At 37.1% G+C, this 288,358-nt stretch overlaps 1 protein-coding gene, 1 long non-coding RNA gene and 1 pseudogene across 5 annotated transcripts; 2 read left to right on the top strand and 1 right to left on the bottom strand.

The window, feature by feature from the left end:
- The first annotated feature begins 17,758 nt into the window (after positions 1–17,758).
- LOC122450946 lies at positions 17,759–18,360 on the top strand (annotated as a pseudogene).
- A 58,617-nt stretch (positions 18,361–76,977) lies between these two features.
- Positions 76,978–213,912, bottom strand: LOC122451351. 3 transcript variants are annotated; one of them, XR_006272378.1, is made up of 4 exons: positions 213,811–213,912; positions 203,988–204,060; positions 201,866–202,098; positions 76,978–77,076 (listed from the first exon to the last, which is right to left on the bottom strand). It is a non-coding gene; the product is annotated as an uncharacterized LOC122451351 (long non-coding RNA). The 3 variants fall into 3 exon arrangements; XR_006272379.1 differs by lacking the exon at positions 76,978–77,076 and adding an exon at positions 184,914–184,951; XR_006272377.1 differs by lacking the exon at positions 76,978–77,076 and adding an exon at positions 186,902–189,031.
- An 80-nt stretch (positions 213,913–213,992) lies between these two features.
- On the top strand, positions 213,993–262,992 carry EMC2 (ER membrane protein complex subunit 2). 2 transcript variants are annotated; one of them, XM_043483682.1, is made up of 12 exons: positions 213,993–214,120; positions 220,764–220,877; positions 221,390–221,454; positions 223,967–224,052; positions 232,137–232,194; positions 241,910–241,995; positions 242,145–242,204; positions 248,069–248,150; positions 248,941–249,051; positions 251,105–251,209; positions 259,480–259,567; positions 262,821–262,992. In XM_043483682.1, exons 1-11 carry the CDS (start codon positions 214,081–214,083, stop codon positions 259,564–259,566), a joined length of 894 nt encoding a protein of 297 aa, XP_043339617.1. In that variant the 5' UTR covers positions 213,993–214,080; the 3' UTR covers position 259,567; positions 262,821–262,992. The 2 variants fall into 2 exon arrangements, with proteins under 2 accessions (XP_043339617.1, XP_043339618.1); XM_043483683.1 differs by lacking the exon at positions 213,993–214,120 and adding an exon at positions 215,092–215,116.
- Positions 262,993–288,358: the final 25,366 nt, after the last annotated feature.

Raw genomic sequence — 288,358 nt, 5'->3', positions numbered from 1 at the left:
TACAACCACACACAAGCTCCTTGAGTTAAAGAGTAAACTTAAATATTTATCAAATATGTTGCTCACCTCTTTATCCCTATCACCATTTGCCATACATATAGCAGCTTATTTCTTTCTTAACCAGCTTTGCTGTATTCAGCTTTGCCCTCACCCTTCATGCTTGGTCTAAGCTGTCTCCCAAACATAGGAACATACACTCTCTTTCCTACCCTATAAACCCTAAACTTCTTAGGAGGACATGCAAACCATCCATCATTGAATTTTTCTCTCTCTTTGTCTGACCTCCTGTTGCATAAACTTCAAATCCTATGCATAAATGCTACTAGTCTGCTTCTGATTATGCACATATACCACATTGTTTCAGGACTCAATGCTTTTGTACATCCTATTGCTTCTGCTTGGAATGCCTTTTCCATCTTTCCCCTTATTGCTGATTCTTATTCAGCTTTCCAGACTTAACTGCCCTCCTCTGGGATCTCAGAGTTATCTTTTAGTTCTTATCATTTACCAGGTAAGATTTGTATAATCTAAGTGTCTGTTTCCTCCACTTCATGGTAAACGAGGCACCATAGCTTACCTTTGTGATCCTGCAATCATGTTTAGTGTCCTGCACATAGATAATATTATCATTTTCACTGGTTTTTGCTTCTGTCTGTCCTTTCTGAGTCTTTTTATCTGCTCTTGGTACTTCAGGTATGCTCTATATCATTTACTACCATGATACATTAAAAGAAAAAATATCAAATTTCTCTCTCTAGCTCAGCCTGAGCTCCAAAGAATTTATTTACCTGCTTAGGTAATGTCTGCACTTGTGTGTCTCCCAGGAATCCAAATCAAGACTGAACTCCCCATTAATGTCCTCTTTCTTGATCAATGGCACCTTGCTGATCATGCCAGAAAATAGGAATCGTGATAACTCATTCTGTTTTCTGAACTCCCTAATCATCAAGTCTTTTTTTTTTTTTTTAGCGTCTTTATTGAATTTCTTGCAGTATTGCTTCTGTTTTATGTTTTGTTCTTTTGCAAGGCATGTGGGATCCCAGCTCCCTGATGAGAGATGGAACCTGCACCCCCTGCATTAGAAGGCAAAGTCTCAGCCACTGGACTGCCAGGGATGTGCCCCTAATCATCAAGTATACTTAATTCCACTCACCAAGCCCATTTTGGATCCATCCTTTTTTTATTCACTCTCACTGTATCCTATTATCTATCACCTGAAGCTATTTACAATAGATTCCTGATATTCCTGCATGCATTTTTTATTTTCTCTCATCTATTTTATATATGACAGACAAAATAACTCTTTGAAAGTGAAAACCTGATCATATTGCTTACAGCCAATTAGTGGTTTTTCGTTTCTCTTAGCGTGAAGTCTGAAAATCTTTACATTGGACTCTGAGTTCTTGTTCTTCCTGTCGCTAACGGGCTTCCTTTAAATTCCTCAAATCCAGTCAACTTCATCTGCCACCCAGTTATTCTTTTTCCTCTACCTGGATGCTACTCTCCATCCTCCTTCCCCCTTACTAGACCAAACTCATTCTTTGACTTTAATATAGTAAACATTTCTCTGCTCTTTATAGTTTGATTATTTATGTATGCATCCCTAAACAACATAGTTTACTTTTGCTTGTTTTTGAACTTTAGATGAATGAAATCAAATTACATGAATCATTTTATGACTTGTATTTTATATTACATTATATTTGGAGGACTCATCTATATTGCTGTGAGTATAGTTTGTTCATTTTCATTGTTCTATAATATTCCACATTTTCTTAAAATCTGTTCTAGATTCAGTGAATTTTAAGGCTGTTTTCAGTTTGGGGATGTAATGACCTATGAACAATGATGCTATGAACCTTATTATACATATACCCTGGCCTACCTGTATGCCTGTTTCATCAGGGTATATACCTATGACCTTTGGCAATTAAGGCCAAATTGTTTTATAGTGAGCATCAAGATTATCCCCATATCAGGAGTATATGAAAGTTATTATTGCTATACATCCTTGCTGACACTTTTTAATTTATACCAATCTGATGGAAGTATGTTTTGCATATACTTTTTATAATAAACCTGTGCTTTATAAAGTAATAATATGGCAATAGGTGGTCATTGTTTCCAAAGATGACCACAGCAATACCTTCAACCCCACATGCCTTTCTGCAACATGATTTTGGAGGTTTTCCATTAAAAAGTAGAGTCTGTTTCTCTTCTCCTTAAATCTGGGTTGGCGCCATGACTTGCTTTGGCTTCTAGGTACAGATCTTAAGAAGCCTGGCAGATTTCACTTTTATTCTTAGGGGATCCAGCTGTGATATAAATCAGTTCAAGCTAGACTACTTAATAATGAGAGATTATGCAGAAACAGGTCAAACCAGTCCCCAGCTGTTCCAAATACCCCAGCTAATAAGTGAAGTCCCAGATACATAAGTGAAGCCATTTTATACATTCTAGCCTCAGTAAGCTTTCAGATCAATGCAGCTGCATGAGTGAACTCAGCCAATACTATTTATCTAAATAATAAGTGATTTTGTTTTAAGCCACTAAGCTCTGGAGATTTTGTTATATAGCAGTAGATAACTGAATCACAATATATATCAAAAGCCCTAAAAATGCTTGTGTGCATGTGTGCTGAGTCGCTTCAGTTGTGTCTGACTCTGGGCAACCCTACAGACTGCAGCCTGCCAGCCTCCTCTGTCCGTGGGATTTTCCAGGCAAGAATACTGGAGTGGGTTGCCACATCCTCCTCCAGGGGATCTTCCCAACTCAAGGATCGAACCTGCGTCTCCTGTGGCTCCTGCACTGTCAGGCAGGTTCTTTACCACTAGTGCCACCTGGGAAGCCCTAAAAATGCTTATACCCTTCATATCAATTTCTTCCTTTAACAATCTATCTTAAAGAAATATTTTTAAATGAAAATTTAAAATGTATACAAAAATATTCATCACAGTGTTCTTTACATTTTTAAAAAGTGGAAACAATGTCTATGTTTAAAGTTTTAAATACAGAGTAATAAATTATGATGCTTTCAAAAGTCAGAACATTCTATTCAATAAAACTACATTGAAATAATTTTTAATAATGTTGCAAAGTGCTGAAGAAAAATCAGGTGGTAATGGCAGGTTCAATTTATACACACACACACACACACACACACACACACATTCTTGTAAAAAAAACTGTACATAGAAAAGCACTGAAAAAGATAAATCACTATATAAACAATGGTTTAGTGGTCTTGATTTAAGTTTTCCCATTCTTTGAAAATTTTCTACAGAAAGGATATATTACTAGGATATATTCACTAGAGACTAAAATTATTCATTTTGTCATGGATTGATAGAAACCTCATTTAGGAGACTGTGCCTCAACAAAAGAGAAAATAACACTAAAACTTAAAATTACACAAGGATACCAAATGTCCTATCTATGTTCTTCCTCAGTAAAAAAACACCTAGATTTCCTAAAAAAATTAGCTTTGAAGTTGAGAGTAGTGGAACTTTTAGAGTCATGAGTCAAGTTAGGCTTCCTTCAAGGGCAAAGATTCTCCAAGTAGAGGAGTTTATTTAATATGCAGTCTTAGGGACCCAATCCCTAAGATTATTATTATTGAATCTCTGGGAATGTGGCCTCTGTATCTACATTTTGGTCTACATCTTCAGGGAGAGACTTATACACCCAAAATTGAAGGGAAACATAATCTTTTCAGTGGTCTCTATCTTGATCTGGCTGGTGGATCATGGATGTAAAAATTCATTGAGGCATACACTTTACTTCACATTATCTCAGTAAAAAGTAAGAGGAACAAAAATGCTAGGAATTATATATTGCTTTAGCAAAATAAGTAAATCTAATGTTTAGTAAATTGTAGTTAATACTAGTAATCATGATTTATATATTTCCATTGTTCTGAGGCAGATTATTTTGCATTTTTGTTAGAAAACTAAGCACTGGTCATTTTAGAAAAAATGTTTTATATATTTCTGGTTGAAATAGGTTTATTTTTTTAATAGAAAAATAATTATAGCTTACCAAATCTATTTGTTTGAAAAAGAAGCCATTGTTTTGCTTTCTTTGATATAGGTAAAAGCCATCATTTTAGATTTTGAAAATTGTGTATTTCTTTAGAAAGTTGATGTTTCAAGTAAATGGTACACTAGAAATTAAAAACTTTTGTTTGAGAGAAGGGAAGAAGAAAAGAAGAGAGGGAGGGAGGAAAAGAAAGGAAACGAAAGAAAGAAAATGGAAGAAACCACTAAGACAAATGGTTAAGACAAAACATTCCTGCACATCCTCTCAAAATAAATCACCTCAAGGGACTTAAGATATTTTGCACAGTTTGCTAGTGAACATCTCTATTTATTCTGATTCCCATCTAGAACAGCCTTCTTAACTACATAGTAGGTGACTGGAACACTTTATAGTTGAACATATTTTACAGTTGTTTCTACTGATGTGTATTTGCAAGCTTTAGTATTATTATTTAAAATATATGACTTTCTGTTTTGGAAAGAGAAGGGGCAGGGACTCACTGTAAGGGGCAGAGCACATTTAAGAATTTGAGGCTTCTCATTTTGATGCCTGATTTATCACACACCTTCACAATTTTACTGGTGTCAGAAGGAGGCCTGTTTTCTCTTGGAATGCTACATTCTTTGGGGATGAAGTGTTCAGAGTGTTTAATACTGTATTGGAGAGTCTCTTGAGTATTTAGCATCTGGATAGGGCCGTCATCACAGTAATGAGAGATAGAGCAGGCCAGAACTGACTCTCGCCAGGGGAAAAGCAGGATCAACACCAAATCTGCCATGGCTTTTCCCAGTGTTGCAAAAATAATGGGTCAGGAAGGCATCCTTGTGGAATACCTCTGCAGTCTTGTATTTAATTTGTTATTGTCACCCAGCCTACATACAGTGAGGAAATTACACTCATAGTTAATAACTGTAAAAAAATTTAGGGGATTATAGACCATAATTTTTATAACAACAGTTACAGGCTGTTATTGTGGACTTTGTTATTCTCACTCACATATAATAGTATCTTTCTCTCTTTTCTTCAATAATAGTGCTAAAAATACTAGAAAGGTTTTTGAAATATCAGGCTTCCCTGGTGGCTCAGACAGTAAAGAATCTGCCTGCAATGGAGGACACCTGGGTTCACTCCCTGGGCGGGGAAGATCCCTTGGAGACGGGAATGGCAACCCACTCCAGTGTTCTTGGCTGTGGAATCCCATGGACAGAGGAGCCTGGAGGGCTACAGTCTATGTGGTCTCAAAAAGTCAGATGCGACTGAGCAACTAACACTTGTTTTCACTTTTTTGAAATATAATAAATAATCCATGTTGGCTCAGAAATTATTTCCTAAGTGTTACCAAGAGAGACAAACTTCCAAACTAGATGGACCATCTGACTTATTTTGTATTCATAAAAAATCTTCTATTGCTTTTATTATGGAACTGATACACACGTGTAATAAAAAGATTTTAAAATGCATATAAGCTGAGAAAATAGATTAAAATTTCTAATAGGCCATCCCCTTAGAAATAATCTCTGTTAATATTTCTATGTAGAGATACATCAAGAGTGAGATTGATGGGTCACCACATTTATTTAGCACAGTGTTCTAGACCTTGTTTTATGAATATTAGCTCATCTAATTCAAAAAACAATTCTGTAAGGTGGTACTGTGTCTTCCCTGGTGACTCAGTGGTAAAGAATTTGCCCGCTAATGCAGGAGATGTGGGTTCAGCCCCTGGGTCAGGAAGATCCCCTGGAGAAGGAAATGGCAACCCACTCCAGTATTCTTGCCAGGATAATCCCATGGACTGAGAAGCCTGGTGGGCTTCAGTCCATGGGGTCATGAAAGAGTCAGACATGCTTAGCAACTAAACAACAACAATAGTAAAGTGGTACTATTGTAAAACTCTATTTACAGAGAAATCTGAGGAACAGAGTTTTTAAATGACTTGCCCAAGATCACATCACTAGTAGGTGGCAAAGCTGAGATTTGAGGCCAGGCAGTCTGACTTTGGAGTCTGCATTCTTAGTCACTTGATAAAATTGCTTACCAATATAGCCTTTAAATGGCTTTATTTATTTATATGTACAATAAACTGAAAATATTTAAAAAATATATTTTGATGTTTTGTTAACCATCTTAACTATGTCTAAGTATACAATTCATATGTGTTCAGTATATTCACATCATTGTATGACAGATCTCCGTAACTCTTTATCTTGCAAAACCAAAACTCTATAACCATTAGGTACATCTCCCAATTCTCCTTTCCCCAGCCTTTGGCAATCACCATCCTACTTTCTGTTTGTATGAATTTGACCACTTTTAGGCAACCTACATGAATGGAACCATACAGTATTTGTCTTTTGTGACTAGTTTATTTCATTTAGCATAACATCCTCAAGGTTCATAGATGTTACAGTATATAGCAAATAATCCTTCCTTCCCTTCCTTTTTAAGGCTAAATACTATTCCATTGTATGTATGCACCAAATTTGGGTTTTCTGCTTACCTGTCAGTGACATATTCCCTGCTTTCATCTCTTGGCTGTGGTGAATACTGCTATGAACATGGCTGTGTAAATATCTCTGAGATCCGGCTTTCAGTTCTTTTAGATATAAACCCAGAAGTGAGACTGCTGGATCATTCTATTTTTAATTTCTTGAGGAACTATCATACTGTTTTTCATGGCAGTTGAATCATTTTATTCCCTCCAACAGTACACAAAGATTCCAATTTCTTCATGTCCTTGTTAACAATGACTATTTTCTGTTTGTTTGTTTTTTGATAGTAGACATTCTAATGGGTGTGAGGTGATGTCTCATTGAGATTTTGATTTGCATTTCTCAAAGGATGAGTGGTGTGAGAATCTTTTGGCATTTTTTCCTTTTTTTTTTTTTCATTTGTATGTCCTCTTTGGAGAAATGCCAAGTCCTGTGTCCAGATGCCATGATCTTAGTTTTCTGAATGTTGAGTTTTAAGCCAACTTTTTCACTCTTCTCTTTCACTTTCATCAAGAGGCTCCTTAGTTTTTCTTCACTTTCTGCCATAAGGGTGGTGTCACCTGCATATCTGAGGTTATTCATATTTCTCCTGGCAATCTTGATTCCAGCTTGTGTTTCATCTAGCCCGGCATTTTGCAAGATGTACTATGCATGTAAGTTAAATAAGCAGGGTGACAATATACACCCTTGATGTACTCCTTTCCTGATTTGGAACCAGTCTGCTGTTCCATGTCCAGTTCTAACTGTTGTTTCTTGACCTGCATAAGGATTTTTCAGGAGGCAGGTCAAGTGGTCTGATCTTCCCACCTCTTTCAGAATTTTCCACATTTGTTGTGATCCACACAGTCAAAGGTTTTGGCATAGTCAATAAAGCAGAAATAGATGTTTTTCTGGAACTCTCTTGCTTTTTTGATGATCCAGCTGATGCTGGCAATTTGACCTCTGGTTCCTTTGCCTTTTCTAAATCCAGCTTGAGCACCTGGAAGCTCATGGTTCACGTACTGTTGAATCCTGGCTTGGAGAATTTTGAGCATTACTTTGCTAGCGTGTGAGGTGAGTAATTGTGTGGTAGTTTATACATTCTTTGGCATTGCCTTTCTTTGGGATTGGAATGAAAACTGACCTTTTCCAGTCCTGAGGCCACTGCTGAGTTTTCCAGATTTGTTGGCATACTGAGTGCGGCACTTTCACAGCATCATCTTTTAGGATTTCAAATGGCTCAACTGGAATTCCATCACCTCCACTTTGTTCATAGTGATGCTTTCTAAGGTGCACTCGACTTCACATTCCAGGATGTCTGGCTCTAGGTGAGTGATCACACCATAGTGGTTATCTGGGTCATGAAGATCTTTCTTGTACAGTTCTTCTGTGTATTCTTGCCACCTCTTCTTAATATCTTCTGCTTCTGTTAGGTCCCTACCATTTCTGTCCTTTACTGAACCCATCTTTGCATGAAATGTTCCCTTGGTATCTATAATTTTCTTAAAGAGATCTCTAGTCTTTCCCATTCTATTGTTTTCCTCTATTTCTTTGCACTGATCACTGAGGAAGACTTTCTTATCTCTCCTTGCTATTCTTTGGAACTCTGCATTCAAATGTGTATATCTTTCCTTTTCTCCTTTGCCTTTTGCATCTCTTCTTTTCTCAGCTATTTGTAAGGCCTCCTCAGACAACAATTTTGCCTTTTTGCATTTCTTTTTCTTGGGGATGCTCTTGATCACCGCCTCCTGTACAATGTCACAAACCTCCGTCCATAGTTCTTCAGGCACTCTTGTCTATCAGCTCTAATCCCTTGAATCTATTTGTCAATTCCACTGTATAATCATAAGGGATTTGATTTAGGTCATACCTGAATGGTCTAGTGGTTTTCCCTACTTTCTTTAATTTAAGTCTGAATTTGGCAATAAGGAGCTCATGATCTGAGCCACAGTCAGCTCCTGGTCTTATTTTTGCTGACTGTATAGAGCTTCTCCATCTTTGGCTGCAAACAATGTAATCTGTCTGATTTTGGTACTGACCATTTGGTGATGTCCATGTGTAGAGCCTCCTCTTGTGTTGTTGGAAGAGGGTGTTTGCTGTGACCAGTGCATTCTCCTGGCAAAACTTTGTTAGCATTTGACCTGCTTCATTCTGTATTCCAAGGCCAAATTTGCCTGTTACTCCAGGTAGCTCTTAACTTCCTACTTTTACATTCCAGTCCCCTATAATGAAGAGGGCATCTTTTTTTGGTGTTAGTTCTAGAAGGTCTTGTAAGTCTTCATAGAACCGTTCAACTTCAGCTTCTTCAGCAGTACTGGTCAGGGCATAGGACTGGATTACTGTGATATTGAATGGTTTGCCTTGGAAATGAACAGAGATTATTCTGTCATTTTTGAGATTGCATCCAAGTACTGCATTTTGGACTCTTTTGTTGACTATGATGGCTGCTCCATTTCTTCTAAGGGATTCTTGCCCACAGTAGTAGATATAATAGTCCCTCTATTATAGACATGGTATATTATAAGATGCTATTTTCATCTTGCTATTCTATATTAAACTATGCTTATAATATTTATTGATTTTATGGTAGTTTCTATATTAGTTGTCAGAGTTCACTATAACAAATTACCACAAATTTGGTGAGTGTAAACAACAGAAATTATTCTCTTATCATTCCAGGGGCTAAAAATCAGATATCTGGCAGATTTACACTGATCTCAGGCTTCTTTATTTTTTTCCAGCTGCGCCCGTGGCTTGTGGGATCCTAGTTCACCAACCAGGTATCATGCCCTGGTTCTGGGCAGTGAGAGCACAGCTTCCTAACTACTGGGCTGTCAGGGAATTCCCTCATCCCAGACTTTTAAGAGAGATAGTGCTCCTTGCATTATTGTTGGCGCTGCTTGACTGTGGCTGCATCCTTTCAATATTTGCCTCTGAGTTCACACTGCCTCTTCCTCATCTGTCTCTGTAATCTCCCTCCTCCTTAGTCTTAGAAGTACACTTGTCATCGGATTTAGGGCCGACCCAGAATGATTTTATCATCACAAGATCATTAACTAAATTGTAACTGCCAGGACTCTTTTTCCTCATATAGTAACATTAACAAATGCTGAGCTAGAACATGCACATAACTTTGTGTGGGGCGGGGGGAGTTGGCTTAAAGCTCAACATTCAGAAAACTAAGATCATGGCATCTGGTCCCATCACTTCATGGGAAATAGATGGGGAGACAGTGGAAACAGTGTCAGGCTTTATTTTTTGGGCTCCAAAATCACTGCAAATGGTGACTGCAGCCATGAAATTAAAAGATGCTTACTCCTTGGAAGGAAAGTTATGACCAACCAAGATAGCATATTAAAAAGCAGAGACATTACTTTGCCAACAAAGGTCTGTCTGGTCAAGGCTATGGTTTTTCCAGTGGTCATATATGGATGTGAGAGTTATACTGTGAAGAAAGCTGAGTGCGGAAGAATTGATGCTTTTGAACTGTGGTGTTGGAGAAGACTCTTGAGAGTCCCTTGGACTGCAAGGAGATCCAACCAGTCCATCCTAAAGGAGATCAGTCCTGGGTGTTCATTGGAAGGACTGACTGAAGGTGAAACTCCAATACTTTGGCCACCTCAGCCGAAGAGTTGACTCATTGGAAAAGACCCTGATGCTGGGAGGGATTGGGGGCAGGAGGAGAAGGGGATGACAGAGGATAAGATGGCTGGATGGCATCACTGACTCGATGGGCATGAGTTTGAGTAAACTCCGGGAGTTGGTGATGGACAGGGAGGCCTGGCATGCTGTGATTCATGGGGTCGCAAAGAGTCGGACACGACTGAGCAACTGAACTGAACTGAACCATTCCACCCACTAGGGTTTTCTTAAGGTAAATTTCTAAAATTAGAATTATTAGTTCAGGCTATGTAAAAATTTAAATGTTTTTAGGTAAATATTTCTAAATCATGCTTCAGCATGACTACGAATTGTGTTTTTAATTTTCTTTTATATATGTGTATGTGCTTTTATACACACCATGCAAAAATGTATGTGTAATCCATAAAAATGAAAAAAGGAAAGAAAATAGAAGAGAAAATTGGAGGTGGGGAGAAAATTTAAAAATGTGGAGGCAGAAGGCTTTCAGTTCTACTCTTTTATCTGTCCATAGGTGTGTTAGTAAAACATATGCTATTGGACTAGGCCTAGAGATATGGCCAAATTTGTGTGAATTTGATTTATTTATTTGATTATCCCTGTTTTGTTTCTATCTAGAAATATGTTTTATTTTCAAATCTTTGCCTTTTATGTAAAATCATCTTCAATGATAACATGTTACATTTTCCTTTTGAAAAAAGGACTTTTTCTGTTTTCTTCCATTGTCATAGAATCTTTACATGGTAGAATATAGGTACTGGTACTTTTAAAATCATTTGATCATGAAGCAAAGGGAAGTTTCATGTGTATATAAGTATGTATGTGTTCTGCTGGGAGGTGGAAAGCCAGCAGGATTTGGCATTTCTTAGACATAGTTGAAAAGTTCACTGAAAAGGAACTATGTCTCAGGATAAAAGAGCATTTGGGTAATAAATCATGTGGATTGTATTTTCAATACTTTATCATGAAGAGCCATGAATCACTAGCTTCTTGATAGAGAATGACTTTGTAACCAACTGGCAGAACTTACACATCCCATTGAGTGTGAGCCCCTCAAAGTTGGAGGCTAAGCACTTATTCCAGGGATGTAACTGTTGCTCAGTATCGATTCTCCTAACTGCTTTAAATTTCTGGCTTAAGATGCTCAAAAATAAATTTTTTTTATTTTATAAACTCATATCATATTTTGGTTACAATTTCTATGTATTTTTCAGTTTTACCATCCATTGGACTTGGCTCTGAATAATTTTTGGTCTGGTTCCAAAAATCAAATCCACTTTCATGGAAAAATAATTTGCCACCAGAGAGGATACTCAATATGTTGCTATGTTCTCCAAAAATGATTTAAGCAATAGCACTATCATTAAAATAAGAATATGGCCTCCTGAGGGATGAACTTTGAGAGATAACATGTTATTTGTGAAAGAAGTGCTATTTGTGGTATATTTTCATTAATATCCTGACACCTTGCTACGGAAGAAACATGATAGAGTCATAGGATACTAGATTTTAAGAGGAAGAAGGCACTCAAGATTTTCCAGTCAAACCTCTTAATTTTAATAAATAAGGAAAGGTGAGACTTAGGCAACTGAAATTGCATAAAGTTAGCTACATCCTTAGGTGGTTATGGAGTTTATGTAGATCCAAGTTTTAAAATTCAACTTTTATTTTTTTTTTAAACCTTAATATGGTGTAGTTGAAGTTGTGAATTGGTAAGTGGCTAAGGGAATGGCTACCCACTCCAGTATTCTTGCCTGGAGAATTCCATGGTCAGAGAAGCCTGGCAGGCTACCATTCATGGGATCACAGAGAACCAGACATGACTGAGCGACTAACAAATTTCAACCTGCAGATGTGTTCTCATTAGCTAAATATTTTTAAATAACTTTAGGTGAGAAAGTAATTCTCCACTTGAAACGAGCACCAAGTTTTAGTCATGTGTGAAACCTATGGCCTTAGGGTAAGGTTGCCAAATTTAGCAAATCAAAATCAAAATTTCCGGTTAGAAAATGGCTATTTTTTTACTACAAGAATGTCCCAAACATTGCATGGGGTATACTCACACTAAAAGTATTAATTTATTTGGAATTCAGAGTTACCTGGGTGTCCTGTACTTTATCTAGCAAACCTAGATTTGGGGCATATAAAGCATGGTGTGTGCGTGCGTGCAAAGTTACTTCAGTAGTATCTGACTCTTTGCGACCCTATGGACTGTAGCCCAGTGTCCATGGGATTCTCCAGGCAAGAATACTGGAGTGGGCTGCCATGCCCTCCTCCAGGGGATCTTTCCGACCCAGGGATCGAACCTGTGTCTCCGGAAGCTCCTGCATTGCAGGCAGATTCTTTACCACTGAGTCACCAGGGAAGCCCCCATATAAGGCAAATATATCACCATTTTTAATCTGGCCTACAAGCCAGGTATAGGAGAAACATTTATTATTCACTAAATAGCTTTATGTTCCCTCATCATCTTTTACAGATTCCTTGAAGTCAGGTAAAACCGCGGTGAGTAGTTCTGGCTTATGTTCTATTGTTAGAAGGATGTGTCAGTTGATTGATGTGCTTAAGGGCCCACATGCAGCCACCATCCTCCCCCAGGTCAGTCTTTTCCTGCTGCAGTGAACTACAAGCCTTACACTCAAGATGGCATGGATGCAAGACACAGTCTTATACCTGAAGAAAAGTTGGAATGAAGGTACCCAGGAGAACCACTGGACTCAGAGTATACCTTGTATGTGTAAGAAGCTAACCTTTATCTGTTCAGCCCTTGAAATTTTTAGGTTGATTTGTTACTGCAGCTTGGCATAGCCTCATGAACACATTGTGTCCTCATGAACACACTGTGCATATTAGATAAACTAAATATAATCTGTGAGTCTTAAGTTTGCTGTTCTTTTTTTTTTAACCTTTATGGAGTTGCCATCAACTCTGTAGATTTGTTTGGAAGACTGAATGAGAATTACAGGTGAAATGAATCTGTCATACAGACTGAAGTAAGTCAGAAAGAGAAAAACAGATATCGTATATTAACACCTATATGTGGAATTTAGGAAAATGGTACAGATCAACTTATTTGCAGGGCAGAAATAGAGAGACAGATATAGAGAATGTATGTGTGGACAAGGGGTGGGGTTGCGAAGGGGGTGAAATGAATTGGGAGATTGGGATTGACATATTTGTACTACTGCCACATGTGAAATAGACAGCTGCTGCTGCTGCTAAGTCACGTCAGTCGTGTCCAACTCTGTGCGACCCCGTAGACAGCAGCCCACCAGGCTCCCCCATCCCTGGGATTCTCCAGGCAAGAATACTGGAGTGGGTTGCCATTTCCTTCTCCAAAATAGATAGCTAGTGGGAAGCTACTGTTTAGTGTAGGGAGATCAGCTTGGTGCTCTGTGATAACCTAGAGGGGTGGGATTGGGAGGGGCTTGGGAGGGAGGTCCATGAGGAGGGGATATATGGATACATATAGCAGATTCACTTCGTTGTTCAGCAGAAACTAATACAACATTGTAAAGCAACTATACCCCAATTTAAAGGAAAAAAAAGCCTTGGCACTCTGTCTGCAGTATGGTATCCTGCAACAAATGAAAATGGTATTTAATAATATCATACTCATTATGATTATTGTTTTAATTCTTATAACAGCCTTATAAAATTGGTGTTATTATAATTTCCATTTTTATACCTAAGGGAAATGAGGCTTGGAGTGGTTAAGCAATTTGCCCAAGGTTATTTCAACAGAGCTCTAATTAAATATAGAGCTAGGTCTCCATTACAAGACAGGCTGGCTCCAAAATCTATATTTGCAAATCTATATTGCATAAACATTTGGCTGTGACATAGAGAAAAGTCTCTATTCCATTCAGTAATTTAAAAAACATTTATTGAATGCCCATCATTATCAGATGCCCTGTATTAGCATTAGAATACAAAGATGAAAAACCTGACAAATGTTGACCTTGAGGAAGTCTCAGTCTTGTACAGACAAGTAAATCTATAATTCCAGATTGGTACAGTGAAATATGTGATTAGGGGAGGCACAGGCTTCTGGAAGAAGACATGTTGGGAATGGCATGTTCAGGAATTGTAGTTAGTCATATGCCTGGTTACAAGCATGTAGTGAGTTCAGGATACTGGAGACAATAGAATATTGTCTCCAATTGGATTTCCTCAGAAGCGGAGCTTGAGAAGATTAGTGTGTGGGAAGTTTACTGAGGAGTGCATTCAGGATCAATACTCATGGAAGAGAAGAGAATGAAGTAGGATTGAGCAGAGGTAGAAGCTGAGCTGCAATGCAGTCTCAGTGAAGCCTCAGCTGATCCCACATGCAGCTCTGCAGCTGGGAGAGCCCTTCAGAGCTGTCCTGAGTTGGGACACGGGGTCAGACTTTTATACTCCCACTCTGATAGATCACAGGATACCAGCTATCCTGGAAAGGAGTCATGACCTTGGGCAAGGCAGTTTTATTCTGAGGAAATTCCTATAGAAGGCTGACAGCTGAGGATCATCTTCCAGCAGCATTCTCAGAAGCTGGGGAAATAAGTCAGGGTCACCATAATCTATAATCCATAATCCTTGCATCTCTTACTCTGCATAACTTCCAGCATAACTCATGAGCTTTTCTTCCTGGGGGAAATTCGGAAAGGGAAGGCTAGTGAGACAAGCAAGAGCTCTCACTGCTGCAGCTGGTCACGGGGCCACAGCTCACACTGGCTGTATCCCCCTCTCCTATACATTCCTGATCTCCTCACCCTCAGCTAGCAGCTCTGCTGGTCTTGACCTGACATGACCTAGACCCTTTATTTTCAGGTGTCTGTGCACTGCTCACCATGTCTTTCTCTGGCCGGAGTTACTACACCTGGGGAAAATTGAGGGCAAGAGGAGAAGGGGGCGACAGATGATGAGATGGTTGGATGGCATCACTGACTCAATGGACATGAGTTTGTGCAAACTCAGGGAGATAGTGAAGGACAGGGAAGCCTGGCGTGCTGCAATTCATGAGGTCACAAAGAGTCGGACGTGACTTAATGACTTAACAACAATAACAAATTCAATTTACCGTCAGAATTACTCAAGAGAGGGGACTCTCCTGGTTGTCCAGTGGTTAGGATTTTGCCTTTCAATGAAGGGGGTGCAGGTTCTATACCTGGTTGGGGAGTTAAGATCCCACATGCCTTGCAGCCAAAAAACTAAAATAGAAGCAGTAACAAATTCAATAAAGACTTTAAGAATGATCCACAGCAAAAAAAAAAAAAATCTTAGAAAAAAAAGAATTGGTCAAAAGAGAACCAAGGGTCCACCCAAGTGGATTACCTGAGCTCCTCACGTATTCTAACCAATCCTACCTCCTCTTGATGATCGGAGTCAATTTCCCTTGCAAAAGAATGGTGACTTATTATCTCTGACTGATCCCTGGACAGTAAGAGCTGGAAGTGGCCAAATAACAGCCATAGCTGTTCAACTGGACTCTTGATATGTCCCCTGGTTGAAAAGTTCTCCCTCTGAGAATCAGGATCTCTATACCCACAGAGCCCTTAGCTCTATGCAAACAGTAAGAAAGAAACCTTAAAATCTGAGTGAAGATCAACTTTAGGACTCTTTTAAAAATTTAGAGGCCAGGAAGAGTAAGAAAAACTAGGGGGAAAAAAACAGTTTCATAGGAGGGAAAACAGATGTATGATGTCTCTGAAGCCTAAAGAAGAAAATTTTTCAAAAAGTAGGCTTGATAAATTACTGTCAAATTCTGCTCTAAGAAAGGTACAATAAGATGGAGACTGAAGATAAACCACTGGATTCAGCAAGAACAGTGACCTTAAAGAGTATATATTTCAGTGGAGTGGAAGAATGAAAGCCTGACTGTGCATGCTAGCTTTCTTCAGCCATGTCCCACTCTTTGCAACCCTATGAACTGCAGCCTGCCAGGCTCCTCTGTCCATAGGATTCTCTAGGCAAGAATACTGGAATGGTTGCCATGCCCTCCTCTAGGGAATCTTCCCCACCCAGGGATAAAACTCACATTTCTTATGTTTCCTGCATTGGCAGGCAGGCTCTTTAACATTAGCACCACCTGGGAAGCCCAAATGCCTGACTAGAGGGGTTAAACACAGGTTTAAACACATAGGACTATGAGGAGAGCAAGTGAAGATGGTGAGTACACAAATGTTTTTAAGGGATAAATTGGGATTGACATAGACACACTCAGTTCAGTTCAGTTCAGTTCAGTTGCTCAGTTGTGTCTGACTCTTTGCGACCCCATGAACCGCGGCACGCCAGGCCTTCCTGTCCATCACCAACTCCCGGAGTCCACCCAAACCATGTCCATCGAGTCAGTGATGCCATCCAACCATCTCATCCTCTGTCATCCCCTTCTCCTCCTGCCCTCAGTCTTTCCCAGCATCAGGGTCTTTTCAAATGAGTCAGCTCTTCGCATCAGGTGGCCAAAGTACTGTGTATAAAATAGACAACTAATAAGGACTTACTCTACAGCCCAAGGAACTCTACTCAATACTCTGTAATGACCTATATGGGAAAAGAATCAGAAGAGTGGATATATGTATATGTGTAACTGATTCACTTTGCTATACATCTGAAACTAACACAATATTGTAAGTCAACTATACTCCAATAAAAAAATTTTTTTTAAAGTTGTTTATAGGGAAGTAAAGGAAAAGACAGTATCGATATCTTGAGGGAAAAGGCACAAAGGATGTTTTTTAAAGGATGTAGACATTATAATATGTTGATGAAAATGACCAGTAGAGAGGGAATGTTTGTGGAGGCCTAGTTATTATTTGTCACAGATGCCTAAAAGGAAGTGTTTAGTAAGTGCTAGCTACTCCGATTGTTTTATACTATTTTTAAAATCAGCCCTTGATAATTATAAAAATCATTTGTCTACCTTCTTGAATTTTTAATTGAATTTTTTATTTCTAGGAAGTTTCTAGGTAATTTAATAAATATAGCCAAAACGTAAGGTCCATGAATGTCACTGTAAAAAATAATAAACAAGAAGTTAACTGTTTCTTATGACCACATGAAAATAAAATTACATACATTTTTGGGGAGGGAGAGCTTTATGTAGGCAGTCTATGCATCTGAACATAAACCAGTTATTTCCACAAAATAATTTACAATTATGATAATGTTTATTTTTTGAGAAGAGTTTTGTCTATAGTCAATAACAGAGTGCTCTGTGGATGTGCTAGGTCACAAAAACAAAGACAAACAACATCACACAGAACAACGAATAATGTCAATGGAACTATTGCAAAGCATGACACACACTCCAGGTATTCAGATCAAAACTCTCCCTTTTTAGGAGTTTGGGATGGACACGTACACACTGCTGTATTTAAAACAGAGAACCAAAAAGGACCTGCTGTATAGCACAGGGAACTCTGCTCAAGGTCGTGTGGAAGCCTTGATGGGAGGGGAATTTGGGGAAGAATGAAACTGGTATATATATGGCTGAGTCCCTTTGCTGTCCATCTGAAACTGTCACGACATTGTTAAAAGCTATACTCAAAAATAAAATTAAAAGTTGTTTGTTTGTTTTTTAAGTAGCTTTTCCTTTTCTTTTTCTGATAAGTGGCTTGAGGTGACCTCTAAAAATGGTATGCTATTCACTTGACCCAGGAAACCCCACAAAATCATGCAAATCAAGAAGTTCAAATCTTCATGTTCACTTTAAGAACATTTGAAACTGCATGAAACTTGTGAAACTGCCCAGGCCATTAAGGGTATGCATATCTGAAAAGCCACCAAGTATCTTAAGGATGTCACTTTAAAGAAGCAGTGTGTGACATTCCGTTGTTACAATGGTGGAGTTGGTAGGTGTTTGGCACAAGCCAAACAGTGAGGCTGGACGCAGGGTCGGCAGCCCAAGAAGAGTACTGAAGTGTTACTGCACGTGCTCAAAGATGCAGAAAATAATGCTGAACTTAAGGGCGTAGGTGTAGATTCTCTGGTTATTGAGAACGTCCAGGTGAACAAAGTGCCCAAGATGCGGTGCAGCACTTACAGAGCTCGTGATGGGATCAACTCGTACGTGAGCTCTCCTCGCCACGTTGAGATGATCGTTACCGAAAAAGAACAGATTGTTCCTAAACTAGAAGAGGAGGCTGCACAGAAGAAAAAGATGCCCCATAAGAAACTGAAGAAACAAAAAAGTTATGGCTTGGGAATTAATGCTGCAAAAAATAAATGCAAATAAAAGTAAAAAAAGTAAGTAGCTTTCCCCCCCATACCTTTTAAAAAGTAGCTATGGGGAATGCCTGAATGGTCCAGTGGTCAAGACTCTGCACTTCACTGCCAGAGCCAGGTTCAGCCCCTGGTTGAGGAATTAAGATCCCACAAGCGGAGGGGCATGGCCAAAAAAATTTTAAAAAACCCCAACAAACTAACTATGATGACTCTTCAGGGTGTCTGGGATTAGATCTAATACTTTAGGGTCTCTAGGACAAACACAGAAGGAAGGTATGATGCATAGTTTTTGTTATTTCGAACAAAAGAGGAAAAAAGTGAAGCCTCTACTTGTGAAATTGTTCAATTTGTGTGTGAGGAAAAGCCATGTCTATAACCAATCAGAGCCTTTGGCCAAGTAAAAGATTACAGAGAATTATTGTCAGATGCTGGGTTTCTCTTCCCAGAAGAAAAACAACCCTATACCTTGAAAATTTCAAGAGCAGTCTTCCAAACCCCCTATAAAATATTAAACTAATATACTTGCAATTTTGGTACAAATTAGGAAATGCAAAAATTACAGTACTTGTAGCTATATTAACTAGGTTCACAGGGCACACATGTAGGTCTTTTTATTCCAAAGCAGCCCAGTTTGATGAGTTAATATTTCTTTGGGGACTGAATACTTGTATTTTCCATCTTCTCTGAATTAAGATTAGAAAATGAAAATAAGTGTTTGCATATTTCATTTAAAGTATAATTTCTTAGCATTACCAAGATGTTTGGCTGACCCCTGATTTTACATCAATATTTAAGGGAAGGTATTAAATGGGAAATCATTTTGAGGCAAAAATCAAAAACCATGTCATGTACTAGGCTTTTTATACTTTTTATATTTTACTGCAGTAATTTTTACTTTGTTACTGTTTTCTATAACATTGTTTCCATTATTTAAAGAGAAAAAAATAATACATTTCTAAAGGCAAATCTTCAATTTTCATCTTTTTTTTTTTGGCCACTTCACTCCACTTGGGGTATCCCCTGACCAGGGATAGATCCTGGGCTGTTGGCAGTGAAAATGCAGAGTTCTAACCACTGGACCATAAGGGAATTCACAACTTTTCGCTTTTTTATGCCAAAACACTGAAAAGAGAGAATCATGCAATTCAACATTTGATTTATCTCTCATTAAAATTTTTCTCATGCTGTGTTTAATAGTCCAAATATTTTGATTGGTTTAAATATCCTGAAAAATATGCATATTGATTTGGGAACTGATAAAATATTTCTTAAAGTCATGATGGCATATCTACTTGCCAATGTATTATAACAGTGGGCATAACTAAAATATTCCTAAATCTTACATTTTTCAACTGAGGGGGAAAAGACATTCCTTTTAAGAAACATGGCAAATCAACTAGTGTGATCTTATCATTTGGGAATGGTCTGAGGAACTCAGCCAGAATTGTCCACCCAAGGGGAGGAAGAGAGTATTACTTCTCTATCAATTCTTGTCCTGTGTTTTGCTAATCCCTTGCAGTTCCAGATTTGTACATGAGTCAAACTTTAGGCGAACAGTTTCCTACAGGTGCTACAGCAAAAGTTTCCTGATGTAGAAAGCAACAAATTGCAGTGGTTGGAAGGTGCTGTCACTTTATGCTTGTGTGCGCCTGGTTGTTATAATAACAGTCAGGCTAGATGTACGGTAAGAGAATGTGAGGTGGGGTGCACGATGATGAACACCTTTTCATGATGAATTTTGGAAAAATAACATGGCATAACCATCAATAGATGTGGTTACTTTCAAATATAAGGTAATATAGGGATATCCAAAGATTTATCAAGGTGATTATAAAAAAGAATCCAATCCAAATATTAGTCACTCAGTCATGTCTGATTCTTTGCAACCCCACTGACCGTACCCCGCCAGACCCCTCTGTCCATGGGATTCTCCAGGCAAGAGTACTGGAGTGGGTAGCCATTCCCTTCTCCAGGGGATCTTCCCAATCCAAAAATTAAACTCAGGTCTTCTGCACTGCAGGCAGATTTTTTACCATCTGAGCCACCAATGAAGTCATAAGTAAGAATGACTAAGCCCAAATGATTATATTATGTTTAAGTAAAGAAAGATAGGCTAGAGTTAAAGAATATATCCCATGTTTTTAAGTCTACATAGGACCTATTAAGAGGAAGGCAAAAAGTACTATAGAAGCTCTGCACGCCTTCAGTGGAGTTACTGTCTATATTGTCTCCTGTGAACTGGTCAAGTATCTATTCTTCTTAGCAGCATGGTATTTGGTGAAGAAGGGCATCAAACAATCATTGCTTAGAGACATGGTATTAGAGACATTAACTAGAAATATCACCTAACTTTATCTACTTTGCTTCCACATTCACTAAACAGCATCAGGTTCTACCCAGACTTCCTCATAAATTCCTGGTCTACAGGGGTAAGATAGATGTTTTCATCATGAATAACTACATTCTGTTCATAGTCATATCTATCATTGTACATTTCAAAACTGAGTTGTGGTTTACAGAGTAGTCCTTTGTGAATTTGAATGGTGTGAGATGGAAAAGACTGAGCATATCAAGCATGAATATGACAAGGAAATCAAGATGATATGACAAAGAGAGAGTTGAGTACATGAAGTTCTAGTAAGAAAAGGCAGTTGAGAGAAAGTTTCCAGTGGAAATAAATGGCTTGGAAGGAATAAAAGGTGTGAAGAGTGTGTGCTGATTCTTCTTCCTGGCTCTGTGGGCAAAGTGAAGGAAGTTTGGGAGACAATAACTAATTGTTCTCAATTAATAGAGGATAAGGTATTTGAGAAAAGGTTCAAGACTAGAGCTTGGCCCATTTTGACAGTAGAAGGGGCTCTCCAAAATACCGTAGACCAGATTATCTTAAATTTTCACTTGGTGTGTGGTGTGATGTTACCTTCCATCACAGCAAAGTCTTATCTCCAAGGTGATGGTTTGATTTGAATCATTATCAACAGTCTTTGGAGATGGGAAATAAAGGTGACTGCAAAGCATTCAGTAAACATAAGTTAATATAAAGGTCAACATTAGCAACTTTCCAGCAAATGTCTCTGAAATAAGTGGTGTATTTTGTGTAAAATTTCACAGAGTGGTTTCTTGATACATTAAAATGTGTTTCTCTTATTAGCGATGCTTTCATAGTTGGCTTGATTCACTTGATATCAATGATCTACACTATAATAAAATTTAAGCAGAGAAACTTAATACAGTCTGAACCAGGAACCACAGCTTCGTTGGGACTTAATGTATCATGTTGCAGCATAACATTCTAATATACATAATTTCCTAAATCATGCACTGACTTCAGGGAGTACATAAATATTCAGCACAATTCTCTCTTAAGTCTCCAGAATACAGTTAACAATCTGATGTCCTGCATGGAGTAGACAGAAAACCTTCCCTCCACACCAGATCCACCAGCACAGACACAAAATCAGACAGCTGTTACATGAAAAAGCACTTGGTAGAGGTATCTCCAGAATACTTCAATGGGACACAAAGGGAAGAAGAATCAGCATTTCCTGAATGTCTACGTGTCAACTCTTTTACTAGTATTTTAATATATTTTGTCCTCAGAACAAATCTACAAGTATACTTATTCATTTTTCCCATTTCACTTTTAAGGAAACTAAGGTCAGATAAAACTGCTAACACAGGTTAGTGAGGTTAGCACAGCTGTGATGGAACTGAGACTGGAGTACAATTCTGTCTTCCTTCTGTTCATACACACAACTAGGGATCTATGTCCTAATCTATGAATGCAGATGACTTCTGGTGGAGCGACCATCGTGGGTATTTCAACATTATTTCTTCATCAGACAATCCTTTCACTGCTGTCCAAGTTGGCATGCATTTAAGAAAGTGAAATCTCTACTGCTTCCTTAGAAGAAGGGGGTTATCAGACCAGTCTTTGTTTTCTTAATGACAACAGGTATGGTTTCAGGAACCAAGTTCTAAAGTGTTCACCAGCTGTAAATTCCTGAATGACAGAGGCCATGACCTTGACTTCCAATTTATACCTGGTTTAAAGGAATCTTAGCATGCGTCAAACCATGGCAACAGTAGGTTATATTTGAGTTGCTGAATTCTTGCTTCCTGTACACACTGAAGACTCAGACCCTGAATTATTTCAATTATTTATGAAATGAACAAATGTTCACATTAATATAGTTCTTTATTTACTTGATATAAGTAAACAAAGAAAACATTTGGCAAATGCTCACTTTTACAGTGAATTGGGTTTGGCCTGCTGAACCTAATCTGAAGGATTTGGATATGAATATTTTCAGTTGGCAGCAAGAAGGAGAAAGAGTTCATTTGCTTCTTGACATGGTGAGTTTAAAGAATGTTTTGTGCTGACATACTTACAAAATTGTAACCTACAGCTTTCACTGGAAGACAATATTAGGGGGAAAGACACATACGTTTTCAGTCTCGAAAAGTAGGAGGAGAGGGAACTCTTATTTTGAGGCTACCATATAAAACACTGACTTCATATAGTTTCACAGGCAAACAGATTAGAATTCACTTTAATTTCATCAGAAAATTATACACATATGAGAAAACTAAGGTAACTACTTCAAATGAAGAATGGAGGGGTCAGTTTATAAAGTGGTGGCGTTATAAAACTACCACATATGGTTCATACCTCTTGATATTCACATCTTTGTGTAATCCCTTCCCACTGAGTGTTGGCTAGACTGAGTGACTCACTTTTAATGAACAGAATAAGGTGGAACTACTGGTGTATGTCCTAAGAGGCAGTGCTTCCCTCCTTCCCTGCCTCTCTCTCTCTCTCTGCTTGTCTTTACCTCTCATATCATTAACTTTATAGGAACCCAGCTGCAGTACTAATACCATGAGTAACCCTATAGTGAGGCCCATGTGGGAGAACCTGAGGCCTCTTGCCAACAGCCATGTGAGTGAGCTGGAAAGTGCATACTCCAGCCCCGTGCCAGCCACTGGATGACCGCAGCCCCAACCGACACTGTGACTGCAGCCTCATGAGAGACTGAATCAGAACCACTGCACTAAACTGCTCCCAGATTCCTGATCCTGAGGAACTATGTATGATAATAAATGTTCATTGCTTTAAGCCACTATGTGTTGGGGTAATCTGTTATGCAACAATAGGTAACTAGTACAAGGGGGCAGGAATAATAACACGGTCTAGCCTGGAAAGGACAGGCCAGGAACTCATCTCAGCAGAAGGACTAAACAGGAACATATCATGTTTTAGTAGGTCGATTAAGAGAAGCAAATATATGCCACAGGTCTAGACCATTACTATGTCAAGGCTGGATGTTTGGAAGCCAGCAAGACTGGCACACTCTGGAAAAGCGGGCACCAAAGAGTTTAACCCCAAAGGTTAGTAGAGGATGTAGATGAGTGATCTAAAGGAGGCAGTTATAGAGAAGCTAGAATTACCTCATAGATTAGGAGACTTTGTAAGATATTTGATGTGAAAATTGTCCTCACTATCAGAGTTTAGTCATCTAAATAGATACGGTTGCTACCCTCTAGGGACTTATATTTTTAAATGGACAAATTGACATAGGCAAGCATATAAAAGGTGTGTGTGCTAAGTCGATTCAGTCATGTCCGACTCTTTGTGATGCTATGGACTGTAATCCACCAGGCTCCTCTGTCCATGGGATTCTCCAGACAAGAAAACTGGAGTGGGGTGCTGTGCCCTACTCCAGGGGATCGTCCTGAATCAGGAATCAAACCTGGTCTCCTGCATCGCAGGTCAATTCTTTACCATCTGAGCCCCCAGGGAGCCCTGCATGTAAAAGGGTGTGACACTAAGTTTGAAATGCATGTTCTTCTCTCTCCTCATTCTCTCTGCCTCTGTCATAGCTAAGGCTCTCAGCACCTCATGCCTAGCACTTAATTGCTACCAGGTTGTTTCTTGTTCTTGAGCCTTGTCTTCTCAGCTAGACTGTAGGCTGCTTAAGGAAAGGATCATGTCTCAGTCAGTAATCCTCCTCTAGCCACAAGATCTTCTCATTTGAAATATGAGCATATGTGGACTTATTTCTGTATACCTTCTCTGAAACCACGAGAATTTTGGATCATTATGCATGAACGATTTCAAGTTGCCACCATTTTATCTCTAGCAAAATTCAACACCCTTGGGTTATATGTTTCTACCCTTCTTCTGCTTCTCTATACTATTGGTTACATTCTCTCTAATTTTTGCATAAGAGTATTATCATTTTCTTTATATTGTGGGCATTATAATGTAGTGTAAGAAATGGTACTAGGTGTTAGGAGGACATACTGCTACAGATAAGGATAGACATGGACCTTGCCTTCCTGTTATTTGCTACCCAAGTAGTCTGTACAGTACTGGGTAAAAAATTAATTAATCAATAATACACAGAAACTGCAGCAGCTTCTGGGAATATATGAAGGCAATACTCATGATATGTCATGATATTCCCCAATGGAGGATACATTTTTCAATCTGATACCATGCCACAAGTGATATTTCCCACCAAAGAAAACTTTGTAAGATCTTGCAACACAGAATGCTTTTCAGGACAGAAAGATGCACTCAGAAAACAGGATACAAAGAACAGAAATGTTGACGAGACAGAATAGTGTTGTATCTTAAAAGTAGGCAGCTAGCAACTGTCAGAGCATATTGAAGGGAGGAGGTAAGTCCTTAGAAATTAAATTCTTAAACCTTGGTATCTAAAACTTTTTTTTTGAGCAAGTAGTAGGTACAAGGGCTTCCCTTGTGGCTCAGCTGGTAAAGAATCTGCCTGCAAAGCAGGAGACCTAGGTTCAATCCCTGGGTTGGGAAGAACCCCTGGAGAAGGGAAAGGCTACCCACTCCAGTATTCTGGCCTGGAGAATTCCATGGACTGTATAATCTGTGGGGGTCACAAAAAGTTGGACATGACCGAGCAACTTTCACTTTCACTTTCCGGTAGATATAAAGTGTATTTTTAAAACACCTTAACATATATATTAAATGATTCACTACAATTTTATAAAATGACTAACTCCTTCTAATCTGTTAGGTGTCCATTTAAAGTTGCTTCTTCCAAGAATCCTTCATATGTAGTCCAATTGTCCCTGGTCCTATACTTAGCATAATTTAGAGCAATCTAATATTTAATTGTCCATTTCCATCCAGTATATTGTGGGCTTTCAATGAGAACAGGGACCTGTCTTTCTTGATGAATTTTGTGCCTCCAGCCCTTTGCACAGTGTCCCACACATGGAAAGTGCTCTCAAAACGTGTGTGTAGTAAAAAAAATGAGTAAATAAATGGAGGTAAAAGAGGGTTAAAAAAAAAGACCAATTATCATATTCATGCTTTCTTCAAAAAAGAATAACAAGAAAAACATCAGAAAGACATGAAATCAACATCTAAGGTTATTCAAGTATGTCTGATGATGAACCTGCCAGGAGCACAAGCACTTGTTAATTATTTTTCATTCATTTCTTCCTCCTTAATCCAGTACCCTTGCTTGGAAAATCCCATGGAAGGAGGAGTCTGGTAGGCTACAGTCCATGGGGCCGCAAAGAGTCGGGCACGACTGAGCGACTTCACTTCACTTAATAGTAAACAGTGCCAGGTTTTGCCTCTCCTGTTTGTCCTCTGGAGCCTTCTTGGGGGTCTCTTCCTAGGTTTGGCCCTGGCAGAGACCTGACTTTCCCAGTACATGCTCTCTTTCCTATCTCATGCTTTCAAAGATCTGATATTGAACAGCCCAGTTTGTTCATTCCTCACAGGCTGAAATATTGGAACTTAATTTCCCCAGCAATAGCAACTATCAAAGCTATCCCAGAAAAGAAGCAGCACTACAAAGCATGGTTCAGGAATATTCTTCTGTTGATATCAGTTAGAATTGATTCTTCTTTGGAGAGTCTGATGTTGAATAGCCCAAATTTGTAAGGAGAGGAGGTCCAAGCAATGTTAAAGGATGAGAAAGCAATGAAACGTTTTGCACTTAGTTCCAAATGGGTGCACTGGTATGAGTTCAGTGAAGGAGGAAGTGATATGCAATGTCAGGGTCTGAGGCCCTGAGTGATGAAGGGGAGCATGAGTTAGCTTCAAGAGATAGAAAGGATTTAGATAGGTAATAATGCATATAACTTGTTTACAGGAAAACATAAAGAATAGCTTGGTTGTATTAATAGCAATGATTCTCAACTTCTTTTGAATTCAGTTGAGAAGCTCAATAAAATGATAATTCATGTGATCTATCAATGCCCTCCATTCAAAGACCACCAGGAACACACCTACAGTTGAAGGAGTTTGCGTTTATCAATTTATTGCAAAGAGGGAGACCGCACACCATGGAGAACCAAGAGGTGTCTCAGTAAAAGGGTTTTAAAAAGGACTTAGGTTTATGCTAGGGATTTGGGGGAAGGTCCAAAGAAGCAGGGCTTTGCTCTGGATTAGATGCTGTGGAGAAGCAAGGGTAATTCTTGTGTATCTTAACAATTTTTACCTAGAAGATGAAAAGAACCTAGCAATGCTAGAACTATAATCAGTAAAGAAGTGTCAATTGGACTTCTTTGGTGGTCCAGTGGTTAAGAGTCCACCTGCCAATGCAGGGGACACGAGTTCAATCCCTAATTCTGGAAGATTCCATATGCTTCAGAGCAACTAAGCCTGTGCACCACAACTCCTGAGCCTGTGCTCCAGAGCCAGCAAGCCACAATTACTGAAGCCCACAAGCCTAGAGCCCAGACTCCGCAACAAGAGAAGCCACCTCAATGAGAAGCCCTTGCCCTACAACTAGAGAAAGCCTGCGCACAGCAATGAAGACTCAGTGCAGGCAAAAATAAATAAATAAATAAATAAAATAAAGAGAAGCTGTTTAATGTCTTTGACTATAATTCTTCCAGCAATAGCAGGCTTTAAAAGCATATGGACAAAGAAGTAACATTCCAAAGCAAGGTTCAGGAAGATTCTTCTGCTGGTAGTGAATAGGATGGTTAGATGGGCACAAAGGATGGGGGCTCAGACTGGGGAAGAGCAGGAAGAATAGAACGTGACAGACCATGAGCTGGGAAACTTTTGCAAAGGTCTGATCCTGACAAGGTTATAATTGTATTAAAATATGAAAGTGAAAGTGAATTCCCTCAGTCGTGTCCGACTCTTTGAGACCCCATGGACTGTAGCCAACCAGTCTCCTCTATCCAGGGGATTCTCCAGGCCAGAATACTGGAGTGGGTTGCCATTTCCTTCTCCAGAGGCTCTTCCCGACCCAGGGATCAAACCCAGGTCTCCTGCATTGTAGGCATACGCTTTACCATCTAAGCCACCACGGAAGTCATATTAAAGTATGGGTAGTGGACATAACTGAAGCGACTTAGCAGCAGCAGCAGCAGCAGCAGCAGCAGCGGAAATGAAAAGAAGTATTGGTTGTGAAAGACATTAAATAAGAATTTGAAATCCACTCACTGTGAGCCTAGAGGGCAGAGACCTATTTTAATATTCTTAGCTCCCAGACCTGTGTTTAGGGGCATAGGGCATATCCAGGACCTATGTAAAGACTGGATCAGTTAACTAATTAACAATATTACATGACTGATAGGATATAGTAGGAGAGGAAGAAGGGAAAATCCACTCCAGAGTGATTAGGGGACAGTTTGAAAGAGAAAGTTATTTCCGAAAAAGAAGCATTCTGTCAAGTTGAGTCTCTGTAATTACAGAACATCCAAGAGAAGTGGTGGTGATTTAGTCACTCAGTAGTGTCTGACTCTTTTGTAACCTCATGAACTGTAGCCCACCAGGCTCCTCTGTTTAGTGGAATTCTCCAGGCAAGAATACTGGAGTGGGTTGCTATTTCTTCTCCAGGGTATCTTCCCAACCCAGGAATGGAACTCACGTCTCCTTCACTGCAGGCAGATTCTTTAACACTGAGCCACCAGGAAAGCCCTCCAAGAGGAAACATCCAGTTAAAAGTCAGCAATGTTTGTTTGGAATCTGAATTCAAGAAAGGAGTTGAAGCAGGGTGTGCATGTCGAATAAATGGGCATATTGAGGTCACTGGAGCACACAGAATTTCTAAGGGTGGGTAGGTGAAAGAATGGAAGACGGAGTCATCCTCCTCCTGATTTGACCTGGCAATTCTCATTTCTGCCATAGAAGATGGGGGTAGAAATAAGATGCCTTTGAACAGTAGTGTTGGAGAAGTTTCTTGAGAGAACCTTGGACTACAAGGAGATAAAAACCAATCAACCCTAAATATTCATTAGAAAGACTGATGCTGAAGCTGAAGCTCCAGTACTTTGGACACCTCATGGGAAGAGATGACTCACTGGAGAAGACCCTGATGCTGGGAAAGATTGAAGGCAAAAAGAGAAGGGGATAGCAGAGGATAAGATGGTTAGATAGCATCACTGACTCAAGGGACATGAATTTGAGCAAACTCTGGGAGATGGTGAGGCTTCCCTGGTGGCTCAGATGGTAAAGAATCTGCCTGCAATGCAGGAGACCTGGGTTCAATTCCTGGGTTGGGAAGATATCCTGGAGTAGGGAATGGCAACCCACTCTAGTAGTCTTGCCTGGAGAATTCCATGGACAGAAGAGGCTGGTGGGCTACAGTCCATGGGATCGCAAAGAGTCAGACATGACTGAGTGACTAACGCCTTCACACACACACACACACACACACACACACACACACACAACTTTCTGGAAGATGGTGAAGGACAGGGAAGCTTGGTGTGCTGCAATCCATGGAGTCTGAAAGAGTCAGACACAACCTAGCTACTGAAAAACAACAACCCTAGAAGATAAGTTGCCATTAGAGGAAAAAATATGTATTAACCATTTCAGGAATATAGTGTTGATCTTATTATAGCATGGATTTGGAGTCATTATTTAGGGTTTCTAGTTCATCTCTGTTCCAATCAAACTGTGAATTTTTATGTATTAATAAGTTAAAATTTATTGAACTGTAAAAAGGAGATAATAGAAGAAGAGCCATATTCTTAAAAGGTATCTATAAAGAAAGCTATAATACAGATCTCATGGGAATCAATGAGTGTTGACATGCAGTAAGTATGGTAAAGCTTTAGACTGTTGTTTAGGATACATTAGTTTTATCAAGCATGACCTCTTAAGTAAGAATGATCATCATCAGTGACTATGTCTTTCATATCATAGGACAAAGACTGAGAATTTAAACTTACCTAGTTGATGCCAAAATAGTGGCACTTTTCAGAGCATTCTCCAGAAACTCAGTAAGTAGAAATGAAACAGGAAGGAAGGGGGCAGGGCACAATCTTTGAAAGAATGATATAGCACAAGGACACGACATAAACTGATGAGATCCACATAGGCCCAAGATGGCGAATGAACTGACTTCCACTAGACCTTAAGCCTCAGAAATACGATAATTGTAACACATCAGTAAGCTAAATGACACACCAACAGGTGCCATGACAGTTCCAAGGCTGACCATAAAGTTTCAAAAGTGGGTGGCAGCCCAATTCCTGGAAATCCCCACCACTTCCTAAAATAGCTAGACTACCCCTCCCACTGGTTGCATGCATGTGTGCATGCATGCTAAGTGGCTTCAGTTGTGTCTGACTCTTAGTGATCCTATGGACCATAACCTGCCAGGCTCCTGAGTCCACGGGATTCTCCAGGCAAGAATATTGGAGTGGGTTGCTATGCCCTTCTCCAGGGGATCTTCCTGATCCAGGGATCAAACCCGCATCTCTTATTTCTTCTGCATTGGCAGATGGATTCTTTACCATTAGTACCAGCTATCCACCCCTATAAAAACTGACAATTGCATACCCTGGGGCTGCTTCCGCCTTCTCAGGTGGCTCACACTTTGTCTGTGGAGAGTATTTCTCTCCAAATAAATCTACTTCTTACCTATCACTTTGTCTCTCACTGAATTCTTTCTGTGATGAGATATCAAGATCCTGAGCTTCATTAAGTCCCAAGACCAGGTATGCTAGGTCTCAGTTAAAGTGTGTTCAACTCCCAGTCCAGGTTTTGGCTGGGTTCAAGTCCCGACCCAGTCCCAATCTGAGCTGCACAGTTTCAGAAATAGGGAAAATCCTTTTGAGTTGCTCAGATCATACTATGTCCAACTATTACCTAAAACTGGGTTCAACTCTAGATGGTGGGCATCTAGCCAAAAAATACAACCAAGCCAAAGACTGGGAGAAGGCAGAATTTATTACTTGCAGTAAGTAAGAAGAACACAGGGGTCTTTTCCAAAATAGTGTCTTCCTGAACAGCAATGTTAAGTGTATACACATATTCATGAAGGGGCTTGGGTGGTAGACAGAGTCCAGGCTTTAGTTGATTGAAATCATGAGAAAAGGTCAGAAAAGGTCAACATCATCATCCCTTGGGTTTGGTTGTTCTGCTGGTTGAGCCCTGCAGGCTAATCTTTCCATTGAAGCAGAACTGGGAGTCTTTACGATCGATATATTGCCTTTACTGTTGTTCCTTCTCTTGCCTGACAAACAGCTTTTTGTTCCTTTAAGATCATTAATTACTGAGACCTATTTCAATGGCAAGCATTGAACAGGGCCAGACTCAAATCACAAAAAGGCTTCAACCAAAAATTGCTTTTCTATAGTCAAGAAAGCCATGCCTGGTTCTCTTTCTCCTGGGACCCCTTACCCTACCTGCTTACACAACCACTAACAGAGTTGTTAAATAAAAGTAAATATATTTGTGATAGCTCTTGCCTAGCCCTTTCTGAGTTTTGCAAAAATATATTTCCAAACAGTTTGCTTAAAACATATATCTTTTCATCGGGATGGGGAATACGTGTAAATCTATTGCTGATTCATGTCAATGTATGACAAAACCCACTGAAAAAATAAATTAATTAAATAAAAATAAAAACATATATCTTTTCATTAAAATCCAAGCAAAAGGTGGCAATGTTCTATACAAATGTTCACCAATCCCTTAACTATTACCTGTATAATTTGTAAAATAAAGTGTCTCAACTGCATATAAGAATCAGGAAAACAAAATACCAGGCTTTATTAAGAAAATTTGAAATTTATAAGAAGTCATCTTATAAATGATTAATGCAAGACAAACACAACAGTGTGTTAGGGTACTTGTATGTCAATAAAGATTCCTATGATGCACTAGATGTTAGAATACAGAAACCTGAAGCATTATTTCTACATTTGATTCATATGTGATCTTCTTCTTGCTTATCATATTGTCTACCTGAACACTCTAAACTTGATTAAAATTTCTTTTTTCAGGACTTCCCTGGTGGTACAGAGGATAAGAATGTGCCTGCCAATGCAGAGGTGGGTTCGATCCCTGGTCTGGGGAAGATTCCACATGGCTTGGGGCAACTAAGTTGTTGCACCACAAATCCTGAGCCTGTGCTCGAGAGCCTGAACGTGGAAACTATTGAGTCCAGCTGGGGCAGCTACTGAAGCCCAGCGCTCCATGAGAGACGCCACTGCAATGAGAAGCCTGTGCCCTGCGAGCAAGAGGAGCCCCAGCTCGCCAGTAAGAGAAAGCCCATGCAGCACCGGAGACTCAGCATAGCCAAAGATAAATAAATAAAAAATGTGTGTGCCCTAAGTTGTATTGGACTCTTTTGTGACCCCATGGACTCTAGTCCGCCAGGTTCCTCTGTCCATGGGATTTCCCAGGCAAGAATACTGGAGTATGTTGCCATTCCCTTCTCCAGGGGATCTTCCTAGCCCAGGGATCGTACCCACATCTCCTGAATTGACAGGTGGATTCTTTACCACTGAGCCACTTGGGAAGTCTAAATAAATAAACAATAAATAAATAAATGTTATTTAAAATGTTTTCTTTAGACAAATCTATGTTCTCCAGCCTCCTTCTCAGGATGGCCCTCTAGCTACAGGGCAAGAACACTGGCCTGCATTTTAAGATACCCAAGTTTTAATTCAAGCTCTATCTTAATCATAAAAATGGAAGAAAGTTAAGTATTAATTGAGCATCTACCATGCTCTAAGCAAGACATATCTAATCTGGCTTAAATCTTGCTTAAAAACCAATAAAGTGAATATCATTAGTCTGATTTTATATATAAACAGAGGTTCAGAGGACTTAAATAACCTATCTAAGGTCATTGACTAGAAATTAGAATGTAAACATTTAAACTAAATTTAAAGGACCCAATTATTTCAATTTTTTGTTTCTCCATTAAGGAAGTTTACCAGTCTTTTCCATTATATCAACTCCTTTGACTATATCCTATTTATATTTCTTGATTATTACTTGATACTAAAGTTAGGGAAAAGCTACTACAAATTAAGAACTTTTTCTGAGATATCAGGGGAAATTTTTGTAGAGATAATTTGAATAGTACTCAGCATGAGTTAGATGTGAAGTATAGAGAACTGGAAGTATGTTTTTAGTGAGTGCATTTTAATAATATTAGAATAAATTAATTAGCTATGTTGTGACAATACTTAATTTTATACTTAAAGTATGTTCAGTATCTATACCTTCTTTTCATGCATTAGTCTGCATTAGTTTTCCTAGGAACTGTGTTTTCCAGTGCTGTTTAAAACTCTTAGATTCTCTAGTATATTTTTTCAGTCCAAGTCTTTGATAGTCTCCATCAAAACTCAATTGATGTTGAGGGCTGACTTTTTTCCCCTAATTTTTTGTTGAAATAGTCAATTTCTATGGAATATTTTTAAGGCTGTTCTTGCCATTTCCTGCTGGGTGGGACTTTTTTTTTTTTTTTTACCATGTTGTTTGCTTAAACTATGAAACCATTTCAAGTAGACGTGTTTTATCATCTCTTTTTCCCTTTAGGGGAAACTCCCTATAATTTAAGGTTGTTAATAACCTCACCAAAGTGACATTTCTAATATTTATTTATTTATTTTTCTCACTGGAAACACAGAGTGAAGGATAGTGTTTTTTCTTTTTTTTCCAGCAGTGGTTCTAAATCTGCTGAAAAACATAGTGAACTGTTGATAACATATCCTTAAAATAAAACTGTGTGTCATGAAAGGGAGTTATTTTAAATATAATAGAAATAAACCTACAATTTAAAAAATACATGAGAGAAATAGCTAATATTAAATAAAGTTAATAATGTCTTAAAATATAGTTCATTCATTAGGGGTTGAAACACATTTCCTGAAGTTGCTTTTGGAGAGCAATAGGCATTGGGTTTAAATCACTTAAATGAGTATTTATGGCATGTGTGTTATTATCTTCCCCATTATTATTGTTATCATGGCACTTTATTCACAACAAGAATGTGGCATGTGTACCCATTTATGTTTGTCATATAAGTTAAACAAGTAACATGCTTGTTGGGAACTTAATAAAACAGAGCAAAAATGACAGGAAGTATATTATTAAGCCAACAAATACATTGGATTATTGAAGGTGGAGAAAAGAATGATATGTTTTCTCTTTCACAGATAAAAAACTGGAATACTGTTTTATAAAATTTTTCCAACTTTTTCTTTGTTAGGAGGTGGGGTTTACCCTTTTGAAACTCCCAGGCAACAGCATTTTGACTTATTTGTAATAAGTTACCATTAGCTGCACAGCAAAGGAAGCCAATATGAAAAGACAATTGACCAAATGGGAGAAAAGTTCGCAAATGGTTTATCTGTTAAGGGGTTAATACCCAAAACACATAATAAGGGGTTAATATGCAATATACATAAAAAGACACACAACTCAATAGCAAAAACTCAAACAATTCAATTCAAAAATTAGGCAGAAAATCTGAATAGACATTTTTCCAAAGAAGACAAAGAGATGGCCAATAAGTACATGAAAAGGTGCTCAACATCACTAATCATCAGGTAAATGCAAATTAAAACTACAATGAGGTGTCACCTCTTGCCTGTTAGAATGGCTATTATCAAAAAGACAAGAAATAGCAAGTATTAGCAAGGATGTGGAGAAAAGGGAACACTTGTGCATTGTTGGTAGGAATGTAAGTTGGGTATAGCCAATATGGAAAAAAGTAAGGCAGTTCCTTAAAAAATTAAAAATAGAACTATGGTATGATTCAGAATTCTACTTATGGGTATTTATCCAAAGAAAACAAAAATTAATACCCAAATAAAGATGTATGCACACCCATATTCATCAAAGCATTATTTATAATACCCAAGATATGGAAATAACCTAAATGCTTATTGATGGATGGATGGATAAAAAAACTGTGGTATATAAATACAGTGCAATATTATTCAGCCATGAAAAGAATGAAATCTTGCTATTTGCCACAACAAAGATGGACCTAAGGGCATTATGCTAAGTGAAATAAGTCAGAGAAAGACAAATGCTGTATAATCTCTGTTATGTGTGCATGTCCAGTTACTCAGTTACTTCAGTCATGTCTGACTCTCCTCTGTCCATGGGATTCTCCAGGCAGGAAGACTGGAGTGGCTTGCCAGGCCCTCCTCTAGGGGATCTTCCTGTCCCAGGGATCAAACCCACGTCTCCCGAATCTCCTTTACTGATGAGTCACCAGGAAAGCCCCAATCTCTGTTAATATGTGGAATCAAAAAGGAAAGAAGAAAAGAAAGGAGAGAAGGAATGAATGAAGGAAGGAAGAGAGAGCAAGAGGGAAAGAGAGAGAAAGGGAAAGGAAAGAAGGAAGGAAAGAAACAGCAATCAATCAACCCAAGCTCATAGATATAGAGAATGCATTGGTGGCTGTCAGAGGTGGGCAGTAGGGGGAAGGGGGCAGTGGGGAGGTGGGAGGAATGGGTGAACTGTTTTTGTTTAAATAAATTGAATTGTTCTTTGGAAAAAAATTCTTTGGAAATCTTCTTCAGTAAACGTGCAATATCTCTTAGAATGGCTAAATATGTATTCTAAACGAACATGCTAAGACAGTTACTACTTTGAAAGAAGAAAACAAATCAGGTGAAAAACCATTTTATTTTCTTTTACAGAAGCCCCAAAAGTTTCTTTCATCTATTTTAAAAATAAAGGACAGAAAATATTGCCTTATGACCAATAAATACAACAACCATGAAGGAGAGTCAGAGATTAGAGGAAATGAAAGGTGAATAAGGAGAAAAAGAAAATGAGAAAAAGATAAAGATATTCACAGAGGTAAACAGGCAAAATCAAGAACAAAGAGACAAGGATATATTAGAAAGACTTTCACAGAAGTTACGTAGAAAAGCCAAGAGACAGACACTCAACAGTGAAACATGAGTCATTCCAAGAAAAAGTGTTTTCATGGAGAAAGAGCTAAATCAATAGCATTTAATGAAACATATTTCATAAACATATTAGTATCAAGCATGACGGGTATATAGGAAATGAAAACCTCTTGGTATTTACTTCCGGGCCAACTGAAGGGAAATTGAGGACTAAATCAGAGATACTCCAATATTATTTCAATTGATGAAAATTAAATTGTTCAATGGGTATTACCTACACTATTGTAAAATGATAGGAAATAACTACATACTGATACCTCCTCTAGAAAAAGAAAAGGAAACTTGCAGGACAAAATAAAAAGTGTATTTTTAAAATGTATTGTGTTTTCCATGGGTATAATAAATCACATACACTTTTATGGAAGTGATTTACTTATAAGCCTTTTATATAAAGCATAACAATTGTTAACATCAATCACTTTCCATATTATTAGTTAAAATAGAATATTTCTATATTAATGACTTAATTGTTCATTTTAAGTGTTATAGATAAGAGTATAACTGTTACATGTAAAAATCCTTATCAATTAAATATGTAGTAGATGTATATGGGGCTTCCCTGGTAGCTCAGCTGGTGAAGAATCCGCCTGCAATGCAGGAGACCCCAGTTTGATTCCTGGGTCAGGAAGATCCCCTGGAGAAGGGCATAGCAACCCACTCCAGTATTCTTGCCTCAAGAATTCTATGGACAAAAAAGCTGGGTGGACTACAGTCCATGGGGTCACAGAGTTGGACATGACTGAGTGACTAAGCACAACACAGCACAGATATATATGAGTGTAAGGAAATAATTTAATATAACTTGTTAAAAGAGGAGTGTGAGAGTTCATAGATAAAACGCGTCAAGTATTAACGATAGCAACCTGGGAGGTAGGTACATAAAAGTTTATTGTATTCTAGTTGTGTTGTATGTTTTAAATTTTCTATAACAAAAAAGTGAAAACATTTTTTCTTTAATTGAGTCAATTATCTATAAGACATTTACTTGCTCAGAAGAAGTAGCTCAAATTAATGCACAATCTCAGTTTCAGGGCGTCGTGAAAGACTTTTAAAGGAATTTCTGTTACAGAGATTTCTTTGGTTCCCTTTTTTTTTTTTTTGCAGTGACTTCTATTACTTTATTTTCATCATCATCTAAATTTTATTTCAGAACATCTGAACTGTGCTTTTATAAATTTCCACTTCAGAAACGCAGGAAGTCTTAAGAAATGGATGAGAACCAGGTACTTAGTGTACAGTTTTCCATTGTGTCCCAAATTCTAAAAGCAGCAGTGGATGTATCTTTACGCCTTGAGTAAAGAAGTCTCAATTGTTCCATGTGAAACCTGGAGAACGGGTTGTGTTTGGAAGCCTGTTTTTGGCTATCGCCTAAGCCTGGTACCCTGGAAGTGTAGTGTACTCAGTCTCCTGGAGGAGAAGAATGCTTGCCTCTTACTCACACACTGCTTTATTTGCAAGTGTAAGTCTCAGAGGAGACTGCTTGTCTACCCAGCTGCAGAATGTGTATGCAATGATTGCATCTGTTGCCATAGAAACTGAAATATAGCCGATAAACTACACACCCCAAACAGATTAAAATTGACTTAGAAAGACTATAGAGGGTTATTAAAAAATGTGTGTAAAACATTACTATGCTTCCCTTTTAAAAATGATAGCTTATTAAGTTTAATTTTCATAGAAATTATTCCTCCTAACAGAGTTTGCAGTGGTAGCAAGATTATTGCTGAATAATTGCTAGTGGTAAACAACACTCCTGCCAATGCAGGAGACATGAGAGACATGGGTTCAGTCTCTAGGTTGAGAAGATTCCCTGGAGGAGGAAATGGCAACCCACTCTAGTACGCTTGCCTGGAGAATCCCATGGACAGAGGAGCCTGGCAGGCTACAATCCATAGACTTAGCACACACAATCTTCAAGGTAGTTTAAAAAAAAGAAAATGACAGCAGGTGACTGAATGGTTTAATTATGTTTATGCTAAGCATACATGCATGGGGTAATGATTTAGTTATGAAAGACCACTAGAGTCTTAGAAATTCAGGCCCAATCGTGTTTGAACATGATAAGAATGTAATTGATTTCTATCTAAACATTAAAAAATGTGCATCTACTGTCATGTTGAACTTATAGAAACTTAATAATAAGTCACAGGGGCTTCCCTGGTAGCTCAGCTGGTAAAGAATCTGCCTGCAATGTGGGAGACTTGGGTCCAATCCCTGGATTGGGAAGATTCCCCTGGTAGAGGACTGGGCAACCCACTCCAGTATTCTTGCCTGGAGAATCCCGTAGACAGAGGAGCCTGGTGGGCTATAGTCCATGGGGTCACAAAGAGTCGACACGACTGAATGACTAAGCAGAAGCACAATAATAGCCACCGCTTACTCAGCATTTATTCATAATGACAAAAATCACAGATGTGGAGAATAATCAGCACTCTTGTAGAGCATTGGTTGCTTGAAATAGATATATAGAAAGCTAAAATTAGTCATTTTGGGAAACAAAAACTATGATATGATAATTATTCAGGAGGCATACATTTAGCAAAACCTTATTTTGGGGGTTTAAAGGTCAGAATTAAAGTAATTTGACACCAACAATAATTTCAAAAAAATTCCTAGCAAAAATAATGGTAGTGTATAGTAAGGGAGAGGAACAAAGATTGGGATTGCACTTAAACACTTTTGGATTTTCACCGTTTAATTAATTTATTCTACATTAGAGATTTTAAAAAACAATCTTCTCAGTTACACAAAGCAAGAGGACAACTTATGGAGAACATGTCCTGTGGAAATTTTGAACAGTTTATTTTGCCATCTTTTACATCAAAGGATTGAAAGGTCTGTTTTCCTATTTGCTGCTCTGATGATTTATAGGAAGAGGAAGGTTCTCTGGGAGATGGCTAAAACAAAGTTCCAGCTATCTAAATTCTGTCTTTGGAAATGACTCATAGCTTCAAAAGAAGGACTTTCTAATAATCTGTGTAGAGATGTATCTAATGTTCAGTGGCTTAAGAATGGTAATAGCTGGATCTTACTCTAGTCTCTGTTCTGCCATTACCTGGCTATGGATCTCAGACATTTCTGGCCCATGATCTTCTTGGCTGTCAGAGCATGGTAGGGGGTGCCAAACAATCTGCAATAATCATTTCAAGTCTAATTAGAATTAAACCTTATGGTACAATGTTTCTGGCTGGCTCAACCCCAATGCATAAGTCCTTTCTCCCTAACCATCTTTCAATATTAGTCCAGGAGTAACAATGTGTCCAATTCCATCCAACAAACAGTCGCTGGATAAAATTTCAGGAAAGCTTTTAAAAAGGATAGATGGGGGCTTTGCCTGGTGATCCAGTGATTAAGAGTCAGCCTGCCATGCAGGGGAGACTGGTGCCTCTGCAGGGACACTGGTTCGGTCCCTGGTCTAGGAAGATTCCACAGGCTGTGGGGGCAACGAAGCCCCTGCACCACAATTCCCGAGGCTGTGTGCCCTAGAGCCTGTGCTCCGCAATGATAAACCACGCGCCACAGCTAGAGAGGAGCCCCTGCTTCCGCGACTAGAGGAAGCCTGAGTGCAGCAACAAAGACAACACAGTCATAAACAAGTAAATAAGAAGGATAGATTGTGTTGGAATGTTCCTTTGGACCTTTTAAGCCTGTCCCTTCTAGCTTGTTAAAAAAAAAACAATGCCTAGAGGTGTAGCTTCTGTCTTAAGACCATGAGGTGACATGCTAAAGAGTAAGGGCAAGAGAAGCAGAGAGATGGAAACAATGTGTCCCTAACTGCTTTCTTGAGAAACTGTTTCAACCTTGGACTGCCTGTATCTCAATTTCTTGCTACGTGAGAAAAATAAACCCATGGTTTAAGCCCTCGTAGTATGGTTTACCTTATTTGCAGTAGAATTTATGCCTAATTTATAAAGCCTAACACAACAAATAAAACTAACATGCTCTAATAAAAGATTTAGAGCATGTGGGTGGAATACAAAAATGAATACTATGATCACTTCTCTCAAGGAGCTTCTTGTTAAGTAAAAGGCAAAGGACAAGCTCTAAAGTAGCCACAGTACCAGACAGAATCTATTAAGGACTACAGGGATTTCCCTGGTGGTCAAGTAGTTAAGAATCCGCTTTGCAACGCAGCGGCCATGGGTTCGATCCCTGGTCTGGGGAACTAAGATCCCACATGCCTTGGGGCAACTAAGCCTACATGTTGCAACTATTGAGCCCGAAACTACCAAGCCTGTGGGGCACAACTAGAGAGTCTGAGTGCCTCAATGAAAGACCCTCACAATGCAACAAAGATCCTGCATGCCTCAACTAAGACCTGACACAGCCAAATAAATAAATATTAAAAAAAGAAAGAAAGAAATACGGTACCAACAGTGTCTTAAGCAGAATGAAGTCATACTTGAGTTCAGGGAGCAGTGTGGAGAAACCAGGAATACAGCCTTTAAAAAGTATATTTTAGCATTCTTAGAAGTTTATGCTGCCTTCTAATACTTACAGTATTAATAACTAAATTATTAATACAGAACTAATAATTAGACATTAAGCTATAATCACTTGCTTAATTATGTTGATCTAGAGATTATGTTACACTGTTTTAGCTTGATTTTTAAACTAAAATGTCATCAGAATATTGTTTTAAAGATATCCTCTCGGAAGAATTCCATATTTTTGGAATTAAAATGACTACTGTTACCCATTTTCTTCTGGCTCAATCAGTTAATGGCTTATGTAACGACTCCCAGTGCCCCAATAATTTGCTCTATTTTTAAAAAAATATGCACTAAACTCAATGTCTGTCCTTCATTTTTTTATACAATTTTCTTTACTGCCTCTGATGCTACCCTTGGGTGTAAATCTTTTCTCAAACTGTACAATCTGCTAAATAATTCAACACAGATGAGTTAAGAAATAAAAATAGCTTAATATGCTACCAGCTCTTCCTTGGAGAAGGCAATGGCAACCCACTCCAGTACTCTTGCCTGGAAAATCCCATGGACGGAGGAGCCTTGTAGGCTGCAGTCCATGGGGTCGCTAAGAGTAGGACACGACTGAGTGTCTTCACTTTCACTTTGCACTTTCATGCATTGAAGAAGGAAATGGCAACCCACTCTAGTGTTCTTGCCTGGAGAATCCCAGGGACAGGGGAGCTTGGTGGGCTGCCATTTATGGGGTCGCACAGAATTGGACACGACTGAAGTGACTTAGGAGCAGCAGCAGCAGCTCTTCCTCAGTATTTGTATTTATTTTCATAGCATCTAATGCAGTGATAATTCCTGATTACATTTTAGAATCATCAGGAAAGGTCTAAACTAAAAAATTGTGCCGTCCCATCCAAGACAGTTTGAATTTAATTAGTCTGCATTGAGATGCGGGCATTGGTAGGTTTAAAAGCATCCCAGGTGTTTCAAATGTACAGCCAATATTAAGAACCAGAAGTGTAACCCACATTCAACGTATATTTACCAGGTGACTAACAAGAATCCCATGGACAGAGGAGCCTGGCAAGCTATAGTCCACATGGTCGCAGAACTGGGCGTGATTGAAGCAACTTAGCGTGTGGGCTTCCCAGGTGGCGCTACTGGTAAAGAACCTGCCCGCCAATTCAGGAGACACAAGAGATGTGGGTTCAATCCCTGGGTCAGGAAGATCCCCTGGAGGAGGACATGGCAACCCACTCCAGTATTCTTGCCTGGAGAATCCCATGAACAGAGGAACCTCTTGGGCTGCAATTCAAAGGGTTGCAATGAGTTGGACATGACTGAAGTGATTTAGCATGCATAGCGTGACACTGTAAGTTACTCTGAAAAGCTACTCTCAGCCTTATGGGATCAGATGGCTAACGCACAACTCATTTTACCCTTGAGTGAAACAGGAATTTTTAGAAAGAATACTGGATTTTCTCAGGCATAGGCAATGGTGTCTCAATTGGGACTATACCCAGTGTCTGGAAAGCTGACAGCAACCAGGCAGTGGCACTTTCATTTATGGTTCACTTTCCTCTTTCTGAAACCCAACTCTGTCTGCCTCCCCAACTATGAAGAAAAATACTATGGCCCCCCAAGGTCATCACTTACATTTGTGCCTTGCATCTGAAGCGGCATCTACCTAGAGGGATGCTCTTCTCTTATGTGAAAAATGGTCCCCGTTGGAGGGACACAGCCTTACAGATGCACTGGTGATGCTTCATAGTTCTCTAGTTTCCAGCTCCTCCATTTAGGAGACAGATCTAGGCTAAAATGTCTTTTGTTTTATTTATTTATCTGATAAAAGTACATGGTCTCCAAGAGGAGAACCTAGCTGGCCAAGCATGGTTAGGTTCCATCCCTAATCTACTCAGAAGCAGAATAATATGGCAGAAGCACAGATGTGGAGGACTCACCTTCACATAGGGAAGGGGGCACATTTTAAGAGGGAATTGTCTATGAGGTGGGCAGTTAACTGAAAAAGTTGCTTGACCCTTCTCAAGGAGCTAGCTTTTTTTTTTTTTTTGGCCAAACCCTGCAGTATGTGGATCTTAATTCCCTAACCAGGGATCAAACCCATACCTTCTGCAGTGGATTCATGAAATCTTGAACACTGGACTACTAGGGAAGTTCCAGAGCTAACTTTTTTAATATGGGTGAAAAGTCTAAAATGTCAATGTCTTTTATAAGCCTATCAGTGGATAGGCATTTAAGAAAAATCAGAGGTCATTTCTGATTGGTATATTCTAGCATCATGGAGAGGATTGAATTTTCACAGACAATGCAGGGAAAGAAACCAGCCCAGAGAGTCAGAGGAATTACAGTGAACAAAGGCATGGAAGTGAGAATGACAACTATTTCAGATTGATTGAACCATAGGATTTAAAGTGTAATGAGAAATAGTTGAGACCAGATTGTGGAGGATTTTGAAAGTCAAGATAGGGAGAGAGGATTCCTTTTTAAAAAATATAAGGTTTTTGAGCAGTGAAAATATATAATCAGACTAGCATTTTAGGAAAATTGATCTTTTCCAAGGTGTTTAGTAATAATTAAGGAGGAGAAGATCTGAAAGTAGATGAGTAGATCAACTAAGAAGCAAGATAGGGTCTAGTCTGGGCTATTGGCAATAAGAATAAAAAATAAAGGCAGGACATTCTTGAGAACCATGGGGATTTCAGGCATCATGCCAGGAGCAAGGAGAGCGATATTTGGATTAGGAAGCACATTTCCAGGGCTCTGGCCATGTACAATATGGTAAAGCCAGTCCTTTCTAAAAGGATATTTTTAAAGGCACTCTATTGTTAATTTATTTCACTTTTTCATTGCATTGTTCACTCACTTGACAAACATTTATTGAACACCAGATGTGATCAGACACCATAGGAGAAGGTGGTTCAGATAAGATGAACAAGACCAATCTCTTCTACTGAGGATATAGACATGAAAACAATGAATGAGAAGACGGTGAGAAAAGTGCCACATGACCTCATAGGGCTGCTGGGAAGATTAAATGAGATCACGTCTGTAAAATGCTTAGTTAGGCACAGTGCCTGGTACCTAGTAAGCGCTCAATAAATAGTAACTATTCTTCCATGCAAAATCCCGTGAGAGCTAAAAGGAGGAGTGATGAGCTGTCTCAAGATATTGAGGACAGCTTCAGGGAGAAAGTGAGATCATTAACCAGGCAAAGACTAAGATGGGCACTTTAGGTTAAAAATTAAAGGACCCATATGAGCAAAAGCATGGTGTGTTCTGAGACGATGAAGTGGCCCATACAGACTGTGGGATGTGTACTTAGGAGTAGCAGTTATTGGGCCTAGATTTTGGATAGCTTTGAAGGGCCAGCAAAATTTAGACTCTATATTTTAGACAATCAGAAGCAATGACTGGATTTCAAATAGAGAGTTGGTGAGCAACCTTATTAGAAAGATCACTCTGGGGACAGTTTGGAACATGGGCTTACGGGTAGGAGGTGAGAAACAGGTCAGAGCAAAGAAATCACCACAGATCTTCCTTGACGTTCCAATAAAGCCACTGTGAGTTAAAAATACTGTAAGTTGAAAATGCATTTAATACACCTAACCTGTTGAACATCATAGTTTATCCTAACTTAACTTATACATGCTCAGAATACTTACATTAGCCTACAGTTGGGCAAAATCATCTAACACAAAGCCTGTTATGTAATAAAGTGTTGAACAGCTCATGTAATTTGCTGACTACTGTACTGGAAGTTCAAAACAGAATGGCGGTATGGGTACAGATGGTTTTAAGTGTAGCTGTGGTTTATCCTGTGATTGTCTAGCTGACTGGGAGCATGGCTCACTGCCACTGCCCAGCATCACCAGAGAGTATTCCACTGCATAGAACTAGCCCAGGAAAAGATAAAAATTCAAAGTATGGCTTCCACTGATTGTGTATCCCTTTCACACCATTGTAAGATAAAAAAACAAAATCATTTAAAGTCTAACCATCATAAGTTGGGGACCATCTGTATACTACTTAAATTGTTCAGGCAAGTCATGTAAGCATGAATCAGGTGATTCTAGCAGGATGAAGGGGCAGAAACAAATGATGATGTGTTGGGAAAATTCAGTTTTTTCCTTTCAGCACAGGGAAGAATCCAGTTCTTCTCTAAGGTGTGTTTCTTCCCCGTGTATCTCTTCTCATACTCAAAGAGAACACTTCACTTCTTCTGGTCACCATGTGGAGGCTTTCCTCCACTCTAAGCAATTCTCTGTGACAAAAATGTAAGTATTGTAGTATCCTGATGAAGAACATCCTTTCCTTATTGCATTACATGAGAAACAGTCAGATGACCGAGACATAAGTAATGCATGGAGGCACCAACAGCTATCAAGGTTGACAAATTGCTAAGTCTCACCTTTGTGAACCCTGGAAAGTGTTACTGGGTTATTTCCAGAACTATCTGAGGTCTTGTTACTGCAATTCTTATGTACAGTCCAGGCTTACTCATTGACAATTCACTTAACTAGAAATTTCAAATAATGAGTTATTTCTTGATAGTCCTTATATGTGATAACTCATCTTTATAATAAAAGCCACCAAGAACTGTGAAATCCTATATTTAATTTAAAAGCAAACCAGAAAAATTCGATTTCATTTGCTACTATTTTAGTGTATTTTTTAAAGTACAATTTTATTTGAGATAACTGTAGATTCAGATGCATGTGTAAGAATTAGTACAGAGAAATCTCTTGTTCTCTTTCCCAGTTCCTCTCGGTGGTAACATCTTGCAAAACCACAGTTAAATTTAACAACCAGGACACTGACACTGATGGAGTGTAGGTCTATTTCTGTGTTCTCTCTTCTGTTCCATTGATCCATCCGTCTTTTCCTCCATCAGTATCATACAGTTTTGACCATGGTAGTTATATAGTGGGCCCCAATATGGGGAAGAGTGATTCTTCACACTTTATTCTATTTCAAGATTGTTTTAGGTATTCTAAGGCCTCTTTTTAATGTCCTTAATAATACTTTTCCTTTGAAAAATTAGAAATCTGGGCATACTATCTATGGCATCCCTATTAACAAGAATATGAATTATTAATGTCTCATTCATCAAAATTCTGAATAAGAATTTACTTTTAATCCTTACTTGAAGGTAAATTGCCATAAAGTAGATTATAAAAGCAAGTTATGGAAACTTCTCTGTAGGTATTTAAAACCATCTATTCTTATCTATATGTCATAAACACTTCAGGCCTAATAATTCTGAAGATATTCACTATTTAAAATGATTTTAAAGGCCAGAAGTTTTACCATATTAAACCAGTGAGGTGTTCTGTAAAAATTGTTCTATTTTATCAACCTTTAGTCATATTTACCTACCTATATAACCTTTAAAAAAGCAATAAATAACTGTAAGCACAGAACGTGAACAAATCCTAAAACCAGCTTGTTAAAATGCAACTTTGTCTTTTAAGAATCTGCTGTGCCATTTACCTTTGGAAAAAGGCAAAAAGGACAAACAAAAGCTTCTGCAAATTGATGCTTAGAGATTAAATGTACTTAAGTGTGCGGGTATATTTTTAGCCTTGAGAATGTATATTCTCACCAGCAGTGCTCTCTTGTAATTGCCTGTTTTAACAAATGGGTCAGAATACATGAGATAAATCTGCAGACTGCTGCATAAACTTGCCAATTATTGAATTTCAAAACATAGAGCATTATAAAACTTTACACAACCTTCTAATCTGTGGGACTCCTAACTTATTTTTGAGGGAGATGGAGTTTTTGTTTTCTCCCAGACAACTGATTAAAATATTTGTGCTGTCTTTAAGTGATAAAACAGGCTTTTAACAAGGTATTCTAAAAATGAAAAGTCTAGCCATATTAGAAATCACTGCAGCATATAATCAAAGTAAATAAATACAAAATAAAAATGACACCACCATAGATAATGCTAACAAAGTCTTTAAATAAAAAAAGAAGAGCTTTAAAATTTGTTTTCAACAACTTTGTTGAGATGTAGTTGACTTTAAACTGCACATATTTGAATTGTAGTAAAAAATATGTAAGTTTTGACACATGCATACCCCTGTGAAGCCACCACCACAAGCAAGATAATAAACATACCTATCATCCTCAAAAGTATTTTTGTGCCTTTTTTATAACCCTTTCTACTTCTTCTATTCCAGCCGAGACAACCACTGACTCACTTTCCATCACTACATATTAGGTTGCATTTTCTAGAATTTTATATAAATGGAATCACACAGCATACATTCTATTTTGTTTGGCTTCTTTCTCAGCATAATTATTTCCAGATTCATCCATGTTTATGCATGTATGATAGTTCATTATTTTTTATTCTGGTAATATGGATACAGTGGGCTTCCCAGGTGGCACTACTGGTAAAGAACCCACCTGCCAATTCACGTAGATGGAAGAGACACAGGTTTGATCCCTGGGTCAGAAAGATCCCCTGGAGGAGGGCAGGGCAACCCACTCCAGTATTCTTGCCTGGAGAATCTTATGGAAGAGGAGCCTAGTGGGCTACAGTCCATGGGGTTGCAAAGAGTCAGACATAACTGAACTGAGTTAGCACACATGGACACAGTACCACAGTTTGCTTATCCATTTACTGATTGAAGGGCATTTGGACTGTTTCCAGATTTTGGCTAGTAAAACTGCTATAAATATTTGTATGCAAATCTCTGTATGGACCTGTGTTTTCATTTCTCTTCGATAAACATGTAGAAGTGGAATGACTGGATTACATAGTAGATATGTGCTTAACTCTTTGAGAAGCTGTCCAGCTTTTTTCCAGAGTGGTTGAACCACTTAAATTTCTACCAGCAGTGAATGAGAATTTCAGTTGTTTCACATCTCACCAATACTCGGTATGGTCAGCTATTTTAATTTTAACCATTGTGTTAGGTGTGTAGTGGTATCCCCTGGTGGCTTTAATTTGCACTTACCTAATGACTAATGATAATGAGAATCTTTTCATTTTCTTGATTGTTATTCCTAGAGCTCTTTGATGAAGTTTGCTCCCTTTCAAAAAAAAATGGTAATGTTTTCCTATTATTGAGTTTAAAGAGTTCATTGAATGTTCTGGATATAAGCACCATATTCTATCAGTTCAGTTCAGTTCAGTCGCTCAGTCGTGTCCGACTCTTTGTAACCCCATGAATCGCAGCATGCCAGGCCTCCCTGTCCATCACCAACTCCCGGAGCTTACCCAAACTCATGTCCATCGAGTCGGTGATGCTATCCAGGCATCTCATCCTCTGTTGCCCCCTTCTCCTCCTACCCTCAATCCCTCCCAGCATCAGGGTCTTTTCCAATGAGTCAACTCTTCGCATGAGGTGGCCAAAGTACTGGAGTTTCAGCTTCAGCATCAGTCCTTCCAATGAACACCCAGGATTGATCTCCTTTAGGATGGACTGATTGCATCTCCTTGCAGTCCAAGGGACTCTCAAGAGTCTTCTCCAACACCACAGTTCAAAAGCATCAATTTTTCGGCGCTCAGCTTCCTTCACAGTCCAACTCTTACATCCATACATGACCACTAGAAAAACCATAGCCTTGACCAGATGGACCTTTGTTGGCAAAGTAATGTCTCTGCTTTTTAATATGCTATCTAGGTTGGTCATAACTTTCCTTCCAAGGAGTAAGCGTCTTTTAATTTCATGGCTTCAGTCACCATCTGCACCATCTGATTTTGGAGCCCCAAAATATGAAGTCTGACACTGTTTCCACTGTTTCCCCATCTATTTCCCATGAGGTGATTTGACCAGATGCCATGATCTTAGTTTTCTGAATGTTGAGTTTTAAGCCAACTTTTTCACTCTCCTCTTTCACTTTCATCAAGAGGCTTTTTAGTTCTTCTTCACTTTCTGCCGTAAGGGTGGTGTCATCTGCATATCTGAGATTATTGATATTTCTCCCGGCAATCTTGATTCCAGCTTGTGATTCTTCCAGCCCAGCGTTTCTCATGATGTACTCTGCATATAAGTTAAATGAGCAGGGTGACAATATACAGCCTTTACCTACTCCTTTTCCTATTTGGAACCAGTCTGTTGTTCCATGTCCAGTGACCTGCATACAGGTTTCTCAAGAGGCAGGTCAGATAGTCTGGTATTCCCATCTCTTGAAGAATTTTCCACAGTTTATTGTGATCCACACAGTCAAAGGCTTTGGCGTAGTCAATAAAGCAGAAATAGATGTTTTTCTGAAACTCTCTTGCTTTTTCAATGATCCAGCGGATATTGGCAATTTGATCTCTGGTTCCTCAGCCTTTTCTAAATCCAGCTTGAACATCTGGAAGTTCTCGGTTCACGTATTGCTGAAGCCTGGCTTGGAGAATTTTGAGCATTACTTTACTAGCGTGTGAGATGAGTGCAATTGTGCAGTAGTTTGAGCATTCTTTGGCATTGCCTTTCTTAGGGATTGGAATGAAAACTGACCTTTTCCGGTCCTTTGGCCACTGCTGAGTTTTCCAAATTTGCCGACATATTGAGTGTAGCACTTTCACAGCATCATCTTTCAGGATTTGAAATAGCTCAACTGAAATTCCATCACATCCACTAGCTTTGTTCGTAGTGATGCTTTCTAAGGCCCACTTGACTTCACATTCCAGGATGTCTGGCTCTAGGTCAGTGATCACACCATTGTGATTATCTGGGTCATGAGGTCTTTTTTGTACAGTTCTTCTGTGTATTCTTGCCACCTCTTCTTAATATCTTCTGCTTCTGTTAGGCCCATACAATTTCTATCCTATAGCGAGCCCATCTTTGCATGATGTTCCCTTGGTATCTCTAATTTTCTTGAAGAGATCTCTAGTCTTTCCCATTCTGTTGTTTTCCTCTATTTCTTTGCATTGATTGCTGAGGAAGGCTTTCTTATCTCTCCTTGCTATTCTTTGGAACTCTGCATTCAAATGGTAATATCTTTCCTTTTCTCCTTTGCTTTCGCTTATCTTCTTTTCACAGCTATTTGTAAGGCCTCCTCAGACAATATTCAATACATGATTTGCAAATATTTCCTCCTAGTCCTTGGATTAACTTTCTATTCTTAACAGTATCTTTTGAAGAATAGAACTTTAAAATTTTGATTTTGTCCAATTTATTGTTTTATTCTCTTATGGATTGCCCTTTTGGTGTTGTATTCAAGAAATATTTGTCTAAAACCAAGGTCTCAAAGATTTCCTCCTATGTTGTTTGTTAAGAAGTTCTATAGTTTTAGATCTTTACATTATATCTAAGATTCATTTTAAATTAGTTTTTGTGAATTGTAAGGGGTATGGATAGAAGTTCTTGTTTTTGTGTATGTATTTTCAAATGCTTCAGGACCCTTTATTGAAAAGATTTTCTCCACTGAATTGCCTTATACACCTTTGTCAAAAAGCAGTTTTCTATTCATGTTTGGTCATATTTCTGGTCTCTCTATTCTTTCCCATTGATCTATTTGCCTGTCTATGACAATGCTGCACTGCCTTAATCACTATAGTTTTATGTTGAATTTTGAAGTCAGATAGTATTTGCCTTCTATCTTTGTTCCTCTTCTTCAGTTGTTACTGAGACAACCCATGTGTTCTGACAGAGAGCAGTTGTGTTTAAAGATGCTTTTAGGGACTTCCCTGGTGGTTCGGGGGTTAAGACTCCATGCTCCTAATAAAGGGGGTGTGGGTTCAATTCCCGATTGGGGAATTAAGATCTCACATGCCATGTGGTTTGGCAAGAAATAAAAATTTTTAAAAAAGGTGCTTTTAACTAATTCTGGTCTGAGAAGATGGAGCAAAATCTCCAGTTCTAAATTGTTCCATGAAGGATATGTTCACAGTTAATACATTGGTGTTTTATCACTTCAGTTATATCTCAGCTTTGTTGAACACAGACTGTTCAAATTATTGTGGCTGAAAGCTACATTTGTTCAATTCTTTATAAATATTAACTATTGTTGTATAGGTAAGTGAAAATTAAGTGCTGAATATAACTTTCAGAAGACATCTTTATATTTTGAAATGCTGATGAATTCAGAAGGCACTTGGAATGACTTTTCATGCAAATTTTTATTAAAAATTCTGCAGAACTAAGAACTACTGTCTAACCTGGAAGGATGAGAAACATGTTCAATCTTACAGTCCAGCTTCCTGCAACAATTTTCAGTGGTCTTTACCATCCTTCCAGCCTGACCATTTGCTTCAGACCATTGCAAGATATGATAAAATAGTGGTTTCTATGATTTACTTGGAACTTACTAACACAACTCTGAGGGGAATTTTTTTTTCCTCTTCTTCCCTCCTCCCACCCCCAAACTGAGATTGTCAATATGCTACACCTCACTTGTGTTGGGAAATTTATCAATAGGAAACTTGCTTGGGGCTAGGCTGTGTTATAACTGACCGCTTAGACACTGAACTTAGGCAAATGGGGTTTATATATTGATTTTGTTTTGTAGGTATCTGGCCTTATGTTATCAAACATTAACCTCCAGTTGATCATTGGAAATTGGGTATAATATGGTATGTGCCTCTTAGGATGGTTACAGATGTTAACGTATGTAACGTTTATAAAGGGCTTCCCAGGTGGCTCAGTGGTAAAAGAATCCAGCTGCCAATGCAAGAGATGAAGTTTCGATCCCTGCCTTTGGAAGATTCCCTGGGTAAGGAAATGGCAACCCACCCCAGTATCCTTACCTGGGAAATTCCATGGACAGAGGAGCCTGGCAGGCTACAGTTCATGGGGTCACAAGAGTCAGACACGACTTAGCAACTAAACCACCACCACCATATATATCAACCAGTTCAATAAGCAAGCTTCAACCCCTTCCTCTGGGGTCGCAAAGAATCAGACACCGCATGCATGGAATGTTTATAAAACACTTAGGCCATCTGCACCTTATGTAGGCATTGTTATGCTCTAAGTCAGTGGTTTCTAACTTGTCTGCATATTAGCATCACCTAGAGACCTTTAAAAAATTTCAAAGTTCAGGCCACACCTCTGACCAATCAAATCTCAATCTCTTGCGCTTGGACATAGGGACCATCCACATGGTAGGATCTTCCTGATCCAGGGATCGAACTTGTCTCATTTGTCTCCTGCATTGGCAGGTGGGTTTTTTACTACTAGTGCCCCCTTGGAAGCACAAGCAAGGTCCTTAGATAATCCTAAATGTAAGTGTTAGTCCTTCAGTAGTATCTGACTCTTTGTGACCCCATGGACTGTAGCCTGCCAGGCTCCTCTGTCCACGGAATTCTCCAGGCAAGAATACTGGAGTGGGTCGCCATTCCCTTCTCTAGGGGATCTTCCTGACCAGGGATCAACCCCGGGTATCCTGCCTTGTAGGCAGATTCCTTACCGTCTGAGCCAGCAGGGAAGCCTATTTAACTTATTAATATAACCTTAAAAAATCAATAAGGGATTGTTGATTAAGGTTTTACCATTACATATCATGGAATAAACTCTGGTAAATGATACACTGAATCTTGACATGTGCTTTATTTTTTTCCAATCTTTGCAGTAGTTAGATAAAGTCCAAGCCATAAGAAAGAGAGCTTCTACCCAATTCTTTCCTGAGAATAATTCCCAGATGTGGTTCATGTACAATGGCCAACATAACTTGATGACTAGTTTCTGGAACAATATCCGGTTTGCTATAAAACGCATTTCTATGGCATGTAATTTTTTTTTTCTCTACACACACTTAATTTAGGACATCAGTGAACCAGCATCACAGCTCTAGTGGGAGCACTACAACAGGTTTTAGTATCTTAAGTGACTGATGGTTCTGGACATCACCATTTGCTATTGCTCTTCCAGGCCTGTAAACAAATTACAAAAACTGAGCAAAAATGACACTTCTGCATACATGATGACATAATTGTGGGCGTAGACTTAATCTTACGGAAGAATCCCAAAAGAGCTTATGTCAGTACAAATTGTAAAGACACTGCCATAGGGATATTTTTAGGATTTATTTGTTCCCACAGTAACTGCAAAGAACTCAGTGTCATTTGACAGTAACTCTATTATTTTGAGAACTTTCTGCTTGACTAGTAGGCAACTATTCTACAGTCTACCTGGCACTTTGAGGCTAAAGACTCTCCAGACTGCATCAACTGAAATAATAATGGTTTGTATTCAGTGTAATATCATGATGCCAACTAAGAAGTTAATAACACTTTGACATTCTGAAAAGTGTTTTCCCACTAGATAGTTCCAACACTACCAATAGTGTTGGAATAAAGTACCTTTATTTTCCAGTAGGCATTAAAGTACCTCAACAAGGTTGATTTCTTTTTTTTAATTTGAGATTTTCTGTTTTTCGAAGGGCAAATGACTTTATTTTCTTTTTACAGTTATAAAAATATTGTTAGCCATACTGGTTGGTGTAATGAAGAAAGAAGTCATCTGAAATCTCACTATGCAATGATAACCTCTAGGTATTAGGTTTCCCGCCTTCCCTCCTTTTCTATTATCTTTCAACTTTTTTCTCTCTCTAAAAATGCAATAATACATTTGTATGGAAAAATCAAATATTAGAGAACAGACATAAAATGAAAAGCAGAATTCTCATCTCCATTTTTTCTCATCATTAAATCAGTTTTACAGAGGTAAATGTTTCTGTTTTACTGCAATTGTTGATTTATCAACTTATTTGCTACTTGTCTTTTCTTCCTACCAGTTTTAATAATCATATTATTACTTTGATTTCTAATATTTACTGACTTTCAAAATTTTTTTATTTGTTTTTTTCAGCTTTGAGGTGTAATTGAAAAATATATAATTGTAATATATTTAAAGTATACATTGTGATGATTTGACATACATATATATTGTGAAAAGATTTTCCCCATCTAGTTAATTATGACATTCATCACCTTAAAACTGTTGACAAAGTACTTTGTTCCAGTGTGTGCATGTTAAGTTGCTTCAGTAGTGTCTAACTCTTTGCGATCCTAGGGACTGTAGCCCACCAGGCTCCTTTGTCAATGGGATTTTCCACGCAAGAATACTGGAGTGGGTTGCCATGCCCTCCTTCAGGGGATCTTCCCGACCCAGGGATTGAACCTGCATCTCCTCCATCCAATATTTCAGGGGGATTCTTTACCCACTGAGCCACCTGGGAAGCCACTTTGCTCCTAGTTGAATAAAAATGCATAAACATCACATTCATGATAAATATCAATTATTCCAAACTGGCGAAAAAGTCATAAACTACCAGTAGTGTTCTTCTCTATGAAATGTATCTTAATAGAGCTATAATATTGTCGTACTTTAGCAGAAAGATGAGGCTGTCAGCCTATTCTGTGAACAATACAAGCAAAAAGAACCATCATTTCCAAGGAGGAAAAAGTATGTGCTATCTTTTTTTGGGGGGAAGAATTTTATTGGCATATAGTTGATTTACAATGTTGTGTTAGTTTCAGGTATATATCAAAGTGAATCAGATATATATATATACAATCTTTTTAAGATTATTTTTCCATATAAGCCATTACAAAGTTTCTGTAGAGTTCCCTGTAATATAGAGCAGGTTCTTATTATCTATATTATAGATGGTATTTTGCATATGTTAATTCCAATCTCCCAAGTCATCCCTCTCCCTCTTATTAATGATTACCTACTGACCTTAAATGTTCTACTGAAATTTCTATTGCCTATTCCATTGACTGCCACTCTCTTTCACTTTTTGCATTAAAGACACTAACATTATTATTCAAATTTCTACCTCTCCTGCCCATTTTTTAAGTCTCAACTTCTGTATTTCTGCAATGTCAAGATTTATCATATTTATATTTTGTTCTGCAAGGATTCAAAATCAAGAGATCTGGGTTAAAATCACATTTTCAATATATATAAGGTATATAATATAATTCTACTAGGCCTCAGCAGCAAGTTTGTGACTTTTTCATTTTGCTTAAAGGTGTCTTTTGATGAACATGTTTCTAATTTTGATAAATTCCAATATATCATATTTTTCTTTTATGATTACTGCTTTTTATACACCAAAAAAATCTTTGCCTACTGCATGATTGCAAAGATATTCTTTATGCTTCCTTCTAGGAATTTTATAGTTTTGCCTTTAATTTTTAGGTTTTCAGTGCAACTCAGGTTAATTTTTAAATATGTTGTGATGATTAAATGAAAAAAAAAATATGTTGTGATGTACATGTCAGGATACATAGCTATCTGGTTATTCTAGCACTATTTGTCGAAAATATTTTCTTTTTCCCATTGAATTTCTGTCAATTAGCTGAGGATACGTGGTGTCTATTTCAGATTTTCTATTTTGTTCAATCTGTCTATTCGTCTTATGCCAATAATGCACAGTCTTAATTACTGTAGCTTTATCAGTTCAGTTCAGTCGCTCAGTGGTGTCCGACTCTTTGGGACCCCATGAATCGCAGCATGCCGGGCCTCCCTGTCCATCACCAACTCCCGGAGCTTACCCAAACTCATGTCCATCGAGTCGGTGATGCCAGCCAGCCATCTCATCCTCTGTCGTCCCCTTCTCCTCCTGCCCCCAATCTTTCCCAGCATCAGGGTCTTTTCCAATGAGTCAACTCTTCGCATCAGGTGGCCAAAGTATTGGAGTTTCAGCTTCAGCATCAGTCCATCCGATGAACACCCAGGACTGATCTCCTTTAGGATGGACTGGTTGGATCTCCTTGCAGTCCAAGGGACTCTCAAGAGTCTTCGCCAACACCACAGTTCAAAAGCATCAATTCTTCCGCACTCAGCTTTCTTCACAGTCCAACTCTCACATCCATACATGACCACTAGAAAAACCATAGCCTTGACTAGATGGACCTTTGTTGGCAAAGTAATGTCTCTGCTTTTTAATATGCTATCTAGGTTGGTCATAACTTTCCTTCCAAGGAGTAAGCATCTTTTAATTTCATAGCTGCAATCATCATCTGGTGGCTCAGACAGTAAAACGTTTGCCTGCAGTGTGGGAGACCCGGGTTCAGTCCCTGGGTCAGGAAGATCTCCTGGAGAAGGAAATGGCAACCCACTCCAGTATTCTTGCCTGAAAAATCCCATGGACAGAGAAGCCTGGTAGGCCATAGCCCATGGGGTTGCAAAGAGTCAGACATGACTGAGTGACTTCACTTTCACTACATTAAGTCTTAAAATCAGTTAGTCTGTCTTCTGAATCATTTTCTTTTTCAAGATTATTTTGACCATTCTAGTCCTTTGTATATTCACATGACAGTTCATGTGACACTATCAATTGCCAACAACAAAAATAACAACAAGCATTCTGAGTTGCAAGCACACTGATTCTATAGATCAATTTGGGTTGAAATGGCATTTTCGTAATATTGTCTTGCAATAATGTTTATGGTGTATCTTACTCATTAAGCAACTCTAAATGAGCCGCTTAATTTTTCTACAGTTTTGTGATTTTCAAAGTAGAGATATTTCATACTTTTCCTTAAATTTACTCTTAGGGATTTAATGTTTTCTTGACATTATTATAAAAATATTTATTTTTAATTGTTATTTTCCAATTTTCTGTAGAAACATTATAGAAATACTGACTTTATATTCTCCAACTTTGCTGAATTCACTTATTGGCCCTAATAGTTTTTTTGGGGAATCATGTAGAATCACGTTGTCTGTGAATAAAGACAATTTCATTTTTGCTTTTTCAATATTTATTCCCGATTACTCATTTCTTTATATGTTATATCCATCTTTTCTTATAGACTTTTAAATACAGGTATCAAAGTTATTTTAAAATATTTTTCTGCCAAATCTAACACCTATGTCCTCTGTTGGTCTCTTTCTATTGTATATAAGTCACATTTTCCCATTTCTAGTAGTTTTTTATTGCTATGCTGTGGATAATACATTGCAAAATCTCTGGATCTTCCTCTGAAAAGTGCTGAGTTTTGTTCCAGCAAGTAGCTAAATTACAGACAGTTCACCTTCAGTCTGGAGAGGCTGGGTTTTTATTTTGTTAGGGCAGGTCTATGCTTTAGTTTTGGTGATGTAGTCTTTATTCCTAACTTTATGGAAAGTCCAAGGTGTTTGCCAAACCCTTCTATTGGGTTGGCCAAAAAGTTTGTTTGAGTCTTTTCATAATACCTTACAGAAAAACCTGAATGAACTTTTTGGTCAACCCAATAACTTAGTTGGATTTCAACTCCAAAGTGTGTCTTACCTGTGGCAGGTAAAATCTTAGTTCTTGGAGTCTTCCTCAGATGTTACTTTCAGCTAGGCTCCTTAGATTCTCAATGGCACATTCACAGTTGAGACATATCCCAACATTTTCGGGGGAGCTTACATACAGATTTTGTGTCTTCTCACCCAGAAGCTCCTTCCTTTTGGGGATTTACCCCTAGATTTTCAGTTGTTCAGGCAATCCCAAACTTGGGTCTCTAAATTCTTTGACCACTAGGATTGTGGCTTTCTTTTAGAGTTCTGTCCTTCCATGCACCACAGACTGAAGAGTGAGGAGGGTTATTTTTATAGCTCTATTTAGCATTCTACTTACTCTATTTAGAATCAAATATATACATAAGAAATCTGATCCAAACTTTACATAAAGTTTTACTAAACTTTTCCCATTTCCTCGATGAATCTTTTCTCTCCTAACTCTCACTGAATAATTTGTAAGTCTTTTATTTTTCCTTTCCACTTTCATCATAACTTGATCATACTCCTTAAAAATTTTCAGTTATATTCATGATTGTCAAAAATTGGATTTCCATTACCACTGGTGTCATAGAAGTAGAATGAGATTGAGGATCAGGACACCGGTGCTTTATCACTGCTTTTTTTCACCAATCAGCTGTGTCATATTAGAATTAGGGAACCACCAAACCATTCTGTTCTTCAATTTCCTATTTGGACAAAAGCTAAAAATGAACTAACTAATGTCAAAAGATAATTCTAATCAGAGTCTATACATACGCACATATATATAATGTAGACAAATTACTTTGAAATTCTCTAAATTTCAAATTAACTCTATTTAAATTTTGATTTAAAATTTTTTATATCTTACTAATAAATAAATCATGTCACCAAAATAACAGCTATGATAAAAAAGTCACCAAAATATAAGAATACTTTTTGTATTTTCCCCTTGGATCTTTTTAGGCTAGAGTATGCAGAATATAAACTGATGCAAAATAATCATGCTTTTTAAATGGTAAAGATGAATGGTGTTTGATAACTTCTTAAAATAATTATATAGATAAAATCATATAGTAAAATGATTATATGCATAAAATCATATATATAGTTTCTAAAAATGAAATATTTTCTACTTTCTTGAAAATTGAATATATCATATATATTCTTCATTTTAAGATATATTTAATCATTAAAGTTTTGAAAGATATGCCATAAAAGCCAAGTACTGTCTTTAGTATGAAGCTCTTATAAATATCTATAAATCATTCTTTACAAATTGCTTGATTTTAAAGGAAAATCATAATAATATCACAAAACTTGTAAACAAAGTTTTGCTTCTTAAATACTATCTTTTATGTGTGACCAAACGAAATAATGAACTCACAAGTTTTGTTTGACATTTCACTGGATTCAGCTCAATTTGATCTAAATATCAAAGAAATATGTGGCAGTGTACACTCGAAAATTAATATTGAGCGATGTTTCTAGGAACCCTGCATATGACTAAAAGTTACCTCACTTTGTGTCTACCTTTTAAATCTGTTTCATCAGGAACTATTTAGAGGGATATTATATGTGTAGTTAGACAGTCTGTGTCCCTAGGGCTATTGCCCCCCTTCTCCACACACAGATGCAGACAATTTCAGTGCATCTATGCTTCCATTCCTCACTTTATTTTAGAGTACCATCGACATCATTTATTCAAAATGATCTCCTATTTGCAAAAGCCAACTGCCTTCCTCTTGCTTTTCATCAGAGAAGAGGATAACATCAAAACTATTCCTATGAGGGATCTTAAGCTAGCTAGCTAGATGTTTTCTTTTCCATTCTTAATTTCTTTATACTTAAAATTCTTATCCAAGATATGCACACAAAATAGTTAAGAGTTAAGTAATCTTTAAAGCAACATTTCCCTCTCCCTTACAGCTCCTCTGTTTTCTAATTCCCAGAGGCAACCATTTTATTTATTTTCATTATTTAAAATTTACCTATGCTGCGTGCTAGATCATGCATGCTAAATTGCTTCAGTTGTGTCTGACTCTTCGTGACCCTATGGATTGTAGCCCTCAAGGCTCCTCTGTCCATGCGATTCTCCAGGCAAGAATATTGCAGTGGGTTGCCATGCCCTCCTCCAGAGGGTTTTTCCCAACCAGGGACTGAATCTTCATCTCTTATGTCTCATGAATTTGTAAGAGAGTTCTTTACCACTAGCACTAGCTGGGAAGCCCAAAATTTACCTGAATAGTTCTAAATAGCATAGTTTTATTGCTATATCATGTAGATTTTATTTCATCTCCCTCCAGATGAACAGTTAGCCTATGTTTTTGTTTAAAACCATTCACCTACTGCCTGCATGTCTATTCCCCTACCTATATATTTGTTCCCTGTACTCTATCTCCCAAGATGGTTACATGATGTTCAGTTAGACCAACATTCAAGATTTGCAGTCATAACTAGGTAAACAACATTTCCTGCTGAGCCACATAATATATAGTATTAATTTTACTCTCATTATGTTTCATAGTCTTATTTTTTCCCCATTGGTCAGTGATTTTATACATTTAATTCTTCAGTTAATATATTAGGTTGGTGCAAAAGTAATTGAGGTTTTGCATTGTTGAATTTTACTGTTTGATATTGGAATACATTTTAAAATAAGTGTAATTATGTTATATATCATTTTAATGCACATTTCTTGCTTTATGTTTTTTTTTGCTAATGACATTATTTGCTGTTTACTTTATATTTATCTTAGACTAGGGAAATGATGTTAGACAAAAAAGCAGATTTGAGTGATTTTCTTATTTGAGTTCAAAATGGGTCGTAAAGCAGCAGAGACAACTTACAACATCAACAATGCATTTGGTCTAGGAACTGCTCATGAACGTACAGTGTAGTGGTGATTCAAGAAGTTTTGCAAAGGAGATGAGAACCTTGAAGTTGAGGAGTGTAGTGGCCAGCCATCGGAAGTTGACAATGACCAACTGAGAGCCATCATTGAGCTGATCCTCTTACAACTAACTACACATGAAGTTGCCAAAGAACTCAGCGTCGATCATTCTGTAGTTACTTGGCATTTGAAGCAAGTTGGAAAGGTGACAAAGCTCAGTAAGTGGGTGCTTCAAGAGCTGACTGCAAATCAAAAAAAAAAAAAAAGACCATCACTTTGAAGTGTCGTCTTATTCTATGCAACAACGAGGAACCATTTCTCGATCAGACTGTGATGTGCGATGAAAGGTGGATTTACATGATAACTGGAGACAACCAGCTCAGTGGCTGGACCAAGAAGCTCCAAAGCACTTCCCAAAGCCAAACTTGCACCAAAAAATGTCATGGTCACTGTTTGGTAGTCTGCTGCTCATCTGATCCCTACAGCTTTCTGAATCCTGGGGAAACTATTACATCCAAGAAGCGTGCTTAGCAAATTGATGGGATGCACTGAAAACTGCAATGCCTCAGCCAGCATTGGTCAACAGAAAGGGCCCACTTCACCCAATCGCATGTCGCACAACTAGTGCTTCAAAAGTTGAACGGTTTGGGCTACAGAGTTTTACCTTATCTGCCATATTCATGACCTCTCACCAACCACTTTCTTCAAGGATCTCGACAACTTTTTGCAGGGAAAATGCTTCCGCCACCAGCAAGAGGCAGAAAATGCTTTCCACATGTTCATTGAATCCCAAGGCATGGGTTTTCATGCTACAGGAATAAACAAACTTATTTCTTGTTAGCAAAAATGTGTTGATTGTAATGGTTCCTATTTTGATTAATAAAGATATCCCTGAGCCTAGTTATAATGATTTAAAATTCACTGTCTGAAATCATAATTATGTTCACACCAACATAATATATGAATAATCATATAACTTAATTTCAAAGCTTAGTTTCCCTCAGAGTTGATTAGTAGTTTGTCAGGGTATAGAATTTTAGATTAGAAATTTCAGGATTTTAAAGTCATTTCTTCAGTGTTTTCTACATTCCAGAGCTGTTGTTAAGAACTCCAAAGCCTTTCTGATACTTGACCCTTCTATGTACATTCTCTTTGAAAATGAGTGGAACTTTTTCTTTACTCCCAGTGTTCAGAAAATACATAATAATAGACATTAGTATGGATCTTTTTTTTTTTTTTTTTTTGAGCATGTTAAGGCATTGTACATTAAGCAAGTCCTCTACATCTATAAATTCATATCCTTCAATTCTAGGAAATTATTTTGGATTATCATTTGTTGATTTCATTGATTGCATTTTCTTTGGGATTTTTTTTATTTGGGTATTGGACTTCTTAGATTGCTTATCTTTTCTTTCCTATTTTTGTCTTTTTACTCTGTTATCTGAAAAGTTGCTGTATTTTTATTTTCTAGCCTTTCTAGTGAATTTTATAAATTTCTGCTAGCATCTTTTCTAAATTCTAAAATCTCTTTAAGAAAAATTATGAATACTCCCCCTCCCTTTTTAAACAGTGTACTAACCTTACCTCATGCTTATAATATTCATTATCTTATGATGATTTTCCATACCATCTCGTCCTTCTGAAACCCACTTAAAGGTTGGTGTCTGTGATCTTCTCTGGTACTGAATTTCTATGAACATCTTCCATTTGTCAGACAATCCCTTCTCCAGAATCTGTCATAGTTCAGCTCTAAACAACTTGACCTTTGCTCTCAATCTTCTTTTCCATTTTTGACTGACTCTGACTTTAGCTATTAAGTTTATTCTTGATGAGTCTCATCTTGCATTTTCCAAGTGTATCATGATATAAAGTATGACAAAGGTTGGCCATAGTTTGAAGTGCTTTGCTTTAGCAAAATTATATAGACCTCCATACAGAAGGATCATTTTGAATGTTCATTATTATAATGTGCATTGTGGATATCCAAGAAGGAGCAAGCATGTTCCAAATTTATTTGCTTGAGAAACACATTTTGGGAAATACTGGTTAATATTGCGATTGATAATGCCTCACCTTAATTCAGTTTTGTGCCAGAAATTGGGCATGGGATATTTTTACTTGGACATTCTACTAACTCAGTAGGTCTAGAACCACATTTTCATCATCTTTCAGGCCACTATCTCTTCTCAATTTTTTTTTTTAATCACCATCTGCCAGAGTTTTCTCATTCATCCCAACTCAAAACCTCAGCATCATCTTTGACTTTTCTTTCTTCATTTCCTTTACCCATTCAGTTATCTTTTAATTATTTATTAAATTGCTTGTTGAATTTGTATGTACTTGTTATCTATCTAGTTTAAATTCTCATAACCATATCTGTAAATCATCCTAACTGGCCCAGCTGTATCAAGTTTGTTCTTAAACTAATCTCTTCTACAACAACTACTTTTGTTAAAATACAAATTAAATCATGTCACTGTCCTGTTTAGGATCTTCAGCCAACTTCCTGTTGCCTCTTGAATAAAGTTTGCAGTATTAACTGGTACATTTAAGGTTAATGTCTCTATTAGCCTTCCCCTATTTAGTTCCTTGCTACTTCTCTAATTTTGGTATGTATTTGAGCTAAGTAGACCTCATTGTTCTAAAAATGTAAAGATATTTCCAGCTCTGAACCACTTATTGACCATCTGCCTTGCATTAGTTCAGACAGTATTTTTTTAGTTTCATGGATCATGAAATCAATTATTTTGGTGTTTAAATTAAATTCATCTTTATTTTTAGTTGCTTGCTTAAAGATTATATCTATATTATAGTTCTTTATTTTCTTCTCATTAGGAAGTTATGATCTCTGCAAGATGTTCTTACATTTTTAAATTAGTTATTCACTGCTATGTAACACAGTACCTCAAGCTTAATTATTTAAAACAAAAAAGTAGTTTATTTGTTCATGATTCTATGGGTCAGGGGGCTTCCCTCATAGCTCAGTTGGCAAAGATTCTGCCTGCAATGCAAGAGACCCTGGTTCGATTACTGAGTCAAGAAGATCTGTTGGAGAAGGGATAGGCTACTGACTCCAGTATTCTAGGGCTTCCCTTGTGGCTCAGCTGGTAATGAATCTGCCTGCAATGCAGGAGACCTGGGTTCGATCCCTGGGTTGGGAAGATCCCCTGGAGAAGGGAAAGGCTACCCGCTCCAGTATTCTGGCCTGGAGAATTCCATGGACTGTATGGTCCATGGGGTCACAGAGTCGGACATGACTGAGCAACTTTCACTTCACTTCATTTCACTATGGGTCAGTGACTGGCTAGTTTTTCTCCTTTGTCAGGGGTCAGAGTGTCAGTGTGAGTTGCTGAGACAGCTAGAGGTCTAAAATGGTCTCACTCACATGTCTAGCAAGTTATTTCTGGCTTCTGACTGGGGACTCAGCTAGGGTTGTTACCAGGGACTTTGGTTTTTCTCTACATAGGACTTTCCATGAAGCTGCTTGGGCCTGCTCACAGCCTAATAGTTGAATCCCCAGAGGGTGCATTATAAGAAGCAAAGATAGAAGATATATACCTTTTAAGGCCCAGGTTCAGAAGTCAAAGTTTCACATCTCCCAATGGTCATAACAGGTACCAAAGCTGGGCAAAATCAGTGGTAGAGGAAATAGATTACACCTTGTGATAGGAGAGGAGCAAGGCCACATTGCTAAAGAATATGTGAAATGGGTGATGTTATTGCAGCTTTCTTTGGAAAAACATCTTGTTTACACTGTCTAATGTTCTTTCTAGGTTTGTTTTTTTTTAAACTTCAAATTTTTTAAAGAAAATTTTAAACATATATATATATTATATATATATATAATATATAATGTTGTTGTTCAGTCCCTCAGTCATGTCCAACTCTTTGTGACCCCATGAATGTAGCACGTCAGGCTCCCCTGCCCTTCACTATCTCCTGGAGTTTGCTCAAATTCATGTCCATTGAGTCAATGATGTCATCCAACCATCTCCTCCTCTGGCACCCTATTTTCCTCCTGTCCCCAATCTTTTCCAGCATCAGGGTCTTTTCCAATGAGTCAGCTCTTCAAATCAGGTGGCCAAAGTACTGGAGCTTCAGCTTCAGCATCAGTACTTCCAATGAATATACAGGGTTGATTTTCTTTAGGGTTGACTGGTTTGATATCCTTACTGTCCAAGGGACTCTCAAGAGTATTCTCCAGCAGCACAGATTGAAAGCATCAATTCTTCAGCAATATAACAAAATACCAGAGACTGGGTGGCTTATAAATGAGAGAAATTTATTTTTCGCAGTTTTGGAGGCTGGAAGTCCAAGATTGAGTGATAGCATGGTTGTGTTCTGATGAAGACCCTCTGCAGACTGCTAACTTCTCAATGTAATCTCACATGGTGGAAGGAGCAAGGGAGTTTTCTCAGGCCTCTTTTGATTCCATTTATGATAACTCTTCCCTTATAACCTAATCACTCCCCAAAGGCTATACAACCTAATATGATCACCTTGGTGTGTAGGTTTCAACACATAAATTGAGGGAAGACACATTTAAACCATTGTACCTACAAGACATCTTGGTTGCTTCTAAGTTTTGCCAGTCATGATAAAGTTGGTATAGACAATTGTGTGCAGGCTTTGGCATAGACATAAGTTTTCAACTTATCTGAGTAAATATCAAGGAGTGTAACTGTTGGACCATATGGTAAGAGTATGTTTAGTTTTGTAAGAAACTACCAAACTATCTTGAAATGTGGCTATACCATTTTATATTCTCACCAGCAATGAATGAGAGTTCCTGCTGTTTTATATACTTTCCAACATTTGTTGTTCTTTCTTTTATTTTTAATGTGTGAAAGTGTTAGTCACTCAGTCATGTTTGACTCTTTGTGACCCCATGGACTGTAGCTCTGTCCATGGAATTCTCCAGGCCAGAATCCTGGAGTGGATAGCCATTCCCTTCTCCAGGGGATCTTCCCCACCCAGAGATCAAACCCAGGTCTCCTGTGTCACACGCAGATTCTTTACTGCCTGAGCCACCAGGGAAGCCCTTATTTTTAATATGAGGAAATGTTATTTCCTATTTTTATAGATAAATGACAGCATACCATAATTACTCCTTTTAAAACTGTAAAGTATATCGTAGAGATCATGCCACAGTTATAAATATCACTTATTTCTTTTTTACAGCTGCAAAGTATGTCATTGTATTGATATAGCATGGTTTTATTTAACCCATCCCCTGTTAATGGACATTTGGGTTGTTTCCAGTCCTTGTTATTACAAATAGTACTTTAATGAATTCCTTGTCAACTTCTTTTTTTTCCTTCTTTTCCCAATGTATCTTTATAGTTGATTCCTAGAAATGGATTGTTAGGTCAAAGGGTATGTACTTGCATAATTCTGATATGTGTTGAAAAATTCCTTTCTCTGTAGAAGTTAAATTTTTTTCTTTATTTGCTGCACTGAAAGCCTTGTGGAATCTTAGTTCCCTAACCAGAGGTCCAACCCGTGCCCCCTGCAATGGAACTGCAGAGTCCTAACCACTGGCCCACCAGGGAATTACCACATCTTGTATTTCCATAACAATGTATTAGGGTGCCTATATCTTCACAGCCTCATCAACAGGGTATGGTGTCAAACTTTTGGACTTTTCCCAATCTGATAAAAAAGAAATGACAACTCAATGAGGTTCTAAATTATACTTTTATTGTTACGAACATGGTTGAAAACTTTTTTAAAGTACCATGTGCATTTCTTTTTCCTATGAACTTCACTCATATTTTTAGCTCATTTTATTATAGGGTTGTCTTTTTCCTTTGATTTTAGAAGCTTAAATATGTATTAGAAATATTAACCCCTTGAAACATATAATTTTCCCAGTGAATCATTTAAGATTTTTAAATCTGTCTTTTTATAATCATGTCTTAAATTTTTATTTGATAAAATCCATCATTTTTAGTGTTTCTGGAGTCACAGTTTTCCTACTTTCAGGTTATGGAAGAATTTGATAGTGTTTCCTTTAATACTATAACCATTAAGGTAATCCAGTTTAGAGGGTTGTAACTAGAAGTTTTTAAAATGAGATAGAATTAAATAAAATAGAAAAAAATAGTATTCACTGCATGTAATAAAATTTTGAGAATTTGAAAGGTATCATTCTCATCTTCACAACAAGAAAAAAGCTGGACAAATTGAAAGTCATCAATTCTTAGATTTGTCAAAGGACTGAGGCTGAAGGATAAATTGTTACTCCCAAAACTTGAGAGACAGGAAGATACAGAGAATCACAGTTTACCAGCAGCAGAAGCCCAGCAGCAGGAGCCAGAACTGGTAAGAATACTTTTTCAACTGCAATTTATGAACTGTTCAGTGGCTCGATGTTTGAAAATTAAAACTCCCCAAACTTAAGAGTTAAAACTCCATGGGGCCCAATTTTAAGGGGTCTCTCTGGCTCTTCTGAGCTTTACCTCTAGGAGCCCTATCAGGTTCTCACTGTGTATATGGGAGTGCTTCCAGCAAGAGGAGGGGGAAAGTAACCATTTTGAAACATGCCCAGAGCTTTCTGTTCTTTACAAGGATTTACCCTTAGGGGAAACTACTTTACCAGAGCCTGAATGACTGGGATCTTACATAAGTCTAACTACCTGCAGGAAGGGAAATACCCAACCCAGGCTCACTAAAAGACTAAGACCTCATCATGGGGCCACAGGATACTTTCCCTCCCCCTAAACTTTACCCCAACATCACAGGGCTCCTGTGTCATATCAGGAGATTACTGCTAAAGAACTACAAGCCTCAGATCCTATTTCAGAAGTCTCTGTGAAAACCCAAAAACTAAAGGGGAGACAAAAGCATGACACTAAAGGAACTTTATAGCCTCTGACAGCACAACTACAGTAAACAGTAAACACTGTCTACTCTCATCCACATGAACATGAAGTATATAATGTCTATAATCAATATAGACATAGTTATAAACATGTATATTCAATTGTTATTTAAAATGAGTTTCTTACTGGGGACCACAGTGAAAAAAGCTGAAATCGTTTGGCATAAGGAGTCTTTTGATTGTTCTCTACAGAATCAAATAGTACTAGTATCTATGCACTTATTCCCCATTCAAGTATAGTAGTTTCTCACATTTCATGCAACAATAGCTCAGTGAAGACATGGACAAACTGGCTTCTTATCTAAAACTAACTTTAACTCTTCAAGTCAGGAAAAGTCCTATGTCCTAGTAATGCTTCTCTCTTAGTTACCTGTAATACCCACTGTACTGGCAAAAGATGCCAAAAAAGCTCTGTTATCCTCATCTAACTTGTGCTAGCCACAGTTTCCAATTGCAGCGTTGTTGTCTGTGAAACCAGCAGTTAGGTTTTCAAGTAAAAATAATGGCACACACCATCTTTCCTTCAGTACTAAGCTGCTCAGTAATTTAGTCTCTTTAAGATACTACTGTGCTCTCTTAACTTCTTCCTGTATTTACATCTTTACTCTTGCTCTTAGAACTCATCTAAACAAATCTTACCCAATTGAAAGATCAAACTCCTCTTTGATCTGTAAGTCTCATTTGTCTATGAAACTGCCTTGGCCCTCCTATTTTTCTTGTCTCCAAGAGTCCAAGGAATTTATTTCCTGAACCATTATTTTTAACACAAAAATCATTTATCACCATCGATTTACTACTTAACTATTTCATATGAATCTTGACACACTTGTTAAATTATAAGTTCCTGGAGTAGACAGTCATTTCTTTCATATTCCATCTCAGTTGATCAAAGATGGGTTTGCTCCACCTCACACTAATGAGAATGCCCATCATTTAAGTTTTCAAATAGGACTTCTCTGGTGGCTCAGTGGACGGGAATCTGCCTGCCAATGCAGGGGACACAGGTTCGACTCCTAGTTCAGGAAGATTTCATGTGCTGCAGAGAAACTAAGCTCATGTACCACAACTACTAGGCCTGCGCTCTAGGGCCTGTGTGCCACACTACTAAAGTCCATGTGCCCTAGAGCCCACACACCACAACTACTGCTTCTGCATGCTGCAACTGGTGAAGCACGCTTGCCTAGAGCCTATGTCCTGTGCTCCACAACAAGAGAAGCCACCCTGATGAGAAGCCTGAGCTCTGCAACCTGAGAGCAGCCCCACTTGCTGTAACTAGAGAAAGCCCATGCAAAAGCAATGAAAACCCAGCACAGCCAAACATAAATAAATAAAATAAAAAATTAAAAGTCTTCAAATAACAAATGCTGCATGGTGTGGAGAAAAGAGAACCCACTTACATTATTGTTGGGAATGTAAATTGTTGCAGTCACTATGGAAAGCAATACGGAGCTGCCTTTAAAAACTAAAAACAGAGATGCCATATGATCCAGCAATCTCACTCCTGGGCATATATCTGGAGAAAACCATAATTCAAAAGGATATATGTACCCCAATGTTTGTTGCAGCAATATTTACAACAGTCAAGACATAGAAGCAACCTAAATGTCCACTTGCTGGAGCGCCGAGCAGCAGAGAGGAGATACCCCACATCCAAGGTCAGAAGCTGCAGCTGCGCTTCACTGGACTGGCTATAAGAAGATACCCCATGTTCAAGGTCAGAGAAATCCCAGTAAGATAGTAGGCCCTGGAGCAGTTGTGAGGAGATACCCCATGTCCAAGGGCAAAGGAGAAGCCCCAGCAAGATGGTAGGAGGGGCGAATTCACATTTAGAACCAAACCCCATTCCCTCCAGAGATGCTCAGAGGGCTCAAACAAACCTTGTGCACACCAGGACCCAGGGACTCCACAGAGACAGAGACAGAACTGTGTTTGAGCATCTCCTGTGGAGGTTTGGGTCAGCAGAGGCCTGCCACAGGAACAGGGGCTCTGGGTGCAGCAGACTTGAGTATGGCATAAGCCCTCTTGGAGGAGGTCGCCATTAACCCCACCACAGAGTTGCCAGAACTTACACAGGACTGGGAAATAGACTCTGGAGGGCACAGACAGAACCTTGTGCACCAGCAGAAAGGAGCAATGACCCCACAAGAGACTGACCCAGACTTGCCCATGAGTGTCCAAGAGTTTCCAGCAGAGGCGTGGGTTGGTGCTGGCCTGCTGCAGGGTTGGGGGTATTGAGTGTAGCAGTGCCTGCATGGGATCTTTTGAAGGTCACCATTATCTTCATTACAGGAAAATTGCAGGGAGGGAACATAACTCCACCCATCAACAGAAAATTGGATTAAAGATTTACTGAGCATGGCCCCACCCATCAGAACAAGACCCAGTTTCCCCCTCAGTCAGGCTCTCCCATCAGGAAGCTTCCATAAGTCTCTTATCCTTCTCCATCAGAGGGCAGACAGACTGAAAACCACAATCACTAACTAACCAATCTAATCACATGGACCATAGCCATGTCTAACTCAATGAAACTATGAGCCATGCCATGTAGGGCCACCCAAGAAGGAAGGGTCATGGTGGAGAGTTCTGACAAAATGTGGTCCACTGGAGAAGGGAATGGCAAACCACTTCAGTATTCTTGCCTTGAGAATCCCATGAACAGTATGAACAGACAAAAAATTAGGACACTGAAAGATGAACTTCCCAGGTCAGTAGGTGCCCAATAAGCTACTGGAGATCAGTGGAGAAATAACTCCAGAAAGAATGAAGAGACAGAGCCAAAGCAAAAACAACACCCAGCTGTGGATGTGACTGGTGATGGAAGCAAGGTCCGAAGCTATAAAGAGCAATATTGCATAGGAATGTGGAATGTTAGGGCCATGAATCAAGGCAAATTGGAAGTGGTCAAACAGGAGATGGCAAGAATGAACGTCGACATTTTAGGAATCAGCAAACTAAAATGGACTGGAATGGGTGAATTTAGCTCAGATGACCATTATATCTAATATTGTGGGAAAGAATCTCTTAGAAGAAATGGAGTAGCCATCATGGTCAACAAAAGACTCCAAAATGCAGTACTTGGATGCAATCTCAAAAATGACAGAATGATCTCTGTTCGTTTCCAAGACAAACCATTCAATATCACGGTAATCCAAGTCTATGCCCCAACCAGTAATGCTGAAGAAGCTGAAGTTGAACAATTCTATGAAGACCTACAATACCTTTAGAACTAACACCCCCCAAAAGATGTCCTTTTCATTATAGGGGACTGCAATGCAAAATTAGGAAGTCAAGAAACACTTGGTGTAACAGGCAAATTTGGCCATGGAGTACAGAATGAAGCAGGGCAAAGGCTAATAGACTTTTTCCAAGAGAACACACTGGTCATAGCAAACACTCTCTTTCTACAAATAAAGAGAAGATTCTACACATGGACATCACCAGATGGTCAACACTAAACTCAGATTGATTATTTTCTTTGCAGCCAAAGATGGAGAAGCTCTATACGGTCAGGAAAAACAAGACCAGGAGCTAACTGTGGCTCAGACCATGAACTCCTTATTGTCAAATTCAGACTTAAATTGAAGAAAGTAGGGAAAACCACTAGACCATTCAGGTATGACCTAAATCAAATCGCTTTCTATTATACAGTGGAAGTGAGATATAGATTCAAGGGATAAGATATGATGAAAGAGTGCCTGATGAACTATGGATGGATGTTTGTGACATTGCACAGGAGACAGTGAGCAAGACCATCCCCAAGAAAAAGAAATGCAAAGAGGCAAAATGGTTGTCTGAGGAGGCCTTACAAATAGCTGTGAAATGAAGAGAAGTGAAAAGCGAAGGAGAGAAGGAAAGATACACCAATTTGAACGCAGAGTTCCAAAGAATAGCAAGGAGAGATAAGAAAGCCTTCCTCAGTGATCAGTGCAAAGAAATAGAGGAAAACAATAAAATGGGAAAGACTAGAGATCTCTTCAAGAAAATTAGAGATACCAAGGGAACATTTTATGCAAAGATGGGCTCAATAAAGGACAGAAATAGTCTGGACCTAACAGAAGCAGAAGATATTAAGAAGAGGTGGCAAGAATACACAGAAGAACTGTACAAAAAAAGACCTCATGACCCAGATAATCACGATGGTGTGATCACTCACCTAGGGCCAGACATCCTGGAATGTGAAGTCAAGTGGGCCTTAGGAAGCATCACTACGAACAAAACTAGTGATGGTGACGGAATTCCAGTTGAGCCACTTCAAATTCTAACAGATGATGCTGTGAAAGTGCTACACTCAATATGTCAGCAAATTTGGAAAAGTCATCAGTGATCACAGGACTGGAAAAGGTCAGTTTTCATTCCAATCCCAAAGAAAGGCAGTGCCAAAGAATGTACAAACTACCGCACAATTGTACTCATCTCACACGCTAGTAAAGTAATGCTCAAAATTCTCAGAGCCAGGCTTCAACAATACGTAAACATTGAACTACCAGATGTTCAAGCTGGGTTTAAAAGGCAGAGGAATAAGAGATCAAATTGCCAACATTTGCTGGAAGATCAAAAAAGCAAGAGAGTTTCAGAAAAATATCTATTTCTGCTTTATTGACTATGCCAAAGCCTTTGACTGTGTGGATCACAATAAACTGTGGAAAATTCTGAAAGAGATGGGAAGACCAGGCCACCTGACCTGCCTCTTGAGAAACCAGTATGCAGGTCAGGAAGCAACAGTTAGAACTGGACATGGAACAACAGACTGGCTCCAAATAGGAAAAGGAGTACATCAAGGCTGTGTATTGACACCATGCTTATTTAACTTATATGCAGAGTACATCATGAGAAATGCTGGGCTGGATGAAGCACAAGCTGGAATCAAGATTGCCAGGAGAAATATCAATAACCTCAGATATGCAGATGACACCACCCTTATGGCAGAAAGTGAAGAAGAACTGAAGAGCCTGTTGATGAATGTGAAAGAGGAGAGTGAAAAGTTGGCTTAAAAACTCAGCATTCAGAAAACTAAGATCATGGCATCCAGTCCCATCACTTCATTGCAAATAGATGGGGATACAGTGGAAACAGTGGCAGGCTTTTTTTTTTTTTATGGGCTCCAAAATCACTGCAGATGGTGACTGCAGCCATGAAATTAAAAGACACTTACTCCTCGGAAGGAAAGTTATGACCAACCTAGACAGCATATTAGAAAGAAGAGACATTACTTTACCAACAAAGATCTGTCTAGTCAAGGCTATGGTTTTTCCAGTAGTCATGTATGGATGTTGAGTTGGACTATAAAGAAAGTTGAGTGCCAAAAAATTGATGCTTTTGAACTGTGGTTTGGAGAAGACTCTTGAGAGTCCCTTGGACTGCAAGGAGATCCAACCAGTCCATCCTAAAGAAGATCAGTCCTGAGTGTTCATTGGAGGGACTGATGTTGAAGCTGAAACTCCAGTACTTTGTCAATCTGATGCAAAGAGCTGACTCATTTAAAAAGACCCCAATGCTGGGAAAGATTGAAGGTGGGAGGGGAAGGGGATGACAGAGGATGAGATGTTTGGATGGCACCTTGGATGATGGACATGAGTTTGAGTAAACTGCGGGAGCTGATGATGGACAGGGAGCCCTGGTGTGCTACATTCCATGGTGTTGCAGAGTCGGACACGACTGAGTGAATGAACTGAACTGAACTGAACTGAAATTTCCACTGACAGATGAATGGATAAAGAAGATGTGGTACAGATACACAATGAAATACTACTCAGCCATAAAAAATAATGAAATAATATCATTTGCAGCAACATGGATGGACCTAGAGATTATCAGACCAAGTGATGTAAGTCAGATACCATATGATGTCACTTATATATTGAATCTAAAATATGCCACAAATAGACTTATTTACAAAACAGAAACAGACTCACAGACATAGAAAACAAATTTATTGTTACCAAAGGGGAAAGAGGGTGGGGGAGAGATACATTAGGAGTATGAGATTAACAGATACAAACTACTATATATAAAATAGATAAAAAGCAAGATCGTACTATACAGCATAGGGAACTATATTCAATATCCTATAATAAACCATAATGGAAAAAGAATATGAAATATATATATATATATATATATAACTGAATCACTTTGCTATACACCAGGAATTAACACAACATTGTAATTCTACTTCAACTAAAAAAATAGAGATTGGCATGCAGCAGGTACTCAAATACTTTTTCAGTGAATGGATTCATGAGTAACTCAGTACACCAATTCTCCTTTGAGAAGGATAGTTGTGGGTATATATAGATATATATCTTCATTTATGTTATTTTTATGAATACAATATGTTATTTTAAAGTTCTGAAAATTAGAAATCCATGATATGAGACCTGTTCTTGTAAAAACGTCGTCTAGAATTTAAAAATTATACTGATGATGCTAACTCTCACAATTGCAAGGACATTTAAAAAGATGAATAAGGGGGTTAGTCAGCCCTCTAGTCAGATGACAGACCTTTTTAAGTAAGCCTATTTAGATACTTCCTTCTGCATGTGGAACTTCTAATTAAGTTATGAACTCATAATTCCCTGGGGTTTTGCCACAACATTCATCAATTCAGTTTTCTCAGTGACACATAAATGCCACTCAAAACATACTTCTAAGTAAAACTCCCTTGTCATTTTTGTTTTTCCATCTAAAAAGTATTCTCTACTATAGGATGACGAAAATTCAAAGAATAAAAAATATATAATTGAGTTGTATTCCAGGTATAAACAGTTAGGAAGATCCCCTGGAGAAGGAAATCGCAACCCATTTCAGTATTCTTACCTGGGAAATCCCATGGATAGAGGAACCTGGCAAGCTACAGTCCATGGGGCCACAAGAGTCAGATATCTTACGAACTAAACCATTCTGTACCACCAGGTAAAGAATCTCATTCTTCAAGTTGACATGTGTATACAACATTAAACAATCAATGTTTCAAACATTCAACATTGGTATTTCCTTATTTAAATTTGCAAGCTCTTCCTTAAGTATCAACATCTTTGGAAACACTGATTTATCTTCTAATCTATACTGCTATCTTCTAATCTCTACTGGAATTTCTTTTGGATTTTTTGGGTCTATAAATACTTATTGATTAGTTTTTTAAAAGGAAAATACCTGAAAAGCCTATTAAAAATCCGCTGTCAGTCTCTCAATCTAGGGTCACTACTTTTGACTTAAAAACTACTGTCCAAGTAGCAAATAACCAAGCAACTTAACTAGTATCTCTTAGTTCCACTTACAAATAATTTCGATTGAATTCAAGTATCTATGTACATTCAGACTCCTACATGGTTTTCTTATTTAAACCAAGCACTTTTATAGACAATATAATTCTTCTTTATTTTCAGCAACAAATCCATTCAAAATCTGTTAGCCAGTTTTTGCAATAACAAGCAATCCCAATAGCTCTGTGGGTTATAACCAATGTGTATTGATTGCCTAAGTTCATGAGGGTGGAGGCTCTGCTGAGTTTGGTTGAGCTAAACCTTGGCTCCATGAAAAGTATCTTTTCAAAGGAGTAAGCTAGTATCTTGGACATGCTATTCTTATTTTGGAGGGAAACATGGGAACTGGGTACCAAACCATGCACAAGGTATGGCACATTTGCAAGCACATTTAAAACTTCTACTGAGGCAATTTATTTGTTAAAGAAAGTAATATCACACAGGCCAAAGTCAGTGGAAAGGAAAATAGACTGTCTCACAGAGAAGCATGGCAAGGCTATGGAGGGAATAAATATTTGTGAAATAATATAACCTACCACAGCCTGCTCTCACAAACATCCACTTCCTTTTTGTAAACAAAATGTAATCACCAGATCCTAAAGATACTCCAAGGTCTGATCTAAACCTCTAGCTTGAAATTCAGGATCTTGAGTTTATATCATGCCCAAATGTAGCTCTATTGAGCCAAGTACTATGAAATAAAACACTTGTTATTTGTACCTACCTGTGATAAAATACATACCTTCACGCCCATAATAAACTAGTGTAATCACAACAAAAATTCTCATTTAGAAAGGGGAAAAAGGGGGGGAATCCAGCAATTACTGGTTCACAGAAATTCTGAAATCCCATGGAGGAATTGTTACAAGGTCTACTAATCTCTGTGTAAGGAACTTTGCTTAATCAATCTTTGGTTTTGTTTCCTAGGAGTAGCTTCACAGCCTATTGTACTTCATGACTCTTGACTTCACCTTCTGAGGAGTCCTTCCTTTTCCAATATCCTCTTAGGGAGAAATGGCCATCTTTGGCTGCCAAACAGCTTCTTCATCCTGTCAAAAAGGTTGAGAGCTCAAGGATAGTTTTATTGCTCAACCAACCACAAACTCTTTTAATTCAGGCTGGTAGTAGCAATTTTGGCACACTACAATTTTTAAAAAAACATTAGTTTTTTTTAATATCTTTGTTTCCTTTTAGTGCTTCCTGTCAACAGCCAGATTCATAATTAAAAGACATTCTTTTAGGCTTAATTACAGATAATTTGTATTTTTTAGGCTTCCATTAAGCCAATCTATGGTTTCTTTACCAGGAGCCATTCGGTACAAGTGAAATTACTTACTGGGGATTACTTTAAAGGAATCAGAGGTCTTAACAAATGGTGTGGTGACAACAGTCTTGATTTGGTCTTTGCTCCCCAGACTGAATCACCATGATGATCGTCATATTATTATCATTAACTGGGCTTACTTTTACTTAATAGGATGAAAATATTAACTTTTCATATTCATGAAGGATGACAAAAACTCTTTATAGGCATTTTATCATCCTGCTTTTTGAAGACTGTTTCTTGTCTTCTGATCTTTATAATGGGCTTCTCCAAGATAATAGATAATATAAGTTGCTCCTTCTCCTATTTATCCACTTAAATTAAATTTCTTTGACGGTATACTGAGAATCACCTACTATCTTGAAAATACATGTTACTATATGAAAATATGGTAATTTCATATTCAGCATTTGCTCAACTTGCTAAATTGCTGATGTGCTTTAATTCACCAAAAATAATTAAAATTATTCCATGTAATAGAATGTACACAGAATTAGAAAATGACCATCCATGCCCTTGACTTGGTCTTTGCATTGAGTCTGTCTTACTCTGCAAATGATTTTCTGGCTGGAGATGAGAAATAGTAATATCTCTTAACTCTGTCTCTGGATTTCTGCATCCTTCTTTTCCCTTCCATTCTCATTTGAAAAAATTCCAATTATTTTCTGAGTTTACCTAACAAAGCCTAATAAGCAATTCTGGCAACCAACATTCTGTCTTGAATTTATTTGAAAGTTTAAAGGTATATTTTCTGACTTTCAAGTTATCTCAGGTAGCAGTATTACCAAAACTTTCATTGTTGCATAGAATAGGTCATTTTTCCAGCCTCCTTTAATATCAGGGGCTCCCATAACAGGCACAGTACAAATAACCTCATATTTGAGTTTATTCAGTTCAGTTCAGTTCAGTTGCTCAGTTGTGTCTGACTCTTTACGACCCATGAATCACAGCACACCAGGCCTCCCTGTCTATCACCAACTCCTGGAGTCCACCCAAACACATCTCCATTGAGTCGGTGATGCCATCCAACCATCTCATCCTCTGTTGTCCCCTTCTGCTCCTGCCCTCAATCTTTCCCAGCATCAGGGTCTTTTCCAATGAGTCAACTCTTCACATGAGGTGGCCAAAGTATTGGAGTTTCAGCTTCAGCATCAGTCCTACCAATGAACACCCAGAACTGATCTCCTTTAGGGTGGACTGGTTGGATCTCCTTGCAGTCCAAGGGACTCTCAAGAGTCTTCACCAACACCACAGTTCAAAAGCATCAATTCTTCGGTGCTCAGCTTTCTTTATAGTCCAACTCTCACATCCATACATGACCACTGGAAAAACCATGGCCTTGACTAGATGGATCTTTGTTGGCAAAGTAATGTCTCTGCTTTTTAATATGCTGTCTAGGTTGGTCATAACTTTCCTTCCAAGGAGTAAGCGTCTTTTAATTTCATGGCTGCAGTCACCATCTGCAGTGATTTTGGAGCCCAGAAAAATAAAGTCAGCCACTGTTTCCACTGTTTTCCCATCTATTTGCAATGAAGTGATGGGACCAGATGCCATGATCTTAGTTTTCTGAATGTTGAGCTTTAAACCAACTTTTTCACTCTCATCTTTTACTTTCATCAAGAGGCTCTTTAGTTCTTCCCTTTCTGCCATAGGGTGGTGTCATCTGCATATCTGAGGTTATTGATATTTCTCCTGGCAATCTTGATTCCAGCTTGTGCTTCATCCAGCCCAGCATTTCTCATGATGTACTCTGCATATAAGATAAATAAGCAGGGTGACAATATACAGCCTTGATGTACTCCTTTTCCTATTTGGAGCCAGTCTGTTGTTCCATGTCCAGTTCTAACTGTTGCTTCCTGACCTGCATACAGATTTCTCAAGAGGCAGGTCAGGTGGTCTGGTTATCCCATCTCTTTCAGAATTCTCCACAGTTTATTGTGATCCACACAGTCAAAGGCTTTGGCATAGTCAATGAAGCAGAAATAGATGGCTTTTTTTGGAACTCTCTTGCTTTTTCGATGATCCAGTGGATGTTGGCATTTTGATCTTTTGTTCCTCTGCCTTTTCTAAAACCAGCTTGAACATCTGGAGGTTTCACGGTTCATGTATTGTTGAAGCTTGGCTTGGAGAATTTTAAGCATTACTTTATTAGTGTGTGAGATGAGTGCAATTGTCCAGTAGTTTGAGCATTCTTTGGCATTGCCTTTCTTTGGGATTGGAATGAAAGTGGACCTTTTCCAGTCCTGTGGCCACTGCTGAGTTTTCCAAATTTGCTGACATACTGAGTGCAGCACTTTCACAGCATCATCTTTCAGGATTTGAAATAGCTCAACTGGAATTCCATCACCTCCACTAGCTTTGAGTTTATTGTTCTTGTTATAGTAGTGTTACGTCTCTAGGTATAAATTTATTAATCAATTTTTGTTGATTATTTGTGGTGACAAATAACCCCAATTCTGGCAACTTGCAACAACAGTCACTTATCATTCATATTACTGGGTTCTGCTGGGCTCTTTTGGGTTCAGCTTGCATCGCTGTGTCTTCTCTCTTTGAATCAAGTCTGAGGAGGAGCCACTGTCTGAATGATGCCTTCCTGACAATCAAAGGGAGGAATAAGAGGAGTGTCAACCACGGAAGTGCATTTATAGTGTCTGTCCAGATGTGTTATATCTGCTCACATCCCATTGGTTAAAGCAAACCACACAGCCCAAAGTTAACAAAGGTTAATGGGTGAGGGGAGCAAATGCTGACCATAGGACAGGAAGGAAAAGAATGAAGAAAAAATAAAATCTACTTCAGGAAATATTTACTAAACAAGAAACTGTGTTCCTTGCAGGTGCTAAAGATATTCTGTAAACAAAGTAGTGTCTCTGATCTCAGATAACTCAGTCTAGTGGAGAATTCTGCAAGTAAAGAGGCAATCAAAATATAATGTGAGAAGTGTATAGGGACTCATGTCATTTAACCTAGAATTAAGACATTAGGGAAGGCTTCCTGGAAGAAATGGTAACTAAATCAAAACCTGGATGGGGAACAGGAGTTAGATGGTGAAAGGAGTTGAGGAGCAGTGGACAGGGAGAGAATTCTTGGCAGCTTAGGATAAGCAAAGCCTGAGGCCATAAGAAAACATAGAGAACCAAAAATATGTGAGTATGGTTTGAGGACAGAGATTAGTCCTCTCAAATACACAGAACAATGGCTGAATACTTCATATTAAAAACATAAATGCTGGCTTTAAAACTGTGGAGTCACAAGTCCCATAAACAATTTCACATTAGTATACTGTTATTCACTGAAAACTGGAAAAAGAAATTTCCTGTGCCTTTCAGAGGTGGAACAACCCAGAGAGCATGGGCATTTATACTTAAACCAAGCCAGGGTGAAATGCAGAAATAATAGGATTAAACTGTTTTGTGGCCTGGCACTTTTCTCCAGCGTGCTTTGTGGGAGAAATCCTCAGTGCTGAAATAGAGTGAACGCTGTTAATGTGGTAATTATTTTATTATCAAGGGCAACTACTGGCAAGAAAAGAATTGCCTTGAGGTTTATAGTTTATGCCACTGATCAGAAAATACAGTTGCTTCTGTCAATTAACTACTTTAACCAGGTTTTAGAAAAACATAAATGAAAATGCAGTTTTAATTGATCACATTTCAAGGGCGTGGCTTTGAGTTTGGTGTAAGCAGTGTGAAGGAATCTGAAGAGGATCCCTTCATAGCAACTGCTCTGAGGAAGAGTCCAGCAAGCTCACAACATGGAGAGGCTCCCCTGTCCTTTTAAAATGCGCAGCTGGAGAACGTTAACATGCTGATGACAAGCATATAAAAATATAACACTTCTGGCTCAGTTTGTACTCATTGTGCATGTATTTTAAAAGGAGGAATCTTGTAAATGTCAGCCATAAACTGCTTTCAAAACAAGTTCTGGTAAGGGATGCCTTTGCAAAGCAGTCCAGGAAATGGACACTTTAAATATTCACCTTTAAGACACTCTTTGCACTTCCCTTAAGCACCTGTGTAGTTCTGCTGCCCTAAATCTGTAAGGACCAGTCATAAGAAGAAAAGTCAGAGTGAAAACAAAATTCCAGAATCATCAAATTTGAGATCAAATGATGATACAGTATGAATGAACTACCCACGATCTTTTTATCACCAAAATCCTGAACACATGATAATGTATTTGTATCAACTCCAACCTTTGGTTGTCATGTTGTTGAGTTTACACCTGTGATCTTGTCACAGGCAAAAGTACTGAGAAGGCAAAGTATGCCTATGTTGTCTTCCATTCCCCCAGGATCTCACTTTTGCTACAGAATGACCTCCTTTTCTCCATTCTAGTGTCTGTAACTGCCCCTACTGGCTGCTTAACCAAGCTCTGGACACTGTGCTAATCAAGTATGCATGTAATATAACAATAGTGGTAACCATGTTTCTCTCATCTTAGAGATCAGAAAACTGAGATACCCCAAACATTAAATAATTTTCTCAATCTTGTAAAGATAGTAAAATGGTAGAGGTAAGATTCAAACCAGATCTCTTTGACTATAAGCATATTCATAATTCCAACCACAACACTGCCATCTGCATTTGGACTCGTTTCTTCCACACTGGAAGCTGTGGCTGAGGGAAGGAAGCAAACTAATCCTAACATGTGAATGACTACAGCCCATCCTCCTTACCCACACTCCCATATCATTTATCTTTTTTTCACTTTGAAAATGAACTTTATCATTCAAGTTGACTGAATCTTGAACTGGATTGATTTAATGCAAGGTAACAAAAGGAAATGAAATATTTTAGACAAACTGTGGAAGTATTTGGAAATAGGAAAGAGGAGCAGGAGCCATTCAGGTGTGATTTGAGGCATTCTGTTTAGTTGGCAGTGGAATCTCTTGGCTGATGCTTTCTTTTGAAGCAGGTCTAATATTACAGACTCATAATCAAGTCAGCTTTCCTCACCTCTTTGGAGAAAATATTTACCATAATTTAATGCTTCAACTAAAAAGAAAAGATTGAAGAGAATCAGTGAGGTCTATTGATGGTAGACACCTGAATGCAGATTTTTATTTCCCTGTTTGAGCACTCAGGTACTGGCAATTGAGGCCAGTAGACTGATCCAGTTTACAAGAATTTTAAATCTCTGGTACAAATGCAAGTTTTCAATTTGTCCTCATTTACAATTTATTTATTTACCAGGCAACTTCTATTTCTCCTTTGGCTTTTCACTACTTTCCGCGTGGCACTCGTGGTAAAGAACTTGCCTGATAATGCAGGAGACATAAGAGACATGGGTTCGATCCCTAGGTTGGGAAGATGCCTTGGAGTAGGAAATGCCAATCCACTCCAGTATTCTTACCTGGAAAATCCCATTTTCCAAGTCATGGAGTCTGGCGGGCTACAGTCCATGGGCTCACAAAGAGTTGGACGCGACTGAGCATCTGAGCCCACACACACATCTGTGAACTCTTTTTCCGTATCTTTCCCATCTTCATTTACTTACAGGTTTAATCTCCCCTTCTTTTGTGTTCCCTAAGCACTTATTATCTTTCTCTATGTGACAGCTCCTACACAACACATTGTAACTTTTTTTTACATGTTAAGATTTTTTTCGCTTTAAGAATTTCTGAGGGGCTTCCCTGATGGCCCAGACGGTAAAGCACCTGCCTGTACTGAGGGAGACCCAAGTTTGATACCTGGGGTTGGAAAGATCCTCTGGAGAATAGAATGGCAACCCACTCCAGTATTCTTTCCCAGAGAACCCCAGGCACCGAGGTTATAGTCCATGGCATTGCAAAGAGTTGGACACAACTGAGTGACTAACACACACACACACACACACACACACACACACTGATTTAGTTTGTTTTTTTCTGGAAGCACTGAGCAGCATGTAGGATCTTAGTTCCCAAATCTGGGATCCATCCCTTGCCTCCTGCAGTGGAAGCACAAAGTTTTAACCACTGTACAGTCAGAGAAGCCCCTAGATTTTTAGGGAGACCATCCAACAGTATATGGCACTGATTAGTTACTGAATAAATAAACACATATTTTCTGTATCTGTATTTCATATTTGAAAAATGCCAGTCACAGGATAAATGTAACCTAAAGAGTGTTTCTGCAAAAGTTTAAGCTTTATCTATATGGAACTGGTTCTTCTAATTTATTCCTCTTCCTCTTTTTATTTGCTTGCTAACTCTTGCTTTCTCTTGCACTCACAACCTCTTTAGCCTTCTCCTTTTTGCCTTTTTTTGTTCTCTTTATTTCTCTAACTCTCTATCACTATTTGTCTCTGATTAGCTTCATTCCACAACAGACCCCTCATTGTATCAGGGAAGATGGGCCACTGGTGCCAGGTTCAAAATTTCCAAGCTTAGCAACCTTACCAGAAAGTGAACATGTTTCTTCTGGTGTTTAAAATATTATCATCCTGCTTTGGTTTATTTTATCTTATTTTTTGATGGTAATATTCTTATATGAGGGTAAGTCAGAAGGATAGACCTCAGATATCTAGAACTTGACCTACTACCTTCTTTGGTGTATAGCTAGGTTTTTACTGTGCTAATGCTGTGTAACAAATAAATCCCCAAATCTTAGCTTCAGTCTCAGGAAGATTCTCCTCGGTTGTTCCAAAATTTTCTTCAGCATTTCTTAGGCTGTATGGTTCTTCATTAACATACTGCATTTGTCATATTCCCTCAATCTTTGATTTAAAGTCTTAGGCTTCATTCTAGTTGCACTAAATTATTAATTAGATCATGTAACTACTCTGAACCCACCATAGACCCAGATAGTGCTAATTAGTTTAGGCCAGAGCTATTCATGAAGATACTTCTCTGAAGCATATGACCTGCTTAGAGGTGATGGTGGTTATTTAAAATACAGTCAGGGTGCTAGAACCAAAATAAAGTGATAAAAATCTGCCACAATCAGCAATTGTTCAATACAGAATGTCTGCTTATATTTTAGATTTCTTATTTAAGTTCAAGTTTGTGGTTTAGTCTACTTTGATCTTATAAAGAAGGATTAAGCAGCAGCCATAATCTGAACTATTAGCAGATACCACCTTAAAGACTAAACTGAGAAAATTCCCAGAATAAAGAAGGAAAGATAAAGAAGAGAGACTTAGTAAAAGGTGACAGTTTTCTTCCACTACTTGATCTGTTGACAAACATCAGCTACTTAAGTTTAAACTTTTTGCTCCCTTGTAAAGAATATAAGTCCACCCTAAAGGAGATCAGTACTGGGTGTTCATTGGAAGTACTGATGCTGAAGCTGAAACTCCAATACTTTGGCCACCTCATGCTAAGAGTTGATTCATTGGAAAAGAGCCGGATGCTGGGAGGGACTGGGGGCAGGAGGAGAAGGGGACGACAGAGGATGAGATGGCTGGATGGCATCACTGACTCGATGAACATGAGTTTGAGTAAACTCTAGGAGTTTGTGATGGACAGGGAGGCCTGGCATGCTGTGATTCATGGGGTCGCAAAGAGTCGGACACAACTGAGCGACTGAACTGATCTGAACTGAACTGAAAGAATATGAGACATTTTTAATTGAAAACATCTGCTGGTATATCAGTCATTGTTCTAGTTCTAGGGTAGAAAAATAGTAAAATGTTAGTCATGATAGCAGAGGAAGAGCTACCCAGAAAATATTTTCTTGATTAAAAATATTTTAAAATATACATAAGAACTGAAGAAGGACAAATGTTAAATAATATATGAATTCTGAAAAAAATTCCTTACATCTGAAATTTCTGATGCATGATACTTTAGGATGATTAAAAAACAATTTAGTGATGCTGAGGACAAGATTATTGCTACTTCTGGGTCATACCTGTAGACTGTCTTTGACTTAATATTTATTCAAAGGACTGCTATGGTATATCAATGAAGGATTTCCCATATAGAATTCACTGTACTTATAAATGTTCTACCATAACCTTGTAAAATAATTGTCTGTAAGATGGCTTTGAACTGCTCTGAAGATTTAGAGGGTTCTTCATAACTCCACATGAAGCCATTCCCCTGGGCATGACCCACAATTGTAGGCTTATTTATGTTCTCGAGATGAAGTAATGTATGAGATGTGATTGAAATAGTCCTGGATACATGAAAAGTGCTTAATAAACTGCACAACAAATTACTTTTCTTATTACTGTTGTTATTATTTGAATTATTATTGCTTATATTATTTGAATCATTTTTCTGTAAGAGCACATTCTATGTGCAAGTTACTGCTCTAAGGATTTGATGATAGGAAAGACTACTCCTACTCGTCCTGATCTCAAAGCATGAATGAAGGCTGCAGCTGGTTTCTAACATCTCTGCTTTGACAGCTCTCAGAGCCACCAGAGCCTCACATGCAATTGGGCCTATTGGTAGCTGCTGGAGTAAGAGTGCTTGAACATCTTCCGAATGCCAATATTTTTTCAGGGAATAGTAACCATGTGTCTCAAAGTGAAAATTAAATCCAAACTTCCTTCATCATCAAACACTTGCTATTCCTCTTTGAAAGCTTGGTGAATCTGGTGTTCATGAAAACATGGGTGAGTGAAGAGCAGTGTGAAAGGTCAAGTAACACGTCTTCTTCCTTGTCTTTGGCGCTTCATTTTCATGGCCCTAATAATTTCTCAACAGAAGAAAAGCAAGCATGAAGCAAACAAGATCATAGAAATGACACTAAGTAATGAGTCATCCCATAGTTAACAACTGAAAAAAAGCTAGTTTGATGCAATAAAGCTTGTACTGACAATTAAATACTGGTCATTAAAAGGTAATTTAGAGGTTTGCAATTACTACCTTTTTACACCTCAACTTATTTGAAGAAAAGTTTTATGATATGTTTTAACTGCATTATTTATAAAGAGCAAAGGCTATGCCACAAAATAATTAGTATTTGTGAATTGTTTGAGGTTTTTATTTTAAAATATGGGTAGATAATTGTTTGAAGATTATTTTCAAAATATAAAATGGAAAAAGTAGAAACAAATATTTTAATACTTACGTATATTTAGTAGTAGTAGTGAAAATTGCTCAGTTGTGTCTGACTCTGTGATTCCATGGACTGTAGCCCACCAGGCTTCTTGGTCCATGGGATTCTCTAGGCAAGAATACTGGAGTGGATAGCAATTGCCTTCTCCAGGGAATCTTCCAGACCTAGGGATCAAATCTGGGTCTCCTGCACTGCAGGCAGATTCTTCACTATCTGAGCCACCAGGGAAGACCTTATGTATATTTACAGAAATACAAATCAAGATAGGATTTAATTTTTTTATACTTCAGATTAGATCAGGGTTGAATAGCAGAATATGTGGAGATAAGTAGTCAAGTATTTTGAAGGGAATACCATCAGGATTTGCAGATAGATTGGATGTGGCAAGAAAAGGAAAAAGAGAAGTCAAGGATAACTCTTGATGTTTTTAGTTTAAGCATCTAGAATGATGAATTTACCATGGACTCAAGTGGGAAAAACCATGGAAGGAACAGATATGGTGTAGAAGAAGAGGTGTTTGCTTGGGTATATGAGACGTTTGAAGTTTGATTCTACTATCTTAAGCAGTTTGATTATTTTCTCACAAACTTATTTTGATTAAGTCTCTCAGTTTCTAGGTTATAATATTCCTCAACTCAAACACAAGGAAGAGATTTTGCTCTTAAATAATAATTTGGCTTTTATAAGTTCCAGTTGGCTTCCCATGTGGCTCAGTGGTAAAGAATCCACAGGCCAATGCAGGAGATGTGAGTTTGATCCCTGGGTCAGGAAGATCCCCTGGAGAAGGAAATGGCAATCCACTCCAGTATTCTTGCCTTGGAAATCCCATGGACAGAGGAGCCTGGTGGGATGGTCCATGGGGGTCACAAAAGAATCAGACACAATTTAGCGATTAAGCAATAACTTCCAATAGTACACGAAATACTTTGAGATTATCTACTATTTTGAAAAATAAAAATGTTAAGTATCAACATACTGTTTAGAAGTTACTTATTATTGTTATCATTATGTGTTGAACACTGTGCTAACTGCTTTACAGATGTTACCTAGTCCCCACAAACACTATTATTTCCTCCTATTTTCCAGATAAGAAAAATTGAGAATTTAAAAGGGGCTGGGGACACACAGTCTGTACTCATAACAGTTAGTGGGACTGTGTGTGTGTGCTCAGTTACTTCAATCACGTCCAAATCTTTGCAACCCAATGGTGTCCATGGGATCCTCCAGGGAAGAATTCTGGAGTGGTTTGCCTCCCCTCCTCCAGGGGATCTTCTGGACTCTGGGATAGAACCCATGTCTCTGATGTCTCTTGCATTGGTAGGCAGGTTCTTTACCACTAGTGCCACCTGGGAAGCCTGGTAGCTAGTGAGACTATTCCCGCTAGTAAGATGCTATGCTTAAAGGCATTCTATTTTATGTTTGTTTCTTTTTGAAAAATGGTAATGTTGATTTTTATGCATATATTCATAAAAATTTCTAGTTTTTCTTTATATTTTACCTTTTATTAGCATATTTTAATTCAGGTTCATATTAAATAGAAGTAAATATTTAATTATTATTTAAATATTTAATTTAATATTTAATATTAATTAATTTAATATTGATGGCTGGATGGCATCACCGACTCGATGGACATGAGTTTGAGTAGACTCCAGGAGTTTGTGATGGACAGGGAGACCTGGCATGCTGCGATTCATGGGGTCGCAAAGAGTCAGACACAACTGAGCGACTGAACTGAACTGAACTGACTGAATATTTAATAAGATTTATTATGACTGGTTCCAATTTAGGAATTCATATAGTATCAGGGCAACCATACTGAGTCATTATCAGATGAATAATCATAAAAATAACTGCTTAAAATATTAGGTAAGCTGGACTACCCTGGTGGTCCAGTGATTAAGAATCTGCCTGCCAGTGCGGGGGACGTGGGTTCAATCCCTGGTCCAAGAAGATTCCAAATGCAGTGGGGCAACTAAGTGCACTGAAATTACTGAAGCCCATGAGCCCTAGAGCAAGCTTGTGCTCTATGACAAGAGAAGCTATCACAACTAGAGAAAGCCCCCATGCAGAAGCAAAGATCCAGTGAAGTCAAAAATAAATAAATCTAAAATGGTCTCTCCCTATCTTGCCCCAACTTTTAAAAAAATATTAAGTTGAAAAAAATGTCAATCATATTATCCCAGTTAACGCCATTTTTGAAAATCAGATATTAGATCAGTAACATCTTTTAAAAAGTTAGAAGTGTGGGTCACTCAGTCACTCCACAAGATGGGTTTAATCAATCACAGACTTGTCAGTTTTGTTTAGGATTCATAAATGATAATTTACTGTGTTAAGATTATAAAATATAATTTTCAAGATGGTAAACCTAGTGAACAGGTACTGATTCTAAATATTAAAATATAAAAGTAGGCACATCAATTTAGCAGGAAACTTCTTAGTGATGAAGAACAAATGCCTGAATGAAGGAAAGGAAATTAATCAATTACCAATTAGTCTTGAGGAAAATGTGATCGCTAGATTTTCCACAGAAAATATCAGGCTTCTCTGGGTTGTGCTACATACAAAACAAGACCAAAGAGGAATCTTGTGGTGCCAAGAGCAAATCTGGATTAATCATTAGTGGCTAGTCCCTTGACAAGTGTGGCTTCCTGCCTGGGATGTCGTACCCCTGTGTTGAGTTCTGACTACTGCCAGTAGGGCAGAGATCATCATTGCCACATCCTCAGGTCCTATGGAAGATCCCATGATGCCTCACTTTCTTCTTAATTTTTTTGGCCATGCCACACAGCTTATGGGATCTTAGTTTCACAACCAGGGACTGAACCTGAGCCCTGGCATTGAAAGTGCAGAGTCCTAACTACTGGACCTCCAAGGAATTCCTGACTATTTCCTTAATGATGAATTTAGTTCAGAAACTTAGAATATATTGAGATTCTGGCAATAGAAGACTTTTAAAAAAATGATGGGGCTTATTTAAAACCAGGCTTAAGGTGAAACAGTGAGAAAAATGAAGATGAGATCATCTCCTTTTGAAATTCTTGATAACTTTAGTAAGTTAATAAGGTCCCTTTTGTAAATTAACATTCTTTACTGTTGGTGTCTCATTGAATGCTAATGTGATATATCTTCACTTTATTCATAAAAAAAAAACCCTGCTAATTTAATGCACAGAATGATGATTTCCCTTTGGATGTCTTAGACTCTGGTTTATTTCCTTGTTTCCAGTCTTTATAATTTTCTACATAGATGAATGACTATATTTTTCTATTCTCCGTTTAAAAATAGGTCATGAGAGAAAAGTTACGCCAATGCAACTAATCTTCAGCTAGCTAGTGCCAGGAAAGCAACATTCATAATATTGTCCTCATTGCCTTTCCTTTTGGAATTGTGGTGCCAGGTGAAATGATTTACTGCCAGCCTGGACTGAGACTTGAGCTTTGTAGAAAAGATTTATTGGCATCAACTTTGCATAAAGCCATAATCATCCCTGAAAAGACATTTGTCACTATAAACCCTTATTTTCAGGTGCCTGACACTTTCCATAAAAAGCTTTTCAAGTGGAAAAGTCATTTGAGTTTTCAGGTCCTTTATTCCAGTATTTCTTAATCATTTAAAAGTCTCTCATTACTTGAGTTTTCTGGACACATTAGGACAGTGTTTCTGAGATCTATCTCTAGGTTTCCATGAGGCAGGGTGGAGTGGGAACCATAAATGTCCATTTAAACAAGTGCCTGAGTAGATTCTGCTGCAAACAGACTTTGAGAAACACTCTTCAGAAAAGCGTAGAATCCTGTGTATAAATTCTGGCTCCACACTTTTTATTTGTGTAACTTTAACATATGTCTCATTTGTTTCCTTATGTATATTTCTTAAGTACACTTCAATTGGGTGAGTATACTTTCTGTTCATACATTGTGAAGTTTAAAGAAAATAAAGTAAGGAAGCACCTTATAGGAAGTACACATAGGAAGCAGATAATGCATTTTATTCTTTTCTCTACCATTGTGACAACAAACACACAAACAAAATTATATATGTATACATACACATTTGACAGTAAGTCTAAGGTGGAACAGCTCTAGGGTAAGCAAACTGATCTCTTGACCACAATGGGAAACAACGTTCACTTATAGGTAGCAGCAATTAAGACAAGGCCACAGCCTTGCAAACAGTCAAGGTTAGGGGACATAAAAAAGAGGCAAAGATATCAAGATTGACAATCAAAGAGGCCCTGACTAGGGACACCAGTTCAAGGAAGATGAAGAAGCTGAAAACATTCCTCGAGTACCAGTGACAGGCCTTCAAATCCATTTACGGTAGCCTGAATTGTCAGCTATTTACTTTACCATATTCATTAACTTGCCAAGAATCTGCACAAATTAATCAGTCCATCATTTACTTTTATCTGTGTCACAAATCAGAGGAGTTCAAAAGTCAGCCTAAAAGCACTTGTGCATTTCAATTGATTCCAAATGTAGGGTCATTATAGTATTTGCCTTCTTATAAAATAATTTATAGTGTGCATCCTTTATAAGTGGGTCTGTGAACTCTGAGGTCAATTATTCAAAATGTTTAAGTTCTGAATTTTCTGATCTTTGCATTATACTTCTCTTTTATTAATTATCTGTGTTGATATACCAAGATCATTTGTGTTCTTTTTTTAATACATATATTATTTATTTAATTTTATTTGGTTATTGTTTTGGTCGCACCTCATAGCATGCAGGATCTTTGTTTCCTGACCAGGAATTGAACCTGTGCCCCCTGCAGTGGAAAGGCAGAGTCTTAACCACTGGACCATCAGGGAAGTCACTCTGTTTCCTCTTTAAAACTCAAAGAAAAATCTCCATTTGTTCAGTTTTGGAGAAAATATAGTAAATCATGAAATTATCCAGAAAAGAGAAACCACCAAGCAGTAGTACATTTTGCCCTGCTGTGTGCCCCCAGATTTATCCATTTTGGTGTTGGTCCAAAATATACTCATTAAATCGTTTGTTTTTAAATGAGATATATATTCAGAGTATTGTTTTGTTTTCATTATTGTTTTATAAATACCCAAAGAATATTTTATGAGGTATCCCATGTAAAAATAAAAATCTGGTAAATTTGTGCTCATAATATCCAAATCTTACTTAATCTAACAGGTTTATTACTGAGACAGATACAAATACATTTATTAATTAAAAATAGAAATTTTACAGTGACATAAATATCTAGGTCCTTACAAACAGATGTGTTTAAATGTTTTAGTACTGGGCTAACATTTATTCTGGTTTAAAATGGATCATAGATTATTAGAAAACTATTTAAAATACTGGAGATAAAAAGCTCATGGAAAATTTAAAGTGCTTACTGATTATAGAAATGTAAAACGTGAGCTTGTAACTTTAAACAATCAAATATCATTTAATCCATATTTATATTTTTTAATCTATATTTATTGATTGCCTACCTTGGAAACACTGGGAAAATACAAAAGAACTCTTGCACGGAGTTCCAGGGCTACCGCATTGCTCGGTTCCAGGAGGATGTTGAGATCTGCTTTGTGAGGATGGGATCCTGGAATTAAGAGGGCACATTCAGCCTTCAGGGTTGGGTGTAGCAGCAGTTCATGATTCCTGTCCTCAACTAGTTTACAATCTATCTGAGTAAGGGTAACAATATGATGAGAAAGAAGGGAGACAAAAATTAAGATGGAATATGCAAAAGACATGGGATGCAATTCATTTCTTTTCCCCTCATAAGGTAACAATCAACAGATTCTAAAATAACTTGGGTAACCGAGCATACAGTCAAACACACGCTCTGTATAACAGAGTGGGCCTATGGGAATCAAGAAGCCTGGAGATTAGTGACTCTACTCATTAAGGCCCTGGTGAAAATAAAAAATGAGCCAAGGAAAGAATATGATCTTCAGTCATTCAATGAGATTGGGTTTAAGCCATCAGGAAAATTTCAGTTTCAATGTGAAATTACTGACTTGAAATTACACTTGATTTCTGTTTTTAAATCACATAGTTAATTCATAATTTCATGGTGAAAGCATCTATCTTATGTTTAAATTTCCCCAAGAATGCTGGATATGGATGGGAGGTGTGGGTTCCGTTTTGCAGAAAGAAATGTGTGTAGCAGTATGAATAAAGAATGGGTTCACTAGCACCAATTTGATGAAAAACATTCCTTGAAAACTCATGAAGGAAGGCTGTTACATACAAACTTGAGCATGCAGTTGGTGAGTGGTACAGACAATTGAGCGCTATAGGTGTTTTTACTGGTGTTTCAGACCTCAGTTTAGGAATCATTTCCTCTAGAAAACTTGCTGATCTCTAAGATTAGGCTACATACCCCTCCTGTGGTTTCAGAGAACCTTGTGATCAACACTATCAGTGCACTCATTACTCTCAATTGCAATTGCCTATTTAGTATTATTCTATCTCTGGTACAAAACAACAAGCATCATTAAACATTTTGCTGAATCATAAGAATTCAAATCCAAACAGTTAAGTTCAGTTCAGTCGCTCAGTTGTGTCCGACTTTTTGCGACCCCATGAATCGCAGCATGCCAGGCCTCCCTGTCCATCACAAACTCCCGGAGTTTACTCAAACTCATGTCCATTGAGTTGGTGATGCAATTCAGCCATCTCATCCTCCATTGTCCCCTTCTTCTCCTGCCCCCAATCCCTCCCAGCATCAGGGTCTTTTCCAATGAGTCAACACTTCACAAGAGGTGGCCAAAGTATTGGAGTTTCAGCTTCAGCATCAGTCCTACCAATGAACACCCAGAACTGATCTCCTTTAGGGTGGACTGGTTGGATCTCCTTGCAGTCCAAGGGACTCTCAAGAGTCTTCTCCAACACCACAGTTCAAAAGCATCAATTCTTCGGTGCTCAGCTTTCTTTATAGTCCAACTCTCACATCCATACATGACCACTGGAAAAACCATTACCTTGACTAGACGGACCTTTGTTGGCAAAGTAATGTCTCTTCTTTCTAATATGCTGTCTAGGTTGGTCATAACTTTCCTTCTAAGGAGTAAGCGTCTTTTAATTTCATGGCTGCAGTCACCATCTGCAGTGATTTTGGAACCCCAAAAAATAAAGTCTGACACTGCTTCCACTGTTTCCCCATCTATTTCCCATGAGGTGATGGGACCAGATGCCATGATCTTAGTTTTCTGAAAGCTTTAAGCCAACTTTTTCACTCTCCTCTTTCACTTTCATCAAGAGGCTTTTTAGTTCCTCTTCACTTTCTGCCATAGGGTGGTGTCATCTGCATATCTGAGGTTATTGATACTTCTCCCGGCAATCTTGATTCCAGCTTGTGCTTCTTCCAGCCCAGCATTTCTCATGACGTACTCTGCATATAAGATAAATAAGCAGGGTGACAATATACAGCCTTGACGTCCTCCTTTCCTATTTGGAACCATCTGTTGGTCCATGTCCAGTTTGACTACAAAAGCAGGCAGTGTCTTTTATACCTGATGCTGGCACAATGTTGGGCACTTCGTGTCCAAACAGTCATTGAAAAATTAACTGAATGATGTCAGAGAAGAGGGAGACAGATGAAGACTATCTAGAGTTGTAGCTGAAAACTTGCTTGGGGGAGGGTGAGAATTAAGCTGGGCTTTGAAGAGTTGGCAAGATTTGGGTAAGTGTATAGGAAAGCAAAAAGCATTAGGCCTGGAGGACTTGAACCAAGCCACAGAATGGGTATGTGATGTGTTTTGGGTACAGTGAGAAGACTATCTTAATTATAAAGGAAGAAGCAAATTAGTGGACATGGAGATAGGGTATGCAGGTTGAAGTCAAATATAGACTTATATATTTGTCTTATATAATATAGACTTAATATAGACTTATAGAATGCCTTAGAATCCATGCAAATAATTGGGTAGAGAGCAGAAAGCCGCTGAAAGATTGTGTGTATGAGAGTGATATAATAAGAGCAGTTTTAAAATGAAAGTATTATGCAAAAACAAATGCAACCATATAGGTACCTTTTAAAGAATGCCTATTTTACTAACAAGCTAATTTTAAGGAAGGTAGCCTTCATTTTATTATTTTTACTCAGTCAACCAATGTTTATTGAGTACCTCTTCTTTGCTATTTGTACAGTGTAAAAGATGAGATAATCTGCAAAGATGATTTAATGTAATTTTCTTAGATGTATTAAAATTCAATTTTGAAGTTTTATTTTCTTTCAAAATGCTAGACTTTCATCTCACATAACAATAACATATCTTAATGCCTTCAACCGGCTCTAATATGTCTTAACCAACTAGCTAGCATTAAAAATAATGACCATATTTAAGATGATTAGGTCAGTCCAACAAACAACAAAAATTAGTTGTTTAGCTTATCAGTTTCTTGATAAGCTGTAGCTTTTGCTTGTTATTGCTAATGAACTTAAGGATTCTGCATGTAACTCTCTCTTTCTTATTTGATGTATGTCTTTATAACTTAGAAAAGGCAAAATCATCAGATTTATAGACGACACAAAGCTGAAAAGAAAACAATTTATCTGATGTCATAATCAGGAAAGTTTGGGGCAAGTGTCATATCTAACAAGATGGAACCAATGGGGATGAATCATGTTTCTAGGTCCTAAGAAAATAACCACACCAGCAGAAGACTAAGATGATGTTTAGCAGCAATATCCGGTTTAAAAATCCCCAGATGTTCACCCTAGCAAGTTTACAGTTTGCGGTGACTAAATTGAAACTTATTATGTCTAACTTGTTTTCCTCTATTTCTTTCCATTGATCGCTGAGGAAGGCTTTCTTATCTCTCCTTGCTATTCTTTGGAACTCTGCATTCAAATGGGTATATAGTTTCTTTACTCCTTTGCTTTTTGCTTCCCTTCTTTTCACAGCTATTTGTAAGGCCTCCTCAGACAGCTATTTTGCTTTTTTGCATTTCTTTTTCTTGGGGATCTTGATCCCTGTCTCCTGTACAATTTCGCGAACCTCCATCCATAATTCATCAGGCACTCTTGTCTATCAGATCTAGTCCCTTAAATCGATTTCTCACTGCAAAGATGGGCTCAATAAAGGACAGAAATGGTAGGGACCTAACAGAAGTAGAAGACAATAAGAAGAGGTGGCAAGAATACACAGAAGAACTGTAGAAAAAAGACCTTCACGACCCAGATAATCACGATGGTGTGATCACTCAACTAGAGCCAGACATCCTGGAATGTGAAGTTGAGTGGGCCTTAGGAAGCATCACCATGAACAAAGCTAGTGGAGGTGATGGAATTCCAGTTGAGCTATTTCAAATCTTAAAAGATGATGCTGTGAAAGTGCTGCACTCAATATGTCAATAAATTTGGAAAACTCAGCAGTGGCCACAGAATGGGAAAAGGTCAGTTTTCATTCCAATCCCAAAGAAAGGCAATGCAAAAGACTGCTCAAACTATGACACAATTGCACTCATCTCACGTGCTAGTAAAGTAATGCTCAAAATTCTCCAAGGCAGGCTTCAACAGTACATGAACTGTGAATTTCCAGATGTTCAAGCTGGTTTTAGAAAAGGCAGAGGAACCAGAGATCAAATTGCTAACATCCTCTGGATCATCAATAAAGCAAAAGAGTTCCAGAAAAACATCTATTTCTGCTTTATTGACTATGCCAAAGCCTTTGACTGTGTGGATCACAATAAACTGTGGAAAATTCTGAAAGAGATGGGAAGACCAGACCACCTGAACTGCCTCTTGAGAAACCTGTATGCAGGTCAGGAAGCAACAGTTAGAACTGGACATGGAACAGCAGACTGGTTCCAAATAGGAAAAGGAGTACTTCAAGGCTGTATCTTGACACCCTGCTTATTTAACTTATATGCAGAGTGCATCATGAGAAATGCTGGGCTGGCTGAAGCACAAGCTGGAATGAAGATAGCCAGGAGAAATATCAGTAACCTCAGATATGCACATGACACCACCCTTATGGCAGAAAGTGAAGAAGAACTGAAGAGCCTCTTGATGAAAGTGAAAGAGGAGAGTGAAAAAGTTGACTTAAAACTCAACATTCAGAAAACTAAGATCATGGCATCTGGTCCCATCACTTCATGGGAAATAGATGGGGAAACAGTGGAAACAATGGCTGACTTTATTTTTCTGGGCTCCAAAATCACTGCAGATGGTGACTGCAGCCATGAAATTAAAAGACGCTTACTCCTTGGAAGGAAAGTTATGACCAACCTAGACAGCATATTAAAAAAATAGAGACATTAATTTGTCAACAAAGGTCCATCTAGTCAAGGCAATGGTTTTTCCAGTAGTCATGTATGGATGTGACAGCTGGACTGTGAAGAATGCTGAGCACCGAAGAATTGATGCTTTTGAACTGTGGTGTTGGAGAAGACTCTTGAGAGTCCCTTGGACTGCAAGGAGATCCAACCAGTCCATCCTGAAGGAGATCTGTTCTGGGTGTTCATTGGAAGGCCTGATGTTGAAACTGAAACTCCAGTACTTTGACCACCTGATGGGAAGAGCTAACTCATTGGAAAAGACCCGGATGCTGGGAAAGACTGAGGGCAGGAGGAGAAGGGGACGACAGAGGATGAGATGGTTGGATAGCATCACCGACTCAATGGACATGAGTTTGGGTAAACTCCAGGAGCTGGTGATGGACAGGGAGGCCTCCGTGCTACAGGGTCGCAAAGAGTCGGACATGACTGAGCGACTGAACTGAACTGAAGTGAATGTCTAACTTGTGCTGCCCTGCAAGGGTACAATTCCATTCTACATTGATAATGTAGATAATGGGTTTTAAGGAAACACATACATCATATATATTTTTTTTAAATCTCCTGCTCTCTCAACTTGGAGAGGACTATTATTTAGAAACAAAAGAACCCAACTGATTTCTCAGCTTTTCAAAATATCAAATCCATCTACTTAAAAAAAAATAGTTTATATATTTACTTATTTTTCTATATACTTTTTTTTTTTGGCTGTGCTGGGTCTTCATTTCTTTGTGAGGGCTTTCTCTAGTGGTGGTGAGTGGGGGCTACTCTTTGCTGTGATGAGCAGGCCTCTTATTGCCATGGCTTCCCGTATTGTGGAGCACAGGCTCTAGGCCTATTGGCTTCATTAACTGCAGCACTCGAGCTCCGTAGTGCATTGCAGGCTCTAGGGTGAGCAGGCTTCTGTGATTGTAGCACACAGGCTCAGGAGCTGTGGCTTGAGGGCCCTAGAACAAGCGAGCTTAAGTAGTTGTGGTTCCCTGGCTCTAAAGCACATGTGCATAGTTGCAGCACACAAGCTTAGTTGCTCTGTAGCATGTGGAATTTTCCCAGACCAAGGATCGAACCCATGCCCCGTGCATTGACAGGTAGATTCCTATCCACTGCACCACCAGGGAAGTCCTCAAATCCATCACTTTTATTTTTTAAAGACATACTATTACAACAGTGTTGCTGCCTTATAGAAGTCAAAGAACTGTATGAGCCCAGTGCCATGTACCACTAGATTCTTTTGCCAAATGGGTCTATGAACTCTGATACAACAGCCCTATACACAAAGTCTTCTATCAAGGCATGATTTCACCAGAATCTAAGTCTTATTTCCAAAAATATTCAATCAGTTAGAAAAATAAAATAATTTGTTTTCAACACATTCTCCGTTTACTTTCTGGAGGCTCTTAAACTGTTAGCTCCCAATTTCCTTCTAAGTTGTTATATGATTGCTAGGCCCAATTTTAGTTCCAATTCCCCAAAAGAGTCCTGAAAAGATGTTGTTAATTGTTTCAAACTCAAATTACCTAAAAAACTCAAGTGTGCCAACCTTCCAATATTAAACAAGACCATACGCATAAATATGCACATTCACTCATGCAGGTATAGAGATTTTTTTTGTGTTTATCTGGATCTCTAGACATTAATTTAAAACTCACCTACACAAATGCTTACAGTTCAACAAAACAATGTATCAGGAAACAAATCCTCTGGTGGTTCAGTGGCTCACATTCCACCCACCCAAGGTAGGGGTTCTGGGTTCCATCATTAGTCAGGGCACTAGATCCCTAAGAGTCTGTGTGCTGGAAGAACAAAGACTGAAGATCCCACATGATACAAGTAAGACTTGGCACAGCTAGATAAATAAACAAACATTTTAAAAGAAGAAGAAACATCTAAAAAATAAACCCACTAAATTTAACCATCATTTCATTCTTTAATTCACCTGTCCATCCTTCTGACAAAAATTTACTTGAGTCTAAGCTGCAGCCATGAAATTAGAAGATGCTTGCTTCTTGGAAGGAAAGCTATGACAAACCTAGACATCATATTAAAGCAAAGACATCATTTGGCTGACAAAGGTCTATATAGTAAAAAGCTATGCTCTTTCCAGTAGTCATGTACAGATGTGAAACCTGGACCTTAAAGAAGACTGAGTGTCAAAAAATTGATGCTTTCGAATTGTGGTGCAGGAGAAGACTCTTGAGACTCCCTTGGATAGCAAAGAGACTGAACCAGTCAATCCTAAAGGAGATCAACCCTGAATACTCATTGGAAGGACTGATGCTGAAGTTGACGCTCCAATACTTTGGCCACCTTATTAAAAAAACTGACTCACTGGAAAAGACCCTGATGCTGGAAAAGATTGAGGGGAGGAGGAGAAGCAGGCAACAGAGGATGAGATAGTTGGATGGCATCATCGACTCAATAGACATGAGTTTGAGCAAACTCCAGGAGATAGTGAAGGACAGGGAAACCTGGCATGCTGCAGTCCATGGGGTCACAAAGAGTTGAACACGACTAAGCAACTCAACAACAACAATGGAATAGTTAAGAACCCCAAGCTGTAGAGTCAGACTCCCTTAGTGTGAGTCCTGGGTATTTCAGTTACAGGTTATGGGATCTTGAACATGTCATAGCTTCCTCATTGCTAAATGGGGGATAGTAATAGTACTTGCTTGCAGGATTGTTGTAAAGATTGAATTAATTAATACCTATAAAATGATGAGAGCAGCACCTGACACAATTAAACACTTTATTAGTGTTTTTGTTATTATAGTCTCTATGCTTGATAAATTTAAGTCTTCTTCTAAGGACAGACATTACTTTTTTTTTTTTTACAAATATATTCACCTTAAAGTTCTCCTAAAATGAGTTTCAGTTCTAAAATGACAGAGAATACACCTGACTGTAGTTCTTGTTCCTAAGAAGAACCTTGGTGAAATAGGAGGTGAATATGATTAAAATATCAACTTAGAGAATCCTTTCCAGACAAATCACATTCTGCAGCTTAGTGGCATGACACAGATAAACTTTATGTCAGAGATGGAGCTAAAACATTTGTGGAGAGCCTCTAAGGTAATTTGGTAATGCGAGAGGGAGAAAGGGAGGAGCAAGAGTAGCGTAAGAAGTCATTGTCCTTTAGTCACTAAGTCTTGTTCAGCTCTTTTATGACCCCATGGACTGTAACCTGCCAGGCTTCTCTGTATAATATAAATAAGCTACAGGGATATATTGTACAGCACAAGGGATATAGCCAATATTTTATAACTTTAAATGGAATACAATCTATACAATTTTTGAATTATATAGTATACCTGAAACTAATATAATTTTGTAAATCAACTATAGCTCAATAAAAAAATTAAATAAGGGAATCAAATTGGTTTTAAGAGAATAAGGTAGTGGTACAAATAAGATGGAGCAACAACTAAGGTTAGCACTCAGAATGCATTTTAGAAGCAGTGCATATTTCCTGTAGGAGAGATGCTTTTTTAAAAAAAATTATTACTTAGGCTTTTCTTTTAGACATCAGGTACACAGACTTGGATCACTGAGTCATACATCTAGTGGAGATAACAGCACATATTGATAACCATGTGTGAAGGCAATGTTCTTATAGGTTATGGCAAACATTTTTTTTTATTTGGGGTTATTTGTTAGAGTAGTACAGGTAGTTTGGGAACAAAAAATTTCTTCTGTCACTTGAACTTCCTTAGCTTTATTGGACCTCCAAAGAGAATATCATTTAGGGGGGTTTAAAAAGAAAAAAAAGCTTGCCTAATGCCTGAAGTATCCTATTAGTACAATTAAACAAAACAAAATAAAAACTCTACAACTGAGAGAAGCAGGTCAGAGAGCGAAAGACAAGAATCACGTGATATCTCTTATATGTGGAATCTAAAAAAAATGGTAGAAATGCATATATTTATGAAAACAGAAGAAGAGACACAGAAATAGAAAACAAACTTAAGGTTACCAAGGTTAGCACTCCGGATGTATTTTAGAAGTTGTGCACATTTCTGCAAAAGAAACACATCTTTTAAACATTAACTTTGCTTTCTCTTTTAGATACCAGGTATGCAAAACTGGATCACTGAGCATGCATAATCTACTTTTTGAGTATTTTGTTATTTATGCAGTTATATTCAATTATAGAAGGAGAAGACATGAGCCCACCACTCACAAGCACTTGACAAAAACAAGGCATACAAGTTTGGATGGGAGGGGAGTTTGGAGAGGAATGGATACCTGCATATGTATGGATGAGTCCCTTTGCTATCCACCTGAAACTATCACAACACTGTTAATTAGATATACCCCAATATAGAATTAAAAGTTAAAAAAATTAAAAATAGAGAAAGCAGTGCATATGTTTGACTCTAAGTGCCCTAAAAGCCAAGGAAAAGAAAGGAAAAAAATCAGTAATATGATTTGCAATATTCATAAAATAATGATAAAAGCACTATTCCTCAGTCTAGGACTAAGAAGAATTTTCTTCCAGTAGTCTCATAATGGGAGGATCAAGAAATGTGAAAACAACAACAAAATCCCTATTCAACGATACGCCTAATAGCAAATTTCATACTTTTATTCACTTTGGCTGGGTTTGTTGCTTTGAATAGGGTTAGATTATGTTCAGTTCAGCTCAGTGGCTCAGTCGTGTCCGACTCTTTCCGACCCCATGAATCGCAGCATGCCAGGCCTCGCTGTCCATCACAAACTCCTGGAGTTTACTCAAACTCATGCTCATCGAGTCGGTGATACCATCCAGCCATCTCATTCTCTGTCATCCCCTTCTCCTCCTGCCCTCAATCCCTCCCAGCATCAGGGTCTTTTCCAATGAGTCAACTCTTTGCATGAGGTGGCCAAAGTATTGGAGTTTCAGCTTCAGCATCAATCCTTCCAATGAACACCCAGGACTGACCTCCTTAAGGGTGGACTGGTTGGATCTCCTTGCAGCCCAAGGGACTCTCAAGAGTCTTCTCCAACACCACAGTTCAAAAGCATCGATTTTATGGCGCTCAGCTTTCTTCACAGTCCAACTGTATGTCATCCATACATGACCACTGGAAAAACCATAGCCTTGACTAGACGGACCTTTGTTGGCAAAGTAATGTCTCTGCTTTGTAATATGCTATCTAGGTTGGTCATAACTTTCCTTCCAAGGAGTAAGCGTCTTTTAATTTCATGGCTGCAGTCACCATCTGCAGTGATTTTGGAGCCCAAAAAATAATGTCTGACACTGCTTCCACTGTTTCCCCATTTATTTCCCATGAAGTGATGGGACCAGATGCCATATCTTAGTTTTCTGAATGTTGAGCTTTCAGCCAACCTTTTCACTCTCCTCTTTCACTTTCATCAAGAGGCTTTTTAGTTCTTCTTCACTTTCTGCCATAAGGGTGGTGTCATGTGCATATCTGAGGTTACTGATATTTCTCCCAGCAATCTTGATTCCAGCTTGTGCTTCTTCCAGACCAGTGTTTCTCATGATGTACTCTGCATATAAGTCAAATAAGCAGGGTGTCAAGATACAGCCTTGACGTACTCCTTTTCCTATCTGGAACCAGTCTGCTGTTCCATGTCCAGTTCTAACTGTTGCTTCCTGACCTGCATACAGGTTTCTCAAGAGGCAGGTCAGGTGGTCTGGTCTTCCCATCTCTTTCAGAATTTTCCACAGTTTATTGTGATCCACACAGTCAAAGGCTTTGGCATAGTCAATAAAGCAGAAATAGATGTTTTTCTGGAACTCTCCTGCTTTTTTGATGATCCAGTGGATGTTGGCAGTTTGATCTCTGGTTCCTCTGCCTTTTCTAAAACCAGCTTGAACATCTGGAAATTCACAGTTCACGTATGGCAAGCCTGCCTTGGAGAATTTTGAGCATTACTTTACTAGCACGTGAGATGAGTGCAATTGTGTCATAGTTTGAGCAGTCTTTTGCATTGCCTTTCTTTGGTATTGGAATGAAAACTGACCTTTTCCCATTCTGTGGCCACTGCTGAGTTTTCCAGATTTGCTGGTATACTGAGTGCAGCACTTTCACAGCATCATCTTTCAGGATTTGAAATAGCTCAGCTGGAATTCCATCACCTCCACTAGCTTTGTTCGTAGTGATGCTTTTTTTTTTTTTTTAATTTTTATTTATTTATCTTTTTCATTTATTTTTATTAGTTGGAGGCTAAAACTAAGATCATAGTATGTGGTCCCATCACTTCATGGGAAATAGATGGGGAGACAGTGGAAACAGTGTCAGACTTTATGTTTTTGGGCTCCAAAATCACTGCAGATGGTGATTGCAGCCATGAAATTAAAAGACACTTACTCCTTGGAAGGAAAGTTATGACCAACCTAGATAGCATATTAAAAAGCAGAGACATTACTTTGCCAACAAAGGTCCGTCTAGTCAAGGCTATGGTTTTTCCAGTGGTCAAGTATGGATGTGAGAGTTGGACTGTGAAGAAAGCTGAGTGCCGAAAAATTGATGCTTTTGAACTGTGGTGTTGGAGAAGACTCTTGAGAGTCCCTTGGACTGCAAGGAGATCCAACCAGTCCACCCTTAAGGAGATCAGTCCTGGGTGTTCATTGGAAGGACTGATGCTGAAGCTGAAACTCCAGTACTTTGGCCACCTCATGTGAAGAGCTGACTCATTGGAAAAGACCCTGATGCTGGGAGGGATTAAGGGCAGGAGGAGAAGGGGATGACAGAGGATGCGATGGTTGGATGGCATCACTGACTCGATGGACATGGGTTTCAGTAAACTCCGGGAGTTGGTGATGGATAGGGAGGCCTGGCATACTGCGATTCATGGGGTCGGAAAGAGTCGGACACGACTGAGCGACTGTACTGAACTGAATTACTTTTCAATATTGTAGTGGTTTTTGCCATACATTGACATGAATCAGCCATGGGTTTACATGTGTTCCCCATCCTGAACCCTCCTCCCACCTCCCTCCCCATCCTATTCCTCTGGGTCTTCCCAGTGCACCAGCCCTGAGCACGTGTCTCATGCATCCAACCCGGACTGGCGATCTGTTTCACAGTTGATAATATACATGTTTCGATGCTATTAGCTCAGATCACCCCACCCTCGCCTTCTCCCATAGAGTCCAAAAGTCTGTTCTATACATCTGTGTCTCTTTTTCTGCCTTGCATATAGGGTTATCGTTACCATCTTTCGAATTTCCATGTATATGCGTTAGTATACCATATGGTGTTTATCTTTCTGGCTTACTTCACTTTGTACAATGGGCTCCAGTTTCATCCATCTCATTTGAACTGATTCAAAATGTATTCTTTTTAATGGCTGAGTAATATTCCATTGTGTATATGTACCATAGCTTTCTTATCCATTCATCTGCTGATTGGCATCTAGGTTGCTTCCATGTCCTGGCTATTATAAACAGTGCTGTGATGAACATTGGGGTACATGTGTCTTATTCAGTTCTGGTTTCTTCAGTGTGTATGCCCAGGAGTGGGATTGCTGTGTCATATGGCAGTTCTGTTTCCAGTTTTTTAAGGAATCTCCACACTGTTCTCCATAATGGCTGTACTAGTTTGCATTCCCACCAACAGTGTAAGAGGGTTCCCTTTTCTCCACACCCTCTCCAGCATTTATTGCTTGTACACTTTTGGATAGCAGCCATTCTGACTGGTGTGAGATGGTACCTCATTGTGGTTTTGATTTGCATTTCTCTGATAATGAGTGATGTTGAGCATCTTTTCATGTGTCTGTTAGCCATCTGTATGTCTTCTTTGGAGAAATGTCTCTTTAATTCTTTGGCCCATTTTTTGATTGGGTCATTTATTTTTCTGGAATTGAGCTTCAGGAGTTGCTTGTATATTTGTGAGATTAATCCTTTGTTGCTTCATTTGCTATTGTTTTCTCCCATTCTGAAGGCTGTCTTTTCACCTTGCTTATAGTTTCCTTTGTTATGCAAAAGCTTTTAAGTTTAATTAGGTCCCATTTGTTTATTTTTGCTTTTATTTCCAATATTCTGGGAGGTGGGTCATAGAGGGTCTTGCTGTGATTTATGTCGGAGAGTGTTTTGCCTATATTCTCCTCTAGGAGCTTCAGTTTCTGGTCTTACATTTAGATCTTTAATCCATTTTGATTTTAGTTTTGTGTATGGTGTTAGAAAGTGTTCTAGTTTCATTCTTTTACAAGTGGTTGACAAGTTTTCCCAGCAACACTTGTTAAAGAGGTTGTCTTTTTTCCATTGTGAATTCTTGCCTCCTTTGTCGAAGATAAGGTGTCCATAGGTATGTGGATTTATCTCTGGGCTTTCTATTTTGTTCCATTGATCTATATTTCTGTCTTTGTTCCAGTACCATACTGTCTTGATGTCTCTGACTTTGTAGTAGAGCCTGAAGTCAGGCAGGTTGATTCTTCCTGTTCCATTCGTCTTTCTCAAGATTGCTTTGGCTATTCGAGGTTTTTTTGTATTTCCATACAAACTGTGGAATTATTTGTTCTAGTTCTGTCAAGAATACCGTTGGTAGCTTGATAGGGATTGCATGGAATCTATAGATTGCTTTGGGTAGTATACTCATTTTCACAATATTGCTTCTTCCAATCCATGAACACGGTATATTTCTCCATCTATTTGTGTCCTCTTTGATTTCTTTCATCAGTGTTTTATAGTTTTCTATATATAGGTCTTTTGTTTCTTTAGGTACATATACTCCTAAGTATTTTATTCTTTTTGTTGCAATGGTGAATGGTATTGTTTCCTTAATTTCTCTTTCTGTTTTCTTATTGTTAGTGTATAGGAATGCAAGGGATTTCTGTGTGTTAATTTTATATCCTGCAACTTTACTATATTCATTGATTAGCTCTAGTAATTTTCTGGTAGAGTCTTTAGGGTTTTCTATGTCAAGGATCATGTCATCTGCAAACAGTGAGAATTCTACTTCTTCTTTTCCTATCTGGATTCCTTTTATTTCTTTTTCTGCTCTGATCATTGTGGCCAAAACTTCCAAAACTATGTTGAATAGTAGTGGTGAGAGTGGGCACCCTTGTCTTGTTCCTGACTTTAGGGGAAATGCTTTCAATTTTTCACCACTGAGGAGAATGTTTGCTGTGGGTTTGTCATTGTTCTGCCCGTGGTCCGAGTCCCTGGTCGGGAAAGAAGAGTCCTCGAAACAATGCAACTAGCAATAGGGGAATTTATTACTGATTTGAGCCAGGACCTCCCGCCCTCACCAGGTGTGTGAGGACAAAAGGCCCCAAGCCCCAGTTCTCTCGGGTATTTATTAGGTCAAAATAAGCAGCAGGTAGTTGGTGCAATCGGATTGGTTACACAGTTGCAAGGTAATTTTTGTTGGCCCAACGTGGGGCTCTCAGTTTTCCCCTGATAGGTTCCCTTTTTTCTGGCTAGGCATATGTTGATTGGCTGGCTCCAGGAGGCCTGATAATTATGTTACCCCGGGAAACCAGGCCTACTCCTAATCTAGGCTGCCTGCCATGGCGTTAGCTGTGACAGCCTCACATTTCCCCCCTGTCTTTGTACTTTTGTAGAGAAATCTTTCTTTTCACCCTGTGAAATTGACTGATATTGTTGTCTCAATATCATAATTTGGATGGTATTTAGGTGCTCCCTAATAAATGAGACCAGACGGTTTAAAATGCATGGACCAAAGGTCAGTAACAATATTAATATTATGAGTGGACCCAGGAGGGTGGAAATCAAAGTGGTCTACCAGGGGGAGCGCTGAAACCAAGATTCAAACCAACCTTGTTGGGCTTCTCATTTTCTCTTCCGCTGGGCTAGTCCCTCTCTTACTTTCTGGAGAGATTTTTGTACCACCCCTGAATGGTCGATATAGAAACAGCATTTTTCTCCCAGTGCTGCACATAATCTTCCTTGTTGTAGAAACAACAAATCTAAACCTCTCCTATTCTGTAACACTACTTTAGCCAAGGAACTCAAGGATTCTTGGAGGTGCGAAATGGACTGTTCCCATGGTTTCGCAACCCCAAGCGGCGCAATAAGAAGAGTCAGCTCCCCCACATTTTTCAATTTGGTTTCGATCCCTTCTTCCCCCCCGGGCAGACATAGACAGGCACCTGTTCGTAGTACTGTGGGCCTTTTCACTCACAGTTATGGGTGAACAGACCGAAAGAGCCGTGGGCAAAGAACTTGGTCAGTTGGTGGGGACCAAACCCATTACCGTCAGCCGCCAGCACGCACAAATCAAAGGTCAGTACTGGCCACCATGTCCCTTTGGGGGCCACGCTGGAGCTCAAATTAAGCACTTCTCCAGTCTCAGGATTGTAGATCACCCAAGTCAGGTTAGCTGGCTGATGGGGGTTGTGGCTGGTTGCTCCTGGGCCGATGAAAACTGTTATCAGCAGGAGAGTTAAGAGGGCTTCCGTTGTACGAGCTTCAGTTTCAAAGGATTCGACGGGTGAGGTCTTGCCTCTCATTCTGCTTGTGCCTTCTCCTGTTCTTCCGGGGTGGCTTGCCGCACGTGATTGCAGTGAACCCAGGGCCCGATCCCGTCGACCTTAACAGCAGTAGGAGTGGTAAGGAGAACAACATAAGGGTCTTTCCATCTAGGTTTTAATGCTTTAGATTGGTGTCGTTTTACCCAAACCCAATCACCCGGGCCAATATTATGTGAGGGGATGGTCCCCTTGCTTGTTACTTAATGCCATCAGTGTTTGCTGGAATTGTCCCAAGGTAGGGGGTGGTAGGCATTTTCTCTCGAATATAGGACACACAGGAGGGGGTCTTCTATACAGAATCTCAAAAGGGGTAAGATTCAGCTTATAACGGGTGTTACGCGCTCGAAAGAGCGTGAAGGGAAGGAGGGTCACCCAGTCCCCGCCAGTCTCTATTGCCAACTTTGTCAAAGTTTCTTTTAGGGTCCAATTCATTCTTTCAACCTGTCCTGAGCTCTGGGGATTATATTCACAATGTAACTTCCATTTTGTCCCCAGAGCTTGGGCCAGCCCTTGTACAATCTGGCTCACAAAGGCAGGTCTGTTATCAGAGCCCATAGTCACTGGCAGCCCGTACCTAGGCACTATCTCCTCTAAGATCTTTTTAGCAACCACTGTTGTTGTCTCTCCCTTAGTGGGGAAGGCTTTTACCCACCCCGAGAAGGTATCTACCAGAACCAACAGATAGCGATACCCGTACTTGCCTGGCCTTACCTCAATGAAATCTATCTCCCAGTGTTGCCCTGGCTCTTCCCCTCGGTACCTCGTTCCAGTGTGTTGCCTTTTCCCTGTCCTTATCAGCTGGCACGCTTTGCAAGCCTGGATTATTTCTCGTACAGTTGCATTTTGTTGAGGGAACCTCAGGCAGGCTGTCTGGAGAAGAGTCAAGGTCTTTTTTTCTCTCAAGTGTGTAGTTGTGTGCAGGTGTTCACATAGGTGATGACCCAGGATGGCAGGCAATATCAGGTTGTTGTTTTGATCTTGGTACCATCCATCTTTGTCATCCTTCTGGAGGGTGGTATCCTCGTTGATCCAAACGAGGTCAGGGAGGGAATAGTCGGGGACTGGCGACAGAGTTCCCATACCAGGAGGTGGAAGTCCCATGGCTAATATGGGGGAGGCATAGTCCCAGCTGGCCGCTTTTCGAGCGGCCGCATCAGCAGCCCGATTGCCCCGTGCCCTAGGGTCTTCTCCTTTCTGGTGACTGGGGACATGTACAATTGCTACTGCCCAGGGCAGTTGAACAGCTTTCAGGAGCCTGCGGATCTCGGGCAAATTCTTGACTTCTTTTCCCTCCGCTGTTCTAAATCCCCTTTCCTGGTATATCAGACCTTGAATATGGACAGTGCTAAAAGCATATCAGCTGTCCGTAAAAATGGTGACTCTCTTCCCTTTTGCTTGTTCCAGAGCCTGTATTAGGGCAATTAACTCTGCTTTTTGTGCAGACGTGTTTGGGGGAAGTGTCTCAGCCCATATTGTCTGCCCTGAATCATCAACTATAGTGGCTCCCGCCTTCCTTTGTCCATCTTTTACATAGCTGCTCCCATCAGTGAACCATACTAGCTCACTGTTGTTTAGCGGCATATCAGTTAAGTCTTTTCGAGCCGCCAGGGCCTCAGCCAGTATCTTACTGCAATCATGGAGAGGGTGGTCCTTCTCTGGGTTAGGTAGAAGCGTGCTGGATTCAGGAAGCAAGGGGTCTGAAAACGCACCCATGGGGCATCAAGCAGCAGGGCCTGGTAATGTGTCAAACGGGCATTGGAGATCCACTTACCCAGCAGCTGCTTTAGAACCCCTTCGATGGCGTGGGGGGTGTAAACCCAGAGTTGCTGTCCATACGTCAACTTGTCAGCGTCGCGGATGAGGAGGGCAGTGGCTGCAATGATGCAGACGCAAGGGGGCCACCCAGAGGCCACTGGGTCCAATCGCTTTGAAAGGTATGCTACCGGCCGCTTCTATGGTCCCCATTGTTGCATCAAGACCCCCTTTCCTATTCCTTGCTTTTCATCTACAAACAGCTGGAATGGCTTATTTGGGTTAGGCAGGGCAAGGGCTGGGGCTTCTAGTAGGGCCCGTCTGAGTGTCTGGAAAGCCTGTTTCATTGGCTCAGTCCAAGTCCAGTTTGGGGTCTCTTTACTTTTCTCATATAAGGGCCGGGCCTTCTCAGCAAACCCCATGATCCACAGTCTACAATATCTAACAGTGCCCCAAAACTCTCTCACCTGGAGGGGGTCTTGGGCTCTGGTATCTGCAATATTGTTTCCTTCATGGCCTGAGTTAGCCACCTTTGCCCCTGCCTGATCTTATACCCCAAATAGGTGACCTCTTGCCGGGATATTTGTGCCTTCTTTGCACTAGCACGATATCCCAAGGAGCCTAGAGTCTGTAAGAGGTCACCGGTGGCACGGCTGCATGCCTCCTCTGTGGTTCCAGCCAACATAAGGTCATCCACATATTGCAGCAGGATGACCTCTGGGTGGCGAGTCCGATATTCATAGAGGTCCTCACTCAAAGCCTCATTAAACAAGGTAGGGGAGTTTTTGAACCCTTGTGGGAGGCAGGTCCAAGTTAGTTGTACTACCGGTTGGCCTTCCCCCTCAGTCCACTCAAAGGCAAATATTTCCTGGCTCTGGGCCGCCAGGGGTAGGCTGAAAAAAGCATCTTTCAAGTCCAACACAGTGTACCAGTGTACTCAGGCAGCAGACTTCTCAGGAGGGTATACGGGTTGGGGACAGTAGGGTGTATTTCACTCACCCACTTGTTGACTTCTCGTAGGTCCTGGACAGGTCTGTAATCCATATTCCCTGGCTTCTTCACCGGTAGTAAGGGGGTGTTCCAAGGGGATTGGCACCGCTTGAGAATTCCGGCATCCATGAGCCGTCGAATGTGGGGAGTGATCCCCCGCCGAGCCTCCTGGCTCATAGGGTATTGTCTCACCCTCACAGGAGTCGCCTCGGCTTTTAGTTCAACGACGACCGGATGTCTCTGTTTAGTCAGTCCCATTCTTGCTGTTTCTTCCCATGCCAACGGGTATTTGTGGACCCACGGTTGTATATCTGGTGCTATAACCTCTGAGGGCTTAGGCACAAAAAGTCTGTATTCATCTCTTAAAGCTAGAGACAAGACATGTATCGGCTGTCCAAGTCCATCCGTGACTGACATTCCCCTAGGGTCAAAATGGATCTGAGCATTAACTTTAGTCAACAAGTCCCGTCCAAGTAGAGGAGCTGGACATTCTGGTATCACCAAAAACGAATGGGACACTTAATGGGTCCCCAGATTTACTTTCCGTTCTGTGGTCCAACAATATCTTTTTGTCCCCGTGGCTCCCTGCATCAAGCTGTTTTTTTTTTTTTTTGACATTGGTCCCAGTTTTTGATTTAAAACAGAGTGTTGGGCGCCAGTGTCCACCATGAAGCCAACGGGTTTCTCCTCTACAAGTATGGTTACCCAGGACTCAGGGAGGGGTGCCGAGTCTTGACTCCCCTAGTTACTGTATTTCCCCGCATATAGAACTCGAGTTCCAGGGGAAATTTTCTCTCTCTGGGTTGTTCCTCTCTTCAGGTCCCTCTTAGGGCACTCCTTTTTCCAGTGCCCCCGTTCTTTGCAGTCTTTAGCCCTATGTTCCCTATCTTCTTTCCTGATCTTCTCAGCTAGTTCCCTTTCCTCCTGACGAAGTCGTTCCTCCCTTTCTTCTGGGGTCTCCCTATTATTAAATACCTTTTTAGCTGCTTTCAGTAAGTCTTGTATTGTCTGTTCTCCTAACCCCTCTATCTTTTGTAATTTCCTCTTAATATCTGGGGCTGCCTGATTCACAAACGCTAGTAGAACTGCAGTGCGTGATTCCTCAGCCTGGGGGTCCATAGGTGTATATTGCCTAAAGGCTTCTATTAGCCTCTCTGGGAAGGCTGACGGGCTCTCAGTGGGCTCTTGCCTTACTAAATTTACCTTTGCCAAATTTGTTGGCTTTTTAGCTGCGGCCCGCAGGCCAGCCATTAGAGTCTGGCAGTACACTCGGAGATGCTCCCTACCTTCCACTCGCTCAAAATCCCAGTTAGGCCGCAACAGAGGAAACCCCTCGTCCACGAGATGAGGCTTGGCGGTTGGTTTCCCGTCGACCGCCGGGACCCGTTTCTGCGCCTCTGCCAGGATTCGCTCCCATTCTTCCGTGGTGAAGAGCACCTGCAACAGCTGCTGGCAATCATCCCAGGTGGGGTTATGAGTGAACAAAATGGGAAAAGGGCCAGTATTGATAGGTTCGCTCTCCGTCTGGATTAGCTGGTCCCACCGGGACGGGGAGTGCCTGTACAGTAGATGAAGGTAACTCTGGGTCCCCATGATCCTGCTCACCCCTATTTCCTCTATTCCTTCTCCGGGGTTGGGATTCCCTTGTCCCTTCTGATTAATCGTGGAGGGGGGGGGCTCTTTCCCCCGGGGGCACCTGCAACGGAGGAGGGGCATATGGCGGGGGCCTAATTTCCGTCTCCAAGTCAATCAGGTTCCGGTCCGAGGATTTCTGCAAGACCGGTTTTGGGCCCTTATTCTTCTTGGCTTCCTCTGGGGGAGTGGGAGTTTCCATAACCAGGGCCTGTACATTAGGAGAATCAGGGAGTTTGTGAACAAAAGGTTTTAACCATTTGGGCGGATCTTCTACTAGATCTTGCCAGACTATAATTTGGCAAGACTATAACTGGCAAGACTTCCCAGACTATAACTATGGGACTTGGCCCGGGTGGCCCCAGGGATCAGGAGCCATAACTTTTTCTTTCACCGCCCGAATAATAGAAGGTTGAAAAGTTCCTTCTGGAGGCCATCCAACTTGGAAGGCGGGCCACTCTGCAGAGCGAAAGGTTATTAATTTACTCTTTGTAACCAGTAGCGACAGATCATACGCTCTAGCCCTGACATCCGAGAAATGATCAGTCATGAGAGAGAGTGGGGTGGATTCTCCTTGCCCCATAGCGAGAGTCAGAAGAAAGTCACCGAGAATTACCACCAATAAATCCTATCAGGAGTGGTGGCGGCCAGGAGGTTGGGCTTGTGGTATGCTTCGTGGAACTATTTGAGTGCCTTAGTCGTTGCACGGAAGTTTTCTTGCTGGGGGCGGGCACCCTAAGGGTTTCTAGCCCATTCCGTGACCCCCTTATCCTTTCACAGGAGTCTTCCAGTGGCAGGCGCCCTATCGGCTCTTAAGCGCCTGTCCCGTGCCCACACAGACGGGTTTTTATTTGGCCAGATTCTCGGTTTAGAATACGAGAAAAAGAAAAGAGTTTCACCCTCTCGGGCTCCCGTTACTGGGGCTGACTTGTTGGGAGGCCTTCAGAATCCGCCAGGGAGTAGCCCTGGCTGGGACTCGTCAGTTGCCCCGTCAACTGTCTGCCTGTTCACTGAAACTCCCAGAAACAGGAATGAGGCTCCAAGGCTTTATAGGAAGTAGACAACGACACACCAGAGAACAACGAGACAGGAGACAATGCCGGCAGTTATACAGAAAAACACACAGACAGACACACATCGGCCGACAACACAGATCCTCTGGAACAAGGGTCACCTTACCATATGGCGTCCACTGTTCCCCAGATTCGGGCTTAGGAGAGGAGGTCTCCTTCCCGCAGAGCTGGCTGCCTCCCAGCGCGCTCACTGGCCTCGGCCTCACACCAGCCGAAACGGCCAGTCTGTTCCCTCATGGAAAGCTTTCCCTAATGCCAGACACCTTCCTGCTTCACAGCAGGGCCCCGGATTTACTCTGGTCTTTCTGCGCCAGACAGCTTCCTGCTTCACAGCAGGGCCTCGGCTTTACTCTGGACTTTTCTAGACCTGCCTGAGCACCGGACCTATTACCTGTCTTTTTTCCCCTTTGTTCCAAACAGCGTTCTTCCCCGGTCAAGGGATCCCGGACGAGCCCCCAAATGTTCTGCCCATGGTCCGAGTCCCTGGTCGGGAAAGAAGACTCCTCGAAACAATGCAACTAGCAATAGGGGAATTTATTACTGATTCGAGCCAGGACCTCCCGCCCTCACCAGGTGTGTGAGGACAAAAGGCCCCAAGCCCCAGTTCTCTCGGGTATTTATTAGGTCAAAATAAGCAGCAGGTAGTTGGTGCAATCGGATTGGTTACACAGTTGCAAGGTAATTTTTGTTGGCCCAACGTGGGGCTCTCAGTTTTCCCCTGATAGGTTCCCTTTTTTCTGGCTAGGCATATGTTGATTGGCTGGCTCCAGGAGGCCTGATAATTATGTTACCCCGGGAAACCAGGCCTACTCCTAATCTAGGCTGCCTGCCATGGCGTTAGCCGTGACAGCCTCACAGTCATATATAGCTTTTATTATGTTGAGGTATGTTCCTTCTATTCCTGCTTTCTGGAGAGTTTTTATCATAAATGATAGTGATGCTTTCTAAGGCCCACCTGACTTCACATTCCAGGATGTCTGGCTCTAGGTGAATGATCACAACATCATGATAATCTGGGTTGTGAAGATCTTTTTTGTACAGTTCTTCTGTGTATTCTTGCCACCTCTTCTTAATATCTTCTGCTTCTGTTAGGTCCATACCATTCCTGTCCTTTATCAAACCCATCTTTGTATGATATGTTCCCTTGGTAACTCTAATTTTCTTGAAGAGATCTCTAGTCTTTCCCATTCTGTTGTTTTCCTCTATTTCTTTGCATTGATCGCTGAGGAGGGCTTTCTTATGTTTCCTTGCTATTCTTTGGAACTCTGCATTTAAATGAGAATATCTTTCCTTTTCTCCTTTGCTTTTTGCTTTTCTTCTTTTCACAGCTATTTGTAAGGACTCCTCAGACAACCATTTTGCCTTTTTGCATTTCTTTTCCATGGGGATGGTCTTGATCCCTGTCTCCTGTACAATGTCACGAACCTCCGTCCGTAGTTCATCAGGAACTCTGTCTATCAGATCTAGTCCCTTAAATCTATTTCTCACTTCCACTGTATAGTCATAAGGGATTTGATTTAGGTCATACCTGAATGGTCTAGTGGTTTTCCCTACTTTCTTCAATTTAAGTCTGGATTTGGCAATAAGGAGTTCATGATCTGAGCCACAGTCAGCTCCTGGTCTTGTTTTTGCTGACTGTATAGAGCTTCTTTGTCCTTGGCTGCAAAGAATATAATCAATCTGATTACGGTATTGACCATCTGGTGATGTCCATGTGTGTAGAGTCTTCTCTTGTGTTGTTGGAAGAGGGTGTTTGCTATGACCAGTGCATTCTGTTGGCAAAACTCTATTAGCCTTTGCCCTGCTTCATTCTGTACTCCAAGGCCAAATTTGCCTGTTACTCCCAGTGTTTCTTGACTTGCTACTTTTGCATTCCAGTCCCCTATAATGAAAAGGACATCTTTTTTGGGTGTTAGTTCTGAAAGGTCTTGTAGGTCTTCATAGAACTGTTCAACTTCAGCCTCTTCAGTGTTACTGGTTGGGGCATAGGCTTGGATTACCGTGATATTGAATGGTTTGTCTTGGAAACGAAGAGAGATCATTCTGTCATTTTTGAGATTGCATCCAAGTACTGCATTTTGGAGTCTTTTGTTGACCATGATGGCTACTCCATTTCTTTTAAGGGGTTCCTGCCCAAAATATTAGATATAATGGTCATCTGAGCTAAATTCACCCATTCCAGTCCATTTTAGTTTGCTGATTCCTAGAATATCGACATTCACTCTTGCCATCTCCTGTTTGACCACTTCCAATTTGCCTTGATTCATGGACCTAACATTTCAGGTTCCTATGCAATATTGCTTCAGCATCGGACCTTGCTTCTATCACCAGTCACACCCACAACTGGATATTGTTTTTTCTTTGGCTCCATCTCTTCATTCTTTCTGAAGTTATTTCTCCACTGATCTCCAGTAGCATATTGGGCACCTACCGACCTGGGGAGTTCCTCTTTCAGTTTCCTAACATTTTGCCTTCTCATGCTGTTCATGGGGTTCTCAAGGCAAGAATACTGAAGCGGTTTGCCATTCCCTTCTCCAGATTATGTTAGCCTATGCCTAAATATAAACTACATGAAATACAGACATTATAGGACAAAATTGTCCTGAACTGATAGCTTTCAAACTTTTTGAATGAAAGATATATGTAAGTTTCAGTGGAATTGAAAATAGTACAACATTTGTCTGGCTCCAGATTGTCCCAGTTAATAACAACAACAACAAAAAATATATGATTACCCATACATCCCAACAAAGCCAATAAGTTTAGAAAAAGACTGTAATTTGGATGATTTTGCTTATATTCTTCTTGGTTTACCACTAAAATGCTGCCACTTCATATACTAAACTGATTTTAAAGTACCTATTTTGTGCTAGGTACTATTCTAAGTGTTGAGGATATAGTAGTGAGCAAAACAGACATAATTTCTTGCCTTGATGGCATGAGTGAGGGAGAAATCAGTTGTAGGTGAGTTTAGAGAGGCAATTTGGGTACGGATAGTGTACAGCCTTGTAGGAGGCATGAGGAACCTTGACCCTGAGCAAGACATGTACCTATTGGAAAGTTTGGAGTAGAGTGACATGATCTCGTTTAAGAAGAAGCAATTTGGGACAAGGACAGAAACTAGGAGATCAGTTTAGTGAAATATTCAAAGACATATTAAAAATTAGAAAGAATAATTTCAAGTCTGTTTCTCCCAGATAACTATTCAATCCCTTACCCTTTCTACTAAAAACGTCTATCACCTTTCCCACTTCTACACTCTCAGCTGATGCTTATTTAGTATTTCACTGAGATCCATCAATGCTATGCACTCTCACCACCACTTCTATCCCTCAATCCACATCCATGCCCATTTATTCTGCCTTCCCTTTGGCCACAACTGATGAAAAGGCTATCCATTCTTCTTTAACTTGCCCACTAGTTCTATCTCCTTCCACCTACTCAAGGACATTGCTCCAGAAGTCTCTTCTCACTATTGCATCATCAATTTTTACTTCTTTTTGGGATCATTCCCACAAGCACATAAATATGCTAATTACCTTCCCAATATTAAAAAATCCCCTCTTTTGGCCCCAACCCATCCTTCAGGTAAAGCCCCAATTCCCTAATCCCCTTTATAGCAAAAATAATACAAAGAATAATTAATTCCTTTCCTTTGACCCTTCATAACATATTCTAGTTGAGCTTTCACTCACACCACTCCACTGAAACTTCTGTTGAGAAGTCAGCAATGACTTTCACGTTGCTAAATTCATGACTAGATCTCAGTTCTCAACCTACTTGATCTATCCACAACAGGGGACGCATTTTACCAGATTTCTGGCACAGCCCTTCTCTTGGCTTTCCTCCTCTGTTTCCTGCTTCTTTTGCTGATTTCTCCTTATCTCCCATTAAATATGGGGCTCAGTCCATGGAGCTTTTTTTCTTTCTGATTAGTTACTCTTTTGGTGACCTCCTCGAGCCTCAGGACTTTAAATATGATTTGTATGATAAAGGTTCCAAAATTTATACTCTAGTTTTGAACTACTGTATTAATTCTAGACTTGCCTATCTTCAATTGGACATCTAATAGTCTTTTCAAATATACAAAGCCCAAGGCTGATTTCTGATCTGTCCTCTAAACCTGTTCTTCCAGCATTTCTTCCCATCTTAGTAAACAGCAACTAGATCCTTTCAGTCTAAAACCTTAGAGTTTCTCATAGACTAACAGTAAATCCATTGTCTTTACTTTCACAACCAAAAACTTTAGAGTCTCTCATAAACTAACAGTAAATCCATTGTCTTTACTTTCAAAATGTTGCCACTTTCTAAACATATCTAGAGTTTAGATATGCTTTCTGTTCTCACTGTTCCACTGCCAGTACCTTGGTTTAATCCTCCATCATATTTTGAATAGATTATTGCAACAGCCACTTAACCAGTCTGCTGATAGGTTCCATCCCTTTACCTCCTTATAATCACTTCTCAACCCAGTGGCCAAAATGATCAAACTTAGTCAGATCATTTCGTCCTTCCACTCAAAATCCTCCAGTGGCTTCCTATTTCACTTACAGCAAAAGTCAGAGAGTCCTCAATGGCTTAAATGGCCTGACACAATCTGGCAACAATTTGAAAGTCTGACAATAATGAATATTGGTGAAGTTGTGAAACACCAAGAGGTTTTTTTTTCTTTTTTTAATGTTTAAATTTAATTTTAAAAATTTGCTGGTGAGAGTAAAATGGGTATAATCACTTTGGAGAACAAAGTGTTAATACCCAATGAAGCTGAAAAGGCACACTCTGACTTTTGGAATTTTGCTCCTGAGTTCATACCTAGAAAACCTCACACATGTTTAGAAGGTGACAAAACAATAATTTTTATAGCAGCATTGCATGTAACAGCAAAAACTGGAAACATTCTTGAGGTCTATTTACAAGAGATGAATAAATAAATCTTGGTAAGTTTATACAGTAAAGCACCACTAAGCAATAAAAATCAAAGAACTAAATTAAAGCTACATGTGTCAACATGGAGAGCCACTCAGAAGTCTTCACCAGCTTTAATGCTTTATTTCCTAAATAGGGTAGTGGTTTCACAGGTGTTTGTTACATTAGTCCTTATAGCCTCTGTATGCCTGTAATATATCATAATTTTTAAAGGATTTAAATGGTAAATTTATAGAATATGGGAACAGTGCAGAGGAAAGCTTGCTGAGGGAGGGGCATTGATGGACACAGGGATGAACATACACAAATCATGTCTCGGCCCCTGCCCCTTAAAAAAGAAAAAAAAAATCATGTCTCGGGGTTGAGGAATTTAATCTCCATCCCCTTCTTCTTCATCCCATGTGGTTTTCTTGGTTCAGGCTTTCAGCTTTAATAGCCTCCTGTTTGTTTTCCTTGTTAGAGTCTTGTTCCCCAGAATTTATTGTTTACACTTCTAAGTGGCTTGCACAAATCCAAATCTGGTCTTGTCAGTCCCTCTATTTGTAAATCTTAAAAGACTTCATTATTTAGAGTGAATATAAGTAAGTCTCTTTACATAATATTAAGAACATTCTGTAATATGAACGCAAGCCTCCTTATCAATATCTGTTCCCACATATTTCAGTTCCCAGTTCTGTATTCTTGCTAACATCCCTCATTGTGAGCATCATTTTCTCACACCTGAAAACATCAACATGAAACACAGTCATTACTTCTTTCTAGCTTCTTTAGAGATAGCAAGTGCTTCCTTCCCTGTATTTACATACAATTTTGTACATAGCTCTATTATAGCATCATATTGTATAGGATTTTTACTAGGCAGTTATATTTTTGTTTCCACAATATGAACTACTAAAAGTCAAGGACAGTGGGTTTGTTTTTTTTGTTGTTGTTATTGTTATTTCATTTTCTGTATCTACTTGTTTTTAAATCTCTAAACACACAGCTCCTACCAAGATGTTTAACACATAGCAGGTACAAATAATCATTTTCTCAGTCAACAACAGAATGAATAGAGGTTTTAACTCAGCAGTGTTGTAGGTAACAACATTAGAACATTAGGTGACATATAAACCCAATTTTCAAGTTCTCAATTATCTGGTTGTTTCTGCTCACTAATTAAAATGCTATTTCAACTTACACATATCTTCAACACTTACTAATTTCAAGAAAGATAAAAAAGAGGCAGGCACTGTTTTGCTTACGTTAACTAAGAGGAGTCACGAATTGAGCTGGTGTCATTGCTAGGGTAATTAAAAAACTGTTATACTGATGGAATACGAGGATATTTGAATTTATTTTTGAAAATCTGGATTAACAGAATACTAGCTTTTGTTCTGAAAAGATACACAAGATGCTGTGGCTCCCTCCTTCATTCTCAAGATGTATGCTGGTAAAACCTAGAGGCATATGGTATTATTGTAAGGCCACACTACAGAGAATGGGCACTGTGTCAGGACTAAAACATCTGCACAGGAAAATCTGCTTTCTTTAGTTTTAAATTTTCTAACAATTTTGAATTATTTTATAATTTAGAGGGAAAGACTCTACTGCTTTTCCATTGGTTCCCAGGACAATTGCATATGGTAATTTACATTTTTGAAAACATATCAGTTTGGATATTCACTGAAAACTGGACAAATTCCACATTTTAGAAATAACCAGTTATTATTCAAGCTCCAACTTCCAAATAGCTTGAATATTAAGAACTGGTTTTAAAAACCAAACCCACAAAGTGCTCCAGGAATTATAAATCATTCTTCAATTGTCAAACACCAAGGCACTTCAGTTTAGAAAAGAACCAAGACACTTTCCAGTTATTAAAGTCTAAATTTCTTAACCCAGTTTCAGACTGAGGATAAAACCCTCTAAAGACACACAAAAATGCAACAGCACTCATTTTTTCTTTTTATATTTTGGCAGAATCTTTCTTATGCATTCTCTAAGAAACAGGTATAAAACTGAGTTACTAGTCATTACTGATAGAAGTGAGAGGGAAGCTGATGATGTGAACAGAGCTGAAGGAAACTTGTCTAGGTAATCAAAATACCAGACTTCCATTTAGATCCCTGAATAGTTCCCAATTTTTTTGAGGTGGTTAAGTCCATCTTCTGCATTATTTCTCAAACACATTAGGATATTGCTACCATGTGTGTTTTAGTTTTTGTTACTGTTTTTATAATTTACCCTAATTGAATGAAAAATCAGGGCATGAAGTAAAGCATGGGGGTTCTTGATTCTTTTTCTCCTTTAGCCTGACAAGTTAAGCACAGATTTACCCCGTGCTGATTCTTGTAACACTTTGTAGGAGGCCCTGATCTAGCCATCATTCTTTGTTAATTTCCAGACAACTGCTAGCCCTGTTCTTGAATGGGAGAAACAGAGGGTTTTTGGAGGTTGTAAACCAAGAGTTTCAGCTGTCTGATCTTTTAGTTCCCCTTGACAAAGGCCTAGCTCAAAACAGAAATTCACCAAATCAGTAATCATCAGGTCTCTAACATTATTTGCTTTATTTTGAAACTTTCTCTTTTATCTATGTTGTTTCTTCAACATATCACTTGAGTGAGGTGAGAATTATATGATCTTGCTATAAATATCAACTTTACAAATAATTCACTGTGAGTAGTATAGGATGCTAAATTTGATTTGTGGTAAATTTCAATATTCCTATTTGAAAGACTGGCTTATAATATTAGGATTTTTATTAAATAACTTCAAACTAATAAGAGTTGCTTCTAGACATGCAAAACTGAGGATGTGAGGAGGATGAAAGAAAAACTAATTCTTCACTATAAACACATTTGTACTGCTTGAGTTTCTTGCCATACAGATGCAACGTCTACTAAAATTTTTTGTTTTATTAAAAGTTTTTCAAACTGTATTACAGACACTAAGTGCAGAGCACTTGCTCTCTTAACAAAGCTAGAAAGAATTAAAAGGCTTATCTAAAGGATTCAGACATGGGAAGCGACTCAAAAGCTAATATTCCATTGTTTCCCTATCCATTTGCTTCTCTTCCACACCACATTCAGAATTAGTTACAAATAGATTTCTATTTCCAACATCCATCTCAGAGCTTTCTTTATATTTTTATTCCTAGATAGCTACCCAATATTTATTTTATTTGAAGCATACTTTAGCTGCTCTTGATTATGTTTTTTTCCCAAAATGATTTTCCCTGGTGACAACTGAAACTCAAGTGATGATTACAACAAAAGAGATTTTAAGAGTTTTTCCAGAACCAGGGTCATTGGTGACATTTCCATAAATCACACACAATCTCAACACAGGCCATCTTACAGAGAAGCCTCACTCTAATAAGCTTAATATACAGAGGTTAAAATAGCCCTGTTGTATTTATCTTTCACTGTGCAGCTTACCAAAACCAAATTTCTGTCATCAACAATTATTAATCATCCATATGCCCTGAAGAGAATTTTAATAAAGTATATTATGAACTAGGGATGGGGGGATTCAGGAGAGACACAAATATGATCCAAATTTATAAAAGGAGATGGGGGTCCCTATTACTCCACCACATCTGTTTGCCACATGTTCATAAATCACATAAGTGTTTTGAACATTTCTCCTAGCACCTTTCTGTCACTCTGATTTTATAGTTCATAATTTTACCCCTCCTCTCTACATACACACAAAAATTCTCATTATATTTCAGGCTTGAGAGTGACATTTGACGAAGTATTAAGTCAAGCAACTGCAGCAAATGACTATAGCTAGTGCCCAAGGGGCCTCCAGTTTCGTGAGATTTGGTCACAGTAAGCAAAAGTGGGAGCAAAACGTCTTGTTTATTCCTAAGAAGCAGAGAAATAATATGAAGACACTAATGACCACTGCCAAACCAAAAAGAAAGCTGCACTTTGAGTCTGAATCTATGAGATAAAGTTGCCAAAAAGAAAGTTGCCAACTTAGATAAAGATAATTTCCCCTGCAAATGGAATCCTCGGAACTACCGTGGATACTAAATTTATTTTCATCTTCCAGTGATGCTAATGCATGTCTGCATGGAGTGCAGTGCTTGTCCTCTAGGGGTTTGCCATCTCTGACACCCAAGACATGTGAAGACAGAGCAACAGGATATAAGGCTGCAGTTTCAAGACAGACTATGTGACCTGTTGGTTTACTTAATGGGGTTGGGGGTGGGGGGTGGAGTAAGTAAACTGAAGATACAGAGAAAGTCAAATTAGATGAAATCGGAGTCTCTGGCTCAGTCATTTTGGCTGATCAACTTCTCCCTCCCCTTTGCTTCAAATCTAGCACTGTTGAATGGAACATACAACTATGAAAACACACATATCCATATTTATTCTTGAAAACAAAAAAGAAAAACCACATGAAATGAACAGTCAGTCTGAAGCCAGAGCAATGAATGGGAGCTAAAGCCAAATGGGCCATGCAGCTATGGGACCTGGATATTCTAAGTCACTGAGGTTTTCACCCAAGAGGAGAGAGTTGGGGGAAAAGCAGGAGTTTCCATGCCTGCGGGTGTGGAGAGCTATAGGTGCATGCTCAGCATTAAAGTAGGAGCCTAGAAGGGATTAGAGAAATTTCTTACACTGGACGGGGAATTTGGTAAGAAAAATGGATTGCCTGTCCAATTCATGGTTGAAAATTAATCATCCGGGAGAAATCAAAACTGATACTATACAGGAAGTAGGGGTTGAATTCACATATTATGTTTGGCAAAAGAATTTGAAGTCAAGAAATCATTGTTAAAACTGGTTGGCAGTTTAAGCTGCCAACCCAAGAGATTGGCAGAGGTAGATGTAAAACCACCCACAATAATGACTTCACAATCCTGAACCATGACACATCTTTTGAAAACAATCTGAAGTTAGATTCAGCCAAAATTTGAAGCACTTTGAGAGGAGGAGAATTCCTGAGAACCAGGAATGTCAATAAACAGGAGAATTCACATGTTAAAACTAATAGAGCCATGTAAAAACAAGTTTGTTTTAAATGTTCAAAGAAATAAATAAGGAAAAAATAAAAATTACAAGGACAGTATCTCCTAAAAAGGAAGATGCAGTTTTGAAAAAGACTAAAGTAGAAACCCTAGAAATGAAAAATACTGCAATTGAAAGGAAAAGCTCAACATGTGAACAACCGAGTATATGAAACATAAAGACGTAATTAGGAAATTTGAAAATAGATATAGAAAGAAATTTAAGAAATTCATTTAAAATACAGTAAGACATATATACATATATATATATACACACATATATAAGGAATATAATACATATGTGTATTATATATGTATGTATATAATGTATACATATATAAATATATATAAGGAAAGGAAGGAAACAATGTATATATATATATATGTTATATAGTACTGTATTTATGTTATTTCTCAATTAGTTAACTACAAATTCATTGGTAAATAAATAAATTTATTGCAAATATAAAAGATGAATGGATGATAGAATGAAAATTTCTGATATATGTATAATAAACCTAATAAATCCCATCAGAATGAGAGATTGGGAGTGATGCAATACTCTGAAAATGAATGAAACCATAAATGTTCACACTCAAAAAGTAGACATTTCTGAGTAACGTACCTTGAAAAAAATCCACACTTAAATAACCATGGTGAACATTTAGAATATCAAGAATTAAATTTTAAAAATTAAAAAAGTTTTAAGTTGTACAAAGATTGAGACAAGTGATATTTACAGATCCTTACTAAAATGGTACCAAAAATATACTTTGGCAAGAAGGAAACTGAATATAAAAGGAAAGGGTGTGGTGGAAGAACCAAAAATAGACAAACAAACAAAAAAAGTCAAATGCTTTTTGATAATTCTAGGTTTCAATGTTTAAAACTAATAGAACCATGTGAAAACTAGTTTATTTAAAATAGACTAAAAAATAACATATTAATTAATATAAGAGAATAAGGTTCTTGCCTTATTTTAAGAGGACAGAATTATCGATTCATCTAAAACTTAGGTTATATATATGCTACTACTTAAGAGTAATGCTTGTTTCACATGCTAGTAAGGTTATGCTCAAAATCCTTCAAGCTAGGCTTCAGCAGTACATGAATTGAGAACTTCCAGATATACAAACTGGGTTTAGAAAAGGCAGAGGAACCAGAAATCAAATTGCCAACATTTATTGGGTCATTAAGAAAGCAAGGGAGTTCCAGAAAAAAAAAATCTACTTCTGCTTCATTGACAATGTTAAAGCTTTTGATTGTGTGGATCACAACAAACTGGAAAATATTTAAAGAGATGGGAGTACAAGACAACTTTAACCTGTCTCCTGAGAAACCTATATGCATGTCAAGTAACAATCATTAGAGTTGGACATGGAACAATGGGTTGGTTCCAAAAATTTAATTTCTATTCAGAGAACATCACATGAAATGCTGCGCTGGATGAATCACAAGCTGGAGTCAAGACTGCTGGGAGAAATATCAACAACCTGAGATATGCAGATAATACCACCATAATGGCAGAAAGCAAAGGGGAACTAAAGAGTCTCTTGATGAAGGTGAAAGAAGAGAGTGAAAAAGCTAGCTTAAAACTCAACAGAATTTGCTGTATGGCTCAGGAAACACAAACAGGGGCTCTGTATAAACCTAGAGGGGTGGGATGGAGAGAGAGATGGGTGGGAGGTTCAAAAGGGAGGGAATATATGTATACCTATGGCTGATTCATGTTGAGGTTTGACAGAAAACAACAAAATCCTGCAAAGCAATTATCCTTCAGTTTAAAAATAAATAAATTAAAAACACAAAAAAATTAAGATTATGGAATCCAGCCCCATCCCTTCACGGCAAATAGAAAAGGAAAAAGTGGAAATAGTGACAGATTCTTTTTTCTTGGGCTTCAAAATCACTGCAGAGGGTGACTGCAGCCATGAAATTAAAAGATTCTTTTTTCTTGGAAAGAAGAAGAATACACCTAGACAGTGTATTTGCTGATAAATGTCCACATCGTTAAAGCTATGGTTTTTCTAGTACTCATGTACAGAGTTGGACCATAAAGATCATAACATTGGACTATAAAGAAGGCTGAGTGTGGGGAATTGATGCTTTTGAATTGTGGGTGCTGGAGAAGACTCTTGAGAGCCTCTTGGACAGCAAGGAGATCAAACCATCAATCCTAAAGGAAATTGACTCTAAACATTCATTCAGCAAAGGACTGATGCTGAAGCTGAAGCTCCAATACTTCGGCCACCTGATGCAAAGAGCTGACTCCTGGAAAAGACCCTGATCTGAAAGACCTGGATCAAAGACTGAAGGCAAAAGACGAGGGCGGCAGAGGATGAGATGGTTACATAACATCACTAAGTCAATGGACATGAATCTGAGCAAACTCCAGGAGACAGTAAAGAACAGGGAAGCCTGATGTGCTGCAGTGCATGGGGTCACAAGGAGTTGGACATGACTTAATGACTGAACAACAACACTAGATGAATAGAAACAGAATGCATAGCTCACAAACTTAGCCAAGAGATATCTTTAAAAGAATGAGGTGAGGATGGGAATAAACTCAATCAATGCAATAGAGGAAACAACCACTCTCAGGTCTGGGTCTTTTCATTGCTTGTTGTAGTTTAAAGTAAGTCAATAAAAACAAGGTATTATGTGCATTTTCAGGAATTATAGTAATGATGAAGCATACATGCATGTGTGCTCATTGGCTTAGTTGTATCTGACTCTTTGCAGGCCTGTAGCCCACCAGGCTCCCCTGTCCATGGGATTTTTCCAGTCAAGAATATTGGAATGTGTTGCCATTTCCTCGTCCAGAGGATTTCCGACCCAGGGATCAAACCTGCATCTCCTGTGTCTCTTGCATTGGGAGGTGGAATCTTTACCACTGAGCCACCTGGGAAGTACAAGAAAAATTACACATAGGATTTTTTTAATATTAAATAAAGTAATACACTTACAGCAATATAAACACAGAAGAAGGAGCAAAGTGAAAGAGCTTAATAAATGATAGACATCATTATTATTATGTTTAAACATTTAAAAATTTAAATTTCAGTAGTATACGGCATAGGAAATATAGTCAATAATATTGAAATAACTTTGTATGGTGACATATGGAAACTATTGTAATCATTTAAATGATCATATTGTGATCATTTCATAATGTATAAAAATATTGAATCACTATGCTGTACACCTGAAGCTAATATACTATTGTAAGTTATACAGTTTAATAAAAATAAACTATGGATAAAATATGATTGATAGTCATTAACATGGCATTAAAAAAAAGAAGTTTAAACTTCCCAAAAGAAGTTCTCTTCCAAAGGAGAAGAAACAGCAACCACCTGAGATACGCAGATGAAGAGGCAGATCTTGCATCTTCTCTGATATGAATGTCCAATGAAATTACAAATTAACATTCTAAATTTACAGGTAATTTGGCTATTTTTAGGAGGAGCCAGAACAGCAAAACACCGAAACACTGCTGACATTTATCATATAGAAATAATAATTGTAAACAACGCAGTGAGGGAAAAGGATAAACAAAACTCTTGCAATTTAATTTGAAAAGATCGCAGGTTCATTTGAAAGCTGGTACCACTTCCTAAAAGGTGGGAGAAAATTCAGCTTTGATATCATGCAAGAAAAACATTAAGTATCTTCAACATCCAGCATCCAACATCTTTATTCTTAGAAATTTTTATAGAACTGTAGATCATTTTCATGTTTTTTTTAAAAAAATTCTACTTTGTTTAATAATTTTTTAAGGACTTGTATTTCTTCTTCTGTATCATAGAATTTGAAGGCCTGAATAATGTCATTTGTTTCTGTTTTCCCCATGTAACTACCATGTACCTTGAAACATTAAAATTAGTTTGTGGATGAAAATTCTAAAATAATTTTTCTGAAAATAACTGACATTCATGAAAAGAGCTGTTTAAATTCAGTAGCACTTTCTCCCCTTGTCACAGAGAAAGACAACCATTCTCTTTACCTGTTTTCTTACCCCACCAAACAGAAACCAGACAGGAGCTAAGAGTAAGATTTACCAAGGAATGTATGCTTACAATTTTTTAAGCTAAAAGGCTTTAGATGCTTTAGGAGTAGATCCTTCTGACAGGAACATCAAATATCCCTAGTTTTTAATGTATCAGACACATATAGTCACACTGCCCCATTATTCATCCAGAAAGCTTACTACTTTGTTCTTCATTCAAAAAGTATGTTAGTTTATGATAGATAGCAGTATCAAGAATTTTAATGGACAGAATTTCTCTCCAACTGCCTACTGTACATAAAAAGCAAAAGGCAACATAAACAGAATATTCAGTGATACATATTCTTACTGAAGCCTTAGGTGTTTACTTTCATCTTCTCTCTCCCATCCCCAGACCACTTCTATGCATCTCTCGTTACCACGCAGCAGAGGACTGCATGACAAAACACTGTCTAAATATTACTATTCATTAAGCCAAAGACAGCTTTATTTTGAAGAGTGGCTTAAAAATTGCACCTTACTATGTGTATAAAACTCCTTAAGTGCCAGATGGTTTCATTTCAGCGTTTAAGTTGCTGATCTTCCCATGACACTTGCCAGAAGAAAGTTTGGGACACCTCTTCACATGTTTCTTGAAGTAGCCTCTTGATACTAAGGAAGCTTCTCCAGATGTAACTCAGTAAACATAATACCTTGAAAACCATAAATAAAATGGCCTCAGCTAAGCTCACACCAGGAGACTGTCAGTCTGTAGGAAAGCTTTTTTTCCCTCCAGCAAAACTCAACAAATGAGATAGCAGAGAACTGAAGGTACAGGGTGTAGTTCTTACTCTGTTTATACACTGGAATCATCCCAGATGACCTGAATATGAATTTCTCAGGAAGCAGGTCAAGACATTGGTATTTTTCTTAAAAGCTCCTTTTGTGATTCTAATGTTCAGCCAGGTTGAGAACCAGTGGGCTATGGGGCCCACTGACATTAGGATCATACTTTCTTCTCAAGGCAAAAAAGCTCCACATGTATATTGTTGTCACAAAGATAGTTATAGATAAGCAAAATAAGGAGGAAAAAATTGATGCAATTTTGATTTCTAGAGATGGTAGTTATTACAACGCTAGTGTATTTTTTTTCCTTATTCTTTACTTTGCATGCCTGTATGAAAATATGTGTGAATAAACACCGCTTTGTTTCTTGCATTTTTATATTTTTTCATATATCATAAAAATATTTAGAATCATGATTTCAGAGACAAAATGGCTGATAAGTAGTGAAGAAAAGGTCAGTGCAATTTAGCCTTTATTTTCATAATACCTAACTCCAAAAGTCTAGTCAATCATTAGAATGATCTTATCAGCAGGAAAGCATTAGCTGACTTATCTCCTCTGTCTCTCCTTCCCCCTTTTTCCCCACCCTTCTTTTTTTTAAGGCTGTTGTTTTTTCCTTTTTTTAAAAAAAACTGTTGACCATATCTTGGGGCATGTGGGATCTTTGTTCCTGAACCAGGGATTGAATCTGGGCCCTGTGCATTAGAAGCACAGTCTTAACCACTGGACCTCCAGGGAAGTCCCCGCTCTTTCCTTCTTTCCTTCCTTCCTTTTCTCCTTCCCTCCCCCTCTCCCTTCCTTCCTTCCTTCATGTCTTTTTGTTTTTGAGAAAGTTAATGTATAAGAAAGATTGAATGTGGAGACAGTGGAGCCTTCATACTTTGCTGGTGGAAATATAAAATGGTACAGCCTCTTTGGGAAAAAATTAAACAAAGAATTACCATACGATGTAGTGATTCTACTAAGTATTTACCCCCCCACCCCCAGCAAAATTAAAAAACACTCTGACAAAAACTTGTATACAAATGTTCAAAGAAGTATTTCTTTTATTAGCCAAAAAGTCCATTACCTAAATGTCCCTCAACTGATTAAATGATAAATAAAATTTGATATATCATAACATGCAGTTTGTTCATCAATAAAATGAAATTAACTACTGATACATGCTACAATATGCTAAGTGATGAAAAGCAACCACAAAAGCCCATATATTGCATGATTACATTCATATAAAATGTTCAGAATAGGCAAATTTATAGAGACAGAAAGTTGACTGGTGGTTCAGTTCAGTTTATGCTAACTGAATGTGGAGGTGGGTGGTATAGAGGAGAAGGCTAATGAGTACAGGGTTTCTTTTAGTGATGATGAAAATATTCTAAAACTAGATTGTGGTGATGGGTGAACAATGCTGTGAATATGCTAAAAAATCACTGCCACTGTAATATGGACTGTAGCCTGCCAGGCTCCTCTGTCCATGGGATTCTCCAGGCAAGAATACTGGACTGGGTTCCCATATTCTCCTCTAGGGGATCTTCCCAACCAGGGATTGAACCCACATCTCTGGTGGCTCAGGGCAAAGAATCCACCTGCCAAAGTCATTCTGAGAAAAGTCCTCATTGAAAAATTTCATTCCCATGATTTATCTTCCTGAAAAATATAGGGCCATAATATTTTGGTTGGCAATGGTTGGGAGGTGTGAAAGAGGAAGTTAGGGCTGATGAGAGTTGTGGGGAGTTATAAAATAGAATAGCATTTGTATTGATAAGGAGGGACATAACAACAAATGCCTACTTCTTTCCTGACTGCATGTTGTGGTCAACTTGATTGAAGACAGGTTTAGAGTCAGCTTGAGCTGCAGGGTTTCAATAAGCTGGTCAAACTCACTTGTTGAAATTTCATTAGGACACTTGGAAATAGCAATTTCAGATGTTTGGGGGATTTTTCTCTTCCCTTTTGCATTCACATGGTAAAAAATAATGTAAAATTTTCAGGCCAATCATAGATTGCTTGAGTATATATAATAAAGAGTCTACCTAACAGCTAATCTCCCAGGGCATACATCCCAGAATTGGTGGGTGCATCCCCTTAAAGTACCATCAAAAGCCTCATAAAGGGAGGGCAAAGGGTGCGTTAATCTTGACAAAAAACCTGAAAGCATTTCCCATTATTTTTATATTTGAAGTGATTTAAGAAAACTGTGAGAAGAAAAAGTAATTTTAAAGAAGTTGTATAGTTAGTACTAACATAGAGGGGGTCTCAAAGTTATATTCATGGTCCATTCAAGAAGAGTCTTCTGTTTAGAAAATGAGTGATAAAGAAAATAAATAGTTTATTATAAATGACATCTATAACATAAACTATTATTGTCTCTCAGAGGCGTATGCCCCTAACTCAAGCTATGTTCACTTTTTTTTTTTTTAAACAAATGGCTCAGAAATGGCTAGTCCTTATCAAAATGCAACCCCCAAAATTAGTGGTCTTCAAACTAGAATTGTTCTACTTTTTAGAGCAGTTTTGGTTTGGAGAAAACTTGAGCAAAAAGTCAGAGCTTGCATCTACCTTCTCTCCCTGCCTCCTATTCTGTATAGTTTCCCCTATTATTAACAGCTTTCACAACAGCAATATATTTGTTATAATTCATGAACCAATACATTATTACTAACCAAAAGTCATAATTTACATTAGGGTTCATTCTTTGTGTTGTATAGTTCTGTGGGTTTTGAAAACTGCACAATATTATGTATCCACCATGGCAGTATTCACTAATAGCTTCATTGCACTAATAATCTATTTTCCATGTATTCATCCATCCCTTTCTTCCTCCAAAGCCCTGGCCACCACTGATCTTTTTATAGTCTCTATAGTTTTGCCTTTTCCAGAATGTCTTAAGTTTGAGTTAATACAGCAAGTAACCTATTCAGATTGACTTCTTTTATTTCAGTTCAGTTCAGTTCAGTTGCTCAGTCGTGTCCGACTCTTTGCGACCCCATGAATCGCAGCACACCAGGCCTCCCTGTCCATCACAAACTCCCGGAATTTACTCAAACTCATGTCCATCCAGTTGGTGATGCCATCCAGTCATCTCATCCTCTGTCGTCCCCTTCTCCTCCTGACCCCAACCCCTCCCAGCATCAGGGTCTTTTCCAATGAGTCAACTCTTCGCATGAGGTGGCCGAAGTACTGGAGTTTCAGCTTTAGCATTAGTCCTTCCAATGAACACCCAGGACTGATCTCCTTTAGGATGGACTGGTTGGATCTCCTTGCAGTCCAGGGGACTCTCAAGAGTCTTCTCCAACACCACAGTTCAAAAGCATCAATTCTTCGGCACTCAGCTTTCCTCACAGTCCAACTCTCACATCCATACATGACCACTGGAAAAACCATAGCCTTGACCAGATGGACCTTTGTTGGCAAAGTAATGCCTCTGCTTTGTAATATGCTATCTAGGTTGGTCATAACTTTCCTTCCAAGGAGTAAGCGTCTTTTAATTTCATGGCTGCAATCACCATCTGCAGTGATTTTGGAGCACAAAAAATAAAGTCTGACACTGTTTCCACTGTTTCCCCATCTATTTCCCATGAAGTGATGGGACCAGATGCCATGATCTTAGTTTTCTGAATGTTGAGCTTTAAGCCAACTTTTTCACTCTCCTCTTTCACTTTCATCAAGAGGCTTTTAGTTCATCTTCAATTTCTGCCATTTAGCAACATGCATTTAAGATCCCTTCACTTCTTTTCATGGCTTGATAGCTCATTTCTATTTCTTGCTGAATATGTATTTACCATAGTTTATTTATCCATTTATCTGTTGAAGAACATCTTGATTGCTTCCAAGTTTTTGAGTAAAACTGTTACAAACATTTCTGTTCAGGTTTTTGTGTGGACGTAAGTTTTCAGCTTATCTGGATAAATACCAAGGAGTGCGATTGCTGGATCTTATGGTAAGATTATGTTTAGCTTTCTAAGACATTGTTAAATACCCAAAGCAGCTAAACCATTTTGCATTTCTACCAGAAATGACTGAGAATTCCTATTGCTCCATATCTTTGTCAGTATTTGGTGTTATCAGTGTTTTGGATTTAACCATTAATAGTTGTAGAGTGGTATCTCACTATCATTTTAATTTGCAATTTCTTAATGACATATGAGTTTGAGCATTATCTCATAAACTATGTACTAGGTTGACCAGTTGTGTCCAATTCTTTGTGACCCTGTGGACTGTAGCCCACCCGGGTCCTCTGTCCATGGAATTTTCCAGGCAAGAATACTGGAGTGGGTTGACATTTCCTTCTCCAAGGGATCTTCCTGACCCAGAGATCAAACTTGCATCTCCTGCATCTCCTGCATCAGCAGGTGGATCCTTTTTACCACTGGACCACCTGGGAAGCCCTTATTTGAAAGTTTATCTTCTTTGGTGAGATGTCTGTTCACATCTTCTACACACTTTCTAACTAGGTTGTTTGCTTTATTATTGCTGAGTTCTAAGTGTTCCATATATGTTGTATGAAGGTGAAAGTTGCTTGGTCACGTCTGACTCTTTGCAATCCCATGGACTGTAGCCTACCAAGCTCCTCAGTCCATGGAATTCTCCAGGCCAGAATACTGAAGTGGGTAGCCGTTTCCTTCTCCAGGAGATCTTCCCAATCCAGAGATTGAACCTAGGTCTCCCACATTGCAGGTGGATTCTTTACCATCTGAGCCACCAGGGAAGCCCTTATGTGTTTTGCAAATACTTTCTTCCAGTCTGTGGCTTGTCTTTTCATTCTCTTTTCACCCTAATCCTAGTATTAGAATAGTAATAGGCACAAAGCAGAATTAATAAATGTTAATTGAATGAACAAATAAATCAATTAGGGTCCACTTTCCTCTAGGCATTCTTATTGCTGGCTGAAAGTTTCTTCTAAGCATAGGAAAACCTAATCACAGATTAATGCCTATTTTTAAAATCCTTTTCCTAAAAGGTACTGAGCTTCTTGAAAAAATTGAAAAGTATTTGAGTATTGTATTAGCTTCAGATTATCTCAATAGGAAACCTATATCTCCTATTGGGAAGTCCAGTAGTGAGGAGATAGTAACAATCCATTTGAGGAAAAAGAAGAAAGTCTGTTTCCATAGAAAACTTTACAGAGTTTAGAGTAAATAAGAGAGAGGGCTGAATGCTAACCACTGGACCACCAGGGAGAGAGTAAATGAATTTATTATTATAAATCAGGTCACTTCACAAGCATTTTTTTTTCCTGGACCGTTTGTATGAAAACAAATTTGGCTTCATATTTTATTTTTCTCTATAGAATCATTCTCCATAAATCTAGGGTTTTCTAGGGATTGGTTATTCAAATCTACATACGTAAGTCTGAAAGCTCTTGTAACTGTTTATAAGATGAATATGTCACTAATAATAGGAAGAGGGGTTGTACTTCACTAAAACCAGTTGTTACATTTTGAAAAGCTATAATTGATGTGCTATAAGAGTCAAAGCATCTGTGCCTCTTTTTCTGTCCTGCATATAGGGTTATCATTACCATCTTAAAGCAAAAACCACTACAATATTGTAAAGTAATTAGCCTCCAACTAATAAAAATAAATGAAAAAAAAAACATAAAAAAAAAGTCAAAGCAGTGTTTTCCAAAGTGTACCACTCGATCTTTGTATGAAAAGATGACTTCTTTTAAAATAGTTTCTACAGGGCTTCCCTAGTGGCTGAGTGGTAAAGAACCCGCAAGCCAATGCAGGAGACACAGGTTCAATCCCTTGTCTGGGAAGATCCCACATGCCATGGAGCAACAAAGCCTGTTTGCCTAAAATATCGAGCCTGTGCTGCAAAGCCTGGCATCCATAATTACTGAGTCCAAGTGACCTAGAGCCTATGCTCTGCAGTAAGAGAAGCCACTGCATGAGAAGCCTGAACAGCACAAATAGAGCACAGCGCCTGCTCACCGCCACTAGGGAAAGACCCACTCAGCAACGAAGACCCAGCACAGTTCAGCTCAGTTCAGTCGCTCAGTCATGTCCGGCTCTTGGCGACCCCATGGACTGCAGCACGCCAGGCCTCTCTGTCCATCACTAGCTCTCGGAGATTACTCTGAGTCAGTGATGCCATCCAAACATCTCATCCTCTGTTGTCCCCTTTTCCTCCTGCCTTCAATATTTCCCAGCATCAGGGTCTTTTCTAATGAGTCAGCTCTTCGCATCAGGTGGTCAAAGTATTGGAGTTACAGCTTCAACATCAGTCCTTCCAATGAATATTCAGGACTGATTTCCTTTAAGATGGCCTGGTTTGATCTCCTTGCAGTCCAGGGGACTCTCAAGAGTCTTCTCCAACACCACAGTTCAAAAGCACCAATTCTTCAGTGCTCAGTTTTTTTATAGTCCAACTTTCACATCAATACATGACTACTGGAAAAACCATATCTTTGACTAGACAGACATTTGTTGGCAAAGTAATGTCTCTACTTTTCAATATGCTGTCTAGGTTGGTCATAACTTTCCTTCCAAGGAGTAAGCATCCTTTCATTTCATGGCTGCAGTCACCATCAGTGATTTTGGAGCACCCAAAAATAAAGTCAGCCACTGTTTCCACTGTTTCCCCATCTATTTGCAATGAAGTGATGGGACCAGATGCCATGATCTTAGTTTTCTGAATGTTGAACTTTAAACCAACTTTTTCACTCTCATCTTTCACTTTCATCAAGAGGCTCTTCAGTTCTTCTTCACTTTCTTCCATAAGGGTGGTGTCATCTGCATATCTGAGGTTATTGATATTTCTTCCGACAATCTTGATTTCAGCTTGTGCTTCATCCAGTCCAGCACTTATCATTATCTACTCTGCATATAAGTTAAATAAGCAGGGTGACAATATGCAGCCTTGATATACTGCTTTTCCTGTTTGGAACCAGTCTGTTCCATGTCCAGTTCTAACTGTTGCTTCCTGACCTGCATACAGATTTCTCAAGAGGCAGGTCAGGTGGTCTGGTATTCCCACCTCTTTCAGAATTTTCCACAGTTTATTGTGATTCACACAGTCAAAGGCTTTGGCATAGTCAATAAAGCAGAAATAGATGTTTTTCTGGAACTCTATGCGTTTTTGATGATCCAACAGATGTTGGCAATTTGATCTCTGGTTCCTCCGCCTTTTCTAAACCCAGCTTGAACAACTGGCAGTTCAGGGTTCACATATTGTTGAAGCCTGGCTTGGAGAATTTTGAGCATTACTTTACTAGGGTATGAGATGAATGCAATTGTGCAGTAGTTTGAGCATTCTTTGACATTGCCTTTCTTTGGGATTGAAATGAAAACTGACCTTTTCCAGTCCTGTGGCCACTGCTGAGTTTTCCAAATTTGCTGGCATATTGAGTGCAGCACTTTCACAGCTTCATCTTTTAGGATTTGAAATAGCTCAACTGGAATTCCCATCACCTCCTCCAGCTTTGTTTTCAGTGATGCTTCCTAAGACCCACTCAACTTCACATTCCAGGATGTCTGGCTCTAGGTAAGTGATCACACCATCATGGTTATCGAGGTCGTGAAGATCTTTTTTGTATAGTTCTTGTGTATTCTTGCCACCTCTTCTTAATATCTTCTGCTTCTGTTAGGTCCATACCATTTCTGTCCTTTATTGAGCCCATCTTTGCATGAAATATTCCCTTCGCATCTCTAATCTTCTTGAAGAGATTTTTAGTCTTTCCCATTCTGTTGTTTTCCTCTATTTCTTTGCACTAATCACTGAGGAAGACTTTCTTACCTCTCCTTGCTATTCTTTGGAATGCTGCATTCAAATGGGTATCTCTTTCCTTTTCTCCTTAGCTTTTTGCTTTTCTTCATTTCACAGCTATTTGTAAAGCCTCCTCAGACAGCCATTTTGCCTTTTGGTATTTCTTTTCCTTGGGGATGGTCTTGATCTCTGTCTCCTGTACCATGTCATGAACCTCCATCCATAGTTCCTCAGGCACTCTAACAGCTCTAATCCCTTAAATCTATTTCCCACTTCCACTGTATAATAGAAAGCGATTTGATTTAGGTCATACCTGAGTGGTCTAATGGTTTTTCCCTACTTTCTTCAATTTAAGTCTGAATTTGACAATAAGGAGTTCATGGTCTGAGCCACAGTTAGCCCCTGGTCTTGTTTTTCCTGACCGTATAGAGCTTCTCCATCTTTGGCTGCAAAGAAAATAATCAATCTGAGTTTAGTGTTGACCATCTGGTGATGTCCATGTGTAGAATCTTCTCTGTATTTGTAGAAAGAGAGTGTTTGCTATGACCAGTGTGTTCTCTTGGAAAAACTCTATTAGCCTTTGCCCTGCTTCATTCTGTACTCCATGGCCAAATTTGCCTGTTACACCAAGTGTTTCTTGACTTCCTAATTTTGCATTGCAGTCCCCTATAATGAAAAGGACATCTTTTGGGGGGTGTTAGTTCTAAAGGTATTGTAGGTCTTCATAGAATTGTTCAACTTCAGCTTCTTCAGCATTACTGGTTGGGGCATAGACTAGGATTACTGTGATATTGAGTGGTTTGTCTTGGAAACGAACAGAGATCATTCTGTCATTTTTGAGATTGCATCCAAGTACTGCATTTTGGAGTCTTTTGTTGACCATGATGGCTACTCCATTTCTTCTAAGAGATTCTTTCCCACAATATTAGATATAATGGTCATCTGAGTTAAATTCACCCATTCCAGTCCATTTTAGTTTGCTGATTCCTAAAATGTCGACGTTCATTCTTGCCATCTCCTGTTTGACCACTTCCAATTTGCCTTGATTCATGGCCCTAACATTCCACGTTCCTATGCAATATTGCTCTTTATAGCTTCGGACCTTGCTTCCATCACCAGTCACATCCACAGCTGGGTGTTGTTTTTGCTTTGGCTCTGTCTCTTCATTCTTTCTGGAGTTATTTCTCCACTGATCTCCAGTAGCTTATTGGGCACCTACTGACCTGGGAAGTTCATCTTTCAGTGTCCTAATTTTTTGTCTGTTCATACTGTTCATGGATTCTCAAGGCAAGAATACTGAAGTGGTTTGCCATTCCCTTCTCCAGTGGACCACATTTTGTCAGAACTCTCCACCATGACCCTTCCTTCTTGGGTGGCCCTACATGGCATGGCTCATAGTTTCATTGAGTTAGACACGGCTGTGGTCCATGTGATTAGATTGGTTAGTTAGTGATTGTGGTTTTCAGTCTGTCTGCCCTCTGATGGAGAAGGATAAGAGACTTATGGAAGCTTCCAGATGGGAGAGCCTGACTGAGGGGGAAACTGGGTCTTGTTCTGAAGAGATATGCTTAGTAAATCTTTAATCCAATATTCTGTTGATGGCTGGAGCTGTGTTCCCTCCCTGCAATTTACCCGGGGCCAAACTATGGTGGAGGTAGTGAAGATCATGGTGACCTCCTTCAAAAGATCCCATGCATGTACTGCTACACTCAGGGCCCCCAACCCTGCAGCAGGCCAGCACCAACCCACGTCTCCACTGGAGAGTCTGGACACTCACAGGCAAGTCTGGGTCAGTTTCTTGTGGGCTCACGGCTCCTTTCTCCTGGGTCCTGGGCACAAGGTTCTGTTTGTGCCCTCCAAGAGTCTATTTCCCAGTTCTGTGTAAGTTCTGGCTGCTCTATGGTGGGGTGAGTGATGACCTCCTCCAAGAGGGCTTATGCCATACCCAAGTCTGCTGCACCCGGAGACCCTGTCCCTGTGGCAGACACCACTGATCCGTACCTCCACAGGAGACCCAGCAAAGGCAAAAATAAATAAAAAAGTTTCTCCAGTCAAATTAATCTTAGAACCTTTTATAAAATACATCATTCTCATTATAGAGATTATAATTAGTATATCACAGCATATTAAAGTCTTAAAAATTATGCAGTGGAAAAAAAAAACCCTGAGATTTTAACCAGTTTGGCTATGGAACCCTTCCCCAATTTATTGGTTTCCTCTGATGGCTATTACCATCCCATAAAACATCCTTTGGCATAGGATATATTAAAGCACTTTTTCCCCTAAGAAACTAATTTTGGATTTTTTTTTTTCCTGAAAATCAGGGAAGATAGAGTAGAACTAATAAACTCTTTATGCTTGCTTTTTTTGCATGTGTATGTGTGTTGCGTAACATATTCTGGGGGAGGGAGGCAAGATAGAAACATCGATAATGGGTAATACAGAAGTCTCAATTCTCCTTTTTCTAGTGTAAAGTATACATGGTGTCTATATTGAATCAAATAGAAAAAGATTAAGTGAATGTTGCGAAATTATGGTGGTAAAAGATAAGGATGAATGGATACCACCTGCTAGGTTTGGATTTGCATACTGATTTATATTTGCCTTGAACATCATATTTTACATATTATGTATATTATCTTTTGTCTATATTTTACTTTTTCTGGCCTAAGAATTATAGAGGAAAGGGATTTCATTTCATATTTATTTTGCATAGTACATAAGAACCTAATGTGTATAATTTGGTGATAAGAACAGCCTCCAGGAAAATGTAGCCAGCATGTTATTTAAGCATACTTGTTGCAAACAGAATTCAACCTCCGTGCTTTGACATCTATAAAAGTATTGCATTACATCTTGGTAAAATAAAACTTCTTTATGTATAAATGTAACAGTCACTGAACCAGTTGTTTTTTGGAATGAGGCCTTTAAAGAAGTTATCACAGATTTAACAAAAACAACCCAAAGGAATCGAAGACACATTTAGCACACCTTATAAAAGACAAGTTACATTTGCAACACTTTAGGAGACAGACAACTGATATCAAGATGTTTAATCATCCTGGAGCATATTAAAATAAGAGAGCTGTCTTGTGTGAGAAGAAATTAGAACATGTGTTGAAGAGAATCAAACTGGAATAGATGCATTAAATGTGTATTGAATGTGATTTTGAAATATGTAAGAAATTTGAAATTGGATTATTTATCTTGATATACACAGTGCTATATATTTTAATGTGATAACAATCCTTAAGTAACTAATAAAATTATTTTACCTATAATAATTTGGATTTATCCTTAACCTTCCACAAGAATAAAAAGTGGTATTTTAGCAGTCATACTGTGAATTAGTATAATTCTTTAGAAAAACAATTAGAGAAAAAAGAAAAATCTAACTGAACTCCCACTTTCCATAAACCTTAAAGTATTAACTTTTATTGTTGCTCAGTCATGTCCGACTCCTTGCGACCCCATGGACTGCAGCACGCCAGGCTTCCCTGTCCTTCACCCATCTCCCAGAGCTTGCCCAAACTCATGTCCATTGAGTCGGTGATGCCATCCAACTATCTTGTCCTCTGTCATTCCCTTCTCCCCCTGCCTTCAATCTTTCCTAGCATCAGGGTCTTTTGCAATGAGTCGGCTCTTCAGATCAGGTGGCCAAAGTATTGGAGTTTCAGTTTCAGCATGAGTCTTTCCAATGGATATTCAGGATTGATTTCCTTTAGGATTCACTGGTTTGATCCCTTTGCAGTCCAAGGGACTCTCAAGAGTCTTCTCCAACACCACAGTTCAAAATCTTCAATTCTTTGGCACTCCGCCTTCTTTATGGTCCAACTCTTGCATCCATACATGACTGTTGGAAAAACCATAGCTTTGACGATACAGAACTTTGTTGGCAAAGTAATGTCCCTGCTTTTTAATAAGATGTCTAGGTTTGTCATAACTTTTCTTCCAAGGAGCAAGTGTCTTTTAATTTTACGGCTGCAGCCATCATTTGCAGCAATTTTCAGTTCGTTGAATTCAATCGCTCAGTCGTGTCCGACTTTTTGTGACTCCATGAACCACAGCATGCCAGGCCTCCCTGTCTGTCACCAACTCCCAGAGTTTACCCAAACTCATGCCCATTGAGGCGGTGATGCCAGCCAACCATTTTATCCTCTGTCATCCCCTTCTCCTCCTGCCCTCAATCTTTCCCATCATCAGGGTCTTTTCTAATGAGTCAGCTCTTCACATCAGGTGGCCAAAGTATTGGGGTTTCAGTTTCAACAACAGGTCTTCCAGTGAACACCCAGGACTGATCTCTTTTAGGATGGACTGGTTGTATATACTTGCAGTCCAAAGGACTCTCAAGAGTCTTCTCAAAAGCATCAATTCTTCTGCAATCAGCTTTCTTTATAGTCCTACTCTCACATCCATACATGACTACTGGAAAAACCATAGTCTTGACTAGATGGACCTTTGTTGGCAAAGCAATGTCTCTGCTTTTCAATATGCTGTCTAGGTTGGTCATAACTTTCCTTCCAAGGAGTAAGTGTCTTCTCATTTCATGGCTGCAGTCACCATCTGCAGTGATTTTGGAGCCCAGAAAAATAAAGTCAGCCATTGTTTCCACCGCTTCCCCATCTATTTGCAATGAAGTGATGGGACCAGATGCCATGATCTTAATTTTCTGAAGGTTGGCCTTTAAGCCAACTTTTTCACTCTCCTCTTTCACTTTCATCAAGAGGCTCTTTAGATCTTCCTCACTTTCTGCCATAAGGGTGGTGTCATGTGCATATCTGAGGTTATTGATATTTCTCCTGGCAATGTTGATTCCAGCTTGTGCTTCATCCAGTCCAGCATTTATCATGATGTATTCTGCATATAAGTTAAATAACCAGGGTGACAATATACAGCCTTGATGTACTCCTTTTCCTATTTGGAACCAGTCTGTCTAACTGTTGCTTCCTGACCTGCATACAGGTTTCTCAAGAGGCAGGTCAGGTGGTCTGGTCTTCCGATCTCTTTCAGAATTTTTCACAGTTTATTGTGATCCACACAGTCAAAGGCTTTGGCATAGTCAATAAAGCAGAAATAGATGTTTTTCTGGAACTCTTTTGCTTTTTTGATGATCCAGCGGATGTTGGCAATTTGATCTTTGGTTCCTCTGCCTTTTCTAAATCCAGCTTCAACATCTGGAAGTTCAGGGTTCACATATTGCTGAAGCCTGGCTTGGAGAATTTTGAGCATTACTTTACTAGCATGTGAGATGAGTGCAATTGTGCGGTAGTTTGAGCATTCCTTGGCATTGCCTTTCTTTGGGATTGAAATGAAAACTGACCTTTTCCAGTCCTGTGGCCACTGCTGAGTTTTCCAAATTTGATGGCATATTGAGTGCAACACACTTTCACAGCATCATGTTTTAGGATTTGAAATAGCTCAACTGGAATTCCATCACCTCCTCTAGCTTTGTTTTTAGTGATGCTTCCTAAGGCCCACTCAACTTCACATTCCAGGATGTCTGGCTCTAGGTAAGTGATCACACCATCATGGTTATCGGGGTCGTGAAGATCTTTTTTGTACAGTTCTTCTGTGTATTCTTGCCACCTCTTCTTAATATCTTCTGTTTCTGTTAGGTCCATACAATTTCTGTCCTTTATCGTGCCCATAGTTGCATGAAATGTTCCCTTGGTGTATCTAATTTTCTTGAAGAGATCTCTACTCTTTCCCATTCTATTGTTTTCCTCTATTTCTTTTTGTTGATCACACATGAAAGCTTTTTTTAAAAATCTCTCCTTGCTATTCTTGGGACTCTGCAAATTAACGGTTATAGTGTAATATAAAGCACATAAAATATATAAACTCTTGGATTAGATTGTGTTTGAATAGTGCTTCTGGCATTTTCTAGTTTTTCTATGATTGAGAAACTTATTTAATTTCCTTGAGTCTCAGTTTTTTTATGGATAGGATGTGTCTCGAAACACCTCTCTTGAAAAGCTATAGAATGACTATGCAGTGCCTAGAAAGATCCAAAAGCTACCACTGAGAAAAACATCAAACAAAACAGGTCTCATCTAAGAATCAAGAATCAGGATGGCATCTGACTTCCCAATAGCAATACTGAAAGCTAATATATTATAATATAATATAGGCATAAAGACAATATAATAGGCATCCAAAATAAAGAGTAAAATTATTTTCAATAAAGAATTTTGTACCTGACCAATCTCTCAATCAAGTATGATCACATAATAAAGACATGTTTAAATATGCAAGGTAAAAAATTTCAGTACACTCTTTTCAGGAAATTACTCGAGTAATTTCCAGAAAACAAGAGAGCAAATTAAGAAGAAAAATATTAGGCTCAGCAAACCTCCTGCTAATCAGGCTACAAGAGAATGAGGTACAACCCAGAAATCCATTTCATAATTTTTAATGATAAGTATAACGTCCATAGGGTCACAAAGCGCAAACATGACTGAAGTGACTTAGCACACAGTACATAATGATCAAGTGCCCCGGAATACTATTTATCATCTGACCACTGTATTTTTTCCCTAATGGAAAAATATACATAAAAAACATATCATAATAAGAAAGTTGTAGTTTTGAAAATATGAGTCAAAGTGAAGGAAAATATTCTATGATGGCCAACAAACCCATATCCACTGTCAGGATATAATATTGGGTTGGCCAAAAAGTTCATTCACAATATGAAATGCCCAAATGAACTTCTTGGTAAATCCAGTTTATTAAGAGAGCCTTTTGGGGCACTTCCATCCCATCTATGATAGTGGGGAAGATATGTTAGCATTATTATTCAATATATTATCTGCATTCAATTGCCACTCTCTTAAGTCATCGTTTCTATAACTGGAGTAAGTCTGTGGGTTTACCTTTTTTGAAAGGTTTTAAAAATGTCCTCAGTCACATATTTACCCTACTTTTCATCTAATTGTTTCTTTTTAGAGTGGCCTACATCTATACTTCAATGGTTATGTATTATTATTATTCTTTCCTTCAAAGAAAACTTTATGTTCAATTTTTGGGGACATCTCACCATAGCCCTTTATGTACCAATTACATACATATCCTGACCAACTGAATAAAATTAGTAAGAATCTCAAACAGAATAATCACAAAGCAAACCTGTATTTAGGAATTTTTCTGAAAGCAATTACATTTTCCAGATATATTTTGTAGCAAGGAACAAAAACTAGCTCAAGTAAAGTGCTCACGTTATGAAGATAGACGTTATAGTATATAAGAAAAATCTACACAACCAAGTCTCTGAATGAGTGGGGAACTCAGCGGCAAGAGATATTGAATTGTTACTATAGAACTCTACTATTGTGGGAATCTAGTAATACTACATTCTTGTATTTCACTATTAACATGACTCAGCTACACTTCATATGACCATTACTTCTCTGTTTCTCAATTTCTTTGATTTTAGAACATGTATTTTCTGAAATCAAAATACAAAATGCAAAATCTATATATCTTGAGCATCCACCTTTGTAATCACATCCAATACATGCACACACACTCATGCAAACATGCTAACCATTTAAACTCATCTGGCAAGGAAAAGTAGAACTAAATTTGGTATAATTTCATAAAAAGTAATTTTTGATAGCAATATCTTTAAAGTATCAAATTAGAAAGTATTATGTCAAAATACAGGGTCATTCCAATGTTTCTATATAGGATTATTAAATTTGATCTGTTCTTTAACCACTGATGCTATAACCACTAATCTCAGTCACCTTGACCCTTTGTATCATTAGTCACAGTGAGGACTCTGTTGTAGTGTGAATGGATCAATGCAAATCCACCTCTATTACTGAAATACCATCTCAAGTGGTATGACCTATAGTGGGTAAGGGTTAACATCTTGATTTATAAGGAGTTAATTAAAACCACCATTGAAACCAAGATCAAGAGCTGGAATTGAAACAAGCTAAAAGACAATCTAAAAATGTGGAAAGACTAGAGAACAGAGCAACTGAAAGGGAAAAGCTAGTGTGAAGGAAAGAGAAAGAAAAAAAGTCAGTTTTCAGACAGAGCGTGAGGGGAATAGGAAAATAGAGAGAAATGAAATATTGTAGATGCACTGTGTTATGAAAAGTTGAGGTAACTTCATATAAACTATCATATTAAGCGTTCTATTTAAAAAGATAATGATCTTAATGAGTATTTAGATATGTTCAAACAAATTACAATGAACACCCTACTCACAGAGGTGGTATTGAAAATATTTAATAATCTTCATGTCATGGACAGTGACTAATAAAAATGGATCTGAACATTCAGTGTGGAAGGAGACTGTAGTGGTCCCCTGCTAGACTAGGCACTGATTATTTGCTGCTGGGTCACAAAGAACTCCATTGAAGATGGCTAATGTATTGGGTGAGGAACTCAAGGATCTTCGTGTGGCAACTATTTACAGAAGAGTTTTTGTGTTATAACAACTAGCATAGCTCTAGCATTGTCCACTGGTTGAATGTAAATTCTGCTTACACATAAATTTTAACATGCACGTCTATCTGTTGTCTAAATAGCTAAAATGCAATTGCTAGATCAATGGAAATTTATGTTCAGATAAATAATGCCAACTGCCTTTCAAAAAAAGTACTGTAACATTCTCTGTCTAAAAAAACTTCATCAACAATATCATTTTTTCATCTTTGTCTATGTGCACATGGAAGTTTTAATACTTAGTATTATCAAACTGTAATCATTGCTTATAAGCTATTTATAGATATTTGTACCACTCTATTTTGCAGTTTTAAAAATTATGGGTGAGGTTCAGTGTCTTCTCATAGGTTTATATGATTAGTGTTTTCTTTTCTGAGGCCAGCCACTTTGAGTCCTTTGCCATTGAGTTTTTATTTGTTTTCTATGAACCTTCAAATTATGAGTTAAAAAATATATATTAAATAAATTAGTCCTTTTTCAACTATATTTGTCATGCCCACTTTTTTCCAGTTTGTATCTTTTGCCTTTACTGACATATTTAAATACAAAGAAAACTCTCATTGCTATGTAGTCAAAATTATCAGTCTTTTCTTTCTGAATTCTGGGTCTCATGTCACTTTTTAAAAGGCTTTCCTATTCCAATTTTATTAAAAACAGTCATCTGAGTTTTTTTAAAATTACTTTTATGGTTTTAGTTTAAATATTTTTGATCCATCTGGAATTTATTTTAGTGTAATGAGTGATGTAGGAACCTAGCTTAATTATTTGCCAAATAGCTAGCCAGACAACCCAACACCATTTATTGACTAATTAGTCTTTCCTCTACAAATTATGCTAAATTCTCAAATGTACTTGCATCCATCTTTAGTGTCTGATCTGTTCCACTGATCATTCTTATTCTAGTATCATAATATTTTAATTACTTTAAGTTTATGTTTTAATATTTAACAGGGATGTCTCACTTCCTTACTCTTTTCTCTCAAATTTTTCTCAATAATTTGATGCATCCAATCAATCATCTGCCATGAAAATCTTTGAATTACTTCTTTACATTTCATAAAATCATCCTCTAATTGGAATCACAGTGGATTCAAAAATTAAATTAGATACTTGATATAATTACAATAATGAACTTTTGTATAAAAGAAAATGTTATGTCTTATATATTGACATCTTCAATAGAACTTTAATTTTTCTTTGTCTTTTTAATAAAGCTTATTGTTAGATTTTTTATTATTAATTTCTATTGTAAATTGGATCTTTTCTTTCTATATAATCTCAAGCTAATTTTTTGGTATGCTAGGAAAGTTAATGATTTATTTATTAACTAGTACATTTAGGGACTTTTAATTGTTTCTCATTATTTTAACTTGCTTTTACTGGGTTTTCTAGATAAACAACCAGTACCCTACTTGCAAATACTGCCTCATCTCTTACAATATTTTTACATACATATTTACAATATATTTAATTTTCTCATATAATTTCTTTTTTTTTAATGGAAAAAACATACAAGTAATAAGAAAGAGATGGGAATTTCTCCAGGGACAAAGACTATATCAAGATCCTTGGATAAAATGAAATACTAAGAATAACTCTTCTTGTTCAGGAAGCTACTTTTGTATATAGTCTTCACTCTGGGAATCATTCTTGGTCATATTTTCAAGCTCAATGCACACCACCTGCTCTATAATTGCTCTAATAATTTTAAAATAAAAACACTGATAGCTGTGGACAGCTATAAATAACCAAAATGGAAGTCATTCACACCATACTTTCAAAATGCACTTGTTTAGCTTTACTTTGCCAGTAATTTAAACCATATGGAAAGAGCAAATTCTCCTGCACAAACACATTCTACAAGTGGCATGCACAATAAATGATAGCATTTGACAAGTTCTTACCAGTTTATTTCTTTTCAAAGACAGAAAAGCCAGTTGTTACAATCAGTGTAAAGTGAAAAAACGTGTACCTTAATAATCTAGGAGGGCTTTTTTTTCTTTTTGTCTGTGTTAAATCATGTTTATACAACAGTAGCTTTGCTGGACAGGCTGCCATATATCCACTCCTGTTCCCTTTGCTCCTGTTCCAGAAGTTGAAGGGTCAATGATATAGTGGTGCCGAGTGAACACCACTTGATTATGAGGTTGACAACTTTTTGAAGCATGAAGTTGAAGACATCAATGGACTTCCAGATGTTCCAATTCCTTGAAGATCAACTTGAGAAACCGAAACCTGAACTTCATTCTATCTATAAAACACTAACTCAGGTTTCTCAGCTGAGATGCTGTAGGGCAGCTACAGGAACAAGACATGAACAGGAGCAATACACAAAAACTAATTACTTAAACCATTGATCCCCTCCCCTCTTCTGCAATAGTGAGGGGAGTGGAAGAGAAAGTACACCCAGATTCAAATTGAACATTCTCTTCTCTTTCGCATGAGATAAAAAGTAACCCCTCTGGTGTGCTTATGTATATCATGGCCCTTTCCCTCTATATTGAACACTGGGGCCTGTGGCATAAGCAGACAGACAGGTTAAGAAGATAAAAGTGATGCATGTTGGAGGTTAAATAAAACCAAATAATGACTGCTTGAAGATTACGGAGTTCTATTATGTTTCCAGGTGAATGTAAGTAGTTCTTATTTATACTTATTGTGAAACTGTATTTTCCTACTTTAAGGGAAGTATTGATGCTTTGGTCATACTTAACATTTTAATTTGATTTCTAGTGAAGATTTAGTACTCTTAGAGGGTTCTAAACTAAATAACTTACAAGAAACTTTTAATGACTAATTTTGATGAAACTGTAAATGATTACTATCAAGCTTTAGGGGATCTTGAAATCGGTTATAAATAGAAAGTTTTTCATAAGAACCAGGAGCATAAGAAGAGAAAGGGGACAAAGGTGAGAAAGGACAAAGGAAAAGTAAAAGTCTATATTTTGAGTGCTGAAAAGGTAAAGATAAGGTAAGACAAGCAATGATGTAGTCTGAGATGTTGCTGGATAGGTAGTTATGTGTGTTGCAGCTATTAAGTTACAATTGAGTGCTAAGTCCTAAAAAATTGAAAATAGAGTCTTCAAGACAGTGATTTTCAATTTGTTCAGCTAATCAAGTAGCCAAAACCCTTGGGACTCTGTCATTTTACACATTTATGGCACTATATAACTAGGAACAATTTTATTATCAGAAATGGGGACTGTATTTTAGGTATAAGACTTTCTGAATCTTAAAAGTAATAGTACATAAGAATGTATTTTAAAATTATGTATTTAGAAGATAGATATTAGCTATCATAGTCACCCAATATAATATGAAGGATGAGCTTTACTTTAAATTTCATAAATAATTATGAATTTAATTATTTTGTATCAAATTATGTTGATATCTGCTGAAAGGTAAGGAGAAGCAGGCGCCAAACTTTAAGAAAGTGTTCTAGAAAAATTTAATCTTGAGAAACTCCATTCACTAAATTAAATTCACTGGGAGTTGAATAAGGGAAAAAAGTTAAGATAGAAAATATCTTTCTTCATGTGTATTTTTCTATTTAGACATGCCCTGTACCTTACCATTGTATTTAGGGTTTATTTTCTTTTCTAGAAGTAGAAATAAAATTCCTCTATAATTCCTTATGCATTTAAAAACATTTTATGCTAGTTATGTTGATGAAAATCATTTCTATGTTTCTAATACTGGTAAATCTGTTGATTCTTTAATGAATTAAGTCAGGGCTTTTTCAGTAGTAAGACATGGAATCATAAACAAATGATTTTAAGGAAACAAATTATAATTTATTGACACATGTAACTAGAAAGGATATAAAGATAAATCAAGAACTCAAGGAAGAACTGAACTGGAAATGGAACTCACTGCCATAAGGATTCTGTTCACCTCTCAACTTCTCCATGCTTAATTGATCTTTTTTTTTTTTTTTTTCCATTTCTCACAACCAGAATCTCCATTCTCTCATTTGTTTTGTTGCAAAACAAAAGGTTTGTAAGAAGTAGAGAAGATGGGACAATGATTAAGTTGCACCTTCTTTCCTCCCATTCACTAAATGTTTAAACTTTTGCAGTATAAAATGCTTACGTATCAAGAAATAATTTTCTAAGTCTGAAGAGTCACAGCAATTATTCAATCTGATGACTTCTGTAGACAGCAGTACCACGGTTGGGAGGGGGACAAACCTCTATTAAATTCCTTAATTAAAAAAAAAAAATCCTTGATTTTCATGAGATTTTTCTGAGGAATTGAGAAATAATCTCTACCTCTAGTGGGTCTAGCTAGATTGGTACCCAGTGAAATCTCTGCTTTGCAACTTCTAGGTAAAAATGGATAATTGAACACATATCCAATTTTACTCCCTCCCCAGCCCCAACAAGAAAAAATCAGAAAATGGATTTTAAAAAATTTTATTTTTAGTGTCTTTTTTCATTTAATTTTTTATACCATTTTAAAGGTTACTTTCCATTTACATCTATTACAAAATATTGCCAATATTCACCATGTTGTAAAGTACATCCTTGAGCCTATCTTACACCTAACAGCTTGTACCTCCCTATATCACCCACCCCTTGTGCTCACCCCTCTACCACCCCTGAAACTGGCAACCAGTAGTCTGTTCTCTATGTCTGTGAGTCTGCTTCTTTTCTACTTATTAGTTTGTCATATTTTTCAGATTTCACATATAAGTGATATGATTCAGCATCTGTCTTTCTCTGTCTGACTTATTTCAGTTATTTCACTTGCAGGGCCTAATGTCCTCCAAGTCCATCCATGTTGCTGTAAATGGCAAATTTTCATTATTTTTATGGCTGAGTAGTATTCCATTATGGAGCTTCCCAGGTGGCTCAGTGGTAAAGAATCTTCCTGCCAATGAAGAAGATGCAGGAGTTGCAGATTTGATCCCTGAGTTGTGAAGATATCCTAAAGAAGGAAATGGCAACCCACTCCAGTATTCTTGCCTGGGAAATCCCATGGACAGAGAAGCCTGGCAGGCTACAGTCCATGGAGTTGCAGAGAGTTGTACATGACTTAGCAATTAAACAACAAGTATTTCATTATATATATCTCATCTTTTTCATCTTTTCTTCTGTTGATGGACATAGACAGCCTCCATATATCTTGGTAATTGTAAATAATGCTGTATGAATATTGAGATTCATGTACCTTTTTGAATTTAGTGTAGAAAATGGATTTTTAAAGGAAATAAACCCAAAAGGGTGTGGGGAAACAGAAGAGGGAAAATACACAGAAATTCAGGAGAGTTGGAAAGCATATGGAAAAATGATAATGATTTAGGATACTTGAGAAAGTTATATCCCAAGCCTGCAGTGGGAGCAGTAAAGAAAGAATTTAGTTTACTTCACAGATTCCTCTAAAATATCAGGAATTAGTGACACATAGTGCATTTTCTCTATGTAGCTGCCAACTTGCCCTTCTTCATTCCAACACAAAACTGGGGGTTTACTGATTAGAAGGGATAATACAACAGGACTGGCAGACACTGGACAGTTGATTAAGGGGTACTTTACTGAAAGTAGGATTCTGAGATGTCTAGTCCTTTCTGCCCGTTTGACTCCTGGAATGCCTTTATCCTCCAGAGAGGATACTGTAGGATTCTCTTCAGGGGAAATGGTTGTTCCAAAACGCATATACATACATAAAGATTCTGAAATTGGGAGAGAATCAATTAATGTCCTAGCCAAATTATCTTTCTGTGGAGTCCACATTTGATCATTATCTTCAAGTAAGTGTCTCAGTCCTCTATCTTTACATATGAACAGTTAATCATGAATATTGGACATTTGAGGAAAGGCTTTAACATAGAACATGAGAAAGAAAGATAAAAGAGGGGGAAAACAACATTTTGGAGGAAACAGAGGTTATACAATATGAAGAAAACTTGACAAAAAATCATTAATATCCTGCGGGGGTAAGATATGCAAAAGTTCCTGGAAGTTAAAAATATGATGGTAGGTTAAAAAAAAAAAAAAATAGGTGGAAGATACAGCTGAGAAAATCTCCTACGAAGTGTAGCAAAATGACAAAGAATTGTCAGGTGAAGAGAAAAAGAATGAAACTACAGTCCAACAGATCAAAAACAAGTTATCTTAGTTGAAAAACTGAGCCCCCAAATAGTCACACTGCTAACAAGCAGAAAGTCTAGGGTTCAATCCCAGGCAGTCTGACTTCAGATCCTGGGGATTTTACCAGTTAGTCTTTCCAAAGTTCAAGAAAGAAAGAACAGGAACACAGAGGAAGAAAAAATCATTCTGAAAAAAAAAAAAAAAGCTTAAAAATCATCCAGCACAATAAATGGAAAGACACCCACACAAAGGCAAATCTCAGTGAAATTCAGAAACCTAGAGATAAGGGAAAGATCCAACAATCTCCAAAGCCAGAAGAACCGGTCACAAACAAAAGAGCGGGAATCAGAAGCATTGGAATTCTCAACATAAACACTGGGATATAGATAATGGAACAATGTCTGTAATATTCTGAAGCAAAATGACTTCAACTGGAGAATTATATTATTATACAAACTATTACTACAGTGAGAATGAAATAAAAACATTTAAAGACATGCCAGTTCTCAAAAAATTTCCTTTCATGTACCTTGTGTGCATGCTGTCATGTCTGACTCTCTGGGACCTCATGGACTGCAGTCTGCCAGGCTCCCCTGTCCGTGGAATTTTCCAGGCAAGAATATTAAGTGGGCTGTCATTTCCTTCTCCCTTAGTTAGGAAGCTATTGGAGAAAAGCTTTATGACAGTGAAGAAAAAAGAAGGGATTTGGAAAGAGGTGAGGTGAAGGAAATCACCTTACCAGGGATGTAAACAGCCCAGTTAAGAGTAGTCCAGGGACTCCAGGAGTGATTTTTTTTTTTTTTTCAAGAAGACAAGATTAATAGAATATCTGATGTATCTAAACTCTTTTTTTAAAACTATTTTTTCATTTTTTATGATTTATTTATTGACTGCAGTTTAGGTCTTAGTTGTGGCACATGGGTTCTTTGTTGCAGAGCATAGTTTCTCTGCTGCAGTTCATGGGCTCCAGAGGGCAATGGCTCAGTACTTGCGTAGCGTAGGCTTAGTTACCTCTTACTGTGACATCTTAATCCTCTAACTAGGGATTGAACCTACATCCCCTGCACTGGAAGGCAGATTCTTAATCTTCCAGACCACCAGTGAAGGCCCTACCTGAATTCTTAAGTAGAGATTCAGACAATTGGCAAGCAGCTAAAGGTTTGAATTTAAATTTATGATAAATACGTTAAAGACTAAAATTTTTTAAAATGAGACAATATTAACCTCCAGGAAAAATGTAAAGATTAGTAATATAGTTGAAATAATCCTAGTCTTTTCAATGGCACAGATTTGTATAGCACTTAGAAAGTTGTACTAATGTGGACACTGAATCTAGCATTGTGCTTCAACTGTAGTGGAAGGATAAGGGACGGGAAGCAAGTGTGTTTATGATGGATGGGCAGAGGAAAGAGGGTTGCAACTGCAGGCCCAGCTTATCAATCATGTATTTTCAAAGATATGGAAGTAAATAACAAATACAGTCTCTAAAAGTACTGTTTTTCATAATAAATTTTCCATGGTCATTGCAGAACAATTTAGCTCTTTTATTATGTGCATGAATAACTAATGCCAGGAAAGATCGAGGGCAGGAGGAGAAAGAAGTGGTGGAGGATGAGATGGTTGGATGGCATCACTGACTTAATGGACATGAGTTTGAGCAAACTCCAGGAGATTGTGAAGGACAAGGAAGCCTGGCATGCCACAGTTCATGAGGTTGCAAGGAACCAGACACGACTGAGCAACTAAACAACAATAACAAAATTACTGACGAAAGGAAAAAGATTCCTTCATTTTTTGATGATTAGAATTTTCTTGTGACTAAGATTACTTGGAGAGTCCTCTTACAATTAAGAGCATTCACATGCAGCAATTCATAAGCAGAATACATACTACTGCTACATATATATCTTTTAATTTTGAATACAGTAAAATGTTTGTTAAATCATCTATAAAATCCCTTTTAAATCATCTCTTATTTAAAGTATTCTGTATCCTTATGGAGCTAGGCAGTTTCCCCAACTGAAAATGAAGTCTCAGACTGAGAAAAATTTTTTAAATTGTCCAAGATCCCGTAGGAATTTGAGGAGAGTAACAAGATCGGAACACAACATTCCCAGTTCTTTGTCATCATGCCACAAAATCATGTTGAATTTTCCCAAATATTTTAACAATAATAAACAAAAACCCAAATAATTTGAGAATGCCAAAAAGCAAGAAAGAAGTAACAATGCTGGTACCATTATAAACTAATTATGCATATTTGACAAAGACTCATGAATTCCTTGTCAGATACAAAAACAGAGAAGTCAATTTCCTCCAAAGCTGTGGCAATCCACAGTCGAATAAAGGCTATAATGAATAAAAATAATAAGCAGAATGACTGATAAGATCAACTATATAAGGGGGATAAACATTATCCAAGGCTACAGTATATCTGTGAAATCAATGAAGGGTAGAGAAAGCTAAACACATACAAACAAATACAAACACGTACATACACCAAAATTTTATTCCAATTATTTCCCATTAATGGGACTGATTCTTTCTGTTTTTTTATTAGATGAGACCTCAGCTCAAGCTTTTAGATCAAAAAGCCTCCATGGCTCAGCAGTAAAGAATCTGCCTGCAATTTCAGGAGACACAGGAGACGTGGGTTTGATCCCTGAGTTGGAAAGATCCCTTGGAGGAGGGTATTGCAACCTACTCCAGTATTCTTGCTGGGAAAATCCTCTGTCGGAGCCTGGTGGACTACAGTCCATGGGGTCACAAAGAGACACAACTGAAGCAATCTGAAGCCCACAGTCATTTAAATTTAAATTAAATTTTTGAAAAAAATTAAATGTCCTGAATATGAAAATTCTCTTCCTTGGAAAAATATTAAGAGAATAGAAACAAGTGAGTAAATATAAATTTGACCTCAGGTTCCTCTTCTGTAAAATTAGGATAATAGTACCCATCTAACAAGGCTGTTGTAAAGGTTAAATGTAATAACCCATGGAAGCAATCTGCATAGTGCTTTATACCATTTTGAAGGTAAACTCTAATTTTAATGCTTCTACTTAGTTCTCTATACTGTTCTTCTATTTAGGAAAATACCTTAATATTTTAAAGAAAATTGCTCTGCATAATGTATTAACAGAAACTTTCAACTGTTGGGCACAGGGGTACAGACTGGAGATTTTGGGGGTTCTGGATAGCAAGTAGAGGAGTACAGTAGAAAAGGAGAGAGTGAGAAATAGTCTAAGATGAGAGACAGCAAAGCTGAAAACAGTTGTCTAATGATTAATTTTATTTTTCCTTTTCTATGTTGGGCATATTCCTCCTCCCAAAAATGTTCTGTTTAATTAAACAAACTACTATTTACCTGAGTCCTTTGTTAGTTGAGCTTTGGGAAATGAACAGGGGTCTGAGGATACAGGCCAAAAAAAAGGTCACAGAGGCAAAGCAGTGAGTAAAGTTTGGGCCTGGGAGTAAGAGATGACCAGCTCCTACAAGCCTCTCCCACGCCTACACCATCCTAGAAATAACTGGGAATTGTGGAGGGACTTCAATTTCGTGTCTACACAGGAGGGAGCTGAGAATATTTAAGATTACCCTAGAAGGCTGGCAAATTTGGACTTTTCAGGTTTAAATCAGCTGCTCTTCTTTCCTTTTGCTAGAATAACTTAATACACAAATAACTATGACAGATAACTAGTCGCAGTGACTCCCTTAACAAGGACACAAGATAACTAAGCTTTAATGACATTGAGGAATTGGATTAAAAAAAAAGTTTAGAACGTTGCTTCACAACATTAGCTCAAATAATTATCACAAAAACTCTGAGATTATAGGACCCCTTTTTGTTTTTAATGAGAAAAGTAGACTCAGATATAAGGACCTAGTCCAAAGGACCATAAGTTTTCCATTTTACTACAACAAATCCAAACCTTAGAGAGAAAGAGAGGAGACAAATCTGACCTAATTCAAATATTGCCAATATCCTTTCTGAACAGATAAATTCACTTAAAAAATGGATCATATACTTAGTATTATTACAGCTTCCATTTTAAGATATTAATGAGTGTGGCTTTGGTACTCCAAGGTGTTTTTAAAATTTTTCAAAAAATTAATATACATTCCAAAAGAAGTTAATGTAAAACAGAGAATGTCACTCACCACCCTGTTCTATAAGGATTAAGTCACTGGCTACTGTACTCACTGAATTCAGGACAAAGAAGAGGATAAGGTTCCTCTGAGCTTTGGCAAAACAGACAAACAGGCCCTTAGATAATTAGATATAGTTCAGGAAAATTTTTTATGAACTCAGATTCTTGCATCTTCCCATACTCAGAAAAGCTCTAAAATTAGTAACTGAGGTATCTGTTCCTCATGGCCAGCACTAACTTTCTACAAATATGTATGTTGGATTATATGCACTCCTTAATCAAAATCACATAAATATCCTGGCTTCTTCCGCACCTTTTTGGACAAGTTCTTCAGAGCAATCTGAGAAGCTATCTCCTGGGATGTGGTCCTCAGTAAGACACTGAATAAAACTCAACTCACAGCTCTTACATTGTGTGTTTTTTTTCCAGTCAAAATTAAGCTCAAGCTTGATTGTTTTATCAATATTTTTATAAAAGGACACATCCCCTTCAATCTTGTTCCTCTCTCTTTTTCCCCATGATCTTTTAATAAAAGAAACATTATTTTTAATAAACTCAGTTCTATAAAGAGGAAATATTTAAGCCAAAATGAAATAAAACCTAGTCTGGAAATAAACCATCTTATTATCAAAGTACTGATGAGGTCTAAACACAAGAATGGGGCAGGAATCTTATGAATTTTAAAAGCAAATACTCTAGGGAAAGCCAAAATAAATTGAACTTAGTAAATGAACCATTAAAGAAAAAAGAAAACTACAGTTTATAAATTTTATGTTCATGATAGAAATATATTTGCTGATGCATTCAAAAGATTATGCATGAATGATTGCCCAATATGTGGCTTTGCATCATGTCTTTAAATTTTGGTTTCTTATAAGACCCACTGGAAGCACACAGAGAATCAGTTTGGGTACTAAATTTCTATTCCCCAAGTATGCAATTTCCACCCTCCACCCCCGCATTGGTGGTGGCCCCCATTGGTGGTGGCTGCTATTCATATGCTTGGCATTGAAAAAACCAACATTTCCTTGCTTCCTGCTTGCTAGCTACAAACAAAAGAAAAATCCATTGATTGAACACCAATGTTAGTTAACTTAGTGTTTTGCCTGTTTTGTCACTCTTCCCGTTAACTTGTATTTGAGATAATCTGGTATCATTTTTTGTTAAAATAATAGCTGTTTTGCTTACATGTTGGATGTGTGAAAGATTTCCATGTATCTGTGCTTTACTAAGATTTAGTGCTGTTGCAGGAATGGGGACCCCTTCCAGGGCCCAAAACGGGGCTCTTGTCTAACACTCAGAAATGAATTGTCCGAGGAGACACATGTGCTAACAAAGCAAGAGATTTTACTGGGAAACGGCACCCAGGTGGAGAGCAGTAGGGTAAGGGGACCCAGGAGAACTGCTCTGCCACGTGGCTCGTGGCTCACAGTCTCGGGTTTTATGATGAAAGGATAAGTTTCCAGGTTGTCTTTAATCAATCATTATGACTGAGAGTCCTTCCTGGTGGTGCACACCTTGTTCAGCCAATATGGATGCCAGTGAGAAGGATTCTGGGAGGTGGTCGGACATGCGGTGTCTCCTTTTGACTTTTCCTGAACTCTTCCGGTTGGTGGTGGCTTATTAGTTCCGTGTTCCTTACCAGGACATCCTGTCCTAAAACTACTCATACAAATGGTTACTATGGTGCCTGGCCAGGGTGGGCGGTTTCAGTCAGTGTGCTTCCCCTAACAGTGCTACTGAATATAAGGCACCATTCTGCTAAAAATATTATACCAAAAATTAACAATGAAGTCCCAAACCTGTACAATCACAGCATCATTTTAGCAATAATACAAAACAAACACAGACTGGAGTGAGCAACAACTACAGAACACATTGTGATGCTTCCATTAGATTTCATTACCTGAGATCATTCTTTCTTGACAAATTTCATCTACAATCATTTTCTTTACCTGAGTTCAAATACAGGTAATTTTTAAAAAGCTGATCTATAAAAATCTCAAAATGGCAATCCCATAAAACAAAACTGCTGGAGTATAAGCATCTGATTCTACCACTTACTAGTCATATCTTGAATGTTTTCATATCTCACCATCCCTATTGATAAATGAAGATAATGACAGTAAACCTCATAGGATTATTGTGAAGCATAAATGAGAATATGAATGGTAAAAATAGGGCTTGGCTCATAATGACTCAATCAACATTTGTTATTTATTGTTTCTGGTGTTTTTTTTTTTTAGTGTAATTATTCATGCTGAATGCATTAGTTAAAATACTTTTAGCTATAAATTTTAGGCCAAGTTAGAGTGGTCTAACACACAGAAGTTTGCTTTCTCACTTAATAAGAAATCTGGAGGTTAGGCAGTTCCCTCAGATGCTCAACAATATCAGGATGCTAGTCAATGTTTCTGGAATTCTTTTGGTTTCTGTGCCCCCAACTCTGTCCACAATCACATACCTATAGCATTACATGAGAGTAGTCAAAGCAGGAAGGAACAGGACAGGCAGAAAAGAGACTCTTTTTTTGCCTAAGGAGATTCTCTTTAAGTCTCATTTTCCTGAACTGGTTGCAATGCTCACTTGTAGGCCAATAAAGAATAGGATTCCTTGTAGAGACTAATAAGAAATTATCCCCTGGGCCTGGTGCTAGGGGACTGTTACTCAAAATTGTAGTTCTGTTTGCAAGGTAGAAGAATGAAAGGCATTAACAAGACAAAAGAGGGTGGCTGAGTTTCCTTTTAAGGCTCCTTTGTGATAAGGCCTGACTAACAACATAGAGCTGAATTATTACCGGTCTGATAATTCTTCATCATTTCAAAAAATAGCAAAGGGAGGTGAGGACTTATTGTTTTTTCTTCTAAATAACAGAATAAAGAACAGGTCTATAAAACTGTATAAAGGGAATTTAATGTGTGTTGATAGGTCTGTTTCCTCAGTTGTGGTTTGTTTACTTTCCCTGAATGATCCAGGTTAGTGTTTCCATTCCTAACTATATTCCACATGTTTTTCCACAGTCTCTCAACATACATACAGATATTTTTGGCTTGTTATGTTTGCGTTTTTAAAAAGTGGATTGACCAACAATCCCTGTCTAGTATGAATTACATTGAGAAATGGAGTATTTCCTGTCATATCAGTAAACAAGGATGTCACAGTCACCAGCAATTCCAGCCCCTCAAATGTGAATTTCTGAGCCCTGACTGGTGCCCAGGAAGAACAATACCTGCTATCTGGCAGTCATGAGGCTGAAGCCACTCCCTACGGTGAGCACTGAGGAGCTAGGGGGACATGGGGGAGGATGTGAAAAAACACATGATACTGGCCCCAGACAGCTGAGATGCATATAAAAGGAATGATTTCAGTGAGCCTAGACTCTTGCATCTTCCCATACTGATGTTCAGACTACCTGCCTTTTGTTGTAAATTTCTATGTAACCTCACTCCTTTCCCCACCTCTTCAGAAATGTTCACTCAGGGCTACTTGAGATGCTGTCTCTCAGCCTGGAGTCCTAAAAATTCCCACCAAATAAAACATAACTTTCAACTCTTAGGTTGTGATGGTTTTTTAAGTTAACAGCATATATATGTGAGAGAAAAAATTTTTCTTATCCTGTAAGATATCATCCAACTCTGTCATTTTTGAAGTTCTACATACAGCTGATCTCTAAGAGACATACTCAGCAACAAATGTTAAATGGATAAAAATGTAGGTAAAAATTGTGTATAAAACAAAAGAATGAAAAACCATACTGATTTGGAAATAATGCAAGTAGTCAATTTTAGAACTTAGTTCTTTAAAAAAATTCAAAGAATTTGATTACCTTTCATTGTGTGTAATAGCCCAAAATAAAAACTTTTATTCACAGACTAAAAATTGTTAGGTTCATCCTTAGTTTTGTAATTACTTTTCATTAGGCAGGATTCTACACCAGTAGTCTTCATTTTCTTTTATCCTTTCCTGCTTTCTGTATAACACACTCCCAATTTGTCGTAGACGTCCCTCTACACCAATTGTCTCTTAAGATATCATAGCATCTGTCAGTGATATAAATGTGCATGAGAACATCATATAATCATTAGTTCATTTTATCCCCACTTGGCTGTTGCAACTCCATATAGCTAATACTACATTACAAAATGTTACTATATGAATCTGGTCTAAAGACAAGAATACTGTGATAGAGTTTTAAAATACTAGAGAGTTGTCAATACAGAAACAGAATCAAGTTCCTTTAAGAGGGAAGGATTATTTGGTGAATTAAGTTGCATGATTTATCCTCATATATGGCTTCACAAATGATTTCTATAACAAAGTTTTTTCAGCACTTTTGAGGAGGTTTCAGTAACTGCAGTCTCTGTCCAAAGAATACACTGACCCAACTCTTCAATGGACTGTGTAATCTATAAGAAGAAGGTATATAACTTACTCACATGAGAACATGTTGATAAGAAAATGTACGGACTAGACATCTAGGCAATAGTTTCTTTTAAAATGATATCCAGTTCAAAACACTCTGCTAAAAATTAAGCCAAAACCTATGGATATGATGAGGAGAGATCAGGAAAAAAAAAAAAAAAAAGCAACACGGCCATCAGCCCTGAGAGGTGAGGTGACTATTCAGAGATTGTGATCTTTGGTCTCCTAGCTTTAATTGGCCTCCTGGGGTACGTAAAATGCTGTCTGTTTGTCACACTGCTAGAGATCTTGGCACAAACTATTTACAGCTGTTTGGAGACTTAACATACAATAGAAAGGGCCTGCTGGGTCTGGCATTTGCTGATGCAGTCTTGGAATCAATGGAAAAGTCTTGTTTCTCTTTTGAGGTCCTCATAGTGAAGGATTTGCAGACTATAAAGTGTACAAGAAGCTAAGAATCACCCTTAGCACAGCCAAAGTTCCTCTCTGCGGGGATCCAGGGAGTCTGGTTAGTACACATTTTCTGCAGAGCCCTGGAACATTTTCACCTTCTTCACATGAATAACATCTTTCACAATAAAAGACTTTACAATATTTTGCCTACGTTTGCCACACAAATAGATTACGATATAAGAGCCCACAGCAGAGTTAGTGGCAGACTAGTAACCTGTGGGGCTGAATCCAATACACAGGCAATTTTTTTCCCTTTTGGTTTGGACCCTCATAGTGCTTCATTTTACTTTGTTTAGTTAATTTGAATTTAGTTGCCAACTTTTAAAAATCAAGACATTTCACATTAAGAAATTCAGATTATTGATGTCTCTGGAAAAATTAGATATGGCAACACAAAGTCTGAGTTCCCACTTGGCAACAGATAACTGGGGCTGGGTAGCAGCCACCCACTTTGAAGGGGTCATGAGTCTCAAGTGCCAGAGCCCCTGTGAAAGGCCTCTAGCATTCATACTGTTAGGGGAGGCACACTGATTGAAACCGCCCACCCTGGCCAGGCACCATAATAACCATTTGCATGAGTTGTTTTATGACAGGAGATCCTGATAAGGAATACGGAACTAATAAGCCACCACCAACGGGAAGAGTTCGGGAAAGGTCAAACGGAAACACCGTGTGTCTATCCACTTCCCAGAATCCCTCTTGCTAGCATCCATCTTGGCTGAGCGATGCGTGCGCCACCAGGAAAGACTGAATTAGAATGATTGGCCAAAGACTACCTGGAAACGAATCCCATCACCATAAAACCCAAGACTGCGAGCCACGCAGCAGAGCAGTTCTCCTGGGTTCCCTCACCCTCCTGCTCTCCACCCGGGTGCCCTTTCCCAATAAAATCTCTTGCTTTGTCAGCATGTGTCTCCTCGGACAATTCATTTCCGAGTGTTAGACAAGAGCCCAGTTTCGGGCCCTGGAAGGGGTCCCCCTTCCTGCAACAAATGGTGACCACGAAGGGACATCTTCTTCGCTGAGATTGACATTCCTGACCACTTGGGGTACTCGGGGGCCAGCTTGCCTGCCAATGGACCAGACCCAGCGGCCGCAACTGGGACCCTTTTGTCCCTGGTCTCCTCCTGACGTGGACAATTGGCCAGAGTGTCCCGACCGGTAAGAAACAAGAGACTTTATTGACCTCCCTCCCCTTCCCTCTCTCTTTCCTCTCCTTAGCCCTTCCTATCCTTCCCGTTTTTCTATTCCCCCGGTCCTGGACGCAGGAATCTGGTCGAAGGGCCTCAGCTTGAGCTGAGGATTGGAGACTGATCACCTCCTCTTGGCAGAGAACTCGAATTTTCTGGTCTGGTTTCCGGTAGGGCCGAGTTCCAGTCCTCCCTTTTCTGGAAGCCCAGGGAAAAGTCCCGTAATGCCTGGGTGTCTGCAGGTGGCAGGAGGCGTCTGTAAGGCCACCCCTTTTGCCCCCCTTTCCCGCCTCCTCCCCCTTCTTTCAACCTGGCTTCCTTTCCTCCTTTTGAAATCTTTGAAGACATCTGAAGTTTTGTGTCTCTATAAAAGGTTTTCTGAGAGACTGTATTCTTGTATTTAACAGAGTGTCTGATGAGGACTGCCAGGTTTATATGTGTGTGTTTTAACTCTGTTCTGTGTTGTGATTTGTGATGGCCATTTTGCTTTGTTTGGCTACCATTTAGACCTGCCACCATTTTGTTAGAGCTTGATTTTCTTTCCCTGTGCCTTGAAACCAGGGCTCTCAGGAACACTTATCTAGACCATCTCTAACTCCTGAGACTGAGAAAGAAAAAAGAAAAAAGCCTTTAAAAATGTTATTTATTTCAGCTTTTTTTTATAAACTAGTAAATTTTATATTGTAATATCTAATTCATGACCAAACTTAGAAAATGAAGCTAGAACTTGCAGTGTGTCTGTCTAAATATGTCTTGGTATGTTTTTGTCTCTGGGTAATATTTTTTAGGTTAATTTGTAAATGAGCTCTATTTAATTGGCTTAAAAAAGGTAAGTGCTTACAAATCAAATAATTCTAAATTAAACAATAAATTCCAGGTTCAGGTGAACTGGGAAATATTCAGTATTAAATACCTGATATTAATGTTCGTTTGTTGACCTATCTAATATAGACATGTCTTAGAGTAATTAACATCAAGTAGAATATTTTCATTGTACCTAGGTTTAATATAAGTTAAATATTATACCTATTACAAGTTTGTCAACAAAGAAATTACCTCGAGTGAAAAAACTTCTAAAAAATGTAAATGAGGTATGAGTTTATATATAAACTCTATTAAGAATAATTATTCTTTAAAAATATCTGTCTACAATAGTCTCCCCAGATTGGCGTAACTTGAATTTCTAAGGGTTGTGCTAAACTAAGTATTGAAAGTCTATTAAATAATTAGGTCATTTCCAAATGAAATAAGATTTTGAAACATTTACTACTAAACACTGATTTCCTTTTACAGAAAAACTAAAGAGATTTGGGACTATAAATAAATAATGTTTGATGCCATCCTAAAATGTTTTAAAAAAGCAAGGGTTTTAGAAATTATCACTGGTATTTATGCTCACCAATCTATAAAATGCTAATATAAAAGTTAGCTCTTGGTTGCTAAAGGAAAGCAGGAAGTGTGCTTTCAGTAAAAAAAAGAGTAAAAAAATACTAAAAAGAGTTATGCATGATCAAGATTTTCTAAAATTAGATTACAATTAGTTAAATAAATAGATTTTGTTAAAAATGACACGGTCATAAGAAAACTGGTTAGAGCCAATTAGGTCCAAGATGGCAGAGCTGACTTTCACTAGACCTTGAGCCTTGGTATTTGCGCCCATTGTGACATATCAACAAGCTAAATGATACACCCATCAACATTGACTGAATCTGACCAAATGTTCTAAAGCTTTTAATTGATATTTTCGATAAAACTTCCTGAATCGAATTCTTTTGAAGTTTCTTTGATATCTAGCTAACTTTGGGGTGTTTCAGAGGGCCCCTGAAACATCCCAAAGAGAGATATTAAACTGTTTATTTGGTTGGTTAAATTACATGAAAAAGATTATCAAATGAGTAATAAATCCACTCATGTTATAATGTATAAAAAGTTACTAATACAGATATCCTAGAAATTATATAGAGTTCTTAACATTTTGATATGTCTTGGTATTCTGATGAAAAACCTGATGACTTCACAAAAGTTAACAAAGGACTGAATGAACCAGCGAATATGCTTATAACTTTTATGGTTTCTATCTGAGAAATTACAGGTTTAAATTGTGTGTTTTCCGGGAATAGAAAAAACCTTCCTCTTAAACTAATTATAAAAATAATTTGGTAAAATTACACGTTATAAACAAGACAATTATATTTTCTCTCTATCTGACTCCTCCAGAAATTTAAAACTCTTAAGTTTCCAGTAAGTTTATCAAATGAGCTAAAAAGGTTATCTCACTAACAGGTACAAAAATCTCAAGGAATTTTTGAGACCTTAAAAAAAAAGAGTTCACCTAGATTTGTTAGACAAAATCTGTGATAAGCCTTTGGTGTGAGTTTCCCAGTCCTGTTTTATATTAAAAGTTCAGTCTGAGATCCTATAAGTGTTTCAGCAAAATAAAAAATCTATGATCAATTCTGTTATGTGATATTAATGTGAAAGTTTGTTTCTAAAGCTTATCTCAGTAATCTATCTTTGGATGAAAATCAGATGCCTCATGACCTACAACCAGGACTAGAAAAAGATATAATTTAAGAGACCGTCTCCAACCTGGATGGAAAGACTTTTTATCAGATACTCTTAACTAGCTCATACACAATAAAACTGAAGGGAAATTAACTCTTAGATTAATTCCCACTTCCAAAGGCCCCTACACTGGATTGGTCTATAGAGAAGACAGCTGACCTGATCTCACCTTAAAATGATGCTCAAACAAGAAAAACTACAGTACACCAGGATGAGAAGACAATGACATCAGAGGTAGACAGCTTGTCCAAGATACTGGACCTGATTCGTATGATCATTTATAGTGTTCTCTTGACTTCTTAGACCTTTGTATATAAATCAAATGCTTTTCTATCATAGGCCTAATACTATGCTAGTTTTAAAAATCAATCCAATTGTTGGGTTTGTGGCCAATTATCTGTGTCTAGCTCTGGGTTACCTTGGTAAATTTCTCTACTACAAGACTCTAACTGGTTGGCCCTGAGGAAATTTACTTGGAAAAATTATAGTCATATTCAGGTTACTATGATACTACCAGACGGGATCCCCTCACTGGGCCAATTAATAATGCCTACTCTGACTCTGGCTAAAAATTTGAGCATTTTTCTATTCCTCAAGCTCAATCAGAGCAACAAAAAAAGTTTTAACAAAAGAAAAAGAAATCTCCCACAATTATGAGATGGATTTATATAGATAACACTAGGCTATGGTAATTTAGGTTTAAAGTCTCCTCTGTGTTAAAAACAATTCAATCATACTAAAGATAATCAGTCTAGTAACACTAGAAAACTGGGCTGTGTGCCTTATAGATGGTGGTGCCAATGTATAATTTCCCTGAAAGATAAAGATTCGTACAGAGTAGACTAAGTCAGACGACCTGAGATATACTGGGCTACATCTTATAGAAGCTCTTAGGTCTTACTTGTGACGTTACTAATACTGCTGGCTACGTTCTTTGTATTTCACCTGTTTTACAGAATTGCTATTTCTTACAGTGCCAAATGTGTGACTGAGGCCTCTGATAGAATAATATATAGTTCCTTATGAAATCGATGATGATGACAGTGTAACTCTAGATATGAGAAAAAGCAACAAGAGGGAATGTTTTCCTGGACCAAGAGGCTAGTAAGACAGGTGGTCCAGAGAATTTTAGATACTGTTTTATGGCCTAATCCAGTAACAGCACATTGAGAGGCCGGTTGACAAAATCTTTGCCAAACCTGAGAATGGACATTCTCAGCACCATGGGATAAAATGGTCATGAAATGCCCCCCTCAAAGTCGTGGTCAAGTTTGTGAGCAAAAAGGGGCTTTGCCAACTGAAGATTGACACTTGCCATCTACATCTACAGCGATTCTATCATGGCCACTGCAACTGCTGACTTTCAACGGCCCTGAAAGGAGTTCAGGGTGAAGATCAAGAATGAGGTGTTCCGTGCTCTGGGAAAAACTGGCAGAACAGGCCTTCAGATAGTTAGATCTTTTCAAGAGATTTTATGAGTCCTAATTCTTGCATCTTCTCATACCTAGAGAAACACTGACATCATTAATGGTGCCATCTGCTTTGGCTATTAAAGAAAAAATTTTACAATTAAAAGTCAAAATAGAGTACTCAGCTATGGTTCAGACATCCTGGGAAATAACCAGGTGTTACTATGGGTGTAATTTCAGATTAGACATTGTATTGCTAAACACTTGAGTTTTCTGAGTCGTGTCAGGCTTAGATGCCACCATTCTCAAAACAATATCTGCTGGAAGCTAGTAACTTCTACCTTACTTTTTATAAAACTAGGCAACTGGCCACCTGGCTACAAGTCTCCCTGAAGTGCCAGGTCCAGACTGGATTTCAGGTCTATTCTTCTAAAAGAAAGAGATTTACTTTGTCTATTAAAACTCCAGTTATCCCTTCTATCCATTATAAATTCAAGCTTTCTGTTTATCCTTCCAATTTTCAATCCTCTTTATCCAACTATGTATATGGCCACTATTTGAATATACTCAAGTTGTTTATATAAAATATATATAATATTTGCATATAACCTGACTACATGCTCCCATGTACTTTTATGGGAATCTAGATTGCTTGTCATAGCTAATACAATGTAAATACATGTAAATAGCTATAAATACAATGTAAATGGTTGTTTACTATTGTTTAGTCACAAAATTGTGTCCAACACTTTTGTGACCTCATGGACTGTAACCTGCCAGGCTCCTCTGTCCATAGGATTTCCCAGGCAAGAATATAAGAGAGGGTTGCCATTTACTTCTCTAAGGGATCTTTCTGATCCAGGGATCGAACCTATGTCTCCTGCATTGGCAGGTGGATTTTTTACCACTGAGCCAACTGGGAAACCCAAGCACACCAAAAATTCAAGTTTTGCTTTTTGAAACTTTATAAAAATTTTTTCCCCAATTAGTCAATCTTCTGTGGACACAAAGGGCTGCCTGTATAGTTCAGTTTATCCATTGTCCTATTGCCCAAATGTACGTAACTTGCAATTTTCCTGTTTCAGACAATCTTGCTGTGAAGATTCCTGTGCACCTTTCCTGTGCACATATTCGAGAGTTTGTTTATGATATACCGAACAAGGAGCTGCTGAGCCTTGGGTGTACTTCTCACTTAGTTCAGTCGCTCAGTCGTGACCAGTTCTTTGTAACTCCATGGACTGCAGCACACCAAGCCTCCCTGTCCATCACCACCTCCTGGAGCTTCCTCAAACTCATGTCCATTGAGTCGGTCATGCCATCCAACCATCTTATCCTCTGTTGTCCCCTTCTCCTCCTCAATCTTTCCCAGTATCAGGGTCTTTTCAAATGAGTCAGTTCTTCGCATTAGGTGGCCAAAGTATTGGAGTTTCAGCTTCAGCATCAGTCCTTCCAATGAATATTCAGAGCTGATTTCCTTTAGGATGGACTGGTTGGATCTCCTTGCAGTCCAAGGGACTCTCAAGAGTCTTCTCCAACACCACAGTTCAAAAGCATCAATTATTCAGTGCTCAGCTTTCTTTTAGTCCAACTCTCACATCCATACATGACTACTGGAAAAACCATATCTTTGACTAGACGGACCTTTGTTGGCAAAATAACGTCTCTCCTTTTTATTTATTTTTTTCATTTATTTTTATTAGTTGGAGGCTAATTACTTCATAATATTGAAGTGGGTTTTGTCATACATTGACATGAATCAGCCATGGAGTTACATGTATTCCCCATCCCGATTCCCTCTCCCTCTCCACCCGATTCCTCTGGGTCTTCCCAGTGCACCAGGCCCGAGCACTTGTCTCATGCATCTAACCTGGGCTGGTGATCTGTTTCACTATAGATAATATACATGTTTTGATGCTGTTCTCTTGAAACATCCCACCCTCGCCTTCTCCCACAGAGTCCAAAAGTCTGTCCTGTACATCTGTGTCTCTTTTTCTGTTTTGCATATAGGGTTATCATTACCATCTTTCTAAATTCCATATATATGTGTTAGTATGCTGTAATGTTCTTTATCTTTCTGGCTTACTTCACTCTGTATAATGGGCTCCAGTTTCATCCATCTCATTAGAACTGATTCAAATGAATTCTTTTTAATGGCTGAGTAATATTCCATGGTGTATATGTACCACAGCTTCCTTATCCATTCATCTGCTGATGGGCATCTAGGTTGCTTCCATGTCCTGGCTATTATAAACAGTGCTGCGATGAACATTGGGGTGCACGTGTCTCTTTCAGATCTGGTTTCCTCAGTGTGTATGCCCAGAAGTGGGATTGCTGGGTCATATGGCAGTTCTATTTCCAGTTTTTTAAGAATCTCCACACTGTTCTCCATAGTGGCTGTACTAGTTTGCATTCCCACCAACAGTGTAAGAGGGTTCCCTTTTCTCCACACCCTCTCCAGCATTTATTGCTTGTAGACTTTTGGATAGCAGCCATCCTGACTGGCGTGTAATGGTATCTCATTGTGGTTTTGATTTGCATTTCTCTGATAATGAGTGATGTTGAGCATCTTTTCATGTGTTTGTTAGCCATCTGTATGTCTTCTTTGGAGAAATGTCTGTTTAGTTCTTTGGCCCATTTTTTGATTGGGTCATTTATTTTTCTGGAATTGAGCTGCAGGAGTTGCTTGTATATTTTTGAGATTAATCCTTTGTCTGTTGCTTCATTTGCTATTATTTTCTCCCAATCTGAGGGCTGTCTTTTCACCTTACTTATAGTTTCCTTTGTAGTGCAAAAGCTTTTAAGTTTCATTAGGTCCCATTTGTTTATTTTTGCTTTTATTTCCAATATTCTGGGAGGTGGGTCATAGAGGATCCTGCTGTGATTCATGTCGGAGAGTGTTTTGCCTATGTTCTCCTCTAGGAGTTTTATAGTTTCTTTTCTTACATTTAGATCTTTAATCCATTTTGAGTTTATTTTTGTGTATGGTGTTAGAAAGTGTTCTAGTTTCATTCGTTTACAAGTGGTTGACCAGTTTTCCCAGCATCTCTTGTTAAAGAGGATGTCTTTTTTCCATTGTATATCCTTGCCTCCTTTGTCGAAGATAAGGCGTCCATAGGTTCGTGGATTTATCTCTGGGCTTTCTATTCTGTCCCATTGTCTCTCCTTTTTAATATGCTGTCTAGGTTGGTCATAGCTTTTCTTCCAAGGAGCAAGTGTCTTTCAATTTCATGGCTGCAATCACCATCTACAGTGATTTTGGAGCCCAAGATAGATACTGCCAAATTTCTCTCCAAAATTACTTTATATAATTTAACCTTCTATTGATAAGGTCAGAGTAAAGGGACAAAGTAGGTGGTTAGTTAATCCTACTAGGGAATTGTTTGTGGAAGGCAATGGCAACCAACTCCAGTACACTTGCCTGGGAAATCCCATGGACAGAGGAGCCTGGCAGCCTATCATCCATGGGGTCACAAAAAAGTCAGACACAACTTAGCAACTAAAACACAACAAAAGGGAACTGTAAACAGAAAAATAGGGGAGACCCCTGTAAATTAATTATCACTCAAAAAAGTAGGTTTGCTTAACCTTAACCACAAAACCAAGGAGGCTTGCTTAGCAACAAAACTATGGAACAGAAGCATGTGACATGCCCCCAAACAATAAAACAATGATGGCATGAGACCCACATCCTGCCCAGTGAGCTCTGTAAGTTAATGATCCATAGGACATGCTCTCTGCACACATAAAAAACAATAATTTGTGGATCTAGCTTGACCATATAGGGACAAGAAAACTCCCCTGCCCAATCTGAAGGAGGAGCTGAAGATGGAAGCATGACATCTACTCAAGAAAGACAAAGAAGTTTTTCTCACCTTCCCCACTTTTACTTTGATTATAAAACTGTAGCCAAGATCTCAGGGTGTGGTATTTTTCACCTGCCCACTTGTAAGCCTCAAAAGAGTCCTATTCTAATAAATTTATTTTTATCTATCACTTTGCCTCTTGCTGAATTCTTTTCTGTGCTGAGACATAGAGGACAGAAGTACCAGAGCTCTCTAAACCACAAACAGTTTAACTATCAGCAGCTTATGAGAGTTCCTGATAATTCCTCTTTTATAAATACCTGTCACTTTTCCACTTTTTGCCAATTTAATGGGAGTAAATGGTATTTTGTTATTGTTTTAACATGTATTTTCTTGATTACTAGTGAGATTGAGCATCTTTTCATAAATTTATTTAGGTCTTTAATCAACTTAGTATTTATCTTTGAACATAAGAATCTAATCTTATTTTATTTTTCTATGTGAATATCCATTTTTCTCAGCACAGTTGACTGAACAGCCAATGCTTTCTCGAAGTTTATAATGCCACTGGTGAATATATAGAGTTTTGGGGCTCTCCGTTCTGTTCCATTGGCCTATTTGCTTCTGTGTCAGTCTCACACTGTCCTAACTACTGTGCATTTAAAATAAGTTTAAGTGCTTTGTAGAAAAGGTCTCTCCTTTCTTTCCTCCTACTGCTCCTTCTTTAAAATTATCTTTATTATTCTTTACTTTGCTCTTCTACATAAATTACCTTTTCAATTTTCTAAAACTAACAAAATCCTGTTTGGATCTTGATCAGAATTTCGAAGAATAGTCAAGATCTATTTGAGGAGGATGAAAATGTTACAAAAGAGGGTCTTCTTACTCATGAACATGGTATGTTCTCCATTTGTACAGGAAATTGTCAATAAGGTTTTACAATTTTTTTCATAAACTTTTGCACATCTTTAAAAATTTAATGCCTAGATTCGTTATAAAATTTAATCTATTAAACTACTTATTTCTATTCTTTCTGAGGAGTAGGCAGTGGGATTCTCAACCAATTTGGGGGAATTGGTCTTGAATCTAGCAACCGTCCTGATTTTTATTATCAGTAATTATAGTTTGTTTATAGAGTCCTTAGATTTTCTATTAAGATAATCAAATGATTCTTGTATAATAAGAATTTTATTTCTTCTTTTTCTAGCCTTAAACTTTTGGATCTTTCCCATTGAATAGAATTAACATCACTGGGTATTCTTACCTTTTTTAGCACACATGCAATTTTGAAATTTTACTTGAGCTAACACTTAACTTATTAAAACAAAGGAATAAACTGTCCTGGTATTTTCCAACAGCTCTCAATATTGGTTTAACTAATTATTTACCTTATGAGACATTTGCTACTCAGACTATTACAAGAGCCTAACAAAACTTTTTAATTCAACACTTGTTCCCATATCAGTGACTATTTAAAAATGTAAATAAAATCACAACATGCCCCTGTCTAAAATTCCTCAATGACATTCTGTTATACTACACAGTAAAACCTGAACTTCTTCCAATGCACAATCTCCACTCTCAGTTCTTACTCCTAGGTCTTACCAACGCCAAAGATTTTACCTCTCTTCAGAATCTTCCCTGATCCCTTTATTTAAAATAGTTCCTCCACTCTATCCTACCCTCCTCCTACTGTTCCTATTTAAAACTCATCCCGTTTTTTCTATTCTAGCACATTCTGAAATTATTTTATTTGCTTAGTTGTTTATTGCCTGTTTCTTCAACTAGAGTATACGTTTCATGAAGACAGAGCACTTCTCTCTGTTGTTCACATTAGTATCCCCAGTGTTTAGAAATGGTTGATACATAGTTGGTGTTAATACTTTTTGAATGCATAAATGAAAAGATAGTTACTATCCCATAAATATTCCATATGTAAGCTCTAACTCTGCCTTGATTCCAAAGAAGAAAATGATCAGATAGTAGAAAATTTATCAAGAATAAAGTTCGAACTTTTATAGACAGCTATTTAAAAATGTTCAGTCAGTTCAGTCATGTCCAACTCTTTGAGACCCCAGGTACTGCAGCACGCCAGGCTTCTCTGTCCATCACCAACTCCGGGAGCCTACTCAAACTCATGACCATCACGTCGCTGATGTCATACAACCATCTCATTCTCTGTCGTCCCCTTCTCCTCCGGCCTTCTATCTTTCCCAGCATCAGGGTCTTTTCCAATGAGTCAGTTCTTTGCATCAGGTGGCCAAAGTATTGGAGTTTCAGCTTCAGCATCAGTCCTTCCAATGAATATTCAGGACTGATTTCCTTTAGGATGGACTGGTTGGATCTCCTTGCAGTCCAAGGGACTCTCAAGAGTCTTCTCAAACACCACAGTTCAAAAGCACCAATTCTTCAGTGCTCAGCTTTCTTTATAGTCCAACTCTCACATCCATACATGACTACTGGAAAAACCATAGCTCTGACTAGATGGACCTTTGTTGGTAAATTAATGTCTCTGCATATCTGAGATAATTGATATTTCTCCCAGCAATCTTGATTCCAGCTTGTGCTTCATCCAGCCCAGCATTTCATATAATGTACTCTGCACATAAGTTACCTAAGCAAGGTGACAATATACAGCCTTGACGTACTCCTTTCCCAATTTGGAATCAGTCTGTTGTTCCATGTCCAGTTCTAATTGTTGCTTCTTGATCTGCATACGGATTTCTCAGGAGGCAGGTAAGGTGGTCTGGTCTTCCCATCTCTTTCAGAATTTTCCACAGTTTGTTGTGATCCACACAGTCAAAGGCTTTGGCATAGTCAATAAAGCAGAAGTGGATGTTTTTCTGGAACTCTCTTGCTTTTTCGATGATCCAGTGGGTGTTGGCAAATTGATCTCTGTTTCCTCTACCTTTTCTAAATCCAGCTTGAACATCTGGAAGTTCACAGTTCATGTTTAAAAATGTGTATTCCCCAAATTTAGGAAGCTAAGCAAATGCATTTCTGCTGGATGGGCAGCCTTTCCAGGTGAGCTGGTCCTCAGGTTCTAGTCTAATCTAGGCTCTCTGGGGGATAACATGGCTTCCTGGCAGTAGAACTATGCCCCTCACAGTGGTTCCACCACTGTCCCATAAGTCTAGGTCTTTTCTTGGCTGTAGATAATTGTGGGATATGGGTCCCTGCTTTATGACTCTTGGGACGCTTTCTTTCATGTTTTATTGACTCCTTCCTCAGTGTCTTCCCTCAAGAAATTCCTCTACCATCTACAGGCTTCCTCTCACAAATATTCAAGTTTATTTCACTTCTAAAAAATAATGGTTCTCAAAAAGATAGTAGGTTTAGAATCCCAGCCCTTTACAACCTAAAACTTATACACTCTACCTTCGGAAGACAATCAATATTTGAAGTCAGGCAAAAATTTCTGTCTATTTATGTTTTTGTGGCTGTTCAGTAACTAAGTGGTGTTTAACTCTTTGAAACCTCAAGGATTATATCACACCAGGCTCCCCTGTCCTTCACTATCTCCTGAAGTTTGCTCAGATTCATGTCCACTGAGTCAGTGATGCTATCTAATCATCTCACCATCTGCCACCCGCTTCTCCATTTGCCTTCAATCTTTCCCAGCATCAGGGTCTTTTCCAATGAGTTGGCTCTTCATATCAGGTGGCCAAAGTATTGGAGCTTTAGCTTCAACAACAGTCCTTCCAATGAATATTTAGTATTGATTTCCTTTAAGACTGACTGGTTTGAGCTCCTTGCAGTCCAAGGGACTCTCAAGAGTTTTCTCCAGCATCACAATTCAAAAGCACCAATTCTTTGCCACTTAGCCTTCTTTATGGACCAACTCTCACATCCGTACATGACTACTGGAAAAACCATACCTTTGACTTTAAGGACCTTTGTTGGCAAACTGATATTCATGTAGAATTCATTAATTAACATCATCAAGAGAACAGGTAATAAAACAGTTGAGAAGTTATCATCTACCATGCACATTAGTCTCCCTCACAGGTCAGTCAGTAAAGAATCTGCTTGCAATGCAGGAGACCTGGGTTCAATTCCTGTGTCGGGAAGATCCCCTGGAGAAGGAAATGGCAACCCACTACAGTATTCTTGCCTGAAGAATCCCATGGACAGAGGAGCCTGGCAGGCTACAGTCCATGGGGTCACAAGAGTCAGACATGACTTAGTGACTAAAGCTCCACCACTAAATACATCAACCAGTTCAATAAGTAAGCCTCAACCCCTTTCTCTGCCATGTGTCCTTCATTTAGGCAGTAAACTCAGCCTTATTATTTCAGTTTTTAAGATGTCCAGAGGCAGGTTGTTCCAAAGTTATAAATTTAGCAGCTCAAAACAATTGTCAAGGACCTGAGATTTTTCCTTCTTTTCCCTCTGCCATCTTTTATATATTGATATTCAACCAGATCAGCAGTCAGCAATGTCACCTGTCAGTACAGGAGATGATCTTCTATGATGTTCCCAATAAAAAAGTTACTTATTCCTTTGCAAGACCACTGTACTGTATAACCCCTAATACTGCATGCTTTAAAGTGTGTTTATTTCCTTCTACATTGTATGTTCCTGTCCTAGTTATTGCTACATTCCTATTGTTGAGCATAGGTGCCTGGCACGTAATAGGTATGATTACATGGTGAATACATGAACAGAGCCCACTATGTGGTTTCTGACCTAGGGACTCCTCTCAAAACCCAAAATATTACAATGCCTTGTGTGTCCCAATTATGTCCCTCCCTTCTACCTTTTGTTTTCATCACTTCCATTACTCTCTTCTTCAGCTGCTGCCTCAGAGGTTTAATCTCTGGATTTCGCTAGGCTAGCAAGGTATTCATCTGGGACAAATATGCTCTCTGTAAGCGAATGTCCCTCAAGACATTTATTTTCTTTACCTATGTTTCAGCATTCCAAATCTCCAAGACAGATCTTTTAACTTAAACATTGCCTCACAGCTGGCAGAGTCTGTCCAGACCACTGAACTCCAGCTCACTATGAAAACCAATAATTCACTGGTCTAAAACATGGGCAGCAGGGCAGGGGGCTGCCCCTTCTGTGGCTGCAAGGGAATTTTATTTGAGAAACTCTAATTCTTAGTGACATATTTAGCATAGTCCCATTTTTTCCCTTAACTTTATTGCCTCATCAGTAAAACTGAAACTTTCTTCAAGAACTGAGAGTAGCTAGGAAATGAAAGTCACATGGATAGTAAAGTGATTGCTATGTATTTGTCTTCCCCTTCCTCTTTAGAAATTCAAGTTTTATGAGGGAAAAAAAAAACCCAGCTACATTGTCAATAATATATGTGGCAATTTCTGATGGAGAGTAATAGTTAAAAGTAGGAAAAAAAAAATAGAAGACTTGAGACTTTGGGAAAAATTTGAGAAAGAGAAAGAATGAGATTTTTCAGGCCAATCTGAAATTAGACTAATGCCAACCTAACTACTGACATCACTGAATTTGGTTCAGTGTGTTAACAGCTGTCTTGGTGAAGTTCGTTTCTCAAACTGATATCCAGTTGGCATGTAGTTGGCTGCAGTAAACAAGAGCAATGGGAGAGGGGAGAGAGGGAGAGGCTGTATCGAGAGTCAGACAAAACAAACTGTGAGATGTGTGAGGCTCAAATACTACGCTTACGTCCTGCAAATTCTGGACACAGTACAAGAAGAAACATATTGCAATCAAGATTTCAATCCCATTAACAGAGGCAGATTTATTGGCACTAAATTAAGCTTAAATTTTAGGCTCCCTTCACTTATACAAGTCCCTCCTAAGGACTAGTACTTAATTTACATTATTTTTTTCAAAAGGTCTCCCCCAGTTATATGAGCACCAAGCTCTAAAATGCCTACATCTTCCCCTGCTAGTTAAATTTAATTTTTAAGAGGCTCCCAAAAGATATCAACAAAGTTTGTAATTAAATACCAGTTTAAAAGAGAGTGTGAAAGACTGAAATTCAGACAAACAAATAAATAAAGCATATAATTCAACAGGTACTTGTAAACCCTGATCAAGAGATTTTAGATGCTCTCTCTTTAAACGTAATATAGGTCACTGAGGAATCAAGACATAGGCACATAAAAATAACTACTGCAATTAAAACTAAAAATGGGAATTATCTGTTTATCAAATGCTTATTAACTATGAATTCTGTGCCAGGCATTGCACTAGGTACTAGGAACCCAATAGTTACTAAAACACACATGATCAGCCTTCATGGAGCCTAAAATCCAGTAGGAAAAAACCTTTAAGAAACAAATGAATGAAAGAAATTTTTTAAAATTGTGACAAGTTCTGTAAAAGAATCAGGTTACTAAAAGAGAAATTAAAGAAGAAACTTCTTTTGCACATTTCAGAACTGGGTAGTCTATGAAGGTCTACTTGAGAAACTGACATACCTAAAGGAGAGAAGAATCAGTTATGAAAAAACTGAGGCTCTGAGGTAGGAAATAGCTTGGCCCTGTTGAGCAACAGAAAGGAAGCCAATGTGAATTTAATACACTATGGGGCCAGAGACATAAGATGAGGATAAAGATGAGAAATTAAAGAAGAAACTTCTTTTGCACATTTCAGAACTGGGTAGTCTATGAAGGTCTACTTGAGAAACTGACACACCTATAGGAGAGAAGAATCAGTTATGAAAAAACTGAGGCTCTGAGGTAGGAAATAACTTGGCCCTATTGAGCAACAGAAAGGAAGCCAATGTGGATTTAATACACTATGGGGCCAGAGACATAAGATGAGGATAAAGATTCATGATTTATTCTGCTTGTACATAAAGAATGTGGAATACTTGCTATATTATATTTCCTTTGTAACTTGGAAAGTGATGGGCTTGGAAAACTGACCTTGTTTCTTAGACCACAGTAGTACAAGATGCAGCCATTACATTTTCCATGAGATAGTTTATTAAAGTTAGCATAAAAGAAGAAAAATTAAGTATGTATTGTTTCACAAAGGTCTTATATTTCATTATCTCTCTGAAAAAAAAAGTATGTATCCTTGTTGATTTGTGTTTTTATTAAGTTAGAAAATGGTGAAAACCTACCTCCTTAGTGTACCACTTAAGAAACATAGTAATTGTATACCAGTGCTATCAATTCAACTGGGTTATAAAAGAATGAGTAAGGCTGTACTCCACTCCACCTTTGGAAGACGCTACCCCGCAGACCTGTGAACCACAGATGAATCTTATTTTATCTTCCCCTCTTAAGACAGATGGAGTGTGATAGGAAGAGCAATTGCAACTGTCTTTTGGTAAGAATATTTTCACTGACTTCTTTCTCTTGGAGTTTTAAATCCCCCTTTCACTTCTTAATGAAAGATCCAATCAATGAAGACTTAACAGAGTATGCAGACAGGGGCCTGATTATACTTGGACTTGGAGCCAGTGACTTGGAGACTAAATTTTGATTTAAATACAATGGAAAGCCATCAAAAATGTTTTCTTGGAAAATTATATAGTCCAGTTCATGTTTTAAGAAACTATATGTTTTAAGAAGTAGCGTAGATAATAATTCCATATTTATTAGAATTAGAGATTAGTGTGTGCTGATCATAGAGAGGGGAGACTTCTTCTGAGTGGAGATAAACCAGGGACTTTAAATGATGGGTAAAATTAGATAAGCAGGGGAGAGAATAATAAGGCCATGTATGGTAAGTGCAATGAAATGTGAAAAGGCTTTGAGTGGGCTGGAGTGGGAGAAGCTAGGGTGTATGCCCACCTGACTGACATATACTAAGTTCTGATCAAATTGTAATGGACTCTGCACATCAGACTCTAAAAATGTGATATTCATGATGTAATAGAAATAAATCTTCAGAAAAAAAAATCTGGTGGAAATGTGAAGAGAGGTTTCACTTGAAAGTAGAGAAAGACATGGAAAAAGTGTAATATGAAAAATCTTAGCAACAAAATGCAATCTGAGGTGGGATATACATTTTCTTTTTTACTTCCATTTAAAACTTAAATAAACCTGACAACGATTTTGTTATTTTCTAATTAGCATGCCAGGGTGAAATAGAGAGCAAGACCAGGATAAATGCTGCTGGAGCTAGGGTTAGCTGCAGGAGGAGTCCCAAAGGAAGGTGACAAGAATCAAAATCACAGTGAACATGTGAACATGGCAACTTGGGCTTGGGTATGATTCAGTGAGCCTAACATCAAAGGTAGGGCATGGTGGCTGGTGTCATGGATGTGCTGATATAATCAGTAGTCAGTATTGTGAGAGTCAGATATGTAGTTCTAAGTGGGTGGCAATGAAGGGAAGGCACCAGAAAGAAGACTGGCAGGCTGGGTCATTCATTAAAATCCATGATGGAGGTTAAAGAATATACTCAGTACAAGTATCCAAGATTGCATTTTGGGTATTCTGACTTCAAGCAGGTAAAATGTTAACTAAATACCCCAGCCAGTGGGGAAAGAGGACACACAACACATTGCAAGCCTCGGTTCCAGTGGTCTCAGGGTCTGGGCAAATCTGAGGTTACGTAATGCAGGGAGGTGGAATGGTCTACTGCAAAAGAGCCCAGGGACCTGGAATTGCAGCTTGGGTTCTCTCTGCCACTTACTAGCTGGGTGACAAGTTACAAACCAATCTGAACCTCACTTTCTTTTTCTAAAATATGTGGATACAAATATACCTAAATAGCATGGTTGCTAGGACAATGTTTGTAAAAGTACTTGATACAAAAAATGATTTGTTAAATGGCAGCTTAAAAAAGGAAAGTAATGATGTCATTAGCAAAAATAGTCTGGAACCTATATCAGTCGTTACCCTGAAGGAGTTTAATACAACCTTAAATACCTATTCATTTCCCAAGTGCTCTGAGATAGATCGTAGGGATAAATATGAGTATTATGCCTCTGCCTACTGGGCTACAAATGGGGATATACTGATGGTAAATAACGAGGAACATCAGACATAATGGTTCAGAACTGTGGAGTAATTCCTTGGTGAGCCTGATATTTATATTTACCTCTGGAACACTGCTATCTCATGGCATTTTGGAAAAGGCTGCAAAGAGTCAAAAGAAAAACTCATCAAAGTATCAGCTCCTTATGAAGACATTTGAAAAATAATAGCATTGAGTCACTTGGCAGTTGGTGCAGAGCAAAGTGTTCCACATTAATGAATCTGTACATGGAAAAACTCAGTATGCTTATAGAACAGACTTTAAAAGACTGACATGCTATACTGGGGTCTAATGAAAGCAAACTTATGTATAAAAGCAAAGTTATTATAGAAAAGAAATGGTGGGTATTTAGCAAATGATGTAGTAGAGCTATTGAAAGTTTCTAAAAAAATTAAGCAGAATAATTCAGAGGGAATATGATCTCACAGGAGAGAAGAGATTGTTAAAGAGAAAATTCCCTCTATATATTTGCCTAGAACCTATACTTCCACTATCATACCATTTACCAACCTAGAATGTAATTGACCATCTGTCTGTTTCCCTCATGAATTAAGCTTCAAGAGGAGATCAATCTAACCTGTCGACAGTTCTCTTTACAATCCCCAAGGTCTAGAGCAGTGTTTGGAGGAGTAGAGGCTCAATAAATACTTGATATTAAATAAATAATTAATCTAGCACCATAGAAAACACTGTATCTCCTTATGGAAGATACAGTATTTACAAGAAATTTGGTAGGTGAGGGAAAAAAAAAAAAAACAAAAACAAGAAAAGAGGCAGTGCAACACAGAGACAGACACAGTTTTTTTTTTTTAGTCTCAATGCTTCATGTGGGAAACCAACTTCATCTGATCCTGATGAAAAAGAGAAGAGATAAAGACATTTTAATTTGCAGATGAGTATAGTTATAAATTGTGACCACAGCAGCTAGAAATCTGATTCAAGTTTAACTTATGGCAAAATATAGTGGTCATTTTATTTAGTTTATGACTTAAAAAGGTAAATATTATTGGTTATTTTAGATTTAGGATCCAGTCTTGAAAAACTTTACACAAAAAGGAGAAAGAATCTTCCAGTATAAAATGAAAATGTAATCAGGAACAGCAAAAAAATACAGTTGTTAATTCAGCCCTGAAGAAGACAAGATTCCAGGTCCACAAGCCTCACAGACTAACTCTGACAGATGTGACCCATGGGAGATGTAGGATGACCTGGAGGTGTTGGAATTGGATGTATACATCTATTGCTCTAGGTTACAGCTAGATGATTTAAGAGACCCCAAAGCTAATGAATATCACAAGGAACCAGAAACTCCCTTGACAGCCATGTATATATGTGTACAATAACAAAGGATCTGAATGTAAGTGTTTGTACTTCATCACTAAGTCTGAAATTCTATCTAATTCATTCAAGCCCAGAGAAATGTGCAGCTTTAGCAAAAATCGCTCCCTTCCTTGAAACAAAATATTAATGTTACCACTGATGCATCCACTCTTCAAGGCATTCTTCATTTCAGATGTTCTTAATAGAACTCTGACACTGCATCCAATCAATCCATATTAAAGGGCCAGCAATAGGATTTGACATGTCTTCTGGAAAATTACATGTCCTAATACAAAATCTGGGCATTTGCCACAGAGCTATTTTGTATTAAGTGAAAACTGCTGCTTTAGGAAACAAAAAATTTTGCCTGAAGAAAATTTGGAACTTTTTATTCAGTTTAATTTGATATTGAAATTCAAAAAATGAGGCAGGATATTGCTTTTTCTATGCTGATATTAATGCATTAAATGAAACTACTTTTGCTATTTGTGTCCTTGTGTTTTCTGTGATACAGTTTATCCTGCATTAAGACTAACTTTAAAACAATAAATTTTTTCAAAGTAATAAATGATAGCTTGAGAGAAAAATTGTCAGTTAAAGTTTGGGTGAACTGGGCTAATTGGACAACCAGACTTATTACACAGTCTCTTTTTAGAAAGACTGTGGTTATATTGTGGATAGTCTATATCTTCTAAGATACAAAATATTATTACTTGACACCAAGAATAACTGAATTCATTAACTTCTGCCTGATATAATGGATGCCTTTAATGTTAGAATCATTATGTTCAAGATTTGGACACTGAAAAAGGCACTGAATATTTACTGTAGCCCTACCTCTTTAATAATTGCATCCCTTAATATATACTGATTTGTACTGGCCAAAATCTGCTTGTTAATACCATTAATTCAATTCAATCCATGTTTGTTCAGTTTTTCACAAGAAAAAACACAAACTCAAAAATCTCATATTGGCAAAGTCACATTAATAATAACAGACTAGAAGAGCAAGAAAGTTCAAGAGTTGTAGGCATCTACACTCCATGCTCTATGACAATTAAGTCTTGGCTGGCCAGAAAGAGTCTAAGTTTTGCTTGATCTCCCTAGTTTCTGCTTTTCTACCCAAACTCTTGAGTTAAGATAGCTCCAGAAATTGGTCCAGGATTATCTTCTTTTCTGTCTAGGCTCTACCCCTCGATAATCCTACCTCCATACATCACAGAGCACTCAACCACTCTCCAACCACCTTTTACATCTCCACTTGGATGTTACATGTCCATTTTTAGAACCTATTCTTCACCAGATTATATTTTAAAAATGTGAATGAGATCATACTTATTTTCTGGCTAAATTTCTTTAGTGGCTTTCATTTCTCTTAAGATTAAAATTCAAATTCTTTACCATGGTCTAAAAGGCCTGATGATTTCTTTCTAATTCTTCATGTCCTCTCTCATCACTCATAGCTATTCTGGTTTTCTTTTTCTTCCTTGCAGGAACTAAATCTTTTGCTCTTTATAGGCCTTTACATTAGCTCCCGGACTGTTCTGCTTTTCCTGTAGCTATTCACCTGTGCTGCTTACCTTCAACCTTGGGTCTAGGAGCAAAGACCACCCTCTTAGACGCTTTCTTTGACCACTTTCCTAACATCTCTTTTCCTATTTGCTTTTCTCCTTGTCCACCTTTTTTCATCTTAGTGTTAATGACCACCTGAAACTATGTTCATTTTTAAATATTTTGAATTCTATAAACATGCTTCTGTTCTCCCACCATTCCTAGTTGTGTCCTACTCCCTCTTCAGCCAGAGGCCTCCATTCTCTAAGAAAGGATTAGGGTTGCCATTGTGTGAATGCAAGGAAAAGACAGAGTCAGGGTTTTGCTGACTTCAGCAACAGCAGCTAGGAAACATGAAGCCAATTGGTATTTATTTATTTGGCTGTGAGAGGTCTTAGTTGAATCACTATGGATGTTCACTGGGGCATGTGGGCTTAGTTGCCCCCCAAGGTATGTGGGATCCTAGTTCCTTGACTAGGGATCAAACCTGAATGCCCTGCATTGGAAAGCAGATTCTCAACCACTGGACCATCAGGGAAGTCCTGAAGCCTTTTGATTTAAAAAGAAAGGGTTTTTTTCAAAAAGACAACCTACTGATTGGGAGAAAATATTTGCAAATGATATAGAAGACAGGTACACTTTTGGGCTTCCCTGGTGGCTCAGACTGTAAAGAATCTGCAATGCAGGAGATCTGGGTTCAATCTCTGGGTTGAGAAGATTCTCTGGAGATGGGAATGGCTACCCACCGGAGTGGGAAAGATCTGCAGTGGGAAAGATTTAAGGCGGGAGGAGAAGGGGATGACAGAGGATGAGATGGTTGGATGGTATCACCAACTCAATAGACATGAGTGTGGGTAAACTCTGAAAGTTGGTGATGGACAGGGAGGCCTGGCGTGCTGCAGTCTATGGGTTCGCAAAGAGTCGGACATGACTGAGCGACTGAACTGAACTGAACTGAACCCACTTCAGTATTCTTGCCTGGAGAATTCCATAGACAGAAGAGCCTGGTGGGCTACAGTCCATAGGATTGCAAAGAGTTGGACATGCCTGAGTGACTAACACTTTCACTACGTGACTGATAAGTGACTAATATTCAACATATATAAATAGCTGATACAACTCAGCATCAAAATAACAAACCACCCAATTAAAAAATGAGCATAAGAACTGAGTAGACATTTTTCCAAAGAGGAAATGCAGATGGCCAATAGGTATATGAAAAGATGCTCAACATTGCTAAGCATGAGGAAAATGCAAATCAAAATCACAATAAGATAAAACCTCACATCTATCAAAATGGCTATCATCAAAAAGAACACAAATAACAAATGTCGGCCAGGATGTGGAGAAAAGGTAACTCTCCCTCCTATACTGTTGGTGGCAATGAAAATTGGTATAGCCACTGTAGAAAACAGTATGACAGTTTCTCAAAAAACTAAAAATGGAACTACTATATGATCTGGCAATTCCATTTCTGGGTATATAACTGGAAAAAAAAAAGGCAGAACAAAACAAAAATTCAAACAGATAACATTCACTTCAATATTAATAGCAGCATTATTTACAATAGCCAAGATATGGAAGCAACCTAAGTGTCCATCAAAAGATGAATGGGTAAAAGCTTCCCTGGTGACTCATGATAAAGAATTAAGCCAAAAAAAAAAAAAAAATTAAGCTGCCAAAGCAGGAGACATGCGTTCAATCCCTGATCTGGGTTAATCCAACATGCCACTGAGCAACAAAGTTTGTGCGCCACAACTATTGAGCGTGTGCTCTATAGAGTCTCGGACCACAACTACCAAGTGCACACGCTGCAACTACTGAAGCCCATGTGCCCTAGGGCCATACTCTGCAACAAGAAAAGCCACTGCATTGAGAAGCCAGTGCACTGCAACAAGAGATTAGCCCCACTTGCCACAACAGAGAAAAGCCCACATAACAACAAAGACCCAGTGAAGTCAAAAATACATACATAATATAAAAAAATAGACAAACAGATAGAGATATGTGTACACACACACACACACAGAGGAATACACTCAGTCATAAAAAAAGAATGAAATTTTGGCATTTGCAGCAACATGGATGGAGTTGGAGGGCATTATGCTAAGTGAAATAAGTCAGACAGAGAAAAACAAATACTGTATGATATCACATTTGGAACTGAAAAAAAGTACAACAAACAGGAATATAACAAAAGGGAAGCAGACCCGCAGATACAGAAAACACATCAGTAGTTCCTCAGATGATAAGGAATCTGCCTGGAATGCAAGAGACCCAGGTTTGATCCCTGGGTCAGGAAGATCCTCTGGAGAGGGGAATGGCTACCCACTCCAGTATTCTTTCTTGGGAAACCCCATGGAAAGAGGAACCTGGCAGGCTACAATCCATGGGGTTGCAAAGGGTCAGACATGACTAACACTTTCATTTTTTCTTTCATTGTGGGGGAGGGACAACATAGAGGTGGGAAGGTGGAAGGAACAACTGTTGGGTGTAAGATAGGCTCAAGGAGGTACTGTGCAACACGGGAAATGTAGCCAATATTTTGTAATAACTGCAAGTGGAAAGTCACCTTTAAAATTGTGTAAAAATTTTAAAAATTCAAAATAAAAATAAGAAAAAAAGGGTTTTTGAGGAGAACAATTTATTTTCCTAGTTTTGAAGGAGTTTTATGTATATGACAGTTTTAAAATAAAATATTATAGATTGAAAAATACTTGTTGTTGTAGAAAGAGAAGAAGTGTGGAAAGTATAAATCAGAATTAAACGGGGGCCAACCCCCCGCCCCCACCTCTAATAGAGACTCAGAGACTTTCTGGGGTTGACTTTTATCTTCTCTGTCTACCAGCTGAGAGCCTTTAAGCCACACACTCTAGCTTCTCTTCTGTAAAATAAAGATAATATTTCCTATTTCACAGACTTTTGAGAATTAAAACATACAGAGCACTTAAAACAGTGTCTAACACATAATAAACTCAGCATTCACTTGTTTTCATTAATATCTAGGTAACAACCTCTCATTTTTTGTTTAAAATTATTTAGGCCTCATCCCCTCTCTGAAGATTTTAAGGCTATCCCTTTTCTAAGTACTTGTACTTTTGTTCTTTAAAACTATTTAAATTACTCAGTCTCATGAGGAAATCAACTGCCAATTCAAAACTGGTTAAGGAGATAAAGATGGGTTAAATTTTTCTCAATTACTTCCAATTCCTTTTAAAGGAACAAAGGTTGGGGTAATTTTTTATAAACATATTGAAATAAAATTGTGGATTTGTAGAATTTTAAATTACAGGTAAAATTTATTTTCCCAAAAGAACTTCATCAGGCACACTGTTACCTTAAATGTTTAAAAAAGAGCTCTAGAGGAGAATTCATATGCTGTTCTCAAGCATTACATTTTATAAACTAAAAATTTCTCTAAGTGATTTATTACTGAGAGGGGTAATATACGCTTCTTACATTCTGAATCTAATGTTAATGTCCTCATCATATACTTAATGGTGTTATTATTATAAGAACACAAAATCATATTCCAATTATTCTCAATTGCATGTTGTCATGACTCCTTCCCTCTGAGATATTGCATGACTTAAAAGTACATCACATTCACTGTGGGAACTTCTACAAATCACACTAATTAAGTGCACATGGAAAAATTAGTTAGCCTTCCAGGGTTGCTTTATGTGTTATACTTAGATAACAGATTAGCACAAATGGAGCAAGAACAATAATATAAACCATAAGTCAAAGAAATGATAAATTTTAAACCTGTGTCCTAAAATGTAATGTATACCTTCTACCTTACAAGACAGCTACTAATCATTTATTGTACAGAGGCTTTTAAAAATACATGTTGAATCAATACTATTTCTGGAATCCTTTATGATTTGTCTGACATTGCTATTGATATATATATATATCAGAAACCAACTCTGGAGATTAAGTTTCTAATCACCAATGAGAGTGATTCAGCTTAAATCTCCGAACAACAAATCTATTTTGGTAAAATGCTGAATTTCACCTTGGTCCTGGAAAGCAACACATCAGCAAACTAAGTAATTTTATTAATTAGGATCTTTCTCCTTTCTTTACAAAACACTTTCTCTTTCTCACCTTGGTGTTTCTTTTCTGCATCAAAGCTCCCCTAAATTTCACCTTCTCCCCAAAACTTCCCAAACTAAATGTCAACAAAACTATTATGCTTTTCAACAAAGTGGGCCAGTTTAATGTAGAAATGTTTATTTGTCTTTTGATACCCATCACCCTCCTTCTCGATCCCAATAACCCCCACTCCTGCTATAGAGGTCTGTCCTTTAATGTCCCTTAGTCTCTATTTTCTCATCAACCTTTGCCTGTCTTGCATTCCATTCCCTCAGAGCTTTAGAGTGATGATTAGATCATCTGAGAAACTAATCTGAGCTAATGTAATGTACTGAAGTCGTACTGCTTTTGGTCATATGATAGGATGGATATAAAACACAGAATCTGAGAATGTATGAGCTCAGAGGGCAGAGATCATCAGTTGCCAGGCATGGGAACTGGAACCAGCTGGTCAGATTCTACCACAATTAGGAAAAAAACCTTTGTTTCTGGTTTGTTTTATAGCTTATGGTATTTTTTTTTTTAAGTTTTGGTACTTTAAAAGAAAATAAATTTAATGACTAGTAAAATCCCCCATAAATAGGTGTTATTGGAGCTAAAATTTAATTAATTACTGTGAAGTGACTATTGTAATACATGCTTTCTCATTAGATATTACTTTCCTTGAGCATATTCCGACGCACCAACCTAAAGGCCAAGTGACTTCATTCTTCCCAGAATGGCAATTTCCCAGCATAACACACCCTGGAATGTATTATTATGGTTTTAAAATTGTTTGTGTAGTGGCAAATTTGTCATAATTAAGATGCTTTGCAGAAAATAATAACATGCCTATTAAAGTATTAAGTGAAAGTTTTGCTAATTACAAATTTAACATGTGTGGGGATTTATATATATATAATTTAATATACTTTATTAATTCACATGATTATATAATTATATATATATATATATATATTTTAAAACTCATTTCAACTTTTTCTAGATTAGCTCATACTCTTTTCTCCATGCAACTTATTTAGGTGGTGTCCTCCTTCTTAAATATAAAACTTATGAGGAGACTGACGGGTCAAAAAGAGGTAAATGAAGTCTTCATGAACTTAAAAAACAAACTAGAAGCTATGTTAGCAAGATTAGGGAGTAATAGGTGACTTCTCACACTACTAGGGAATACTCATATTGCTACTTTTTTTTTTTCCCCTGGAGGTCACTTTGGTCTTCATAGCAAATGCCTTAAAATTGACATATTTTTTCTATCTAAAAATTCTCCCTTTTAGGTATTTATCCTAAACAAATAATTATATAAAAGTGTAAAGTTGCATAAAGTTAGGCTCAAACTCCTTCAAGCTAGGCTTCAGCAGTACATGAACTGAGAACTTCCAGATGTACAAGCTGGGTTTAGAAAAGGCAGAGGAACCAGAGATCAAATTGCCAACATTTCTTGGATCATGGAGAAGCAAGGGAACTCCAAAAAAAAACATCTACTTATGCTTCATTGACTATGCTAAAGCCTTTGACTGTGTGAATCACAATAAACTGTGGAAAATTCTTAAGCAGATGGGAATACAGACCACCTTACCTGTCTCCTGAGAAATCTATATGTGGTTCAAGAGGTAACAGTAGAACTTTACATGGAACAACTGACTGGTTCAAAATTGGGAAAGGAGTACAACAAGGCTGTATATTGTCACCCTGTTTATTTAACATATATGCAGAGTACATCATGTGAAATGCTGGACTGGAATAATCACAAGCTGGAATCAAGATTGCTGGGAGAAATAACAACCTAAGATATGCAGATGATACCACTCTAATGGCAGAAAGTGAGGAGGAACTAAAGAGCCTGTTGATGAGGGTAAAAGAGGAGAGTGGAAAAGCTGGCTTAAAACTCAACATTAAAAAAACTAAGATCATAGCATCTGGTCTCATCACTTCATGGGAAATAGAGGGGAAAAGTGGAAGAAGTGACAGACTTAATTTTCTTGGGCTCCAAAATTGCTGCAGATGGTGACTGCCATCATGAAATTAAAAAATGCTTGTTCCTTGGAAGGAAAGTTATGAAAAACCTAGACAGTGTATTAAAAAGCAGAGACATTACTTTGCTGACAAAGGTCTGTATAGTCAAAGCTGTGGTTCTTTCAGAAGTCATGTATGGATGTTAGACTTGGACCGTAAACAAGGCTGAACTCTGAAGAATTGATGCTTTTGAACTGTGGTGCTGGAGAAGACTTGAGAATCCCTTGGACAACAAGCAGATCAAACCAGTCATTTCTAAAGAAAATCAACTCTGAATATTCATTGGAAGGACTAATGTGAAGCTGAAGCTCCAATACTTTGGCCCCCTGATGTAAAGAGGTTCACTGGAAAAGACCTTGATTCTGGGAAAGATTCAAGGCAGGAGGAGGAGGGGGCAGTAGAGGATGAGATGGTTAGATAGCATCACCGACTCAATGGACATGAATCTGAGCAAACTCCAGGAGATAGTGAAGAACAGGGAAGTCTGGTGAGCTATAGTCCATGTGGTTGTAAAGAGTCAGACATGACTAAGCAACTGAACAACAACAATAAATCTGCATATACAAGAATGTTCATTGTAGACTGTATATCGTATTAAAACATGCTAATCATCTAAAAGTACAAAAAAGAAGAACTTGATTAAATATATTATGGTATATAGCTACAGTGAACAGTTCATACTTCAAAATTATTATGCTACAGTGAACAATTCATACTTCAAAATTATTATGCAGATTACATATATTAAGATGGGAAATATTTATATGTGTTCAATGAAAAAAGTCAGATTGTAAACATTATATATAGTATGATCCATTTGCATTTTAAAAACAGGAGTTTATATGTGAACATATACCTCTGCGTACATGTGTGTACATGTACTTTCTCAAGCATGAAAAAAGTCTACATTTACAGCACTGTGTATGAATGGTCCATGGTGAAGAAAATGTTTTGAATCTCTGCTGACCAATACAATTGTCTCTGGCTGCTTGTGACTGATGAGAACTTGAAGTGTAATTAGTCCAACCGAGGAACTGAATTTTTAACTTTATTTAATTTTAAATACCACAAGTGGATAGTGGCTACCATGCTGGGCAGCTCAGATCAGGAAGAGTATATACCATGATATATACTTCCAGATGGTAAAGAATCTACTTGCAATGCAATACCTGGGTTCAATCCCTGGACTAGGAAGATCCCCTGGAGAAGGGAATGGCTACCCATGCCAGTATTCTTGCCTAGGAAATCCCATGGACAGAGGAGTCTGGCAGGCTATAGTCCATGGAGTTACTAAGAGTTGGACACGACTAACACTTTCACAATTTTTTATACCATGATGTTAAAAAAGCTTATGATTTACTGCTATTTATTTTCTTTTTCTTGCCTTTTTAATTTCTGAGATTTACAAGTGAACATTTATTACATAAGTGATGAAAAAAGAATAAAGGTTCTTTTTTGAGAGGTCAAGGGGACACTTCAAGCTTAGGTCTAGGAGGCTAATGACCTGGATTTGGGTACCAATTCTGTCATTTATTAGCTATATTCAGTTCAGTTCAGTTCAGTTGCTCAGTTGTATCCAACTCTTTGTGACCCCATGAATGGTAGCATGCCAGGCCTCCCTGTCCATCACCAACTCCTGGAGTTTACTCAAACTCATGTCCATCGACTTGGTGATGCCATCCAGCCATCTCATCCTCTGTCGTCCCCTTCTCCTCCTGCCCCCAATCCCTCCCAGCATCAGGGTCTTTTCCAATGAGTCAACTCTTCGCATGCGGTGGCCAAAGAATTGGAGTTTCAGCTTCAGCATCAGTCCTTCCAATGAACACCCAGGACTGATCTCGTTTAGCATGGACTGGTTGGATCTCCTTGCAGTCCAAGGGACTCTCAAGAGTCTTCTCCAACACCACAGTTCAAAAGTATCAATTTTTCAGTGCTCAGCTTTCTTTATAGTCCAACTCTCACATCCATACATGACCACTGGAAAAACCACAGCCTTGACTAGATGGACCTTTGTTGGCAAAGTAATGTCTCTGCTTTTTAATATGCTATCTAGGTTGGTCATAACTTTCCTTCCAAAGAGTAAGCATCTTTTAATTTCATGGCCGCAATCACCATCTGCAGTGATTTTGGAGCCCAAAAAATAATGTCTGACACTGTTTCCACTGTTTCCACATCTATTTCCCATAAAGTGATGGAACCAGATGCCATGATCTTAGTTTTCTGAATGTTGAGCTTTAAACCAACTTTTTCACTCTCCTCTTTCACTTTCATCAAGAGGCTTTTCAGTTCCTCTTCACTTTCTGCCATAAGGGTGGTGTCATCTTCATATCTGAGGTTATTGATATTTCTCCTGGCAATCTTGATTCCAGATTGTGCTTCCTCCAGCCCAGCATTTCTCATGATGTACTCTGCATATAAGTCAAATAAGCAGGGTGACAATATACAGCCTTGAAGTACTCCTTTTCTTATTAGGAACCAGTTGGTTGTTCCACGTCCAGTTCTAACTGTTGCTTCCTGACCTGCATACAGGTTTCTCAAGAGGCAGGTCAGGTGGTCTGGTCTTCCCATCTCTCAGAATTTTTCACAGTTTATTGTGATCCACACAGTCAAAGGCTTTGGCATGGTCAATAAAGCAGAAATAGATGCTTTTCTGGAACTCTCTTGCTTTTTCGATAATCCAGCAGATGTTGGCAATTTGATCTCTGGTTCCTCTGCCTTTTCTAAAACTTGCTTGAACATCTGCAAGTTCAAGCTTCACGTATTGCTGAAGCCTGGCTTGGAGAATTTTGAGCATTACTTTACTAGCATGTGAGATGAGTGCAATTGTGAAGTAGTTTGAGCATTCTTTGGCATTGCCTTTCTTTGGGATTAGTTATTACTTAAAATTTCTGAGCCTGTATAATACGTATAACACCTCTTATATTGGTGATGTATGGTGATTTTGATTAAGTGAAGTTGCTCAGTCGTGTCCAACTCTTGTGACCCCATAGACTGTAGCCTACCAGACTCCTCCGTCCGTGAGATTTTCCAGGCGAGAGTACTGGAGGGGGTTGCCTTTTCATTCTCTAGGGGATCTTCCTGACCCAGGCATCGAACCCAGGTCTCCAGCATTGCAGGCAGATGCTTTTACTGTCTGAGCCACCAGGGAAGTGATTTTGATTAAATTGCTTAATATTTGTGATCAACATCTCTTTCTGAGTGGACAAAGTTAAGAGTAAACCTAGTTTCTTTATCTTGAAATTTCTATTGGAAAGGATGGAGGAAAAAATGTAGGAATCCTGAAATTGACTATGATCATAACGTTGATGAAATAGGAAAAAGAACTAAAAGCTTATATAGAGTGAAAGAAGAGTGGCCACAAATACCAAAAGGAAATGAAATTATCTAAGACATCTATTAATGTTGATGAAACCTTTGGCATATGTCTTATAGTAACCATTAACCATTTTAATAAGTATAAAAACATTTGTCTAAGAATATCTCATTGATTAGATAATTATCTAAAACATTAATATACGTCATGTACTCTCATTTAATTAAATTTCAAAAATTAAATTTTAAAATCCATGACTATACAATAAAAATATGAAATTTTGTATGCCAGTATATAATGATATACTATATATATACTATATATAACTGTATAGTTATATATATATATATAACATGATAGTCAAAAAGTAGTTCTCTCTTTAAGAGATTGGCAATTCATCTGCTTAAGATAATATTTACAAATACAGGAGAACCCTACTTAAATAGTTCTTGATTCAGTAAAAAGGATCAATGTTTCATGAGGTCAATGGAAATGTTCTGATAACCATACTTTTAAAAATATAGCAACACTATAAAAGAATTTACCTAGAAATCAGATGAATACAAAATTATGAATTCTATATTCATAAATGAAATCAGGCATAGAGTAGTATATTGGCACTTGGAAACTAACATTTAAAAGCAAGTCAAAAACTCTATCTCTAAGATGTCCATAGGGAATAATGTTTTGAAAGACTGCTGAATGTATATTAGGATATTCTTAGGATTCAAATGAGATGCCAAAAGAAATACACTATAATTACACAGAAAAATAAAAAACTTAAAAATATGTTTATTAAATACATTAAGTGTGAGAAATAAAAAAGAGTATCACAACTAGCAAAGATTAGGTTGAAGTGTTAATAATTACTTTTAATATCTGTTTTAGAAAAACTCATTTGTGACCTGCATTTAGGTGGCTACAAATGAATGAAAGACCAAAGATGACATTGAAATATATGAGAAAATAGACATTTTTCTAAACTGAGAGGTTTCTAATTTACCAATTCCAATTCTTTCTTCTTGTGTTTCTTAAAGAATTAACTGAAGTCATGATCACAAGCCACTAAATAAACATTTTTAAGAATTGGGGAGACTTACATATGAGCTAGGTTATAATTGTTAATAACCACAAGGATAAAAATAACAATGTTAGAAGTTATAGATTCATAACATCAACTATGTAACCCAGAAAATATTGACACATATTTCAAAGAAATAGGGTCATAGTCAGTTACAGACCATGGATTAAAAAAAACTGAAAAAAAAAACCAAACCAGTTTGGCCCTTTTACTTTCTTTGAATATTAAAAATGACCACAGCAACTATTTTGAAGTTCGTGCATTTGAGCAAGAGGTAGCAATATTATAGTGAGTTGTAGTTTATAAAATATTTTGCAGGTCACTGTTATAGTTTTACCATAAAACTATGAGTTGAGATTGATGAAGATGAGAACTTTACAAATGATAAAGCTCAGAGAAATTAGCAAATTTTCTAAAATAAGTGGCATTAGTAGGACTTGAACCTAGGTTTCATAATTTTAAGGCTGGTCTCCTGGCCTTTATGATCACTCCGAGGCAGAATTCTACCAACTACATGGCTGTTTATTGATCAAGATAAACTCTTCCTTATGCATTCTCGGACTAGGAGGTGAAGGCCTGATGAATCTTCCTCCTCAACACTACCCTCCCTCCCTTCCAAATAGCAAAGGCAGTATGACTCCTTCCTGGTACCCAATTATTCCTGCTCAGAGAAACACATGTCCTTCTGTTTGGGATACAGAACATCACTACCACTCACTTAAAACCTAAGCTCCAGTCTAGACCTGCAGATTCTTTTAACAACACGCAATATCAAACTAACATATAAGCATCATTATAAACTGCTGTTCTGAAATGTGAGGAAACTATTGTCCCAGGGATAGCATCTAATCCCTGTAATTACTCAAAGTTATAAAGCAAAACTTGTAACAGAAAAGACAATTTGACAGTTGTGACTTGCGATTGTCTGGTTCCCCTTTCCTGAGAATTTTTAATACCAAAAGGAACAGGCCCTATCACACTAGTCAAATTAAAACTCAGTCTGTGATTGATCAATAAATTATATAACAGCACAGACAATACGTTTGGGACTCTCCAAGTAAAAAATAAGATATACGTATTGACTTTTGTGTGTATATGTATTTTCAACAATTATAACCTGCTTTCCATGAGTCCATACAAATGTTTGCATTCTCTTTGGAACAAGTCACCCTTAAAATCCATATTGTTCTCTGTGACTTCCCACACAGTTGAAGCCTTCTTAAGTGAATGATAGACAACATGGGAGGAATTTCATAAAAGTTATTTTCAACCTGTGTTGGTATTGAGGAATATCTTTAAATTCAGTCAGGCTTCTCTGCAGGGTAAGGTTGAAATCTGGTGAATCTAAGCTGTGAAAACAACTGTTCTTTATAATTTTGACAGAATATATTGACAGACCATTTTCCTTATTGGGTAAGAGAAACTGAAAATAACTTAGTCATGTTTTAAATAAGTTATCCTAATTTTTATGTTAATATTTGTAATATCACTAACAGTGACTCTGAAAAAGTAAGCATAAAATAAATGTAGAATTCATGTTCAATTTAATATTTGAATTAGTTTTTAATATTTGAATATCTCTAGAGTACTTATGTGCTCAGCATTAAGCTAAGTGCATTCTCTACATTATCTTGGTTACCTATTATTAATAATCCTGTGGGTCTAAAAAGGGTTATGTTCATGCTATACATATAGTTTCTATATGAGCATTTCCCAGTATGTTCTATAGATCATTAGTTCTTAAAAGTATTCAATGAAAATGAAGGCTCTGTGGTCAAAATCTGTATTGTTGTTCCTCCTGGAGATTTAACATACCTTGTAAAGGATATGGGAATTAACAACATTAATGGGTTGAAAAAGAAACCAAGATGATCTTTTCAATAGCTATGGAAAAATAATTTGGCAAAATTCAACATCCAGTCATGATAAGATCTCTCAACAAACTAAGAAGAGAAGGAGACTCCTTCAAACTGATAAGGGGAATTTACAAAAAACCTAGAGTTATCTAGTACATTTAATGTTGAAAGAGTGAAGGTTCTCTAAGATTATGATCCATCAAGGTAGCGATGTTCCGTTCACTATTTCTGTTCAACACTGTCCTCGAGATTCCAGCCAATGAAACAAAACAAAACAAAAAATAAATATAATTAATATAGATCAGAAAGAAGTAAAACTCTTTATTCATAGATGACTAGATGACATGACTGCCAGCTTAGAAAAATCCTATAAAGTCGACAAAAACATTACTAGAATTAATAACTATAGTGGACCTGCAGATACCATACTATATTTCTAAATACTAGCCACAAGCAATTGCAACTTTAAATTCAAAGAAACCATTTACAATAGCATAAAAACATAAAACACTTTGGGATATATCTTTTAAAAATGTAAACCACAAGATATGAATTTAAAAAGCTAAAGAACACCCAAATAATACAGAATTCATGGATTGGAAGCTCAATATTGTTAAGATGTTGGTTCTCCCAAAATTTATTTCTAGATTAAACAAAATTCCAACCAAATCTCAACAGACTTTTCTTTAGAATAAACAGGCTGATGTAAAAATTGTTATGAAAAATGCAAAGGATCCAGAATATCCAAAATCATTCTGGAAAAGAACAAAACTTGGAGACTCAAATGAGCTGATTTCAAGATCATAGAGCTACAAAACAATAGTAATCAGTGTGGCACTGGCCTAGGATAAACATATAAACAAATTCCAGGATAGTCGAATTTTGACAAATGTGCCAAGGAAATACAGTGGGGAAATTGAATTTTCAATTGTTTTCAATTGCTTAAAAAGGCTATATGGTCTTTTCAGTAACCATGTGACAGAGCAATGTCTCTCAAAGACTATTCACAAATATTCAGTGTTATTCCTAATGCTATAAAAACTAAACAAGCCAACACTCACTGAAAGGATAAATAAGTTGTGGTACATTTATGCAATTTAAAATCACTCAACAGTAAAAAAGAATTAAATACATGCATGAGACATGCAACATCAAGATGAATCTCAAAAAGTTAAGTTAGGTAAAAGAAATTGATACAAGAAGTTACAAACTGTCTGGTTATAAGAAATTCTTTTCTGAAAAGGGCAAAATTATAGAAAGAAATCAGAGCAGTGTTTGCCATGGGCTGGAGCTGGGGGGAAAGGCAATGACTGCAAAATAGATGGAAGAATTTTTGGAGTTATAAAAATGTCCTAAATCTTTAAAAAATTTTAAATTGAAGTATAGTTATTATACAATACTAAATTAGCTTCAGGTATACACCATAGCAACACAAAATTTTTATAGATTATATTCCATTTAAAACTGTTATAAAATATCGGCTATATTCCTTGTGCTATACAATGTATCCTTGTAGCTTATTTATTTTATACATGGTAGTTTGTGCCTCTAAATTCCCTTTCCATCTTTCCACTGGTAACTACTAGTTTGTTCTCTGTATGTGTAAGCTCATTTGTTTTGTTACATCCATTTGTTTATTTTTTATATTCCACATTTATGCAATATCATACAGCATTTGTCTTTCCCTGACTTTTTTCACTAAGCATAATACTCCCTAGGTCCATCAATGCTGCAAATGGTAAACTTTCATTCTTTATTATGGCTGAGTAATATTCCCATGCGTGTATATGTATGTATGTATACATATCACATATTTTATTTACCCATTCATCTGTTAATGGACACTTAGGTCCTTCTATATATTGGGTATTATAAATAATGCTGCCATGAATATTGGAGTGCATGTATTGGGTTGGCCAAAAAGTTTGTTTGGGTTTTTCCAACATGGAAACAGACTCTCTGGCCAACCTGAACAAACTTTTTGGCCAACCCAAATTTTTTGGCCAACCTACTTTTTAGGTTACTGTTCTCATTTTCTTTGAATATATACTTAAGAATAGAATTGCTGAATCACATGGTAGCTCTAGTTTTAGTTTTTGAGGAATCTCTATACTATTTTCCATAATGGCTACACTGATTTACATTTCCACAAACAGTGTACTACGGTTCCCCTGTATCAGCAACATTTGTTATTTGTAGTCTCTTTGATGATAGGTATCCTGGAAAATTTCCTATATCTTGCCACAGAGTAGTTAGAAACTGCATACATTTGTCAAAACTTGTAGAATTATACATTAAAAAAGGGTAAATTTTACTGCAAGTACATTAAAACTTAACGAATTTAACTCAAGCAAAAAGTCTCTCAGACCTACTTTATTTTTTTTTTTTTGCTATTAATATTTCTCCCTTATTTTTTCATTTATTTTTATTAGTTGAAAGCTAATTACTTTACAATATTGTAGTGGTTTTTGCCATACATTGATATGAATCAGCCATGGATTTACATGTGTTCCCCATCCTGATCCCCCCTCCCGCCTTCCTCCCCATCCCATCCCTCTGGGTCTTCCCAGTGCACCAGCCCTGAGCACTTGTCCCATGCATCCAACCTGGGCTGGTGATCTGTTTCACCCTAGATAATCTACACATTTCGATACTATTCTCTCAGAACATCCCACCCTCACCTTCTCCCACAGAGTCCCAAAGTCTGTTCTGTACATCTGTGTCTCTTTTTCTGTTTTGTATATAGGGTTATCATTACCATCTTTTTAAATTCCATATATATGAGTTGGTATACTGTATTGGTCTTTATCTTTCTGGCTTACTTCACTTTGTACAATGGGCTCCAGTTTCATCCATCTCATTAGAACTGATTCAAATGAATTCTTTTTAACGGCTGAGTAATATTCCATGGTGTATATGTACCACAGCTTCCTTATCCATTCATCTGCTGATGGGCATCTAGGTTGCTTCCATGTCCTGGCTATTATAAACAGTGCTGTGATGAACATTGGGGTGCACGTGTCTCTTTCAGATCTGGTTTCCTTGGTGTGTATGCCCAGGAGTGGGATTGCTGGGTCATATGGCAGTTCTATTTTCAGTTTTTTAAGGAATCTCCACACTGTTCTCCATAGCGGCTGTACTAGTTTGCATTCCCACCAACAGTGTAAGAGGGTTCCCTTTTCTCCACACTCTCTCCGGCATTTATTGCTTATAGACTTTTGGATAGCAGCCATCCTGACTGGCGTGTAATGGTACCTCGTTGTGGTTTTGATATGCATTTCTCTGATAATCAGTGATGTTGAGCATCTTTTCATGTGTTTGTTAGCCATCTGTATGTCTTCTTTGGAGAAATGTCTGTTTAGTTCTTTGGCCCATTTTTTGATTGGGTCATTTACTTTTCTGGAATTGAGCTGCAGGAGTTGCTTGTATATTTTTGAGATTAATCCTTTGTCAGACCTACTTTAGTAAGAAACTGGTTTACACATTTTTTAACTTTAAGTTTTCTAAGATTATTTTTTACTGAAAATATTTTGCAACATTTCTTTTTTCATCTTATAGAAGTTGTTATTATGCTCTACACTGTATATATGAGATATATATTTATATCTTATATTTTAAATATACTTATGTTTTATAAATAGTTATATATTTTTATAGTTATAGAAATGAAGAAAACTTTCTTAAAAGAAATTTTGAGGGCCAGAGTCATAATAGAGACAAAACATCATAGCTCAGTTGGTAAAGAATCCTTCTGCAATGCAGGAGACCCTGGTTTCATTCCTAGGTTGGAAAGATCCCCTGAAGGAGATTCTTGGAGTGGCTTCCTTTGTGGCTTAGCTGGTAAAAAATCTGACTGCAATGTGGGAGATCTGGGTTTGATCCCTGGGTTGGGAAGATGCCCTGGAGAAGGGAAAGGCTACCCACTACAGTATTCTGGCCTGGAGAATTCCATGGACTATACAGTCCATCCATAGAGTATACTATAGTCCATGGGGTTGCAAAGAGTCGGACATGACTAAGCGACTTTCATTTTCACTTTACTTTCATTCTGTTAAAGAGACTGTCGCTGCTGCTGCTGCTAAGTCGCTTCATGGTGTCCGACTCTGTACAACCCCATAGATGGCAGCCCACCAGGCTCCCCTGTCCCTGGGATTCTCCAGGCAAGAGCACTGGAGTGGGTGGCCATTTCCTTCTCCAATGCATGAAAATGAAAAGTGAAAGTGAAGTCGCTCAGTCATGTCTGACTCTTCGCGACCCCATGGACTGCAACCTACCAGGCTCCTCCATCCATGGGATTTTCCAGGCAAGAGTACTGGAGTGGGGTGCCATTGCGTTCTCCAATTAAAGAGACTCAGTTCAGTTCAGTTGCTCAGTCATGTCCGACTCTTTGCGACCCCATGAATCGCAGCATACCAGGCCTCCCTGTCCATCACCAACTCCCGGAGTTTACTCAAACTCATGTCCATCAAGTTGGTGATGCCATCCAGCCATCTCATCCTCTGTCGTCCCCTTCTCCTCCTGCCCCCAGTCCCTCCCAGCATCAGGCTCTTTTCCAATGAGTCAACTCTTTGCATGAGGTGGCCAGAGAATTGGAGTTTCAGCTTCAGCATCAGTCCTTCCAATGAACACCCAGGACTGATCTCCTTTAGGATGGACTGGTTGGATCTCCTTGCAGTCCAAGGGACTCTCAAGAGTCTTCTCCAACACCACAGTTCAAAAGCATCAATTTTTCAGTGCTCAGCTTTCTTCACAGTCCAACTCTCGCATCCATACATGACCACTGGAAAAACCACAGCCTTGACTAGATGGACCTTTGTTGGCAAAGTAATGTCTCTGCTTTGTAATATGCTATCTAGGTTGGTCATAACTTTCCTTCCAAAGAGTAAGCGTCTTTTAATTTCATGGCTACAGTCACCATCTGCAGTAATTTTGGAGCCCAAAAAAATAAAGTCTGACACTGTTTCCCCATCTATTTCCCATGAAGTGATGGGACCAGATGCCATGATCTTAGTTTTCTGAATGTTGAGCTTTAAGCCAACTTTTTCACTCTCCTCTTTCACTTTTATCAAGAGGCTTTTTAGTTCCTCTTCACTTTCTGCCATAAGGGTGGTGTCATCTTCATATCTGAGGTTATTGATATTTCTCCCATGGCTCAGATGGTAAAGCGTCTGCCTACAGTGCAGGAGACCCAGGTTCAATTCCTGGGTCAGGAAGATCTCCTGGAAAAGGAAATGACAACCCACTCCAGTATTCTTGTCCCCCTCCAAAAAAAGGGGCTCAAAGAAATATTAAAGAGACTAATAGGGTTCAAATCCTAATTGAGACTCAAACCTCCCTCTGCTTGAATACTACCCTCAGAGACACGATATAGAATAGTTCCCAGAAGAAAAATGTTTTGGATTTAAATGATGTTTGCTATTAGGTACTGTAAGAGCTGTTTAGAATACAGAGCTCAAAGACATATTCTTGCCCATAGTTTGCTCAGAGATAAATGTGGGAGATAGGCAAGTCATCTGTGAAGGTGATTGGAAAGTTAAGACTAAAACAGAGAAACCAGTTAGGAGGCCCTTTTGGTCTCTGAGGTGGGAAACAGCTAGGGTGTGAACTTGCTAATGGTAATGGACATGGAAAAAAGACAAAATAGAAGTATCCAGAAGGTAGATGTGATATTATTTGAAGAAAGAGTGGATGTTGAGAGTGAAGTTGAAGGAGTGATTCTTTCGGGGTTTTGTTAAGAAAACATTTTAGTCTGAAATAAAGATCTTTCTCAAATTACTAGCATGACCCACAAAACAATATTTACACATTATTACTTCCTACAATTCTCTACAGTATGCAAAAGATAAGAAAGTCTCAAAAACTGCTTGGCCAATGAAATAATTAGAATACTAGAGAATTAAATGTTCATAATTTCAGATTTGGGGAATAGGCAGATGAGAGAATTCTTTTAATAGAATTTCAAGAAACTATAATCATTTCCAAAGACCAGAAAGTAAAATGCCTTCTAAAGTTGTAATGGTCAAAACATATGAAAGATTCTGTAAGATTAAAATTTCAGTATGTATATTTTTAGATACCTAACTATGTCAAAAATTTGAAGATATTTAATAATAGAAAAATGAACTCTTTAGTAATATCAAAGTTACTTAGATGTACAATTTCATTAAATCTTTAAAAATATTTTACTTCTATTTTTTCTTATAAAGAATTACTATAATTTTCTACTGCTATTTTAATAGATTTCCCCATGAAAAGGATTTGTATACATTTAACAAAGTAACTCAGTAAAGTATCCACCTTACTGTTCAACTCATTATTTTAAATATTTTCCATTGTTTCCAAATGCACATTCCTATTCCTGCCCTTCTTATTTTCAGTTGAAGAGTTCACCTCCTAGTTTACCAGCAAAATAAAGACATCCAGTCTGAACTCCCTCAGTCTCTTCTGTCCCTTCCAAACTACTGAAGGAATTTTTCTTTTGTGGAAAATGATTCCTAGTGAAAGTGACTGATTTTCAGGTATTTTGCACAAAAGCTAAATATGAACCTTCCAAGTGCTGTGATATACAAATTGAATATTGATTTTTAAAAAAAGCTGGATTTATAACCCGACTTTGACTTATTCAATTACAGATAAAGAAACTAAGGTCCAAAGAGTTTCAATAGCCATCCACAGTGACCAAATGATTTTCTTCTCCTTAAAAATCTATTATCTTAATATTAAAAAGAAAATCTATGATTAGATTATGGGTAATAGAGAGAAAAATACAAATGAATAATTTTATCAAAATAAAAGTAGACTATGGTTATTTAAAATCTAGCCATGAACAGGAAAAAATAAAGAGTATATTGATTTATTTTAAAAACTTATTAAGAGTCTACCAGGAACTCTTCAAGACTGTGGGGATACAAGTATGAACAAAACAGACAATAACCCCTCCTTTCTGGGCTCATATTCTAGTGAAGGGTGTCGGAGAATACAGAACTAAGTAAGAAAAACTATTCATCACAGCAGATGATTAGAAGTGCTATGGAATAACAGAGCAGAAGTATACTAATTATCTAGAGCTGGGTGGAGGGAGAGGTACAGTATTCTATATAACAGGGTGATGGGGAAGGTCTGACTAGGAAGGTTCAGTTCAGTTCAGTTCAGTCGCTCAGTGGTGTCTGACTCTTTGCGACCCCATGAATCACAGCAGGCCAGGCCTGCCTGTCCATCACCAGCTAGGAAGGTAACATTGAAGCAAAGGCCTGAAACAGAAGGGACAAGCCACACAGTAGTTGGGAAAGGTGGGGGTGAGGGGGATATAGACATAGTGGGAAGGTGGGGGGATGCAGGGAAAGATCTTTATAGGCAGAATGAAAAGCAAGTACAAAAGCTTGAGGGAGTATCATTTTCTAGCAGGTTTCATGAACAAGAGGCCAGACTAAGAGAGCCTTTGGGGCTAGAGCAGAGGGATGGAAGACTACTAGCCAATTAGAATAGAAAGGTGTTAGAAGAACAGCTTGCTGTAAGGTTTTCTCTTTAAAATCAAACAGAAGCTGTTGGAGGATGTTTGAGCAAAGAAATGATGTGATCAATTTATCTTTTAAAAGGCCCATTTGAACGTTTATATTGACTACAAGAAAGCAAGGGGTTAAGCAGGAACCAATGAGGAGGAAGTTGCAATAATCCAGGTAAGAGATAGATGTAGTGAGAAATGGTTAAAGTCTAGATATATTTCAAAGGCAAAGCCAACAAGATTTGTTGACAGGTTGGATGTGGGGTACTAAAGAAAGACTATAAGAATTTTTGGTTTGAACACCTGAAAGGATGGAGTTGCTATTAGAGAAAGGAGAGACAATGAGAGATGCTATCTTGGATGGAGATTGAAGAAAGTAATAACAGGAGTTAAATTTTAATTATGTCAAGTATGAGATGATTTTCAGACATCCTTAAAGATGTCAAGTAGGTAGTTAGACATATGAGTCTGAAGTCAGAGAGGAGATACAGGAGGGGAGATACAAACAGAAGCCACCAACAGATACATGGCATCTAACGCTACATATCTGGACAAGATTACAGAGAAAATGTTCAATAACTCAGCTTTGGTGCATTCAAACATTGCTAGGTCAAAAAGATATGAAGGATCAAATAACGGAAGTTGAGAAGAAACCAGTAGGGAAGGAGAAAAACCAAGAGTGGGTATTTTGGAAGCCATGGTTTAAAATGCGGCTCAAGTAAAATGCGGACTAAAAATGAACGACTGACCTTAGAAAGGTGAGGGTCACTTGTATCCTTGATTAAGAGATATTAGAGGGAAAGAGGTTTACAAAAGTCTGATGAGAAATTACAACATGTTTTGTACTTATAGCCATAAAAAAATAGAGAAGTAATGATGAAGAAGGAAGAATTGCTGGAATGATAGGCTGAGTTGAAGAAAGGGCATGGAATTTATTAATCAAGTACAGGCATTGCCCTTACGAATACAAACAACTCACAAACAGGAATAAGAGAGAAGTAAAAATATATACTGTTTACAGAAAAAAGTTTTTGCCCATTTATTACCATTACTTTTCTTAGGTTCTTATTTTACATTTGACTTATGAGTTCATTATTTTAAAAGTAAGTTAACTCCTTTTTGTTTTTTGTACATATTTTATTTCTATACATATTAAATAGTACTTTCTAGATTTTAGAATATCTCCTTTCAGTTCAAAAATCTTGCCAGCAGTTCAAGCAGTTCCAGTGTGCTGCAGTACCATCCAAATGACAAAAATAACTCAGATTTAAAATGGACATTCCAAGCCTCTTTACTGTTTTTCTTAATCAAGAAAAAAACTAAGATAATATCCTTTTTACTCCTTTTATGTTTTTTACATAAGATATAATCTCCCTGAGTATTCTTTACTCTAGGATCCTGACTCCGGTAACACCCTGAGGTAAAGAATATGCAAGGAAATTTATATTTCGGTATTAAAGGAGACAATATTTAGCATTTGTTTTATTTAGGCTAAATAAAATACACGTGTGTCCTCTTATGATTCATAAATTGGAGCAAATAAGATGATATCAATAAATTATTTAGATGTTACATATACTTTTGTTGACTTATCAATAAATAATAACCTAAATGTTATAAATAATGAATATATCAGGACTACCGTCTTGTTTAAAAAATTCACGTCTTAAATAGAAACAAGAGACTACCTTATTTTTCAAAAACAATGACTTCTAAGTTCTTATCTCCTGCCTAGTCCTTTGTAGATGTTTCAGCTCTCTTAATAAGAACTCAAAAAGCTTCTTTTTCATCCTGAACCCAGTTCCTCCAAAGAAAACACTCAGTAAGCTAGAGTGATTGACAGGGATCCCGAATGACATGGTGAAGTGTGAAAGGTGCAAAGAGAAATGTATGTTTCTTGTCTCATTCTTGAATATTTTTTTCACATGTACACATCAGAATTCTAAATTAGGGGAGTTAAAGGAAGCCTTCTTAGTCCTATTTTCACTCTTAGAGACTTCCCACAATTGACCAGTATTTTAGGCTAATATGATTATCTTATGATCTGAGTTGTTACTTGAGGATTTTCATTATGACTGTGGTACAAGAATATACTCTATGTCACAGGAAAAGTTTTCCAAAAGTTACTGTCCAGTCTATTGTTGCTTTGCTTATTATCAAAGGATTAACAATTATATTTTGTTTCTAACTAGGGGAAACTAATTCTTATATGCCCATCTATTTTATTTCTATGTAGGTAAGTTAAAAGGAACAGGGTTAAGGTGATGAGTGATGGGCTAGAAGGAATACACTGGGTTTTAAAACACAAGCTATTTGAATTAGCATTATATGAGCTCCCATACAAATATCTCATATGTTCATTTCTTGATCATTGCTTTCATTTCTTTTTAAAGCTGAAGAAAATAAAACAAAATTAAAATTATGTTAAATGGCACTTATGTCTTAGCTTTTTTCCCCTAAGGACATCAAGGAGAAATTCCAAAGAGAAGAGAGAAAGAAAAAATTCTATATGTTAGTACGGTTTATCAGCAGTGTTTTTATGGGTTAAAAAGGTGCAGTTTTAGGCTATGGTAGGAAGAGATGTGAGACCAATGTGATTATAATCTCATTGCCTTCCATATCTTCCTAGATAAGGTGATTTCAAGTAGGTGGTTGCTTATTTTACAAATTTAAGAAACCATTTGGGCTTCTTGGTTATCACACTAAAAATTCAAGACAACTGTCTAATGATTTTACCAATTTAAACTGGATGGATTAGTAAAGTGTAGATAAAAATGTAACAAATACAAATTATTTTAGCTTCTTCCAAGATACTATTTTCAAGTCTACGTCAGGCTTCTATTTAACTATTACTAAGGAAATATTAGACAGCTTGCTACATCATCCTGTACTAGAGCTGAATGATGAATGGAAAAGACAGAAATAGTCCATGAAACAGTCCATGATGACTTCATTACAGTGATTATTTTTAACCACTTAAAATTTATTTTGCTCACGTGTCAGGTATTGTGCTATGCTTTCACAGCAATTTTCACATTTAATTTTTTAAATAACCTCTGAGGTAGGTATTATTATTTTCTATCAAATGAAATATCAAGACTTACACAAAGTCATATTATTAATAATTGGTAAAGACAGAAATCAAGTCAAAGGTATAGGATTCCAAGGAATATTAGTGTTTTAGTAGACTGACTACAATAATAAAAAAAAAAAAATTTTAGTAAAGTTCTTTTTGTAGAGGAAATACTTGTGAGAAATGGCATGTCCTTATATTTGTGTCATATATTTACTCAGATCTTTATTTGTATGGTTACAGTTTCACTTGACTGTCTATTCTTTAGTGACAATTTCTTCAAAAACCTATGTCTACTCAAGAAGAATCTAAACAATTTCATGTAGTTCTTAGATTATTCCATTTTTAGCCAGCCTAATTGAGGTATTCATTTGTAATACAATAAACTGAATGCAGGTAAAATGCAACATTTGAATAGTTTTGACATTCACACTTGTGAAATCACTGCAATCAAAATAATAAACATATCCATTACTCTTAAAAAGCAAACAAACAAAAAACCTATGTCTCCTCATAGGTTTGGCCACTGGTAACTCAGATATATTTCAGAAGCTATAGCACCTAAATATTCCAGCAAAGAGTTTTTATATTTTATTGAGTAATACACAATTTTCTTCTTTAAATTAAAACATTCTTAATCTTTTGAAATAAGAAAAAATTGCTTATCTAACTTAACTTCATATAACTGCTCTTACGTGACTATAATTTGAAACTTTGGAAAAGAACTCTCAAAATCATACCAGTGTACTCTGGTTGAACTTTTGTTTTTCAGTTAATTGTGCTTAGCATGCAGCTCAGGTTGATAATCTTGTCTGTGTTGACACTGAAGTATCCACTCATTGATATTATGCTGCCAGTTATAACTAGCTTTATAAGTGATAAACCAAACTTAGCTCCTGATAGTTCAAAAATATTTAACTGTTATCATTAACACTTCTCAAAATATATCAACATCATTTTGTTTTTCATTTTCTAGCATTTTTTGAATGGGAAAACTTTTGTTCAAAATTAATGGTTAAAGGTTTTACTGGCTATTTATGAACGAAATGAAAACCTGCAAGAGCATTTTCCGTTGTTTTAAATGTATAGTGCAAATCCATCTTATGTCCTCTACTCATATTGAATCAGGCTAGATTAAAGACAAAGATCATAAACTCCATTTCTAGCTAATAAAGGAATTTATTCCTTAAATTATTGTAGTGTTATTACAACTGGGGCAACCAATACATTAAAATAGATTAGCTTTCACAAGTTTGATTTAATATGTTATATATTTCAAACCAGAGTTAAATGTAGTAGAGTCTTTTATTTTCAAAGAATTCCAATGAGGCAGAAAACACAAACAAAAATCATAATTTCTCTTGAGAGTTTACTGAGTTCAAAGATCTGTAATTCATGAGTTTACTAATTTTAATTACTGCATATGGATATTGTTTGATCTACTATTTTATTGAAAGGCTGGAGTTTAGCTGTGAAATTTATCTGCAAAATTGTTTTATAATAGAAAATAACATGCTTTTGCTTTCAGTTTACTATTTAGAGAAAAAAAATGGACTAAAGCTAGATTATCAAGGCCCCCTTTCTTTTTATTCTAAGGACAACAAGGAAGTTATGATACAAAGTAAAATAAAAATAAAGAGAGCACAGATTTGTGAACACACAATTCAGATTCAGGAATTTCTCTTGGCCTGAAGCATTACAACAGACAGCATGCAGGAGAGATTTTTAAGGGAGTCTCCTGTGTCATCAAGGGCCTAGATTATATCATCATTGATTTCATCTTTTCCATCTCCAAATTTTAATGGCTCTGCTTTCCCAAAGCCTGCTGTAGTTTATCCCATGGGTTCTCAAAATAAGTGAAACTTAAAATAGGAACACTGCTTCTGTGTTGTCTTTATTGTCTTTGCCTTCCGTTGCTATCATATCTATTTGCAGAGCTAATAGTACCTTCTGCTCCTGTTCCAATGAAAATGCTCTTTATACATTCACTGTTTTGTCAATTAGATGAAGAAATTTTGTGATTTGTGAAATAAGACACTAGTAATACATTTGCTCTGCTTTACTGTAAAATTTAGCTAAAATGAATTTTGCTGAATTGATGAGGCAAGAGCTATAACCAAAATAAATTTGCCAGAAAGGTTTTGCATCATGTGATACTTCAACTATAATTTTATTTTTCTTCTTAGATCAGACTGGAGCAACCCTTCCCCAAACTTTTTTTTTTAAATAAACAAAATTACAGTAGTTTTTACTTGCTAATATGTTCACTTCTTCAGAGAATTATGGGGAAAGAGTAAAAAGTCTTGAAGAGGGAAATGAGTACCACCTGAGAATCATGTGCCAAGATGCTCAATGACTTTTTTTCCTTCAAAGATATAGATAATAAAGATAGGAAAAACTTTTCAGCCATTAGGGAGTGCTTCTTAAAAAAAAACACAAAACAAAACTAGAAGTTGTTACTTTGAAAACAGGGGAATTATCATTTTGAACGGCCTTACCTTATCTAAGAGTGAGAAGAGATTTAAGAAGTCAGTCAGCTGTGCTGTGTGCGAATGAGCTCAGTCGTGTCTTACTCTTCACAACCCCTTGGACTGTAGCCCACCAGGCTCCTCTGTTCATAGGATTTTCCAGGCAAGAATACGGGAGTGGGTTGCCATTTCCTCCTCCAAGGGATCTTCAAGAAGTCAGCAGCAGTTCTCAGATGTATGCATCATTCAGGTAGAAGCTGTCACTGATTAAAAAAAAAAAAGTTAAATTTACTCCTTTTCAAGAATTGTTTTTCAGTGAATCCTTAATATTCCCTAAGTATTAAAATAGCAATTTTAAGATGAAATGATGTGAAGCTAAATTATGGTTGTTACTTTTAATGTACTCAGTAAAATAAAAAGTTGGCAAACATATTTTGGTCCCCTTATATTTTCTCTTGAAATTTTACTGGTTTATAAAGCCCCAGATTGGTGAGCACTTTTTAAATAAAGCTGCTTTTCCACAAATATTTATTGAGTCTCTGGGGACAGATCATGAGCATGACACACAGGTGTCAAACAGAGCTTAGACACAAGCAATGATTGTAAGGGAGTGAGATAAGTGCTTTTAGGGAGACAGAAGTGCCAGGAACACCGGAGCCTACGAGCAGGGCACCTACTCCCGATCTGGAGAAGTCAGGCAAGTTATAAAACCTGAATAGTGCATATTGACTTTGTGAGCAAAGTATCTCCTTCAAGGTATTTAGGTACTTGGAAAAGCAAACCAAGGAGCTGTTTTATCACCAGGGAATTAGAGCAAATGGCTATAATTAGGACCTGTTGAACTTTGCTGAAATAATCATGTCCCAGTCAGTACCACAGTTCCTCAGCAGCCAGATATTAACTTCTCTGGAGGTAAGGTAGTGGGACATTTTTGAGGTAAGAAGTGCTATTCTTTTCTCAGTGTCTGTCTCTGAGAGTTTGTGAGTTTGTGTTTCTGAGAGTGACACTTTTATCACTCTCCTGTAGATACTGAACCTCTCTTAGAAGGAGAAAGTGTCTGAGGAGAAAACTGGGACAGCACGATCCTCACCTTTCTGGCTTTGGTTTTCAAGTGCTCGGGCCTGGTGCACTGGGAAGACCCAGAGGAATTGGGTGGAGAGGGAGGTGGGAGAGGGGATCGGGATGGGGAATACATGTAAATCCATGGCTGATTCATGTCAATGTATGACAAAAACCACTACAATATTGTAAAGTAATTAGCCTCCAACTAATAAAAATAAATGAAAAAAAAAAAAACCCATTGAAGAGGATATACATAGGTTCTTCTGGATAAACCACAAGTAAGACAGTCCCTAGGGAATAGAGCACTGGGGGTGTGGGGGGAACTTCCCCTGAGACTAAAATATTGCTCTTGCAGGGCTGGGGCAGGAGTGGTAGATAGGAAGAAAATACTTGAGGGGAGCTGATTAAAGCAGTTTGGTGGTTCCAGGGGAGGAAGCCATATATCCAGCCAGAGTCTCAAGAAGGCGAGAGCACTTAGTTAAAAAAAAAATAAAGGGCAGGAAGGTATGCCCAGAGAGTGAGCTTCAAATTCCCATGGGATCCAAAAGTAGTCACGAGAACCACAGGCATTTGTGGAGAGAAACAAGGGCTGTATTGCTAACTGGAAAACCAGGCAGACTTCCCAATGCCTTGAGACTACATAAGCATGACTCATATATAACTTGTATGGCTGTAATGGCTGATAAATTATCAAAGTACTTTGTTTTCATTCAGAGTCATTCACCCAGAATCACCTATCCTCCCTAAAGGACTAGCCTGGGATGGCTGAGGAACCTCCAGGATGCTTCTTAAGCACTAAATCTCTCATCTGCATCCTTTCTGACTGGTTGATGTATTAGTTATCTCACGTCATAGCACACTGTACTCCAAAAATTGGCAGCTTACAGCAATAATAATGATTTGCTATCTCAGAGTTTCTGTGGACCAGGAATTGGGAAGCAGCTGAGCTGAGCTGCTCTAGCTCATGGTATATCATGAGTTTGTAGTTACGATGTCAGCTGGGTCTACAGTCTTGACTGGGGCAGGAGGACCAGTCCTAAGGTATGCCACTCATATGGTTGGCAAGTTGCAGGGGGCTTCAGTTCCTTACTATGTGGACCTCTCTGTGAAGCTGCTCGATTGTCTGCAGTGACACAGCATCCACCTTCCCCATAATGAGTGACCTAAGAGAGAGCAAGGCAGAAGCTACAATGTCTTTCATGACTTAGCCTTCAAAGTCACACTCCATCATCTCTGAAATAACCAACTCATGACACAGGTCATCCCTATCACTGTGGAAGAGACTACACAGGGTATACTAACCAGGAGTGAAAATAACCAGGGGCCATCTTGTAGACTCCTACCATAGTTGGAAAGTTATGACCAACCTAGACAGCATATTAAAAAGCAGAGACATTACTTTGCCAACAAAGGTCCATCTAGTCAAAGGCTATGGCTTTTCCAGTAGTCATGTATGGATGTGAGAGTTGGACTATAAAGAAAGCAGAGGGCCAAAGAATTGATGCTATGAACTGTGTTGGAGAAGACTCTTGAGAGTCCCTTGGACAGCAAGGAGATCCAACCAGTCCATCCTAAAGGAAATCAGTCTTGAATATTCATTGGTAGGACTGATGCTGAAGCTGAAACTCCAATACTTTGGCCACCTGACGTGAAGAGCTGACTCATTGGAAAAGACACTGATGCTGGGAAAGATTGGGGGCAGGAGGAGAAGGGGACAACAGAGGATGAGATGGTTGGGTGGCATCACTGACTCAATGGACATGAGTTTGAGTAAACTCTGGGAGTTGGTGATGGACAGGGAGGCCTGGTGTGCTGCAGTCCACGGGGTCGCAAAGAGTCAGACACGACTGAGAGACTGAACTGAACTGAACTGAACCACAGTTGGTGATCTTGCCCTATGGGTTGTTAAATATTTTGCAAATCACTTTCACATGAGTCAGAGTAGCCTTGAAAAGGGAGGAGGCAAAAGTGCAGGGCTTCCCCAATGGCCCAGAGGGTAAAGAATCTGCCTGCAATGCAAGAGATGTAGGAAATGAAGGTTCAATTCCCGGATAGGGAAGATACCCTGGAGAAGGAAATGGCAATCCACTCCAGTATCCTCGCCTGAAAAATACCATGGACAGAGGAACCTGGTGCGCTACAGTCCAAAGGGTGGCAAAGAGTCAGGTATAACTGAGCGACAAAGAGTCGGAGTCAGAGAAGTGCAGGACAAATTCCAACCTAATTGAGATTAAATTTCTCTCTTCTTCCAAGAATAAAAACTGAGTTTTATAAGAATGCATATTTTGTCCTTGCACATGTGATTTTGTGTACTGAGATTCATGACTGCTGTGTCCAATGTAACTGTTCCCTGAAAATAACTAACATAAAGTTTCTTTTGTTCACCACTCCTTTATAGCTTTAATTCTTTCTTTAAAATGTAAAATCCTTCAATAACTTTGCTATTCAGAATGTGAATCTTGGAAGCAATCTGCCTCTTCCCACTAGGTAGTGATTTCACTTTATCAGTCCTTCTGGCAGCCTGGAATGTGAAACACACGTAATGTCCTACCTAGAAGGGCATCTGTGCAGCAAGGCAGATACTAACTAGGGCTGCCTCAGCGTTCAGAAGGAAGAGTGGCATGACAGTGAGGGTTGTTGGATTCATGTCCTATTCATATTTCAGACCTGTAATCAATTATCTGTTTGGGGGACAAGTAGTGAGAAACTATAGTCTTGCTTAAGTTTATTAACAAACAATCATCAATGATAGAGTATGGCAGTTACCCAGTGAATTACCAAGAAGCATTTCAGTCAATGTCTTTGGAATTTGCTAGTATTTCATGGAGATCTTGAGTTATAGAATTTTAGAAATGCTGCCAGTTTTGAGAGTTATACTGTTATTCTTGGGAAGATGTTTAAAAATTCTAAGTTACTTGGATATATTTGGAATTTGAGTAAAAAGAAATATGAAGTTCTAGATAATTTCTCAAAGGTAGCATAATTCCCAACCCAGGAAAAAAGTGAATAATTCCTGATTTGCATCTCATAAAAAAACACATAAAATTTCAAGCCTCTGTGGACTGGATATATTTCACCATGTCTTTTCCTCAACATAATGCAACCATTGCTGAGCCATTAATAAATTACTAGTAAAAGACATTCCGTGCACTTGAAATAAAATTTTCATATGTCAAATAGCTTTTTAACAGCTTCTGAGCTATGTATGTCAAGTAGCTTCTGAGTCTAGCTATTACTACAGGTGAACACACACCCCTACCTCTCATCAAAAATGGAAGCTCACATCCAGAATGGAAGAAGAAGGATGATAATGGTTACTGTGGCAGTTATGGAGGTGCAGTTAGAATCTTCAAGAAAGAACTTGCTATTCAGCTGCAAGGAGGGCAGGGAGCTGGCAGCCTCTAGCTGTCAAAGGCTTCAGGATTTATCTCAGCTTCTGAGCTGAGGTGATGCCCTTCCAGGCAGCCTCCAGCCAATGACTGAACATTTAGCCTACCAGGCTCCCCCTGGGATTTTCCAGGTGAGAATACTGGAGTGGGTTGCCATCTCCTTCTCCAGGAGATCTTCCCGACCCAAGGATTGAAACCGGGTCTCCTGCATTATAGGCAGACACTTTACCATCTGAGCCACCAGGGAAGTCCATTAGGGGTACTAAGGCCTGGCTATTTTGCCCACTGTAGATTGATGTGTGCTAAGTTGCTTTAGTCATGTCCAGCTCTTTACAACCCTATGGACTGTAGCCTGCCAGGCTCCTCTGTCCATGGGATTCTCCAGGCAAGAATACCGGAGCGGGTTACCACGTCCTCCTCCAGGGGATTTTCCCGACCCAGGGATTGAACCTGCATCTCTTATGTCTCCTGCATTGGTAGGCAGATTCTTTACCACTAGTGTCACTGGGAAGGCCCATAAGACTATTGTAATGGGTAATCTTTGCTCAGGAGCTTTTCTCATTGAGTTGGCTGATACTTAGACATAAATCATGAGACTCTTTGAGACTTTCTGTCCAATTCTGCTTCCTACTCTCCTTTTGCAGGTATTAGATATGCATCATGATCTGAAAGCATTCCCTATCCAATCTTGTTTTCTTCCCCTTTTATCTTTTACACAGAATTTCCCCTAGTAAATCTCTTGCATTCCCACCCCATCATCTGCTTCTCAGAGGCCCCAAATGACAGAGCTACTAATTACTAAGAACCTATTGTGTGATGGAGGAAGTGTTTGGGGAAGTTATTTAAGTTCTTTCATCTGTAAAGTGGGGTTGTTTTAAGAATTAAATGTAATAATCTACAAACAGGAATCTACAAATGTACAGTGCCTCATATATAAGTACTCAATAACTTGTATATAACACTAAGAGTATTATTATGCCATATGCTAGAGTTGCATGAGGAATTTTTTGTTTATTACCTGTGTGTGTGTTAGTCACTCAGTAGTGTCTGACTCTGCGACCCCATGGACTGCAGCCTGCCACACTCCTTGGCCATGGGATTCTCCAGGCAAGAATATAGGAGTAGGTAGCCACTCCCTTTTCCAGGGGATCATCCCAACCCAGGGATTGAAGCCAGGTCTCCTGCATTGCAGGTGGTTTCTTTATCACTGAGCCATCAGGGAAAATCCTCATTAATGATCAAATATTATTATGCTCATTTAACATATGAGAAAACTAGGGTTCGATGAAATTAAAATAACTTGTTCAAATTACTTAATTTATATCCCTCCACCTGGGATAAAAACTCACCAAGTTCTGTAGAAGAGAGCAATGTACATGTATGTTAGCAAAGAATCCACTGCTATTACCTAGAATGTAAAGGAGCTCTACATCTTCTATGGCATCGTATGTACAATTTATAATTAATAAAACTACTTTGGGGGTTCTTTCATAAACCTAAATCCATACCCTGAATTCCACTAAGTATGTGACATTAGAATCTATCAGTGAGTGCTTAAAATCAATAAATTGTCTAAAAGTTCAGAAAAGCTATATGTAATGCCACTGCCACTCCCTGATGAGCACTATCTGTTATTTTTATAGAACGGCTCTCAGTTTGGGTTTGATTGATGTTTTCTCATGATTAGATTGAGGTTATATTTAATATTCCATAATCTTCCTATTGTTAGAAAAATTGCATCAGATGAAATCATTCCTGCTTTGCCTGTCCCTGCTCCCACCCCACCCACATGACCAATGTTCAAGCCGATTATTAAAAGATGCAAAAGAAATAATAATAGAAACATGATGAACAGAGGAAGCTAAAATATTATAATGCTGAAAGAATTTCTAGTCAGCTGGGAACAATCTGAACTAAATGGCAGCTTTGGGGCCATACCTATATTGTTCCTTACTTCACAGTTTTAAGATAAAAAATTGTAAGTACAATTTAGAAAATTATGTTACATAAAGTTTTTAAAATGTTGACATTATTCTGTTTCCTCAGGAATGAGGTGGTGCTGGATAGGGTCAGTGGAATGGATTTAGAGTGGTCAGTTTTCTTAAGAGATGTTCTGCCAGGAAACCAGTCTCTTTCTTACATAAATCCATGAATTTGACTAGATGAACCCTCCTATATGCAAAAAAAAAAAAAAAGCAAAAAAAAAGCACATGGTTTATGATCTGAAATAGGGCCACATTATGTCCAATGTGGTTAAAAGCCAACTTTATCCAAGGCTGGTCAGCATGATCTTAAAAAGCAAAAGATGGCCAGTAAAGATGACCTTGGTGGCTTAGTGGCAAGGGTAAGACGTAGGTTTGAGCAAATAACTTAGCCACTTCTGGGTAAAGTGATGCTACCAAACCACCAAAGAGAGGGGTGGTCAAAAAATGAAAATTACATCTGCAACAAGATAAAATGTTACTATAAAAATATATGTTAATATTCAGCATATTTTTGTGTGACTTTTGTTTAGTGAAAAATACACTCAAGAATATTTTTCAAGTAAAGAATTCAGTTATAGTTCTATTGTAGAAAGTGGAGTCTAGATGGGTTCCAGAGACCCCCAGGTCACAGTGATAGTACATAGAGACTCCCGGATGTTTGATACCCAAAGGAATATTTACAAAAACACATTTTTGCAAAAGAACTGTTACATATGCACAGATGTACGTGTGTAGCAGAACAGAAAATGCACTTTGGGGAAATTAAATAAATGTCATTTGAAAAAGTGGACTTTTAAGTATAGTTATAAATCTCAAAAAGAAATAGCTCTAATTTATTGCCCGTGTGGGAGAAATTCTGGGTGTACTCTTTCTGGATGTGCTTTCCTCTTCATTCTTACAACCATGGCACAAAGGGGTAATTATCAGTCTGAATTCTACTGTGAAAGGACCAAAGTGATTTCACTGGAAATGTTTCCCAGAGATTCTCCTTTGTTTTTTTTTTGTTGTTTTTTTTTAATAATGTAGTTATATGTGAAATGAATGGCTGGCAAATTTTAAAGCATATATATTGTAAATGATGGCAAACTTGGAAAAACCAGGGGTGCCTAAATACTGTGGTTGTGCCAATAAAGAAGGCATAGGCTCTTGGGTTTTGTGGGAATGTATTAAATTACATAACTTTCAAAAAATGTAACAAAAAACAAGGTTCAGAAGGTTCCTAAAACAACTCTATAGTAATCTGGACTTGGTAAATAAAACTCTAAGCAAAACTTTCTTTCAGCTATGAACATGTCACAGTAAGAATCTATTGTCAAAATGAAACAAGTAGCATTTTCCCTTAAATACAAAGGGATTGTGGTTATTATTCACTAATTAGAAACAATAACACAATTTAAAAGCTATGAGAAATTTTATATGAGAGTTGCATTAAGACTAATTTACTTTGATGGATAATTGTCAGAGTAGTAAATCAAGGTTATAAACTGTGCTTCATGATGTAGAATATTTGAATTCACTTTAAGACAGAACAAAGCAGACAATAGATTTTAAATAAAAGATCTGATGACTATGTTGAAGACTGCAAAAATGAATTACAATGGTATTATGCTTTGTCCTGTTAATGTACATTTTATGTCATAAAACTTATTAAATTTAAGAAGTTGCTTTAGTCTTTCATAATGTCTGAAAACATTAATTAAGTAAACCATGACCACAAAAAAGAAGCCCTCTAAAGCACTTTGTGGGGCAATCTGGCTTGATAAATAATCAAAGCTTATCCTACCTCAAAGTATATGTGAGCTTATTCGAAGTTATTCCTTTCTGACCCTAACTCATTCTGATGTGTTGATATTCTAACTACTCAAACATGATTTTGTAGGAAAAAAATGAAAATTATATGATAGGTTCATATTTTAAAAAGTATGTAATAGATCACATCCATGTCCCTTTTTCTTCTGCTGTTGAAATCATTAAATGAAACAGTACTTCCTATGGTGTTGGACATGGCATAATCTAATATTTGTCTGCTTGGATAGCTTCCTGATATTTGTTACCAATACTAGGCAGCTGTTCAATCAGATAAACTGGATTAAAATTTTTAATATGCACGAATGAAAACCTTTTCAAAGGAATGGGAAGATGAAAGGTACAACTTGGAAAACATTTGTAAAGGTAGATTTATAGAATCTATGCTTGATGTTCATGTTTCCAAGGTTATGGTTTTATCTATAGAAGATATTTCTTTTTATTTATTTTATAATAACATTATAAAATGTTTAAAAAGAATACAGAAGTTTTGTTACTGACATGCCAGTTTTTCCCAAGTATGTCTGAGGAAAGCAAGTTTTATTGGACATCTGAGATGTCATAAAGTATGAAAAGTCACTTTCCTCACTTCAGAGAGTACTACTGGTGACACATTTTTTCCTGTAAATATTTCATCTTTCATCTATGAACCAAACAACTCATCTCCTCCCTATGAATTTCTCATCTTTGTTATCTACAAGTAGCAAGAACTTGAGCAAATAATTTAATTTCAGGACCTCAGATTAAGAAACACGAACAATGTCCATTAGTGATTTTCAAAATATGGGCCATTACCCTATTACTGGGTCATAACAAATATTTTTATAAAATAAAATGGAATTGACTCAAATTGAATAGAAAATATAGAGGACTTGCATTCATGCTAAGTCACTTCAGCTGTGTCTAACTCATTGCAACCCTGTGGACTGTGGCCTGCCAAGCTCCTCTGTCCATGGGATTCTCCAGGCAAGAATACTGGAGTGGATTGTCATGCCCTCCTTCAGGGGATCTTCCCAACCCAGATATCAAACCAGCATCTCTTATGTCTCCTGCATTGGCAGGCAGGTTCTTAACCACTTATACTGAGCCACTTGGGAAGTCCCAATATAAGACAAGACACATTAAAAAGCTAGTGTGCAAATGCTGTTTCAGTTTTAAATATCTATATGCACACTGTGTGATGTAAAATGTATTCCTTAATGTAAGATCCAGGCAAAAATGTTTGACATATGGTTTCCAAAAAAATCACAAGTTCCTTATAAATCTAAAATGAAATTATGCTAGTTTACAGCTCAAAAACTCTATTAATTTCTTTTAACCTTATGTCATACAGTTTATTGTATGACAGACAACTGTAGCTAGCTATAAGGGCATTTAGTTAAAGGGAGTGGAAAATATTTATCCCTCAATTAGATGTACTTGTTATCAGTTCAGCTGCTCAGTCATGTCCGACTTTTTGTGACCGCATGGACTGCAGTACGCCAGGCTTCCCTGTCCATCACCAACTCCCGGAGCTTGCTCAAACTTATGTCCATCAAGTCGGTGATGCCATCCAACCATTTCATCCTCAGTCATCCCCTTCTCCTCCTGCCTTCAATCTTTCCCAGCATGAGGGTCTTGTTATACCCATTGTAAGTCATTCAAAGACAACTCCTTGGGCTTTCATGCCCTCTGGGTAAATGCCAGACCCAAAGCAGATAGGAATTTGACATGTTTGAGAAATAGAAATAGATGAAAATGGTTGGGATCTAGTGAAAAGAGAATAGTAAAATATGAAGGAAGGGATGTAGGAGGGAGCTGCATTGAGTAAAACCCTGTAAACCATGGTAAAGTGTCTATAGAGTATATTTTTGCTGCTGGTGGGGAGCCATTTGAGAGCTGTAAGCAAAGGGTTTTTTGTGGTTTTTGTTTTGTTTTTCTTTTAAAGACCAGTAGGACTACTGTATAGAAAATAGATTTATACAGCAAGAATGAAGCTAAGGAGGTTAGGAGACTGTGACACTCATTCAGGTGAGAGACGATCTTAGCTTCAATTAAGGTAGTAGCAGCGGGGACAAAAAAGAAAAAAACAGATGGATTTGGAAGCACACAATACAGGATCTGCTAACAGACTTGACATAAGGGGGTTGCCAAAATTTTAGCTTGTGAGTCCAGGTGGATGTTTCACCAATTCTGATGGGGGCCATGATGGCAGGAACCCAGACTTCTGTTTGGGAGGTGTTAAATTTGAGATACGTACTAGTCATCTAAGTGGATATGTCAAGAAAGTAGAATTGGGTTTCAGGGCAGAAGTAAGGACTGCTGGATTTGTACATTTGGGCATCAGTATATAAATACTATTTATAGCCGCAGGACTGTTACTTCCCTGAGTGTCATGGAGTATCTCTTTTAATCTTGATAACAACTCAAGTAGATATTTTCTTTTTATGTTGATGAGTAGCTTCTCTTTATATCTAAGCAACTCATATTAAAAAATACATACATTGGAAGTCAAGCAGCTACTAAATGATGGCGCCTGGAATTTCTCAATTTTTTGAATGAAGCCTTTTTTAAAGGTCTGGTCTGAAGACAGTGAATCTCATTCAGACTCTAAACCAAACTTATAAATTTAGTAGTCTTTTCTATCTTTTTTGCAACTTCCCTTGAGCAGGTGCCACTGATAGGTTTTTGTGTTTTTTTTTTAAACTATTCCTTTGGCATATGGGATAGGACTCTCTGTCTTCCTTTTTTCTCATATCTTGACTGTTTCCTCTTCACTGGCCTTCAACTATCTTTCATGCAGGGATTTCTAGCCTTCTTTCTTCTCTTTACGTATTTCCCCTTTACATTTTTACGTTCTCATTGGTTCAAATACTAAACAATCGCTTACGTCCTAAGTGTTAGTCACTTAGTCGTGTCCGACTCTTTGCGACCCCACCGACTGTTGCCCGCCAGTCTCCTCTGTCCATTGGCTTCTCCAGGCGAGAATACTGGAGTGGGTTGCTATTCCCTTCTTCAGGGGATCTTCCTGACCCAGGGACGCAACCCGGGTCTCTTGCATTGCAGGCAAACTCTACGGTCTGAGCCACCAGGGAAGCCCAAATGTACGCTTACGACCCTCAATTATTTTGCTTCCAATGCAGACATTTTTTTCCCTAGCTTTAGTAGACCAGGTCCAAAGGTTTCCTGAAAGCAATTAGCCTGGAGGCTCCCCCATGCGATTAAAGAGGAGGAGCGAAGTGGAGGGGCTGTGAAGGTCTCATTTGATTTGTACATTCATTCATATTTCCTTATAATCATTTACATACCGGTTGCTTCTATGGAGTTTCAAATCTAGAGTGGCAAGCAGACCAGTGACGCACGGGGAGCGTTAACTAAGGGTTTAGCTTGGCACGATGCCCTTCGTGTGAACATTAAGTCCTCGGCCACAGAGGCATAATGTGCAAACACAGAGCCCTGCTTAGTTCCTCGAACAGATTTAACGAACATTTTTTGAAGTATATTAGTTCTGCCGAACATTAAAAAAGAAATCGAGGCAAATCCCTTCAAGGACGGAGTAAAGCTGGGCACAGATGAGATTCGAGCTGAATGCTGCACTGCAGCAGGTCATGAAGAGAACAAGGTACTCATTAGGGAGTGAATAGAGAATGAAGCACCCATGTAGAAAAAAATGAGAAACCGGGGATGGCATACATAAAAAAAAAGAAAGAAAGAAAGCAACCCAGCTTTTGTTAAGTCATGGTAAAACACACACCTCAAGACAAGCCGGCTCTAGCGGCTCCGCCAGGGCGTCCTCACAGTCCCAGCGCGCCGCGCGCCTCCCAGTTCGCTCCGCCTCCCAGCTCGCCCCGCCCAGTTCCCCGACTGCCCCTAGTCAGAGCCGCGTGCACGTGCGCAACGGATCCCGCCCCCTTCGCTCCCTCGGCCAATGAAAAGTGGTATCGTAATTCGCCACTGCCTGGTATCGTGTCGCGTGACCACGTCTCCCCGCCCCCTCGCCCGGCCGCCTTCAGGGTCTGAGAAGATGGCGAAGGTGTCAGAGCTGTACGATGTCACTTGGGAAGGTAACTGAGGGCGGGGTGGCCGCGGAGAGACCGAAAGCCGCAGGAAGCGGCTCGGGAGTACCTGCTGCCCTCGGAGACCTGGATTCTCCGATCTCTCTTCGGCTCTGGCTCGGCCGAGCTGAGGTGATAGCTGAGGTAGTTAGCTGACTGAGGTGAAGGTGGAGGCTCACCCCTTCCTTGGCTCGGCCTCTGACTGAAGTCTGCGGTGGTCGTCACCGCTTGGGTCGGTAGACTGACTGACCAACCGGCCTACCACCGCTCCCATCCAGCGGCCAAGGGCAGCTTCCTCTGTAAGGCAACCGGGATCTGGGGCTGTCACACTTCTCCTGTGGCTGCTGGGCGGCGCGGAGGAGGCAGCTATCGCTGCCCGCTGAAGCGTCTTTGCAGCAGAGAAATCCAGGGCCTGTAAAGGTCTTTCAAATGCTCTGTAAGGGGTACAACTCTGTGTAGTAAATTGTGTGGAAAACCCGTAAACATATCTGATTCTTTTCCCTGCTAGTTTACATTCCCTTCTCTCTTCAAAACTGGATTTCTGATTCCCCTCTTTTAAACTGATCCTCCTGTCCCACTCCCCTCAAGACGAATTTACACACACGACCCAACTTGCTTCTTATTCCCTGCCAGTAATTCCTTTTCTGAAGCTGGAATAAATTCTTGTTTAATCTGAGGTGGAGTTTGTCTTTAAATTTGGAAGCAGTCAAACTTTGAACCAATTCTGAAAGAGATTGTCCCTTCTTAAAATCTTGAGTGGGAGGTGTGCATGCTGAAGAAAAGAACCTTGAGTTTCTCTAAGGCATGGAATTTGTGTAATTGAAATTTATATTTCCAGCGTTTCACAGTGGACTTCAGTAGCTTGTTTGTTCGGATATCTCAATGATGTTATTTAAATATTTTATTAAAAAACGCCTGATAACGCGTGGACTGAGAGTTGTATTGGTTGTTCAGTGTCGAGTAAATCTCTCCAATATTGAAAGTTGCAAACAATAATGAGAAAAGGTAAAATTCCTTTATCCTGGAACTAATTCAGTGATTTATTATTGGTTTTGTGGCCTCTAGCATACTGTGAACCACCGTGTTTCTACCCGTATTGGGCAATCTATTATATTAAAGTATTAAGTTCTCAGTGCTAGATCCTGATGATACCCAATTAAGTAACACACAGTCCCTACCTTTAGGGAGTTCATAATCTGATGGAGAAAGATAGACTTGTAAAAATGTAGTTTTAAAAGGCATGTGTCAGGATATATTCCTTCAGTAGCTATGTGGCTATTATTTTTAATGCTTTTAAAAAATGTTTCAAATAGTTCATGGTTTTTTTGAAAGTGCTATTTTGAAAGTATGTTCAACATAAATTTCTTAGATGATAATATCATGTGTAGACGCACAGGAAATGAGTAGATGCAGTCGAGGTGATTTAACTGAGTAGCTTAGACCTTACCCTCTGGACATTCTAAAGATGAGTGACATAATTACTTAGATGAGTAAATAATTACTTCCCAGGTCTGTTGAGGAACAAAAGGGAAAAAATATGTTGAAGTGCTTATAAACTATTAAATAACATATTAAAAAAATGATCTGGCTCCTGCCTGTGTCATCAGCTTTATCTTAAGTTACTTTCCCGGTTACTATTTGATCTGGCCATACTGGCTTTTGTTGAATTCCCTATGTGCAATATTCCTCTTGTCTTAAGACTGGACATAAGCTATTCCTTCCGATGGAAGTGTTCTTACCTCTTTGTTCTAGTCTTATACTCTACCCATTATACTCTATCATTTCTTAGAATTCCCCTCAAAAGTCACATACATACTTAAGAGGGCCTTTCCCACCCCCCTCCCGGCTCCACCCCTCACCCCCTCCTATTCCTATCCCCACATGAAAGTTTGAAAGTAAAAGACAACAAAAGCAACAAAATTTACCCTTGGTCTATGTATGTATACTATTTAAATATGTATATGTAATATGTATAATGTGTATACTATTATACATATATACTATTATACATATATACTAAATATGTATACTATTTAACTATGTATACTATTGAAATACTTACCCAATTGTGTTACATTTAAAAATTTTGTCTCTCCTAGAATGAAGAGAGGGCCAGAGCCTTTCTTGTTCTAGAGCGTGAGGTACTGGAGGAACTCAGTAATCTGTTGACTAACTGAATTACTAGTAGGATTAAAATGAACATTAGGGACTTCCCTGGTGATCCAGTGGCCAAGACTCTGCGATCCCAATGCCATGGATCCAGATTTGATCTCTGATCAGGGAACTATTGATGAGCCTCATCTAAGAGTGAACATGCTGCATCTAAAGATTTTACCAGCCATGACCAAAAGAAAAAAAAAGCCCCAAAGATCCTGCATATCCAACTTAAAAGAAGATTCTGCATGATGCAACTAAGACCTGGTGTGACTAAATTATATATATACACATACATATATATATAAGAATGTTAACAAATCATCACAAATAAAGACTGACTATAAGTCATTTTTTTAGTGTAGGAATGATTTTTTAGTATCTTAGACAACTCACTTAACAGTATACCGTTTGCTCATTTGTAATTAGTGAGTAGAATTAAAATTGCATTTTCGGGCACTTATAGGAAAAAGTATTATAGATTTTTCTTTCAGAGACTTAGGGTAACAAGAGGGTGATGGGAGGACCGTCAGGGGTAGTTTTTTTGTTTCAATTTTTTGCAGGAGGGAGTGTCAGTTGACGTGCGTCTTACAAATTCCATTGAATACCATCATTAATTTAAGTAATGGGAATTGTTAGTTCAAAGACTAGTGTGATTTTTGTAATAGGAAAATTTATAACATATTTATAAAAGACATGTATACTAAAACTCTCTTAGTCTTTATTGGGTTCTGCAAAAAGGTAGGTATATGGTTTATTTATTCAGCCAGTTGAAAGTTACTGATGATTATTATTAAATATATGGAGGAATTTGGAGGTGGGAAAGAGTTGAAGGAGGGTGTAGTCAAGTCAGGTCTCTTGAGAATAGGGTATTTGGGCAGAGTATGGGTAGGATGCCTAGCACAAAGCCTGGCCTATAATTGGCATTGAATGAGTGTTTGAAAAAATATTTATTGAAAATGTTTGAGGGGATTTTAGTTGTATATACTCACTGTCTCTACTTCTCTTTATTCAGTCAAACAACCACAAATTGGTTTCAGTACTCTATTAGTTCAGTAAAATTTCTAGAGATCTAATGCCCAGTCTAATGTATCTATTTTGTACATCTATACTACATTTGTCATTGCAGATCATTCCCTCTGAAAAATTCTTTTGTTGGTTTCTTAATAACATTAGGCTCTCTTATTATTTTTCAGAACTTTGCTACATTCTCTACATCCGTTTGCTCCTTATTTTTTGATGTCCTCAGTGGCCCTTTCCTTAGCCCTCTTCTTAATCTGTTATTGGTGGTGATTAATCCTGAGTTCAATAGACTCCTGACTGATGCAGACATAGATGTTATGTGATTTGTGAATGCCCTGAAATTATATGCAAAATTGAATGTGTGTGTTTTTTTCTCTATTTATTTTTATTTTAAAAATGTATTTGTTTTTAATTGAAGGATTGGTTCCTACCACATATCAACGTGAAACAGCCGTAGGTTTACCCGTGGCCCCTCCCACTTGAACATCCCTAAATGTGTTTTTAAACATGTACATATTTCTGGGAAAAGTTGGTTCAGAGGTTTCATCAGTTTCAAAGAGCTTTAAAAAGATTTAATGTCTTCTGTGGGTAATCATCCACACCTCCCTCTGATTACTGTATTAATCTATATGCTAAATAACATGTTAAGCATGTTTGAGTACTTTGCACCAGGCACTGTTCCCATTATGCAGCATTCTTAACTTATAACGAGCAATAGAATACAAAGGTTAAACTAAACGGAGTAGATCAAATGTGGAGTCATGTTTGTTCTTCCCTATTTTACCCTGCTCTCTTAATTTTTCCTCTTCTGGTGACTGAAGCTTCAGGTTTTTTTTTTAGGGTCTCTTAGGAGAAGTCTTTGACAGAGAAACATGTTCTCCACCCCTGTAATAGGTTATGTAAATGAAGAATTAACCTGAGCTCCATTTTGCAATGTCCTGAAGAAACTCCTTTCCTTTGCCATCTCCCCCTCATCTAGGTGTGTTGGGAAATTTCCCAGTCCCTTAGCACATTAGATACTCTTATCTGTCTACCATGGTTCATGCTCTTTGCTATAGACTTCATCTAACAAACTCTCTTTAATCCTTAGGGCTTGTTTCACTTATCACAGGTGTCTTCCTTAACCTTTCTCCTTGTCAGGTGGAATTAATCATCCCCTCACCTTGCTTTCTTAGTGCTCTAAACATAACCACTGTCTTTTATCACGTTATTTTGTGGTTGTCTACAGCTTGTCTGTTAACTTGTTGACTTCTTAGGCACAAGGGTTGATTATTTTTTCACTGTTTCTAGAATGTTATAAAAATAATGTATTAATATATTTTTGAATGATTAAGTAGAAGTCATGGGGGACATGACAATAGGTGAAAGGGGAATGATTTAAGTCAGGGATTTCCCATTTATATACCTTGGTTATGAATAAGTAGGAATGGAAAGTTGAGTACTATTGGTAAGTGGATAAGTGAGAAATTTGACTAAAAAGGAGATGGGACCAGTTTTTCCCATTTAGTCTCTAGTTTATGGAAAGGAATTGTACAGTGTCTTAAAGGACATTGCAGGGTACGGGCAAGGAGTGTAGTTTTGTGAAACAGATCTGTAAAACACTATATTTATATTCCCAAGACTCTTCCTGTTTTAAAATAATCTGCCAGGTCAACAAAGAGTATGAACTTCAGATGATAGTTACGGTATAGGGGCTTGTATTGGTTTCTGAAATGGAAGCAGTCTTATGAGACTGAGCCCTTAAACTGTGGGGTATGAATAACTTACTTTTTTGTTTGCCTGCTCAATTCCTCTTCAGTCTTTAAGATTCAGTTTAATTTACTTCCCGTGTAGAATGAGTTAAGCTCATTTGTAGGTTTTCAGTAGAAGGAATTCAGTTCAGTTCAGTTGCTCAGTCATGTCCAACTCTTTGTGACCCCATGGACTGCAGCACTCCAGGCTTCCCTGTCCATCACCAACTCCCGGAACTTACTCAAACTCATGTCCATCGTGTTGGTGATGCCATCCAACCATCTCATCTTCTGTCGTTCCCATCTCCTCCTGCCTTCAATCTTTCCCAGCATCAGGGTCTTTTCAGATGAGTCAGCTCTTCACATCAGGTGGCCAAAGTATTGGAGTTTTAGCTTCAGCATCAGTCCTTCCAATGAATATATAGGACTGATTTCTTTTAGGATGAACTGGTTGGATCTCCTTGCAGTCCAAGGGACTCTCAAGAGTCTTTTCCAACACCACAGTTCAAAAGCATCAATTCTTTGGCCTTCAGCTTTTTTTATAGTCCAACTCTCACATCCACACATGACTGCTGGAAAAACCATAGCTTTGATTAGAGGGACCTTTGTTGGCAAAGTAATGTCCCCGCTTATTAATTCATGATTTTCTAAGACCATTTTTTTGTAAATTCAGGTAGGGTCTATTTTCATCTTATGATTATTTTTGTTTTCTTTTGTAGACTTTGAACTGTGGGGACCAAGATAGTACATATAAAAGTAGTGAAAATCCCATGTGCTTCTCTTTTATTTATTCTCTAGAAGAATAGCATATTGTTATTGATAATTTAACTCATGTATTCAATAACATTCAATAACAACTTAAGTCAGCTATTTAAATCTATACAACATGTGTGTCAGTAGAAGGAAGAAGGTAACTATATGAATATTTAAGATTTTTCAGAGGTAAGAGTAGAAAGCATGTAGGTAACTGGTGAATTGGACAGTTTATTCTACCTTAACTATATAAAAAAGGGATCTTTTTTCTGGATTAGGTACTCTCCCACTCCTAGTTATTATTTCTGCTTTTATCAAAATGCTGTTCTTTGAAATTCCAGAGTTCCCTATTGTATTAAAACATGCAAAATTGTTCTCTCAACTTTCGTTATTTGCTAGTGCCTTTGGCCTTACTTTACATTATTCATTTTATTCTTTATATATAAGCAAAAATTTTCTTTGTCCTAATTTTTCTGTGTTGATTTCCTTATGTAATTGTGTATATTTGTATGTTATATGGACCGTTGTAGTAATGTTTTTAAGGGAGTTTTGTGATAAATATTCCTTCAGTGCTGATAGCCTAATGTGATACCCTGATTGTGAAAATTTTATATTCTTGAGTCAGTGGAGCACTTTGAATTTTTTGAGAGTTCAGTGTGTAACATTATTCATTGTTCTGAAAAAATCATCCATAACTTTTATCAAATTCTGAACATTTTAACCTCAAAAAAGCATGATCCATAGTTGCCTGAAGGGATAGAGGATCCATGCCATACAGTAAAGATAGCTGTAATATCAGTTGCAATTTCAGTCTTCTAAAGGATCTGTTGCTCTTGTTAAATTGATTTTCCACTTTATGAAATTTGAGACACCACAGATTTTACATTACTGTGAGTGTATTTTCTTTACTTAAGAAGTTGACTTCATCTTGTCAACTTGTTTGAAATTAATCAAATAATTTGTATATATAATTGCAAGCTTATTTTTTTCAGAAATGCGAGATAAAATGAGAAAATGGAGAGAAGAAAACTCACGAAATAGTGAGCAAATTGTGGAAGTTGGAGAGGAATTAATTAGTGAATATGCTTCTAAGCTTGGAGATGATAGTAAGTTTTTAAATCTATTATGTTCATGCTCAGCACATGTTTCATTTACAGTTTATTTTTTTAAATCCTGTCATTATGATTTTTCTGCTGTTAATATCAATCCATGATTTATTACTGTTTAAAACACCTCTCAGGAAGGCTGAATGATAACTTTTATTTTTAGAAGGGCTTATCATTATTGGTAGTAGTGAAGCTATCAAATAGGCATTTTTGTTTTAAAGCTCACAAGGCTGTAGTTCTGGGCAGATCAAAAATGTATTTCATAATGAATCTTTTAAAACAGGGAAGATATTAAATAATTGAATTTTTTTTTAACCTGGTAAGATATTAATATATTATGCATTGCTAAAAATATCAGGACACTTTTTCTTTAATTCCAGATGTAATATAATAAATCACTTTTCAGTTGTAAATAATGTTCTTTAAAATATCAGAAGCAAGAAGAATTCATTATCTAATTTCTGTTGTGAGATTTTTAATTAAATTCACTTTCTTCCTGTTTATGTGTTTAGTTTGGATCATATATGAACAGGTGATGATTGCAGCCCTCGACTATGGTCGGGATGACTTGGCATTGGTGAGTATATTTTATTTTATATTTAATTTCCTTCATGAATTATGTATAAGCAGTATGTGGCTTGTAGTGAATGCTTTCTGTAGCTGTTTTTTAGTGCTACTCTTGAGTTGGTAGGACTGACTAGGTACTTTAGGACACATCATATTTTTATATATTTTTAACAGTCCTGAAAAGTAGATATTTAGTGTCCCAGTTTCACTGCAAAGGTTAAATTAGTTGGTGAAGGTATTTTACTTAATAGGTGGTTTATACTATATTATAGAGTTAAAAATAAGCATATAGTTTAAAACAAATTTGTCTTTTGGGTTGTTAAATGACTTATGTTGTACATAACATTAAATATTGTTTTGAGATATTTTAAATGTATATCTTAAAATTATTAGAAAATCCTAACATGTACAGAACATGACTTAAAATACTCATACCAGGTATTTAAGTGGGGCCTGATGCATTATGAAAGTAATTTTTAATTTAATTTTAATTAATTTTAAAGTAAAATAATAATAGCTATATTTTTGAACACTCATATGCTAGGCACTATTCTAAATGCCTTACATCATTTTTATTTTACATGCTTTATTTGATCTATATAATTATTTCTTAATTTGATTTGTTTGATCGTATCACTATATTTATTGTATAAATCAGGAAGCAGTGGTTTATGTTTTGTAATCCTGACCTCTTAAGTGCTCCTTCATGCTGCTTCCTCATAAGCCAAGAAAATACAAAAAAACAATACCAGAGAGCAGAAATACCTGGAGAACATATACAAGTCTAATTGGCATTGTCCTTTTCAATGTAATTTGTGTTAGCAGTACATTTAATTCTGGTGGAGTTGCCCATGATGAAAAATATTCCACAAAACATTTGTATTACCTTTAAAACCTATGAGACATAGTCTTTTGAATAGCAACAGAGGTGGCAGCTTATTTTTTGCTGGAGATTTTGAAATAATTTTTTGTATAGCAAAATGCCGTTTGATAAAGTAGGAGATCAAGTGAGTAGATAACTTTTCTGGTAACAGTGTTTTTTTTAATGGTTCAGAATTTCAGCACAGTTAGCTTTACTGAACAAGTACTATGAGTTTTGCATGATATCAAAGAACTAATTGAACTTCACTTTCTGTTTTAATTAACTTGAATATTTTTCTTATTATAGAATTTACAGACACAGACTTTGAAGTTATACTGCCAAATCATATTAAAACTTATTTTCTTATTAATAATCTGTTCATTAGTTAAATGCATTTTTAATCACTTATGGTTTGGGGAACTAGAAAGGATCATTTTTCTTATCCTTAACATTTCTAGGACTCTTATAATCCCTCATGCTCAATAAATATTTGATTATTTGTTTAATTGAGTTGATGGGTGAATTATGAATATCTGCCAAAGGAAGATTGGTAGTCCATTGATATTTTGTCTGTATTTTATGGGCCTAAATCAGGACAAGTGTTCTGACAAGGTGATTGATTAATATATGATTTGAACAAGGCAAAAGTGTTAATAATATTTGATCGAGACTTCAGAGTACTACCAAAGAGCTTAATTTTTATCTAGAGAATGCTTATGCAGTAGTTAGGAAGAAAAGGCCAGGGAACTGTTGTAGTTAGTTAAGGTGGGCTTGATTCATTACGGAAGCAGTTTTTAAGGAGGAGTGATATGTTAGTATTCAAAGCCTCATTGAGTTCAGTTCAGTTCAGTTCAGTCGCTCAGACGTGTCCGACTCTTTGCGACCCCATGAATCGCAGCACGCCAGGCCTCCCTGTCCATCGCCAACTTCCGGAGTTTACTCAAACTCATGTCCATCGACTCAGTGATGCCGTCCAGCCATCTCATCCTCTGGTGTCCCCTTCTCCTCTTGCCACCACTCCCTCCCAGTATCAGGGTCTTTTCTAATGAGTCAACTCTTCGCATGAGATGGCCAAAGTATTGGAGTTTCAGCTTCAGCATCAGTCCTTCCAAAGAACACCCAGGACTGATCTCCTTTAGGATGGACTGGTTGGATCTCCTTGCAGTCCAAGGGACTCTCAAGAGTCTTCGCCAACACCACAGTTCAAAAGCATCAATTCTTCAGCGCTCAGCTTTCCTCACAGTCCAACTCTCATATCCATACATGACCACTGGAAAAACCATAGCCTTGACCAGACAGACCTTTGTTGGCAAAGTAATGTCTCTGCTTTGTAATATGCTATCTAGGTTGGTCATAACTTTCCTTCCAAGGAGTAAGCGTCTTTTAATTTCATGGCTTAGTGGCCCCCGTAATCTCATTTTCTTAGTTAAGAGTTTGACTAGTTTCTGAGAACTCATTGTTGTCCTCACTGTAAATTCACAGTTGTTCTTTCACTCCATTTTTCATTACTGATTAATTTCACTTATGTCATTAGATCTCAGTAATGAAATTATTTAAGAAGATACACTGAAGACTATGAAAGGCATTCCTTATAGATCATTTAGTATATGTAGTGTAATACTGTCCTTCAGGTCTTTTTATAATTTTTTTTCTTTTTTAGTTTTGTCTTCAGGAGTTGAGAAGACAGTTCCCTGGAAGTCACAGAGTCAAGAGACTAACGGGCATGAGATTTGAAGCCATGGAGAGGTAACTGAATCTTGCATATAGTGTGATCCTGTTTTCAAATGGCAAACATGGGGTCTTAAATTTAGGTCCTCCTGCACCAGTGGCAGCATCATTAATTATGCAAGATCTTTTGCTGCTCAGCTTCAGAATAGTGTCAGAGTACTTCTCAGCATCAATCCTCCAAGTTATTCCCATTAGGTAGAATTTGACATAAGAGAGGAATCCATTTATCATCTTTGGCCTCGTGGAATGGGATCATGCTTTGGATTAAGAACTGACTTCATATCCTATTACTAAGGATTTATTATCTTTTGGCCTGGAAAATTATTTAACTTGTTTAAGTTTTTTCAGTCTTATTCCTCTGTAAAACAAGAATATTACCAGCTTGTCAGGGTTGTTTTGAGAATTAGTAATGATATATGTATAGTACCCTCATAGGCACTCAAAATATAGAAGCTACTATATATACTTTTTTTTAATTGAGGTATAATTGATACAGGGACTAAGACTAAGGGGAAAATATGTTCAGTCATGTTCAAATCTTTGTGACCCCATGAATTGCAGTCGGCCAGGCTCCTCTGTCCATGGGGATTCTTCAAGCAACCCACTGGAGTGGATTGCCATGCCCTCCTCCAGGGGATCTTCCCAACCCAGGGATGGAACCCAGGTCTCCCACATTGCAGGATTCTTTCTTTACCTACTGAGCCACCAGGGAAGCCTGTAATTGATATATAACATTATATTAGTTTCAGGTGTATAGCATAACAATTTGATAAATGTGTATGTATATTGTGAAATGATTACCATAATAAGTTGAACATTCATCATCATAGTTATAAATTTTTATTTTCTTATAAGAATGTTTAAGATTTACTCTGTTAGCAACTTTTAATTATACAACACAGTATTGTTAGCTATAATAAACCATGTAGTAGTATGTCCCAGGATTTAATTTATCTTATAACTGGAAGTTTGTACCTTTTGACCACCTTCACCCATTTCTCCCAATCCCCATCCCCTCCTCTCACAACCACTAATCTGTTCTATGTATCTATGAGTTCATGTTCTCTTTGATTCTACATGTAGGTGAGATCACATAGTATTTATCTTTCTTGGTCTGACTTACTACACTTAGCATAATGCCCTTAAGGTTCATCCAGGTTGTCATAAATGGCAGAACTTCTTTCCTTTTTATGGCTAATATTACATTGTGTTAATATATACAGTTAAACTTTGAACAGCATGGGTTTGAATCGTGTGGGTCCACTTAATACATAAATTTTTTTTTTATAGTAAATATTACAGTGCTGCACCATCTGTAGTTGTTGAATCTGTATGTAGAATCTTGACGAAGGAAGGACCAAGTATATGGAGGGCCTATTCTAAGTTATATATATATATATATATATGGAATTTCAACTTGATGTAGGTTTGGTTTTTAAACCTACATTTAAGTTATTATGTATTATTTATGGAATTTCAACTGTGATGTAGGCTTCCCTGATTTCTGCATTGTTCAAGGGTCAGATTTCTTTATCTGTTTATCTATTGATAAACACTTCTGTTATTTCCATGCCTTGGCTAGTGTAAATATTTCTGCAGTGAACATGGGGCTTCAGATATCTTTTCAAGTTAGTGATTTTATTTCCTTGAGTGAATACCCTAAATTAGAATTGACTTTATCAAATGGTAGTTCTGTGTTTAATTTTTTGAGGAACCTTTATACTGTTTTCCATAGTGACTGTGTCAATTTACATTCCGTCTACAGTGCAGTTCCCTTTTTTCCACATCCTCTCCAAGACTAGGTATGTTTTGTTTTTTTGATAATAGTCATTCTAACAGGTATGAGATGATATCACATTGTGGTTTTAATTTTTATTTCCCTGATGATTACTGATGTTGAGCACCTTTTCATGTATTTGTGTGTCTTCTTTAGGAAAATGTATATTCAATTCCTCTGCTCCTTTTTACTTAGATTGCTTTTTTATTTTTGCTATTGAATTATATAAGCTCTTATAATATTTTGGCTGTTAACCTTTTATTAGATATGATTTGCAAATGTTTTCTCCCATTCCATAGGTTGTCTTTTCATTGTGTTGATGTTTTCCTTTGCTGTGCAGAAGCTTTTTAGTTTGATGTAGTCCCACTTGTTAACTTTTGCTTTCGTTGACTTTGCTTTTTGTGTAAAATTCAAAAAATCACCAATACTGATGTCAGGGAGCCTACCACCTATGTTTTCTTCCAGGGGTTTTATGGTTTCGGATCTTCTGTTCAGCTCTTCATTCCAATTTTGAGTTTTTCTGTGTGGTATAAAGACAGAGGTCCAGTTTCACTCAGCTGTTTAGTTTTCAAACATCACTTATTGAAGAGAGTGGTTTTTTCCTATTGTATATTCTTAGCTTCTTTGTTGTGAACTAATTGACCATATATATGTGGGCTCTCTGTTCTGTTCCATTGATCTATGTGTCTGTTTCTTTGTCAGTACCATATTGTTTTGATTAATATAGTTTTGTAATATAGTCTGAAATCAGATAGCTTGATCCCTTCATCTTTTTTTTTCTTACTCATGATTACTTTGGCTATTTGAGATCTTTTGTGATTCTATACAAATTTTAGGATTGTTTTGTTCTATTTCTTTGTGAAATGTCATTGGAATTTTAAGAATTGTACAGAATCTATAGATTTCTTTGGATACTATGGATATTTTACCAATATTAATTCTTCCAATTCTTGAGCATGAGCTGTCATCTCATTTATTTGTATCAGTTTCTTTCATCAGTATCTTAAATTTGCAATATATAGGGCTTTCAACTCTGATTAAATTATTTCTAGGTATTTTATTCTTTTTTATGCAGTTATAAATGGGATTGTTTTCTTAATTTCTCTTTCCAATAAGATTCTTATTAGTGTATTGAAACACAACAGATTTTTGTATATTGATTTTGTATCCTGCAACTTCACTGTTTGTTACTTGTAACAGCATTTGATGGCATAAGTGTTGATTGTCTTCACCTGTCTGGCAGTTTTGGATGCAGTGGCTTTCCCTGTAAGTTTAATTGTCTGATGGATCTACGAGTAGTTGGTTTGGTATGTTTATCTTTTTCTTGTGAGGATAGGAGTGATGATTTCCAGTCTTTATGTGCCAGAACAGGAACCAGAAATCTGAGTATCTTTTCATGCAGTTTTTGGACATTTATATATGTTCTTTGGAGAAATGTCTGTTCATATTTTCTGTTTTTAAATTGGATTAATTTATGTCTTTTTATTATTTAGTTGTAAGAGATCTTTATATATAGTCTAGATGCAGGTCTTTTATCACATATATTTGATTTGCAAAAATTTTCTTGCATTACTCAGCTTGTCTTTCACTTGTTCAGTGATGTCCTTTGATTACAAAACTTAGTTTTAAAAATTAAGTTCACTGTTTCTTTTGTTGCTTATCATTTGGGTGTTATTTCTAGAAACCATTGCCTAATTCAAGGTCACGAAAATTACACCTATTTTCTTCTAAGTGTTTTATAATTTGGGTTTTTACACTGAGATCATTGACACATTTTGAGTTAATATTTTTTATGGTATGAAGCAGGTGTCCGATTTTATTCTTTCTTTTGTAGATATCTGGGTGTCCTAGCACCAGAAAAAACTACATTCCCCACTGAATTGTCTTGGGCAATTAAATCAGTTGAATGTTAATTATGTTATGGTTTATTTCTGAGCTTTGAGTTCTGTTCCATCAATATATATGTTTATTATATACCACACTGTGTTGAATCCAATAATGATATTGTAGCTTTGTAGTAGTTCTAAAATTGGGAGGTGTGTCCTTCAACTTTGTCCTTTTTTTTTTTTTTAAAGATTATTTTGTCTATTCTCAGTCTCTTAAGTTTTTTTTTTTTTCTCTTAAGTTTTTATATTCATTTTATAGTCAGGTTGTTGGTTCTTACCTTTTTAACTTGGTGCTTTAGGTGAGACAGGGTTTACTTGTACTTCACTTGTAGTTTTTTTCTTGCAAGATTTATTGATACAGTTTTTCTTAACCCTTTTATTCCTTGACTTTGGCTTATTTGTTTTATCTGTGTATATTTTAATATCTTTGGATCTTCTCTGTTAGTAAGCAAAGGGCATGAATAAATAAAATAAAATAGTATTGCAGTTAGCAGAAAATAATTTTGAATCAGAGAGCAGAATGGAAGAAATCTGCAAAGGATTACTCCTGAATCAGTATTCTATTCTATTGGCACTTTTTTTTTTTTTTTACTTCAAATAGTATGAATTCCTAGACCATTCTTGAAATATATGGATAACAAAACACATCCCAGAGTCTAAGATGAATGATTTTTCAGATTATCTTTTTAACACATTTTAATAGAGATCATTTCTCTACCTTCTTTCCAATCATACAAAAAATTAATATGGTAGTAATAATTTATTCTTAAGTATTAACTCAAGTTTCTAGCGAACTTTAGTTTCTTTAAGCCTTTATACTTTAATTGAAACTCATATCATTTTACCTAGTAAGATTTTACTATTTTTCCAGAAAGAGTGGTTGTTTATGTGTTTTTGTTACATAGGACCTTTAACCATTTTCATACATGATTGTGTGAATTAGAATTATCTGTGACATTTAAAAAGTACATAGTTGCCTAGTCTTCACTCTACTGACATGTCTGAAATCAATAAGGGGAGTAATGCAGGACAGTAGACAGGTAGATTTGAGAATGTTGTTGACTCAAGATAAATTTTTATGGACCTTTAGTGTATTAATCAGGATTCTCTAGAGAAAGAGAACCAATGAGATGTGTGTGTGTGTGTCTGTACGCATGGGTGTGCATAATGGAGATTTACTATGAGGCAGATATGGAGGCTGAGAAGTCCCAAGATCTGCTGTTTTTGACCTGGAGACCCAGGAAAGCTGGTACTGTAATTCAGTCTGAGACCAGGTCTGAAGGGCTGAGAACCAGGCTGATGGTGTAAATTTCAATTTGAAGTCTGAAGGCAGGAGAAGGTGAGATAAAATGTCCCAGCTCTAGGAGTGTGAGGCAGTAAAAGGAGATGAATTCCTCCTTGTTCTTCCCTTGTTCTGTTTAGGCCCTCAAGGGATTGAATGGTGGCCACCACATTGGGGAAGGCGGTCTGTTTTACTAAGTACATGAATTGAAATGCTAATCTCATCTGGAAACACCTTTAGACATACCCAGAAATAATATTTGATCTGGGCACCCCATGATTGACACAGAAAATTAATCATCACACCCAGTTTTTACATAAATTATTTTTTTTAAATTATAACTTAAATATGTTTGAATGTAAAACTATTAATGCCTTATGTATATAGTTTTCAAACTATAAAGACAATGTAGGTTTTCTAATAAAATACCAAAAAGACTCAAAAATCTTAAGAATTCACATTATTAGTATCATTATATTAATGAAATGAATGGTTTCCTATTTTCCTCTGTCATTTCCAGTATATTTCCCAGAGGTTATATAGGAGGGAGAAGATCCCCAGGTGATTCTTAGGTACTTTGTCTTGTGAGAACCAGTGCTTTTTAGCATTAATTTTTGCCCTTGTTTATATACTTTATTGTTTTGTTTTAATATTATTTAATGATTTTATTTTCTGTTTTCTGTGGTTGCAGATTCTTGTGAGGCTAGCATACCTATAATCAAATATTACCATGTATTTGATTTCTAAAGTGATTTTCTTTTTCTGAGCTGTTGCTAACTCTGATTAACTTAGGATGTAGTGATGCTGTTTGGCCTTTGCATGGTATAATCACATTTAAAAATTAAGTCTGCTTTTAATTTTCTCAGTAGTCTGCTACCATTAGTTAAAATATTCTTATCTATTGACATGACTGTAATCACAAATACAGTCTTGATCATTAAAATTGTGGGGCAATGTTCGATTAAAGGATGTGTCATGTGATGATAAAGAATATTCTATGTGTTGAGTATCATTAAGAGAAAAACTTAAAAAATTATCATAGAGAACTTAAGAATAGATCTCAAGAGTATATCTGCTGTCCCTAGTTTTATAAACACTGCTATAAAAGTTTTTAAACATGGATTTTTGCTTTCTCTAAAGATCTTATATGGAAGTGAAGAAATTGATTGGAAGGGAGTTGGGGGATATGGATATGGTTAGGAAAGAATTTCAGAATCACTTAACTATCTCCTTGTACTCCAAATAAGATTACCATATATAGGAGTGTATTGTTAGATAAAGTGCTTTATGTGATTTCTGATGTATCACTCCTTTTGATTCACTATCATACAGTGTTTTATCCTGTCATATTTGATTATTTTTTCACTTGATAAATTTGTTGTTTCCCATGTGAGATTGTGAACTGTGGAGTTGGAAAAGACTTTTTTTTTTTTTACTTGTATAGAATGCTTCATTTATTTTTTATTTATTTATTTATTTTTTACTTGTATAGAATGCTTCATTTATTTTTTTTATTTTTTGAAGTGTTAAGAATTTTTCCCCTTTATGATAACCCTATATGCAAAACAGAAAAAGAGACACAGATGTACAGAACAGACTTTTGGACTCTGTGGGAGAAGGCGAGGGTGGGATGTTTCAAGAGAACAGCATGTATATTATCTATGGTGAAACAGATCACCAGCCCAGGTTGAATGCATGAGACAAGTGCTCAGGCCTGGTGCACTGGGAAGACCCAGAGGAATCAGGTGGAGAGGGAGGTGGGAGGGGGGATCGGGGTGGGGAATACATGTAACTCCATGGCTAATTCATGTCAATGTATGACAAAACCCACTACAATATTGTAATTAGCCTCCAACTAATAAAAATAAATGAAAAAAAAAAAAAGGAAAAGACTCTTGAGAGTCCCTTAGACTGCAAGGAGGTCAAACCAGTCAGTCTTGAAAGAAATCAGTCCTAAATATTCATTGGAAAGACTGATGCTGAAACTGAAGCTCCAATACTTTGGCCACCTAATGCGAAGAACTGACTCATTGGAAAAGACCCTGATTCTGGGAACGATTGAAGGCAGGAGGAGAAGGGGACAACAGAGGATGAGATGGTTGAATGGCACAGTGACTTGATGGACATGAGTTTGATCAATCTCCAGGAGTTGGTGATGGACAGGGAAGTCTGGCATGCTGCATTCCATGGGGTCGCAAAGAGTTGGACACAACTGAATGACTGAACTGAACTAAACTGATATGAGGTTGTAACCCAACAAAGTATATTATGTGTACATACTTGGTTTGGTCGCTAAGTCGTGTCCAACTCTTGCAACCCCATAGGCTGTAGCCCAGAGGGCTCCTCTGTCCATGTGCATGGGATTTTCCAGGCAAGACCAGAGTGGGTTGCCATTTCCTTCTCCAAGGGATCTTCCCAACCCAGGGATCGAACCCAGGTCTCCTGCACGGCAGGCAGAGTCTTTACCGACTGAGCCAACAGGGAATTCCTTAATAGGTGCTTAATGAATTGAACTGTACCAGCTCAACTAAGAAAAACTCTCATAAATATTTATTAAAGGAGAATTAACACATAGATTGGGGCTTCTCAGGTGGCTCAGTAGTAAAGAATCCCCCTGCGAAGCATGAATTTGATCCTTGGGTTGGGAAGATCCCCTGCAGAAGGAAATGGCAACTCACTGCCATATTCTTGACTGGGAAATCCCATGGACAGAGGAGCCTGGCAGTCTACAGTCCATGGGGTCACGAAAGAATCAGACATGACTTAGCAACTAAGAAAAAAAATACTTATATGATTTCCTTGTGAAAATATTTGTTAAAATTAAACTTAAAAAAAAATACTTTATTTGCTGTAATTCTAGGTGTAACTGGGACCACAGAGGTATCTCTTTGAGCTGTAGTTTTTACCTTTGTATTTAGACCAAGTCAAATCAGTATGTTTTTGAAGTAAGTTTTTCTATAAATATTTTATTTATGATTTTTTTTTTGTTTAGAAAATGACATTGTATCAAACTTACTATTATGTGAAGGTCAGAAGATGCTTAGTAGTAATTGTAAATACTTATAAAGTCTTTCCAGTTTAATCATTTTCTGTATTTACTATTTGTCATTAAATTTTAAGGTAATGATTCTTGATATTTCTTTTTCTTTTTAAATAGATATGATGATGCTATTCAGCTATATGATCGAATTTTACAAGAAGATCCAACTAACACTGTAAGTTAGCTGGTTGTCCTGAAGATCAGTTAATTCTGTGTTAAGAAGTGAAATTATTTTACAAATAATGGAAAAATACACATGGAAACATACTTTGTTATTTGAAATATCTCATGCTGGGTCACTTTAAAAAAAAGTAGGTTTTAACTCTTCAGTTAAATTTGGCTTACAAGATCTCTTATTAGAAAGCAGCTAGTTAAAATTTAGATAGAATAAATTTTATGTGCTTGTAAGAACAAACACCTGTCAGAACTTATAGTTTCTGCAATATTTTGAAGTTTATTAAATACTAACTTGTTTGGGTAGTTATATTTTAGTTGTCTTATTGAAAAATGAAAGATGTCATCTTAGTAATTAATGTATGGAATTAATTAATGAAAGGCTTTTTGGTAGTATTACCTGTTCTAAAAATATCATAGTGGAAAAAAAATTATTTTTTTAAATATTGAGAACATTTTAGTTTACTGTATTGGTATAATGGCTTAGATTATTTCTTTTAATATAATCCCACCCCAGGGAAATTTTCTCTGGAAACTTCCTAGGTGTTTTGTAGATATTTAAATGGTAAGGATTCTCAGAAAACAGAAATTCAGGGAAAAGTTTTGACAACTGCAAGCTTATATATTATTAAAAAGCAGTTAATTTAGATATCCCAAATATCTAAAAAGTTAAAATTGAAAAAAATTTAATAATCTTTTAATTTTATTTATCCTAATGTGTTGCTCTCTGTTTTAATAAAACAATCCCTTATAAAAAGCACCATTTTTCTTTTCCTAAAGATTTTCTCATGTACTTATTTCAGCTGTAAGATTTCACCACAGTTTTAAAAGGTATTCATTTTTATTTTGCAGCCATATATTGAAAATATGATACCAGATTTCTGAAAAACTTGTTTCATGTAATTTTCTCATGCTAGTTTAAAAATCAGTAATTTGTAATGTATTTTTTGAATTAGAAGTCAAATATTTCTGTGTCAGTTTAAGTTGGGCATATTTCAAAGAAATTAGTTCTCTACAGGTTCTAAGATAATATGTAACTAAATATTATCCTGTCTTTGTAGTACTTTCCATGTTTTATGGGTTGGCTCCCCTCAGGTTATCTGAGGGGGTAGTAACTAAATCATTTGGTTGTTTGGTAAACATTCTATAACAAAGTGACTGAATTCAGCTTTGTTAGATGTATTATTCTTTCATCAAATATTATTTTTATCTAATCTTCCCTCAGTCCCTTCTGTCCTTCTGGAAATATTTATTTGAGTATCTGTCAGAAGCCACCAAAGTGTTGGTGTTACTAAAAATAAAGACAGTATTTCTGTTACCATATCCATAGAAAGCACTGTGGTAGACATTAAGGGAGAACAACAAAGCCATATAAGACCTAGAACTAATAAAGTCTGGTAGGGGAAGACTTTACTTACATTAAACAGTACAGACAGAGTGCCTAAAGAACTGTGGATGGAGGTTCATGACATTGTACAGGAGGCAGAGATCAAGACCATCCCCAAGGAAAAGAAATGCAAAAAGGCAAAATGGTTGTCTGAGGAGGCCTTACAAACAGCTGTGAATAGAAGAGAAGCAAAAGGCAAAGGAAAAAAGGAAAGATATACCTATTTGAATGCAGAGTTCCAAAGAATAGCAAGGAGAGATAAGAAAGTCTTCCTCAGTGATCAATGCAAAGAAATAGAGGAAAACAGTAGAATGGGAAAGACTAGAGATCTCTTCAAGAAAATTAGAGATACCAAGGAAACTTTTTCATGCAAAGATGGGCACAAGAAAGGACAGAAATGGTATGGACCTAACAGAAGCAGAAGATATTAAGAAGAGGTGGCAAGAATACACAGAAGAACTGTACAAAAAAGATCTTCACGACCCAGATAATCACGATGGTGTGATCACTCACCTAAAGCCAGACATCCTGGAATGTGAAGTCAAGTGGGCCTTAGGAAGCATCACTATAAACAAAGCTAGTGGAGGTGATGGAATTTCAATTGAGCTTTTTCAAGTCCTAAAAGCTGAAGCTGTGAAAGTGCTGTACTCAATATGCCAGCAAATTTGGAAAACTCAGCAGTGACCACAGGACTGGAAAAGGTCAGTTTTCATTCCAATCCCAAAGAAAGGCAATGCCAAAGAATGCTCAAACTACCACACAATTGTACTCATCTCACATGCTAGCAAAGTAATGCTCAAAATTCTCCAAGCCAGGCTTCACAGTATGTGAACCATGAACTTCCAGCTGTTGAAGCTGGATTTAGGAAAGGCAGAGGAACCAGAGATCAAATTGACAACATCCGTTGGATTGTCAAAAAAGCAAGAGTTCCAGAAAAACATCTGCTTCTGCTTTATTGACTGTGCCAATGCCTTTGACTGTGTGAATCACAACAAACTCTGGAAAATTCTTAAGGAGAAGGGAATACCAGACCACCTGACCTGCCTGTTGAGATATCTGTTCACAGGTCAGGAAGCAACAGTTAGAACTGGACATGTAACAACAGACATGTAACTGGACATGTAACAACAGACTGGTTCAAGATAGGGAAAGGAATATGTCAAGGCTGTATATTTTCACCCTGCTTATTTAACTTACATGCATAGTACATCATGAGAAATGCTGGGCTGGATGAAGCACAAGCTGGAATCAAAATTGCTGGGAGAAATGCAATAACCTCAGATATGCAGATGACACCACCCTTATGGCAGAAAGTGAAGAAGAACTAAAAAGCCTCTTGATGAAAGTGAAAGAGGAGAGTGAAAAAGTTGGCTTAAAGTTCAGCATTCAGAAAACTAAGATCTGGCCATCTGGTCCCATCTCTTCATGGGAAATAGATGGGGAAACAGTGGAAACAGTGACAGACTTTATTTTCTTGGACTCTAAAATCACTGCAGATGGTGACTGCACCGATGAAATAAAAGATGCTTGCTTCTTGGGAAAAAAGTTATGAACAACCTAAAAAGCATAGTAAAAAGCAGAGACATTACTTTGCTGACAAAGTTCCATCTAATCAAAGCCATGGTTTTTATAGTAGTCATATATGGATGTGAGAGTTGGTCTTAAAGAATGCTGAGAGCTGAAGAATTGATGCTTTGGAACTGTGGTGTTGGAGAAGACTCTTGAGAGTCCCTTGGACTGCAAAGAGATCCAACCAGTCCATCCTAAAGGAAATCAATCCTGAATATGCATTGGAAGGATTGATGCTGAAGCTGAAACTCCAATACTTTGGCCCCCTGATGCAAGGAACTGACTCATTTGAAAAGATCCTGATGCTGGGAAAGATTGAAGGCAGGAGAAGAAGGGAATGACAGAGGGTGAGATGGCTGGATGGCATCACGACTCAATGGACACGAGTTTGAGTAAAATCCGGGCGTTGGCGATGGAGAGGAAGGCCTGTCGTGCTGCAGTCCATGGGGTCACAAAGAGTCAGACACGACTGAGCGACTGAACTGAACTGAAACATTAATGTTACTGTGTAGAAGTTTCATGGTTATAGCCATAGTTATAATTCAAGCTTTTATACTGTAGGGCTTTGCATTGTCTAACACTGACTGAATGACTCTTTCGTCGATCTTGTGCTCCTGTATTCCTGGATATCCAGTATAAAAATGAGGTTATTCATTAAAGTTTTAGGGAACTCTCTTTCCCTCTCATATGCATTCATTATTCTTTCAAAAAATATTTATTGAGTGCTTGCTATGTGCTTGGTATAGAGACTAGAAGGATGATTTAGACATTATCCTTGACTTTGGTTTAGAGAGATAGCATGATATACTTAACAGATTGTAGACCTTGAAATAGACTTGCTAAATCCTGATTCTTTGGTGATTTGCTGCAGTATTTCTGAGCCTTGTAGGCCTTGATGGTTGAGTATGGCTTAACTAAGACAGATGACGGGCTGGGGAAAGACATCATATTCCATGATGTAATGAGTAAACCTTAGCATTATTAAAGTATACGACCTACCTTGGGAGAAAAGAAAAAAGTGATTGAAGTAGAAGTTTCAAATTTACGGAGGTTGCTAAAATGGGTCATCTCATCTATTTTTTAAAAATTGTGAAATGCTCTTTTGAAAAAAGTAGTATGTACGCATGTTAAAAATTGCAAACAGTACTAGCGTATATGTTGAAAAATAAGTCCTCCCATCCCAGATCTCAAGCCCTCCTTCACTTAGGCAAATGTCTCTTAAGAATTTTTCCAGAAATTTTTTTCTCATGCACACACAAATAGGTCTTTATGCGTGTGTGTATGTGTATGTGTCCCTTTTGATAGGGAGAATGGTTGGAAATGCAGATGGTGGCATACTCTACCTTTTAAGTGAAAGTGCTCAGTTGTGTCCAGCTCCTCTGTCCATAGCAGTTTTCAGGCAAGAATACCAAAGTGGGTTGCCCTTCGCTTTTCCAGGGGATCTTTCCAACCCGGGATTGAACCTGTGTCTCTTCTTTTTTTTTTTATCTCTCCCTTTCCTCCCTCCCACTCCTGCTGAACTGTATCTCTTGCATCTCCTGCATTGGTAGGTGGATTCTTTATCATTGAGCTCCCTGGGAAGCCCCAAACTCTACCTAAGTCTATGTCAGCACATCCTTTATCTCATCCTTTAAGTCGCTGCATAGCATTGTAGTATATGGATGTATAATCCTTGTTTTGATGAAAAACTTTCTTGAACTAGTTAAGTCCCTTTGGTATCTGATACATTCCTCCCAGAAGCAGTGTTGCAGTGCGTGTCATTTGTAGAATAGATTCCTAGAAGTGAAATCTGAGTCAGGAGATCCATGTGTCTTAACAGTTAAAAGATACTGCCTAATTTCCCTCCACAAAAGCGTTTTAGTCATCTGTACTCACTCACATGGTATATGAGAGTGCTTCTTTCCCAGTGTCCTCCCACATGGTGTATTACCAGCTTTTTTTCATTTTTAACCTTTGCCATTGTAATTAGTTAAATATATAATTTGCATTATGAGAGATTCTGAGTATCTTTTAATATGCTTAAAAGGCCACTTACCTTTTTCTTTTTGAACTGCCTTCTTTAATGCAGTTATTTCATGAAATTTCATTTCTAGTCTTGTTGAAGAGAGCATGGTTCTAGCGCTCTGCATAGGTTCAACCTACCCCTTCTTCACCACTGATTCACCACTGAGGAAGGCTAGGGCTTTAAGGGGCAATATTTTATATCTTTTAGTTGGTTCATTGTCCTGAGTGATTAGCAGTACAAGAAGTTCTATATTTGTGAACAACCTGGTATGTTATACTTCAGAGTTTTTTTTTCTGCATTATCAGTAAAGTTTTTATTTCTTTTTTTGATTTCTTCTTTTAATTTGTGGTTGATTTGCAATGTTCTTTTTGTTTCAGGTATCAGAATAGTAAGTTGAGTTTTTTTTGTAGATTATTCCTGTATAGGTTATTACATGATATTGAGTATAACAGAATTTTAATTCTTAGAAAATGGAGCATGAAGTCAAATTTGATTGGCAAAGTACCGCCAGATTTTTTGTTTTAAAGATAACTGTCAGTAATGTGGGAGATGGTTTGAAAGGGGTAAAAAGAGATGAATTATGTAATTTGGAGACTGTTCTGTCTTAGGCCAGAGATTATGGGACTCTAAGGTGGCTTACTGGTAAAGTACAACCTAGAACTCCTTCTACCCCAGATGTTGAGACCTCTAAGGCTTATGCCATGACCCTTATTTTGGAATTAGATGTAATTGCCTCTCTGCCAAGTGTGAAGATGCTTTTATAAGGCCATATTTCCCAGGGTCATGGAATAAGCCTTGGAAGCAAAAGAACCTGGAATTCTGCTTTCCCTCTGTTGCCAGTGGTCTTTCTGGGTCTCAACATCTGGGGAAGGGGTTGCTCTGCATTGTACTTAACTGGTAGACCTTAGTCCTTTAATCCTTTTCTAGGTTCTTGCCCTGTGTGGCCTATTTTTTTTTTTTTTTGAAGATGTAAGATGTCTTTTAGGAAAAAATTGATAGCTAACTATAGTAGATAATGTTACAGAGATATGTAACAATTTATGATCATAAGAACTTTTTGGCATTTCATATTTTACAGTAGAAATCCTGACTCCATTATTAAGATTGCTTGTAAAATGTGGAGCAGTTTTCATTTTTGACTTAAACTGACTTTACAAAGGTCGATCTAAACAAGAAATTCAGAAGAATTCAAAACATTTGCATAGTTCATAAGATGTGGAAAAAAATGTGAGAAAGAAATATAAATGGAAATTGATAAATAGTTAAGACTCAATGTTTAGTCTAATGGTATTTAAACTATTTTGGCGTATGATTAACGTATAATAGACTGCACATATTTAAGATGTATAATTTGATAAATTTTGACGATTGTATACACCTGTGAAACCATCACCACAATTAAGGTAGTGAACAGAATCATCATCGTCTAAAGTTTTCTTTGCCCCTTCTGATTTTTGTATTCATATATATATGAATATATATATAAATATTCTTTCTTGTAGGATATAATTAAATTACAAACAGTTTTATCCTTTTGGGTCTTTGTGAGATAGGCCCAGAACATTGTTTATCCTGGGACTAATTATTCCCCAATAGGTCCATCTTAGTACTCTATCCACTGTCCTAGGAATCATGGCATTTTCCAGTCCGGCTGGTAGAAAAAGACACTGTTCCCCGCCTTGTGTGAGCTCTGGGGCACTTTCCCCCCTAAATGTTTCTTTTAGATCTTTTCTTGGCATTTAACGTTTCCTCGTACACATACACTGGTCACTACTGATCAGTACTACTCACTACTCCAGGGGATCAGTATTCTCATACACGTGCACCGATCAGTACATTAAGTACTGAGTACTTAAGGGGAACCCTGGAGATTCAAGGGAAATCTCTTTAGAGTCTTGTATATTTTTCTTTCTTTTCCTGTACTCTGCCCCATGAACTCTAACATGTTTGATCTTCTTGGACTCTTGAATGCTTTCTGAACTCATGGCTTCATCTGGGCTCAACCTGGTTTTCTTTTCTTGCACAGCACCCTTGAAACTCAAAACAGTGAACCAGGGCAATAAAAATAGGGCTCACCTTGTTTGTTTCTGCCTGTCAGGAATCATCTCTTCTTTTTTTTTTTTTTGCCTGTTGTCCTCTGCCTTAAAAATAGTTGTTACATATATATTTATATATAGCTACAATTGGTATTTTCAGGCAAGAGGATAAAACTGTTCCCTGTTACTTCATCTTGGCTGGAAATGAAATCCCTGCTTAGTAGTCTTTTTAAATGATCATGATAAGTGAAGTTTTTTGTTTTCCAAAATGTTGTATTATTTTTCTGTAGAAGGACTGTTGTGTGTGAATTAATGATATATTGTTGCATGTATGATACTGATTGCCATGTAGGTTTTTCTTTAAACTGTCATGTGTAGTTTCATTAAGAAGACTGATTTTGTATAGTTGAAAAGTTTGTCTTTAACCTTAGAATACTAGGAGATAGGATATTGTATCTTAGGTTTAGAGTGGTTTAACAGTATATTGCTTATATAGTAGAGATTTGGGAGCATGTTTCCCAAATTGGTTAATAAAACCTTATATTTAAAATCTTTGCTTATACTTCACTGAAGTGTTTGTTCGGTGGAAAACTCTTTTAGTTTTTAAAATAGACTATTAAAAAGTTAATACCAATTTTTTTTTTGTTTTACATTATTTTAAAATTGTGGTATTCCACCTACTACAAATATCCATGATTCAAAGTAATAGTAACAAGTTAATTTGTAATATCTCAGTTTTTCTCAGGAACTATGGTCAATGAATATAGAATGGTAATGAGAAATTTGAGATCCTACTTCTCATCCTTCCTCTTTTGATGCATTTAGGTTGTTTAAACCTCTTATTTTCCATTCATGAAAGGCTTTTTAATTTTTTTTTAAAAAGGCATTTAAAAATAGTAATTATCTATGAAACACTGGTAATGCTTTGTAAACAGTATTCTACAAAATGCTACTGTCCTAAAACTTTGGTGTGTGTTCAACAGTAGAGACATGATTCTGTTGTCAAATCACTGAGAAAAAGTTAGTATGAGGTGTATTTTTTAAAAAATGAAACTCATTTGTGAATAATGGTGTCCATTACAGTGTTCATACCACATCTCTTACTATGACTATAGAAGTACTGGTTCCTATTCATGTTTATGGTTTGACTTTTTGCCTCTTATTTATGGAATTTGAATGCAGTATTTTCAACGGGTTTCACGGCATCAGTACAAAATCATTTTAACTGATAAAGATCCTATAAGGACTGGGGCAAGTTACTTTTAGAACTTTACTTTTACTTTCCTTCTGAAATCTTTATAAATTGAGACTTCTTGTATTTATTATGGTCCTTTCATTGTTCTAAATAGTAAAATTATTTTAAAAAATATTGCTTACTATGTGGCAGGCATTGTGGTAGGCCTTCGATATGAGCCATATAATCAGGATATATATTTTTAACAGGTGTCATTTTTTTCATTACCAAAATATTATTATCACTATTATTATAAATATGGTGCTTGGTTTTATTTATTGTAAGTCTCTTAATTTTCTCTGAGTTTTTTTGACTTTCAGTTTTTCAGAAAGTCCACCTTTCCACCCCAGGACAGATAGATCTTTTGATCTAAGGAGGCTTCATTCATTTTACTTTCCTTGTCTATATCTTGTGGAGTGTGTGTTATTTTAAAGAATGACAGTCATGTTCATAATTAAACAGAGATAAAGGGGATGTAAATTTAATAATTCACACAGCACCCTCCAGTCTCTGATTGTTCACTGTGGCCCCAAACATAAAGTCTTGATTATACATAGTGCTGCTTTTTCTCCTGAGTTCTTCCTAATATCCAATGTCCTCCTTCCATATAGTTTTCTCTTCTGCTTTCTTTATGTCTACTTGCATCTTCTATTTCAGTTCAGGTATCACATCTGGAACCCTCTTTGCTGTCTTTCCACCCCTTCCCCTCAGGCTATGTTAGGATCTCTTCTATGTTGTCACAATATCCTAGGTACCTCTATCATTGTCTTTTTATTTGATGTATCTTTCTCTTATCAGACTTAACTCCCGAAAGGAATTATCTATTCCTTTTTTTATTCTTATTTTCACTGTCTAGCACAGTACCTGGCAAACAACAGATGTTCATTATGTGTTTGATTAATGTGTAAACAAATGGCATTTATTTTTCTATTTATATTTGAAAAGCTTTAAGATGCAAGTTTTAAATGTTTTGTATATTATAAAAATATTTCTTTCAGAACCCATTTTATTCTTTTGAAAGACTTTTAGCTAGATTTTTCTCTTAAAATTGTGAAAAAAGTTATTAGAGGCCATATTTGTATAATGACATTCAAGTGGCCACAGTAAGATTATTTTCTAATCTCCACTATCCCTCTATCTCTTAAGATACAGATCTTATGAATGAGACAGAGTAAAGGACTTTAGTCTGGATAAAGATTAAGATTCCCTGCTGGCTTGTAATTATCCAAATCTGGATGGTTATTTATTTGAATGAAATGATGCATATATTGTGTACATCAAAAGTAAAGCACATGTGATTGTTAGAGGAATGTTTGAACTCCCCAGTGGGATGTCATGGGGTATGTTTATAAACTCTCACTAAGCAGTAGTTCTACAATGGAATTTCATTGGCATTGAGATAATAATTTGCACAGTCAAATTACCTTCTTTACAAAAACCCAGGGAATCATGAAGGCCTAATCCTTTATTAATGTCAACCCACAGGCTGCAAGAAAGCGTAAGATTGCCATTCGAAAAGCCCAGGGGAAAAATGTGGAGGCGATTCGGGAACTGAATGAGTATCTGGAACAGTGAGTGTCTTACAAGAGGATTGTGTTTTGTTATTCTGATAAATCTTTTTTAATTAAAATGGAATTTGCATTTGATTTCCTTTTTGCTTCCATGCTGTTCATTTACAGAATATCTACACATTAATTTTTTTTCCCCTTACTCTCACCAGATTTGTTGGAGACCAAGAAGCCTGGCATGAACTTGCAGAACTTTATATCAATGAACATGAGTAAGTCATTAAACACATAAAATTTTGCTAAGAAATGCAATTTTCATCACTATATAAGTTCAGGAGGTATAGTAGTTTCTGAAGGATTGGTGAGAAGATATGAATTGTGTCAAATTAACAAAATAAATAAATAAATTGACAATTTGTTGGTTATAATATGTGAATTGTTTTAAGTAGGTCAATTGTGTTTTGCTAAATTATTTTTTTTTGGGAAATAAGTTTTCTTTTAAATCCAGAGGGCATTCTTTGAAATTAGAAAGGCATGTATTTGCTGAGCTAAGGTTATTTTTAGTGAATCAAAATTGTGAATTTTTAGAATTTAAATTGTTCTTATATACAAAGAGTGTTATACTCCCTGCTGTTGAAAAATTCTGTCAATTGTATGCATTTATTAGCCTTAGCATGAAGAGAATCAACTCTTCTGAAGTAGAAGCATTCTGTTGCCTGGGTGAAAAACCAAGAATAATCAAGAATGTTGAATGTTGTAGGAACTTGCTTATTGGGTATTTAATGTTTTTGTTAGCTTTTTTTTTTATTGCTGCAGTGACAGGAGGAAATCCCAGTGTGAGAGGATTAGCCCAGTCTTAGTGCAAGTTTTCTAATATCACAGCATTAATGCTAACCTCTATCTGGAGGCAGGTTTTGTTTTGTTTTGTTTTCCTTAGTTCTGAGTCTGAAGTATATCAGATTGTTTCTTTCATCCCTTTTGAGAGAATAGAATCAGATTCTCATGCGCATATTCTTATTGTGCATGAATACTTAGAATACTTAACCTCATTCTCATAGTACAAAATAGCTGACACAGGAAATAAAATTGAATGAAGACACTTGTCTCTTGCCTTTGTTCAGGGCTATATGTATATGTAAAATGAAGAGTTAAGGTAGTTATATGTATAATTCTAATAATAGTGGGAGCTAAAATAAAAGTAATAGCTGTCATTTAATGAATGTGTACTGTATTCTGGGAACCATTTTTCAGTTCTGTTATACATGCTGGCTATCAGATGCTCTTTGTTTTTTAATAGGAAGTTATTTCCTGAGTCATGTTAAGTATATATATGGAGATGTTTATATGATTGTAAATGTAGTTAGATTTCTCTTATATGTGTAAGAGTGGTAGTGTATTTGGTTAAATGGTCATGTTTCCTATTTTCATTGTTTTAAAGGCAACATTTATAAAGTATTGTTGTTGATATTCAGCTGCTAAGTCGTGTCTGACTCTTTTGTGACCCCATGGACTGCAGCACGCCAGGCTCCTCTGTCCTCCACTATTTCCCAGAGTTTGCTCAGATTCATGTCCATTGAGTCACTGGTGCTATCTAACCATTTAAATAACATGAACTGAATTTTTGGAGTGCAGTAAAAAAAAAAAAATTAACAGTGGTTTTAATTTGTCCCTAAAGCAGATGGTAGTTATTTATGTTTTGTACCTCTTGAAGATTTTGTGATTAAAACCATCTACAGAAATTTCAAATCATCAAGGAAATATTTTCTTTAAAGAAGTACCTAATACAGAAAATTTGGAAAACACAATAAAGAATAAAGACAAAGACCAAAATCATGTGTAATTGCATCATCCTAAATTAACTACAGTTTATATTTGATTTTTTTCCTTCAATATCCCTTGAAATAAAAAGGAACAATTATCTTTTGTAGCTTATGATTTTCACTTAGTTATATTTTATCAAAAATTCCTTATTACAGAAAATATTCCACAATGTGATTTTAATATTATTCCATCTTATTAATTAACCCTGGTATTCCTAACTGATTTCTTAGTAAAATATAGTAATGATGTACTATCTTCATTTTATTCTATTTGTTTTTAAGAAGTAAAATGTTATTTATAGATGGCATGATTGCCAATTTAGAAAATTCTACAGAGTCTACAAAAAAGTCACTAGAACTAGTAAGTACAGTAAACCTGCAGATAGGATATCACTTATATAAAAATCATATTTGTAAATACTGGCAACAAACAGTCGCAGTTTTAAATTAAAAGAAAGCATTCATAATAGCATAAAACACTTTGGGACGTGTATTTTTTTTAAATGTAAATTGTTTGTGTGCTGAAAACTACAAAACATTAATTAAAGAAATTAAAGAGCACCTAAATAATACCAAATTCATGAATTGGAAACTCAGCATTGTTTTGTTTGTTTTTAATTGAAGTATAGTTGATTTACAGTGTTAGTTTCAGCCATATAGCACATTGATTCAGTTACACATGCATGTAATGGTTGTCTTTATTTTTAATTGTTTCCTTGGGCTAAATTCCTCAAAGTAGAATTACTTGATTAAATGATATATGCGTTTTTTAGTGATTTTGATAAATCATTCCTAGGTGTTCACTAGAAAGGTAGTATCAATTTACTCTCACAGCAGAGTTATTAGAGTGTCCCCTTAACAACAGTGAGTGCTATTGTTCTTTTTAATCCTTGCAGCTTTTAATAGGTGAAAATTGGTTGCACTTTTTTAAGGAGCTCTTTATATAAGTGATATCAGCTAATACTGATTTTTTTAACTTACAGAAAGTTTATATTTTTAGATGGCTAGATATATCAATTTATATTGCTTTCAGGTTTTCTATCCTCTAAGAACTATATAAATATATTATCTCTTTTTTCTTCTACTTCTTTTATCAGTTTTACTTTTTTGCATGTATTTGAAATATTTTTATAGTTCTTAAATAGGTTATACTGTATTTTTAACCTATCACTAAATTTATTATTTGCTTCATCTTGTAATAACCACATTCAGTTTTGCTTTGTTTTGGGTCTCTAAAGAGTTTATTGAGATATTGTTGGATAGAATCTTGGAAGAATCACCAGAAGTCAAGACATACAAAGACAGAACAACACCTGAAAAGTAATTTCTTTTTATGGGAAATGATAATTATGTTCTGCATATTCTTTTGTCTTGTATTACAAAGCTCCGTTTGGTCTTGAAGCTAGTTATTTACAAAATGACTGTTTACTTTTTCTAATTGAACATTTAGAAAGAATATTTTAGATTTAGGGTGAGTGAAAATAAATATCTTCATATTTTTTGAAGCTATTTGAAAATTAGAATGTTCACTTAATTCATTTAATTTGTTTCGGCTAGTCATTGTGGTAGATGGGATGTTTTTGGTAGAAGTGGTAAGTTATTGTCAGATATCAGTTTACCAGAGTTTTGTGGACACAGTGGCAAAAATGTAGCAAATTAGGAATTGCTTGATATATTTAACATTCTGAAATTCTTTTCTGCATTTTAATAGTTATAGTAAATCACAGGCAGATTGCTAATCTAGATCTAGACTTTTTTACTCAAAACAGATTTCCACAGTAGGATGCTAATCTCAGTCTATTTAGTGTTTTTATAGAGAAAAGGGGATATAAATTTTTGCCACATACATTTTTAATATCTTTAAGTTGCTTTTATTTAAATTTGCTTCGATTTATAAATTCTAGATACAGTTATTCCACTGGTATATTTCACACCGGTTGATCATATTGAGACACTTGTTCTAAATATAAAAACTTACAGTTTTTGCCTTAACCCCAATAATACATTATAAACAGAATTGTGTATTTTAAACAAAGATACTGAATTTCTTTTTAATGTGATTTATTGTTAAAACGGGCTATCAGCAAGGAGCAGTTTTTAAAAGTTAATTATGAATGTCATTATTGTAGGTCCAGCTTTACTGTAAGATTCTATAACAAAGGGAATTATCAAGATCTCGTAAGGAAAAATCATAATACTGATAAAGCAATCTAGGAGCAAATACTGTAACCTATACATATGCTTTTATGTGGAACAGAATAACTTCACAAACACTTTAGTTGCTCACTCTAATGTAGTAATAACAGTGGTTATTCTATTTTAAATGGATTCTCAGTATTTTTACTTCTCTAAATCTTAATTTCATTGAGTTGTTGTATATAATAAATTAATATAAGTATCTGGAATGGTCAATACCATCTGGATGATATATACCATCCTTCGGAGAATTTTGAAAATAGTCGTCACTTAAATCACTTTCTTATGGCTCGGTGCTCTTGGGCACCACTGCCTGAGAAAAACTGGATTAGGCCATTTCTTGCTCCTTCCAGCTCTAAGTTTATTTGATTCTATACTTTATCCACAAAATTTGTTTGATTTTATATTTTGTAAAATTGGGGGAAGGTATCCCCTCCTTGTATGTGATGTTAATACTAAATAATTTTTGACAAAAATATCTTGGCATTAATTTTTCATTAAAAACTCCTGTATACCCATTTTATCTTACTTAATGCTATGTAAGAATCAAGAGTCACAATTTTGCTCAACCACTTAAATCTCTGAGAACGTTTGTTCTTAGAGTTAACATGAATTTTTGGTGTTACCCTAGTTAAAGGAACATATTTAGAAGGGAATTATCTTTTTGATGAACTTGAGTGTTTAAGGTAGAGATGACTTCCTTTTCTATACAGTGATGAATAAATATCAGATTGATAGTCACAATAATTTTGTTCTAGACGTTCACTCAGTTTGTTCAGTAATTGTATAGCTATCATACATTAAGAACTAATACTAGGTTTGGGGCATAAAAATGAAAAGGGTTAAATAGCAGTGTGATTTTTCATGAGAATTATCTTTGAATAAGATCATTAATAAATCTAAAATGCTGTGATTTGGGGAGATCATTTGGGGAGGGTGTTTTTGGGTCCTTTGGCCCTTTGGGTTTGATTGCTGTATCCCTTTGCTGTATCCCTTTTTATGTTACTATTGACATATTCTTAAATACCATCACCACCACAATTTTTCATTGTAGTGTGTAGTGCATATAGGCAGTATGCTTAGTAGTTAAGAATATAGGTTTTCTGCTTATTTCCTAAGGTATTGATGGAATTAAATGAGTTAATATTTGTAACAGCCAGAAGGTACATGATACATAATAAACACATAAAAACAGTTATCTATTATTAGTTTTGCACGTGTGAAACAACAGCCTACATATTTTGAAAAGTGAGAATATCAGACATTAGTGTAAAATAGGTACCTTTTTATGTTGACAAATGTCAAAATTAATTTTAGTAGCCTTTTTTCTGTTACAATGTCATCACTTCCTCACTGGGACTAAACCTTATAAAACCTGTGTTCTTTACAGGATTTCCTGTAAATATTAAGGATATTTACATGACCTAAACATATAAAATACATTAAGGAGTAAATTATAGTCATGTGGGATAAAGCTGTTTTTCCAGAGCCCTTTGAGGCAATTTTTTCTTTAGGTTTTTTAGTAAAGATTTTGTTTCTCTGCCACATGATTAAGTAGTAGTAGAGTGCATATCAGAACCACTAACTTGATCTATTTTTCATGGGCTTAGAAATTTGTAACTTTGTCATAATTTTGTATATGATAGTAACCTTAAGTAATGAAAAATCTTAAGGTCTTCGTCATAGAACAGGTTGGTAGATACATGTCTGTGAAAGATTTTTAATGAATAGAGAATATTTAATAAAATGTTTATTTCCTGATCATACTTTAGCTATTTGAATATTAAATTATCAGTGGATTTCTGGAACTTATTTTACGTATAAACTGATCCAGGATCTTGGAGACTATGTTGTTAATAATGTTTGAATGTCATTGTAGTGGACCAATTTTGAAAATGTAATGTCTTTTGATCATAGACTGCTTTAGGATTTAAGCTTCTGTTTATCCATTTCATTTTTAAAAAAGTGGTATTATTTGTATTTATGAATTCAAGATAAGTACTAATAAAACTTTAAATTATTTTGGGAATAAAATGTATAATATCGCTAAAATTGTTTTAAAATCATTTTATGGTGTAACTGACATACTATTCATGACTTTTAAAATTGGTGTTTTTCAGCTATGCTAAAGCAGCCTTTTGTTTAGAGGAGCTTATGATGACTAATCCTTACAATCACTTATACTGTCAGCAGTATGCTGAAGTAAGTGTTTTCAAAAACTAGTTTTACATGATTTTAGTTTTGTTGGTGGTGTATATTGTGGAACTAAGAATATGTCCTTAATGTCAAGCAAGTGTATAAATATTTAAGACATATGATGAAAATTGATTTGTGAAAGTAAAAGTTTTAAATTGTTAATATTGTAATGGAAATACTGATTTTTCAATTAAATGCCCTTATTTAAAATAGTGAAAGTCTTTTTTAATTGTATTTTTAAATTGCATAGTGTATTCTTTTTAAATTATGAATTATGTCACAGTTATCACCATTTAATGGCTTTTAAGGCATTTACAATGATTATGACTTTTACATCCATATTTCAGGAAATTTATATTTAGGTCATTATTTTGGGAACCTAACTGTTAAGGATAGCAATACAGTTGACTCCTATAAGGTTAAAAGGACTTCATTGTTAAGGAATGTCAGTGCAACTAGGAAAGGACAAGTTAGTATGAATTCTAGGTTTATAATGCTAGTATAGTAATAGAAAATAGAAAGTATAAAGCAATTGCAAGCCTGGCTTTTTTATATTGGCAACAGTTTTTAATTTTAAAAACTACTCAGTGATCTTGATGTTCATAGAATGGTTTTGGGAGTTATGTTATACTTAAAATTTAGATTAGCTCTGCACCTTTAAGATGAATTCTTTTAACAGCTTGCGTTTGTTTACAGAAATATCTGTTTCAGTTACTAATGCCTATGGTATGATGAAGCATGCTATATTTCAAAGTAGTAAAATAAACAGGTTTCAGCACTCTGTAATTTTTAACAGGTTAAATATACCCAAGGTGGACTTGAAAATCTCGAACTTTCAAGAAAGTATTTTGCACAGGCATTGAAACTGAACAACAGAAATATGAGAGCTTTGTTTGGACTTTACATGGTGAGTTGAGGTACATGTTTAACGTTATTTTATGAAATGTCATTTAAAGTCCATTACCTGTCCAAGTTTATCACTTCTTTTTTTTTTTGTATTTCATTGATAAGCATATGATGTTTTTCCTCTAGTTAATTATGAGCAACAGGTTATAAGGCAGTTATATTTTTGAATGTTAATAAAGCCTAGCTATTTGACATTTCATTGTAAATTGTCTTTTATCAGAATTTAAATTTGCCTTTGTAAAATTAAATAGCAGATACAAAGCTATGTTATGTGTTTCTTGTTTTGTTATTCTTGGCCTTATGCCCAACATTGTATTAATATTTCTTACTTAAATTATAATTGTTTGATATATTTTTAAATAAAAGATATATTAGAAGTAAAACTCCAGCCAAATTAAAACTTTTTTTTATGGTATAGACAAACAGTTTGGAAATTATTTATGGCAGGCATGTAATTAAATATTTCTTTTGTTTATGTATGCCAAATGATGAGCTTAGAAAAAGTCAATTAACAGTAGCTATGGGAAATAGAGGAAGAATTTGCTGAACTTCAAAATTAAATAAAATGAGCTCCTTTCTACAGTCAGAATGACTATAAAAATAAACTTCATTAATAGGCCAGTTCTTTGAAATTTTAATTTATTTTAGTCTTTTCGTGGACTTTTGGATGAATGTTTTGCTGGAGCCTAGTGAAAAAGAATTGATTGTAGAAATGGAGGTGGGAAGAAACATAAATGAAATAATTTTCAGCAAAGAAATGGCAAAATAGAATTATGAAACAGTTAAAAGGAGTTTCAAAAAACTACTTCTGTATTCTACCAGTGCCAGTTACAGTAGCTTGTACATACAATATGGTAGCAATGTCTATTTTTACCAAATACAGTAAATGCTAATTTTTAAAAATAGGTAATGAATATTAAATAGTAAAAGTACACAGCACTTTGTGTGTCAGGCTCTGTTATGAGGTCTGTTTTTTATTGTAAGTTATTAAATTCTCACATCAACTATTTGAGAAGGTACGTTATTATTAATACTACTATTTCACGGAAAGTGAAACTAAGACACAGAGCATTCTGATTAATTTGCCCAAGGTTGAACACAAGCTATTAAAAGATTGAGCTGGGATTCCAGTTCAGGCAGTTGACTCCAGAGTGACTCCAGAGACATTTTCTTAACTACTGCATTTGCTGACATTCATACTGAAAAGGTAACATTAAAGACATAAAAGTTTAAAAATCAGATTTTGGCGTATAAATTCCTTAGTGGCAGAGAAGAAGACAGAAGGAAAAAGCTTATAGCGTAGGCTAGGTATAAAAGAAACCACAATGAACAGATCCTCTTAAGAATAAGATATATTTAACCATAAGATAAAAATTAAATCTTTCTCTTACCAGAAATACATACAGTTAAAAATTAAAATATGATTATGAGGGTTTACAGATTCTTTCATGGATCCCAGAGTACCAGTCCTTTGTTTAAATACAGTTTTTAAAAAGGAAAGGGTGAATTTAATTGGTTATGGAACACAGTTTGGAAACTGTTGGTATAGTGAAAACAGAAATAGATTGGAAGTGATGATCTCTTTGTTTCTAAGACTTTTGTTAACTTACTTTAAGTCAGTTTACTCCTTTTGGACTTCACTGTTTTTCACATGTTAAGGTAGGAAGTTGGATTAAATTGTTTTTGAGGCTCCTTATGTTAATATTCAGTAATTCTATAATTCTGAAATAGAAAAACTGAAGTAATTCATTAATAAGAAATTACACCAGTAATATCCTGTAGTATTTAAGTGATAATGCAATTTCACCTTCCAGAATGGTGGTAGATAACTAATAAAATAATTTTAGATGTTTTTTAAGCTATCACTTCTTTGGATTATTCTGTTTGAAAATATGTTTTCATTTGTAAACACTAATTTATTCAACTTTGCATTAAAAATTGCACAATTTTTAAAAACTCTTAATTATCAGCCCATTGCAACTGTGACCTTTTGATTGTCTTGGCTACATAAAAGGAATAAAATAGTTCTTAATGTTTTTTTTGTTTGTTTTTAGTCTGCAAGTCATATTGCTTCTAATCCAAAAGCAAGTGCAAAAACAAAAAAAGACAACATGAAATATGCTAGTTGGGCAGCCAGTCAAATAAACAGAGCTTATCAGGTTAGTACTGATAATTTTATATTATCCCACAGGTCAGTTAATGTATTTCTTAGTTGTTTGTTTTTCCATAAGCTATAAAGCCAGGTGTCTGTCATTGAACTTTTATACTTTTGGGTCTTTATCAAATGTGTTTTAACTGTGTAGAATTAACTTGTAGAATCACATATTTTTTCCCTCAAAAGGAGTTTGTTACTTACATGATCCCATAAAGAGCCTTATCATCTCAGCAGTTCTGCATTTGGCAGATAAAAAGTAATTCTAAAAATCCAGAAAGGATAAATAAATTGCATGATGCATTTCAGAGGCAGATTGGGTACATGAATTTATTATTAATCAGAGATACCGCAAATAATAAAAAAGGAGGAAGGAAAGCCTAAAAGTAAACTAACAAGACTATGTAACAAAGGTTATGTATCCTGCTTCTAGTCAGATCTTATCTGAAATGTCTCCACACGTTTCTTAGTTTTCTGAAGCTCATCCCTAAGAGATTCTTCAGAAAGGGTCATGGAAAAAGACATCTTCCTATATCTTGCATAATTTGTAATTTATCCATCTATAGTCTATACCTGAAGGCCAGTTTGACTTCTTTACATCCTTTGGCTATTAAATACATTTACCTAAGTATTAAACATATTGTTCTGTTTTTATTTTTTGTTTTTTTTTTTTTAGGGTAAAAATATTGCTGTCAAAGCAAGTTTGATGCCATCCTGATTTTCTTTCTGTAATAAGTGACTTGAAGTTATCATCTGGTTTTCCAAAGGAATTTATTATCTTTAAAATCCAATAGTTTTACTATAATAACATTTGGTTGGTTATTTTGGGGTCAGTTTCCCCAAATATACTGTAAACCTTTTTAATATTTGCATTCACTCCTCTTAATTTGAGAAAAGTTGCTTTCTTAGAATAATTATTTTGAATTATTTTGCTTGATTGCATAAGTTTTCTTTTTCAAGTTTCCAATTATAAGTTTACTGGATCTCCTTTCCCACTTCCTATATTATTCCTTTTTTTTTTTTTTTTAATATTTCTGTCATTTTCCGTGTTTTATTCTCTTCTTTTTTCTTCATAGTAATTTTTTATGCAGTTCATATTCTTTTTGTTCTCCACATTTAAATAAGATAGTTTTTTGGGCTATTAAGAGATTGTTTTTATGGTCTTGGGGGAGTTGGAGGTAGGACAGGATAACTTTCCCCACTTGGTCTTTATATACTTTCTCTTTGAAACAGAGAACTCAGATATGACCTTTCTATATATCCAGTCTTTCTTAGAACTAGGTCTGGCTCATAATGATATTTCTGGCTTCAGCCTTTCTCTGTTCTACCCCTGTGGGTCTTCAGGTCTTGAATTTTGAGGTGGTGTTCTCAGTTTTAAATGTTACATTTTGTTGTTGTTTCTCCTGGGATTTGCTCCCTCTGAGCATCACTACCTCCCAACTTCCCCTTCTCCCCTTATCTGAACCATTTCTCCCTCTTAACTTCAGTGTTTCTGCCCAGTTCAATTTGGTTTCAGTTTCAGAAGTTTTCCTTCAGTATGAAGTTTTTTACCTTCCGGAAGAGGGTGTTTGCTGGATATTTCAGGGACTTTGAGGTCTTAGGCCATTATTGATAGACTTGTTTAGTGTCACATTTGCATGCAGTTTTTTATACTTTGATTTGGAGGATTTGAGACTGTCTTGATTTTACAAACCATTGGCTGATTCATCAGTTTATATTCCAGAGAAGGCAATGGCAACCCACTCCAGTACTCTTGCCTGGAAAATCCCATGGACAGAGGAGCCTGGTGGGCTGCAGTCCATGGGGTCGCTAAGAGTCTGACACGACTGAGTGTCTTCACTTTGACTTTTCACTTTCATGCATTTGAGAAGGAAATGGCAACCCACTCCAGTGTTCTTGCCTGGAGAATCCCAGGGACGGAGGAGCCTTGGTGGGCTGCCGTCTATGGGGTCGCACAGAGTTGGACACGACTGAAGTGACTTCGCAGCAGCAGTTCATATTCTTTTCATTTCTGTGGCTTATAGAATACTAAGGTGTCCTCTTTTGCATCCTGTTGTGCCTCCCACATAGCTGTTGAGCTTTTGTAGATCGCACTTCTACCAGTAATATTATTATATTAATAACAATCTTTTAGGGTTTTGAAGGATTGCTTGCTATGTATATATACACACACACACATATATATATATATATTTTTTTTTTAAGATGTCTTTGTTGGAATTGTTTCTTGTTATTTTGGTTTAGTTTTGGTGCTCTTTGTTTTTGTACTCCTGATTGGGGAGATTAGAACAATTTATTGCCCTGCAATCACACTATTTAGTCACCTTTGTATAGTTTTATTATATATAATAAAACTGTTGCCATATTGCAAGTCAGAACATTTATAAGTATTAGCTAGGCTGTGCTTCTTCAGATGGAGGTTGAGATAGCTCAGCTCTGTAATGGGGTTCCACACAGAGTAGGCTTAGGCAGGCAAGTATGAAGCAGGGAGGGAGAGGTGGTTTGTGATTTAAAAATAAGACTTGGATAATATGAAAATAACAGTATGCGAACTACATCATTATTTTTAAGATATTTTTGGGGAACAACTAGCTGCTCAGTGCTTTTTTTTTTTAACATGGTATGACTATATTTCTAAAATCAATTTTTATTAAATTATAACATACATAGGGAAAAAAACCCAAGTCACAAAGGTACATTCCAATGAATTACACAAGTCAATGTATCCAGGACAATAAATAGAAACATTATATCACCCTAAACCTTTATGATAATTTTTTTCAAGTTCCACTTCTGTCCCTCTCAAAAGTATGAATTTATTATTATTTTTTTTTTCAAAAGTATGAATTTATAATCGCATAGTCTTGGCTTTTTTTGAACTTTGTGGAATCAAACACTGTGTATGTATTTTTGTCTGGCCTCTTTCACTATTTATGAGATTTGAGTGTGTAGTTCATTCATTTTCATTGTAGTTTATTGTATGAACATACTGTATTTAGTCATCTGTTGATAGGCATTTGGATTATTTCCTGTTTGGGGCTATTATGAATGACACTGCACTGATATTGCTGTGCAAATCTCTTGGAGTATATGTACAAGTATTTCTGATGGGTGTATACCTTTGAGTGAAATACTGAGTCATAGGATGTACATATATCTAACTGAAGTAGATGAAGCTTGTTTTCCAGGTTACTTGTTTATAGTCCCATCAGCAGTGTTTTAGAGTTCTCATAGTCACACATTTTCACCAACACTTCCTTCTATTAGGTTTTGTAATTAGTCATTATGATGTATGTGTAGTGGTATCTTCATTGTATTTCGTATCTCCCTGATGACCAATAAGGTTGAATACTTTTTCATATTTTTATGGTTGTTTGGATATCTTCTTTTATGAAGTCTATGTTTTCCATTGGTTTATGATTTTTTATCTTACTTTTTTTAGCTTTTTGATTATGGGCCTTTTGTTCATTATATGTGTAGCATATCTTTTTTAACTCCTTTGTTGCAGTCAGTCTCAAATGATTTTGATGAAAAAAGTTCTGAAGATTATCTTCTACATAATCATTTCCTATATGGTTTGTGCTTTTTGTATTCTGTTTAAGAAATTATTTGCTAATGATCATAAAGATGATCTTGTGTGTCTCTGGAGTTTTTTTCTTCTACTTTTCACATTAAGATCGACAGTCCTTTTGGAATTGATTTTTACATATGATTTAAAAATAGGGGTCAGTTTCCTCCTATGCAGCTTTCCAGTATTTCTATCTCTGTATTCTGTCATTGAGTCCCATTCTGTTGAAGCTAGTACCTTATAATAGTTGAGAGAGAACACAGATGCTAGATCTGTATCTCCTGGCTTCAGAGTTTGTCTCTGACATTTATTAGTTATGTGGCCTTGGACAAATTACATGCCATCTCTGGGCCTAGCTTTTCATCTGCAAGATGGGCATAATGAAAGTTTTCTAAGTATTAAAGGAGTTGATACATATGTTTCACCATATCACAGTTATACACACTGTATTGTGCTTACTAATTGCATGCTCTAAGTTCACTTTATGTGTGCCATTTTAATCTCAATTACATTAACAGTAACAACCATAACAGAATAGTAAACAGATAGTATATTGTAAGATAGGTACTTTTCCTATTTTACAAATGAGGAATTTAAGGCAAACTGAGACAGTCTGACTCCAAATTTGATACTCATAATGGCTACAATATACTGCCTTTATAGAGAAGTATCAGGTGTAAATGTTTCTAAAACTGCAATTATTGTTTCCATTTCCCTTCTTCTTTATTTTCTCGTGTGAGCAAGATGACATCCTACCCTCACTTGGTTTTATTTCAAGCCCAAAGCTCTCCATAGTAACCAAATTTAGAGTTTCATTTTGTTTGGGTTTTATTTTTCCCACCTCTTTGTCCCTGTCTTTAACTTTTGCACTGTACTTCGTGATACCCAGTGGTGTTTTACACATCTTTCCTTTCCAAATTGCCTTTTCTTGCCTAAGGAAAGGATAGTATAAGACTATTTATCAGTTTCTGTCATCTTGGATACCGCTACAGGAAGATAACATCTCTCAGCTGATAATGTGTAGCAGCCTAAAATACCCCTCAACTAGGAACCACCTACTGTATAAAATTTATTTTGTCTCTAGATATTAGTAGTGAGTTTTAAGTAAAATATTTCAGTGCTTTTCAAGCTTTCATCTCTGTTCTTTTTCTATAGTAGGTTTTGGTTTTCTTTCTGTGAATCAGATTTCATAAATATTTGTATCCATTGCCTTTTGCTGTCATATTGGTTTAAAATAATGACTTATTTGTGTATATCTGTAGGTGTCATGTAGGCTTGGGCTCAGTTGAGTAATTCTACTAGTCTCCAGTGGGCTTTATTTTTTCCTGCCCCATGCCAGTGGTTGGTTGATGGCCTCAGTTAAATATCTGGTGGTTGGTCTCTGTCAGCTGGGAATGCTGGGCCTTGTATTAAATATTTCTCACTTTGAAAGCTAACTTGGAATTACTCACATGAATAAGTTGCAGGGTTCCTGGAGTATCGAACAGGTGAACTCCAGTACACAAGGGCATTTTGAACTCTGCCTGTGTCACATATTGTTAATATTCGTTTGAGCAAAAGAAGTTACATGGTCAACCCAGATTCAGGGGATATAATATTTCACCTCTCAATGAGAAAAAAATATGTGGTCATTTGGAAATTTATTACACTTTTGTATGACTCATAGTTCCATCTTTCTGTTCTATTTTGCCTTTTTCTTTTTATCTACTTTATTGAGGTATAATTTATATACAATAACATGCAAACATTTTAAGTGTACAGTTGAGTTTTGGCAAATTATACTCCTCTCTCATTACTGCCCCATTCAATGTGTACAGTTTCCATCACCCAAGAAAGTACCACTCTGCCACCTTGCAGTCAGCCCCATTCCACACTGCAGAATAACACTGATTTGACAGAACTTTATATATAAATGAGATCATTGGTTATGTATTTCATTCCTGGCTTTTTTCACTCACCATGTTTTGGAGATTCATCTATCCACTGCTCCATTTTATTTATCTTACTAATTTGTTCACCCATATTATTTTCCACAATTTCTGTGAATTTGTGAATGTTAGCCCAGCTTATCCTAGTTACCACAATGGAGAAATCACTGATCTTTGAATTTGATAAGTTTTTATTATTTGAGTGATCTTTCTGGTGAGTTTTCTTTAAGACCCATCAGGAAATGATGAAAAAAGAGTTTACTTAAAAATCTATGAAAAAGAAAAATGCAAAATTTATGATTAATGTGAAAAACTACAATGACTTTCAGAGATTGATATTTTAGTAATATAAATCTCTGGGATCTAATTGAGAACTTTATGATGTGTCTAGGCATATAAACAAGTATAAAGTATATAATAAGTATTCCTTATTGTAATATTTTTCTAGGCACTTAAAAATTAGAGAAAATGAGATCTTAAGAACGCCTTTCTGTCTTTGTTTTTACTTAATGAAACAGAATATGGCTGCTACTTGTTCTTTAATTAGGTAATTGGTTTAGCATGTTCAGTAGAGGCAGGCAAGTTTGATTAATGCTCATGAAAAACTTTAATGTTAACCTACTCAAAATAATTTTCCAGATAAATGCTTCTTTGGTACTCTGTTAAATTTGTCTGTGCATGTGTTATTTATGATTACTGAGGTGATCCTGTTACTATCCTTTTGGGAAATAGAAAATTAAATCATGATTTGGGGGAAAAATAGGATCCCAGCTTAATCAGTTAAATTGCCATATAATTCTAGAATAGACAAAATAATTGCATGTCAGGTAAAATTTGAAGTGATAGATTTATATTTCCAACTTTCTTTTTATTTGTTCTGACACAGGTAAGTCAGTTTGGCTTATTCTGAATTGCACTAGTCAGTAGCATTGATAGACAATCTTACAATCTTAGTAGGTGGTTTTCTAAAATAATCTAATTTTAAAAATCACAAATTTGTGTTTATTATTTTTATTACATTTAAGTGCAAACCAAAAAAAGTGCTGTATGTTAAAATACTTGGTATGACTTCACTACATGATTTTTTCATTTTTATTTTCTATTTAAAAAATTAGTGTCCTATTTTGTACCTCCCCCAGAATGCTTTTTCTTAGAATTAGACCTTTAAATATCTGATTAGGACCATTCCTGTTTACTTTGGGTAGGCAGTGGTAAAAGAAAAGGCTTTCTGTTCTTGGTAAGTCCTTGCTAAAGTGACTCTATCAACTGGGTAATAGGAGTAATAAGCACACTCCACATCCTTTACTCACCAGGGAAAATTATGAAAGGGCAGAGTTTTAAATGTGGTATTGCCATAGTTTCTAATTATGACCTGAATATTCAGCATTTGAATTCCTTAAATTAGTAATGTCTTATAAAAGGCAAAGTGATCTTGATTCTTATGAGAAGTGTTTTTCCCTGGCATTTCCTCTAGAAATCTCTTTTATTAATAGTCACTCTGTCAAATCAGTATTCAACTACAGACACTAGTGGTTTAGGAACTAGGAGAATGATCATGTTAAACTGCAGTCAAGGAGGTCAGAGTCAGGTTAGCAATTTCTGAAGCCTATTTCCTCTATGATGTTACCTGTACTTGATCACTTAATCTTTCTCAACAGGTCACATGAAGTTTGCCAAATTAAGTTAATTACAAAAGAGAAGGAACACATCATAAATCAAGTACTAAGTACTTAAGACAGCATTGGTATCTGAAGGAAAGATCAGTCACTTGAAAGTATACTGAGTGCTTGGATGTTAACTTGAAAATATTATATGTTGCTAGTAGAAAATGCTGATCAATAGTTTAACCAGAGGAAAAATAGGTAATATAGATATAATAAATCTTCCCCTACCTTTCCAAGGAAACATGCTTATCTAGTAAATCTGTAGTGTTAAGTCAAACTAATAAATGATGGGAATTGTCAGTGTAGTTAGAAAACTCATTTTGAAATCAGCATGGGGTATTCAACAGTATTTTCCCCACTGATTATGTATTATATTGAATTTTAATAAGTCATGAATTTTTTTGAATATTGAAAGATAGTATTTAATGCCCTACACTTTGTTCTCATTGTAAAATCCATTCCCAATTTGGTATTATAAAATAAATTATGACTTAATAAACTAGAAATGCATTCTTTAAAACATGTTTATATTACTTCAACATATAGCATAGAGTTTTATTTGATAGCTTTTCAGAAACGTGATGTTATCTAGTCAACTAATAAAACTGGAAAATTTTTAAAAAAATTGAAACCTACTATAAAAAATTTTAGAGAAATCTTACTTTAAAATATTAAATAACAGTACTTTACATTTATATTTTATCTTTATTTGAAATTATAAACATTTGACCAGAGGTCACACAAGTAGAAATGGTCCACACTCCTACACAAATAGAAGCTAAATTTTGTTTCTAAATTATGCTTTTTATTTCATAAAGGTTTTTTGGTCTGAAAAGGTAGGATAGTTTGAAAATCAAATATATATTTTTATAGATTATCATACTACTTAAACATTTAAACTGGTCAATTTTACAGGGAAATTTTATACTTCAGTTGAAGATGAATCCTTAATGAAATGTTCTTAAAACCCAAAGTTTATTTTTTACTGAAGAAAAAGAACATACTTGATTTTGTGCTAGTGATAAAATAATGTTAACTCTCATTAACAATTTGAAAGTACGATTGTGATTTTGTACCTGCCACTGTAATTAAGCCTAATTGCATTTTTTAAAATTAGTTTGCAGGTCGAAGTAAGAAGGAAACCAAATACTCTCTCAAGGCAGTTGAAGACATGTTGGAAACACTGCAGATCACCCAGTCTTAAGGTTTCAAAAACTCTTTCACATTACATTTCACAACTGCAAAATTGAGCTCACTGGTTTGTGATTTATTTACTAGATGCCCAGTACTATTTATATATTGATTTTCTGTTAAGAAGGCAGTTGTAAAGAATGCATTTACATAAACCTAGAAATGGCATTTACTGCTAAGCAGGTAGAGGGAGAAAGCACATGGAAAAGAGATTTAACAAGATTCTTACAGATCAAACATCATTCTTTTCATATCAAACATATATAACTGCTCTTAAACCACAATCTGATATATAAATAACCTTGTTAAATAAACTGATGATTTATTAAACTTGCATATGAAAATTCTAGATTCTTTTTGTTGTATTCAAATAGTGAATATATTGTTTTAAAGCTTAATTTCTAGAAAACTCCTTTTTTTGTGGTAGGAAATACATAGCATATGTAGTTGACAGAAGTAAAAGGCAGGTAAATTATTTCATTCTCTTTATAGTGTCAGGTTGAATTTTGCTTTGCATTCTGGTGTGCTATTACTTTATATTCTATAATGTTATTCTGATAGATCTTGGTTAAAGTATATCATTCTCCAAAGTTCAGCATTATCATTTTATGAAATTTTGTTTTGCTGTGGGACATAATTGAGATTTTTTTACCTATAAAATGGTTTAAGGTTCATGTATGCTATGATAGTCAAATTTAACCCTTGTGACGGTTATGTTTATCCAGCTTTCAACACTAAATTATTTAAAGGGCTGTTTAGAAAGCATAGATAATAGGGATGAAAGGAGTTTCAGTGGCTTAATTATTCTCCTTTAGGGAAAAATAAGAAAATCTAAACTATTTGTAGAAGCAAAAATTTTGTAATTCTTACATCTCATTACCTCCTTAATAATAATTAGAATTTCTTTCTTTTTTCTCTTTTCATGATGAACAATCATTACACTACTGTTAGTAGTATTTGGTGTGTTTTGCAATAAAATAGAACTTGAAAGTTAAAGCACTTTATTCAGACTTTTAAGTTCAAACACTTAATCATTTTTTAAAATAGGCAGTTCATTCAGGGCAAATGTTCTTAGTATTAATTTATAATTTACATGCATAAATTATATACTACATATATATAAATACACTTAATTTTTAATTACTTGCCAGTGTAATACAGAAACTCTGGTATGCTTGCTGTTGTGCTCAGTAGGGCAAATAGATCATAGAAAAATTGACTAAGTAGAAGTCTGAAGGACGAAAACTATTGTCAATATCAGCATTTTAATTTTATGAGTTATTCTGTTAGCAAATTGTTCTCCACATCTAGTCTAATTCTTTCATTTTGCATTTTTTTTCATTTTGTTCTGCCACAGATAATGGGCAGATGTGAAATAACGCTTCCCTTATGAAGATAATTCCTATTAACTAGTATTTGTTATCATAAGATAAACTGTTTTTGCCCATGAATTTATTGACCATTTTCAACATAATCAGCCATTTCAGATTTGTTTCCTTTAAAGAAAATAGTGCCCACACATTATTCCACTACCTTTCTTCCCTTTAATGTCCTTCTGTGAGTCACTAGAGTACTGTATACTTCAGCAGTTTTTGCGTAATAAATAGTTTAGTGCTCCTTAAAACTGTCAGCCTTTAGTTTCACTTTTTTTCAAATTTTAACACCTTCTCTCCAGAAATTTTTAATTTGTTAAGTACATTGTTAATGTGTAGTAATTTATAGACTTCAAATCTTAGAAGCGTGAAATTGCAAGTATGAAAATTAATTAAATATGAAATATTAAAGCTAAAAATGGTTCCATAGAAAGATTATGGGGACCCTGGGTCCCTGATGGCATTGATGAACACCTGAACCAACAAGAGTAATTGCCAGCTCCTGCACTAAGTACATGAGAAAAATAAACTTGATAATTAAGCCATTGTTTGTATTTTCTATTACTTTAGTCATATATGTTTCTGACGATCCACCATTAAGCTCTTTTTAAAATGCAGAACTATTATTTTAGACGTGTGAGGGATGCTGTTTCAGAATTTAATGATTTAAAGTTAAGTAGATAATTACATCGGAGAAGGCAATGGCACCCCACTCCAGTACTCTTGCCTGGAAAATTCCATGGACAGAGGAGCCTGGTAGGCTGCAGTCCATGGATCTCAAAGGGTCAGACACGACTGAGCGACTTCACTTTCACTTTTCACTTTCATGCATTGAAGAAGGAAATGGCAACCCACTCCAGTGTTCTTGCCTGGAGAATCCCAGGGACCGCGGAGCCTGGTGGGCTGCTGTCTGTGGGGTCGCACAGAGTCAGACACGACTGAAGTGACTTAGCAGCAGCAGCAGCAGCAGCACATAATTACATATAACAAAAGAAGTAGTATCTTGTTCCAACTCAACACCTAGTATTTAAGCCAACAGAGGTGAGAAAAAGGCATATTTAGAACATCTTTAATCATGAGAATAATGTTGACTTGGGAACAGAAGAAGATATAGAAAACATTGAAATGGAGAATTAATGTTTCAATATGCCAGAAGTATACAATATTTTAATCACATGCTTTGAAGAATTTTTTTTCCTTTAATGTTGTAATTTCTTTATTCTCAAAGCAATGTCACTTATATTCAAAGAACTATAGTAGAGTTTAGAAGGGACATTAGAGAGATTTAGTTGTACTTGATTTTAGGATGAAGAAGTAAGGTTCTGAGAAATGAAGCTCTTCTGTGACAGAGCAGGAAGTAAGATTAGGATGTCAGGGGTTCCCAAATCAATCCTCTTTCTAATATATTCCAAGATGTATGTCTAACCTGTGATAGGCTGTTCCTTGATAAAGATGAGAGCCAGATGTATCCAAAGGACATTGCTTGGTGGCTGAGAAAGGACTGAATTTTCTGACTTGTGAAACAATTTTTTAATGGAATAATTAAGCCAGAATTTCATTTTTAATTAAATTGAATGTAAAGGAAATTACCCAATAAAGATAATTCATTTATAGTCAATGTGAGAAGTATTTCAAACTGTTATAGAATTATTTCAAACCTCCTCACTTTGAACTTCTAATTTCTCCTATCTCCCTTCTCATTCTTGGCAAGTAACCTCTTGTTAAAGGCTGAATGGTGTCTCTCCCCACCCCACCCCAGTTTAATATTTGAAGTTCTTATCCCTGGTGCCTCTGAATGTGACTTTATTTGGAGATTGAGTCTTTAAAGTGGTCATGAAGTAAAATTGAGTCATATTGCTGAGCCTTAATTCAATATGATTGATATCTTTATAAGGAGAGATTAGGACACAGACATACAGAGGAAGCACCATGGAAAGACGAAGAGAAGATGTCCATCTACAAGCCAAGGAGTGTTTCCTCAGAAGAAACCAGCTCTGCTGACACCCTGATCTTGGATTTCCGGTCTTTAGAAATGTGATGAAATAAATTTCTGTTGTTTTAAGACACTCAGTCCTCTGTGTACTTTTTTAAGGTAGCCCTAGTTAGCTATCATAGCTCTCTTACTATTTCACAGATAAAAGAGAGTTCATAAACTGTATCAGATATTCTTGTGTGCAACTTCACCTCTTTTCCTCCTAGAGTAGAAGAAAGTAGCCCTACTCTTTTTTTGAGCTGTTTCCCACCACTCTCTTCCTCATTTTTTAAACTTTAGCCATACTTTAGTTTCATGAATTTGCCACCCTTCCTTCTGCTGCAAGAGCATCCTGACTTCTCCAGAACTTCATTTCTTTTCTTCACACTTGTCCTTAAACTATTTTCTTTTCTTCAGTATACGTTTTTCCTTTTTATTTCAGCCAGTTTTTTTCCTATTAACACTAAAATATGCTCGATTTTCTACCACTTTTTAAAACATCTCCCTTCTTTTCCACAATTCCCTTGCAGCTACTACCCATTTCTCTGTTTTTTTTTTTTTTTTTTTTTACTGCCAGATTTCCTCACTTTTCTGAACTCATGTCTATTTTCTCATTTTTTAAATTGCTCCAGTCTGGCATCCCCAACTCCCCACTTCACCCCACATCGTTCCTTTGAAATAGTTTAGCTCCATGTCACCAATCTAATGAACATTTTCAGTCTTTTAAATCATGGCCATGTTCCATTTCTTTTATGCTCTATGATTCATCTCAAGTGTATACATTATGCTCCATTTCTTTTGCCACCAGCACCCTAGACCAAGCTACCATTATCTGACTCCTGGACTACATCAGTAGCTAGATATCATCATCACTTCCCTCAGTCAGTTTATCACTATGATTAGAATGTGACAAAGCATCACTAATAATAACTTTTTACCCTCACTCTCTTTAAAACTCGCTTATTTGCCATTTGATGCCTTAAACATGACCTTTGATGTTCTTTATGATATCAGAACCAAGAAGGATGATTCAGATTTTCTTAACTGTAAACTACTTTCCTCTTCCCCTTTATTTCTGCATTTAGTTACACTTAAATTCCATGGCCTTGTTACACGTCCTTCTTCCATAATTCCATGGCCTTGTTACACGTCCTTCTTCCATAAACTTGGTACTTGTTCCCTCTGTATGAAATAAAGCCTTCCTTGACTCATCTTTCAGAGGTCGTGTCCCTCTTTTTTTTTTTTTTTATTTCTTACTATATTTTTAAAATAATGTCTTACTTTTAGAATACTTTAAAACTCACAAGAAATTGCAAAAACAATACAGAGTTCCTGTGTACCGGTAAGCTTCTTCCTACTATCTTATGTAACCTTAGTACCTTGTCAAACCCAGAAATTAACATTGCAGCACTGCTGTTAACTCAGGTACAGATTTTATTCAGATCTCATAATTTTTACATGCTTGCCTTTTCTTTTCTTTATGTAGTGTTTCATATGTAGATTTATGTTACCATCACCACAGTCAGGATATAGAATGTATGTCTCAAAGGAACTCCTTGCTACTTGTTAATAGTTACATGCTACACCCTCATCTATCACTAATAGCTACTACCCACTGATTTGTTTCCTCTGTTGCTATAATTTTCTCACTGTAAAAATATTTTGTCCTTGGAGTCATACAGTTTGTAACATGTTGAGGCTGGCTTCTTTCACTGGATATGTTGCCCTTTAACTCTTATCAGTGCTGTATGTCTCAATAGTTTTTATTTTTAAGTAATATTTCATTGTATAGATGCATCACAGTCTGGTAATCCATTCACCATGAAAAGACATTTGAGTTTTTAACACAACCAAGTGGGGTTTATTCCAGATATGCAAGGCTCTTGCTTTACTGTTTGAAAATTTGTTAACGTAACTTATCATACTAAGAAGAAAATAAAAACCACGTGATTATATTGATACAAAAAAAGCATTTGACAAAATTAAACACCAATTTATGATGAAAAAGGTATAAAATTTGCATCTAGCATGGTATGTAATGAAATACTAAACACATTAATTTGGAAACAAGACAAGGATATGCACTTAACATGTCTGTTTGATACAGTACTTGATGACTTAGCTGGTGCAGTAAGATAAGGGCATAAAAAGTATACAGCCTGGAAAGGAAGAAGTAAAGCTCAGATATACAGATAACCTAATGGTCTCATGTAAAACCGCAGGAACTCTCCAAGAACATCCTGGAACTAATAAATGAGTTTAGCAAGATCACAGAATAATACAAGGCCAATGAAATTTTTATTTTTATATGTTATAAATGACATCATTTACAGTTGCTAAAAACATACAGTATTAAGTATAAATTTAAGAAAATGAGATATGTTTGCTGAAAACTATAAATGCTAATGAAAGAAGAGCTAAATAAATGGAGAGATGTACCATATTCATGGATTGGGAGGCAACATAGTGAAGATGTCAGCTGTCCCTCAAATGATCTGTGGGTTTAATACAATTTCTATCAAAATCCCAGAATTCTTTGTAGATAGACTTTCTAAAATTTATTTGAAGAGGCAGAGAAACAAGAATAGCATGTACAATTTTGAAGATGAAGGAATCAGACAGCTATTACACCAGCAGGAGAGTATAGTATTGATACCAACTGTGTGCAAAAGCCAGAGGGATAGACACATACAGCAGTGAAACAAAATGTGGAGTCCAAAATAAACTCACACCATTATGGCAAATTAACTTTTGAGTAAGGAGGAATTATGCTGGGACAACCGAAATAGTGTTGGAACAATTGGAAGTTTATAGCAAAAAAAAAAAAAATCCCTGAACTTCGATCTCCCAAAGTTAGGCCAGAATTCTTCAAGTGACAAGATATAATCCTTTTTGAAAAATATGAATAAATTGAACTTGTAAAAAGTAAAAATGTTTTGTTCTGAGGAGAACCCTGTTAAGTGGAAAGACAAACCACAGACAGAAAATGTTTGCAAATATATTCAGTAAAGGACTTGTATCCAGAATATATAAAGAACTTTCAAAATTCAATCAGTTCAGTTCAGTTGCTCAGTCGTGTCCGACTCCTTGCAACTCCATGGACTGCAGCACGCCAAGGCCTCCCTGTCCACAGCCAACTCACAGAGTTTACTCAAACTCGTCCATTGAGTCAGTGATGTCATCTTATCCTCTGTCGTCCCCTTCTCCTCCTGCCTTCAATCTTTTCCAGCATCAGGGTCTTTTCAGATGAGTCAGTTCTTCGCATCAAGTGGCCAAAGTATTGGAATTTCAGCTTCAACATCAGTCCTTCCAATGAATATTCAAGACTGATCTCTTTTAGGATGGACTGGTTGGATCTCCTTGCAGTCCAAGGGCTCTCAAGAATCTTCTCCAACACCACAGTTCAAAAGCATCAATTCTTCAGTGCTCAACTTTCTTTATGTCCAACTCTCACATCCATACATGACTACTGGAAAAACCATAGCCTTGACTAGATGGACCTTTGTTGGCAAAGTAATGTCTCTGCTTTTTAATATGCTGTCTAGGTTCGTTATTACTTTTCTTCCATTGAGCAAGCGTCTTTTAATTTCATGGCTGCAATCACCATCTTCAGTGATTTTTGGAGCCCAAGAAAATAGAGTCTGTCACTGTTTCCACTGTTTCCCATGTATTTGCCATGAAGTGATGGGACCAGATGCCATGATCTTAGTTTTCTAAATGTTGAACTTTAAGCCAACTTTTTCACTCTCTCACTTTCATCAAGAACCTCTTCAGTTCTTCACTTTCTGCCATAAGGGTGGTGTCATCTGCATATCTGAGTTTATTGATATTTCTCCCGGCAATCTTGATTCCAGTTGTGCTTCTTCCAGCCCAGCGTTTCTCAAGATGTACTCTGCATATAAGTTAAATAAGCAGGTTGACAATATACTGCCTGAATGTACTCCTTTTCCTATTTGGAACCAGTCTGTTGTTCCATGTCCAGTTCTAACTGTTGCTTCCTGACCTGCATTCAGATTTCTCAAGAGGCAGGTCAGGTGGTCTGGTGTTCATGTCTCTTTAAGAATTTTCCAGTTTGTTGTGATCCACACAATCAAAGGCTTTGGCATAGTCAATAAAGCAGAAGTTCATAGTAAGAAAAGAATCCCAATTAGAAAATGGGTAGAACAGACACCTCAACAAAGAGGCTACTGTAATGGTGGTAGGTGAAAAGATGTTCGTGTTCAATGTAATTAGCTGTTAATAAGGAAGTGCAAACTGCAGCTGTAAAGAATGCCTATTAGGATGGCTACAATAGGACTGATAACTCTGTGCTGATGCTTATGCTGAACAACTTTAAAATGTCAGATGTTTAGCCTTTCTAGAAAATGGTTTGTCATACTTTTATATTATCACATACCTTATATTTGGAGCATTTGTCACTTTAATTATATTTTCAGGTGATTTTCTCCCCCAGTAGTTCTTAATTATGCGAGGCTTGAGACTCTTAATCTGTTTTGGCCCACTATTGGCATTACAGTTTTTAGCATGAAATCTACACACAGACACAGATGTTCATGTATACATCTCTCTCCATTTATATATTTGTATTTCCTTTTGCACCCAATTGTAATAATCACAATGAGATGTAGAAGGTATGGGCTTTGCATTGCAGTAGCCACAGTAGAAAGGAAGAATAAATCAAGTCTTCTATACTCATTGTTTCTTAATATAAAAATACAGTTAATTAGAAGGATCTTGATGCCCCAAGTTATATTAGAAGCATACTGTAACAAACCATTTAAGCCACAAATGATGGAATTCCAATAAGGTCATTTGCATCTCTACTATTTAGTATAAAAATACAAACATTGTAAGAATGTACAAACCATTTTCAAGTCTAAGCCCTGGAAAAATTCTTCTACCTCAACAAAATGCTGCCACCAAAACAAACTTGGACTAATTTGATGAATAAGTCTTTAATAAGGAAATATATACTTGCAGGTGTCCAAATAGTGATGAACATTTCCAAATAGAAGGAGATAATAAGTGAGGAAATCTGAGTTTATGACTAGCAAACAAGAGATAAACTACTAAGAATCTCCTTTAATTGCAAATTCAATTCCTTTTTAGGCAATGTAAATATTGCATGACATGGATAAGAATTATGTAAAAGTATGATTTGTCAGATGAATGACTAAAAAAGTTGAGGTTTCTCAAAAAGCATGTGCTTTAAAAACTCTAGGTAATAACAATGTGTACCAAAATATCACATCAATTTAAAATCAATTTGAAGCTCTCCAGAGTGGTGACTATAGAGTGATTTCAAGAGTTGGCCTCAAATGACACCCGATTTTGGATCCAGTTTCACTATACTGGCCTACGTGTCATATTCAGTATGACAGAGAGAACTGGAGACAATACAGCTCCATTGGTTGATAATTCCCCAGGATCCCTCCCCTAGTCTGACTTTATTAAAAAATACTGAAATTATGATTACATTTCTCGTGTGGGGAATCAAAGTTGTGTGGTTCCAGATAAAAATGAAGAAAATGATCTTGCTAACAAGAGCTTTAAGTAACAGCATAGATACACTGATTTATAAAAACGAATGGCAGTTGGGAAATAGATATGGTCTAAATGTTTACATCACAAGTGGTTGCATCATGTATGGCACCCAAGAGTCAGAACTCAGCTGCTTGACAAATGCAATCATAATGAATATTAGAATGAGAGTAAATTTTAAAAAACAAGTTTTAAATACATAAAAAAATAGTTGAATACAATACTGTTTGCTTTTCCATGGAGGTGTTTACTGCTAAATATTTCATTTTTCTGCATATGGCTTCTCTAAATAAAGTTTTCACACAGGGAAATATTTACCAGTTTAAAGAGAATCATAATGCAAAATTTTCTGTCATGAATTATATCCCAATTTAGCTAAGCAACTTTAAACTTAATTTTCTACTAACAAATCTCAAGTATCACTAGACTAGTTTTTAAATTTAACAGTCACTGATTAGAAATAACAAAAATGATTTTCAATTGTATTCTTTTCTTGCTACAAGCTTATAGAAGTACGCCGCCTAGAGTAAATTTTATAATTTTTAAAGTGTAAAAACATCTGGACTGGTTTTTATTATTTTAAACTATAAAAAGTAGGCACGTTTTCATCAAAATCAAGCTAAATATTATAATAATTGTGGAATTTTTCATATACTCTGTTTTGACATGTAACTTTCTTAATATTGCTTTCTGTAAAATTGACTATTTTTCAATAGTTCCATATTAAGCAATTTACATAGTGTGCCCTCTTGAGATGATTAACAAATCAAGTTTAGGAGTTACAGTTTTTAAAACCTGATCCAATGACATTAGGTAAACTTAACATGCTATTACCAACAGAAATAACTATGGAAGTATTTGAGAGATAATATAAATAATGAGTTTTGGATATATACATAAGTACAAGCATTAATCTTGTGTTCAATGAATTTTTAAGTATAATTGTGGAAGACATAGCCATTGAGTAAGGACTGATGCTATGGATCTAAACATACAAGTAGGTAAAATTTTTCAAATGCTGATAAAATGTGAATGAAAATTCAGAGCATTTTATTTGGCCTCTTTTTTTCAGGTGGATATGAAACATGCTTTTTTTCTTGGTGAAAAAAATATGAAAGAACATTTTTTAAGATTTATCTATAGATCTAAATATCTTTATTGAGGAAACACTGTGTAAGATATTGAGGCCTATAGGTTCTTTTAACTAGGCAGTGTTAAAAAGCATTGACATTTCTTTTTTTGCTTCCTGCCCCCCCCCCAAATTTATTGAAATATAACTGACATATAACATTATGTAAATTTAAGATATACAATGTAATAATTAGATACAGGTATATATTGCAAATTTTTTAAAACAATAAGGTTAAATAATGTATCCTTAACCTCTTATAATTAGTATTTTTTTGTTATGGTGAAAACATTTAAGATTTACTCTCACAGCATCATACAAGTATGCAGTAGAGAAAAAGAAAGATATACTTATCTGAATGCAGAGTTCCAAAGAATAGCAAGGAGAGATAAGAAAGCCTTCCTCTATGATCAATGGAAAGAAATAAAGGAAAACAATAGAATGGGAAAGAATAGAGCTCTCTTCAAGAAAATTAGAGATATCAAGGGAACATTTCATGCAAAGATGGGCACAATAAAGGACACAAAAGGTATGGAACTAACAGAAGCAGAAGACGTTGAGATGGCAGGAATATACAAAAGAACTATACAAAAAAAGATCTTCATGGCCAGATAACCACAACGGTGTGATCACTCACCTAGAGCCAGACATCGTGGAATGCAAAGTCAAGTGGGCCTTAGGAAGTCTAACTACGAACAAAGCTAGTGGACATAATGGAATTCCAGTTGAGCTATTTCAAATCCTAAAAGATGAAACTGTGAGAGTGCTGCACTCAATGCGCCAGCAAATTTGGAAAACTCAGCAGTGGCCACAGGACTGGAAAAGGTCAGTTTTCATTACATTCCCAAAGAAAGGCAATGCCAAAGAATGTTCAAACTGCCACACAATTGTACTCATCTCACATGCTAGCAAAGTAATGCTCAAAATTCTCCAAGCCAGGCTTCAACAGTACGTGAACTGTGAACTTCCAGATGTTCAAGCTGGACTTAGAAAAGGCAGAGGAATCAGAGATCAAATTGCCAACATCCATTGGATCATAAAAAAAGCAAAAGAGTCCCAGAAAAACATCTGCTTTATTGACTATGCCAAAGCCTTTGACTGTGTGGATCACAACAAACTGTGGAAAATTCTTAGAGATGGAAGTACCAGTCTCCTGAGAAATCTGTATGCAGGTTGAGAAGCAACAGTTAGAATGGACATGGAACAACAGATAGATTCCAAATCAGGAAAGGAGTATGTCAAGGCTGTATTTTGTCACCCAGCTTATTTAACTTATATGCAGCATACATCATGCAAAATTCCTGGCTGGATGAAGCACAAGCTGGAATCAATATTGCTGGAAGAAATATTAATAACCTCAGATATGCAGATGATACCACCCTTATGGTAGAAAGTGCAGAACTAAAGAGCCTCTTGATGAAAGTGAAAGAGGAGAGTGAAAAAGTTGGCTTAAAATTCAACATTCAAACAATGAAGAATATGGCATCCAGTCCCATCATTTCATGGCAGATAGATGGAGAAGCAATGGAAATAGTGAGAGACTTTATTTTTTTTGGCTCCAAAATCAATGTAGATGGTGACTGCAGCCATGAAATTAAAAGACGCTTGCTCCTTAGAAGAAAAGCTATGACCAACCTAGATAGCAGAGACATTACTTTGTCAACAAAGATCCATCTAGACAAAGCTGTGGTTTTTCCAGTAGTCATATATGGATGTGAGAGTTGGACTATAAAGAAAGCTGAACGCCGAAGAATTGATACTTTTGAAGTGTGGTATTGGAGAAGACTCTTGAGAGTCCCTTGCACTGCAAGGAGATCCAACCAGTTCATCCTAAAGGAGATCAGTCCTGAATATTCATTGGAAGGACTGATGCTGAATCTGAAACTCTAATACTTGGTCACCTGATGTGAAGAGCTGACTCATCTGAAAAGACCCTGATGCTAGGAAAGATTTAAGGCAGGAGGAGAAGGGGATGACAGAGGACAAGATGGTTGGATGGCATCACTGACTCAAACGACAAGCTCTGGAAGATGGTGAAGGACATGCAAGCCTGGCATGCTGCAGTCCATGGGGTCCCAAAGAGTCGGACATGACTGAGCAGCTGAACAACAATACTTTGATCCCTTTCTCTTTATGTTGTGTGTATCCCTCATTGTTTTTTGTTTTGAGTTTATCCTGAGGCTTACATAAAACATCATAATGGATATAGCAGTCTATTTTAAGTAGATAACAACTTAACTTGGAGTGTATACAAAACTCTACCCTTTTTCTGCTTCCCCCACATTTTATTTTTGATGTCACAATTTATATCTTTTTATATGTGTATCTGTTAACAAATTGGAATATCTATAGCTATGTTTACTATTTTTTCCTTTAACTTTCATTATAGAGTTAAGTGGTTGGCACAACACCATATCATAGTATTAGAGTATTCTGAATCTATACTATATACACCACCAATATGTTATATATTTTCATGTTTTTGTATTACTAATTAGGATCTTTTCATTTCAGGTTGAAGAACTCCTTTCAGCATTTCTTGTAAGGCATGTCTAGTGGTGATCAACTCCCTGGTTTTTTGGAAAAGTGTTTATCTCACCTTTATTATGTTGCCTTCATTTCTCCATTTTTGGACAGTTTTACCAGGTAAAGTATTTGTGGTTGGCAGTTTTTTTTCTTTCAGCATTTTGCATTTGTCATCTTACTCTCTCCCATCCTCCAAGATTTCTTTTGAAAAGTCCACTGATAACCTTATCAGGGTTCCGTTTTATGGGAGCAATTATTTTCTTCTGGTTGCTTTAAAAATTCTGTCTTTGATTTTAGTTTTATTATAGTATGTTTTGGAGAAGGTTGTTTTGAATTAAAATTTTGGGGTGACCTGTTAATTTAATGAGTTTGGATGTCTCAGTCTCTCTTCAGGTTTAGAAAATTGTCAGACATTGTTTCTTTAAATAAACTTTCTACCCCTTTCTCCCTCTTTTCTCTTTCTGGGGCTTCAATTATACATAGATTGTTTCTCTTAATTGTGTGTCATTAGTCCCATAGGATTACTTCATTCCTTTTCATTCTTCTTTCTTTTTTCACTAGATCATTTCAAATGATCTGTCTTTGGACTGTTTCTTTCTTCTTATTTTGTGCAGTCTGTTTGTGAAGCTTTTATTGACTTTTTCAATGTGGTCAATGTACTCTCCAGTTCCAAAGTTTCCCTTTTGCTTTTTGGGGTTTTTTTCCTATCTCTTTGTTGAACTTCTTGTTTTGTTCCTATATTATTTCCCTGACTTCAATAATTGTTAATCTGTGTTCTCTAATAGCTGCCTGAAAATCTTTATAATAATTATTTTGAATTATTTATCAGGTTGTTCTTGGATCTCTATTTCTTTGGCATCATTTAATGAAAATTATTGTGTTCTTTGGTGGTATCATGTTTTGCTGATTCTTAATGAGGCCACTAGCCTTGCATAGGTGTCTGTACATTTGAGGAAGAAGTCACCTCTTCCAGACTTTATGGACTGACTTCAGTGAGAAAAGACCTTCACTTGTGTAATGGGGCATGCTGGCACAGGATGTAACCCTAGGTCTGGTGGTTCAGGACACCAAGTATGCATGCATGTGGTGACTCTGGGTTCTGGGGAAGGGAATACTGTCTCAGTGACTTGGACAGCTGGATTATAATATCAATCATTATGTGGTCTTTGGTGAGCAAAGGTGTGGGGAATGTTTTACAGCTGGAAAGGTTATTGGTTCTTCAGGCATGCTTCCAAGTCAAGTGACTAGGGACCAAGGCATACAGTGATGGTGGCTGAAGTCAGGGATATGTGGGTCTGGGGGCCAGCTGCAGGTTCCTGTATAATGACAGGGGCTGCTTGCAGACACACACATAGTGGTGGGGGCCAGGGCAAGCAGCGAGTGCCAGGGTCAACTGGGCAAACTGGCAGTTGTGGAACCCTGGCTGTCAGCGTGTACTCCTGTGACGGTGGGGTCTTGCCATGGGTACATGCATGGCAGTAAAGGTTGGTGACAAGAATCAGGCTATTAAGGTGCAAGTGCACGGTTGGAGAAGCTAACCCCAAGCATGCACGTGGCAATGGGGGTTAGCCAGAGAGGTCTAGGCTGGTGTTTGTACTCATGCAGTCACAGAGACAGGGTGTCGTTGCAGATTCCAGGCTCTGATAGGGAGGAAAGAAGGGCGGAGGAGAGATACTCAGGTATTTGGCATCTGTAAACATGAAGACCTGTAGGGCAAAACCACGTGAAATCTGAAGAGGTTCTGTTATGACTGTGCTTGCTTCCTCAGTGGCTAGATCTGCTAGGGTCTTCTGGAGGAGATCACTGGGAATCATGGCCACTTGCACTGTGTGGCTGCTGCTGGTCGCCTTGCCCCTCTTTCTTATTCCTAGCCATATCTATATTCTTAGCTTTGCCAGTCTCTGGGTGGGCTGAAACCAAAGTGGATTCTTCATGCGGTGCCTTGAAAGGCTGGGGAAACTGATGACTCGCTGTGTTATGTCTTTCCCAGTGAGGGGAATTCTTTCTAGCTGGGGAGTTCCTTCCTGGCAAGGAGCAGTGCTAGCCCAGGGGAATGAGGGAGGCAAAATGGAACTATTCTTCCTTTCCGTTTTGTGTGGCTGTACTCAGGGTTTTGTTCCACTGTGTTGCTAAAATTTCTTAAGTGGACTTCTGAATTCTCCCAGAGCTAACTTTATTCTTTGACCCTAGGACTAGTAGTTCAGAGCACCAAGGATGCCTGCATGTGGTGGCTCTGGGTCCTGGGGAAAGGAATACTGTCTCAGTGACTTGGACAACTGGAGTATAATATCACTCATTATATGGTCTTTGGTGAGCAGTGTGGGGGATGTTCTACAGCTGCAAAGGTTATTGGTTCTTCAGCCATGCTTCAGATAGCTGTTTGATTGCTGATCTTTGTGAGGAGATGAGTTCTAAGGTTTTATTTGTCATCTTGATGATGTCACTCCTCAGCATTGACATTTCATAGTGAATGTGATGGGGGAAGATTTCATGAAATTGAGTACAAAATATTTTGGATTTAAAACCAAAGCTATTTGGAGAGGTTGTGAGACTCCATCTTATTTCTACTTTAAAAGATCATATTCTCTTCTGACTTTTGTGTCTGTTGGTAGATAGTGCTTGGATTTTTGCTTTAGGGAGTTTAGAATTTGAAGCAGTTGTAGGCAAATGATGTTTCTTGTAACTTCTCACAAGGGATCTGATTTTCTAGTGAAATATTGCTTTGATTTATTAATGTCTTGTACAGGTGATTTCTACCCTTAGCTAGAGGAAAAATTACTGAAGATTAGAGGTCTTACCTTCAATATCATTTCCCTGCATATTTCTGACACAGATTATTGCCACAGTGGATTCTTATAAACAGTTCTTGTTATCACATTTTGTCTCCAAGCTAACTGAAATCAGTGAGGAGAGTTATTCAGTTGCTAAACTTTAACAGTCTGATTAGGTTATCAGACTAAGAATTTGATTAGCAAAGTTTGAAAACTCTTCATGGGTTTTTTTTTTTAATTGAGTATGGCAAATTTTATTTAAGGCATTGCAGGGTCTCCTTGATAGCAGTTATGGTTACAGAAGTTCAGAGTGAAATATTTGTATTAATAAAATTTCTTAATCTACTAAAAAATGAACCAGACAGAAAAATTACTCATTGAGTTATAGTAAATGTCAGGTTTTTTTTAAACTAACTTATTTTTTAGTTACAAGAGATGCATGTATCTTATTTATAATATAGCTTCAAGACTTTAAATATGCTGCCCAGAATATCTTCCAGTTGCTATGGGGAGTTCTGTTATTTGTCAATGTAGGGTTTCCTACTTGGCAGCATTATGTATTTATGATGGCATCTATGTTTGCTGGTTGTTGCATTTGCAGTGGAACTTGTATTTCAGCCAGTTGAAGAGGGAGGAAAAAAGAAAGCAAATTAAACTTGACTTCTTGGCAATGAAGTAGTAGCTTCTTGTTACTTGGACCAATATATTCCAAGAACACCAAATTTAACAGCAGTTTTGTGCCATAGTTACTCTACCTATAACTGACTGTATTTGCATTGTAATAAACTTGAATAATAATGTTAAAACAAAAAAGTTAAAAATGAAAATATTATCTCTTATCAGTTGACATGTACTTTTCAATTAGAATTTTAATATGGGAAATTAGCTATTAGAATGATGCTTATTTTCTCCTGGTCAAAGAAAATTATCATCAGTATCATTTTGTAAGCTTTCTTTTTCTTAACACAAGTGAAAATCTAAATCAGTGAATTAAAAAACATTTTCCCTCAACTTTTATGAGAGAAACAGTAGAAAATAAAAGTAAACATCAATATCTAAGATTTATTTTTAAAAACAACTACTGCATTTTAAAGTCAGTATATATTTATCCCAAGCCAATATTTTAAACCCATCTATATCTACCACATAAGCCTGTAATATTTGAAAGTTCATAAAGATTATCTTCAGATGTCCCAAGAAGTTCCTTTTTAATATTAAGAACATAGAAACACCTTCTTAATATTGATTCTTAATATAAAGAACCAAGATTTAACTCCTTAATATTGACATATGTAATTGTATTCATTATAATTTATAGATTTGTAGATTATGTTCATTTTAATTTAAGTAATTCATTTTTTTTTTAACACTAGCAGTCCTGAGGCATAGTTTAGTTAAATGTCTACTAAGTTAACTTTTAGCTTTATATTTTCCCCAGTTATGTTAGACAATTATATTTCCTGGTTTCTGGAAGCTTATGAAATAGATACCTCGGTGGTACCAGTATGTATAAAACAAAAGGGAATACGGAGACAATAAAATGAATGAATCCTCATAGTAAAAAATCATAAAGCAGGCAAGAAGACATCATAAATGAGAATGTACTGAAAACAATCAAAACAATAGACCTGTCAAAACTATAAACATTGGAGTTATCAAAGATAATGTATAATCATGATTGATATGATTAAAGAAATAGAAGCTTGAAAACCAGTAGATTTGAAAAATAAATAGAAATTCTAAAAATTAGTAATATAATAACTCAATGAAAAGATTAACCATTGTATTAGACATAGGAGAGGAGAGAATTGATGAGGTAATTTCTGAAGAAATTATTTAAAATACTGTCCAGAGAGAAGTGTGAAACATGATAGAGAAATTAACAGCTATGGAGAGTGAAGGGAGAAGGTCTAATATACTTTTTTAGTTTATTTTTTATTTTTGGTTATGCTGGGCTTTTATTGCTTTGTGGGAGCTTTCTCTAGTTGTGGTGAGTGGGGGTTACTCTTCCCTGTGGTGCACAGGTTTATTGCAGTCACTTCTCTTGTTGTGGAGCATGGACTCCAGGTGCATGGACTTCAGAGGTTTGGCACATGAACTCAGTAGTTGCTGCATGCGGGCTCTAGAGGTCAGGCTCAGTTTTGATGAACGGGCTTTAGTTGCTCCGTGGCATGCGGAATCTTGCCGGACCAGGGACCGAACCCATGTCCCCTGCATTGGGCACGTGGGTTTTTATCCACTGTACCACTAGGGAATTCCTCTAACGTACTTTCTATCAGAGTTCTAGAAGGAGATTATAGAACCAGTGGGAAAATGAAGTGAAGTGAAAGTCACGCAGTCATGAATGACTCTTTGCAATGCCATGAACTGTAGCTTACCAGGCTCCTCTGTCCATGTGATTTTCCAGGCAAGAATATTCCAGGGGATCTTCCAAACCCAGGGATCCAACCCAAGTCTTCCACATTGCAGGCGGATTCTTTACCATCTGAGCCACCAGGGAAGCCCAATGGGAAAGAGAATATTCAAAAAGAACTCCTTGGAGTTATTGAAAGATGGTAATCTTCAAATCAAGAAAAATAAATACCAAGATTAAATTAAGAATTTCTTTTCATCAAAAATCACCATAAAGAAATTAGATAAGCTACTGGGAGATGATTCTTGCAATCCATATAGCCAACAAAGGATTATTATCTCTCCAGAATATAATATATATATAACATGCATTATTATAATTATATACATTGTATATAATTGCATATGTAATATAATTTTAATGTTATATGTTTATATATTTATATGTAATACAGAATAATATATGTTATTGTGAATGATTAAGAAGACTTCACAGAACAGTTCTGTCTGTTACTCAGGTTATAAATTCCAAATTATCTTAAACATGCCTCTGAATTATCCTAAACACCCCCTTCTGCAAATCTATATCAAATATCTCCAAGTCCTTGTGATTCTATATTTGAACTCTCTTTAAATTGTCTCCTTTCCTCTGGTTTCATTGACAATAGCTTGATTTAAGACTTAACTACATTCTCTCTAACCTAGGGGGAATAGATTTCCAACTGATTTCCCTCTTTCCCTTTGATCATTTCTTTTACAATGCCAACAAAATGTTTTCTTAATACATTTAGGACAAGTTTTGTTATTCCACTTAAACGTTCACCATGCTGTATAAATCATGGCTGTTCATTTTCATTTTTATCAAATTATACATATACATACCTTAAAGAGTAAAATGGTTCTATTAGGTCACTTCATCCTTTTAACTTCTTCCCATTTAACTTTCGTCATTATATTGATTTCTTTTTTTTTAAGTTCATATTTCTTCTTGATATTTCAATTTTAAGCATTGACTTTCCATTACAGAATATGAGGATTTAGATCTCATCCTCCATCTCTGCCACATATCAAAACTGAGAGAAGACCTATGTTGTCCCTGAGGCAGGATATTTAGAGAAGAGGAGAGGCATCCCAAACTCCTCAAATAGTAGGCCTTCCCACATGCCCATCTTTCTGACATAGTTAACATGTTAATTTTGATCATAATATTTAGTATCTCATATAATTTTGACTTTGTAAGTACCATTATAGCTGGTCCAAATACTAAATTAGATTGATTTTGCTTTCCTGGAAAAATTTTTATGTTCTTCATCTTGCTCTTTTATCTTTTTGCAATTATTATTAATTTAAATCCAAACTCTTCCCAGTTGCCCATTTAACTCAACACATTTAGATACATCATGTATTTGATCAGTTCCATCATCCTGAAGAAATCTTCCTTAGAATGTAAATTCTTGGCATAGTACTTATCATATGGTGGATTATCAATAAACATTTATTGATCAATTATCTGAAATGCTACCAACTGAGCTACATAAAGAAATTTCTACAGTTTGTTTCTTCTGAGAAGAACTAAAGTTGTGTGGGTCATTTCAGATTTTGCATAATTTGGAGAAGCTTCAATTTCCTCATCTCAGCAAAAAGAGAATAACAATTTCTACTTCTAAGATTGTTGTCAGGGTTAATCCTATAATAATTATATGTTTACATACTATAATTTTACTGTTGTACTTGGCACATGTGAAGTACTGAATTGGTAGCAGATACTGAGTTAATATAATGGTTATATACAGTTACTACTATTATTTCTGCAATATCGCTAATGATATAACATGGGTCCTTATCATGAATTTCCTTAGGGATTTCCAGTGACTTATCAAAAGAAAGAGTTGGAGAAAGATTTTCACTATTTGAAAATCTTTCATGAAAATTCCCTTGACTGTTTGTCTTGGCTATTTTTCTTGGCTACTCTTTAAGGGGTTTGGGATGCATTTCCTCTTCTCCAAATATTCTTTTTCAGGGGCAACTTAACTCCTTTCTCAGCTTTGATAATGCTTTGTATCAAAGCATATAACTATCAGATTTAATGATTTATTACATGTTCAACTTTATTTAACTATTTCATATTTATTATTCTCATCTCTTTCATGAATTTATAGGCTTTTAAAATGCCATCTGAAGTAATTGCTTTCCATATGTTGTACTTATTCTCTGAATTTTTAACAGTATTTGGCATCATGAATTATAGATGCTTAATTGGTCTATGTTTTAGGCAAGAAGGAAGGAAATAACCCAATATTGTACAAAATTTCTGGGAGCATATAGACTTGATTCTTAAATGCTCCATAGCTGATTGTACTACTTTCCACTTATCCCTTCATTCCTCCTGAAGATTTTTCTCTGAAAATCTTTTTAAAAATTCTGCTTTACATTGGCTTCAGAAATAATGTATTAAATAAGGTTGACTCAGGGCTGCCACAGAAGAGCCCTTCAGTCAGCAAAGAAAAATTTCCCAATGGCAGAGTGGTTCCAAATCAACAATTCCTAATAAGACTGTTCTTCCTATTAACTGTGCCTGATGTATAGGGATATCTGGCAGATCATTTGGCATTTTCATTTTCCTGATGTACATAAAAGGCATTTGAAGTTGTTCAATTAGAAATGTCTCTATTACATTAGACTTTTTGGAAATCTCAAGTAAAAAACGAACATCATTGCACAAAGAGCTAAACTAAATTTCTCCCTTTCCTAGTTGTGTTATTTTCTTCGTTTGTTTGTTTAAACTTCAAGTATAGCTGGGAAAAATATGAGGAAATTGTTTTTAAATTATTAAATGTTGATGTATATTTTAAAATTTGAAATAATTGCTTTAAGTGTGGATTCTTTTCAGTTAAGTTCAGTTGCTCAGTTGTGTCCAACTCTGCAACCCATGGACTGCAGCATGCCAGGCCTCCCAGTCCATCACCAACTCCTGGAGCTTGCTCAAACTCACGTCCATCAAGTCGGTGATGCCATCCAACCATATCAACCTCTGGCATCCCCTTCTCCTCCTATCTTCAGTCTTTCCCAGCACCAGGGTCTTTTCAAATGAGTCAGTTCTCATCACATAGCCAAAGTATTGGAGTTTCAGCTTCAGCATCAGTCCTTCCAATGAATATTCAAGATTGATTTCCTTTAGGATTAACTGGTTTGATCTCCTTGCTGTCCAGTGGACTCTTAAGAGTCTTTTCCAACACCACAGTTCAAGGGCATCAATTCTTCAGTGTCAGCCTTCTTTATGGTTCAACTCTCACATCCACACATGACTACTGGAAAAACATATCTTTAACTAGACGGACCTTTGTTGGTAAAGTAGTATCTCTGCTTTTTAATATTCTTTCTAGGTTTGTCATAGCTTTTCCTCCAAGGAGCAAGTGTCTCTTAATTTCATGGCTGCAGTCACTATCTTCAGTGATTTTGGAGCCCAAGAAAATAGTTTGTCACTGTTTCCATTGTTTCCCTATCTATTTGCCATGAAGTGTTGGGACTGGATGCCGTGATCTTTGTTTTTTGAATGTTGAGTTTTAAGCCAGCTTTTTCACTCTCCTCTTTCACTTTCATCAAGAGTCTCTTTAGTTCCTCTTCACTTTCTGCCATAAGAGTGATGTCATCTGCATATCTGAGGTTATTGATATTTCTCCCTGCAATCTTGTTTCCAGCTTATGCTTCATCCAGCCAAGCCTTTCACATGATGCACTCTGCATATAAGTTAAATAAGCAGGTTGACAATATACAGCCTTGACCTACTGCTTTCCCAATTTGGAACCATCTGTTGTTCCATGTCTGGTTCTAACTTGCTTCTTGATTTGCATACAGGTTTCCTAGGAGGCAGATAAGGTGGTCTGGTATTCTTTTAGAAGAAAATAGCGCATCAATGGTGAATTTCTATTATTTCAAAATGATTTATTTTTAAACTATTAATTGTACCAATTAGGAAGATGAAAAGAAATTCTGCTAAAATGTAGAATTTCAATAAATGAGTGAAAATATCAGAAAAGAAGACATTTCTGTGTGCTTATAAATACCTATTGAATATGCTTTTTGGGATGTACTGCTGACATGCCAGCTTACACTCAAGTTGCCCCAATAATATTCATTATTCTTTTTTCTTATGCCTTTCTTATTCACTTTTTGGTTAATTTATTTATTATCTTTTTAGTCACTAGAACATAAACTTTGAACTCCTTCCTCCTCTTCATGGTCACTAAGTTCTGTGGTTCGACTTCTGAAATCCCTCATGACTCTCTCTTCTCCATTCACTTTTCATTTCCTTGATTCATCTTTAGAAAGTCACTGCATTATGCTTCCAACTGGTCTTCCAGTCTCTCTAGCATTGCTTGATACCTTAGGAATTTTTTATTATTTTGCATTTGTAGTTTTTTGTGGTTGTCTAACTTTCTTGATAGGACCATTCAAGTCCCTTCTTGCTTCAGTATTGTTATTGTTGGTGAATAAAGGTAGAACTTTGAGATCACACAGACTTGAGTGGAGATTCCATCTTTATCACTTCACATGTGATTTCCTCAGGCAAGTTTCCTGACTTTACTAAGAATAGTTACCATGTCAATATATTGATAATGATAAGAATAATGGTTTTAAACTCCTAGAATTTTTGTGAGGGTTTAATTAGCTATAACTTATTTGAAATGCTCAGTGTAAGGTAAGCATTCAGTATATTATTTTTCATTTTTATTTACCTTCATTTCAGCCACCATGCCTATTACTATGTTGTGAGTTTTCAGATTCCATCTATCTGCTTGTTTTCCTTTCTCTAGCTAATGAACTCCTACTTGTTCTTTATTATTTTCAGTTTTTGTAGATGAGCAGTCACCATTCAAAGCCCTGTTTAAATGCCACTTCTTTTGTGAACTGCATTAATCACTTTTCTGAGAATCACATCACATATTCATACTAATAATTGGATTCATAATAGTATATCATAACTATATTTTTGACAGGATTTTTCCTTATATATTTGAAAATTTTCAACGGTAGAGATCCTATCCAATTCATCTCTGTATCCATAGTGCCTAGCATGGTGTTGAATGCAAGAAAACACGAACATTTCAACTTCTATCCTGTTTTTATTGGCTAGGCTGGGAAAGATTGAAGGCAGGAGGAGAAGCGGATAACAGAAGATGAGATGGTTGGATGGTATCACTGACTGGACGGACATGAGTTTGAGCAAGCTCCAGGAGTTGGTGGTGGAAAGGGAAGGCTGGAGTTCTGTGCTGCAGTTCATGGGGTCACAAAGAGTCAGACATGACTGAGCAACTGAACTGAACTGAGGCTGGGTTGCAGTGCGAGGACTCTTTGTTGTGGAATGAGGGCTTCTCTTGAGTGGGGTGTGGCCTTAGTTGCCCCAAGCCATGTGAGATCTTAGTTCCCTGACCATGGATATAAGCTGTATCTGCTCATTGGAAGGCATATTCTTAACCACTGGATCACAAGGGACGTACTTACATCCTGGTTTTAAGCTCATTTTCCTTGAACTAGTTACCTCAAAATATAGCTGAAGATCATTCCCAAAGGTAATTTTAAAAATAGTAAATTAAAAACACTTATTACTAATTTAACAGTGCTGCAGAAAGTCTGGAAGATAAAGTAAAAAGCCACACATGATCATGTTGTTGTCATGTGGTTTCTGTTATTCTTTTGGTGAATATTCTTTTGGTGCTTTTGCTTCTGATTTTTTTAAGATAAACATTATTTGCATAGTTTTAATTGTAGTACACATTCAGTATTTTTGTTCTGCTTTTTTAAAAAAATATTATGTTCTAGGTACTTCATATGCTATTATAGAACATATATAACCATTAAAAAAACTACTTAATTCTTCATGTGAATATTTAATTATTTATTATATATTTCTGTCTACCCTTTCTCTCCCTTCTGACTTTTATAAATTATGCTCTAGTAGACAATTGCATGACAGTAGCCTTTTATGTATGTTGGATTAATTTCTTGATATACATTCCCAAAATGAAATTAATGCTTTAATTATAATTCATTTTAGTAATATACTGTTTAGATTATAACTAAAGGTCCATAGTAAAACTGGAAAATGCTAGGTGGAAGTTTAAGGAAGGGAGAAGAGGTAAGTATCTTTTCAATAAAATTATATATTCTTTAAGGAGAGTTACCTAGTCTTAGAGTTTTTGCTACTTCTTTGTGTGAGGAAACAGTATTCATTTATTAAATTTTATTGAGCACTTATTTATTGAATACCCTTTGCAGAGAATATTCAAAAACATAATGCCTGCCCTCAGAAAGCTTACAGTTGATTGGGAGAGACAGACATGTAAACACATAATGAGAATAGACAGAAATAAGGACTATAATGGGTGTAAGTATATCTAGGTGTTGAAGGATACACAGAAATGACAGCTAAAGCCATACTGGAAAGTTAAGAGAATTCTTTGAAAAAAGTTCTGTGCCAGTTACTAGAAATATAATCTTGAAGCTCAAGGATATTCTAATCTAGTGGAACAGACTGATATATATTTTGAAATAGCTATAGTAGATTTAAAATTCCAAATGAAGATTTCACATGAAATATTTGGAAACTTTTTTTTTTTTAATTTTTAATTGAAAGGTATTTTCTTTACAGTGTTGTGTTGATTTCTGCCATTGTTGTTCAGTAGCCAAGTAGTGTCTGACTCTCTGCAACCCCATGAACTGCAGCACGCCAGGCTTCCCTGTCCTTCACTGTGTCCCTGAGTTTGCTCAGATTCATGTCCATCAAGTCAATGATGTCATCCAACCATCTTATCCTCTATCGCCCCCTTCTCCTCTTGCCCTCAATCTTTCCCAGCCTCAGGGTCTATTCCATTGAATCAGCTCTTCACATCAGGTGGCCAAAGTATTGGAGGTCAGCTTCAGCATCAGTCCTTCCAATGAATATTCAGGACTGATTTCCTTTAGGATTGACTGGTTTGATCTGCTTGCAATTCAGTGAACTCTCAGAGTCTCCTCAGGACTACAGGTCAAAAGCATCACTTCTTTGGGGCTCAGCCTTCTTTATGGCCCAACTCTCACATCCATACATAACTACTGGAAAAATCATGGCTTTGACTATACAGACATTTATTGGCAAAATGATGTCTCTGCTTTCTAATATGCTGCCTAGGTTTGTCATAGCTTTTCTTCCAAGGAGCAAGCATCTTTTAATTTCTTGGTTGCATTCGCTGTCTGCAGTGATTTTGAACTTTTTTTTTTTAATTTTAACCAGACAATAATTGCCTTGCAATGTTGTGTTGGCTTCTGCCATACAACAACACAAATCAGTCATAACTATATATATATGTATATATACATATATATCCCCTACCTATTGACCCACCTCCAATCCTCCTACCCCTCTAGGTCTTCACAGAGTGCTGAGCTGTGAGACAGTGGGATGAATTAAGAAAGTAACATTGACATACATACACTACCATATGTAAAATAGAGAGCTAGTGGGAAGCTGCTATATAATACTGGAAATCTGTTTTATGACCCAAACAGAATATTGGTGAAGTGAGATGTTGACTCAGGAAGAGCGGTTTGTGAGTTGCATACAGAGTGAGCAAGAATGGGAGAAGACGCAAGCCCCCTCTTCTTCTCATCCTCTCTGCAGTCAGGTCTACATTGGGGAGAAGGGCAAAGGTTCTTACCTTTGAATGAAGACATGAGGTGGTGAATATTTTGGACTGACTCTTTTAATTTTTAAATCAAGATTGCATTTTTGTGACCTAAGTAAGCTTCTCTTCCCAAAATAGATCAGAAGAAATAAAAATGAAGGGATTACCCAAATTTTTATCCAGATAGTGGCAGTATTTTGGAAATAGCCAAGGGCATGGATGAGGTGGGCAAGCTCCCTGGAGATATGAACAGTTATCAAAGTGCCTCTCTCGCCTCCTTCCTAATAGTTTTTTGATGCTAAATGGTCGGACCAGGATGCTTTGTCTGTCGGAGGCTCCTGGACTGTAACAACCACAAAATCAGGATGACACATAGCCTGTGCTTCCCCAAACATTTTGTCCTTATTGATATGCTTTTACTAAGAGGGAGACTGAGTTGCTTTTCAGTAGCCTCTGTTAATATTCTTAAGAATTTATAATTATATATACTGACCCATTGGGAAAGACCCTGATTCTGGGAAAGACTGAAGGCAGGAGAAGGGGACAACAGAGGATGAGATGGTTGGATGGCATCACCAACTCGATGGACATGAGTTTGAGCAAGCTCTGGGAGTTGGTGATGGACAAGGAAACCTGGCATGCTGCAGTCCATGGGGTCGCAAAAAGTCAGACACGGCTGAGAGACTCAACTGAACTGAGTGGCAGTATTACTCCAAACTGAATAAACAAAATAATGCAAGATTCTTTTTTGATGCTGTACCATTAATCTTTCATAGTCATCTCTACCAATTGCATTGTTGTGGTTATATACACAGTCTCAATCTCCTAGATGGTCAAAGGCAGGACAAAAGTCATAATATGGTACTTAGTCTTTAAGGAAGTTAGAGCCAGCTAATTACTCCAAATACATCTCTTCATTCTTTTGGTAAGAGAACCCCAGGACTTTTAGGAGGTCACAAAACTGCCTAGTTAGAGACTACATTTCCTTCTTCCCTCACAACTAAGTGTGTCCATGGGACTACATTTTGACCACTGACATATGAGAACAATTTATGCAAGTCTGGGAGACTCCCTTAAAAAAGGAAGATTATGGCCTTCATTCTATATTTTATATATTTTCTAGCGAGCTAAATCATTATCCACAAGAAACTATTCTGCACTGCACCAGGGGAAAGGACAGCTAAGATGAGTGATTTTTTAGCTTGCGCTAATCATATTCACTTGGTGATATTCACAGTCTTACAGCTCACTCCTCCTTTGAGTGGCGTTTCAAAAGTTTGAGGTATCTACAAATATCCCTTGCCTATAACAGATGCTTTCAACATGTCTTCTTTGCCTCTTATGGATTTTCAGCAGAGATATTCAATGCATAAGCAAGCTAAGGATCTGGTAAATTCCACTTTATTTTGAATAAAAACATTCATCAAAGCCCAAATAGCTTCCTCTTTAGCCTACTTTAAAAAAAATTGATAGATGCACAGATAAAGGAAGTATAAATATTAAGAAGGGTTTTTTTTTTTCTTTCAAACATCTGTATTTAAGGCAACATCAGCTAAACCACCTGACTATCCTATCATTAGGTCTAAAATGCTAGCCAATGGAAACTGATTTTTATAATGATAATCCTGAAATACTTAAAAAAAATGCTTTCCAAATCATTAAGGAAACATCCATCAGCAAATATTTATTGATGATCTCTACGTCCCAACAAACGAGTGTGCTCAGTCCTGTTAGCTCTGTTTTACGGATGAGGAAACTCAAGCACAGTTTCAAGAATGTGCTCAATGTCACACGGAGAAATTGTTGAAAGAAGTAACACCAAAGCTCACAGTAGTTTGCCTTTCCCGAGAGTTGATCTGCAGTGATTTTGGACAGTTTATTTTTTTAAATTTTTAATCAGAAGATAATTGCCTTGCAATGTTGTGTTGGTTTCTGCCATACAACAATACAAATCAGTGTTGGATGGGCAGGGAAGACTAACACATGAAAAAAATAGAGAATAATTAGACTGAGAACCATATGGTCAAAACTGGGTGTAATATTCAGAGGATCTAGTTTAGTGAAGATTATAACAATGAGGCTTCAAGCAGAATGTTAGACTTGAACCATATCTTGTGGATGAAATAGAACTTGCATAGGCAGAGTGGAGGGACAATGCAATTCAGTCATGGAGAAAAAGTCAGGGCAGACTAATGCAGGGGGAGAAACAGAGTGTAAGTTCAGAGTATTTTAAATGTTGCACATACGTAACTTTATTCTACTTCTTCAAGTTTAGTAATCATTCAGCAAGCATACCCCATTCCTAACTAAATAAATTTTTACTATGAAAATTGATTTCAGACTTTTAGAGCTGAAAGAAATTTTAAAAGCTTGTCCTGAGAATTTGGGCACAATGAGGGTTTGAAATTCATAGAATGTTATTGAATCACATTTTATTACTTATCTGGAATTCAGTGTGCTTTTTCCACCACTGTACTGCTCTGGGCAGGTGGGGTATGGGCAGGAGTGGGAGAAGATAAAGCCTCCAGTACTGGGTATTCTCAAACTGTCTTCTTTCCAAGTACTAAGCAGACCCAATTCTGCTTAGCTTCCCAGATTGCAGAGCTGTCACATGGAAAGGAAAAACAAGTACGTGAAGTTTCTTTTAAGATGCACATGTGGACTGGTGTTTCCTTTCTTGGCTGTAAGAAGGCGCCTTCATCATGCTACAAAGGAATTTTTGTGATACTGTGGGGATTTATTGGCACAAGTTATAATGTACCACAGTGGTAGTTTCTGTATATATAGAGTTCTGTTTGATAAAGCATATGCACAATAGGGTTGTGGGTGACAAAGCAAATGCCCAATAACTTCAGAGGTGTGATGTGCAGAACTGGAAAAGTAAAGAGTTTGAAGATTTGAAAAGAAAGGAGAAAAAAAGAAACAGGGAGATAAATTTACTCCTTTACCTCAACCAACAGTGTGATTTCTTATTATGGAAATCATAATGTTGAAAAAAGCAAACAAACAAAACATTCTGTAGTTCATAGACTTTAGTTTTGGCTAGAAGATGAGAGCTATTCTTTTAGCAGACAGGTCAGAAAGTATAGAAGGATAGTGAAGTTTAAAGAACTGCCTGATTCTAGGAGGATTCTTTGAAAGTCATTCAATGGATGTTAAAATCTACTTGAGGGGTTCAGTTCAGTTCAGTTCAGTTCAGTCGCTCAGTCGTGTCTGACTCTTTGCGACCCCATGAATCGCAGCACGCCAGGCCTCCCTGTCCATCACCAACTCCCAGAGTTTACTCAAACTCATGTTCATTGAGTCAGTGATGCCATCCAGCCATCTCATCCTCTGTCGTCCCCTTCTCCTCCTGCCCCCAATCCCTCCCAGCATCAGGGTCTTTTCCAATGAGTCAACTCTTCACATGAGGTGGCCAAAGTATTGGAGTTTCAGCTTCAGCGGGTCTCTAAAACTAGGAGCGGCACAGTCATATCTTTT

This window comes from Cervus canadensis, chromosome 12 (assembly GCF_019320065.1).
Source record: "Cervus canadensis isolate Bull #8, Minnesota chromosome 12, ASM1932006v1, whole genome shotgun sequence".
NCBI lineage: Eukaryota > Metazoa > Chordata > Mammalia > Artiodactyla > Cervidae > Cervus > Cervus canadensis.
Note: the sequence above shows the minus strand (reverse complement) of the source record. Positions and strands in the feature narration are given on the sequence as shown.

Coding starts and splice junctions, on each gene's coding strand:
- EMC2 (XM_043483682.1), top strand. CDS start 214,081: ATGGCGAAGGTGTCAGAGCTGTACGATGTCACTTGGGAAG. Junction 221,455..223,966: donor GTCGGGATGACTTGGCATTG/GTGAGTATATTT, acceptor TTTCTTTTTTAG/TTTTGTCTTCAGGAGTTGAG. Junction 249,052..251,104: donor CTTTGTTTGGACTTTACATG/GTGAGTTGAGGT, acceptor GTTTGTTTTTAG/TCTGCAAGTCATATTGCTTC.